Source organism: Vanellus vanellus (genome assembly GCF_965231255.1).
Source record: "Vanellus vanellus genome assembly, chromosome: 9".
NCBI classification, from domain to species: Eukaryota; Metazoa; Chordata; class Aves; order Charadriiformes; family Charadriidae; genus Vanellus; species Vanellus vanellus.
The window spans coordinates 14,184,489-14,472,846 of record NC_138914.1 but is presented as its reverse complement, the minus strand read 5'-3'; the positions used below and the strand labels follow the sequence as shown (position 1 = coordinate 14,472,846).

Here is a 288,358-nt window from a genome sequence, read left to right as displayed (position 1 = left end):
GGTGTCATGAGACCGAAGTTTTAATTACTACCTCTGCTACCGACTCCGTTACTCAGATAAACCGCTGGCTGTCTCTGCGTGCCAGTGTCCCACCCTGCCAAAGAAGGGCACGGGGAGAATTACCCACCTTTGTCGAGTACTTTGATATCCTTAGATAAACAGCTTTTTTCTGTGCGTAACTACTGAGTGTTACTGTCCATTTAATTGCATTTTTAAAGCTCTTTGGAAAGAAAGGACTGGAAAAAAAAATAGCCCCAAAACATTTGAGAGGCAGAACTTTGGTTGGCGGAGGCTGGCACGGAGCGCAGCAGAGCTGTGCTGATTTAAATCAAGGCAGACCTGGCCCTTTAAACACAGTTTGCCAAATGCAATGTGACCGGTATGAACAAGCTGTACCTGTGCTAGGTACAAACTACCCAACGCAGATTCGTACTTATTGCTGCAAAATCGTGACGCCTTACCACAAACCGGTACCAGCACTTGGTATTTGAGCAAGAGTAACACAGGTTGCACTAAAGCAAGAACCTGTTTACCCTCAGTATGCTCTGACCAAAGCCATTTTCTTTAGAGAGTCCCAAAACTTCCCGCATAGAAGCATCGGCATTAGCGTCCGTCCCCCTCTTGGGTGAAGCCAAGCGATGCACGGCACGCCGCGCGCCGTTACCGGGAAGGGCGCCAGCCTCAGAAAGCACATCTTAAAACGTGGTACCATTAATGCTTGCACCATGTAAAATGCACAAAGATAACAGAAAAATAAAGGTCTTCGAATAACAATAAGCCTCCTGATTGCAGGTGAGGGACTACACCAGCGCGCTGTACAAAGCCGTAATTGCGCGTACAATACACCCGCACACGGTGCAGACGTATTGGTAATCGCCATCCACCAAACTCCTCAAGAGCAGGCAGAACACGACCCTGCGAGGTAAGGAGACGGCACCTGCCGCTCCGCTATCTTTCTGCTTTGTCTTATAAGCATCTAAAATTCTGGTTTAGGGCTTTTCTTTTAAGGCTTTTCCGTGCGGCGATTTCTGTAAATCACCCTTCTCGGCTCGAGTGCTGAGGTGAGGGGGGAAAATCCCGCGCTCACTTAAAGCCTTTTATTTCTCTTGTAACGTGGACATCTTGGAGAGCAGATTAGCCAAAGGAGGAGAAAAAAAAAAAAAAAAAAAAAAAAAAAGCAAACGGCATTACTGGTGACCTAATCCTTCCTCTCAGAAAAAGAAAGGGGAAAGAAAGCCTCTTGTGATCTCCAAGGAGGAACTTGCCTTGTAAACTAGTCTCCTGTTTGAAACGGAAACAAGAATGTGAATCCTGATACAGAGAGGCTACCAAAGGCAGGGAACAGCTTAACAGACCAGAGATTTTCCCTTTCAGTGCAACGCAGGGTATTACACAGGTCCTGCCGACGTTAGAAAAACAGGCGGCGAAAACTTAACAGGTTATAAGATCCTTTGGCCACAACGGCACCCAAATATGGTTATTTTTATACACTAGGCAGGAGCGTAATCTGTGTCCAAGTTTATAAACTGTGGGCTTGTAGTTCATTAAAGGGATTTTGTTACTGGCTCCTCTCTGTTAGGTTATTGTATCCAACCCCCGCGACGTGCATTTACAGCCCTTTCAAACCTGCCCCTCTATAAAACCAGGAATGCTGCCCCTGCCCCCTCCTCCCCTTGGGGAATGGGGGCAATCAGTGTTAGATTAACTAAATATTTAAAGAAGGGACCCATTTTTACTGGCAAACGTTATTTGGAATAAAAGTTTGCACTTCCTCAAGTGCTTAGATAAGAGAGCCCTAAGGCAGGCGCGCTGGCTGCCACTGTCCTCTTTTCAGGTAAGAAAACTGAGGTCTGGGGTAAATCCATGGCAAAATTGAGAACAACCCCCCAGACCTCTTGATTTCAACCCCACCCAGCCCCCCCCCTATTGCTGCACCAGGGCATACAATTGGGCCATTGAGCCCGGTCTCCTCTCCAGCTTCAACCAGCTACATCATTCCTAACAGCCAATTTACCAGGCAAATTTAACTTCCCTTCTTGCATGCAAATATCCACGACCAGCCTGCTGCTCTCGCCGTTTTTCATTGTCCAGAAATACTCGGAGGGGTGAGGGGCTTTTTTTTTTTGTGTGTGCAGTGTCTTTGAACTTCTCGCTCCATTCTCGAGGGGCACTGCAGATGTGCTCAGAGCACCGTGGCGGCATCACTTCTGCACCCTCCGAGCAGAGGATCTGAGCACCGCTGGCCCCAACGCACGGGCACAACTGTCATGAAAAAGCTTCCAGGAATACTCACGCGTTTATGTGCTCCCCCCGCCCCCCACTCTCCAGGAGCACAAACACCAGTAAAAATTCATTTTTAAAATTCCAGGTAATATCTTCAGACTTCTTTTTTGGCATCATACCCCAGCTCCTATCCACGTATCCGATGTCCGTGGCTTCCTAAAACACGGTGGCAGATGCCATTCTGATAGGAAACTAGAAATTCCTTCCTGACCCAGCAGATTACGTCATGCCTCTGAAATGCAAGATCAAATCCAATCCAGCTACCTGTCCGTCTCCAGACTGCCTATCAATTAGCATTAGATACTAATTTGATTAAATCAGTATGTTGAAATTTTATTTGATTCCACCTAAGGAGTATAATTCCCCCTGCGTGTTCTCTGTAACCCACTAATTTTCCAATGGAATGGGAAACACAGGTTGGGATTTGGAGGCTATTCCTTCTACTTGTTAACATGTGAGCTTAAAACCGCAGTAAAAAATAAATCCGTGCAACTTGGTAGAATGAAGACTTGCCAGTTTAAGAGAAAACGGCTTTTTAGAGAATAACCCAGATGGGGGGGGGGGGGAGGGGAGGGGGGAAGTATACATTTAACTCTGAAACCTGAAGTGTTCTTTGAGGGAAAACGAATACATTTTAGCCTTAAAGGGATCACAGACTGCAATTATATAATTCTTGTCAACTGATGTTAAAGATAGGCTGGAAAGAATGTATGCTGAGGCCCTGCAATAAAACGAGCTCCTTTACTCCTTTCAAATGTTTGCAAGCCTTGGAGGTTATCCAAAGGTCGAATACAGGAAAAGTCTTGGTGAACAGAAAACATAATCATGAGCTTTTTTAATATGGGCTCTTTTTGTAATAAAATAAAATTATTGTAAGGGAAGGGAGGGCGGGCTCTGTCTCCTCAGATCTAGGGCCAGGGGGCTGAGTTTTAATCAGCCGCTGCTGTTCTCCCCTCCTCTCTCCTCCCCGGCCTGTCACTCCGCGGAGGGAGAAGCCAGCGGAGGTGCAGAGACCCAAGCCTGGCACTGACAGCCCCTGACTTCGCTGCGGTACAAGGACAATGTTTCCCGAGAGGGAGGTGGAGAGAGATCTCCATCGCCAGCCAGCTCGGCGCAGGGTAGCAGGGGATCCCCGACACCCTCCCCTGCCGTTATAGCGGGGGCCTGTCCCAACAGACCCCATTTCATGCAGAAGAGAGCTCCACACGATGCTGTAGCTGTTACCAATGCGCTGCCACTTCTGGGCTGCACCTGGACAAATGCTGTGTTTCCCCACAGAAAGACCGCTGGAAGGTGGAAGGAAAGTATACGGAGAACATCACATCCAGCTGCAACTACACAGGAGTTTAGAGATGGGTTGTCAATACTCATATGGATTTTGGGGCAGAATCCAAGGCTGCAATCTTTTTTCCAAAAGCGCTCCAGCTTCGCTCGTGACCACCTGTGGTCAGGGAGCTGTTTTCTGTTTCACTCGCCCTACTTGGTGGCACTGCCTAAGCACCCCCCTCGGGCCGCAGCAACAAATCACACACAGGCACTCGCACTACCACCTGCATCTGGTTCAGAACTTTTCTATCCTACTATGGATTTGACCTCATCTCCCCAGGCGGCTAAACACAAGCCCGGAGCAGCAAAGCATGAAGTATTTTGGCAGGAATTCATGAAGTAGACATTTGTTGAAGGCATCAGGTGCTTCCGAGTTGTGATCATCCTTCACAGGAAAACCTGGGAGACACACACCAAGGCTGGCTTTGTTCTACTCCCATACTCTCTGTAACACTTTATCACCATTTATCTCTTATGGTGACTGCCCCGTCACCCAACTCTTACCACAACACACTTACCTATACTTCAAAGGCTGAGAAAACAATCTTACAAACTTAATGCTTTTTCCTCTCAAAAATCAGAAGCCGGTTTTAATGATCAGTCTGCACTGCCTGGGGAACCTCCTTCATGCTGACAAGCCCACCACTGTTCTGAAGACATTGTTTCCCATTTCTTGAATTTCTTCTGGACTTCTGTCCCGCATTTCACCGTTATCAATCTGGATGGAGACACCTTTCCCGTTCCCTTCTCCAGATGAATAAGCAGAATTAGGAATGAAAAATAAACAAACAAACAAATAAAACCATACCTACCATTCCCATCTAGGTTAGAAACACACTTCAGAGCTGGAGCAAGCTTGGTAGGTGCTAAATGCACCTGCTCTGCTAGGATGTGAAACTCATTCACATTAGCTGTGCTCCCATGGACCATCTCTTGGCCTACAGGCATGAAAACTTGACCCCATATTTAGAGTATTTCTTTTTTTATATAATTTCATACCAGCAGCATGTTTTTCAACATGAACAGCGCACTTTGGTCTCCCTCATCTTTGAGGAAGAGGTGCAGAGCTGCCATTTCACAAAACCAGGAGACAAGGGCCTTCAAAAGACCATGAACACTACTGTGTGCGGAATATGGCATATCTTTATTTTTAAGAGTACGGGCAGTCACAAAGGAGATGTAATTGGCAGCCCTATTGTGTTCCAGGAGCGGTCACGGTGTCAGAGTACCAGCCCCCCATTAGGTGTGACCCAGAACGCTACCTCTCCTTCTTTTCATTTCATTTCATTTCATTTCATTTCATTTCATTTCATTTCATTTCACTTCACCTCTCCCTCTTTCACCCAATCTTCCTCCTGCTGAGTGGCGTCCCTCAGCTTTAGCCACGCGCTCCTCCTCTTCTCTTTGAGCTGAAAAGTCAAGAGAATAAGTACATGAGCACTGGAAAAGTCGCTAGAAAGTAAGCTGATGATATTTAAAAATAAAGGTCCCTATTCCCAGGCTGATTCAGAGAATTGTTTTGGCATGTGCCTAAATCCAGCTGATCTCCACAAGATGTAAAAACACACCGAAACCCAAACACACATCGAAGCGCCCTTCCTGAGTGAAGCTACTTGCCCAAACTGGGGGATAAGCTAAAAGAAGATATCCTACAGAAATGCCATGCACTCAGGACAGCTCTGGGACCCCGGCAACAGTGATAGCAGCAAGCTGACCCCGCAAACCAAAACGAAATCAGAGCCCGGGGAGATGAGATCCAGATTTTCCTGTGAGCAGAAGGTGGATGCTCGGTGGTGCTGCAGGCAGGCAGCTCTTCAAACGAGCTCCACACATGGGAACAAACATGTCCAAGGGCCTCACACCCAACGGGGAGCTGCTGGGTGCCGAACACATCTGAAAATCTGGTGCTCGGAGCGGGCACTGAGCCCTGGCAAATCCGATTCCCAGCCCTGCTGAAAATCTGTCACCACATCGTCAATGTTAAAAGACAGGTTTTTCAAATGGGAAAAGGGCGTTTATCACCCTCAGCAAACTCACGAACAACGCAAGGCATAATTGCTCAAACGTCAAATAAAAATTCTCGGCTGAGTAAACACCACGCATGGACCTTTTTTGATCCCCTAATATGAATGCTTTAGAACAGGATGAGCATGTGGCCAGCGGGGCTGTAATGGAGAGTGCTTTGTATCCTTAACTATACCAGGCGTGATAAAGTGCCCGCTATCATGAAAAAAAGCTCATCTGAAAGACAGAGGGAAACCAGATGGGAAAAGAGCACAAACTCTCAGCAGGAATTTCAGGGATTTTTTTTTTTTTTTTGATCGCTTTCAATTTTTCCAAAATAAAGAACTCTCCCATAGCTCGAGGCTAAGCAGAAATATGGTCCCATCCCCCTGAGGCACGCAGAGGGCAAGGCTGAAAGGCCAGGTTTAGCTTTGGTGCTGGAGCTGCAGCCTCCCACGCCGCCGGGTACCTGTAAGCCTGGCCAAGGGGAGCATGCACCCACAGCCCCTTCACCCCACCGCGAACCCAGGGTGCCTACCTCAGCTATTGCTGATTGGAACACCTTGGCTACTTCTGATTTTGCTATCTTTTCTGCTGCCCGGGCAAACGCATCAGCAACTCTTTCTGCCTCTGGGTTTTCCGATGCTGACACCACTGTCGCCGCTGCTCCTCCAGGGGTGACCACCTTTCCATCCAGACCTGCTCCCTCTGGGTTTTCCACCTCCCCTGCTGCCGCTGCTTTTTTTACTGCCTCCACCTCGGCTCGTGATGCTGTTGTATCTTTCTCTGCTCCCTCTGGTGCTGCGACAGCCAGTGGTTCCACGTCCCTTGCAAGGTCACCAGTGGCCAGTGCAGCAGGAAGACCCTTCCCAGAGGACAGCACAGGCCTGCAGAGCTGGAGAGCTGGTCTGGATCCTGTTGGTAGAAATAGAGAGCGTGAAGCAGCACACCTATGAACAAGTGCACTTCCTAGCATCACTACAAGTGGACCAGCGACAGGTTCTGGAGCCAGCAAGGGCTGCTTTTGAACAGCCTGTCTTTTCTGTAGAGACACGGAGCAAGAAGCTGGGACCCAGAGCATCCACATGGTAGCACAGCTTTGACTCTCGCATCCCAGTTCCATGTCCTCCCGTGGGTGGCAGTCACTTTCGCAGCCTGAACTGAGGCCAAGCACACAACTGTATACTAAAACATCTTCAGTGCCTCGTATCAGGTGGTTTGTGTAGTATTCAGAGACAAAGAGGAGAATAAAAGGAAGCTTGGCTCTCTCCCAAGATCTGTTTACTTAATATCCCAGGAAAAAAAATAATACAATGTTTTCTCTACAGAGAAAACAGCATGAATTCCAGGGAACATACAAGTCAAACGTGTTTTTTTCAAACTGTCATACCCTGATGAACCTCCTACAAAAAGAATCCAAGGGACATCCCCACAGGCAGGGAATAGCAGGCTCGAGGCAGACAGACATGGTGTGTCTTCTGCCAAAGTTTCTGCCAACGCACGTCACTTCTGACCTGCAACATCCTCCCTGCTGCAGTCTGTGCTCCCCATACACAACCAGGCTGTTACGCTTCAAAATCTCTGCTGTCGCACTAAGTTTTTAATTGGCATATTCCTCCCAATACCATGGGAGGACCATCAGCCTGGGTGAAATTTTGACAATCAAATTATCATTTCTGGTAAATGCACAAGGGACATTGTTAGAGTCTAATATATATATATATATAATTGTCTAATATATATATAAAAATCAACTTTTGTATTAAAAAGATCCCCTATCAAACGTAGCTCTCAGGTCAAAATATAGGTTGCAGTGAAGTAGATGAGTACTTCCCTCAACAGACTTGAGAGGAGTCATACCATAGATGCTACTCCTCCTTAGTAATACCTGCTCCAGTCTAGAAGTCAGGACAAGTCTGAGAGGTGATACTGGATGGAGTAAGTTGTACGAATTCAGAGTATGAGTTCAGGAGTCAGAAAGAGCCATTGGGTTTGCCCATACCCACTGCTTTGGGAAAAAAAAAATAATCACCATTTGATTAGCTTCCCTGTGCTTTGCCCCATCTCTCCCACAGAGACCAGCACAGGCACTGGATTAACACGCAACAAACTTTTGGGCATATGACTACGCAGCAATATAAAGGGATTCCTGTAGCATGGAGGCATCCTCCCGCTCGCTGTAACCCTGCCAGCACACCACCAGGGTTTGGCACAGCTCACCAACCCCCTGCACACCTCCACGGGCAGTCCCGAGAAAAGGACAAGTAACACTTGTCAGATGTGCTGAGCAACTGTGACCGGCGGGGGACCCTGATGCAAGCGCACGGAGGATACTGGCTGTTCCCGGCTCACACATGCTCCGCAAACCACTAGCAGGGAACCGGGGCAGGCCTGATGAAATAGTGATGACACCACTGCTCAATGCCATTTAGCATCAGTAATTGAAAAAGAGGAGGAGAAAAATAAGGTGGAAAGCTTTGAAAGGATGGGATGGAATACACAAGAGGTGCTGGGGTAGGAAAAAGGGGGAAATGGGAAAGAAAAAAGGGAAAAGGAGAGCTGAGAAAGTAGAGGGGGAAAACCAGAAGAGGAAAGCAGGCTGCAGACCACCGCTGCTAAGAGAAGGAGAGTTGTGCCCAACCACGCTTAAAGAGAGAAGACCAGGGGTGGAAAGCCACCTGAAGCACTCTGCCACCCACACCTACATCCTTGTGGACACAAGTCAGTCACTTGCTCGTGCCATTGAACAAGCTACCTGCATATCTGCTTCATTAAATAGTAACCCTGTAGGTCTGCTGACAAGAACATACTTCTCTCTCCTTTGGTAATTAGCCCTGAAGGCTGGTCACGCTCACTGGCCATGAAACGCTGTAACAAGCAGCCTTTTCATGCCACAAGCTTTACCTTTGTCCCTGTCTGTTCCCATCAGCCTGGCAAAGGCAGGCACCATGCCTGCCTGACACGGGCGCTCCTCGGCCGCATTCATGCTCTCCCCCTGCCCAGATGTCTCTCAACAGGGCAGATATGAGCTCGCGGGGACAGTCGGCCGGTGACCGCAGAAATCGGGAACTTTCAGCCTTTTCCTTCTGCTTGGGGAAAAACCAAGGGCAGACTCGGGAGTGGCAATTCGCTGCCGGTCAGCTTGAGAGCGCCGCAACTCGATATGCTGGGAAGAGGAAGGGTCTTAGGGGGCTCCAGAGACAGAGGAGAGGAAGCGCGGGGTTTTGCGCCAGGAGCCGGACAGGCACTGAAGGCTCAGCCCTTCTGCGGAAGGCTGGGCACGCCGTTCGCTCGGCAAACCTCGCCCCGGGGCTGAGCGGCTTTCTCTCACCGGTGCCACCGAGGGCAGGACTGCTCTACCCACCGCACGTGCCAGTCACCACAAGGCTCTGGCCCCACGTTCGCGATATAGTCATAAAAGCAATAAAAGACCCAAGTCTATTTCAACAAACATAAAACGCCTCCCCAAGTTCCTGCAATGTGGGCTGAGTTAAGCTAAAGCTGACATGAACTCAGCGTAAGGGATTTAATTTTTCTTTTTTTTTTTTTTTTTTTTAAATTGCTCTCCTTGTCAAAAAACAAAGGAGGCAGGTTAGTAACACTTACCCCTTTCAAAGATGTTAGGAGCCTGAAAAGAAGCATGCATAGCCCAAAGCTCTAGCTTTATGATTACATTTCCCCTCCAAAAATGTTTTGGAGATAAATTCCAGGCACCTCAGCAAGGAGAACAGCGCAAAGATTAAAAACAAACGTATTCCCAGTAATTCTGGGCAGCCTGTTCCAGCGGTGAGACCGTGGACCTGGGAATGAACCTTCAGCTGTGCTCCGACTTGAGATAAGACCTTGAGCAGGTCCCACCTGCCTTTCTGGCCTGCGGTCCCTCATCTGTAATACTCTGCAGTGGCGATGACTGAGGATTAGCAAAGGTTACTCCTTATTTTATGGTGTCTGAGGTCGGGTCACAGCAAATACAATTTTTCAAGAAGTTTGCCGCCTGCACAGTTTTTGCATGTGTACATATTAGCATTTTGAGCCACATTTGCACGGGGGTCAATTTAACCTCATAACCTCCAGTTTAACCTCGTAACTTGCCTCTAAACCACCGGAACGTTACCCCCGCTGTCCCCGGGACAGTAGGCCGGTGGACTTTTGGATGAAGCCACCACCCAGCTGCACCACCTTGTCAAAGTCCACCACCTCCCTGCCCGGATCACTCCGACGCCAGACCTGCACACTAAAGAGCATTCCCAACCTGACCTGCTTTTTCTGAGCCTTCGCGTACTTTGCCCGAGGGCTGTGCAATTTCCGTGCCTCCCATTTTCCGTCCAAGCCCCGCTTCCTTCCGTCAGAGCCCAGGCCGAGGTCTGTTTTCTGCTCGGCAGCAATTTCGTTCATTCAGGGAAGCGGTTTTGCAAAGCCCCTTGGTTAAAAATCTCTCCCACCGCTTGGCAGTCGTGTAGGTCGCCCCCAGCCCACTTGTTTATGTCTGACTAATGTTCATTGCTTCAAAATGAGTTTGAAGCTAATGCTGTGTCTCCCAATTAAATGTATGATGGAATGACATCAAAACCAAAACAGACAGAAAAAATGATTTCCCTTCGATAGGCTGACCACATTGTACAAAACTCACTAGTATAAGACTCCAGTTGCTTAGAATTTTGCCAGACTTTAATCTTTTGAATTAAAGCTTTCCATGCTGGTTGTCTGCTCCGGCTGGAATTGAGGGTGAAAATTTCAGCTAATGCAGTTCATCCACTACAGGAAAACATTTTACCCAAGTTAAAAAACAAAACAAAACAAAACCAGCAAACAACTGACATCTCTTGCAAGCGTTTGGTTGAACAGTCTCAGAGTTATAGTTTGGAGCACTGCTTTAAAATTTGACAGGAAGGTCACAACGGTGCCAGGGAATAGTTTATTACAGGGAGAGTAACACACCTTTGGCCAAGCTATGAGCCCCTGAAAAATCAGTTTGCACATACTGTGTCGCGATTTGCGATAGTTTGGCAGCGAAAATATTTTTCAAAGCCCCAACTTCACAATCTGAATATTCTTTTTGTGCAGTTTTGGTTTTCTTTAATGTAATCTATAAAAATAGCCAGTGACCTTTAGTGACATCTAAACAGGCTCCCGATTTCCTTCCATGGTTTGAAGACTTAAACAATAGCCCCAAAGAAATGACTCGATACTACACACACATGTACTCGGTGCCTGGGAAATCGCTGGTTGTTGGTCAGCAGGAACAAGAAGGAGATTTACACAGTCGCAACGTGTGGTGGGCTCGGGCAATTTGGGGGATTCAAGCATGAAGGCCTGAGATGCAACAAGCCAACCTCCCCCCAGCCACTGCTCCACATACCAATGGGAGCGAGGATGGATGCCCATGAGTTTTGTGTGAAAGACAACATGGGGAAAAAGCATTCTGTGTTGCCAGGGGACTCGGTGGCTTCCCTCACCGAGCCCCCCAACTTCTTAGCACAGGCTGCTAAAAATCTTTCGGCATGGCAGAGCGGATGATTTGTGCTCCCAAGCCAGACTATTCCTATAGGTAGGATGTGAGCATTAAATTACCTTTGGTCTTAAAGGAGGAGGAAAATTTCAGAATCCTATTAGGCAACATTCACCTGACACCAGCTTTTAACATGTGTCCTGTAACCCCAGCCAGAAAGAAACCCTCAACAGCTCAGCTGGTGGAACTGTTGCATTTCGACCACAAGCAAAATGTTTGAAACCTGAGAGAGGAAATATGCAGGTTTCTGAATAAACCGGGATTCTGGAAGTGGGGTCAACCTCCTGGCAGACAGTCACAATATGCCAACTGCCAGTGTCCAAGGAAAGCAGACAGTTTGCAACCGAGTTACGTTGTCGCTCCGAGATCCCTGTCTCCCAAGAACTTCTTTTCTATATACCTGCCAAAGCTGCTATTTACCCAGCATAGCCATAGCACTTGGGTCATTAAACAATACTGATGGCAATGCCCGGAGAACTCCAAGCACCTATTGTAGTATCACTGAATTCCTCCTTTGATCACCATGGTCAGAAATATCTGATTTTTATCACTCTTTAATAGCTCCCAATCAGCTTTAAGAAGTTACCACAATGCTCATGGTAGAACCTTTGTCAGGCCAGGGTAATCATTGACAAAACCAGAACAGCAGATCTCACTGGTTCAGCGTTGTCAGTCATATGTGACCTTCTCCATGGACTCGCTACCCCAGGGACAGGGTTTCAGCTTCCATGTTGAAGACCACGCTGCCTGTGTCAGAGAGCAGAAAAGGCTGTAAACGAAAAAGCTATTTTCCAAGCTTCCCGCATAAGCCTGCGGAGATTAAAAGGGAAGAAAATTTGAAGCACGTTTGAGTCATTTCTGGAGGACACACACTCCTAAGCATAAAATAGGAACTTTCACGTTTGTATGTTGCTACTAGATCATTCATGAGAAACATCTTTCCCACACCTAAGCTTTTCCTTATAAAATTCTGCCACTCTTCACCCATGTCCCAGGCAATGCTTACAAATAATCTAGCAATATCTTGCAGTTGCTGTTATGACCTAGAGATACCTGTACTCGCTACGATTGTCTAATTGACCCATATCTAACCAAACCCCAAGCAGCTGCTTATTCAGCACATGCTTAGCACTGAAAGCTTCTGTTTCAGACTTGAAGGGCTCATATGCCCCAAAGTTTGCCTAAGATCTCCCAGCTATACTAGTTTGTCTAACGAAAGACATTATCTCTACCTATAAGCTTTGTCCAGCAGTAATCGGAGGGATGTATCTTGTCTGACTCCAAAATTTGTCAGTCAAAAGGGAATGGAAACCCAGTGCTCTGATGAATGCTTCCGAAAACAAAATGCTCAAAAGAAAGTAATCTGAAATGAAGTTTATAAAACCCAAGCAATTATAGAAGTTAATATTTTATCACAAACTTCTGTTTTCTGTATGCTGATATGTTGCTCTCAAGAGGCTTTCTTATTCTTGAAAACTCCCAAACTCTCAAGAACCAAAACATTGGAAATCAGCTTTAGGACCAATACCCCGTGGACTTTACGAGGTGAGCCCAGGACGGCTTGTTTCAGTGAAAACAGAAAGGGTTATCCTTGGTTCTGGACGCATTCTGTAAAACTAGTGATGATTATAACTCAGTTGCAACACATTTAATGAATCACAATGAGCAGCTGACAGGTCACTTCAGCAGAGGAAAGATCAAATTTGCAACAGCAATTTGAAGAGGGAGTATTTTTAGGTAATCATAAGTTACATAATTACATGATTAATGCCCTAGTTTGTAGGTAGTCAAAACCTAGTAATAATACATATAATAGCCCGTCTAATCCAACTCTTTAATGTGTAGATATAATCCCATGTTCAGATAAGAATTTCTCTCTTTATTACCTAACTGGTGATGTACACTCCAGGAATTTTGGGATCAGCACTAAAGAACCAGGCATTATCTAGAGGCAACACAGTGGATTCGAGGGGCAGCTGTACGGTGAATCTGCCAACTTTGGTGACTTTTTAAAGGGTTAAACAGTAACTGGAACTTCCAAGACTTGCATGTTCCTGAGGAGTGAGAAAAAAAGGGAAAACAATCATATACTTCTAAACGAAGCGCTTCGAGTAGGCAGGCAGGTGTAAGCAACTTAGGGAAGACAAAGCAAAAACCAAAGAGTGTACTCACTTCGCCTAAGGTAGCAGCTGTGTGTTCTGGTGGAAGTATTGGATTCCTGCCCCTATCGTGTGCACACATTCACATCCCTCAGTTACAGATCACAAACCTATTTGTCCAGTTACTTCATCTTGTACAGTTTATGAAAGTAAGGACTTTCATTCTCTGGTGCATTTTGGGAATTTTGAAGACTTTCGGTGCTCCTACTCAAGTCAGCCATGAAACCAGATGATTAAGCTAAGTTTCCTTAAAAGAAAATCTTTATTTAATACTTAAACAAAAACATTGAGCTCTAAAGCATTAAAGTGTTATTTAACGACCATCACGGCAGTACGAGAGCCAGATGTAAGCTGCTCTGTGCTGTCCAAGCTCAGCTTCCCAGGAGTGATGCTCTGTATGACACAAACCCTCCCAGCAACACAGCCAACAGCACAGAGGAGCTCCACAACATTTGACTGTTCACTGGAGGTCAAGTCCTCGACCCAACCTATAGTCAGGCTGGGTCCTGGCTATCCATCTCCAGAACATCCATGTCCTCTTGCTCTGGGTGGGACAGAGAGACCAAAACTCCTTTTTGTCCATCTATAGTATGTACAAAAAAAGAGTAATTGAACTTTTTCCAGAAAGCAGGTATCTCAGGGTTAGAAAGCAATGCCTGTTTAGTGGGTAGCCAATGAAATAATTTAGGAGTAATAAATTCTGAACATCCATTCTTCTCAGGAAAACCTTTATGAATCAGTAATATATGGATGTACCAAGCTTTTTATTTGGTGAGTTCTAATTACCGAAAAACCCACAGAAGCAAGCAGACAGACTGCTCTCAGACCCTCAGAGCGACACCTAAAAAGCTCTCCTCTAACCAGCACACCGCATCAGAGAAGCAGAGTTGCAAACACTCAAGCAAATCCCTACTGGATTCTTAAAGGAAGCTCTAATACGATCCTACCGTCTACTGAGAAATTATGTTTTTGAAGGAAAAGGATCTGTCTCCCATCACTGAATTTTCCTCCAGCATCTGAGCTGAGCCAAGTGCAAATGAAAGCTTGAACCCATGCCCAGCATGATCATCAAGAATTGAAACTTTTGAATAAGGACAATATAAAAGATGCCAATAAAAAGCTCTTTACTGCAGGCCCCGTTCTGATGCATAAATCTCACCCCACTTCCCTTCCAGCCCAGCTAAAACCTGGGCTGTGCCAAATCCTCAGGGAGACCCCACTCACAGTATTTCTGACACAAGCCAGGGAGCAGTTGAAATTACAAAGACAGTTCTCATGAGAATCTCAGATCAAAGAAACCTACCTCCATTTCCATGAACTTTTAGATAAACATCCAAAAAAAAAAAAAAGATTAAAGTTCACTGAGGGACTGACCCTTTTCTGCAGTTACCCTCACACAAACCCTGCATTTGCCATTTCTCTTTATGGGTGGTAAGGTCTTTAGGGCAGGCACCGGGACTTCCTATGCATTAGTAAAATGCCAGCACCATCAGCCTCTGGTTTTAAATGGAGCCTGCGTGTCCTGCCACAGTGTAAATAATATTTGTAACACATCCAGCTCTAACACATGACTTCATGATGGCCCTCTCCTCATCTGTCCATGCTACTCTAGGTTATTGAGGTCAAATTTAGTGAGGTTTAACGTGTGAAAGTGAATCACACGTGGTATGTCCAAATGACCAGAGACTGGGAAACAAGACACGTGATCAGGTCATATCAGAATAAAACCGAAAACCTTATAACAAAACTCATCTATATCTCATTCCTCCTTTGCTTTAACCACCAGATGTTCTCCATTCAACCACCTGCTACCTTCTCCGAGATTTAAATTAGACCCAAAGTACTCCCAGAGACACAATCACAACACAGAAACATCGTAGGAGAAATATACTTTTGCCTTGGCATCCTGTGCCTGGGAAAAGGTATAAAAATAAGAAGAACTAGAAATCCTGTGATGACAAGCTAAGTTCGGGCACCCTAACTAAGAGCTCAAAATCTCACTCTTTCCCTTGTATTAAAGTGAGCAGCCTCACAAAGACGCAAACCATAGATTATCTTCAGGGTTATTGTGATGTGACTATGAAGCTTTCTTGTCAGGCTGCCAGTGGGGAAAAAAAAAAAAAAAAAAAGCTTTCTGAATCAGGCCCTTATCATTTATACCACATTACAATCCAAAATGAAAAATGACTTGCTCCAGATTTGATAGAATAAAGCATCTTGAGATGCCATAGAAGTACCCAATTTTCAATAAAGACATTAAACCTAAGCTTCAAAAAAAGGGAATAATTACATCGTTTTTTGCTTTGAGTTTTAATGTTAAAAGTGTCAATTTATAAAAACTAGGTGAACATCCACAATTCCTAAGCAGACTGCAGCTAATTAGACCCCTTTTGATCTTTTATTTTGCCTAGAAGCTTATTTAACAACTTTACACAAAACTCAAGGTTTTGACACACTAGTGGACTGGGGGAGGGGGGGGAAGACCGCAGAAAAGAAAAACGCTCTCTGCTGCTTGCTAAGGTAGGAGGCTCGTCACTTCCCCGAGCGCACATGCTGTCAGCAAACCTGGGAAACACTTTCTAGCGATGAGAAAGACTGCCTCTTATTCGAGCTCTCTGGGTGGAGACACGACAGAGAACAGAATATTAAGAACTAAATCAGAGTAGAGATAGAGTTGTTAATAATGCTCCAGATCTACATACACAATTTGTGTGTACGAATTACTTCTTTAGGTGAAGGATGACAACACGGAAGAATAAACATCACGTCTCCAGAGCAATGGGATGGGTTGCCTATAACTGGGCACTGGCTTTGCAGAATTCTTTGACGTGAAGGAGAATAGGGCACGGCAGCTTCCTACCTGAGCAGCATCCACGTGCATTGCAGAGGGTTGTCCAACAGGGTCTGGTGGGAGCGAGACAGGCAGAGCTGGTCAGAGCAGCAGAGAGCAGAGCCCATACTGTGCTACTGTGCATCAAAACAAATCTTTGAGTGAGTCAATTCCACCCTGGGGCAGTGGAAGGGAATAGACAATCTCTCCAGATCCCTTCCAGCCCTTCTTCCCATGAAGGACTGTCATTAAAATAACTATGAGACCCAAATGATACAGAAGCCACTAGGCCTTCAGCACTTGTCATTCCTGTGACCACATCACAGCATCCCTCTCCCTCCTGTAACAGGGTACTCTTGCCTCTCAGACCTCCATATCTCCCAGGAACTCGCCACAGCAGTGAAGTCAGGATTGTTAAGGGCAAAAAGCTCCTTGCCTTGCCCCGAAATGCAACAATATTATTAGACCTGAAGGACCCAGGCTGTTGGGCTCATGCACGCAGACCCTGAAGGACCAGGGAGCCAGACTGATCCCAGAATGACTAATCGCAGCCTGGGAAAGCAGTGATTTATTTCCGGACCTGGAAGATTATTTTTGTCCTGTATCGTTGCTTTATCCCTCGTAGGGCACTTTATCAACTGCTGTGCAGCAAAGGGGAGGGAGGTGTTGCAGACAATCAGAAAGGGAACGCCTTTAGCAGCCTTTGGACTTCCTGCAACTGTGGATGGGCAAGGTGGGCCAACAGCAGGGAGCTGGGTCGTGCCCCAACCAGTGAGAAACACCTAGAAACTTGAAATCCTGTGTAAATTGGCTTTTTGATGGTTTGGCAAAGGGGGCAGTAGTGTTGGATAGAGGCTTGTAGCCCATTACACTAAATAATATCTAGGGTCAAGCACAACTATGTGAAGGTCAGGTGTGCACTGCTAGATGTTTTTCTGGCACATGTGAAACCTCAGTTTGTCCATGAAGAAGGCCCACATCCTCCCACTTGGGAACAGCAAGAAGACGGGCACACGGGACTCTCTAAAGCCCTGCGAGCTCCTGGGACAAAGCTGTTTAGAGACAGCAGCGATGCTGCACGGGGGGTGAGAAACAACCAACAGCAAATAAAACAGTTAAGAGTTGAGCCAACCTCTCTCCCCTTCTCTCCTCCAGACCAAAAGAGATGGTACTAACATTCGCCCCGTGCAACACAGCTACGAGATGAGACTATTCCCACTGCGGATAATCCCCACAAGGATGCCCAGGCAGGGTGGGTCTCTGCACTCTTTGGCAGAGGATGAGCGTTTCACAGCATCCACCTACATTGCAGTATCCCTTCCACTCCCCTGGGGTGAGGGATAGCCCTGAAAGTGGGAAGCCAGGCTAGGAAGCAGGGCATGGAGAAGGAAGAGTGACAGAGGGAAGAGACAAGGGATGGAGGGAACGAGCTGCTTCAAACAGCATAGCCGCATCTGCAGTAACATGCTCCTGTCTGCAAGCAGTTCCCGTCAAACAGGGAGCCGGAGAGATTTGAAACAACCGTAAACACCTGGATTTACTGATTCAGCTGTGTTGGTCCCTCTGTCTAACAGGAACAAACCTGGGATCCGGTCTAAACGTCAGTCCAACGCTAGTAACAGCCCTCCAGTCCTGCCCTGTCACCACTTACTTTTAGCTGTCTTCAGTCTTGAGGTGCGAAAGTCCAAGTTTACCCGATAACTGAGTTTATCAAAGATTCCTTGTTCAAGATGGAATAACCAAGCTGATGACACCTCTCAGATCCCACTGAGCTGTTACAGCCTCCCCACATCCATTCTACGCAACCACATACTCACCCAGAGGACCCCAACCACAGCCTCAGGCAGTGCTCTGACTCCCCCACCCCACACTCACAACCACCAAAGAAAGCTTAAACCATTGCCTTCAATTTCTTGAAAAACTGGTCTTCCTCACCCAGATCAGAGGCCATCCCGGCTTGCAACTTTACTTCCTTTTCTCCTCGCTCTCCTCCAGGTGCATCAGCTGAATGGGGCTTCCACAGAGGGAGGGAAGAAGGAAGTGATCACAGACAGTACCTACACAACAGCAGCAGAGCTATTTCGCCCCTCATACTGCGCATCGCAGTATTAATGATTTTAAAGAAAACGATTTGCAAAGCTAAAAGCTTAATGTAGTAACAGAAATCAATACCATGCTCAAGAAAATCTCCTGATGCCGGAGACTCTAAAGCATCATTCGGGTAGTCAGCACTGGGGCATTCCCTCCGGTAACGGCAGCCCGGCAGACCATTAAAGGGGGGGAGGCTGCCTTAATTTATTCTCTTTGTCATTCTAATATAGATCTTCCCTTTTCAAATGGTGTTCATACCTTTATACTGCAGTCTGGGTTCATAAATAGAACAAGACCTAAAAGCTAGAATCAATATATCCCACATCGTCTTCAAGATGGGAGGAAGAGAGGACACAGCAAAAAGGAGAGGGTCAAATGCCCTGCTGGCATAAACAGCAAGTTCCTTGACACTGCAGTTTTACCATTTAAAACATGAGTCCAAGTATGGGCTCGAAGTCAGTTAACTAAAAAAAAAAAAAAAGAGAAGAAGAGACAGTCAACCTTGCATCCCCAGAGCAGCTCTCTAAAAATAAAGTCAAGCCTTTTCCAAATGTTAATAATTTATCATGTATCATTACTAATAATACTGATAACCAGTACTGTTCAGATGCAGAAACCTGAGCAGGGAGGCTGAGCTACCCAAGGTGAGAAGCGAGAGAGAAGAGCCAGCTCACCTGCCTGCTGCCCATGCTGCCTTTGGCACAGAAGCATCCCTCCTCCTTTCCCAACGCTCCCTGCCTTCTAGACACGTGAGAATTGCAAGTAATTTACCTGGAACTATCCACAGACAAAACAGTAATTATAAAGGCTCCTTTTGCCTGCAAAGGCAAGCGCTGTTTTTAGGTACAAAAGCAGTTCTGTGAATCCATGGAAATGCTGATCCCTGGTTTCTGAAGAAAACTTAAAATGTTGTGAGACTCTGGTCTGTCTCTCTTTAAGAAAGGATTCTTTCCAAAGTTTGCTTGTTTGTTTTTGTATACCAGACTTCTGCCCTCTGAGCAGAGGTGGAGTATAGGAAGGCATTCCCCTGCCTTGGCCACAGTGGGCTTGAAAATCTTCCTAAAGGAAGCAAGCTCAATAAACAACAGCAAACAGTCCAACAGGCCTCCTCCTTGGTTCCCAAGAAACGAGAAGCAGAAGGAAGCAGATGGAAAAAACACACCACCACTACCCCCAAAAAAAAATACCTGAGGGAAGATTTTGAAAAAGCAACTTGTCAGTGTTTCATTTTGCCCCTATACATCAATGAAATTTGAAGGAATTTGCATGTTGTGGGGAAATTCCAGAATGAAAACTGATCCATGCATGCAAGTCTTGGGCAACTTTAAGAGTCAAACAAGAACTAGCTATAGACAGTTTACAGGCACTGGAACGATGTCCAGGTACAGAAGATGATCTCCAAAAGTTGCAGGGACAAGTGACAGGTTAGCGCACGGGGTTATGAAGTCCCACAGGTCACCCCTGGGTGCTCCGAGCTGTCCCTGTACCCCAGGTTCCTTCATGTGTCCTTAGAGGAGAGTGGGCAGCAGGCACAGAAACTGGTCTATAATTTGTTTTTTTTATATTCTGTTATGGGTTTCTCAATTTGACATTTTCCTAAGGGACAGAGATACTCTCTGCTTCCATTACATACACGTGCCAGATCCATATAGCTCTATTCCACAAGAAAGAAATCCCCAAAGATTCCAACTATTTTTAATTTGCTTAGGCTTTTTATTTAAAACAAACCCTCTCCTGCCACCTACTCAACAAGCACGTGCAACCCTACCAAAACACACTGCTGCTAACGCTTTGCAGCAACACTTGCTCAACACCAAGCAAAGCACATACAAGTCACTAAGTCAGTTGGTAAAAATCAGATCTAACATGTCAAAATATTTCTGTTTCACCCAAACACTCTTAGTTAGTTAGTGCTAAATATTCGTGCCATCTCTTAATCCTTCTGCCAGGCAAGCCAGATTTCCTGCTAGAAAACAAAGCTAAGGAAAGTGTCTAAGATCACAAAGGAATGTTGCCTGAACTGAAATAATAACTAACATCCAATCCCTCAGTCTGTCCTCCTCCAAAAAACGAGGCCCCACTCCTTCCACTTCAGTACATTTCACCTTGGCTTTTATCCACTGCTTATTCCTCTTGTTTCCTCTCTCCTAGAATCCAAATAAATCCGCACAGCACTAACTGAGCTCCTACAAAGCAAACGGTGGAAGAAAGGCATCTCATCCCCTTATTCACCAAACAGCTCTGGCAGCCCGGGACAGCATCCTGCCACGTGTCCCCTGGGGCCACCACGCACGGCTCTGGAAGTGACTCCTTGGGGGAGCACCCACCATTTCCGCAGGGTAGCCCAGTTCTGCAGCTCACTCGCCCTCCCTGATGCTTTGGAGAGCAGCTGCTCTAGCACTGGGGCTGGAACCTGCGATTCAGGCTCGCTGCACGGCCTCCTGGGTTTGCTCCAGTCCCTCAACCCTTCCACCCCCCTTCTTTGGAGCTGAGACACAGCAGAGAGCATCAGGACACGTTTACAAAGCCATGGCTGAGAGTTTGTCCAGAAAGCTCTATGAGCACGAGTGCTTTTGTTTTTACAAGAGGAATGTCTACAGGGCTGCGTTTAGGAAAAGGGTGAAAAAACATCTGTGTGCACACACGGGCAGCGCAGGCACAAGCTGCAGCTGCGAAGCCCCTCGCACTCGGCTGATGCTGCCTGCTAACTGCTGGCATAAATATAGTAACGGCGTTGCACATATGGCAGGCTGTTTAATTTTAGAAATCAAAACTATCAAGTGATTAAGTTAGTCATCCTTCCTCAATTTGGGACCAATACAACAGTACCAGAGGCAGTGGTCATAACCACTGCGGTTTGCGAGAGAGAAAGAGAGCGCATGTGCACGCTCCCGCGGTGGCAGGGAGCACCAGAAACCCCATCCCTGCTCTGCCCAGCCTTGTTTTTCAAAGCAGGATCAGACAAAAGGAAAAAAAAAAACAAAAAAAACCCAACAAAACCCAAAACCACACAACCACAAAACACCTTAAAACAGCCTTCAAATGAAAACCGAGCGCCTGCAGATCTGCACGCGTGTACACGCACAGCCTGCCACACGCTCTGGATGCGGCATAGCAGAACCGCTGCCCTCAACGCGCACTTTCGAGAAGTGAGATGAAAATAACGTTGTGCCAATTGGCCTCCGGCCGCTGGAAGTGGGATACATTCAAATCGCAGCCAGGGATTTGAATTCCCTAAGGGAAACTATAGCGAAGAGGGAAATGGGAGCCCAGTTCAGCCAGCACAGCTGCCCCGGCACAACCGTGTCTGGGTCGGGAGTAAGAGCGAGCCCTGAGCTTGGGCATTGCACAAATCCTTATCACCGGTTGACCAGGTCCTGCTGCGCTCAGCAGCCCAGCCTGTGCCAACGCTTACACACCCTCCCCTGGACAGGAGAGGTCTTGATGCGTGGCAGGAACAGCGGCTTCCTTCGCAGAGCCCCACGGCTTATCCTCAGCTGCAGCACCAGTCGCATCAGGGGGATGCAACCCTGCAAAAACCCATCGGTATCTTTCCCTTCCAGTGAAAACCGGTGAAAGAAGAAAGCAAACAAGTCATGGAGGGATTTTTCTGTTTCTCTAGACAAACACACTAAGAGCAGTTCAAAAGAGGCTAATTAAATTCCAAAATCCCTGTGCAAATACATTAATAATGATTTTGAAATGAGCAGTTAACCAAGGAAGTTTTCAAGGTGGGAAGCGTTTGATACAGAAGAGCGCGCGAAGAAGAGCCGCTCAGCCTACGTTGGGGAGAATCTCTCTGCTTAGCGCACGTGTTCGGGGGAGTGGGCAAAAGCAAATGCTCCTGGGCCCAGGAACAGCAGTGTCCCCAGGCTGCCGGGGGACACAGAAGGCAATCCCCTTTCCTTCCCAGTCACCATGAAGCCAAACAAACACTACATGGCATAGTCATGAGCCTGAATGATCACTGCGTAGCCCCATCGAAGAGCTATTCTTACATATTTCCAGGATGGAGGAAGAGCAAATGGTACTTTTTCTCTCCTGCTGTCACTACAGGAAATTTCCAAACACCAGATAAATCTTTTTCCTCTTCCCACACAATCCTAGTCAAATTAAAGGGAAAAAAAAAATCAGTTGCGTGTAACGGATGTATAACAGTTACTTGTGGGGAAGGGGTTGTCCCATAGTCACAAAAACCTCTTGTCTTATTTTTCGTATTTCCGCAGCTTGCATCAATAACTTCACCGATGGAAAACGTGTATGAAATACTACTATTCTAATAGGAACCAGAGTCTGTCCTCCCTTGTACATGAAGCATGAAATGATGAGAAATGGATAATTTCTTATACTTGCTCTTATGGCAGAGGGGAAAAAATCTGACGTTGTGACATGGCCTCCACTCCCACAGTTCACGGAACCCCTCAATTTTAAATGCTATTGTTCTCACAAGCAAGAAGGGCAATAGTTCCATTCTTCATTTAATGATGGCAAATTGAGATCCACAGAAAAGAAATGATGTGTCCTTGTGAAGTCCTTGGTAGAGCAAGGAATTAAATCCACTGGCTGAGGCCCTAAAAACCAGGCCATCCCATCTTAGTCAAATCTCCAACCATGGTCACAAGATTACCCTTCCTATTCTCTTTCCCTTATTCTCTGCATGTACTGGGTCAAATATAATTACATTTTTTCAGGCAAAAATCTCATGAGATGTTGATTCATATGCTTGTTAAAATCCAGATCCATTATACCTCTCTTTTTGCTTTCATTCACTAATTTTATTGTCCCATAAAATAAAAGATTTTCTGATGAGATATATTCACCATGCCGCCACTACTGCTAAAGGCATACAGCTGCCATCATCTTCCGGAAACATGTTTGTTTAGTTCATAAATCCTTCTTTCAATATTTTGCTAAATACAAAAATTACGCACACGAGGTAATAAATTCCAGGGTCATTCTTCCTTTGGATTTAACAAACAGAACTGCAGTTATTTCCCCAGCCCTGAAGTACCTCTTTTAAAGAGCAGTCAGCAGTCTGATAACTTTAGATAAACCATTTAATTTCCAGAAGGAGCCTTGTCTGTATACACATACAAGTTATAGTCCGCTGGGTGTTCTCCCTGACTGCTCCCCGTTGGGAAGCAGAGGTTTTGGGTGAGCGTGTAACTGGCAGTCTCTGCTTTCTGCATCACAAAGTTGTCTCATTCAAAATTTAAGAATCACTTTTATGAGCCATAAGAAGCTGTATTTGTTACTTACCCCAGCGGATATCCGAGTGTGCTGTTCCGCAGTTTCAACAACTGGGAGAAGATGCCCAACAACTGTTTTGCCACTGCGTGATTTGTAGGAAACTAAGAGAGAAAGTAGGAAATAAAGATAGAATAAAAAATGACCAAGAACTGTGACAAAATAATTTAGGAGGGAAAACAGCGAAAGAGTGGAATAGCTATGCAGCTTTGACTCGTGTTTAAATGCTCCAAGAAAGGAAAATTACTTAGAGGTAAATCCAATTGGTAGAACCATAAGAGAAGGAAGGAAGTTGGCTGCAAAATCCCACTAGACCACCAGGAAAAGCCTCCGAGCAGTTCCATTTGTTATGCTGTGGTGAATCCCGCCTAAGAAAGGGATAGAACTCACATTTAAAAGCAGCTCAGATAAAACAGATTGGAGGTGTGCGCTTACCATATGTGAGTACACGTAAGTTGCCTTTAATGTAGCTAAAACTTGCACACTGATAGCAGCAAAGACATAGGCAGAATATGTCAGTGGAAGCCGCTCATCTACATCTCCATGACTTCAGACAGAAGCAGCCATGGCTGATACACAAGTTTCTGTGAGAGCTCTGTGTAACGAAATGCATGAAAGACCCGAGATGTCCAGAGATGGCAGAAGACCTCCAGGACGTCAAGATTTGTCTCCTTATAACCATCCAATTCACTCCCAAGCTTGCCCTAGGGCTGGGGCAGCAGAGCACACGAACGAGCGCTCCCCACAGCATGCAGGAGGACAACAATTCCCACCCAGACCGCTCGTCTTCCCTTGTGAAATTTCACACAGGTAGATCACAACCTTTTTGCGCAACTGCTGCAGCACACGTCTCCTGCTAATGTGGAGCTGCTGAGCATCCGACCAGGAAAGACGGCCCTAGTAAAGGGCTTGCACCATTTGGGTTTGCACTAGGGCCCTTTGCTGGGCATACAGGTGTCCCCTCACCCTGCCAGCACAGGGTTCAGAGATCCTCCACAGACAGCAGCCCTGGCTGATGAGCATAGCAGCTCACCGCCAGTGATGTGGGGCAGGCAGCAGAATTTCTGAGGGAGTGAATCTGCCATACTGGCAAAGGAATGTTTTGCCCACCTAATGCTTCCTTTTGCCCACCTAAAGCTCTCTAGAAACAGCCAGTATTAACAAGTGCAGAGTAAGACCCCACAAAACCTCCTGTCTGGAATCTAGGGACTGCTCATCAAGAACGTCAGTGCTCTTGGGCAAAAACATCGTTAGATTTTTTTTCGCCTGTACTTTTTTATGCATCCTGGGGTAAGGATTTCACCCCACTGTTCTCATTACAACAGTACTGAGCTCATGAGGGGGAACGGTCACAGACTGAAGACACTGACTGCAGAGATTTTACAGTCTTTTTCAAATCGATGACTATAGACATGCCAGGCTAATCCTGATTAGTAACAAACACCTCCGCTGTGATTATATTGATAACACTGTGCCACCACAGTGAGGTGGACCTCACTTAATTCCCACAGCTGTGTCTGGTATTTTAGCCACTACTTCATCCTTTTTCTCTCTTGTCTACTCCTCCACATATGGGTACAATTAAGAAAAAGGGAAAAAACCTAGGAGCTATTATCAGAATTGTAGACTCCAACCACCACTAGTTCTCCCTCCGAGGACTGCATTCCCGTTGGTTCTCCCTTTTCCTACCTGACCTCAGAAGTGCTGAGACACCTTGTTAGCGTGAGTCTCTCTTATTGTCTGGAATATGACAGGATAAAAAAAAAAATAATCCCAAGGCTAGGTTGCCTGGGGAAAGGTGCTACATCAGCATTTCAGGTCCCTGTGCTGCACAGGTATTTGAACACCTTATGGGCTGCTCTTAGAGACAACAAACCCTGGCTAAACGCCTCTAGGTGAGCAGTGAGATGACAGCCAGCCGGGATGACCTAGCAGTATGGCCAGTATGCAAGTACTCAGACAAACATTGTGGGACAACAATGGAAAGAGCTGGCACATGCAAAGCATCAGTTATTTGGGAACAGAGACACCTCCTTGACTGTGCTAAAGCACGCCATACCTTAATAAGCCCATTTCCAAGGTAGCTTTCATCATATGCAATACAGCAGTGTCAAACGCCAAGGAACGTTTCATACATCTGCAACATACTGTAATGTGAAAGAACACAGAGGTTGGTTACACCAGACATCAAGCATAAACAATTATCTGCTTTAACCAGCCGTCCTTTTTGTCAGAAGAGGTACAATGTCAGAGCTCAGACGCTCGAAGGTCAGCCAAGCTGGTCAGTGGGCCACAGCAAGGCACCCTGGTGTTGTCTGATCGTCAAAAGCAGGAGAACCCAGGGTCAAGATTTTGTTCCTCATTCAACATTGACTCACTACATAACCTTGAACAAGACGCTACACCACACCTTCTCCATGTGGAAATGGTAGAATTCACCCATTTCCTTGTGCTTTTTTGTGTGGTGCAATTGGTGCCCATGAGGTACTTTCAGGTCACTGGCTCAAGGGTACCAGGCAAGAGCAGAGCCTGACTGTTGTAATACATCCTGGGCTTATGCTACACGATGTTAAGAGCCTGGGTCAACGTACGTGAATTTTTTCCAGCGCTCCATGAGTTTTTCTGCATAGCAAAGTTAAAGCAAGCGAGAGAAAGAGAGACGTTCCCATTTGATTGGCTGTGACTAGCTGCAATTAAAAACTATAATTTATTACCCTGGATTACGAGTATAATTTCAATGCAGAGAATTAAGGTTTTCTTCTGAGATGGAAATAAAGATTAATTTTTAATTTCCTTTCTCACTGCACATTTAAGAGCAATGGACTCCATAGAAAACTACAGGTCAAAATAGTTTTATGGAGGAATGACAATGTTCCGTTGCCGAATAATTTAATGCTCTTGCTGCCTTTTTAATATTTGACTGCAGCTCCCTCATGCGAAACAACGGCAGCAGACGCTATACACGTTTGCTGCAGCACTCAGGTCAATGTGACTTTGAAACAACAAAGTTTCCCTGCTCAGGACTTGGGCAGCTCTTGGAGCTCCCTGACGCAGGGAGCTGCCTTCCACGAGAAGGACACAGGCAGCCCTTCCCTCGGGGCAGGCAGCTGGGCTGGGGATGGGAAGAGCAAAAATGAAATGAAATGAAAGCCCGGGGGAAGCAGAGAGCACCAGAATGGACCAGCACCTGGGGAGGGGATAGCTGCACAGGATGTGCACCTACCTCAGATGCGGACGGGTATGTTCAGATAGAGCAGGAGAAGCACTTCCATCCAGGAAACACTGCCGTAGGACAGCAGAACTCGGTGGTTTTGCCCACAGGCAGAACGTGCTATTCCAGTTCCCGCAGCACACCAGCAGAACACAGGGAGAAAGTGTGAAGCACGAGGTCCCGAGTTCTCTTGGTTTCTGGCACCACAAGCAGGTCACCGCCTGCCAAAATTGCTCCCAGCCCCTGGAGAAAACAGCCTGGGAAAAGCGGGAAAATCCACACCATTACACAGCGCTTCCGAGTGATCTGTCCAAGAAAATCCAACGCAGCACGAGAAAGGAGAGGACATCTGCGTGCATCCATTCTGCCCATAAAGAGCATCTCTCAGGACAGGCTCTTCTGTTGCTGTTCACAGCAGGAGGACACCATCACATGCCTTAGGCCCAATATTTGACCCTGGGCAACTGGCAGTGAACGGAAACATCACTGAAATTCAGAAACACTTTAAATCATTGCTCTAGTAGTAGCAATTAACAAAAAAACACCTGCCATACTAATGACTCGGATCCCAGTTAATTGAATAACCCTGTGCTGACAGAACTGCATCCTAGATGGCCTAATAATAGGCCTTTCCATTGCAGGGTTTTTAAAATTTATTGGCATCTTATAACTGGTATCTTGGGTTATAAATGGGATTAGATGCCTAAGTGATGCAACTGCTGTTCTCATGAGGGTTAAGCTGAGCGCTGTGCAGGGTCACGGGGAGGAACATCCCCTGGGGACAGTACTTTCAACGAGGACCAAACCCTTTGAGTGCTGAAGATCCCTAGCTCTCTTGATGGCTTTTAGTTGAAATCTGTTTGAGGAGGAGAAAGAAGATTTTTCTGTTAAATCCCTTCACATATGGATCTCAGAGGGGGTTCAGACAGAATAACAAAGCCAGTTCTCAATGTTTCAGCAGTCCCTCTCCCTCCAGGGCTCCTAGGAGGCATCTAAAGTACATCCATTTTCAGTGTAGAACATCAGCAAAATTAGGCAGCCAGTTTAGGACAAGCCAACACCAGCTTGCTACTGGAATCCTGGCACATAAACTGACCCTGTGTGAAATGGCAGTTTCATGAGGGATCTCCTCAGGCGCAGTGCACGGCTCTTTTTGCTCCTTAGACTGTATGCTCAGGTCTACCAAGCCCAGGCCTCAGGAGGCTGCGAGGGGCTAGTCCCGAGTCAGGAGCCAGGGATGCGCACCACTGTGTGACTAACTTTAACCCCATTATTTTAATTCTAAAAAACAAAACCACCAGAAAGTCCCTCCCACAAAAGTCAAACGATGCCACTTTCTTTCCGCGGTCCCTCCCTTCCGATATTGACATATTTTCTCATCCCCTCCAAGGCTGACTGGATCAGCTTCCCGCTAGGCTGAGCACTGAGCTGCAGGCTAATACCATGAGTTACAAAATGGAGCTTTTATGGCCATAAGGGACCTCAGATCACTCATGGTGGGTAGCACACAGCAAGGACGTGCTTCATCCCAGGATGGGAGAACAAGACAAGCATTTTTCAAGTTGCCACTGTACAACTTGAGGAATCATCCCCTTGCCAAGGAATCGAGTCTTTTCTGGGATGTGAGGGTTTATTAGATGTACTTACTTCCCTAGCTGGTTAGGAGAAGGCAAAAGCTTGATTGCTTCTTGCCAGACTGGGAGATGCCAAGAATCACACAAACAAAACGTATTCAGGCATATTACAATGCATCTGAAACCCACACGTCTCTACACAAACTGTATCTCAGCCTTTTCATGTTGAGACTCAAAACAGAAAATATAACACCCGCAAACACAGCTTCCCATAACCCTCGCTGCCCAGACAGCATGGCCGCTTTGAGTCTGCTTCTTCTGCTGAAGCAGGGACAGCTCTAGCCGTTTGATGTATATCTGCCCATACCAGCTCAGGCAAAGCCTTCTCAGAGCTCACAGGAAAAAGCAAGACAAGTAGTTGTTTGGGAGCCCTCTACAGAAAGCAGAGAAGCTGAAAAAATTAGGGCAACTGAACGGGGAGCGCTTCTTCCTTCTAGTCAGGACTGGTCCCCAAAGCAAATCTCTTTTTTTTTTTTTTTTTGCATGAGATTTTAGAAAGATACTCTAGCCAACTGCAGTTACAAGAGCTGCTCCAGCACTTCTTGCAGCAGGGGTGTTAAGTAACACCCAGACTGATTTCTACTTCGGGCATTTATCACGTCCTGACACCTTACAAAATTCTCTGCAGATTTCCAGTTGCCTACATTATTTTCCTGCGCTGTCTGTCCTAAACAATTGTGCCCAGACATTGTTCGCTTTCATCAATCACGTTTCTATTCCCTTGTGGCTGCCTTTCAGCAGTGACTGAAGCACTCGCTAACTACAACAAGTTTTCTTCTGATGGCTGAAGACTCACAAATCCTGTGAAGGGGATACACATCAGTCTGCATACAAGTGGACTTTGGGAGGACGCAGCGCTGTTCAGCCCAAATCACCCAGAATTTAGGTCAGTTTTTCAGAAGTACTTCCACCTCTCCTGCTGGCATGCTTGTGGCCACCTTTGCCAAATACCCCAGATCTTTGGACCACTTGGAAAGTCTGGACTCCAGCTTTGGAGCCCCAGGGAAGCAAAGGAGACACAGAACCACCACCTCCTATGGAGCGTCCTTTTCACAGGCATTAAACATCAGTCCTGTGTCTATGAGCCCACCTCTGGTATAGCCATTGCCTGAGTGCAAAGACTGGTATGTGTCTCCGGAAATGGAGTTTAGATGTTTGTCTTATCTGAACAAGTTCAGTGACTGAACACGCTGCACAAAAGAGCGTGAGCAACCCTGACAAAGCAACTGCCGCCTCCTTATCACGGCCTCCAAAAGGACTGAAAAGAATCAAGCGTCAGAGACTTATCTCTTGAGAGATGTTCAGCGCCCATGCCTGGCTTACCGATCAGCTCTAACTCCCTTTTTCACGAGAGTTTTTCTGCCTTGTTTTTGGCCACACAGTACAGCCTTGCCACTTCCTGAGGGTGGAGGAGTGGCGAGGGGAAGGGGGGTGTGGAGGATGGGCCCTCTTTGCCCATGCTATTGTCTTGTATTTCTGGACAATGGGATGTTTTTACCCCTGACAATTTTACCGTTGTGATAACCGTAACAAGCGGTCATCCCGGTATCACAGTAAGGTTCTGAAGTTTTGGGTGATGACAACGAAGCGGAGGCTGTGGACAGGTTTCCTTGAAGCCACGTAAACCTGGGCTCCCTGTGTATGGCCTCCCCACGCACTCAAAGCTCAATTTGGGGTCCTGCTGCCAGTGTGCCAGCTGCAGCAGTGAGAAGTGCTCACCCTGAGATGTGAGAGGGCTCTTGGTTGTGGCCTACTGCCGGTTCCAGAAAATACAGGTTTGGCACATGTCCCGTGCACTGCAACGATTGTTCCAGTCCCTGTTGGGCTGGTGCAGCTTTAAGACTTGTGGGAAGAGACTTGTATTCAAGAGAAGGGATGCTGCAACGTTAAGAGAAGAATCAGTATAGTCTGAAGGGTTAAAAAAAAAAAAAAGTCAGTCGGAGGAATATTATAGACCAGGCAGAAGGAAACACGTACGCTCCTTTCAGGAACAAATGCTCCCATATATATGCACTGGCTCCTCCACTTCTTCCAGTTGCACTGGGCTGTGTGTCCTACGCCTGCCACAACACTCCTAAGCAAGGTAACCTACCACATCACAGAAACATTGCCTTTCACGACAGTTTTCTCAATAACCCTCCAAAATACTGCTTCTGCCATGAAACATGCCAGATCCTTCGAGCCCCTTCGCCGCCTGCTCAGTCAGCTGGCATGGGATTTCCAACAGCACCAAGCCCCGCTCCAACAGCTCCCAGCAAAGTCAGTGGAAAAACACCTTTTGGTTTCAGTAGGAGCAGAGTTTGGCCAATCCTGAATGCTATTGGAAACCCTTCGCTAACGGATAGAAAGACCAAACACAGAGATACTTGATTCTGGGCCATAAGAGATCAGGCCAGAGGCACCAGTGAGCAGGAAGGATGACACCAACAGCTTAGACAGGACAAGGCATGCGAAGCAAATCACGCTTTACTCCAAGAATAGCCTCTGGAAACTAGTACGAGCCTTTTAGGTTATGGTGTTACTCAGCAAGAAGAGAGGCATCACAAGTGTCTCTCCTTGATAGTGAGACACACCTGCCAACTGGCATTTCTACATTTTTGGTGTCTGGAAATAATGACTTAACTCTGTCTGCCAGAAACAGGTTGGGGTGGGTCCCACAGCAGCCCCCTTTGGGATGCAGTTATAATGGCCATGATGTGGAGTCCCCTTCCCTGGAGATTTTCAAGACCCGCCTGGATGCAGTCCTGAGTAATGTGCTCTGGGCAATCCTGCTTTAGCAGGAGAGTTGGACTAGATGATCTCTAGAGGTCCCTTCCAACTCTGATAATTCTGTGATTCTGTGATCTTCAGCTGGTCTCCTGAGGTTCCCCATGTTCAAGATGGTAGAAATTCAAACACACATAACATCAGCTCCAGCAAAGGAAGATTCTGATTCTCACTCACACTCAAATCCTCAACCAAAATATCCTAAAACAGGTCATAACAGTTTCTGTCGCCACTTACAAGGGGTTTTGATCTTCTTTCATTGCCTCATCCAAAGTTCTCAAATCTAGACAAGCAAACTTACTGATTTATACAGACCTATAAACTAATATACATGCTTTTCAGACCACTTTTTGAATTTTGATATTACTTAAATAACTTTTTTTCTTATTGTCTCTGGCACTTCGAATGCCGAAAAAGTGTAAAATTAGCATCGTGCTTTATTCTCAAAAAAACCAGCACCTCTGCCCTCAAAAGCTCGGGGTCTAAGGCCAGATGTATCATGAGAAGGGTGTTAAAAACACCGTAGAGAGAGTTATAGCAATAGCACCTCTTGGTTACATGGCTATTCTTATTTGCCATTTGCTCACTTAAGCTTGGGGGGAAGACAGCAGCGTTTAAGGACTGTGCAGAGCCAGAAGACCTGCAGCCCAGCCCAGCCCTGCTCCTCCCTGCCTGCACGCAGCCCTGAGCAGGTCACCTTACCCCTTCTGCTTCCCTTCCCTCTGCCCAACTGTCCGCCCTGGCTACCAGCGTCCCAAGCTATTTGTAGCAAGGCGTATTTCCCCGAGGCATATTCTGTGCCTTGTTCAGTGAAGCCCTACTATAATCTAAGGCCTCTAGGCACTTCCGTAACACGTATTTTCAATAATAATATGAAATGGATACTAACTGGTTGTGCAAATATCTCCCCGTTCATTTCCATATTTAAAAATTTCTCCTCCAGAAAACAGAAATAATCAACACAAATGTCGGTTTGTAAGCAGGCAAGGCTGAATTAACAACAGATGATGTTTACAGAGAGGCCTTGCTGGTGGAGCTTTGCACAGTCAAAGTTCTTTTATCAGACGTTCTCCAAACAGCCCCGCTCTCATTCTGTGATCTGCTTAACAGATACCACAGGGGTTGGCGGGGAGGTTTCAGCTGGCAGATAACAACTAGTACTTGAACCCCTTTTTCTGTGCTGCAGAGTTTGCAGGTTTGGCACACTGGTCATCGCAAGCTCCACTTAGGTCATGGCTTCACCTCAATCCATGCAGGTCAGAACGGAGCTCCACAACAGCTGCTCAAACCCCTCCGGCAACAGTACCAGAACCTGAGCTACAATAAAAGCTTCTCGACTATTTTTCATTGGGCTTTTTCTGCGGGAGGATATAAACAAGGACCCACTAGGTAAGACAGTGCTCGTCTCCATCGTTGCCCATTAGGGCTGCTAGTTTAAATCACAGCCTGCCATTTCTCAAGCTTGCCTGAAACGGGGTCACTTGAGACAAGGCCCCAGACCCTCACCCACAGGATCTATGCCATAGGACATGCTTCAACAAAAAAATGTCTGTACAGCAGCCTTTGCTGCAGAGAAAAGTAAATACTTACACGTCCCTGAAGTACTGTTTTGAGACTGGGGGTAACTGAGAACTACCAAAAAAAGAGAAAAATTCAGCAGAGACTGTAGGTGGTCCTGGCTGGCTGCTGCCCATGGGGCACCCATGTTCCTTGGCAATCCACATGAGAAGAAACTTTATCACAGCTGAGGCCTACTGGACAGAACTCTGAGAAAAGGACATTTTGGTTTGAAATGTTTTCCTCTTACAGGCATTGAATGAAGAGAGGAAAAAAAGCCCAACAAAAACCCCAAGTTCTGATGAGAAAGATAAATTCTCAAAAACAGTGACAGACGCCCAGAGCAGATACCAGAGGAAAAATGCCACCAAGATCCGATTAGCCCAGTGAATCAGCGCTGCGGACAGTATCTCTAAACCAAACAACTCTTCCCTTTTACCCTCCCACACTCTTCTTCCCATCATCGCAAAGTTCTCCCAGCCCACAGCCCCTCTGCCCATTGCTCGCACACACGTACCCTGACCAGCGGGCTCGATGCTGTCAACGTTGGCTCACGCAATGTCCACCATTGATGCTGATGAAGTCAACACGGGCGGAGGCACGAGGCTGCCGGCTTAGTGAGCTCCATGCAGCCAGAAGCACACAGGCAGGTTAGCTCAGGAAAACTTATATGCGATTCGGTCACAGCTGGGCAGATGTACCTCAAGTGCCTTCCATCAGTCAAAGTAAGAGAGGAGAGCAGCGCGGGACAGACTGCCTCTGCTCTCAGCCAGCGTCCCTGGGAAAGGGAAAACTATAAATGCTGTGAAGGGCACTGAGGGGATCCTGCTCTTCTTCCACAGGACTGAGCTGCTCCTTTTCTTATAGGCAATGAATAACAGCCACAGTGAGGGTCATGGTAGTGACTGGAACAGCAGCCACGAGAGGAAAAATTATCTCCAGAATAACCTATTGTGGTCGAAGAGTGTAGAGGCAGGAAGAGGAGTGGCAGGAGGATCCTGTCCTGAGCTGACAGAGGAATTCAGTCAGGTTTTTGCTATTTACAATCCCCCTGCTAATTAACTAGCAGACCTTTCAGTGACGCTTCCCAGCAGCGAGACTATTACCATACAACTGACCGTAAGCAGCCTCGTACCCCTCCCGTGCCCACCAGATCGAGTCACAGTTCCCAGACCAAACGGGTACCGTTTTGGTCTCCCCAAACTCAAGAGGCAAACCCAGGAGACCAGTCCTGGAGCAGATGAATACCTCAGCCTTGCCAAACCACTGGCAGCAGGTTTCCCGTGTAAGCACAAAGCCAGGCTCTACTGGGCAAGCTGCGAGGGAGCCGTGCGAGCCCCCCGGCCCCAGAGCGAGCCGGTGCCACTACGCACAGCGGCTCTCGCAGGCCTCTCTTCTGCGGCCAGTATCACCAACATCTCCATGGAAATAAGCTTTAACAGTTGCTCTGGATCCAGCAGGAGGAGCTGGCTAAACACACGTTTTTGTCTTAATGTAGGGCCTAAATAAACAGTCAAATAAGAACTCGATTTAAAAAAAATCCTGTAGTTTAAAGGATTCCCTCAATTCTCTGTATTCCGTTTTATTCCCATGGCAACTGATGTAAGTCTGATCTGCAGCCCAAGTATTTTCTCCTGCCTACTTTTCCAGTATAACTGGAAACACATACACATAAATATACATACAAATTTGATGTTGGCTTGTATGGGTTTTTTTTGCCAACACTGCAACACCTTTATCCTAAGTAACTGGTGAAAAATGACTACATTCTGTAAATACACATGTCAACCCCACTGATATGCAGGCAGAACACCTACACAGCTGAGGGATCCAGAGCTACCCAAGGCTCCCTACGGTACAGCCGATGCCTGCAGTGCAGGGGCTTGGTTAACTCTCAGCTTCCAGCCATGGCAGAGCCCGTTCACGCAGACATCGGCGCACAGACTAGCCCGTTGGTTGCCCACACTGACTCAGCAGTAGCCCAGCTACTTTTACGCGCTGACTGCAAAGCCAGCAGAGTTCAGCCAAACGTCACACCAGCACCACCTTTCCTAATGTCCGTCCTCCTTTAAGGCCTTGCTGCTACCGCCATGCCCTTTGGCGGGAACATCAATTTTTACTCCACAAACTGGGTTCTGGTTCCGTGGCTAACAAAGGTCAGATTCAACCACAATTCACTTACCAGTTATGAGCTGGAAGCAAATGGAAAGACCCCCAGTTTAATTATTTGGTTTAAACAGGCATGTATAAAACCATCATTTCAGTTTTTGGGTCTTCACTTAAAATTTTGTCTTCTGCTGGCAAAACTGCCACGCTGAGCCCTCTCGAAATCCTACCTTATGGTAGCAAGAGGCTTGCAGGACCGGCTCTTTATTTGACACCCCTTCCAATGTATTTAGCAGGGTTTGGATAACTTTTCAGAGGGCCCATAGCCCTGTCGCTAAAACATACATTTCCTGAGACCCTTTAAAAACTTTGTAAAATATTTTGCACCTCAGCACCTCCAGCCCTTATGCGATTTCCACATCCGTTAAATAACAACAAAACAGCTTGCTCCTGAGTTGTGAGCATGCTCTTTCAGAGGCCAGGAGGCAAGCTGTAAGGACTCCGCAAAATTGTCAGATATGTGCACCTGCTTATGAGTGGATATTTTGTCCCATATTTTTGTAGTAGGAAAAGAAACCTGAGGTTTTACCTGACAGCTTCTTACAATCCAGCCAGTGTAAGGTATAATACAGTCTTTTTTTTCCCCTTGCTTCTCAGATCTCAGGAGCGTGTGCCAAAAGACTGTCAACTTGTTAAAAGTACATTAATGCAAATTCCAGAGCTTTCAGTTATGTTTATGCTAATAGAAAGCCTCCCGCTCTGTGACAGGCCCAAGTGAAGAGTCAGTAACAGGAAAATTAATTCCAGCTGTTGAAATTGATTTAAAACTAGCTTATTCATAATAATAATAATAATAAGAAAAAAAAAGAATTCCTGAAATAAAAATAAAAAAGGGAAATACAGAAAGCACAAAATCATGTTTACTGCATGAAAGCAGAAAGGGTTCTCCTGTTGGGAAGAAATCTTCCAAATTTAATCAAGCCTGGTTAGAAGAAAGCTCTAGCTTGTTATCGGGTTGTAAGTGTAGATTAACATGAAAAGAATTAGCTATGTGCACAGCCTGAATTTGCAAAGGAAACACAAGGGTTTTGTGCATGTATTTTGTTTTATATTCCTTGTGTCTAATCCACAAGCGAGGAGACCAAATCCAGGCTGCAATGGGACAGGTAGTATTTTAGATGATAATGGTTGCGTACTGAGCATACCAGAGCTCCTGGGTGGGAAGATTAGCTACCCATGACCGCTGCATTTATTCAGCGCCTTTACATACGTTTTTGCTGACTTGAGTTCTGAGCGATTTCCATGTTTAGACAACCCCAGTCTTGGGATCATATACCCCAACTTTGCTGGGGTTTCAGAGTTCAAATCAAGACCTAGTTGTGAAATTGCTGGCTGGTCTGCTGTTTCTAAAATGATCTCAAATGTTCATATCCTTGATCTAAATATCAATTTTTTTTTTTTTTTAATTTCCCAACGGTGATCCTCCTAAGGTCCTTGACTATGTAAATGTGCAGCCCCAAAAGTTGAAGGAACATAACACCTTTCAAAATTCAGTTTTGAAGTGGAAGGGGAGGCAGTCTTTAAAAATTTGTTCAGATACAGACATTCAAGAATTCAACACCTACAACTGGAATCAGATTTGAAAATACATGGTGTTCTCATTTAGCCAAAGGAGCTGAGTTTCCAAAGCACACAACATCCACTGGCCTCTGCTGTAACACCCCCCCCAAGTATAGGATCTGTCTCTTTCCTAATGAGCGCTTCTGAAATACCTGAAGTCTTATTTAGGGTCCTGCACAGATGCCAAGGCCTATTTTTTGCCACAACCGCATCACCTGATTAGGACCATATTCCTTTCCGCTTTTGAAGGGACTGATCCGGAGTGCACTGTAATTAATACAAATCTCTGCATCGACAGCAGCAGAGTTCACATCCCGCTTTAAGGGACAGTCTTGCATTTCGTTACTGAGAAGCCCTAATAGCCTTCCACAGACTGTGTTCACCGCCCTCATCTCTTAGTTCCATATCTCTGAGGCTTCTCACCTTGTATATATTTGCATTGCCTCCATTTACAACACCATACATTTTTCACAGGGGTGGACGAAGGGGCAAAGATGGAGCGATGCCATGACTTACGTGGATCTTACCCAACTTATGACACTGAGGAATTCATGTGCGTGGGTGGATGTGAGGATAAAGCGTTGGACCAATTTCAGCAAGAACCTTGAGAGAAGCCAAGTCAAACCCATGGTTACGCAGGAAGCTAATAAAGGACGCCGGCTCTAACCCTGTAAGAAAAGAAGTGGGCTGGTGAGTTTGCAGGAGGTTGCTTCCTTTCGAGGGGGAAAAGGGGGAAGGAAGTTTCTCTAGAACTCCCACTAGAATTTCAGAAATTTGCCCCTTTATTGTCAACTACCCAGAATCAAGATAAAACTTACAGCACGCCACAGCTCAGTCAAACAATGAAATGGGCAGACTAACTGCCGAAATGGAGACGCTGTCGGTTCAGAGACTGACAGTACCCCTGACTCACACCATCAGAGGAAGGAAAGAACAACAATAAAGCAAGCGGGGGCTATTTCTCAGAGTGCACCCCATGACTTCTGCTAGCACATGCCAGGAAAGAAGGACACTGCGCATTTTAAACCAAGGAATGTGCAGCTAGAATCATCATTTGAACTTAAAAGGGCCATTCACAGCTTTATCTACCAACTGTAGTCAATTCATGTGGGGAAACGAAGCATTGCAAATTAAATGAAAACCTGATTAGTAAAGGAGGCGGAGGGGATATCAGCCTTGGCAGGACTGATACTTCTCTCCTGAAAAATGAGGTTTTATGGGTGGAAGCAGGACGAATTTTCTCTGAGGGCTGGTATTTCCCTCTGTGGCACTCACTCTGTCCTTGCTCACCCCATTTTGGGCTTGTTCACCAGGCTCAGACCATTTTCAAGCAAACTGCCAGGCTCCTGCTTCTGCTCTAACGCGAGTCAGGCTTCTACCTGCCTTTAGCTCCCTTGGCCCAAAATCAGCAACGCAAACCCAGGAATTCAAATACTTCCAGTTTGGGGAGGGGGTTGGTGCTGTTTGTTTTTAATAACAATCAGCTTTGGGTTATTTTTCTCTGCTTTCTGGATCATGAGTCTTTCAGGCATCACCAAGTCACTCTTTCAAATTACATGGTGGGGGGTGGTGGTGTGGAGTTCACAGAAAACATAAGGACTAGAAACATGCCTTTGAAATGAAGCTAAAATTCTCAAGCAGTTATTTAATTCCCAACGACTGGGCACTAAACAACGAAAAAAATATCACTATCCTCTCTAGAAAATGCTGGTGCTGCAAATCCCCTCCTCCTACATATTTCTTATTCACATAAAGGAAGTTTGACTTGAGAGGCGAGTAAAGACAATCAGGATTTAGCCCTTTGACTTAAAGAAAAGAAACTGTTACTATCCCAAATCCATAATAAAGAACAAAATCATAAGTCTATTTTCCCCAAACAAATGGGGTTTGCTCGCAGCAGGCAGTAATCACATGCAGTAAAAAGTCAGGAAAAAGTCCGGACCAAAGCCCAGGAGGAACACGCACACAGGGCAAGGTTAGATGGACTCTTCTGCCTTGCTTTTGCAGGGGTTTTGAGCCCACTACTCTAGTCAGAATGGTGGCGAAACATAGGGATTTGGGGGGGGGGGGGGGGGCGGGGAGTAACCATCACCTCAGTAGCTTCATGGTCGGACTAGTCTGAAGTGATTCCTGCGCCTGCAGGGAAGACCAGAATATGCAAGATCCCACACGCACAGGGTCGAGGTCAAATTCTCCATGTGCTGCCCTGTTCCACATCCCTCTGCAGAAGGCTGGGCTGGCCAGAAAAGCCAGAACATTTCAAACAAACTTAACATTGTCCACAGCTAATCGGATGTTTCCTAAAACACTATTTTAGCTGTGCAGCACACATACACCTCCTGCTGGATCAGGCCTTTATTTCAAAAAGCTGTAGCTATGGAAGAAAGGAGCTGAACTCTTTTACAAGGCATTAAGTTTCATTTGCAATTACTTTAGATTTTATTGCACTACTGAATATAACAGGTTCATTAACTGGGCCAGCAACATTGTATCCATATGCCTTTTTAATAGAGCTTTTCTGTTATTGTTTCCTTATTGGTCTTTTCCCTTTGCAACATGCAACTGGATTTTACTGGCGTCCAGCTTTTGCAATAGGTCCCAGGTGGCTCCTCCAAGCACCTTATTTGTTAATTTGATGGCTGAACTGACGGTACGAGGAATGAAAAACGCTTTACGAAATGCCCAAGATGCTACTTCACAAGAGTGGCAACAACCCAGCAAACGTTCCCCAGCGTACGCCCGCCAGGCAAAGCAGTACCCTGTCCCGTTCGTCCCTGGAAGGAAGATACCCTTGGCTAACACACCTGCTTTTCTCTGCAGCTCACTGTGACTGCAGTTGGATGGACGGAGGAGAGCCATAACAAATCACCTCGTGAGTCACGGTGGAGATCCCTGTGCTGCGCAGGGATGGAGCCGCAGCAGACAGCTCCACGGGGACAGAAGACAGGACTCCTGCAAACGTAAGCTTCAGAGCACCTGCAAGATTTAAGTGTTCCTGAAAGACAGTCAATAAGTGAAAGAATTGGGCTGTAAATTTGACAAGCCATAGAGAGCTTCCATAGAGATAGAGAACATAATTTTTTCAAGGACAAAGCCTCAAAAAAATCTGGTTCAGTCCAACAGTTTCCATCAGGAATGTGATGACCACGTTTCAAAAGAACTGAGCACCCACCAGCATCCACTTTGCTAAGTGCTTTCAAGAGCTTGAGCTCCTTTGAAAACCTGGTTCCCCAAGCAAGATACCAGCAGCTGATGGTTAAACGTGAAGGGCATACACTGTTCTCTTGCTCTTGCCTTGTTAAATAATGCATTTCTTTCTACAGTGGATAAGCACTGAAAAGCCTCATGGAAGAAATACATCTAAAGGAGGGATTGGAATAGAGAGATAAGCCGATGGTGGAGAAGGGAGTTCCACTTGCAGAATTCTATGTCAAGAATTTTTTAAATGAAAAATATCCCCCACCCAAGATACCAAATTATCACACGCAAACCATTGCGCATAAGAAAGGGCTGATTCTGACAGAAATTTCTGACGTGGGGGACAATGGGGAAGAGATTTCAGGTTTTTGTTTGCCACGACTCTTCGTTTCTATGTTCTCTTTAACTTACACTTGGACAAGACTTAAAAATGAAAATAGTAAATATTGAAATGAGATGTTTCAATTCTTCAGATCATATGTCATCTGGGGCTTTAGGTGTTGAGGTGGGAAGGGCTATTTTGTTTTAACATTTTTAAGAAGAGATATTTCTATCCTGATTTAGAAGATTACTTGATTTTGGCTATTTTTCTTGTCCTAACAAATTCTCCTGAGATGGGAAATCATGGTGAGCTCTGTTCTAGACCCAAGTACAAGGCACACGATATCAAAAGGCATCACCACCTGAGAGTACTTCCTTTTGCTGAAATAGAATCCCAAAACATTTGCTTTGCCAAGAATAAGAGAAAGAATAGAAACAGGATGCTCTTGCTGGGGTTACAAGCCACCATTAACAAAAGCAACCTCTCCTCTTCTCCCAAAAGAGAGCATCTCAGGCAGGCTTATTGACTCAGGACTGCTCGAGTAGAGCAAGAGACACAATCTTGATAAACCACAGCACTGATGAGAAACCTTTACTTCTCCCTCAGCACTTTCTCCCCTCTTACCTCCTCAGATTTTCCCTTGCATTGCCACAGATAACAGCGAAACACAGAAGAGGTTTGATCCAAGGAAGCCCCACTCTTATATATCCATTTAACCCTCCCCCAAAAAACCCTTCATCTAACTTCTCACCTCTCCCCCTTCTCAAAGCCCAGTAAGCCCCGTCAGCGTCTTTGCCACTGGTGTTTACTCATGCACTGGACTCTGGAAGCAGTGCAGGTATCTCCACAAGCAATCCGGTACCAAATCTGAACCCTTCAGTGCTTTCTGGAACACCCAGAGCTATCTTCAGAATCCCAAACAAATACATTAATTGCTTTCAATTTATCAGCCTCAAATCATTCTGTCTAATTACCATTCATCTAGAGTTTGTGTTTTTAATGGTTTATGGGTATTGTTGGTAATCTTTTAATTTCTCATTAAAAACAATATCTTGTACGCACTATGTGTGAAAAGCCCTAATCCGATAAATCAAGCAAGAGTAACACAGTTAAAAGGAAATCAGTGGAACAATATTTGGGTTTATATATTTCTGCCAGTCAATTTGTAATTAAAAGTTGCTACTTTAAAAAACACAGTTGTTGCTGTGAAAGCCATTATCAGTCGGCATTTTCATATGAATACTGCTTTAATTAATTAGCAAAAGTAAATACATTATATATCAAAAACCGCTTTCCCACTGAACCCATGCGTTCCAGAACAAAAGGCTTAATAAACCACACAAAAGAGGGACAAATTAGCTGATCCCACCCTCCCTTTTCAGGTTTAGAGTCTTTTAAAGTTCTCCAAGGTTTTTTCCCCCACACTTGCTTTTTTTTTTTTTTTAATACATTGTTTGTTTTTCTTTAGAAGTGCTTATGGGGGAGAAGATGCTACACAAACACAAAACGTGCCATTCAAATTAAATGATTTGGAAATCAGTTTTGCTGGTTCTTAGAAAACAAGAGTGTTTATGATTATTAAAAACCAAATGTAATTACGATCACATACAACACAGTCCCTTTGGAACAAATTATTTGCTGAACATTAAGGGGTTAGAGTTTGATTCACAAAAGGAAATGATGTGTCTGAAAAATTCTTTTGTCTAAGGGCTTTCCAGAGACTGGAGACAGCAGGAGAAAATTCTCTGTTTTCATCAATAAGCTGGAGAGAAAGTGTGGATGAAGTGTCATTTCAGACCAAGGCCTATGATAAGAACACCTTAAAACATCAATAGCATCTCTTATCTCATGTGCCCTTAACAAGTAAGAAGGGTCTCACCATCTCGTTAGCAAACAAATCACTCACCTCATCTTCACCTTCTCATGCCGAGTTGCTGAAGGGCTGCAAGCAGGGCCCATCCACAGGTAAGGAGCAGAGAGAGGAGCAAGCGCCATAGCTGAGTGATGACTGTGGCCAGAGCTGGTCTCCCTCCCACAAGGCAGCGTGCTGGTGAAAGGCAACCTGATGGTGGGACCACACACAGAGATGTAGAACCTGACCTAAACAAAGAAAACCAACTGAATAAGGCTCTGTCTGTTGGATGAGGCATAGTAATTCCCCCAATTTCATTCTACTTACCCAGACAGCTGGAATTCACTGCACAGCAGTGAACGGCAACTTCAGTAGGCTGAGCCTCACCACCTTTTCAACAGCACAAACACATAACAGTCAACAGATGAGGCCAAGAATACCAGAGTGTGAATACCAGACTGAAAGTAGAAGAGGAGGAGAGTAGAAAAATGTGATTGCCAAAGGGAGAACTTAGAGCTTGCATATCCATTCCATGACAGTACTGAAAGTTTTCCAGCAAAGGATACCTCCAAAAATAAAGATCAACACTAGGAAGACGATGATATTGGGCTGGCTAATTATATGTCTCTCAACAACCCATGCAGGCATCCAAAACTTCACTAACGTAGGAAACCCAAGGATGCACTCTGACAAAGAGAGTTTGCAGTCACCAACTCCATCCAACCTTCTCCCAGCAAATTTCCTTTCTCACCAGATACTTCATCTCTCTCACTCAGTCCTGACTCCTAGCCTTCTTCCCACTTACACCAGATACTCAGCACGCTTCCTCCCAGAATAGATGGCAAGCAAGCTTCCCTCTTGAAGGAATTACTGAATCCTCCTCCTCTATTCTTGGATGCATACAAAGATCTAACCATCATTCCCAGTCCCATATGTTTTGCTTTTTCTTATGCTTTTTCTTCCCTTGTGCTCCTTGACTGCAATGTCTTTGGAGAAGGGACAGAGGTTTTTTTTGCTCTGACTCATAACTCTGCAGTGCCACGCACACCAACAGGGCTCTAATTAATCACAATTCAAGATGACTTAAGAACCCAGATGATTTTGAGGGTTGTCCCCTGGCTTGCTCAGTTCCTTCACACCATCACATTGCAACAGCAAATTTCTTCAGACTTTTCAGAGAGGAAATGTTCATCTCTCACCTTGTCTTTCATCCAAGTGCTTCCATGAAACCCATTTGATACCCTGTGTCCCAGCCTTGATCCCTCACACACCAATTCTGTCTAAGCCATAATCTGAGGGGAGACACATCTGCTTCTTTGGAGTCCCAGCACAACCTGGACATCAGAACACTGCAACCTTTCTGGGGAGACAAAAGTCATGCTGCTAATCAGTTCTTGGCTTCTCGCATGGGCTGAGACCAGCCTGCTATAATCTCACTGGGGTGGGGCGATTGCATCATGTTTTCGGTAGGATAAGGTATTTACTTCTCAACCAGTGCATAGTCTTGTTAGGTAGGTACCATTAAATCCAGCCAGGATCCCCCAAGCAAAGGGCACATTTCAGCAGACACAGAGGAGGTGTCCGCGCAATACACAGGGATGAAAGAGTGCAGGGTGGGATGCCACAAGCAGCGCCGTGCTGAGGGATGTTTCAGCACAGAGAAGCGTGTGCCTCGTGCAGCCCTTCAGCACAGGCATTCTTTTCCCTTCACATAACTGCATTGATTTTTATCATTGTTATATTTGGTTCAGCCGCCCATCTGGAAAGTTCTTGCCTCCCCCGGCCCCCATAAATAACCAAACCCAGCTCTAACCAAAGGCAGTTGACAGAATCAGCCCCATTGCCCTTTGGCAGTTCTTCCAGGAATTTTTAGGGTTTTTACCAGTCAGGAAAAGGCTTTGATGCTTTGGAGTCAGGATTTTATGAAGATCATTTTGTAGGGTTCAGCCAACTCATGAAGTGTCAAATGGGGGGCACTCTTTCATCTCATTGCTGGATGGGGAAAAGATCCTCCCCTCTTACCGGAATGAGGACTGGAGAGGGGGGAAACAGAGAGATGAAGGTTCATCCATAGAGGGGAGGGTTTCTTTTTCTCTTGGTAGAGTCCACCCACCGCATTCCCATCATTCTGATTGCTGCAGTCCTATCTGTCTGCTCTCCAGGCTACATCAGATAAGAGGAGAGCTGCCTCTTCCCTCCGGTTCTGATCCTGTGCTACAGGGGCCTCCCAGCCGCAGAGCCGGGCTCTTCTTCATCCTCCTTTTCCAGTTACCTTTTTTTAATGACCGCTGCGTTGGTAGGGATGGTGTCAGGAAACCTGCCACTTGTAAAGAATGAGAGAGTAACCAAGACCAGCCCAAGGAAATGTCACCTTCCACTTTGCACGTAAACACCCGCTACAAAAGAGAGCAAGGAAATCCCTGGGCTTTTTCAAAATTTACGTGCAAATTCCTATCCAACCATGCCAGGGCTCCTGAGGGCTTTGTTGCCGTTTCACTCTGAGCTAGCCCCATTGCAGATGGCATTCACTCACACTGATGGACTCTTTCTGAAATTTGCACCTCCGTTGCCTCAATAACTGCAGGTATCACCTGTTCAGAAGCTGCAGGCACCAACTAACGTCTATTTGGCAGAACTTAGAAGGGCTTCTGCAGGACTATGGGCTACATAGCCCATCTTCACCTACTAGCTGGTATTATTCCACCTGGTTCAGAGCAGTTGAGTTGCACAATTGGTTTTGTGTCCTCTCTCATAGGTGAGCACAGCTGCATTGTCCCAGTTCACCCCAGTGCAAATACCAACTTCTTTGTCTGGGTAGTTTGCTCAGGTCAGGCTACTCACAAACTATTCCTTTGCTGACTGTCCTGTTTGCTATGAGCTGTCACTCATGGCCTTTGTGCAGATCAGGCCCACAGTCACACACGTGAGATTTGCAAATGCCAATCTCGCTACCACCAAACCCACTGAAGACCATTCGAGACCAGGGAAAACACCGAGACGCTCCATCATTACACCCAGACTCAGTTTATACGACTGTTGCTCCAGCTGAGTGGCCCCAGGGGTCTCTCACAATCCCAGCAGCTGAGAAAGGTGTTTGTGGGAGAAAGTCTGAGCAAGAGAAAAATCCAAGTTATTTTATGGGCATACCCACTGGTTTAGGCCACCCCCCAATTTAGCACGTTGGTACACACAGACACCCCCCCTTCCTGCACCCACGGAGACTATGATGATATGTTAGACAAAATGTTTAAGTTGTTCTTGATTTCTTGCAGGAGGAGGAGAGCAAGTGGTAATGTCACAGTGCTCCGGCAGACACCAGACACACATCTTACAAGAGGAGTGGAAGTAGCAAGCAGGACACATCCAGAAGCTTCCGCTCCTCCTCTTCTTGCAAAGCAGAAGCCGAAGGCAATGTCAGCAACAGTCTGAAGGGAGATTACAGCAAGAAGGCTGCCCCTGACAATATCCTTCGATCTGTTTCGTTCATGACCTTGCCACAACCAAACACAGGGGCCACAGGGTTTGTCAAAATCACGGCCCAACATGAGGCACGCAGACAGCACGAACGCACACACTGCTGGCACCGGGGTTTCTGCTACATCTGCTCAGTGTTGCTGAGGCTTAAGTGGGGAGACATGGCAGAAAGTGTTTTAAGATGGTCACGTGCCTCTAACAGATTACTTTCCAGTGGGACAGCCTCTACCGCACCCGAGAACTACTGAAAGAAGCCAAGCAGTCTCACAGCCACTTCCCAGCCAACTTCCCACCAGTCTCACAGCCACTTCCCACCAGTGAGCTTCACTGGGAAATTGCCCGTTGGTGCTGTCGCATCAAGTAAGTGTCTACATATTACATCTTTTGGGTCTGCTGCTAGAGGTGGAAGGCTCAGGTATACTTGCAGGACCGGAGCAGGTCTGCCTCCGATTTCCAGCTCTGTACGTATGACCTTGAAAGAGTCATTCAACTCTTCAATGGCTGAGCTGTTTAACTGCAAAACAAGGCTCACTCAGCTTTTGGCTGGCGTGGCTGTTTAGACTGTAAGCTCTTCAGGGCAGGGACTGCCTCCTATTAAATGATCATAACTCTCTCTTAATTAGGGTCTTCTACGCATCTAGGACCCTCACAAAAAAATGTCATAAAACAAAGGCTTTCTAATAAATTCTGGGGAATTCCAGATTCTGATCCAAAACCGCTCAGTGGTTTTCCCTGCTGAATACGGTGCCGAATCCCTTGTTAGAGTGTGTGTGCGAGAGGGGAGGAGGGAGACTCCTTATAATTTAAAGAGATTGCATAAAAGACAGTTTAAGTCCTTGTGGCTGTATATTTCTTTTAATTAGTTTATGCACAGTGCATTTGCATGGGAAGATGCACAGCGTGTGGACGGACTTAATTAGGAGAACAATACGTTCCCTCTTAAGATAATGACTTGAGGATTATGAAAATTATTATTCCAGATCCATCCATGGGTCATTCGAGGTTCAGTATCCAGCGAACTTTTAAAATGCATTGAGGTCAGCAGTTTGGATACTGTCAGTAAAGTCACTTGATTTTACTGTTGCTTAAATGATTAATTATGAACAGTGGCTGCAGGCATCCCCCAAGTTACACAATAGCCTGAGGACTTGCTGCTTTTCATATATGCTATCAGCTGCTCTGGAGAGACTGATGCACTAAATGGGGCTATAAGTTTCACCGTAGTCATCTGCCAGCAAAGTCTCCTCTTCAGCTCTCCCCCCTCCCTTTCACAAGTCCTTTTGCCTTTTTCATCCTGGCTGGGGAAGCGAGAAATTTCTGTCTCTGTTAATGAATCTTTGTAGCTGGAGAACCAAGACAATTAGGTGAGTGTTTTCGGCCACAGCTCAGTAGCCCGCACGGAACCAGATGCAACACGTGCCATTTTAGAGCAAAGCGCCTATGGGCAACTGAGCTAGAGACATCACCTAAGTGTACCTCAGCTTTAACTCTAGTTTGATGGGTCTCAAAGAAAGGCACCTTTTCTGCCTCTCTGAAGCACAATCTACCCTTAGGAAAGCATGACCATTTAAAAAAGCGCTCCTGCATCTTATCACGGCAGATGGAAAAACGGTCCTCTTTTGAAAGAGTTTCCACAAAGACTATGTTTCCCAGTCAGCTCAGTTCAAATAATCTGAGAGCTCATCCCACTCCCCCTCTTCTGAAAATGGTTGCCGTTAAGGTAAACGGCTTCCCCACTGCAACAGGGCATCCCGGAGTCGGGTAGCCCACTATCCCAAAGCTGGACAACTCCAACTGCCAAGACCATGGAAGCTACTGTCCTCAAGTCTGAACTACCAGGTGCAGAACAGACAGAAATCCCATCTTTCACCTTAAAAAGCAGAGCCACGTACACAGTTTAGGAGGACACGGACACCTCTTTCAACACCAAAACCCTTGAACCATTTAGGAATCACAGCAATTGCACCTTGAGTATCCTTTCCTTCCTCTTGCCCTACAATGAATAAGGCAAGTTTTCTACTCGAGTACAACGATTGTGAATTAAACCAGTTTTTTTTTAGTAGCAGTGACAGCAAAAACCCGGGCGAAACCATTATGCACAATGTTGCTTTTGGAGCTGAGGAAAGAGCAGTTCCGGAGGGATGCAGACAGGACATCTTCAGCTGTACCTCCCCCACTGGAAGGGCTGGCAATTAACAACCAAAAAAAAAAAAAAAAAATCCACATTTCACATCAGGGCAGGGGGGAGGTGGAATTTGAAGGAAAAAGGTGACAGAGAAGGAAAGGAAATTTCAGAGAATCATTTTGTGGGCTCAGCACAACTCAGCCCATTACTAAACACCCCAGTCTTTGTACACTTTCACCAAAATTTAAAACCAAGAGAAAGAAAAGTTTCTCAGCCTCAGATGAACGGCACATCTGCGCTCACATTGGCAAGGGCAAAATCCGTGACTGGTCCCAGCAGCTCCCTGCGTGTGGCTATCCCACTGCAGAGCTCTCCTTGCGGTTCTCATCAGGGCCTGCTTTCCAGAATGGAAGATGGACACCTCCACCCTAGCTCAGGTATTTGTCAAGCAAAGCCACAGATCCCATTTAAGAACTAAGGATTTGTTACAATCAGCAACGACGGCCTCTCAGGAGCTTGCGAGAATTTCTTTTTTATAAGAACACACCTAAACCAGCAGATGCTCAGGTCCCTTTCTGCACCAGTGTTCCCTCACGGCAAACCTGAAGCAGCAGCATGCCTGGGAATGGAGCTCTCGGTGAGGACAGCCTGGGAGCAATAGAAAGTCTGGGCCAACGTTCTGCTGGCCTCCTCTCAGATACAAACATACCCTCTACTTCTCCTTGCTGTCTTTGATGTTTTAAGGTTTCCCGAGGCCACAGAGTGTGCGCCCAAGGCCAACCATGGCGGGTGTGTGCCACAGACCAGCCACAGCAGGTGACATTGCTCATGGAGCAGGACAGGAGGCTCTGCAGAGCTGCGGGCAGGCTTGGCCGGCTCTCCACAGCACAGAGAGCCCAGCAAAGTCCAGTACCTGCGGAGATGAGGAGCAGAGGAAAGAAATTGAAACGTACTATTAATTACAGAATGAGGAGAGAACAGCCCCTCAACTCTGCAGGGTCAATAGACAAACAGTTTGCGAGCATCGCTCATTACTCAACCTCTGTTGTTGATAACACGGCACCCAAAGCACGCTAGGCACTGCACAGGGCAAGCAAAGATGTCCCTGCCCCAAAGAGATTACAATCTAATTCTGATTTTACAGTCATATTTCAAAAGCACAGTGAGATCAAAGCCCTGCTCTCCTCCCCCAGGCACTCATTCTCTCTGGTGGAATATATCTCGATCCATAAATCAGAGAAGCAGCACGTCTTAGTGAATAGTGCCATTCAGGACACAAAAGAGAATACAGAGAAGCCAAAGGTAATCCTAACATCATGTTGGGGCTCAGGAGAGTAATCCCGGGGTGCAAGAGAAGGGGAAACATACAGTAATTATTATTTTTCCGTTGCCAAAGCAGAGTTTTGTCCGGCCACAGTGCAAGCAGCAGTAACAGCGTGTGACAATAATCCACGACGCTCTAGAACAAGAAATTTTTTAAAAGAGCTCATTCTAGAAACTAAATGAAACTTCAGGAAACACTAGGTGAGATGGTCTGAAAATACCTTAAAAATCGAGACAAACATCAAAACAGAGAAACACTCATTTGGGAACGGACACCCCGAGTTAGATCAGCAATCCCAAAGGCAAATCCCAACATCCACTGTTTCCCGATTCACTCACAGGTAGTACCGGCAGCATCAGGGCACACTTAAGCACACAGGAGTGAAAACAGCTGTCTCCCAAGCACTATCCCCGCTACAGCATCTAAGGGTTTCCCCCCCAAATAAAATCTGCAATTCAAACACTAAATTTGCCCCTGAACTGCTTAGTCTGCAAGCTCCAGTGATCTCCCTGCAACGGGACGCACAGGCAACAGATGTTCAGAAACCGAGCTGGCAGTTTGCACCACCTGAACGTGTGGCGGGGAGCAAGGCAGAAAGGATGCACGTTGCCTGGGAGCATCTGATAACGCCGTGCCCTTCGGAGCCTGCACGTCGGCGAAGGGGCAGGAGCGAGGCTTAGAAATAACCAGAAGCTTTCTTCTTCTTCCATGAGTCACTCCTGCTTTGAGGAGCTGCAGCTTTGATTATTAACTGGGCTAGTCAGCTAGATATTTAAATGATTCCCAAAAGTCATTAAGAGCCCAATCAGATATGCAGTGCTTGACTCCAGCACAGGAATGCAGAGAGGGAATTATTTGCATAAACTATGCTTTAGAGAAAACCTCCATGTATTTTATATTTCAGGGTATGGGGGAATCTGATTTAACCGAGTTAAAGAGAAGAAAAAGAAGCTTAAGCAATTTAAGGGACCACATTAAACATGGAAGAGTGAAAAAAAAAATAAAAACCACCCAACATTGGCTATTCACAGGGATTAGGAATAACAAAATATAGTGTCAAAGCACTCTTCCTCTCTATTCTCTAAGCAACAGGCAGCTCCTTTAGATTTCCCCTGACTTTTCAGAGAGAAAATACAGCCTTAAAGTCAAAGCACTGCCTGAAGATTTATGCCTGATCAGAAGATCTCGTAACCCTTCTGTCCTCTGTCCCAGCTTGAGATGACAGAGGTGAGCTAATGCAAGAAGTGAAGGGGTGCGTAGGCACAGAAAGCCTTACCTTTACACCTAAAAGCAGCTTTACCTTCACCCAGCCTCCACTCCGGAACCATGACAATGACTACCTTCATCAAAAACTCAAAGCAAATCTTCTGTGGAATTGTTTTTATGGGAAATATGGGGTGGCAACCCCTACAGGGTTTGGCATGTCTGAAGGCAACACCAGAACAGAAAGTCATAGAATCATAGAACGGTTTAGGTTGGAAGGGACCTCGAAGATCATCCAGTTACAGCCCACCTACCATGGGCAGGGACACCTCCCACCAGACCAGGTTGCTCAAAGCCCCGTCCAGCCTGGCCTTGAACGCCTCTGGGGACAGGGCATCCACAGCTTCTCCAGGCATACCATGAGGCCATCTTCAGGGACAGGCAGAGGGCTGACCTATCTTGCCTGCAGCTTTTTTGGTGGTTTGTAACCCACCTTGCATCAACGTTACATCCATCCTAGTGGGGAGTTGTCCTGCCCTGGAATCCAGCCCTGAGGGGTTATCTCCCGCAGGACACGGGGGCTCATTCAGAGGGATCATACGCAGTACGTTGCATCCTTCCCGCTCTAGGTTACAACTGGAGCAATGGCAAGCAAATCTCTTCCATGTCTGCAAAACCCAGAGATTCCAGGGGGCTGGAAAGCTGGACTACGCCTGGAATTTGTAACAAAACAAGGAGGGAGGTGAAAGTGGCTCTTAGGAGGCTCTGTGGGGGACTGTCTCTTTAGAAGCAAAGAGCAATCAGCCACTCACGCCAACTTCTGAGCCCGGCAATTTCAGGCAGAAAACTACGCGTCCTCATGAGGAGCCGGTAACCAGAGCAACCCGGGGCTGGTCACTGAAAGTCTTTACCCATCGATCCCCCCTGTCCGTACAACGGGGGTTAAAATATTTTACTTCCTTCTTCCCATCAAGGGATGGGAGCTGACAGATTAAACGCGCTCGTGCCTACAAAGCCTTCCTCAGAAAGAAACTGCCATAAGGAGGGCAAAACCGTTATTGTTATTGTGATTAGAAACCAACGTCCTCCTGTGCGGTTATTTAATTAAACCATAAATACAAACGGATAAGTGTCTAATGAGCCAGCTCTACGCCGTATATTTATATTCCTCCGAAAAAGAACAATGCTTAAACTAGTTGCAAATAATAGTCCTCTCTCCCAGCCTGGTTTTCTCTGCAATCAGGAATCAGGCCGCACAGTAGTTTGCTGACAAATTGGTTCGTGTTATGAAGATAATGAAGGCATCAAATTACTTCGCAGTCCTTCCCCCTGGAAGCAGCGAGGCTCTTGCAGGGAGAGATTGCCAGGGTTTTATTTGTGCCTGCATGTGTGTGTCATTTGCGAAAAGACGAGCCCCAGAGGCCCGTCAGCCGCGGCAGGATGGCTCCAACCGCTGCTGCCTGGCAAACCCCCGCCGCTGCACTGACCTCCTGGCTATGCACCCGTCAGCGCTGCGAGGGAGGTGAATGTGGCAAAGGTCCACAGCCCCGAAAGGCGTCGCTTCCTCCAGTCCCCACGGAGATGCCCCGGGATGCTCTAGGAGAGCTTGTGTGGGTACCGGAAACCGTTCAGTCGTGCGAGGGCAGCTTTTCTCTAGGTCTAATAGGCTTTGCTTTCCAGGGACGAGGCCTAAAGCAGCAGATCCAGCACAGCGTTTAACCAAGGAGTTGAGTAAGGTCATTTTCAGAAGAATTTAAGCACTTGGCTAGATCACAGCCTTTCCAGACGGTGGCTCTGGAAGTTTTTCTGCCTGCCTTTCCCTTTCTGCCTGGTAAAAGGATGTTGATCTCCTTCTTTGGAGGTGGTTCCTGAAACTCAGGGGTAGAAGGACAGCAGGGAGAAAAATATTCCCTCCCTGAGCTGTTATTAATAAATAATGTATTCCGAACAGGTAAGATTTCAGTAAACTGGATCCGAACAGCTTTTTTAAAGCCCCTCCAGCCACTATGAGCATCAACAAGCCCAGCAAAGCTCTTTAGTGATCATAACAAACGTGTCAGGCTTTACCCTGCGATTGATTCGCTTTTGGGAACATAAGTTAAGCTTTAAATCTATATTTCATATATAATCAAGCAGCCAAATCAGCCTTTTGATATAGAACCCAGACCAGCCGCTGTGTCTTTATCTCAGAAAGCAGGAGGGCCAACAAAGCTACAGCCAGGGAAGTGACAGTTCTTCTTTATTATCCTCCCTGGTCGTGCCCATCTTCTCATCTCCCCTATCAAATTTCTGGGCCTTTTTGATAAAAAAAATAATTTAAGAGCGCGCTCCGCAGGAAGCGCACGAAGGTTACAGATTGAGCAACGCCTGGGAACCCCTCTTTAGAAGGTGCAGCCATAAAAAGGGCCTGCGAACGGGAGCAGCACGCCAGTCCTGCGCGCAGCCCCCTCCAGCCGCACGGGAGAGGATGCCGGGGTCAGACACTACGGCAAAGTTCTCCTCCCTTCATGGTCGCTAACATCTCCTGCTGCTGTTACAACCCAGATGAGGGAGGATTTTTAAAACCTCACTGACTGTGCGCTTGTTGATGATGTTTGTTCTCTTTCCTCTCTCCCCCTCCTGCACTGCAAGCTTCCCAAAACTGCCCCCTTCTCCACTGTGGGGTCAGGCAGAACACTGCTCCTGAGCTGTTCCTTAGGAAAAAGGACTTAGTTTGGGGATTTGTTTTTTTTTTTTGTTTTGTTTGTTTTTTAAAGTACTCTCTCAACCAAAGCAGCTTTCCCTATTTTTGGTGGAGTTTTTTTCTCCCTTTTTTTTCTTTAAACGGTTCACACACTTGTTCTCTCCTCCTTTGCTGGAGTTACAGTTTCACGCTACAAATTCGACAGCAATACCAGCTTCGGGGCTTCCCTTCCGACTGCCCCTGCCCTGCAGTGTGCCACCCCCTCCGCGCGCTGCTGCGTGGCATCAGCCTGACAGGGGAACTGATCCGCTATAGCAAGAAACACGCGGGACACTAAAGCAGGATTTTTTCCTTTATCTTCTGCAGTCGGATCAGTTCCCTGAGATGTTTCACTGACAAAACTGCACACTCAGCACCACGGGGATGGCTGCTGCCAGGCGGGAATGCCTCCAGACGGCGATGCCAATGAGCAGTTTTGCAGATGAACCCCCCAGCTTGCCTCGGCTGGCTCACGCCTCGCTTCATTCTTCAGCAAGTGAACTGGAGCGTAGTGTCTTTGGGTCAATTATGTCTAATTGTAAAGAGCTTGTAAAACATAGCCATTTTGACAAACCTAGCTTTTTACTTCCCCGCCCCTTGTGGGACATCTCAGATTTAAGCTTCCCACAGGGAATCTGAGGATTTGGTTTAGGTGCGTTTCATAGCCAACTACAGAAGTGACTGAAAGTATTCCACCAGCCTATGAAAGGTAAAATGGATTTACGTTCAAATTCACTGTTTAGCCCTCTGTGAATGCTCCACAAATCAATGTGTTTTTCGCTTGCATGAATATCCCACAAATCAACACGCAACAGGAAATTCGAAGTTGAGGCTGGCACCTCCGTCCGTAATTCTTGCTGTCAAGGGGGAAGAATAGGAGGAAAAGACCTAAAGGGCATATTTCGAGTATCTGGAAAAAATTGGTCAGAAGTTTCTGCCAGTCATCCGCAACCTTATCCCACATGGACCACGTCTCTGTTACAGACCAACATGCTACAGCATTCACTTTCAATGGGCTGCATTCAGAAATGCCAGCCCCTGAAAGCTAGATCAGCAGAAAGACAAGGATTTCGGAGCTTATCTATCACTTCTTGTGCCAGTTTCCCACCACTGTCATTTGCTTCCGTGCCAGCACTTAAAATTTTCTTACTTTACAAAACTTTTAACCTTAGAATAGATGCAGCCCTGGAGTTGACACCTTGCCTTGAGATACCAGGTGCCCTTTCCCTTCCCTGTGTTGCAGCGTCCCACCACAAAGGTATAAGAAAAAAGTAATTTTTTCCTCTATGGGAGAAAGTAATTTAATTCCAGATGATTATGTTGCAGGAACTACGTTACAGTTTTTGTAACTATACTGCAGAGCTTTGCCAAATTCAGCTTGCATTCTTTAGTTAAATTATTTCACAAGATGTGACAATTTCAGCACTTCCTACGCCCCGAGCAAAAGTTCCTAAGCTGATATTCACAAAAGAGTGGAGTTTGCTTGGTTGTTGGAGGGTTTAGTAGGGTTCTAGTTTTGGGTTTTTTTTTTTAAGCATATTTTTGAATTTTGGCTGGAAGTATATTGGAAATGGGTTATGTGGCTGATATGGCTGATAGCACACACCTGCAAGTTGGGGTTGTTCTTGTGAGATTTTTCCAGTTCAATCTGAATCAGTTCCTAAAAGATATAAGCCACAGCCATCAGAAATGTATGGAGCCAATTAGCAATGCAGAGTTTTCAGAAGTGAGCTGGGATTCGTGAAACCTCCATTTTTAGGTTACTAATTTCAAACATCTTAACCTAGTTGCTTAGAAAGGGCTATTTTATACCACCCTCTGAAAGGCACCCCATGCCGAGGACCCAAAGACTGAGTACCCGAAATCCCCAGGCATTGCTTAGAACCCCAGAACGATTACAGGGGAGATTTTGTTTTCCTTTTTACGTAGCAGCACTTATGGCCCGTATTTGTATTTCCTACAATTCCACACATTCAATGCACCTCCATCCTGTCCCTGTAGGATATTTCACTTTCCCAGCCCCGGCAGCCTCCCCTCACTGTGCCACCACTGTTTCAGGTCGGGTATATTCATGCAAAAGTCTGCCAAGTTCTTAGGAGCAACACACTAAGGTTGTTTTGTTTTGGGTATTTTTTTTTTCCAATGTGCCCAATAGGGTCTATTAGCATACAAGACTATGAAATTCACTTCAGCTGAAGTAAAACAAGAGAAGTTTAACCCTGAGGCTTCAGACAGCAAAACAGGCAGGGGAAAGAGAACAAAAAGAAAGAAAGAAACTAAAAGCAAGACAGACTTGCTTGGCCTTGCTGTTTACACATAACTAAGCGCAGGACTGCTCCATCCATGCTTTATCCAAGACTTTCTGAAAGAGCTGAGCACTCAGAATCATTATCCGTTGCGTTTGGTCCAGCATTAATTCCTCTCCTATGCAACCGATTAAAAGGTACAAAGGCTGTCTAATTAGCCCCTCATGTCACGCCTTATAACTTGTAGCCATCATCTGGTAGCGACCAGAGAAAGACACAACTGCGCCTACACATATACCCACAGAGGCACACCATCGCCCCCCGCAATAACAGAAGTTCCTCCTATGCAATTATAGCCGGGTGCCCCCTAATTCTCATCTCTTGAGCATTTAATGCGTTTGCTCTGGGGTCTACACAATCCTGCTCTAATTTTGCCAGGGGCCTTTGTATCAAAGGCCTGAGCTGTGTGAAAGGTGATTTAGCAGAGATGGTGTCGGTGATTATTTTCAAAGGAACTGCTGCAGCCCCACCACGAGGGACACTGCAGCCTCCAGATAGGGGGCCCTTATCATATTTTCTATTCTCAGATAAGATTATGTTTCCTTTTTTCATCCTCCTTCCTGAATCTTCTTGATAACAATTGGGGGCCAGTTTAATCACGGAGGTTGAAATAACCAAAAGGGTTCCTAGGGTAGTGGTGGGGAGGGCAGGGAACAGGGCCAGGTGGGTGGGGAGGAGGGAGAAGCCTTACTGGTCGGAAAAGTTGGGTAAGAGCAGCTAAAGAAATAAAGCCAGCAGAAACGGGGTTATTTCAAAGGGAACAGCTGTTAAACTGCAACCAAACGAAAAGCACATGCAGCCAATGTTCTTGTGGTCGCCCGTCAAAAACAAAAACAAAACGAGTTGTTCACGCGCCCATTCTGCGGTCTAAACAAATTAGAGTGAAAACGGGACCAGGACAGGGAGATGGATGACCTCAAAACAATAGGGACAGGCCCTTTGTGAAACAGCCCTTTCTGCTGCTGGTGGGGGGTTTCTAAACACTAATAATATCTTTGCGATAAGACGAATCACTTAGGCATGATGTGAATTGGTTCCAGGGAGCCGACCCCAACCCCTGGGGTTTGAATCTACTTGGACTGAGCATCAGAGGCAGAAGGGAGCAGCGAGTGCCCTGTGTTACTGCCCCCCCAAAAAAAAAGGATTCAGAGCTGGAGTTGGAGGGGTGCAGGGGACTCTCTAGCTCCGGCCAAGACTGCCCATTCCAGGACAACACGGTAACAATACAGCATGGTGAATTCCCTGGCATACGTTCAGGCTGAGGGTAAAAGCTCAGTTAGTACTTGAATAAAGATTTTCCAGGAGACATCAGTCTGAGCTAGTCTGCAGTGACACCATGTCCTCCAAGTCCATTCTGAATCAGCACCCTAAATATTGCATCAGAAGGTGCCAGGCTTTGAGAGTGGCAGTTGAGGGGCAGGAGGTGGGGTGGGGAGATAACGCATTTCAGATGGGTTATAAATTAGAACTGTTGTTGTTAAGCACCCCCCTCCCATCTTTCTCCGTTGCAAAAAAAACTGAAAAAATCCCATTCTGCTTTGGCAGCATTACCTCCAAACAACCCCTCAATCACCAGCGTGTCGGTTGTGTCAGTGCTGATGTTCCCACATGCCAAACCACAGGGGCCTGTTGATCCATCTTTGGGTAAAAGGAAACCGTTCTGTCTTTAAGGACTCTTTGCAGCGAGAGGCAAAGTGTATCCAAGACACCAAAGCAACTCTAGGGGAACGTCCTGATTTTCTGAGCTTGAAAACTTTCCCTAGCGGCAGCCTGGAGAAGAAACCTTCGAGACATTGCCACCCCGATATGACACTGGCAGGGACTGGGCCAGTAAGAGGCATCCTGGCCACGGACTGCACTCAGACCTAACAAAAAAAGGTCTGTTTCCAACAGCATTTGGAGGCACCTAGACCTGCCTAGGGATCGGGTCACACATGAGGCTCCCAAACACCAGTGTCGGTTCATGACATCCCTTCCAGAGTCGTGCATGGCTGGGCTGCAGGTGCCCATCAGCCAGCTTTTGGCCACTCGCGGTCAAAGCTATGTTTTCTGCTCAGCCTGGCCTTTGAGGCTGGAACCAAACCAAGGACCCACCCTCCTTCCAGTGACGGCCAGTCCCAACCGAGCCGCTGGAGCAGAGCGCTTGTCCTCGAAGATACTCGCATGCGGAGTTCAAAGCCAGGCCCGTCTGACTGTAAGGCAGCGGATGGCAGCTCACCACAGAGTTCTTGGTAATAAAGTCTATTTGAAGACTCTCAGTGAAAAGTGTGTTCCTAATAAAGGATAACATTTCATGGTCATTATGCGATACACTTAACTTTAAAAGGAACAAAAATGCTGAGAAAGTCATTTTCTGAAAAGGGCTCTCGGATTTCATTACTATGGGTCAAGTGCCTGGGGAGAAGAATTAAAGAAAAACACGAACTTGTGCACAAATTAATTAAAGATATTTCCACTAATAAATTGTCCCCGTATCCCAAGGCAGAGCCTTCAGTTTGCAAAATGTGGTAATATTCAAGTTGTGGTTTTCTCCACCAGGCAAGCGGTTCAGCAACATTTAAAATCAAATGGACAGAGTTGGAGATGTGGAGTTTGGGAATGGGAGGGGGTCGCTGCTTTCTTCAGCCCATAGAAAATTTCCGGTATTTTAGCATATTTCTAAGAAAAAAGAAAAAATACCTCATTACCCCCTGAGAGACGAAAGCCATGATGACCTTTTAACTTCTTATTTTTCCTTGATGCAGCCAGTTTCTCCAAACAAGATCCCCTCCTCCACATTCTTCCACCAAAATTGTGAAGGACTCTTCCTTTTGATGCAAAGACAGTGCCAGTTGCTGTAATACGAGGAAATTGCACCACAAGGGGAAAGAAAACAAAACAAAAATCCCAGAAGGAAAGACAGAATTCACTGTCAGCAGCTTTCTGAGCAGTGGGCCTGACCCAGCCCAACGTTAACCATCCCCATCCAACCACGGGAACAGCTACCACAAGAGGGGCTATATTTAAGCGGCGAAGAGCAACTCTGGGACGGCAGCTGAGTGCCCTGGGTCTACACTGTTTCCAACCCATGGCCAAAGCTTTTTGGTCTTCTTGAGCGGCTTCACAGTCTATAGGGCCACTGTCGGGGCAAGGCAGCTTCAAGCCCTTAGGCCCTGGGCTGTGTTGCAGCCGGCACGCATCGCTGCGTGAAAATTGTTGCCTTTTAAGGTGGTTTGCACAAGGGCTAACGGCCTCGTGCTCCTCAGGCCTGTCTTCTCGTTGTTCCCAGCTACCACCAAAGAAAACTGAAGCTGAACTTAAGTTTCTTTTACAACTTTCATACTCTCCTGTTTTATTGTCTGCCTGCTTGCAGGCACTGGGAAGCACTTGCGGTGTTTCTCATTTGGAGGAAAAGGAGGTGGGAAGATTTGCAATCCTTTTGCAGCCCATCTTCTGCAAAGACCACCACTGTCTTACAGATCGCTATTGGTCTACTCACAGATGGGAAGAATTCACTCTCCAAAGACAGTAACAGAACAAATCAAAAGAATGAATCTTCTGGATACCCAAATACAGTGAATTATCCCAGCTTAGGAGCTGGGATAGTTTGTTTGGTCTGTATTGACCTGATCCCATTTGAACATCCCCTGTTCTCACACTGATCAGGGGCTGAAACGGAAGGAAACTGCTTCAAGCTTCTCTTTTCCTTTATTTTTTTTTTCCCCCCTCTCCCTCCCTACCACTTAAATTTCACAGGCACCTGAATCTGATCACAACTTCCTCTGTCCAGTGTAAAGTTTAGTCTGAGAGAGCGCACATACCACATTGCGTTGGGATAATATTAATGTATAGTATTCGAAGCCCCAGGGCCTGTATGTTTCATTAATTTCCTCCCCATTAAAGTAAAATGAGGATATCCTGTAGAGAATTGCAGTGAACCATTCGGACTGTGAAACTCGTCCTGACCCTGCTAAGAAAAACAGACAGAAGAGGAAAGAGCAGCTGATCACAATATACAGCCACCCAAACGAAACACAGGGGTTCCTTGCCCAGCCCTCCTTGCACTACTACCGTGCAAATATTTAGCTTAGCAGGATGTGAAGAGCTGGTCAGCAAGCGTTAAAAAAATACGCACTGATTTTTATTTGTTTAAAATGCGAAACATTTCCCGTACATTCTTTGCAGTGCATTAACCTCAGGCGCAATTTCCACTGTGGGATTGAGCAAGCCAGGGACCTGGGTTGCACACGAATAATTCGGATTACTGCATCTGTCCGCGTGCGGTTGGGGCACGCACGCCGATCCCTGCTGGTTAACCCAGCGCATCCAAGCTCTGCCGGACCCTTGAAGGCTGGCATCCAAAAGAAACCACCTCTTCCAACACAAGCGGCCATTGTGGTTGTCGATGCCAGCTGGTGAATGGCTCCGTCAGGTTTAGGACGGATCCAGCAGAGCCCAAGGCCTCCTCCCTGTCCTAGCATCTTGTCTTTGGTTTTGTTCCCCACCTGGACTCTTCTGACCTCCTCTACCCAGTAACGTTGCTACTCACACCCCACCACAGCTCAACTTTCCACCTGACTCAACTCAGGAATGACTCCAGGAAGAAATTTTCCACTTTCGACTTAAAAGCACAGGTGCACATACATAGATTTTTATAAGCAGGAATGGTTTCTTTGTAGAGGAAAAAAGCAGCCATTCAGCCAAGGTTCAAGATCTACTAGTTGCCTTGTTTCGGCTGTTTCAACCAGCTCTGCCCAAATGCTCGAGCTCTGCTGCTCCGTGGCAGCTGGCACGACAGGCAAGGTGGGAGGCGGAGGTGCAACCCCTCCGAACATCGCTGAACAAGAAAAAGAGACTCAAACAGAGCTTCCTTCATTTTTTTTTTCTTTTTTTTGGGCAGGCACCTACCTTGCTCTGCAGGTTTTCCTATTTGCCCAGCGATCTTCAAGTCACACCTGAAGCGATCCCCGGGGAAGGCAGGGTGAAGCGCAGGGAGCCTGGGGACCTGTCCTGCTCAGGAAACCTGCCGCAGACTTCACAGCTAAGGTACTTGCACCTAAACTTGCAGTTGTTCTGGGAAATCAAGCACCCAGAGTGGTCTAAATTACCTTCCACTGACACAAGACACGCTTCAGAAATGCAGCTGGGAAATGAATTTCCTCTTCTGTGGCCCCTTCAACACCCATCCTTTGAAGACCTTACTTCAGTCCCAAGTAATGGCTCTGCCCGGGTCCCAAGACAGCAGGTTAAAAAGCATATTTTGGAAGCAGTGCGTGTCCTGCCCTGGGGGCAAGAGGCAGTTTAAATTACCCTGCACCAGCCTCTCTGGATTGTTAACAGGTCTTCATGGCCAGGCTGCAGAGGATGCCCTGGGAGCACAGGGGTTTTGTGGTGCAAGGTATGGGATGAAAGCAGATCTAGGCAAATCTCAGCAGGAATGGGAAGATGTCCGCTGCCCTCCCCTAAAGAATAAAGAAAAACTCCTCTCCGTGCTCCTTCCCCTAGGTGCTGCCTTTGCTTTGTGGTACTCCCAAGGGACTCGACCTCTGTATTGCTGTTGCAAATGGTGGTGGGATTCAGGAGCAGAGAGATGACAGAACTGCAGGGTAACACGCCCCTCTCCAAGACAACAGGCCAGTTAAAATAATCCCTGGCATGCAACACCCCGAGATAAAAATCAAGAGACTCACCTGGACTGGATGACTAAAGAATTTGGTTAACCACCCCCCAAAATCTTTAGCTCAGGACCTCATACTCTCCCCATGAAGCCCGAACTCTAATTCACGGTCTTTACTTTCAAGGCACTTCCCACACCAAAAATTCATAAGAAATATCTGTTTGTATCTGCCTGAACCTTAAAAGTAAAGCTCATTCCAGACAAAGCCTCATTCCCTTATTTTCCAAGCTCCATGACATCAGCTGCCATTTACTCCTCCTCAGCTTCCTACCAGCTCCTTCCGACAAACCCCTGCATATTCTTCATCCATTTGACTTCATGTTTCCCCTTTGACAGCAACTTTCTTCCTCTTCCTACTTCAGGAGCACCTTCTCTTACCCATTTCCTAGTACACAATTCAAACGCTTCCTTAGACCAGAGGTGGGCTTGAGGAAGAAAGGTTAAATCCATATTTTGCAATGTTTCTGTGGTGTTTGGCTCCTAAGCGAAGGTTTGGACCGGTCTCTGCTTCCAATGCCCTAAATTGCATGAAGAATTTGGCCTCTGGGCATTACAGGAATGCATATAATAATTAATCGCAAGAGCCTCCAAGCACCATACGCGCCAGCGATCGTATTTGCACCATTTAGATTTGAAACAAGGACTTTTATGCTCGTATGCGCTTGCAAACTGCCAAGCCCCCATTTGAGACCACATACATATCATTCTCCCATTCTGCAGAGACCCGCGACTCCAGCCAGCTCTCAGCAGGGTGGGAGCAGGGGGGAGGACACACTCATGATATAATATGCAACAGCCTGATGATTACTAATATTTCTTAATAAAAAAGCATATATTAAAAAAAAAAAAACCCACAGCCCCCAGCTCATGATTTGAATAAGGGGGAGGGAAGAAGGTGTGGGGGGGAAATTGTCTTAATTAAAATTCTCCCTTTCATCCTGGTAATTACATTCAAACAGGCAACAGCAGCAGCATCGCTGCTTGTCACCGTGCCAAAAAAAGAAATTGATTTGATCACCGGGACATCGTGTTGCATTAAATAAAATTCTTAAAAATCTGCCAGCATTTTTTTTTTTTTTTTTTTTAAACTGTAATTACTTCTAGAACACTGCAAAGAAGGGTGAAAACAGAGGGAAAAGAGAGGAGGAGGAAGGGGACCCAGTGGCAGATAATACGCCAGTAATGATGGAAACACCTGTAAGCCAGCAGAGATCTAGCAGCTATCAGCTCTGGCTGCATTCCATATCCATTAGCTACAAGAGGCTGCTCGGGCTCCAGGAAAGGAGGGTGTTAGCTCTGACAACTGGTGAAAAGCTGATGAAAACGTACCAAAGGGGCAGTCACGGCGCTGCCATTTGATAAAGAGGAAAAAAAAAAAAAAAAAAAGAGGAAAGGGAGAAGGAAAAAAAAAAGCCAGGAGTAAATCAGTCTAATTAATGGCTTTGCTCATTTATCGGGGGCAAATGCTAATTATTCTTTTTAATCACTTTTCTGCTGCAGTTGCTCACTTTTTTTTTTTCCTGCCAGCTCTGCTTAGTGAGAGAGGCTGGTAAAAAAGCAATCCAAACCTCAGGCTTATAAATAAGGAAAGCACAAGAGAAAATGAAAGAATGGATGAAATCGTTCCATGAAATCCTACCAGGCTTCTCTCCATGTAGAAACTCCCAGCACCCTTGCTGGTATCCTACCTCCCTTCATGACCTACAGGCTAAAAACCAAAAATGAAGAGCAGCCCTTGACAGAGAGGCTGAAAGATCCTGAAAGGCAGCTTTTAACACCATCCCTTCAAACTCTGAACCGCTGCTCTCATAAACCGGGTTTCTGTCCCTTGATTATTCACCAACGCGTGCATGAACAGCTTTTGTTCGTGGCAGTCTGTAGGAAACAACTCTCCACTGGGAAACCCAAGAGCTTCTGCGGGTGAGTATCAGCATTTAACTTTCCTGTCTGTTGTTTCACCCGCAATGCGCGGGGCAGGGCTGTCAAAAGCAGCGAGCAATGGTGGTTGCACGTCTCCAGACACCTCAAGGGCTTGGCTTTGAGAAGACAGCTAACGTACCCCTTTTCTCAAGCCTCTATCAAGCTGGTTACCCAAAAAAGCCACTAATTACCACCGTAAATCTTGTTTTCATTCATCAAGTGGTAAGCAGAAACTTGGGTTTTGGTGACCAAAGAGACCATAAACACAGGGACTAAATCTGCAAACAAATCCGGACTTAAAACAATTCAACAAAACCACGCAGCAAATTGTCAAAAAGCAAACCCAAAAACCTACATGCAAAAGCAAAAAAAAAAAAAAAACCAAAATGTCTGCAAACAAATCTCACTAGAAAAAGACTCCATTCATGGCAGTCTATTTGGAGTAAGACACGTGGTGAGCATCAGTGAAGAGACAAAGACGAAACACGACTGTCAGACCAGACAGACAGTCTTTGGGAGTGTATGGGAGCAAAGCTGCTCTACCAAAACACAGCCATGACCTGAGGATCCTGTTTTCCCTTACCTTGAATTTGCAGAGGGAAACAAGTTATTTGCCCCAGTGAGCCAGGAGGATCCACGTAATCTCCCCCCTTAGGAGCAACACTACCCACAGCAGCAGATCCAGGAGGACATGGACGACCTGTTAGAGGAAACTCCGGCTGCAGAGCAGCTTTCTTCGGTCACAGTTTAAAGGTCTCCAATAAGAATTTGATTCAACAATCCAGTTACCGCATAGTAAATCCCCTGAGTACTAGATGTGTGTCTTGATAGCTGCTAAACCTCAGTAAACAAGTCTTTAATCATTCATTGGTAATTAATTAGCAAACAAGAACTAATTGCAACTAGATAGCTTCTTAGATTCAAGACCATTGTTTTATGTTAATTAAATAGAGGTCTATGAGTTACACAAATACATTCTAACTAATGTACACGTGGGTTTCTAAAACATGTTTGGTTCTTAATAGCTTTACCATTGAAAATTGTTCAAAAGAAGCTAATTTCGAGGTGGTGCAAATATTAGCACCTGTGACTGGTCCTCACAAGCACCGATACACTCGCCCAGCTATGAGCAGAAACACCACCAGCGTGACCACAACCAGGGATAAGAAAGCTCAGGAAGTCACAGCCGAGAGCCTAACGCTCAGTGAAAGGCCGAAATAAACATAAATGATAAATACCTGAGGAATTTGTATTCTACTGCATTTGTAGTCTGTTCCATAAAAATTACTCCTTGAAAAATTAATTGTCTGGTTTTCATGCCGGTCCTAGTGGCATTAAGTCAGATTTCTGCCGCCAATTTTGAAAAGAACCAAAGCTTTTGCCCCACGAGTCTCATTTTCAGAGCTGACTTTATAACCTCCTAAAAAAAAAAAAAAAAAAAAAAAAGGAGCAAAACCTCAAACCAAGCCGAAGAGATCTTATTACAGTAAGAGAAATCAAAGCCCTAATTTGGCATAGCCACACTAAAGATTTGGTGAAATCAAATGAAAGTTTGTGTCTCTTGCTCTCCCAGTTTGATCTGAATAACAGGTTTTTTTAGGCCCACTGAACCTTTTGTCTGCCTTCAAACGCCCTGGAACCTTCCCCTGCCAGCGGCGCCGCTCACTTGCCAGGCAACACTTACCAGCAGTTAAACGTGATATTCCAGCAGCAATTTACAGTAATGTTTTGTAAGATCTGGTAAGATGCTGAGGGAACGCCAGCGCGTGGAGAGAGGGAGGGATGGCTGAGCCCAGAACAAACGGCCTGGACACTTGCAAAGAGGTTGCGTTTCTCTAAGCGCAGGACCAGATCCCATCCATCTTCCAGACTACGTGGATTCGGGCCTGATCAACACTCAGCTTTCCATTTGCTTCTCTTCTTTCTCTGTGGTGGAAATTACTGATCATAGTGTCTTGGATTGTTGTCTGGGAGATGGGAACAGCAGCTATTCCCTCTGCCACTGCGGCCCAGCCCTTCCTACCATTCCCTGTACCGTGTTCACCAGGATGGACACACATCCATGCACATCCATCCACAGCTCAATTCTCTTCACCTTTCTAGCGCCTTACCTCCTCTCCCTCACCTCTACACAACACCACTAAATCCACCTGGCTTTCTCTTACACCTTCCCCCAAAGCTACAACGGCAAACTTGCCTCCCTACCCAGAGGCTAAAGTGACCTTTTCACATCCCCCCCCCCCAAGCTGTACGGCATTATTAGAGGAGGTTTCCCCTCTGCTTTCTTCCCTAGATTAACACGGCAGCATGACAAGGCTTCGTCTTCCTTCCTCCTCCTCCTCCTCCCTGTCGTATCTACCCACACAGCTCAGAGGGCCGGGGCTCCAGCACGGGAGTTCACGGGCAGGGAGATAAAAGAAAGGAAAGAGGTATAAAAGAGAGGGAGGAGGCAGGGCAGATTGAATTCAACAACCGCGATTTACATACACAACTGGAAAACCAGCAACCAAGCAGCCTGTGACCCGAGTCACAGATGCTGCAGCTCTTCGCCGCAAGGAGACTGCATCCCTTTGGCGTGGCGTTCCCAGACACTGTACTACGCACGGTTGCGAGGTAATATCATCCAAATGTGCAAATATGCAAAACAGATCACACGATGGGCTTGAGCTGAAATGCATTAATGACTGTGACATCCTAAACTCCCCCTGTGCAGCTCAACCACCAGAACTTTGCTGCCCAAACTCCTCCAAGGGGCCGGCACGCAACTCCTTTTCCATGACAGAGGAAGGGGAAGCAAAATCTATGCTATATATTGCAACCTCGTATCTGCTCACATTCACCCACCTGACAATAGCTGGACTTGAACGGAAGCGGAGGGAGAGAGAGTGAGATTTTTCATCTCGGCTGCCTCTTACAGAAGCGACACCCCTTTTAGGCCCCTGCGTCCCCCCCAAAACACGCGCACTGAGTGTGTGTTTACAAACACATCATTTATATATGCATGTCAAACACTTGCACACGGCCAGCATGCGAGAAGAGAGATTGAAAAGAAAAATGCGTCTTTCTCCATATACTGTATGTTCTCCTGGTCTTTCCATTTCATTCTGCTTTATCTATCAAAAATATATTAACCCAAAAGCCTGTTTCCATCAAAGTTTCGATTCCATGAACATTTAAAGATAAGCCTTATCTTATTACTGGTGCATTAACAACAGAAATCTAAAGGGCTACTGTCAATCATCTCCTTTTCTCTGTTTCTTTTTCCCCTCCTCTCAAAGCAGCTTTGCAGAGAGCACGACTGGGACCTCACAGGGGTTCCGGTGGGCACAAACACCAACAAGCACAAAAATGCCACTGCTGTCCCAGTGAAAAGTACCATGGAAAGACCCGAGGGTTTGGCCAGGGCTAAGCCTGCACCCACAGAAAAGGAAAGAGAGCAGCATCAAGCAGCACCCGCTCAAACCGGGAAGAAGCACATAGCGAATTTCTACAAATACGTACCTCCTTCCCCTACAGCACTGAGCCTGCCGGCAGGTGATCTCAAAGCAATTTTCAAGAAGTTTGCACAGGGGCAACGAACCACTTGAAAAATCCACAGTCACAGAGGTCATCTACATTTCTACTTCCATTGCATCTATTTTTTAATACGACTTTTCCCCTTGTCGTCCTTAACGACTACTTTCTCCTGGTATCTAGTCCTCTCTCCATGTCGTGTACATAAGTTTATAAATGGTTCTTATTAGGACGCTGCATCAACTGAGGCAGCATCCAAGTGTCTTGGCAGAGATGCTTGTTTGAGGTTTTAAAATTAAAAGGTTCTAGATTAATTACGGAAAGCAGGGATCATTTTCTACAGTGATCTTCTGGGGCAGAGCAAACTCCACAATGGGCCTGAACTCCATACCTCTGGGGCAATTAAAATAGCCGCCTTCGTTTTGCAGCAATGTGTTTTCCTTCTCTTGCTTTTTTTGGGGGGGCTTCTAATTAGAAGTTTTAATTCTGCAACGAGTGTCACTAAGAGCCCCAGCCAAAAATAACACAGCCTGTTCCAAAGGCCCTTTGAAAAGCTTTTATTTTTAAAAGCCAGAACAAGGCAGACAATCCAAGAATGATAAATCTAAGGTTTCTAAAAGAGCTGAGAATAGCGGGAGGGCAAAGAGACAGCTAGGGATGAACAGCACGCACAACGCGGCTCCTAGTAAAAACAAACTTCTTCTCATGGAGAAAGCTGTCAACTGCACATGTAAATCTCTACACCAGAGATCTTACCGAGCCTTTCTATATGCTAAGATGGTGGTCACTGAGGACCTGCAGGCTCAAAGCCTGATCCTCTCTAACATCAGCACCTCCTGAACTGGGTCTGTCATCTGCAGTTCCAGATGTAGGAAGAAAGCATAAAGTTTGAAGGTCTTTGCCACAGGGTCTGTTCCTTAAGTAATATGAGCAAGTGCATATCCCCTTGTCATGAAATGGAGTTCTCCTTTTTGGAAACACGGTTCTGGGACGTCCCACCACTAAGATATGATGAGCACAGTGAAACCACCACATATGGTCAGTGACTTCCCAGCCACACACGTTGGATCAGTTTTATCCTCATGGGCCCAGCACAGAGAAACCACTGGTCACCACAGCCGGAGATGTTCAAGACGGTCCAGCACTGAGCACGGGTGGAACCTGGAACCAAACAACATTTACTCCGAACGATGACTCTAAAGGAGTGTCACTGCTGAAAAAGATGTATCCAGAAGGTGCAACTTATCTGTTAGTCTTCCCTCAGGTTCCTGAAAACATCTGTGAAATGTTTCAGGTGAAACATTTCAGGTGAAAAAAAGTAAAAAAATATCTTACTGCAGGAGCATACCACAGAGAAGCTGGCAATGAAAAGGATACCCAAGGACGATGCTGGATCACGCTTTTGGCCTTTGACATCAGTGGCCAATGCATCGTTCCTATGCACACACCCCTATTATTTAGGCCCATCTCATCTTTTCCCAAGGAATTCCAATTTTCTTTTCCAGAGCCCAGAAGTTTCACTGTGATGGAAATCCAACTATGCCTCAAGCTTCCAAACACCCCTAAAAAGAAATGCAATGTGCTGTAAAGGTCCTTACGCTTCAGCTGTTCTCTGGCAGAGTAAGAGAGCAACTCCAGAGTGGAAGAGCTCCCAGGGGACAAACAGACAGGCTGCTGCTTTTCTATTAAGCTACAAAAATTTCAGCATAAAATCACCTGATCTCATCTATAGCTGCACACAACCTAACACAGGTTCACAGAATCACTTAGACTGGGAAAGACACTGGGAGACCACCTAGCATCAACCTCCACTGAAAGCAAAGTCAGTTCAGACCAGGTTGTTCAGGGCTTTGTGCAGTTGAGTCCTGAAAAATTTGCAAGAATAGAGATTCCAGAATTTGAAATGATAGCCCGGTCCTACCTACACAGCTCTCTGAAGCACTGAAGCACTGTCCTTTCCCTCAAACGTATTGAGCAGGAGAGACAGCATTAAATTAAAACGTGTAAAACGGTTTAATGGGTTGCTGCTAGAAAGAGAAAAGCATCTAAGTATTTCCCCAAAGTACTGTTCGGTGTATCACAAACTTGCATTCAGGTAAACCTGTCTACAGCAGGAATCAAGTCGCAGCCGGCAGCTCAAAGGAGAGTTAGAACCAGGTTACATCTTATGGATGGTGGGAAAACAGAGGAACAAGCTGTAGGTCCTAAAAAAAAAAAAAAACACCAGCATGGGGACACAAAATTTTAGCCAGGAAAACACATCACATGTTTATGCATGTTAGGTGTTTATTTTTCAATCAAGTACATGTGCCCAGATCATGACAGGATGTTTGAACTGTGCACATCAGGTCTTTTACCCACTGTTTATACGAATGTCATTCACTATCAGGCCTCTGCGGAAGATAAACAGATTGAAGAGAGATGGGGGCATATCTGAGTTTTGCATAGCTTCCGCCTCTAACTCTGCTCTTGGTGCTGTAAGGAACAAAACCTATTGACCAGAAGAACGTCAGAAAAAACAGGGAAGGGAGAAAAAGAATTGCTCACAAACACGGAGGCAGAGATAACTGCAAACCAAAGGCATCTCCCAAAAAGCTTAGGAGATGGGCACTCCTGAGACCATGAGACACCCAGGGCAATGCTTCTGGAGCCTGAAAATGACAGACACAAAGTAGCTGAAACCAAGACCAAAGAGACACGTGATCCACTTACCTGGCAGACAATATTCAACACGTGAGGGACTTGCTAAGGCGTCTGCAGGACTGGCAAATCCTTGCTGATGTTCAGACCATTGGGCTTCTTCCCCACTCTTAACACCTCTGAAGCCTCAGAAGCCACAAAGCCAAGCAGTACGCTTGGACCTTCGCGTGGTGCGGGGAGAAGGGCTTAAAAGCTAATCACAAATCAACCAAAAATGCCTGTATAGTTTTGCTGCCCCCCATTCCTACCACCCTCTTCACCACAAACCTTTGCTTCATTTCTTCACACAGATTTGAGAAACAGCTATAAAAAAAAGCAAGACTTTAAGCATGCACTGCTATTTCAGACTGGCCAGAGAGCCCAGGGAGGACTCCGAAATCTTCAAGACTTCTGCATTAAGTGGTACATACCAGTAAAACACATCCACAAATCCCTTCTAGCAAGATCTTGTACTGCTTCATTTCCCAGACATCTTCCCTTCCTTTTTCCTCCTGTGCAGGGATGCCAGAGTTCACCGGGGATGCGAGGAGAGACTATTGTACAAGCATCAAAGTATATCCTACAAACGAGAGGTTTGGGGGGAAAACACCCTCATTCTGGGAACATTCACATGGTGCAATGGGAGAACTGTGCTGGACACCACGAAGGTCGCTCATGCAGCCGTATGATAGTGACTTGGCTTGCGCCTTTGGGAGAGTAGGTTTAGGGCTGCCGCTTCTGAAAATCTCATTCACAGGACACCACCTTTACCATCACAAAAAGTAATTAGACTAATGGTTCAATCTATGTACCCAACACAGGGTGGAAAGCTAAGAGTGAAAGCATATTTGCAGCGTTCATTTCTATGTTCAAGCTTTTAGAGCACAAACTATCTTGATTGTTATCATAAGGTCACTCACACTGACTAGAGATTAAGATGAACAGAAGGCAGCTGGTCAGGGGAACTCTCCCTTTACACACGTTCTTTCAGACAGCGTTACAAAAGGTAAAAGGCTAGCAGGATTATGCACAAACCCCCAACAACCCCAAAACTCCAGTGTTATACTGTTGAATAGCTCACATACCCAGTCTCTAAAAGAAAACAGCAAGTAACAAAACAACAGCGTTTAGTAAGAAAACATAGCCTTCAAGCCTGTGAGAAACAGCAACGCTGGCCGTACCAGAGAGCTCTATTGATGGAAAACAGTAGGTGGAACAGGGGACAGAGGAGCAGCCAGGATGGGGTAAAGGTACATTCTTTTGCACAGGAGAACTGATGAATCTACCAGTCAAGTATCTGCAAACTCAGAGTGGAAAGACCACTTCCCTCCCATTCGGAGTAGCGTTGTGCATTTCCCTTCAGGTTCTGATACCATCAAAGCCCAGTGTCCTTCCTGTGTGGCACACTGTCCCCTGGCTGAAGCGTTGTCTTTTAAAAAGCCAAAACCATCTAATTCTATGTATTTTCACGTGAATCATCCCTATCCCCACAGGTCTGAGGAGCAACGTAATCCAGTTGTGCCATGGGGACAAGGACATACCCCTACTTTCTGCTTTGCGAGCAGCCAGAGCATCACAGCATCATTTTAGCAGTCACATTTACTGCAAGATGATCTACAGGACGGCACAGGTTTGAGCCTCCTTGGGGTGGGTGAGAGGGCAGTAACCTGTTGTTTAAGGCATTAATCCACAGGCACAGTTGAAAGGGTGGACACTATAATAGGTTATTGTCCCCATTGTCTTTGAGAATGGTAAGCTACCCGTGCAGTCCCCGAGGTTTTGGAACGAAGATTTTCAGATGCGCGCACCCCTGGTCGCTATGTGGAGCCCACACCAGCGCCACGTGTCATTCCCCGTTCCCACCAGCACCCCCAGATGAGCCCCAATCCTCACTTCATGTGTTGCACACACTCAGTCTTATTTCCCACGTGGCCCCTGAAAGGCAACCTTGTGTCGCGACTCCTCCTTGGCACCGCCGCTGCAGGGTAGAAGGACCGAGCCCTGGTTTCAAGCTTTTTGTTTCGGAGTCTCATCATTTCCCACCATGAGCTGGGGGGGGGGGGGGGGGGGCGGGGGGAGATAAAGGCTGTCAGTCTGTCTGCAGAACAGGCTGGCTCTGTTTGCCCCGTGCCCCAGCGAACAGAGGTTGTCGACTTTTAATGGAGCACTCAGGTTTCCGCCGATGCCAGCTGCAGATAGAACGGCCCAGCGGCAAACAAATTCAGGTCCCTGGGGGCCGCTCAGATTCTCCTCTTATTTGTTAGTTTACCTGTAAAATACAGTTGGGCTAATTCCTGCTTGCGTGGTTGCAAAGATATGCTTCCCTCCTCTTTTGAGTTAGTGGGGGGGGGGGAATGAGCAAGTACAGCAAGGCTAAGGGAGTAAGAGAGCATTTCCCATGGCTTAGGCAATAGCAAACGTTTTCTGCTGGGGATTGTTCGCCTGACACCCTGCACAGAGGTGAGGTTGTGCAGCACTTCATAATAACTAAGACCTATTTGTTATACACAAAGGTGCAGAAGGCGTCCTAATATCTACATGTTCAGATGGGCTTAAATCCAACAGCTCTCCTCACAGCATCAGCTGTTGAATTTATTATATGCTTATTACAAGGCCAAGAAAGAGAAGGAATTATCGGCAAATGTCTTAGATTTTTAAATATTAACAAAAACATTTTAATCACAGCTGAAAGCATTGTATTACTGAAATGGACGAGAATACTCACCTGCAATTCAAATACCCACTTATTTCATACATGAAAGTGAGTCTGAATGCCTCCTCAGACTCTTTTTAGGATTTGTCCTTGTCAACAAGCTGTTGTCCAACTCAGCTGCAGAATTTGCTGCTTTTTAGACCCAAAAGGCATACATGCTGTGATTTAGACACAAGCCATGAGAGAGAAAGGCTGCAGCGCTGAAACTGGATCCAGTCTGGGTTCGTATGCTTGGTACTGGAGTGTTTGATGGCAGCTTTGATTTAGGGCTGTGACTACAGAATACTTTAATGAAAAAGTCCAGGTTGCGAAGATTGAGTTTTGCAGGTCAAGATTAAAATGCACCTACAGAACCAGGAAAACTCGCACGTCGCCTGCTTACAGCATATTTTGCACCAAAGTAGTCCACGTTCCTGAGCGTCTTTCTCACGCAGTAAAAAAATTTGACTTTTCTCTGAGAAATGGATTCTAGTACAAACCAAAAATAAACACATGCCTTGTGGCCAGCAGGCTCCACACAGGTCCAGTTTTGCAGCTGAAGCCAAATGAAAACGGAGTGAAACAACTCCGAAAATGTCTTCAAGAACGTAGCTGTAGATAGCTCGATTTAGAAAAAACTTGTGATGGTTTTCCACAAGACATTCGCATAAGCAAGCTAGGGAAAAATCACCTAGAGAAACTCATTATAGGCTGAGCATGGCACCGTTTGGAGAACATTAAGAGAATAGTTATCAATGGTACACCGCTTGGGAGAATATATTAAGTATGGCTCACACAGGTCTATCCTTGAGCATATTCTTTTCAATATTTTCATTAATGATCTTCACGACTGGATAGAACAGGTGGGAATGAGTATGCTGGAGGAAAGGAGTGGAATTTAAGTAATCCCAGCAAATTGGGGAAGTAGTCTGAAAAGACAGGAAGCTATTTAAGAGGGGATGTAGAGATGTGCAAGTACAGAATGGAAAATGCAAGCCCACACAAACAGACCTATAGAGAGGCACCCTCGATACCGAGCTCACACATTGAGCGTGAAGCAATAAACTCCTGATCCTGCAAAACCCACAGATGGGGAGGCACGAATAGGAAGATGGCCCAAGACAAACCCAAAGTTAAAATCCTACTTTATTCGGTCAGTACTTGTGAGGCCTTAGCTAGAGAACTGCTGAGTTCAGAGAAACGCACTTAAGGAAAGACATTGACCGTTTGGAGAAACTCAGGAAGATAGAAACTACTCCAGATGTAGGAAACACAGCCCCCCAAGGGGAGAGACTGTACAAACTAAGAACATTTAGTCCAGAGGAAAGAAGATTGAGCATGGATGTGATCAGTTTTCAAGTACATAAGACAGCTTTGCAAAGAGAAAAGGAATAAATAGTCTGTTCTCTGTACCACAGTGGATGGGAATTAAAAAAAAAAAAAAAAAAAAAAATAGGCTTACGCTGCAACGCGGACGATTCAAGTAAGATACCGGGGAAAAAAGAACCTGTTCCCTCTCCCTCCCAAACAACCCTAATGACAGTAAAGTCCTGTGACAGCTAGTGACAAAATCTCTAAAAACAAGTTAACCGAACACCTGAAAAGCACAACATACATAGAGCTGATCCTTCTTTTGGGTAGGGAGAAGGAGAAGATCACCTTAGGATTCCCCCTTCAAGAAGGGATAATCCCTGTAATTCTACATACATCTAACAGACGACAACTTACTGAAAAGGAACAGAGATGCTTATCAATGACAAATTCAGAAGATATCTTACTAATGGATAAGACAAAAGAGGGTTTGCTTTCTTAATATCTTCATATTGATCCTAAATTGGACACAGTGGCTCCAAGACTCGTTAAGAAGTTTTAAAACAGTTGCTTCTCTTTTGAACATTGCTGCTAAGCTCACATGACAAAGCATGCCACAGGATTCCAAGGAAAAAATGGAGACGTCAGAAACAGACTGGAAGCTCAATAGATGCCAGTTTCCATCTAACCTGGTGCAATCTTAGAACCATAGAATCACCTATGTTGGAAGGGACCTTTAATATTGAGTCCAACCATTAACTTAACACTGCCAAAACCACCACTAAACCATGTCTCTAAGCACCACACCTACCCGTTTTTTTAACGCCTCCAGTGATGGTGACTCAACCACTTCCATGGGCAGTCTGTTCCAATGCTTGACAACCCTTTCGGTGAAGAAGTTTTTACTAATATCCATCCTAAACCTCCCCTGGCAAAACTCGAGCTCATTTCCTCTTGTCCTATCACCTGTTACTTGGGAGAAGAGATCAACTCCCACCTCGCTACGACCTCCTTTCAGGTAGCTGTAGAGAGCGATAAAGTCTCCCCTCAGCCTCCTTTTCTCAAGACTAAACAACCCCAGTTCCCTCAGCTGCTCCTCACAAAACTCGTGCTCTAGACACTCTTCACCAGCTTTACTGCCCTTCTTTGAACTCGCTCCAGCACCTCAATGTCTGTCTTGTAGTGAGGGGCCCAAAACTGAACACAGTATTTGAGGTGGGGCCTCACCAGTGCCGCGTAGAGCAGGACAATCGCTTCCCTAGTCCTGCTTAGAATGAGACATTACCATACTGTCCTCCAAATCACGCATGTAACAGCTCCTCCTCTTAACGCACAAATGCCACAAGCTGGGACGGATGTGGCACTGCTGCACTGTAACTTGTGCTGTTTCTGGCCATCCCTCCAAGAAGGGCTGCACACCTGAGGCTTAAGTGAAGAGATTCTCCTGCCTCATTTAGTGCACAGTCACTTACCTGGGTTCAATATTTTGAGCTCAGAGTGACAGAAACTCCGGTACCGCAAGCACAAATAGCCTAGATTAGCCACAAAGAGAAAGACACCCAAATTTGCAAGCCAGGAGCCACAGGCTGTTTAACACCACAGCATCCCCAGCCATAAACGTTTAATTAAATCAGCCTTTCTTCAATCATGGTCTATTTTCTACATCACTGCTCATTTTTGACTTGTTGCAAAGCCTCTCCTGATGTTCCTTTTTTAAGGCACTGAAATGCTGCCCTGGGATGTTACTGCAGCGGGCAGAAGCCAGGAGTAGCCCAGCGCAGGACGGCAACGCTGGGTTTGCTCAGCCACTCCTCGAGGGTTGCCTGGCTCAGGATGTACGACACCAGCAAAAGTCCTTCCAGCAGAAACTCATTCCACAGTGCTTTCTGACAGCGCTAGCCTAAAGTTCAGATGAAAAACAAGAATTTCAGTTTTACCAATTTAAAACAGCAGCTGCTTTCATGGTCAGGTGAAGAACGCCAAACTTGTGTTGATGCCCAAGCTGATTTTGCGACCAACTTTGGACTAAAACTGCTCTACAAAAAGGGGAGAAGCTCGATAACATTCAGTAATTGTCAACTGTTGGTTCAGGTTATTCTACTACTGTATGGCATTAAAAAAAACCCACCATGACAGGAATTTGCTTCTGAACTACATTAAGACTCTTTCTCTTCTTTAGCTTTACCTTTTTTTTTATTTTTTTTTAAAGTAGCCAGGTTACCCTTACTCATTTCTACAGACTGGCATAAAAACAGCCAAGTCCACTAAGCAGACAATCAGCAGAAAGACTGTTAAAATGCTTTGCTGCATTATTGACATCGTTATTAAATGATTTGCACGCTAACAGAAATACATGTCTTAACTGCAGTCAATTACCAATGTTATCACTTTCTTTAAAACAGCAGTTAAAATTCTCCTGGGATTTACAGACCAGTGTGCACTTACTTCAATACCAGGTAAAACCATGAGGCAACGACCACAACCAGGCTGGCTAATCATCCAGATAAACGTGATTCACTAAGCACCAAAAAACCAAAGGAAAATTGGGCATCTCCACTATACTGGAATTACCCACACAAATAAATCAACTTGGCTTACCAAAGACCTGCGGGGGAAAAAAAAAAAAAAAAAAAAAAAAAAGGAAAGAAAGAAAGAAAGAAAAGGACAGAAATAAGAGTCTGGCTTTAACCAAACGAAAGATTAAAAGAGTGCTAAAAAGTTCCCTACTAACCTCAGCGTTGCTTAACTTTAATGACCTTCCAGAAAGGGAAGAACTGTAACCGGGTGAGATTTGCAAACAGCCCAAAGTTAATTTAGCTGACAGGAAGAGGAAGAACTTGAGTATCACCAAAACTGGGCTGAAATTGAGTACTGACAAGTGAAAGGTAACCCACAAAGAGCGTATAAACTGAACTACGCAGATACATTGCCAGAAGCATCCAAGAGAAAAGATGTGGGTGTCACCGTGCACAGCTCAACAGAACACGGACCAGGCACAGCAGGGCTCTGGGGGATAGGTGCTTAAGAAAAGGGACAGATATTTCCAAAAATTATTAAAATCTTCGTTTTGAAGAGCATATTGATTTAATAAAACCATTAGAAGCATGGATAGTTTCCTATACCAGAGATTGCAAAGATTTGCACTTCCAAAGACAGATGACATCTGACAAAGGTAAACAGACTAACAGCAAAAAGGAAGGGAAATCATGATCTGTTCCAGCAGAACATGAAATCAACTGAAAACAGCAAATTAAAATTGCGGTTTCATAATTAGCTTGTGGGTTAGAGTGCCACAAGATATCTTGGAAAATGCATTTCAGCAACTTTTTAAATGATTGGGTATTTGTCTGGAAAACCCACACTCACACTAGACAGAACAAAAATACGCATCTTCAGGCTCAAAGGACACAAGATATCCAACAAGTGTGAGGAGTCCGGGGAAACAGTTCCCTTACAAATAGGTTATTCCATAATTATCCATGGCAGAAGGTTTTTGCACTTTCCAAGAGCGTGATGCTGGAAACATTAAATGCTAATGTTTCAGAATCTCTCCCTATCTTCCCACGAATCTGCTTTAAAGCAGGAGAGAAGCAAAATGAGGTAAGGGAGCTCGAGCAACAACACACATCAGCCTTCAAGGCTCCCTCACGCCCAGCAGCACGCTACGCGCGGCATGTTATAGACAGCCGACATCAGCAGATCAAAGATGGTGAAAACTCTTCGGAGGCAGTTCTCTTCTATATTACTACGCAGGACTGAACACAGGAGCTGCAGGAAGCGCCAGGGTAGTAACTGGCCTCCAAAGACAGGGAATCCTCCCTGCGCTGGCAGCACTGCAACCAGAGTGAGCAAAGGGGCAAGGCTCATCCAATGCCATGGTGAAATATTCCAACAATTCACCTATTTGTCATCCGTTTTTGAGACTTTGTCTTTTCACCCTATGTACGATCAGTGAATCCATAGATCTCCTCTAAACTCGGGTCCCTTGGAACCGACATGGTCTGATCAGGAAGACGAATGCTACCTTGAACGTTTTCTGATGATCCGACTCAAGCAGCAAAATTTACCTGCAGGCAGAAGGGTGCGAGCTAATCCCTGTTGTGCTACAGCCCCACAGAGACAGCTGATCCTTCTGCAATTCCAAACTGCCAGTCAAAGCTTTAACATCTTAATACACAGCATGCTTTAATTAAAATTTCTAATTAAGGAGGGAAAAAAAACAACCACTAACCAGCAAAACTAATGTTGCAAATTAGCCAGCCTTACGTACAAATTGAAGGTGGTCTTTGTTGCTTTTTCATAGATCATATTAACGTTAGTACTTTAAGCAAATAATTCTGGACAAAGTTACCATGAGTTCACTTGTGCACATTTTAGTAGTGGGAGACAAGTCACATTTCCTAGACAAGCCTCCTTTTGTTAGGGTGAGAAGGCACACAACAGACAATCCATCTAATCATCTGCCTTTGGAAGACAGACCGAATCAAAAAGGTCCGAGGAACAAATAGACACATTCTGTCTGCACGGCCTCAGTGAAAGATGAAGTTGTGTCAGCCTTGCTCTTACTTTCGTCCCAGAAAAGAAAGGAAATGACCTGAGGAATCTGGACCGGCTACCTTTAAGGCTAGTAACTGCAGACTCAGGAGTGGCCTTCACACGGTAGGCAAGTGAGATGGGGTAGACAAGCAGCAGGAGTCTGAAGATTCGGCTCCACCCCTGCAACGTCCCGCACGTGAGAGTGGACCACCCACTGAACTCATTCTTCCAATTCTGTACCCATCAACTGGGCATGGATTTACTGCAACAAACATACAGTGAGAGTGAATTGTACATAACGTTTTTGAAATACATCATATACCAAGGGCAAAAACTGCTTGGCATTAATAAATCAAAAGGATTTGCAAAGAGCTTTTCTCAATACTGATATTGCAGCAACTTCAAAAGAAATGATGTAAAAAACCTGTGATGCTAAAATATGTATATATCTGTTATAACAACAGAATTAAAATACTAAATAAATGTGCGCTCAGATACAGTTATTACAGCAGTTCCTGGCCTCTGCAAATACATTTCAGCCTAAACCCGTGCCTCTTGTCCAGTCGGGTGTTCCTGACAGCTCTGTTTTCATTCCAAACTGGCAAACCTCTTTGCTTTTCCATTGTTCTAAACCTGGATGTCTCCCTGAAACTGCCCAGTCATGCCATGCTTTGCCAGACTGCAAATGAGATTTACAACTCGGCTTAGAACCGAATGGAGACCAAATTGTCCACTTGGTCAGGGGGTCTGTAAGCACAGATCAATCCTCAGAGTCAAAACCAAAACCAAACCCCCCCACTCAGGTATAAAGTGATTTGCATTTCTCTCCAAAGAAAACACTTCTCGTGCCAGAGCTCCCCAACTACATTTTTAACAAGGCAAGATGACGTAACATCGTCCCTTCCTTTTCCCTTCTGCGTTCATTAACAATTGAAACCTACCTTAGTTCACGTAAAAGAGAAACAAGACAGACATACATGAGAGAACACATCTCATGCTCTATCACACTCAACCTATGTAACTTTCTGTCCTCATGCCAAAACGCTCTGTTTATGCCATCCCACCTTTTCCTTCGGCTGCAATAGGGTACATTTGCCAAGGAAATCCGCTGACAGTATGACACTTTCACCCTTCTTGTATCTTAAGATGCAAAGCGAAGGGAAAAAAGCTTCCCAGTGAGACTTCCTGATTAGTCCAACATTTCAAATCTCCTCCATAGGTATAATACTCTACAATAATCTTTGTCAGGAAGCACCTGCAGACGGGACTTAAGAAACACAGGTTTTGATGCACTGAGCAACACTCGATGGAACGCAATTATTGTCTCACTCAAATTAAAACTACATCATGCAAAGAACATCAACTCTATGTCTAAATCTCAAAGTATGAAAAAAAAAATCAATTAAGGAAAATAGAAGCATGGTTTTGCTTACCCTCCTGCATGAGCTGCATTCTGCTTTTGGTGCAGGTGCACTGCCCATGCCAAAATCAGTTTTGACAGTAAGTGTCCTTCTGAGCCACACATACATTACAGGTCACTCAAGCACCCTCTCCCTCCTTTCCCAGTACCTCAGCCCAATGCTTTAAAATGCACAGACAGGACCAACTCTCAAATTCTTTCAACACAAAGAACGTGTAAAGTCACTCTACATGGTAAGGAATTCCAGAAGACTCAGACAAAACCGAGTGGGTAACAGAGGCAAAACCAACTTCAAAATAGATAAATACAAATTAATGCACGTAGGCAAAAAAATACGTGATGCTGAGCTTAGAATTAGCAGTTACAACTCAGGAAAGAAATTTTGGAGTATTCACTCGATTCTCTACAGCTCAACATGCGGTGACAACCCAGAAGTCAATCACCAGAAACTATATTGTTGGCAAAACAGAAATCATTCCTATGCTACAGTATACAACTGGGCACTTCTTGTGTTCTGCAGTAGTAAGAAAGAATGGGAAGTTCCAGAATACGCACAGGCAATGAAACCATCTCGGATGCCCAGATTTTTTGAGGGAGTCATTTTGGTTATTGATGATTCCTGCTCACTAACTAATTTTTTCTTGCTTCAAACAATTATCTCTAGATACTTTGTTTCCATTTCTAATGTTTTCATAGAAAGTATGATTCACATTCTGTAATAAGGAAAATCACATTCATATGAATGCAGGTGGGCACTAATATAGATGATCTTTCAGTAACTTGACATTGTCCAGAAGAGCTTCTGAAAGGCGTTGATCTTCCCAGGTAATAAAACAGTATTCTCATAGAGGGTGCAGAAATCAATCTAGCTTTGATTAAAGCAAAGCTTAAGAAAGAAAATTAGACAACGAATTGCTTGCTTTAGCTAAAAGGAAGAAATATAGGCAAAACCACTGTGTGGGGTCCAAGTTTCAGCTTGTCCTTACGGAACGCTGTTTTGGGAATGAATTCACCATGAGGGCACAGATTACTCCTAATTGTCAGGCTGAAGTTATAGGCACTAAAATATCAGTTTTCAGAGACAAGTAGTATAAAAGAACTGGTTCCTACACGTCTGAATGGGGGCCACATACAGCCTAATAAAAGCAATTTTGCGGTCCAAGGAGGATGGAGTCTCTCTGATTGACATGAATGAGGCCCTTGAGAAATCTAAGAATGAGCAACCAAAACACAAAGGCTGCCTCCTGACTTCCAATCAAAGAGAAGGAGAGGAAACTGATCTAAACAGAACCTTCTAGAGCTAATGAACAATCTAGATTTCTTAAAGGCTCATAAGTAATCTGATCAGCTTAGCCAAAATGCCAACGTAACAGTGCTAGCAGGCAACTCAGTCACCACCAGGGTTGTTTAGTTCAGCAGCTCTTGATCCAGACCTCAAATTACCTTTTGGTTAAGAAACACAAACTAGAACAGGCAGGACTGGCAAGGACTCAACGGTCAAAAAGACGATCGCGTTTTTAAGAATGAGCCTTGGAGTGCAGGGTAGGGCTCAGATTTACCAAAGATCTTGCAGGGTTTTTCTGATTCTGTTTGATTAGTTCCTTTCACAGCTGATCCCAATTCTCCAAAAAGAAAAGAATGAGATGGGCTTCCCTCTCCTGTCATTTATTAGGAAAGGAAAAACCAAAGACACATCAGAAACCCGTGGCTCTCTGAGAAAAAGAGGTCCCTTCGAGCATTCATCTTTGACAAGCAACAGTCACCTTGAGGGGGAGGAAAAAGAAGATTTCAGCCTTGCAGACTGATTATACCATCACGGAGAAGCACTCACACTAGATGCACAAATAAGAATAAATAACTTCAATAATTACTGAGAAACAGAAAACCCATTCTTATCCTAAACTCTAAAGTCCAGTAACAACAGGAACTAAAGCCGGTGGTGCGTGGACAGCAGCAGATATGGGAAGGACTCCCTATTTTGGCGGTGGCAACAGGAAATAAGCAGGCCCATCGCACTCTTTCTCCTCTTAGATAGTGTATATGGTGGAGCTACCTATTTTTGTACAGAACAGGAGAATTTGTGGGGAATCCCAGAAGACTACTGCCCTTTCTCCAGTATCTTGATAAACACAACCTCCCCCAACCCTCGAATTCCTTCTGGATGCCCATCACCCAGCAAGATTGGCCTCGCTGCAAACTGTCCTTATACAGTCCTCCTCCCTCTCCCAGGCTCAGCAGGTTGGGTTCCCCGTGCTAGGCTTTATCTTAAAATTATTCAATTTATATATTCAGTAAGTCCATTTAAAACTCATGCGTTTGTAAATAAAGAGTTTTTCAGCTCACTGAGAATATTAAAATAAAAGGAAAACACAAAGAGTTTTTAAAACTGCTCATAACTAGCACTCCTCTGCTGCCTTTCATCCTTCGTTTCACAAGACCCCAGAGCACTTCACAGATGTAAATACAGAGCTGCTCTCCCAGCAGTGGGACGCCGACAGTCCTGGGGTGGAACATGGGTGCTCAAGCACACGACTGCATCATTGCAACTCCTCCTGGTGCTGGGCTCTCACTTTTGCTCTGCCACCCTGTGGCTGTTCAACTGCACAGCTCCAACAAGCAAAGTGCCTACTGCCCAGAAAGAGATGTCTCCTACACGCCAAGAACTCCGCCAGTGGGGATGGCTCGTTTTTCCACGGTCAGGTACTTCCAACCAGTTAACACAATTGGTAGGAAGCGAAGAAAAGAGCTATTTTCAACTGAGACTCCCCGGGAAAAAAAAACAAAACCAAACAAACAAAAAACAAACACAAAAAAACACAAACACCAAAACAGAGAGGACACTGGGTTCTCTGGACACTGGACTTCTAGGTTTGGTCAACAGACTAGAGTTAGTGGCTCTGTCCCAGACATTAAATGCACCTTAGTTTTAAAGAGAAACTGTTCTCTAAGAGATGGGTTGCAAGCTTGATTGAAAACCTTCATTATAACCGCCAGCACATACCCCATTTTTAGGTGGGGAGATTCAGATTTGATTCCAAGTAAAGGATGCCACCTACTGAATCCTCGCTACCACGATTGCATGCTTTGACCCTCACGGCTGAAGACCTCTGGCAAGATCACAAGCCAGACTGCGGTCCCAAAATAAATTCCGAGGAAAAGCAGAAAACAGGCTTGGAAAAACAAAGCTTTCCTCACTGCTCCTCTCCCCACAACCCCAAGATGTATTACTCACTGAACATCTGCAGAGCCATAATAATTTCTAGTTTTGCAACACTGACAACCTTAGCAGTATTAAAAAAAACCCCTCCTTACATCTTTATTCCATTTTGGATTCATTATAACACAGTCTGACAGTATATGCCAGTACAGTACATTCTGCAACATTTAACCCCTGTTCCCAGTTGCCGTTCTTAACTTCACGGCTTAATGACACAGAGTCAGTAGATCACAATATGACCCTGTTAATATTTTTTTAATGCCATTTTTACAAATTACAGCATAATGCACTGATTACGAGGATGAAAGGAAAGTCTCTACGTCTGTCTGGAAACCAAATAAAAGAATGTTTGAACATCTGTTCATCCTACAAATGTCTTTAAAAGCTTTGATTTTCCCATAATCATTTTGTTCCACCATTTCACCCTTTTTCGAATGTGTATCCAACAGCCTCAGGACAGCAGCCAGAGATCTGCAGTAATAGCACGTTATAATCAAAGTTCTTGGGTACGCTTAAGTTCTCCTTTTGGAATTAAAAAAAAAAAAAGGGGGGGGGGGGGAACACAAAACCAAACCCCAGCCTTCAACAGATACCTCTCCAGCTGTCTGTCCTACACACACCTCTGCTAGGGGAGCGAAGTGAAAGGAGGGGGCTTTGCGACAGGGGTCTTAACGTAGGGGATTACAAAGCGCAAGGACAGGACACGGCGGTGGCTGAAGGGACTCGCGCGAGGCACGGCACACGTGCCGCCGCACAGCCTGCTCCTACTGGGTCCGCAGCGGCTGTCTGCGAGACCTCTGCCCAAGTCACAGCCTAAGAGCCTGAACACACCAGTTACTCACCGCGCACTGGAGCTGGCGTAAGCTGCAGGGCAAGAGCCTGCCCCACCATCTGCCGCGGGAGCCCTGCCAGCACCCGGATTTACATCCCCTTCTCCAGAGGCGGGAGCAGAGCCAGAACAAGGAGAAGCAACGAGCAAAGATGGGAAACAGGAGCACTGAGGAGGAGGTTAGGGCTTGGACTGAGAGGACGGAAGAAAGATCCTGAGTTAGTATGCTAGTCTGGAAATGAGATGGAAGATAGGGGGAAAGATTTTTAAAAGTATATTACAGGAGGCTGGACGAGAGAGGGATAGAGGTCCAACTTTGGAAGCTGTTGCTGCTCCCTCCCTTGGAGTAACCCAACCAAATAAACCATGGGACCCTCAGCACTGGAAGACCTTTCAGCCAACCAGAGGGCTGCAAAACTAAGTATTCCGGACTAATGAGTTTTCAAATGGATCAAGTTCCATAACAACTGACTCGCTGGATCCTGCTATGGGCAAATCCACAGTGTAGAGGAGAAAACATTAATCAGACAGTGCTTCGTAAAAATACACCCCCCCCCATTTATGCTGGCAGCCTCCTCTCCAGAACTATTCAAAAAGGCCTCAGAAATGAGAAAGACAAGAAACTAAGTTGAAGGCTAACAATTCTGGAGCAGCCAACAATATCCTACAGCAGGACACATCTCCTGATGACTGCCCTTTTCTTTCCAAAACGCCAAGCAGAGTTGGCAGAATTTAATGACCCATTTAAAATTTGGCAAGGCAGATAAAAATAAATGCAAGTTCCTTAATAATTCACTTTTGATTTTTTTTTTAAATGAGAAGGGTTTTTTTTTATACCAATAATTCTTGGACTAACCTGGGATGGTAATAACGGCATTCCTTCCATGTCATCTGTTTCTCTAGCTTCCATCACTGCAGTATCTTAAGCGGAGGTAACAGTTCAGGGTACAAAACAGGATTTGATAAAGGCTTAAAAGAAAGATAACATAAACATTCTTTCCAAAGACTGCCTTTGGGGGTGTCTGGGAAGAGGAGAGAAATGGGGAAGGAGAGGTGACATGGGTGTGAAATGCGTTTTTTTCATTATAGAAGGATACATTTTCCAGCAAGGCTGGCAGCACAAGTCACATTAAGCCATAGCTGAAGTTGCCTGCCTAATTCCTCTGGGATCACACTGAAAGCATACCCCGTAATCTTAAGGGATGTGCTAAAGCTTTGCTGGGACTCACTCAGCAGAAACCGTTTGGGATTATTCCACAAAGCACTAATTCTGTTCTGATTTAAAGGGGCACCATCAACCTAGTTAGACACCACAACCGCCCCGTCTCATGACTGCCCAGCTGTAAATACGCCCTCAAGAGCTGATATTTTTGCCATTTGTATCCACTTTGGTTACCTGGAAATTAAAAGGAAAAGAAAAAGACTGAAAAAAACAGGATCACATTAGCATGATGGAACTCACGCCCATCAATGGCTATTTGATTAATAATTATAAAATATGATGAATGAGTGTAGCAATCTATTACGGTCCTTTACTTCCATGTGCAACTAATGCACTTACATGATACATGTAGTCATCTTCTCTGGCTTCAGCGAACGGGTCATAGGCTGATATTTAACATCAACAAGCAGAAGTACTCTTTTTTGTTCAAAAGGCAGGAACTAACATTTTCCATGCTGCCAAGCCCGAGTCCAATCTCTGTTCCAGACTGCTGCTTTCGTACCTGTGGAATTATTGTTAGTTTTTACATTAAGGTGTCCTATGCTTTGTAAATAACAAAGAAGGAACATTAGCAGTGCTCTCCTTTTTATGTGCCTAGGACATGAAATTGAGAGGAAGAACTAAAGCAGCCATGAAATCCCTATTAAACAACTAATGGTTTCTAAAGCATCTTGGAGATATTCATTTTACAAGGCTTATACTGCAATCTTCTATCATTATTTTAATGGAATAAAGCCCTTGACTATTTCCAGAGGCAACAACTTCTTTCACACACAAAAGACATTTCGGTTACAACAAAAGAAAATAATTCTGGAGTCGGATTCACTGCAGAACAGGCAGGAAATTCAGAAAAGCTATACAAAACGTCACCGAAGATAGGTTCTGAACCTTTGGAACAGCCAACAGAACAATTAAGACTCTCAGTTACACGCATCATTATGTTTAATATGAAAAACATTTCTAGATATCAATCTTATTTATAAAAAAGATCCATACCATCTCCCAGATAGCATCTTACATAGTTGCAGCTGAAGGAATGTGAAACATCCATTTTAGGTTTCACCTACTATACCATGTGCTTTCTGTCCCCCACTTTGCTCGGGGAAGTAAACCCAATCAGCTTCGCTTTGCGGGTTGCACGAAATTCACATCTTGACTAGATTTAGATTAATATTGGTGGCAAACTTTTAAATCAGGAGAAACTTCAAAACAATTATCCAGAAAGACACCGCTATTAGAATACACCCCCAAATGTGCTCATCTGGCAGGTGACATTCCCTGAGAGACCATAAAGATTCACATTGCAAAGATGACAAAATAAGAAGATTCTAACAGAACAAAACCAGATCGTGGAGATTTTGGAGGGGGCACACAGTCAGCAGGAGCTTCCAGGCTCTGTTTGTGAGGAAGGAACAGGTCTAACACGTTCAGACAAGAAACGGAGTCCACCTGAATTCATTTCAGAGTCCGGTCTTTCAGGTGCAATCAGAGGCCTCTCGCTTTCTCAGGATTGGATCATTTTCTTCTGCGTGTCAAAGACATATCTTTTAAAGAGAAGAGAGATGGTAACAGGTTGGGCTGAATCATTCTTGCCGCTTTCATCCTCTTTGGTTGTATCCCCCTTCCCTGACTTAGACTTCTTCTTGGCGGCAACGGTAAGAAGCATCTTGGTATCTGGCTTCAGCCCACCTGTAAAGAACAAGACCACACATGACAAACGCGCCCAACGTCACATTTCAGTATAACCGGAAACAAATGAACAGGCAAGTTTACTTCTGAAACCAACCAAGGAAAATAAAGTAAATCAGGTGCATTAGGAAAGTCACATTTTCGCATCGGGCTTCTGGAATACAGTAACCCACATGAAAAATAAGCCTTCAAATATAGTTCACAAAAGTGATAACCCCATATCCAGTGCCGTATCCTTCTACAGCTTTAAAAAAAATTAAATTAGGCAAAAATTGAAACAAGCCAGACCAACTTGCCTGCTCTAAGGCCTTTACTCAGCAGACCTTTCCTATTATTTACACACATCTCCTGAAGCTTCTTCTCATCACTAAGAATATAAAAACGCGAGTCATGAATGAAAAGCAGCAACTGGTAAAATACTATAGTGTCTTAAGAAGCAGAAGGTTCTTCAATGTTTTTAGTCTATTTCACAGACCTCCCAGAAGCACACTATTTAGTTTTTAACAAATTATACAGTTTTGGGGTTTTTTTGTTTGGGGGTTGTTTTTTGTTTGTTTGTTTGTTTGTTTTTTGGCTAAAACGCAGTATTTGTTAAGGATTTCAACTGTCACTTTTTAGGGGAACTCGAATTAACCTGTGTAGGATTCTGGGGATCTAATTTAAGCCTTTCTCCAGACATTTGTGCCAAACAAAAATATTTGTCCTTTTCTTCCTAAATGGCTAGGCTTTATTACACTTTTATATTTTCTTTTAACTCGACATATCGGTGACATTTTAGATAAGAAATGCAAGATACCAAAGTCCAAAGAGACACTGTAAAACAAGAGAGATGCAAGCTCCTAACAGACCACTCCTGAAGAAAAGCTTTCTTAAAGCAGAAGACGGCGAACTCCTTGGAAGGTTATTCAGCGCCACCCAAACACGCTGCAATGTGGTTCTCGGGCATTTGGCCAAATTCAGCTCAGGTATTTTTAACCTGTGGTGTCACGTAACCTTATCTCAAACACTTAATCAGCTTCTTCCCCCCTCATATTGAAATTCAGATGCGGATACTCATATCGCAGCCTGACAAAAAGATTGAGATGCTTATGATTTACTGGAGACAGGAGGTCTACCAGCACAGGTGATTTGCTCCGGCACAGACACGTCTAGAGGCACCGACAGCTGACTGGGGGGGACGGGGGACACGGCACCAGAGCCCACCTTCCCCTCCCGCTGCGTCAGCCAGCGAGTCGTCGCGGGCGGCATCCCCACCGCACGGCGCAGGGATGGGAGGACGCGTTGAAGCAAAACCAGGAAACTGCCCATTTGCCATTTCATAACCAGCCCGAACGCCCCGGGGCACAGCCTCGGAGAGGCTCTTGGAGATAGAGGTGTCTCGCTTTTTTTTGAAATAAATAAATACATAAATAAATGCAAGAGCATGAAAGAGGAGAAAAGCAACACATTTGGTACATAACTAAATTACAGTCCACGCTACGGCTGCAGAAGTCCAGCACCAAGCAGAATCAACTTTGGTATAGTTCTGCAAGATCTTGTATTTCACAGTCACGGCAGCCGCCGTTTTCTCTTTTCAGATGGCAGAATACGAAAAAAGCAATGATTATTTCATTGTGGAAATAATTGAGACTGTGACTGTTTTTCCTTGATGGTCGAGAAGTTTGATAATGACTATCTCTGCATGTGTAAGGTTCAATTAATCAAACTAGATAATATGGTGTGGCCAGACCACATATTTATTATATGGTTTTATTACATTGTAGAGTCATGTTTGATGCAGCCGTTTCGATTTTTTAATTGGATGCTTTCACATAAATCCCATTAATATCATTAGCCTTACAATCACTCCATCTTCATCACAAAAAAAAATAATTTATCATTACATGAAAAGCAACTTCTTTCCTATTTGGAAAGCACTGAGAACATCTTGGGTGCTGCTAGGAAAAAAAAAAAAAAAAGCAACAGTCAAAGAGGAAAATAAAATAAAAACAGCAAAAAGAGTGACCTCATGCAGTCCCGCTCTCTACCTTTGCAGGGTTTATTTCATATTATATCTTTTCTTCTGTTTTGACCAAACTAATCGCAAGTGTCCCTGAACAGGGCTTCCTCCACTTTCCTGGGAAGACCATTTATTTTTTGGACAAAGAAACATTTCATTTTGCTTTCTAGTTGGTTTCCCTTTCTGCGTCTTATCACTATTACTAATGTTGCTGTTACTGGCACATTACTGTTTAAGAAAGATGTTTAACTAAATCCTCTCAGAAAGACACACTTTAAATTAATTAAAGCAAACAAATCCTAAAACACGCTTCTATTTATGTTAGTAGGCTTCGCCAGACTAATTTCCAAAAAATGCTAATTGGCAGAAAGGAGAACGGAAAGGAGGAGGTGTGGCATTAAAATAGCAGCCAAAATTTTCCCCTGCGGGTACATCTGAAGTGAGGTACCCCGGCTGCTCCCACACGCCCTCGCCCGCGGGACGGTGATGCCCCTGGGCAGGGGACAGCCGCTCGCCCCGGAGCCACGGGAAGCTCCCAGCCACCGGGCTGGAAGAGCCAACTTGGGATAAACCGAGCTTCAAAAGCCGGCAGCGGTACCAGCGAGCGCTCAGACCGCCCGACACATCTGAAACCTGGTACAGCATCTTAGGTGTTTAAACAAAAAAAATAATAGAACAATCTCATGTTTGCAAAGTTTCATTTTCCAGAAAAATGGATACGTTGCACGCGGAACCGTGCTCAGTTTTAAATACATTTTTCCCCGGTAATCTCACCTCCTCTACCCTATCGCTAACTTCCACATACGAAGAAGTAAAGATATACCTCACCTGCAGCCCTTAACACCTATTTGGGATTCAAATACAGTTATTACGGGCAAGAAGTTTACAGAAGAAATGGAAGAACGTGGTGGTTCCTACCAGCGAAAGGACGGGCTGACAGCCAAAGGCAGCTCAGGTATTGGTAAATTCAGGAGGTATCCAAATTACCTAATCAGATCCCACGGCCCTCATTCTGCAAACAGATTCGGTGGCCGGCATCGTACCCTGAGCAAATGGCATTTTCTGGTTTTCTGCTCTGGTGCCAGGAGGTCTAAGGGCCGCCGAGGCTCTGTGTCGGGGAGCAGCACAAAGGAGCGGGCGGGGAGAGACGGACAGACGGACGGACGGGGTGGGGGGGGGTGGGGGGGGCACAATCGGGGTTTCATCTCCCTCCGTGGATTTCTCGCGTTACACACAATGCATGCTTTACATTTTACAAAACCAAGGAAATGAAGGGAAATATATCTGTCACCGAAGAAGACATCAGACCTTTAATAGCTGAAATGACGGATATTTTTAGATGGAGGTCTAGTTTAACTTGCTTACATTAAGGGTCTAATCTCTCCTGAACAATAGCTGTGTTAGCTTGAATACATAGTGAGAAATCTGTTCCATTAATTAAGTGCTGCCTGTACTACTCGGATTCGTAGCAAATGTTAATAGATTTTTTTTTTCTTCCTCTGTTGGACAATTACTTTATTTTGCCAGGTTGCTAATGGATTAAATTGAAAAGGTCCATGTGTTAAAAAAAAGATTTTAGCTTCAAAGTTCTAAGAAATGCCTTGCATACAACAGTGGGAATACCTATATATTATTATTATTAACGGGCAGTCCTCAGAGGCACATAAGAGATCTGAAAGCTTAGCAAATTCATTCCCACTCATCATAACCATGTCTGTAACAAGAAGTGCCCAGACAGGTCTTATGTGAAATGTACTTCTAGCAGCAACTAACCCAGGTTAGACACGAAAATCCAGCTGTAAAAGAGTTTAATCTGCTTCATTCTTTTAGTTTCAACTATGGGTAACTATTAACAAAGAAGAACACAGACTATTAACATGCTGTCTTTTGTCTCAGTATGGTCTTGGATTTAATGCAAACTGAGCCACTTATAAATGCAAAAAAAAAAAGTGAATTTTCAAATTCAAACGAGAAGCAATACTTCATCAGGAAAAATATTTTCCAAGTCTAAGAATAGTTTTGCATACACAAAATAAAGGCTAAATGCAATATTTTATAGAGTTTTCGCAAATTACCAAGCAGCTAGCTTTTATTTGTAGTACCTTATGTAGTAAAATGCATTGCAGCCCGGAGTTTTAAAATTACTCACGCAACAAATTTGCACAGAAACATGCAGATTTCAACAACTTCCTATGGAAATTTCACATTGTAGAAATTCCGAACCCCTTCTTGTGTATAAATACAGGAAATAAATTTTGCTCCCCACCTCCTGCAATGAAGACACTCATATCTACACAAGTTTTAAGGTTTCCCTAACACTTCATTTTCTCCTTACATTAAGTTAACCGGGCCTCCCCGCAGCAGGGACCCGGCAAAGCCCCCTGATAACACCCCCGGCTGACCCCGGCACGGGGACAGCCTCCACAGCATCCCACTGGGGAGCACCGCCCGGCAGACAAATCACAGCAAACACGTAAAGCATATAAGTGTCCATAACTTGTGCTTTGTTTTTACTACGACTACTACTTCGGTTGTAAGGAGGACGAAAGCTGATACAATATCTGCCCCACTAATTCCTTTTGCTTACCCAACGGCAGGATGAAGGAACACCGCTGTGCTTTTTCCCCCCACATACGTTTTTATTTCAACTGTTACCCGTAAGCTTGCATCCTACTTTACCTTTTACATAACTTCCCTACTTCACATCCTCCTTCACTTAATATTGTCATTCCTTATCAACATCCTCTGTTATCTTATTTTTTTTTTTTTCTTATTAGTCTTCTGCTCCTTGAAAAGGTCTCCACGGGTGGTCTCTGCTCTTTCTCCTAAAGTCCAACTCCTTCTTCCTTGACTCCCAAGTCCACTTGCTATTCTGCTTCTTCAGGAGTTTTACACCTCTCTTTCTTTTTCCAACTTTATTTTTCAGATTTCCCATCTCCCCATTTCTATTTCCACAGATCTCTTCACTATTTAGGAATAGTCCTGTCTCCTTCAAAGCTAATGAAACATTGTGTTTGAATGGAAGATTTTAAAGACCGAATGCCAGACGCATAGTAGATGAGAAGCAAGATACTGCAGTATCTCCTTGTAGCCCAGCCAGAGACGGGAGTAATTTTTAAGCAACTGATAAACACATCATTGAAAACAGGTGTAATAATACAGGTGCGGGACATACTCCCCAGCACAGCCAAGGAGAATAATTTATTTTGCTGAAGTTCAACAACTCCCTTCTCGTACGCACGCTTGCAAAAAAAGCCTACTGCTAACTACCCTAGCTAGCACTGACGAACATGAAGGTATTTGCGCGTATGATTACACAGTTTTCTTACAGCACTAAAAATTGCAATGGGAAAAAAAAAAAATCATGTTAAAAGATTGCAAGTCTGATTCATGAGGACTTGGCTTTCAGGTCAAAATTAAACGTTCATCCTACTGACAGAAATATCAGCAAACAGATTGCACCCGCTACCCTCAACGGTTCGTGCCATGGTTTGCTGGGGAAACACTGGCTCAGAATTCTTACCGCTGCGTAAGGAAAAGAACACATTGAAGCTATACCAGTAGCTCATGCTAGAATAGAAAATATACCTTTTTGCACTCAATATTTAGAAATTCCTAGACTATTCTTGACCTGATGATATTATCTTCAAACCTCCCATTCTATTCAGGACTTCGTGGGCAGAGATTCAGTGGGAAACTGAACTTTGTTTTTCCTTTCCGTAAACAAAATACCCTATTTGCTTTCTTTCAACACTGCAGGTAAACTCAACTACCTGCAACTTATTGCTTCCTGTCAACATTCAAATGTTGAAAATTGACCGAACATCAGAAAACAAGTTACCATAGCGTATTTGACGTTGCAAATAATTTTTATCCGAAGCAAACGTAACCTTTTAATATGACAGGCGGACATTTTTCTTTCTTCCTGAATGAAGGGGAAAAAAAAAAAAAGAGCAAAACTTGAAAGAGGCAAAGGGTTGGGGATAATCCTCACTCACAATGGATTATTCGTAACAGCTGTTTTTCACAATTTCAGGATTTCCTTAAATTGAACCCTCAAAGCCTGAACGCTCATTACACAGTTAAGGAGTGTGTGCCTGCACCAACTCTCCTGCTAACAGAGAGTACAAAAGCCAGCTGACCTGAACATCAGAAATAACCGCAGCCCTGGATGGAGACATCCATGCCACAGCCTGACGCAGAGGGGCTGCGCTTGAGAGTGGACAGAGAGCAGTCTCTCCCCCTGCTTACTGCAGCAACGGGCCGTTGAAAGGAAATAGAAACTTTTTACTGGTACTGCAGGACTTCACAATCCGGTACTTCAGCCCAACAAAACTGCAAACTAATTTGATTTATTTTTTTTTACCTTGCAACAGCTATGTATATTCATCCAAAACTTAAAAATAAATTGATATATTTACCTATATTCAAAGAGGGGTACAAAGTTCAAATACAGCACTCCTACTGTTTCAGATTCTGATGAATTTTAAAATCAAGAAGGATTAATCTATCACTGGTTTCCAGCAAAATTAAGAGAACTGTCAGTGGTACAAGCGCTGGCTCTCAGACTCCCAACAATGCAAGTGCACGCTTGCTCTCCGTCTTGTCCCAAAACTCGTCAGCAGTTCTACAAAAAAAGTTATCATTAATCCATGCCCTAAAAACATGAAAAGCTGATGCAATTATGCCTAAAGTAGCATTCCGGAGTTTTGATTCAAACAAAAAGCAGAAGCATCCCAAAAATCAGAGGATCGTTTGGCCAGCACCACCTGCTACAGTCATTTCTACAAAGAACAAGAAAAACAGAAAACGTAACATCCTGTTGCCTGAACTCTACATTCAGCCGCTAGTAGCAACTCCGCTTCTCTCCTCCTCTGCTAAAGATATCCCAAATCCTGCCTTTTGATTTTATTCAAGCTAAGGCGGGCATTTTTCTCCTTCAATATCCCAGCAAAAAAATCCTGAGCTGATCGGGGAAAAAGAACATTGTAAGCCTTCCAAGAACAAAAGCACTAAGTTACTCTGCCCATAAACACTGTAATAGGAACATCAGATCTGCCACCCCACATCTAGCCCACTGGATGACCGGTCATCGAGAGACTGCCGGTCCTGTCTAACTTGGCATCCCTTCATCTCCCTGTCATTAACATATGGGGCTTCAGACAGAGCAGGGACAAAAACTGTGTCCTGAGCTAATTAGAGCCTGGGATCAGGTCGGAGTTCTCTACCTGACATCAGGGTCAACGTGTCAACACCTAGCAACCTTCCTAGCGAAAAGGTTTAAGCACAGTGCTCCTAACAGGAGCCGATCTACTCTGCTCCTAGGTGTTCATCACCATGATAACGAGAATAATGTGATTACCCAGACAATTCCAATGTAATAGTTGACCAGAGATTCACTCAAGAAACAAGAGATACTCCTTTCCTTGCTACCCTCAGGAGCTCAGGATTTGAGCTTCAATTACTTCCACAGATCAGGCAATGAATTTTACTTATGTAAATCCTTTCACAGTTCTCCAGTAATTCCATTTTGCATTCACACCACCTTTTCTCACATCTCTTGTCAGTCCTCTCAAATATTCTGCTACAGTTTCAAACTCCAGAGTAGATTCATTTTTCTCTTCTGGCTGGTACAAGATCTGCTATTATCACCTTGCCTGGCTCGTGCATATTCATAGGACTACAGCACGAAGTTGGCCAGGGAGAGCAATCAAGCTCCAAGGAGACCGGAAAGTAGACTCCTTCCTTCCAAGTGAGAATTACATTAATGCCTCAGTGTGGTACTTGTGATCTACACAAAATATCCGTAACTCACTGTTTGATGACAGAGACCAGAAAAAAAGGTCTTACAGCCACTTTGAGCACAAGTAGACTGCCCCACGCCCCGACCAAACGCTGCTGTGACAGCCAGCCTGCATCAGCAGAGGAATTCCCACTGTCTCAGCTGGGTAGACTCTGTTTAGAAATCCTTAACCACTACAACATTTCCCCATAAACTGGGGAACAGCTGCCCCGTACCACATCAGAGAAGGCCGCAGTTCGGTGACTTGAGTCTTGCGTATCAACTTGTTAAGTTTACACAGGCTTTGGGACTGAAAGACGTTATGATAGGAGGTGGTACTACTGGAAATAACATGGATTTCATTACGGGCTCCTGCTTAGCAGGGAAAGAGCTAATCTTCCTTGATGAGGAAGACAGAAGCCGTTTCAATTCAAGAGGCTGACCTAGGTGAAGTTCAGGCCAAAGCTGTATTTGGAAAACTCTCCCATCAAGCCGGACACAACCCTTTCAAGCTCAGTGCCAATTCTACACAATGGCTTGAACTGCGCTCTCCGGCAGTCCTTAAAGGCACACTTTGTATCTTGGCTTTTGCTGCAAGCAATCAAGAAAGAATGCAAGAAAACAAAACTGTTTCCCAAGCACTGTTTGCCGGTGCCATAATTAATATAATCAAACAATTCCACAAATTGCTTCCAATTGCTGGCGTCACTTTCATGTGCAGAGCCAGACTTTCAAAGAAGGGCCCTTCTTGTCCTACATCCTTACGCTGGTAACCCTCGCTTCACACAATAGTAAACAAGACCTCGCTAAATAGTATAGGGTAATTTGTACTGTAATAGGTCCCCAAGGCACCATGGACACAATTTGAAATGCCATCTAATTTTTCTTTTTAATTAAAAAAGCAGTTACTATATTTAAACAACAACACAAAAAAGTTCAGAGGGGACAGACTGGAGTTTCCCACAGCTCTCCGGGAGTTTTCTCAAGGTCAGGAAGAGTTTTATAGGCTCGATTGGTACACTTTTTTTTTTTTTTTAATTAGTCTGCCATACCCTGCGCATGAAGTCAGCGTCTTGATTTTTCAGCCTGATATTTTTCATATTGCTAAATAGAGCACAGACTCCAGGACCACACCACATCTATCGGCTGCTGATCAGGTATGGATGCCATACTTCCCTGGATGTGCCTTGCCCGCCCCTTCCTCTCCCCTCTTAGTCCGGAACTCGGCACCTACACCGAGGACACCCGGCATGCCACACTGCATTGAGTGCGCGCCATCCGTGCAGTTTTATACTCCTCAATTTCCAGCATGATACGTTATCCATTTTCCCAAATTTACATAACACAACCACATTTTAACCTTTTCATGGCAAAAGGAAAATGTAATAATTGAACACCAGATACGAATGGACCGCTGCCCTCCGAAGCCACCTAGCAGGACAGCCTTCCGCACAGGAGAAATCCCTGCTGCATATCATACCACTGCTCTGCAAGCACCTCATTAAGTAGTCTACACAAACCCGCACACAATTTAGGAGGATATTTGCAGTTCCCACAATGGGTTTTCCAAAACTCGCACTAACCCAACATACCCTTCAGCCCCTAATAACAGCCCTGAAATGAAGTGATACACTTGAGGTCTTCATTTCTAGGCCAGCTGCCCATACCGCGGTACGAATAGGTTGAGAGTAACAAACCCGACCTTGTTTTATAGGCCAACACGTATTTCAGCTGCTGTTACGTTTGCGCCACAACCTTTTGTGGGCTAAGCCCTCTTAGGGCACCTCTACTAAAGAGGGCATCTTTATACTTTACACTCCTGGAACAGATCTGTGGTTTGTATGCTCTATGCAATTTTTTGTTTCTGTGTGCCAGAGACTAGCTTTAATACACGCTACAGGTGGAACTCCAGTGCACCACGATTACCACGCCTAGGCTACACAGATTAAGCGTACGCACAATACAACGGATCAACTTGCTGAGCTACAAGACAACCACCAAGGTGATCTTTTTGTCCTCGAACCCGCCACTGTCTCATCAGCCTAAAGGAAAGGATTTTCAAATTTATTTCTGCATGAGCTATATATGTGCTTTCAGTACATTAGCAAGGCTGCAATTACGCCAGCTGGTGTGTCATACCAGCAATTATTCACAAGCTCTCTTTTCACCTGATGGCCACTCAAGGTCCACGCAGTCACTGAGTCGGTGCCTAAGCGCTATACTCATCCTCCCAGCGCACCGGCAAGGAGAAGCAACTCTCCTGGGAAGAGGGAATGCAAAGATAGAGCTGGTTGTGCTTAACCTACTGATGCTGTGCATTTAATCTGCGTGTTCTTCGAGCTCCCTGAAGCAAAAACTGAGTGCATGGAAAATGCCCAGCACACCGCAGGAGCAACTGTGACAAAACAATGGAACTAAGAAGGACATCAAATTATTAATACCAATATATGCAACCCACTTGGAAGCCTGGGAATGTAGACAGGCTCTTGTTACAATTCAACAATAGAAAGAGCTATAGGCAGGTCAGTGTGAAATATCTAAGACCATTCAAAAGAGTCAAAGACAGAACAGGGTCTTAAAATTGCATGTCTTGTCACTGGACCTCTAAGAAGACCTCTCCCAGGAAGGGAGAGAAGGAAAGAAACACGAAGACATCGACATGATGAATAAAATTTGGGAGAGACTATGACGGCTGTTGTACAGCTCAGACTTTCACACGTTTTACTGCGGTGGCGGGTCCTTGCTGATTAAAATCCTCAAATCATGAGGGACAAAAATTCAGAAGAGCGCCCCAAAGAGTATAGCTAGATGTGAAGAAATAGATCAAGGAACCACTAAGAATAAGAGCTTTCATGATTTTAAAACCTGTAGAACATCACATTGGGACTAAGTTTATACCCAGCAAGGGAGTTGTCAGGCCACCGCCACTCAGCAATGGGCCAGAAGACACTTTTGATCGAGTTTTTGTCAGTATCCCAGTACCTGTAAAATAGTAAACAAAACGTTCATGCTCTGGTGCTCTAAGGTGAGCAGAAACAACTGAAAACGTGTTCTGAATTCAACACAAGGGGCTAAAGTTCCATCAGCCCAGCGAAAAGACCCCACCACACACTGCACCGCTGCACAGCCTCTCCTAGGGCAGCCTTTCAGAAAAGCAGACGATGCAGGCAAGCTCAGGTTAGCAGATCTGATGCCGAATCAAAGGCAATTCATTACAAAGCGGCTTCAAATCAAAGTGCGAGATCCGCAGGCCTGGCTGTAATCCTCCCGTCTTGCCTGCAACTCTTGATGTGGAGTAGGCACCACAGAAGCCAGTTAAGCTGGACCAACTCCGCTGACGGATCCCAGGCATCTGCTGCTCAGCGCTGGTCCGGAGTTTAAGTTCGGCGATATTCATCTTCCCCCGGGCTGCCTTTATAAAGCAATCCTGAACAATGGGACTTCAGAATAAAGAATAAAACATCTAATTTTTTTAAAAACTTCTCGGCAAGGGCCTTTAATGCGATTAGAAGGGGGAGGGGGATTGGATAGCAGCTTTTTCTTTTTTATGTTATGTATATTGTGTGTAAACAAATATGCAATTTGCTTTAAAAAGATAAGGTGATTAAATTTTTATCGGGCTTGTACTCTGTTGTCACCACAACAAAGAGAATTAGGAGGAGGAAAGAAAGGCCTTTTTATTTGAATTATGCTCTTACCAGAGGTTCTCTACAGCACAGCTGTAAAGCCACTCAATGTTCTCCAAACAGGCCCTTTGATTGCATTTTATTCAACTTGTTTGCATTTGGAGCAATCGAAAGGAAAAGAACGCTCCACATTTTGATGTCTTAATGTTCCTTAATACCTTCTTTAATTTATATTAAGCTTCTTAACTAGGGTGATGAATTCTTCAAAAACAATAAAGACCTAGTGCAGAAATCTTTCACACACCATGAAAATTGAAATTATAATGTATTCATGGCTTTTTTTGTTATGAAAAAAACATTATTTAGAAGAAAGATTTAAAGCATATAGAAAAATCCTGAAGTTGTATGAAAATTACTTGATCCACAGAAATAGACGAAAGTTCAAACTAATTATTACAAGGAAAATAAAATGTTGTGGGAGGTGGAGGAGAAGAGACAGTGCGAGAACGGTGGGCTGCTATGAAGTTTTTAGTCTTTTAATAACCTTATGAATTCCTTCTCTATGGCTTTCTACAAAAAAGATGCTGGAAACTTGTATAATTTTGTTTTACCAAGACAAATTCAAATGCCTGCCAGTTCTTCCTCCTTTATTATTCATATACTTCTTCCCTAAAATGGCTCTCCAGGTTCACGGTTCCACAGTGCATTTCCCTCCCAATGTCTTTCACACTCTGCCAAGACCAACAGTACACACCGAAATCGGTGAAGATTGCAACGGAGCACGCAAACGCCCACGGACGCAGCAGCTTCACGGGGTATGTGTTCCCGGGTGAGGCTCCCAGATTGAAACACCATTCGCAGGTGGATCTCGGTCTCAGGGAGGCAGGCTGCACGAGAAAAGCAAGGGTCGTGCAATACAAAGCACAGAAGAGGCCACCCGAGGGACAGGACTGGATGGGTTTGGATTTTGCAGGCACCGCGTGTTTTCCAGTTACAGTTACAGGATGCTCAGCCTGGTAAAGCTTCAAACACTAACTGTCTGGCCCACGGTACAAAACTCGCTCTCAACAATTCCAGTGTTCTTAAAAATCCCTTCTGCAAAAAAAAAAAAAAAAAAAAAAAATAATGAACACAGCTTTCAGAGAAAGTCCATTACGGTACAAATCAGCCTTAGCGAGGAACGTCCAAAAGAACATATCCTTGCTTTGCTTCCCAACTTGTCTACTACTTTACTTTTTTTTTTTTTTTTTAAACTTAACAACTTTACGTTCCAATGCAACTTCTTTATTTCTCAGCAATACACGTGTACAGCTACAGACGCCTCACCTCGCTCCCCCTTTGCCTCCGGGAGGAAAGGCCGAAAAGAAACCAGCGAGCCCTGGCTGGCGCTTCCGTGAACACCAACTCGGCGCCTTAGGGCTGTGCTGCAGCCGCCGGGCGCGTGGGTAGTACAGCAGCAGAGAAACGACCTTCCTGAACCGCATCAAGTGATTTGAAACAGCCTTGAATTAACGTATTTGAAAAAGAATATACATTTTCACCCGGAACGATTGTTATTTTTCGTCGACATCCTCCGACTGCTCACCTACCTTTCCCCAAGTCACCTTTTTAAGCAAATTCCAGGAAAGCTCAAATTAAAGCCCCAGGGATAAAGCCTGCCACGTTTACAAAATACTCGTGAAAAATCTCACTGAGCTGTACCGGCAATCAGCTGGCCACAATAATTAAAACAGTTAAAAAAAAAAAAATAAAAAACAATCACGTGCTGCATTTACCATGGAGCAAAACACTGCTGATCCTAATCCGAGACGCACGCACCCTGGGTGAGATGACACCCCCCTCCCCAGCAGGGTCACACCGTACAAGCGCAGAAGCATCAAAACCGAAGAGCTTAAGAGCGTGTACAGATCACCACAGCGAAACTGAAAAAACCACCCTCAACAAGTCCCAAGAAACTGCAGACTGTGTCAAAGGCGGCACAAAACAGCTTCACCAACCATGTCGTCGCCCTCTGCCATGGTATCGTGTTTTTCTCGTATTTGTCCTATAAACTAATCGCTGCTTTTGCGGGAAATGGTACGGAGAGACAAAGCAACGCTAAAACACACACTTATTTAAACACAATAAATTATAACAGGTAACACCTATTGTATCCCACCTATTAAAACTTTCATCTTTTTTTTTTTTTTTTTTTTTAAGGGAGCAAGTACAAAATTTACATATCCAAAACAGCGCTTATGTATGTAACCAGTTAGAAGTCTTAACTGCTCTATCTATGAAAGCTTGTGCCTTTAAGCAGAAATGATTCATGAATTTTAATTTGTTTTAAATGTTGAAAAATTCCAAGTAAATTGAGTCAACAAGCCAGCAAAGAATGAAGACGCATATCTGTTTTTTATTTTAAAAAATAAAAAAAAAAGTCAAGTCTATACATTTCTTAGTCACCAACAAATCCTCTAGCAGTGAAAAAATACTTTGCAGTAACTAAGTTTCCTGCATTTCTTTTAATTAAGACACTCTGCTTTTCCCCCCTTCGGCAGGTGCTGGTTAAGCATCATTGAGCCTTAACTGATTATTTAACTACTACTACTAACTAACTATTATTTAACTGCTACTATTTTGAATTGTTCTTATAGAAATGAATAAAGCCAGTGATTTTGGAAACCGGGAAAGGGAGGAAAGATCTGCAGAATGGAAACTCTTCCTGTAAGCTGCTTCATTAACCATTAATCTCAAAAAAAGCAAAAAGTTATCAGCCCACCCTCCAAATAAAGACATTTCAAACGAATATCAGCATTATTTTTAAAGGCATAAATTAATTATGTTCCCCCTCTCAATACCAAGGGCTTTCAGTTCCACTTTTTCATGCTTTTTCTCAGTAACCATAAAGATCAGAAATAAACCTTTGCATCCGAGGTTAATATTTTCTAATAATTATTTTACAGTACTTGGGCTCCAAATAAACAGCAACGCGGCCGAAGTCAAACGCAAACTGTCGTAGGCTTATGCAAAGGGGCAGGCACGCCAAGTCAGACTCTAATCGAGACAGCACAAGTCGCAGCGATACAGTGACACAGACCTCGCACGGATTAAGAACTTAATACCTCTATCCATGCCCCAGCGATACTTCCATTTTTCTAGGCAAGCACCCAAGGGCTGGGTTTCCTTCCTCATTTACACTCTTCCTGGGGCACAGACTGTTCTAAAACCTACTGAAGTGAAGTATCGGAAAATGCAGGTACAGCCTCTCTCCGAGTCCGCAGGAAGCAGATCGTATATTTAAGGCTGAAGGAGATTAGCTTTCCTGAGCCGTCCCCCCAAAAAGACTCTCTTCATCTTTCTGAAATTTCCAGGTGCTGATATTGTTTCGAAATAAGACATAGGCAATTCACAAGGCTCAGAGGCAGGAATTAATAACAGGCGTCCTGATGCCAGGTCGCTGCCTGGAAGAGAACAAATCACAGCAACCTAACTTACAAGATACCCGCTGTTTCAGTGTCTGGGTCCAAATTTCGGCAGCGAGAGGGAAAAAGCTGGCAACTAGTATTTCAGGGTGTTAAGAGAGCCAACCCAGCTCCGTGGACTGATAACCTGGACTGAAGAGTTACTCCGCATTTCCAACCCACCAACTCACTTTGACTTGCATTGCAAAAAATCCAACCCCACAAATACATTTGGCATTTCTTGGGAGTGAGCAAAAGGCAGCATTGAAAGAGAGGAAAATTAGATTACAGGAGACGTAACATGACCAGCCAAAACACACAAACAAATTAAAAATAAATTAGCCCCGTTACCAAAACCACAGCGGCAGCATCTTGTGTGATGACTGTTCATTTCATTGTGCTTGGGTTCTAGTACAGTCCATTTCAGAAGGAGTTCTCGTGTCTCAAGATTTATTTTTCTTGACAAATAATTGTTAAACATTTGCCTTGTACCAACATATCCATGTTTATGATATCCTGACTTACTCAAAGACAACACAGGAACATAGCTTAGCCTATCAACCCAAAGGACATGTGCATGACCCTACCAAAGCATGGAATAAATTTTGCCCACCGAATTTTGCTAGAATACTGGATTATTTTTTTGTTGTTGTTGTGGGGAGGTTAAAGATAAAACAAATTCACACTCAAACTACATTTTCTCTGAAACCTCTTCTATGTCTTCTTCCTAGCTCCCATTATGATACTGCACCAGTCAACTTTGCGCTTCACAGCATCTAAAAAGACAACCAATAAAAGGAAGCAGTGTCCCTTCCAATACCCATCTGTGCCTGTGTTCCCTATTTAGACCCCTGCCTCAGGGTTTTAATTCCCCCTCCACCCTTACACTCTAGTTGGTCTCAGTGGTCCTGATGTCTCCGCTTATTGCTCAGGGCAGAGCTGATCAACTGCAGGTTCTGTGACTGCAACCAAGGAGCCCTTTACAATTCCAACAGCTGTTACTGATTTTGCAGTAGAATCATGGCAAGTCTCTGGTTCAAACCCTCCCTCCTTGCACAGAGGGAGAAAACAACAAGAACAATCAAAAAATCCCAAGAAAAGGGAAGGACTGGGGAGGCATCCTGGATAAAGGCACAACCCTAGCCGGTAACCATTTTGCCTACGCAAAGAAAGCAACATGCAGACTATTACACCACACGAGGTCCAGCCTGAGGTCCTATCTCATCCAGGTTCCTTCCTTACCAGCAGACACCAGAGGAGGAGGAGGTCTGCAGCGCACTGTGACGTTAGGTCACATTCTCCTTTTAAAGGCCGCGGTAGGTGCCCTGCAGTCAGCAGCGCAGAGCTCTCGGGTACCGCACGAGGAAGCGCATCTCGGCGCAGGTGGATACGCCAACCCCGTCTCCCCGCTTCGTTAAGCCATTTCAGCCTTCACAGATCACAAGGGAAGCAGCAGCAGTGTTCCCTCATCCTGCGTATTGATGATGATGGAATTCACGTAAAAGGGTGCATTTTACAGGCAGCTCATCGAGGCTACGGATCTACAGTAAGTTTACATTAATACTTATGCTGCTAAAATTCAAACTCCAGCAAAAACTCTGAGGAGAAAGAAAAATCAGAGTCTTTACAAAATCCAGCGGATGCACTCCCTTCAAAATAAGTTTGTACAATAAGTCTTAAGATTTTCCTTAGGAGTGCTACTTGTTTATTCTTTGGAAGAAATATGGAATACTACGGGGAAGATAAGAGTCTGACTCTTTGGAAGGAAACCAGGTAGTTCGCCCAAGAGACACGCGGGTGGTTCGAATGAAGCAGCATCTGCGACTCCCTCCCAAACAAACACGTCGGCCTCCATGGCTTAAACGCACATACTTAAGACAACCCGTGTGGTGCCCGAGTTCTACTCTAGGTGCAGGAAAAACTATCAGTTTGCGGAGAGGAAGGCACCAGCCCTATCTCCTCTGTTGGGCAAAAAGATGCTGAGCGAGGACCACACCGAGATCATTTCCGCAGTAAGACAGAAGTGGGAAATATATGGCAATTACTTTTAGGATTTTGTTTCGTATTTACATGCGTTGTCTTTCACCTAACAATGTTTTATTAATAAAAGGCAGCAAAAATAAAAACAAACACACAGCTGAGACCGGCTCAACTTGCAACTCCAAAGTATACTTTTAGTGAATTTCATTGGAACAAAAGAAAAAAAAAAAATAAAAAAAAGAGCCTTAGCATTAGAAGAACCTGTGGGTTGACTGTGCTGACTTCTAACGAAGGTTAGTTTGTGCTCTGCAATCTAAAATTATAATGGACAGGCCACTCTATTCCCACCTTTTATTCAGTCCTATTTTACTACTCCAAATATACACTACCTAAATTTGTATACTCTTTAACAGTAGTTAATCTTCAATTAAAATACCTAGAGCAGAAACCAAGATAACTGGTTTAAAAGGTAAAAGCTTATTGACAAAAACGTATTCTTCATATTGCCTTTTTTTAATTCTGCATATTAAAAATGTCATTTTTATGACTTGAAAAAAATCTTCAGGAATAATGAAGGCTAACAAAAGACTGAAGAGCAGTAATTTAAAAAGCTCCATATGTAGCATCCTGATTACTGTATCAGTCCCATTTCCATAACGAAGGGAGAAGTCACCAAACTGCTGCCTGTCCTTTCTGGTGACAAAGAAAGGGCAAAGAGGACCGCATGTTTTCAAGGCATCATCCTTCAGGCTCTAAGGGAAGAACAAGAAGTCTCCTGCAGTGCAGTATGTGGGTGTCAGTGTCCGGCACTTTTCTGGAATACGGTAACCCCGGCTCTGGTGGTCCCTGCACATGTACTTAATTTGGAAGCAGCTGGGTTCAAAAGTTTATCCTCACTTTTTGACCTGCAAAGGTTTAGTGTGTGGGCGTGCACGTGAGTGTGTACATCATACCACACAAGCTGAAGATGTGCAGCCACAATACACACAGCGCGCGAGTGTTTACGTGGATGGTTTTGCACGCAGAACATCTTGCATATTTTTAAATACCAAAACATTATCCAGTATACATCAGTGATGTGCACTGCGTGAGCGTTCAGCCTTCCCAAGCCAAACGTGGCCAGTCTGCGTTTCAAAATTCAGTAAGCTTCTGGACCTTTCTGGCATAATTTCAAAGGACACATTAATGAAATAATTCATTAATTGCGATACTATCTATTTAGATAGGATAGGTTCAAGATGCTTCATAGGAAGTGCAACAAGCAAACCTGCAAGTTTGACCAGATTCATGTCACTAACGCGCCCATCACAGGTAACACCCAAGTAACAGACACAACGGCCAGAGAATTATTTTCACGTTTACAGTGTTTCTCATCACAGAGGCAGCGAGCTAAAAACGTAAGCGAAGCAGGGGCGAAGGGAGAGAGGCAGGAAGACCAGAAAGCACAAGGAGCCTGGGAACCTCTGAGCACAGTAAGTTTATGAAAGTACCAGTGACAAAAGTATAGTCAGACTGGGGGAAGTCAGAGCTCAGAAGAATTAATATATTCTCCAGCTGAGATCTGAATATTTTCCTTGAATTGCTCTAAAGCCCTCTACAATTGCAGGCAGAAATCCCCGATCTTGGCACAAAGGATATATTTTTCAACCATTTGTCACTTTACAGCTCAGACACAGAAGCAAGTTAGTGCCTATCAGCTGAGCTTCGGTAACTGCGAATATATACTCCTCAGCACATCACATGCACGACAGAACATCTTCGCTGGGATTTGAAAAGAGATCCGAGGCTACGAATTTATAGCACGTTTGTGATGGGGTTTGAGCATTCAGACAGTCACTATCACCGAGATAACAAACAGCAACTCATTAATCCACAGTAACATGACAGTTTAGTTGAGTGCAATAGTTTTCTCAGCACTTGTATTATTTTGAAATCTTGATTCAATTGTTTACAGAAGCTCTTCACTTGTGTTCACAGCAGTAAGTGCTCCACATACCAGTGAATCTTTAATAATTCCTAATGTGCAGCATGTACGAAAAAGTGGTTGGTTTTATTTCGACGATAAAACCCAGCGCGCATAATGGATAAATAGTTCGTGATGAGTAGAAAGCACAAGTTTTCAAACAGAACAAGCACTTTGTGTTTGTTGATAAAGTTGGAACTTTCAGTCAGAATTACACAACGGCAACTCTATTACAAACCAGTTCCAAACACAACAGGGGGAAAACACTTTGTATGCAATACAAATCAAGTGAAGTATGCAGGCATAATGGTATAGAAAATAAAAATTATTTAACAGAAAAGCCCATACATCAGCAGTTGAAACTGCAAATTAAAACATAAGATGGTGCCCCAGGGGGAGCACTGAGCACAAAGACACTACAGACGGCGAGTCTATGAAGACCAGACTACTTGACCAGTGCCAAAAAATGCAAGTCTCTCTTCAAAAGTTCCAGGGACACAAAGTGAAAAGTTAATGTTCAGAGCCATTGTGCGTTTCAAACTTTCTTGTGACCTAAAAACCTATCCAGCTTTCCCGGGAAATTTCCAGTTTTCAACGGAAATGTTTTATACATTCCATTAGCGTCAGATCTCATTCGCTAAAAGGTGAACAATAAGGGTAAAAAGCCCTCCAAGAAAACAAAAAATGGTATTTTCATTGTTATACAGCAATCATAACATCCAGTGCAACAAAGGAAATGCCTCCTATTTTCGTTTCAGCACAGCAGTGCCCAACTACTTTAAAAAAAAAAAAAAACACAACCCCAAACCAAAATATTAAATAATAATTCCAACGTATGACTAAAGCAGGCAAACCGAACTCACAGAGCAGCGAGAGAGAGAAGAGCAGGCTCTCGGATGCCACGCAAGCCCGAGGCCGACAGCTCTGTGCAAGGGATGCCAGCGCCTGCTGCCGCGTGTAGCGGGGACAGCACGTTCATTCTCTCATAAGTAAACTGGATTCTACCTGTTTTATCAGTATAAATTGGGAGTAACTCGAGACAATTCAATGGTTGAAATGAGAATACAATCGAACCGGTAACTGTTGCTCATGCCAAGGCAAACAGAGGAACAAGTACTGCCCCAAAACTGTAATACAACTTGCTCTCAAGTTATTATAGCTCTAATGGACGGATATTTGCATTGGAAATTAAGAAACTCGGACCCAGGGAGTTTTGCTTCTTTGCTTCACCTTATTATTTCATCTCTGTCTTAGCTTCCCCGCTTAAAAACGGGGTTAATAATGCTACAGTTCTTTATACAACACCTTGAAATACATAGCCCCTTTTTAATCTGAAAACAAAATATGAAGCTTTTCTTCAGTTTACAAAGCGTCATTGTTGACGAAACAGTCTGTTCCTTTTAATTTCATCTTTAAACAACTCCACTGAGGTCTGAAGATCTTGATTTATTTCCGATTTTACAAATTTTTAAAAAGGGCTTTTCGTGGAGATGCAATTCTTGAGTTGAACATTTCATCAAATATGCTTTTGTTAAGTGCTGTTGAGCAGGCACATTACTCAAGGTCATAAACTTTAAGTCAAATCACAGGCGACTGAGCAGCTCCTGCCCTTTTTCTATGGTCTCCATGCCTACCACAGAAGGCTAATTATTTTACAACAAAACTTGAGAAGTGTATTTTTTCCCCCTAAAGCTGTATTTGTTCATTGTTTCACTATTTCTGCTTCCAGAGCATGAATTCATGTCCGCGGTTCATATTTTCCCATCAGAACCACAGTGCTTGATCCATTCGTACACCGTTGAGAAGAATCACGGTGAAAGGTAAATTATGTCTATAAGAAGCATTAACTTTTGATTGATGCAAAATTTAAACCACAACAAAAGAAAAATGTCGATATAGAGTTCAAAAGTCAAAGAAGAATCAGAAGTGTTCCTCAACTTGCCTAGACTGTGGGTCTTCCAAGGTTGCTGGGTAAAAAAAAAAAAAAAAAAAAAAAAAATAATATACCAACACAAACAACTCTCCAAGTTCTTTATATTATTTTTTTTAGAAAATTAAGACTGATGTCTACTACCAATTTCTGTACCTGCACCCTCATTATGGCTATTTTTTGGCCCACAGTATATTGAGAAAGTAATTATTAGCTATCTGTATCCATTTCTTTGATAATGTAGATTGACAGAGAAATTTTCCACCTTCTGTCTTATTTTGGGAAAAAGTCTGTAAGAATCCCTGGTATACGTACATTCACTATTTCAGTATTTTTCTCCAAAACCGTTCACAAGAAGGATAAAATCCTGCCGCTAGCTTTTCCTTTCTTTAAAACTGAACTGAACAAAGGTTTAATATAAAACGGCACATGACAAGCCAACACTGCATTAAAAGTCAGAAAGAAAGGACATCGCCAACAGAACATCTTCCTTAACGCAGTTCTATAAGGTACCGTCACTTTATACAGCCAAAGATCCACTGTCACTAAGGGCAATGGAGACCGGCTTGGGGAACTTTGCCAGTTACATTATCTTGCTGTGGCAGGAACACTGATGTGTATCGGGTGCTTTGAAATGGGAAGAGTCCTGTCACAACATGAGCAGAAGGTACCAGAAAGAGAGTGAAAAAAACTTAAGATGTATTTGCTAAAAACTTGATCTTGTTGTGTCCTATACTATAGGACACAACTGTAGGATGCTAGAAACCAAGGACATCTCAATCTAGTACGGGCTGTTTCCTGAAAGTACATTTTTAGACTCTCTTACAAATCTTATGAATTAAGGTAACCACCAGTTTTCTTCTGAAGATTAATCCCCAACAGAGAATGGATCAAAACACGCCAGTATGACAAGCAATTTAAAAAAAAAAAAAAAAAAAAAAAAAAAATCAACAGCCAATGACAACAGGCTGCTGGCTGACTGACCACTAACCTAAAATCAAATGCACTGCAAAAGCTCCAGGAGATGGCCTTATAGCGGCAATAAACAAAACCTCCAGAGTCTTCTTCACTGCACTGCCATAAACCTGCTGCCAACTTATTTAATCTCTCCAGATGTCTGCTCCACATCTTTGGAACACAGGCAATACCTTCCTTCATTGGGGTAAAAGAGAATAAACCCCATCTGCTTTCAGGCACCAGCAGGAGGACTACCGCTGCACAACACCAGAGAAAAGGACCTGAAACAGTTACTATCCATTATACTTACATAATGAATATAGCAATAAAATTCACATACGAATGTACAAAAATTCACACTGTCCAGCTTTGCCCAGAATTATGCCAGGCAAGAACCCTGCGTATAATGTGTACACTGCCAGAGCTCAGCAGCCTCCTGCAAAAAGCTGTGCCTTAACCTCTTCACCCTGTACACGGAGATAGGCACAGGTTGCGGCGAGTTATTTAAGCATCTAAGCTGTTTGAATTCGTTCTTACATCAAATATATTACGCTTCTGTCACTCCTATGTTTTTGTCTTATTATCAGTGTAACATTTGCAGAAAAGCAGTCCTGCAAAAGTAAATAGATTCTTTGTATAAGCAACAAATTAGATAGTTGTAAGGAGTGAGGATCTAGACGTCCAGAAAGCCGTGATTATTACATCAGCTCTATTTTTAGGACAAGTCCCAAGATGTGCTGACATAAAAAACAGAAGTCATGGAAATATAGAAACAAAAGTCTCAGGGTATTGTTTTGTACCACAACAGATATTTCTATTTTTAAGAAAAAAAAAAAACAACAAACCAGCAAATGTATTGCTGAACTGTGACTGATGTGGAAAAGGGAGTTCCCCGACTATATAAGATTTGTCAACCTCACCCAAAATAAAGCCAAGTGGGGTTGGTTGTTTTTAAAACCTGTTACGACCAAGTGACCCTGTTAAGGGAGTTAAGGTTTATTCTCGTCCCTTTGGTTGGCCTGAAGCTCCTATTTTATCTTAGTCACTTCTCCAGTCTAGTCTTTCACCAGAATCTCTGAACCCGACCTTAAGTCGTTTCCCACTGTGCCCTTTCCCGAGTACGTCTACGGGACCAGCGCTCGCACATACTGGAAAAAAGGCTCCTGCGCTTTGTGCGCTGCACAGAAAGCCTCAGCCCCCCCAGGAGACCTGGGATGAGACAAAGGATGCCATATGAGAGAAGTTCGCTGTTCAGGAAACGGGTGATCAAAGGTAGCATCATCATAATATATAACTGAGCAAATCAAAAAAAGAAACAGTACACTTTCATTCTAGATATTACAACTGCGTCTGGTGAGAAAAGAGGGAGATCAACAACTGCAGTGGGATACAAAGAGCCAGTAACGTGAAGCAGCGTTCCAGGTGCTAAAAACGTTCCCTTTTCAGGACCTGGAACGCACAGGGATCATACACAGCTCTCCCAAGAGCGGCCAAAACGCATCCATTGTCTTGGGTCGGCGTCGAGCAAAAGCCCGCACCGAAATTCATTAAACCTCTTTGGGCACACCACAGTGAAACCGAAAGGCATGGATGTTCAAAACCGCAGCTCCATCTTCCTCCGAACACTCCATACAGCATTCCTTTGTATAGCCTTGGCTGCGAGCCCACTGGTTTCACCGCTGAACGCTGAGACGCGCTGTAAAGCTTTTATATTTGTGGAAGCACATTGAGAAAGCGCCAGTACATGTCTGAAATGCCACCAGCCTCTATCATCTTAAAAATCACGTGCAACATTAAGAACAGACTGATAACGAACATACGGATAAACCAGGTCTAACAAACCCAATTTAATAAAGGAAATAAATCTATAACTACTGCAATCTTTCTCCTTTCATGATGACCAAATACGGTACACTGGATCAGCTTTCAGCTCTCGGCGAGGCTGGGGGAAGGGGAAAGGCTCGTCTAACAGTTGGTCCCATTTAGTCATACAAAGCTGGAAGGAGGCAAAAGGGTAATAATTTAGCGACGAAGAAACTCCGAAGACCTAGAAAAGCATGGCAGCCTCCAGAGATGTGGTTTGCCAAGAGGCTATTTTGGGGACGGATAGGGCTACAAAGCTGCTATTAAGCTTCGATCCTTAAAATAAGCCCATAAACTCAGAAAATATTTATCTGGAAGGGTGGCAGCCCAATAAAAGTTTTATGAATGTTTTAAAACTGCCCTGTCAAGGGGCTAGCCGCTCAGTCACCTCCCTCCCTCCCTCCCTCCCTCCCAAAAAAACAACACATGCGAGAAAGCGGGCCCACGCGTCGGGTTGCCAAGCAGGAATGACAGGGCAGCCTGAAAAATGCCTCCGCGCCTCCTGCACCCCCTTCACCAAGCCAGCGGAGCACGCACGGCTCCCCGGCTCTCCCACCGCCTTCCCTCGGCCACCACGGGAGACGAGCACCTCTGTAAGCCATCGTTCGCCTCCCCCCGTTCTCCCCGAGATCTTTTTCTCCTCCCTATTATGGTCATCACCTGTTGGGGAAGGGAAAAAAATAAATCCGTATATACAAATAAGGGACACCATGGGGAAAGACAAAACCAATCCGTTTTTAAAGTCCGCATTTCTAAAAGCATCTTGGATCCAGAAGGCATAAGAACACGCAGTTTGTGCTCCTCAAATGAGCTGGTCACTGTTAATTTGGCACCGGCTTGCAGAGATGGCCAGTGGGCCAAGTGTAAAGGGACAAAAAAGTGGTTTGGACTTCCACACGTCCCATTTTTGTTAACGCTCAAGAGAAAAATCAAGCTGAAGTAATGCAGACAAAGACAGTGAACTTAACGAAAAGAACATAAAATTAATTTATGAAACTCTGTGTGAAGCCTGGAAATGTCAGACAGAAGAGGGACGCTGCTTCCCCCTCCTGCCATACATTTTCTCCTTTCCTATCTCCCCACCATCACCAAATCTAAAACTCCACACAAACCTCGTCCAAAGGAAGCTTGGCACCTTCCTCAAAATCCCGGGGAGGAATAATCACAGGCAGCAAAATCATAGTGGGATGGAAGATAAGAGCCAGCGACCAACGAAAAAACTCTTTGCAGCCAACCAGACTCTCACCGCTCACACGCAGAATTGTTTCCACAATAATCAGGTCCAATTAGGAACAACTTTTCAGAAAAATGAACTTCAACTTGTTCACAGCCATTCCGCTCTTCCCAGGCGGCGCCATCCCACGTGGCTCCTTTATCTTCTTTTTCAAGTATACAGACTTAAAGCCAACACAAAACCCCCAAACAAGAATACCCCAACCTGGGGGCAGAACAGAGCCACCCACCCTTAAGGAGAAGGCTCCGACACCCCCTTGGTGCAATGGAGCACACGGGACACCCCGGGCTGGTGGTGGAGACGCGAGGCTGTGGCCAGCCCAGGGATGGTTGGCAAGGCAGATGTTTCCTGTCACCAGCGTCATGTTTGCGGTGTTACAGATGACTTTTTTTTTTTAAACGCATTGTGTTACTCCATCTGTCTTAGTGACTTGTCCATCTTGTAAAATTCTTTTAATTACATTATTTTCTTATCTGCATTATCTAAAATCATTTATACTATTATAATCTTGGTTTCAAACACCGGTTATAAACATTGTTGCAACAGTTATTAGACAGGGACTCACATACATGCCTACAGACACAAGATGAGTAATTGACTTTATGACTGCTCTGAAATGCTGTAACATGATTTTCTTTCCACAACACACTTTACCAAAAAGGAGGAAAAAAAAAAAAAAAAAAAAAAGACTAGAGGGACAAGATCCAATCTGCCTTCCCCCAGGCTCTCCGAGCAGCAGTTCTCCTGGAGATGGCACAACACTGCCCCGCATCTGAAGCCTCGATGGCCACTTCTTCCCGGGGGAGCAAGGGCAGTCGCTGAGCCAGAGTTTGGCAGGAGTAAAGCGCTCTGTTAGATTAAGTTTCAGCATAATGTTCTCGATAGGAATCGGAGCACCATCCCTAAAGTGCAACGGGAGGGTAAAACGCCAACCATCAAGACGGATGGTTTGTTTTTATTTTTATAGAGATTTTCTAAACCTCAACTTTCACCTCTTAGCCCCCTCCCCCTCCTGTTCTCGGTCACCTCCAATAGCCCATCTGTCTGCTTCGTTTAATAGAAACCTGTATTTCCTGGCTAATGGATGCATTTGGCTAAGAAGATAATCTCTTTGTGTTCGCTTCAGTTGTCACATTCCTGTTATCATATTAATACTGATTAAATACAAAACCCAACATTTAAGTCAGACCCCACACATTATTTAAAAGCGACAAGATGTTCATATTTTGTCTCGGCCAGCATGGAAGCGTCCTCCCCCCCTCCTCCGAACACCTCACCTTCCAGCTGGCACGCCACCCATACGGATTTGTACAGGACAGGACACTTCAATAGCGCTGTCCTATTTGAGACCACCGGTCAAAGTTCAGGTTTCCTGAAAAGCCCTAGGACTGGTAAAAACTTATCCCAAGAAAACTATGGCATTGCAGGTCAAGCAGCCTGACGCTGGGGGTTACATGACAGGAAGGATCAGTTAGAGATCTTCGTGCTCTCAGAAACGTCCGGTGGCAATTCACAGCCCAGATTTGTGCCTCGGTTTCCCCCATCTGTACGCAAAGATATTTCACAAGCTGTGATGTAGGTGTGCGGCTACTTCGTTAATGTCTGTTTGGGTCCGCATGGGTACACACTGGAGGGGCTACAGAAAAATGAATCGCCAGGCATCAAATCAGCAAAAACTAATTCAACAAATTCTGGGATTTATGCCAACTTCATAACATGTCACATTTTAAAAGCAGCCAATCACATGCATGATAAAGCACACTTCTAACCCTGAGCAAAGTCATCCTCAAATTCCAGAGCAACTCCACTCATCAAAACTACATTACAGCAGACCCAGATGAATTTGCGCTGTTCCTTTCTTGCTTCTCATGCCACCGTCGTGAGCCTCCGGTGGAGGAGGAAGGCTGGGATATGACAGCCAGAGAAACGAACCTCACCAGACACATTCTAACTCACAGTACTGTTCAACATGTAGCCATCACTAATTTTTTAAATAAAAATTATTAACGTCGTTACTTATTTATTCAAGGTTTGTCCTCTTCAGTTTAATGGACTACCACCGCCATTCAACAGAAACACAAATTAGTGAGACTTAACCCCCAGAGTTCCGGTGAAATCAGTCATTATGTCAGTGATTTTTCAAAACTGCAATTCAGCAAGAGCCTAAGTTACACGTACTGGTCACCTTTGCGTGCAAATACCAAGTCTGAGAATGGAAGCGCAGTAATTGTTAACATATACTACCGGTACAAATTATTTATTAGTTACTGAAGACAGACGCAATGTTCCAGCCGCGATGACCCTCCTCCCCCCCCTTTCCTAGAGACGAGGTACGAGCTGCAGACACTCCGCTCAGCCGGTACCTTTCCTAAAAAAGGGATGCGACACCCTCCTGAGCAACTTTGGAGCAAATGAGGTTATACCATGGTCAGGAAAGCTCCCCGGGGAGGTCCAGAAGGCTAACCTAACCTTCTGAGATCCGTATAAACAAACAACCGAACATGGAGAGCCTTGAACCCAGGGACTGCTGTTTACCTAACCCCTGAACTGCACAAGACATCAATCCCTGCCTTATTAAAGAAATGCATACGCTGGCCAGGCATGCCTGCTTCATCAGCTCTCTCCCGTTCACAGCTTCTCCGGGGTCGGAGGAAGTTCCACCAGGCCCCGTTCCATAAATAAAATCCTTCTGGCTGGCGAAAACTAAATTGTATTAAGACTGGCTCAGACAGCTTCAATTAGAAAAAAAAAAATTGGGAGGGATGGAACTGAAATACCCTCCATCGATTTGCTTACAGCTGGTCTTTTCCTCCTTTTCCATCCCAAACCCATGCTAACTACCTGGTTCAATGCAAGTAGCCGGGAATCCATAACATGCTTCCACTTATTATACGCGCAATCCGTATGTACACGTCCCAAAATCAAAACCCCATCTAATAGAAGAGTAAGAGCTTTAAGTACAGAGAGAATCAACAGGTCTTTAACAGGAGATTCCTGACCATCGGCAAGGAAAACCAGGAAACTTCAGACTCTGAATAACACAGACCCTTCCCCCACGTTTACAGGCTCTCTCTCCTTAACCGTCCTAAAAGCAACAATTTGTGTATATTAGAAATCCATCCTTTATGAAAATTAGAGAGAGTAAGGTTATTCAACCAAACTCATCTGCAAAATTCTACAGCACAGTCTCCTTACAAATATCAATATTTTTTCTGTAAGATTTTGCACTATAATAAAGACGTTTAAAATCTGTTGTTAATCTACCTATAATTTTTTCCAAATGCCAAATAAAACTGATTTTTTTCCTGTACTTATAAGAAACAAGTTCTAAATGAGAATCACTCCCATTTTCTCTCCAGCATATGTTTACTGTGAAACCTAATCATATATTTAAGAGTAAACACTAGTGAAGTGCAGGACAATCAACTGGACAGAAATAGTAAAGTTATTCTATTTTCAGAGGTGTGAGAAATTAATTTGATTTTTCATAGGAATATATTGGTAAATGTTAAGAGAGAGACATATTTTAGAATTTTCTCCAAAAACTTTCATTTCTATTTGGCCTTCATATGGCTTAGCCAATGGAACAGAGTTCTTAAAATACTAAACTTCTTTTCAAAGGAAGAACTATTCAAGACAGAGCCCGGGTTATTAAACCCAAGCTTAAGTTTCACTTAAAGTAAAAAATAAAAATGCTGACAATTTACTGAATAAGTCAATCTTGTTCTGATTGTGCACAATTTCAAGACAAAAAAAATAAACACCACAGACAAACCCAATTACACTATGTCCTCAAACTACTTAAGAGCATTAACAAGGCAAATATGAGGAAAAACTAGGGGGGAGGGGGGAAAAGTCAGGGATTGGGGAGCCAGGCATCAATTTCCACATGAACTCCAGAGGGACTATAATCTTCGTACATCTTCTGAGGAGGTACTTGTGAGAACAGTCGATTGTAATGAGCCATGAAAAGCAAATCCTCAGTTGGTGATGAACAGCCTGCTCCTGTCAGCAGGAACTTGCGTTCTTTAGCACATTTTCAGTCCTTGAAAACGCCGTCTTTCTCTGGTGCCTGTAGGGACACCCGGCACAGCCCACGTTACCGTTGTGCCAGCTTGAAAAGATAATTCATCGCAATCATAAGGAAAACAAATGCATATTCTTCGTGTTGTATTCATATGATAATACCGATCCCGATGAGCTGATGCTTTAGGATAAAGTGGGAAACAGTCCCTTGCCTAACGCATCCATACATTAACTGGTCAAATTAGAAAAAGGGAATGTTATTCTTCTCTCACAGACAGAAAACTGAGAAGATAAACGAATGCATTCAGAAGTAAATACGTACCTGGCAGCAAAACCAGGTACTGAATTGAAAATTCTCAGGTGCACAGCAAAAGACTGTACCATACAAACAATGTTCTTCATTTATATACAAAGAGACAGTTTAGGATGAAACAACAGAGCAACCGAAGGGATGGCACAGGTCCGTTTCCTTAGTTCAGGGTTCTGTACTTGTTTATTTACCTTATTTAAAAAAAAAAAAAAAAGCAGCTGAGGCTGCTCAGGGTTGCACGGGCAAGGATGGCTGGCAGAGGAAGGGGCTGTAGGAGCGAGAACAGGCAAATGGCCAAATACAGAGGGAATTGAGTGGGGAGGGGAGAGTAGAGAGAGATTAGGGTAAGACATCAGCAAAATGAAACTGGGTAGCTCATCAGTTGTAAGAGGGAAGAACAGGTTCTCCAAATTACAAAATTGTCTTTATTTCCTAATGGGGAATAGTTGGGGGGGGGGGGGGGGGGGGGGGGGTAAAAGGGTGGGGAGAACTGAGGGCTCAGAGGTTTAAAAAAACCTATTACAATAAAACCCCCAGCACAAAAGTACACAATACGGGATTCTTGTGATTGATGTTACAACCTTGGATATTAGACGAAAGACACTTCTAAACAAGATGATGGTTTTCTCTATTTTACCCATAACTTTTATTCCAGGTATTAAGTACTTTTAAAGTATTTTCTGCAGCTTTTTAAAATGCAGTAATACCATAGTTATGGGCAGGAAATGCTTTTGTTGCTTATGTATAATATTATACAAAAATCACGTTACAGCAGACCCCCCCTATCAAAACACGTCTATTGAAGCTCCAGTTATTTCCTATTCTTTATTAAACACCGAAATCCCTTTGTGAAAACACAAACCAAAGACTGCTTTACACAGACTTCCTTGAAATCAATGCATGCTATTAAGAACAACTATTTTTTTTGTCCCCGAACTCAAAACACGGATCAGCCTCTCAAGGTTAATGTCCTTGTCACACAACAGCTCTCATATCCACTAAGCACCGGCCGCTGTTGAGAGTCAATACTTCAAATAGCCTTCACTTTGCAAACCGCAAAGCTCTACGCCTCCAGGAAGCCCCCATGGTGTATGTTTTTACTCAGACTTCAAAAAGATATCAGAACAAACACGGGTGGAAAGGGAAGGTGAAAGGCCCAAGGGATGAACGATCAAAATCGAGTAAATAAGCACAAACAGTTTACAGAAAGGGAGAGAAATTTCATTCCAAGAGGGCAACCTGAATGCATGAGCTACCCTCGTAGAGACACTTAATAAGATCAAAGTTAAATTACATAAAGGCTTGGAACATAAGTATTTTCCACCCAAATACTGCAAAGCCATAAGACGAGTGAGGACTGCAACACCCAAAGACAGCAGCATGCCATTTAGCACAAAAGAAAGCAGAAATAATTCCTTCTTTGCTATTGTATAAATAAACGATGGACCAGGGAACACAACCTAGATCTCATGGCTTCCACTTCCTTGCTCTACATAAACAACAGGGCTTTTGGAGAAGGCTGCCCGCTAGAAGGGCTGAGCGAATTCCTCACGAACAGCTCGCCCTGAATTCCCACGCTCCGCCTGCGCCCGGGATACTTCACCATCGTCTCTCACCAAAACAAGCAGCCCTTCAAAATACAACTCCCCCTTAAACACCTAAAGCAGAGGCAACACCTAGAAAACGTGCGAGTCACCAGCACGTTTTTTGGAGCACTTCGCAATCAATTTAAAAGTACCGTGTTTTGGCAGTTCAGTCCCGTAACCGAACCCACGGGGATCCTCTGAATCCCTCACATTTAGCTGTACTGACATCAACTAAGTCCTTCGCAAGAAAAAGGGCTTTTCTTTTCCAGGAGGAGGACAACACTTAAGTGAGCAACAGTGAAATTCACCAAAACTGGTAGAAATTCTAATTTTACATTTATCAGACATATAAGTTTTGTTACTCTTCGGAAGCAACTGTACTTGGTCCCTTCAGTTTTGGTTTGGGTTTTTGTTTGTTTGTTTGTTTTTGTTTGTTTGTGGTTTTTTTGTTGTTGTTGTTTTTGGTTTGTTTTTTTTTTTTTTTTTTCCTCCCCAAGGGACACACTGGAGCATCCCAAACTCATACTGGAAAGTATAAGGGTTCTTATGTTGAGCTAGGTGAAAATTAAACCAAAAATGTATATTCCCATTTGCTCTAGGAGAATTAAGCTATTACAGGATTATTTTTTTTTCTTTTGTTCTCTAAGGTTGCTCAGTCAAACTGTATAGACACATAATAAAAACAACTGCTCACTATATTCTTTCTCAAGAAAAGAAAGAAATGTTTTCACACTTGGGATTACAGCAAGAGTGTATTGAATTTGCAAAATGAAACACCTAAAAAGGACAACAAAAAAACCCAAACAGAAGGTAGCACACGCATCCTGCTCTTGTGTGCAGGATGTGTAGTACACTAAACTTCTGTAGTATTTCATGAAAGTAAGAGTGATTGTGTTGTTCCATGCCATGTTCTAATCCAAACTGTTCGCAATTTCAGCAGCATAAATCCAGTGAAGTCAAAATTAAACACAGAATTTGGTCAGTAAGGAACAGGATATTTGGTCTGTAGTGAGTGTAGCAAGACACCTCCACTTAAAGTAAAAAAAAATCCTAAGCGACAATGCAGCAAAAATGTTAAGGCTTGAGCACAGTTCTACTCTGCAGTTGTACATTTACACAACTTTGCAACTATGACATATGCAAAATAGGGCAGGATCACTTTTATAGGGGAAATAAGCTTGTTCATTCATCATTTTGAATATTTCATTTTGCCACCCAACATGTTCTCTCCCCCCCCCTTTCCTTCAAAAAGCTAATCAGTAAGAGAACTCATTCAAAGGATATTGTACGCACATGAGGCAAGGCTCGTGACAGCCTGATGGGGGCAGTTTACAGAACAGCGGTATGAAGCTGAAAGATATTAGATAATTTGGAAAAGGTCACTGGATAAGTTAGTGGTGATGCGATGGCAAATAAAAGCTCAGCACAGGGCAGCCTGCTCAGCTGCATCAATTACAGACACGTCCTGCCAGTGATCCGGACCGTGCGATGGGGTCCAAGTAGCTTACAGTTGCTGTTGTAATTATTCAAAATTCAGCAAGGCAGCAGCTCTAAATACGTAGGATGCTTCTTTTCTCCCAGGGAATGCAACTTTCCACAATAACTACATTCCCCCAAAATAACAAAGCCTGGATTAACTGGAAAGACTTATGACCACAAGAGACCCTACACAGAAGTAAGGTTATAATACGCAGCGGCACTACCAGCTCCCAGTTTTACCACAATCTCAAGATAAACGCACTTCTTTTGAAATCCCGGATCTTAAAAACATGCAACTGAGTGCAAATCTCAGTTTGCTTAATTTATGTATCTAGCTCTTGTGGCTTAGGAGAATCTTATATATATATGACCTGAGTTTATCTAAGAAAAGAAACAATCTTTACACAATGTCTTTTTTTTTTTTTAATAAAAGAAAATTCATTCTTTGGAGGCTTACTGTTGTGAGTACTTTGGACAGCTGACTACCAATGTCACTGCCAACTGAAATAACAACTGTTCAGTTTCAAAATACTTGTAAAAAGCCACAATCGTCTCTCAGACTCTCCCCACACTATCAGATCCACATTTTATCCTCAAATTAAGATAAACAAATTCTAACTATAGCATCTTTCTATTTTGCAACAGGGATCCGAAACTGAACTTTAGGATACCGGTAGAGCAATCGCTGGTTCTTGGAGGCAAAAAAGGAAGCCGTTAATTAGCACGAGCTTGGAAAAGACTATTTTGGCAGCTAAATTCTCTACAGCCTCTATCTGCAGAGGGCAATCTCGAGCACAGAGATAGACTGGATGTTCCCTGCAGCCCTTCCTTTCAAAAACTCACAGTATAACACCACCAGAGGATCCACAGGTCAGAAACAAATCGCCTCTACCCCTGTACAGCCCTACAGCTGCCTGAAAACACTGGCAGAAATATCAGAGGACAAAATAAGACGTTATGGATGTAAGACTTCAGAGACCAAGAAGGACAGAGGTGGGGGGACACCAGCAGAGGCAGCAGAAGCAGATGGGAGAGAGGGAAGAGCATTGGCAGAAACTCAGTCAAAGTGAAAGGGGGGCTCAAGGGAGGTCAGAGACTAATATTAAAAGAAGAAAACGTAAGTGATGTCAAGATAGGGGTTTGGGGGATACTCCCCCCCTAAGCAGCAGAAGTTCTGCAGAAGTAAAGATACCCATGCTGCAGTCAAACAGATCCCATCTGCTGGAATTATTTTTCTTTCCTTAATAGGATTTTTTTCCTCCTTAAATCACACAATGTCACATTCACACCAGGACTCCAATGAAGTGCAAAAAAATAAAAGTTGATTACTCACCAAGGGAAACAAAATAGTATGGGACAACAGGTCAATTATGAAGCATCACCCAAACCCAGCAATGTATTCCTCGTGTGTGTCAGTGTGGGGAATGCAATCACATAATTGGACCTGGTATCGGAATGCATCTGCACAATGGAGACCTAATTAAGATACTCTTTTTTTAAATTCCAAAATTTTAAATGCTTAACCTTGTCATCTTAATATTCTTGTCTTTTCAAAGTAATTTTCTTTAGATTGAAGCAGCGTCTACATCCTTACTGCTTTCAAAATACAAAAAAGAAAAAAGCTCACAAAAACATGCTTTACAGAATACAAGTGATAGAAATAATCACCTAAGCACAAACACAAAAGCCAGCAAAGCCCAGAGTTAAAAGCTGGGTTTGCTTTAAGGCTAAGCTCACGCTATTGCCAGTATAAGGTGCTTTGCTATTCAGGGTAGGAAGAAGGGTTCAGTCCACATTGCTCTTTACCACCATCTAACAACTGGTCAGAGCCCAGTATGACCTAATCCTGAAGACCACCCAAAGCCCTAGCTTCAAGGGCAGCGCAATGGTCATTGGTGCATGTGGCGAGTTGGGAAGAAATGCAGATTACGTTATATGGATTTAGGACCAGTAATGGTCCTTCCATTGTATTAATGACACTTTCCTACAGCTCCTCTTGCACAGACACAAAAAGGGTGGGTGGGGACAGCTCCACCTCATTCTTTTCAATTACCCAGAATACTGCTGTGTAGCCTATACTGTACCCAAAACAAGCGCCTGCACAGGAGCTGGACCTTTTTCTTCCCCTGCAGCACTCAAACGCTACGTCACCTGGTGTCTGTTAATTTATCATCCATGTCTGCCTGATCCCAGGAGAGCAATCTGCTGAACAGACACTCCAACGGCAACTTGAAATCCAAAGAAATCTGAAGAACTTTAACCTCCCCCATAGGCACGCCATCTACTCTGGCATGCAGTGACCGGCTGCCTCTAAATCCAGTCTTACAATAAACACATCACGCTTCAAAGCTCTAAGTTTAGAGACTCAGTCCTGCAATTCAGATCCAGTCAAGACCAGGATCTACTGATCCTAACGTGAATGAGGCAGCCAACCAGTTAACAAGTTAACGCTTCCTTGACTTCTGTTTTCATTCAGAAGGAACGTGCACAAATCTTGACTTTGATTCCACAAAAAGAACACTCCGAGGTCAATAAATCTGGATATTCGGCTCCAAAGGTCAATATGGGCTTACAGGATGTCATCGCTTAAAAGGTAGGCTTGATTCCTTCAGGCCAACCTTTTTGTATAGCTGCAGTACAAACTCCCAGTTCTTATGTGGTCACCGGGACTTTCACATCGCTACGGTTTAATCCGCTCAAGAGGGGATCATAGAGGGAAGTGATGCTTCCCTGGCAACAATCCTCTCCCAGCCCCTGTCCATACTGCACTAGCCAACTTTCACAAAAAGGAGAGAAGGAGATTTATGCTTGAAGTACCCCTTAAGGATTTTAGGTTTTGTTTGTTTTAGAGGGTAGGGGAAGAGAGACTGTGAAAGAACAAGCAGAGCTAATCTCCAGCTTTTAAATAAAACACAGCTACACAGATTTCTTTGCCCTTGGGCTTTTGTTTTTCCTCTTGACTGAAATCCTGCTCAGCCTCACCTGATACTGACAGGGGATGGCAACCCACCAGACCCTCACAGCCAACAATTTTTTATTTTCTTTTATTAAAAGAGGAGCCAGGCTGGGCAAACACGGACATTAAACGTGCCTAAATTTCATTTGGCCTAAAAGAAGAAGATTATCCTATTTTAATGCAACACAAGCAAAGAATTTCAAATGTTGAGATCTCCCACAAAAAAGTACGCTAGTCAGTGACAAGATGTTTCCTTATTCTCAGGGCAATGAAAAGGCTTAGACTGCCCCATTCCTGCTGATGTCAGTAAGGACTGCCCTCCAAATTACAAAATTGGGAATATGACATTTATCTCCAGTCAACTATTTAAAGCTTGTCTCCTACAGTTGTCAAAAAAACCCAACCCTGTAACTACTATTCCACAAACGCCAGCTACGTTGGTGTGTTGAGCGCTACATGAAGAAAACGAAACACCCCTTGAATAATAATAATAAAAAGATATCAAAAAAAGCACAAGATATTTCTGAAGGGGGAAGGTATTGAAAACAATGTGATTCACAAATTATTTTACTGTTGCATTTTTCCATCTTTGTATCACTCTAATTTCCCTCACACTATTCAACCTCTATTAAACAACTTCCCTGCTTAAGTGGAGTGCTCAAAAATAACTGGTTTGAGTCTCACTTTTAAACCCACAATTTTTAACTGGAATTGAAATTACGTAGAGTAGCACTGTCCACCCACAGCTCTTACATCACAGCTTTCCCACTATGCCATTAACCACTTTGCAAGCCACTGTGGGATCCCATCCAACGGAACAAGTATGTGACAAAACATAAAAACACCAAACCACAAAGATACACCATCTCCACAGTACACTAAGGGAGAAACATATTCATCATTTCTAGCCTTAATTTCACACATAAGAATATGAGAAACTCTGAAGAATAAGACACATTGTTTAATTCTTAACACTTGAGACACCTGCAGTACTGCATCCAGCTCTGGAGTCCCCAACATAAGAAGGACATGGACCTGCTGGAGCGTGTCCAGGAGAGCCACGAGGATGATCCAAGGGCTGGAGCACCTCTCCTATGAGGAGAGGCTGAAAGAGTTGGGGCTGTTTAGCCTGGAGAAGAGAAGGCTCCAGGGAGAGCTTATTGCGGCCTTCCAGTACCTAAAGGGGGCCTACAGGAGAGCTGGGGAAGGACTTTTTACCAGGGCATGTAGCGATAGGACGAGGGGGAATGGCTTTAAACTAGAAGGGGGCAGGTTCAGATTGAACATTAGGAAGAAGTTTTTCCCTTTGAGGGTGGTGAGGCACTGGAACAGGTTGCCCAGAGAGGTTGTTGAGGCCCCATCCCTGGAAGTGTTCAAGGCCAGGCTGGACGTGGCCTTGGGCAACCTGGTCTGGTGGGAGGTGTCCCTGCCTATGGCGGGGGGGTGGAACCTGATGTTCTTCAAGGTCCTTTCCAACCTAAACCATTCCGTGATTCTATGATCTTATACCAACACTGCAGGATCCCAGAGGCATTGTGTCCCCTGAACTAGGGAGGACACCTGTGCTATTACTTCAGAACAGACTTTTATGGCATATTCAACCCCTCTACCACGACAAGCAGTGAAAAGAATGAAGAGAGACTTCCTTTCTCATATGCAACAACACTAATAAAAGCAAGGCAAAAAGTTACTGGCAACAAAAGACAAGGTCAAAACTAAGTTTGTCTTCACCTGTTGTAAGAAACTTAAAACTACCATTATCCTGTACAGGTAAAAAGAAAAGCAAAGTATAAAGCTCGTATTTTAATACTCTCATCTGTATATCTTCTTATGAAAAGAGTACCTTTTATTACATTTAAATTTGCTCAATTCAGAAGTGTGCTCAGTTGTTATGACTGTTAGATATGCACTGCTTCTTTCGCATTAGGAAATAAGGCAGCTTTTAACTCATTTCACATATAGCAATTTTTACTGTATCCAGTCAAAAAGTGAAGAAAAGAATTGCAGTCCAACACACCGCAGTGCCTCAGAAAGGATTAACACTCTACCAGCAACTAGATGCTAAGACAGAAAGGAAAGTGAACTATGCCTGAGTTATCACATATGCTCCAATTAGATTTTAAAAGTCACTACATTTTAAAATAATTAAGCAGAAGACAAATGTAACGTGCCAAAACCAATGAAACGGGCATATCTAGAGCCAATCTTTTAAAAGATGTCATGAGACACATCAACAGATCATGATTTTGCAAACCAAGCAGAATTTTACGGGGTCAATTCTTGGGTGAGAGACAGTTAAACAAAATCCACAATTAGTACTAAAGTTATTCAAACGATTCACTGAACTTTCCTCTGAATTTCTTATCATCTGGCATGACATTCCTAGGTGCAACGTATGTTGAAATAAGCATTTTCTAAAGACTATGATTGTTAGCTTTTGTCTTCTTTAGAATAAGACACTTAAACACACAGTTCCTGCCTCCCCAAACTTGTTCTTGATTTCAAAGGTGAACAGTGCATTTCACTCATTTACCTTGACTACATAATGCAGTTCCCATTTACAACTAAAACAGCCGCCACATATCACCCACCTCAGCAAGAAGCACTTCATCAATAGCTCGCTCCCTCACATACGCATAACTTACAAAGCACTGTAGCTTAAATTGCCTCTCAAATCCTGTTTGTTTTTTTAAGCATCTTGTTACACTAAGCAAAAGTCTCTTATGACTTTAGAGATTATGTCCTCCTTTTTATGTATTTGATCATACAACCAGTCTGGAAAGTAAGCGTCATCCTGTCGATTAACACACCTTGAAACTTTTTCCTCAGTTAAAACACAAACAGCTCCACAGTCTAACCCTATATAGATCTGCCAGATTTTGGTTGTTTTTTTTTTTTAAACTAGATGCTGCTGCAAACAGTCTAGAAAGTGGGTTATACCTTGTCATTCAAGCAACAAAAGCGTGCCTGAACACAGAAATAAGATGAAAAATACATTGTCCTTCTACTTTCCACCACCCTGCTGCCTTGCCTGCCTGTTCTACTCCGGCAGAGGCACTAGCAAACATCCAGGCAAACTACACAAGTATTCTCAAAATGGAACTACAACTTCTTCCTCCACATAGATGATTTGGCAGCGCAAGAAGTCTCTGCTAAATAACATCTCTCAATAGTCAAGTTACACTTTGCTTTATTTCATGTTATTAGCTTTACTTCTACCTCCTTGGACCACCCTAAGGGATTCTTCTCCATTATTCTCTTCAAATACTTGCAGATAATCATATCTCCCACTTAGACATCATTTAGCCAAGTTTCATGCATTTCTTTTCATCTTCTTTCCCTCATAAATCAATCCCTTCAGCCTCTCCAGCATTCTTACTGCTCTTCCCTGAATTTCTTCCAAATTGCTGACATCTTTCAGCGACGAAGGAACTTCCAATTGCATGCTGTACTCTCGATGTGTGTTTTGTACTCTAAAGAAAGATAATTAAGCCTTTTCAAGAAATATTAATGCTCCAAGTCTGGAATAAATATAAATCAGAGATTGCATTATTTTTTTTTTTCAGAATGGATAGTAATTATCCCCGTTTCACAGAGCAGAGAGAAGCATCTGACTTATTGCTGCACACAACCGTTGCCAGAATAAGAAACAGATCTGTGTTCTGCCATTCCCAGTCGTGAGGTCTGCCAAGTTTCAGCCCACAGACGACGTAAGACAACGTTCCCAGGCTGTGATCTATAGGCAAACACAAGCCATTTCCAAGTGGCTACGGAACACCACCTGGGGAGCCCAAGGCTTGCTGATGTGAGCAGCCGCGGTGCTGGAGGCTGTTGGCACCAGCGGGACCGCGTAACACCCTCCAACGTGCCCTGGTCTGCTATCACCTTAAGCAGTCAGGCCACAAGTCTCTGATACATCTACCTGATTTTTATCACTAGGTAGAGGTTTGTTTCTAAAACCAGCCCTCAGCTATCGTCGGGTTTACCACCCGAACAAGCTCTTCAATTCCAGAGGTTAAGACTGATTCTAAATACAAGAGGACTGACTGACTGCCAGGCTGAGGCGGGTCCAAGGCAGTTTTCAACTTGCACGTTTCCTGCCCTTCCCTCCCACTCCCCAACACATTTGTGAAGGAATCGCAGGGAAATAACTTCTGAAAAATTAAGAGGAGCTCTTCACAAAAGAAATCTGTAAGAGAGACTGTATGAGGAGAGGCAAGGCTGACGAATGGGGAGGGAAGGAAGAGAAGAGTCTGATCAGTTAAATTTAATAAAAAAAAAAACCAACCACAAACAGGATGCAGACACATTAAAAAAGCAACACTGACCTAACAAAGGAATGTGAACTGCAGTTGACTTAAACAGCATCACAGCAATAGCCCTCCCCCTACACACAAATCTCTGCAACTCTTAAAGACACAGGTTTTTGGGCCCTTCCAAATTCTGCAGTTCTTTCCCCTGCTAGCCACGCGTTGTTTGATACTCTTAACTTGAGCTAGTTTAGCTTATTGCCTCTTCTTTCCAGACGTCAAGAGTACCCAAGTTTGACCCAGACTAAAGCAAAGCAAACTAAGTCGTATTATTCCGCCTACCTTAGAGAGGTATTGAATTATAGTACTCTGCTACATATTCTTCTCATTGAAAGAACTAACTATAAAGGGTCCTCTGTTTCATGGTCTGCTGTTAAACATCAGAAGAGTATAACCAAGATTAGATAACAAACACCTTGGTGAAAGGTATCATTTCTTCCCACTAACTCAATATACAGAGCAAAAAGCAATTTTCTAAATCTGTGTATGATTTTCTTAATATGACTGCTGGTTCGCAATTATAGTTCCTGCTTACATCCACAACAGTGATAAAGACTCCTTATTAGGCTTCTCCCCGTCCCATGAAGAACCATTTCCTCCCTCCAAAAAATGTGGCAACAGCAACATAAATGCTATCCTCCTGTTGTTCTTCTCTTTCACCCTATTTTTGCCTCCAGGAAAGAAAAGCTACTAAGAACGCTACATTTTTAAGCAAGATATCATCTTGATTTTCAGCTTGAACCCTTTTCAGCGTTAAGGTCATTTACACATCATTTCACCACCTACCTAAAGGTACCTATATCTCAGTGAACGCTTAAAAGCTTTTCTATACTCAAAAATGCAAAACATACATTTATCTGGTGCAACTTTTCTTTAAATATGCACTGTGCTTGCCTATTAGGCTCTCAGACTCATTTGCAAAGTCCAGCATTCGATGACAAAACTGGAATTACAGCTTGGATAGAACACAGGAGGGTTTTTGTCTAGTCAGAAATTCTTATCTTGCGATAGGAAGAAGACGAAAGGAAATTTTCTGAGGGTCAAAATTAGTGCAGTTGCATCAAGTCTTAAGTTAAAGGGAAAATAGTCCATTTTCAGCAAGAAATCAGGGAACTTCAGTTTTCTCTGTAGCTCAATCGCTATGTGTGATTGTTTGCTGTCATAGAACATCCTGATTTCTTTTCTCCCCTTGTACAACAGAAATAATCTCGCTCATCTCCTTAAAAGAGGGCAGAGGATTAACTAGTGACAAATGGACTGAAGACACTACAGAAATACAAAGTAGTTCTAGTATCGTGTAAATCTTATCCCGCAATCTGAGTTAAATGCAGCACCTATTACTGCCTTTTGAAAAGGCTCAGAACAACTTTGCTACCTTAAAAACAGGGGCAAAAAAACTCTGTAATGACACTTATAAACTCTAGCACCCATCATTCCCCATGCCCTAACCTAAGGAGGCATAAATCCTTGCTGTAGTTCACCAAGGATGAAATATACAGTAATATATATTATCATAAAACCAGGAGACACAAGCAATAAAAAAAACCCAACCCTCTCAAGATCTCTAAAAACTCATTTATCAAGCAGTTTTTGCTTGAAGGCAAGTTAGGTAATAACATGCAGAACAGAGCCAATTTAAGGAACTTGCATCCACTATACTATATTTAATAAGTAGCTACAGGTAAAAATGATTGCGGGTTTGCTTTCCTTTATTAGTTCAGAAGGACTCTGGTGCAAATCATACCTACGCGGAGAGGAGAGATTTCCACAAACCTTTCTGGACAGAGCATGATTTCTATGTTACTGACACTTAACAAGAAGGCATTTTGAGACCCGAATTTGTTGACACAGGAGATGTGGCTTCAGGCCATTCAGTCTCACGATACAAGCCACGGCCACCATCATTTCATTAGAAGAGGTATAATCCACCAAATCATCGGTGGTCCAACTGGGTATGAGCTCATTTCAAAGCTTCAGCAAACTACTGGTAACAGACTTGCAATACGGAAGGATGCTCTACACTTGACATAGATTAGTATTTGTTAGCTGATAAGCACCCACCTGGAATTCGGATTTTAAATTTGCCACTTTGTCCAAAACCACCATCTATTATTCCATCTTCTCCTGTAGACAGTTTGACTTTTAGACCCACGAAAATCTGGATGTTTGTTTCCTTTTTAAACAACGAACGACCAATCACGCTGTAATCATCCATCACCTGCAAAAGAAACGGGGCTTCATAAGTCTACGGTGACAAGAAAAGTTCTACCTATGAGTACACTAAGTTTGGTGACTTCTACCACCCCGCCCTTAGAAAACCATTTACCCCAAATGAACAAAACTCTAGATGAGTCATCAAAACTGCCGAGTTTCAGGCTATTTGTGTCTAAACCCATAGAAGACTGAATTAATGTATTTCTGCTTTCACTTCCTTTCTTCTAATACAGGAGAAGAAAACCTGCATCAGAACATGCTGTAAAGATCAGTTAATTAAAATCTCTTTTCTACTTTGAAACGTTTCCATGAAAGTCACTTAAGTACCTCCGCTCACAAAAAGTTTATTCCACTACTTATCCTACAGCTAAGTACATTATCACCTACATAAACATTCTGTCTCTCAGCTCCAGACCTGCACTCCAACAGCCGCGCTTCCAAAGAAATGACAGAATTACTCCGAGTTTCTAAATAGAGCCTTTAAATATTCACCTTTACGTACACACTGATTTGTTAAACTAAAAGCCTTATGACCATTGTATCCAATTTTAATTTCAAGGTTTGTAACCCAGTGGGAAGAACCATTCCAAGTTGAATTCTTAATTAAGCTATCAGGAACAAGAGGCAGCAAGGTTGGTGGGTAAGGCAAGATAAACAACCCTCCCTTAGGCATTACAAAGTATAAGGTGCAGTCAAGTGAGCCTAATCCTGTAGGTGTGAATATCCTTGTATACCCAACGCCTGGAGTTAGTCTACCTCGTAGCCGCGGCAAGAACATTTATTTACTTATCTGAAGAAATAAGGGGATATTACTTAAATCTTTTCAAGTTGGGTTGGTTTTTTTTCCTTTTAGTGGCAAAAGTTGCAGCTCTTCTTCATATCTTAGGAGCAATTTTTATATAAACCTAAGCGCTTCAAAGACCAAGCTGACTTAGAACAGTAAAGAATTATAACCAATTTTGAAAACTCCCCTTTATTCAGTTTGAACGATGGCTCAAAGTATTGCTGGTTTATTAAAGCTACTCTCCTTCCCTGAAGCCTCCTCCGTAAACAGTAGTGCATGTACAGACTCCAATGCCCAGTTTCATTACATACGTATGCCTCTATTTTAATGCCAATCTCAGTACGGCAGTAAACCTAGCATCAGAAATTCATTTTTTGTTTTATTTAATAGGGTTTACTTGCTTAGCTACAAACAGCCTTGGAAATGGCTGTGCAATATTAAAGAGCACTGGCAGGACCTCAGCCTGTCCCAGACCACATGCAGGAGGAGAAATGTCTACTGCCCTTCTTCCTTCTCTCACATGAAAGTTGTGGCTGCCCCATCCCTGGAGGTGTCAGAGCCCAGGTTGGACGGGGCTTTGAGCAACCTGGTCTAGTGGAAGGTGACCCTGCCCATGGCAGGGGGCTTGGAACTAGATGATCTTCAAGGTCCCTTCCAACCCAAACCATTCTAGGATTCTACGAGATGACAAGAGTACAGGCAGCTGTGCTGCCGGCTGGGTACAGAGTCGAGGCTGTAGGCAGAAGCATTTAGATGCCTCAACAACATTTGCTTCCTGAACATCCACTCCTCATCTTTTCCCAAAAGGTCATGTTTCTGGTTTGGTTTTTTTTTGGTGCGCCTCTCCTCTCCCACCCCTTCAACAAGCACTGCTTCAAAACAGCTTGTGAGCCGCTGAAGGCAGCATCACTGCTTGGCAACCTCTGGCTTAAATTTAGAACTGAATAACGTCTTTTACTAGAGCCACTGATAATAGGTGGTGGTAGAGGGGGGGAAGATAAGCTTTCAGGCACACACTTGCCTTTCTTCGGGTCTGAAATAGAAGACTAGCAGAAAAAGCAGCTGTTAATTCCAACCTGAAGCAGCACTTACATTTTCAAAACCTTCTTCATTTTTTCAGTTGCAATAGCTGGTGAAATAAAAATATTACCTCTTCCTATACATCTTTTATTCCTAAGATGAGAATTTCAAAACTGAACATTTCTCTCCTCCACCACCGGCTATGCGCTTCTCACCCCTGTGTTTGAAATACAGACCGCCTCTTCCACTCCAGCGAGGATCCTCCACCTATCTATTATTTTTGTAGTTATGCCCCCGAAATGGCACGGGAAGCCAACTTTAAAGACAATATAAACATCTTTTATTTTTCCAAGAGCACTTCAAAGGTATCTTTAACTTAATTAAAAATGGAATTACAGGGTGAGCGATCATCCCAGGCTGGCATTGTGCTGTTTAGAGCCTCCCCAGCAAGGCTGTCGGAAAAACCTCAATGATTTCTGGGAACAAGTGTTACAGGCGTCAGATACCTTTGAGTAAACTGCTAGTGATAACCTACAATTGATGACTATAACAGCAACAAAATCTATCACCATTTAGGTATGCCATAGTCGTTTAACACCTTTTGATTTTAAAACCTCTCGTCTTTTCTAAGTAAATGTGCTTTTTAGGGCCTTGCTCTTGTATACACAGTTTAGGAAAGTAACCGAGGGCTCCAGCTGCACCGTTCCTTTCACTCCAATGGTCAACTTGTTAAAAAAATCCCTCCTTGACCCGATTGATATGTTTCGCCCATATCACCATTGTTACTGGGGCATCTCTATATACCATTAGAAAAACAACTGCTTTAGGTGTGCTGAGATAATAAGTGATTAGCGAGCTGCCCGAGTGGCTGTTTGGAAGGAAACCTTTACAGCCCAAAGTCTCAGTCTCATACACTGAATACTATACATCCCATCCCATGTCGTCCATCCCCCCCGTTAGCCTATCACCAATTTATCCCTGAAGACGACTAAATAATAAGAGAACACCCGATGTAACAAGAACCAAGATAACCGATCAGCCTTTGCAATAAAATAAATGGGTGAAGGAGAGATAAGTGCTACGAAGGAAACCTCATTTTCTCACCTTTAAGACCACGTTAGAAAAATAAAAGAAAAATTTCTGGTTTCGTCTTGCTTTGTAAAAAAGGCACAGAAATGCATGTTGTTCTCTCCAACTGAAACTCAACACTTCCAATTACTTTACCAGCAATTTACCTCGAATCGCTGGATTTTAGGTTAATCCCCTTTGAGTTCTCAGAACATCTACAATGGCAATCACTTTGCCTATTAGCTGAACAGCCTTTTGGGAGATCTTTCTGCTTTTCTCTCAAACGTCCTTTTTTTTTTTTTTTTTTTTTTTATAAAATATTATTAACTTAAAAAGCCGAATGCCGCAAAGACAGTAAGGGATACGCAGTCTGCTCTGAAGCAGCAGCAAGGGGCCTAGCAATGAGGGCAGACTAATTTTATTAACTTCAGGGAAACTTCAAAAAGCTTTAGGGCTTTAATGCCAGACAGAGACGACCCCAAAAGTCAGTTTAAGTGCTGCATAAACAAAGGATTAGGGCAAGAAAAAGCTGAAGGCTCCTTGCGTTTCTTGTTTATATTGTCATATGACCTAGTAGGAGTGGGAGAGGGCTGCCTCTCTGACTTTAATCCCCCATGGTGTACAGTGGCGTTTCAGTTCACTGACCTACATTACGATAATATTTTTTTAAATTTATGGGCAGAGGTGCAGCATCAAACTCACTTAAGGACTTTAAAAAAAAAAAAAAAAAAAAGAAAAGAAAAGAGGCGGGGGAGGGGGGGAGAAATACCCAGAAGAGAAAAATTTTCTGGCTGGTAGAGTCTCCCCCTCTCACTTAGGTTAGATCAGCAGCTTAGAAAGGGATTTCAAGTTCAAAGGGAACGTCTCTGTTACTCTTGTTTTATGGCTTAGACCAGAGGACACAATAGCAGCGAGTTTATGAAATATCCCTTCCCACTTGGCTTTTGTGCTCGCAGGGAAAAAGTAAACAGCGCTCTATAACCATAGGGGAAGTACGTGCATCTCCGGCACATAACGCTTTTGCTAATACCGAGCAGTTCACAGAAAAAGTTAACCACCTCACACTCCATCTAAGCAGTACTTACGCTACCGTATATTGTTTGCAAAAGCGCAGTTAACGTTACACGTGTTGGCATCCAGTGCCAACCAGAGTAAAATTCTAAGGAAAAATAACTCTGCGATTTCCCTTTGAGCAGGGATAGCTACACTGTCCAGCCTGTTAAAGCACCCTCAGGATAACTTGGAAATTACTGTCATCTGAACACCCTCTCAAACAATCCATCACACACATATTGAGGGCAAATAACTCCGTGCCTTCACGTATCTGTGGAAAAAAAGAAAAGGGGATCAGAACAGAAACACAAAGGAGGAAACAAAACAGTGCCAGAATGAGATGGGAAATAAGAAAAGGTTTGAGACGGAGAAAGTGAAAGAACAGTGTTAAATACTGGAAAGAGACACGGAGAGAGAAAAAAAATAACCTTTTCTGATTTAATCTCAAATTATATGCTTTTAAATAGAAATAAAACAATTTTTTTTAAAAAAGGATAAAAACAGGTCTGAGGATTATTCTCAGCAAACTGATAAATGGCCCATTGAAACCAAAGCAGAAAACAACAGGAGAGGAAACAAAAAGAACCTATGACTAATACTGAAAATGCAAAATATTTTTATAACTTTTTTGTACTTCAGAAAAAGTACACTTGAGACATCTTCATCATGACCAATGACAGCGCATTTATTTCTAGAAAACAGTTTCAAGCACTTTCCATTTCCGTGTCAGAAATGGGAATATTTTGGAAGCTGCAAATTCCCGTTTCTCCTTTTTTATAACGTGGCTTCACGCGTCAAGAAAATGGTGGTACATGAGGCCGCAAAAAGGATGAAGGAGAAAGGATTTCACTGACAATTGTGTTTGCAGCCTTTTTCATTCTCCAAAGACTGTTCTAGCTCATAGTTTGTTACTGAGAACCAGGTGAACAACTTGGTACAAAGAAAAAATGATTCGGTCCAGCCACACCGTTTCCTTACATCAGCATAAAAGTATTAAAGTCTTTTCTTTCTGCAATTCCCTCCAGCACTAGAAGCTTTTGGTTGCGTGCTGGGCTCCAACGACCCTTTTTCTCACCGTCCTTTAAGCGAACAAACTGAACTTCTGCCTTTGAACGTACATCCAGGAGGAAAGAACAGAGATGAAAAGTTCATCTCCTTCAGTACTTCGTGTCTCATTACAGCTGTTTTAATAGAGCAAGAAGCCATCACGCAGATGTCTCTGCATATCCACAAGCTTTGGTTTTCAGATGTTCATCCCATCTCTCCCCAGCCTATGTTTCTCGTATCCAAGAAACATTTTCCTTTCTCTGCCCTTCTCTTCCTTTCTCAGTAAAGGCACAGTTGCATTTGAGAATTTCTAACAAGCAGCCATAAACGCCCTTCCTTTTGCTGAGCATTTTGCCATCGCTATAACCTCGTTAAAACCAGTACAGGAATGGAAAAGGAACTTTGAGAATTGACTCAGGACAATGAGAAAGAACAGCATAACCAGACCGGTTTAGATTTTAAAAGCTCTACGCATACCAGTCAGTGTCCTCCAGGCACGCACAGGGTACAAACTGGGCACTAACTTCATTATGCACCTCTATAGTGGGAGTTTCCTTCTCCCCTATTTGAAGTTTAGAAGGGCTAAATCCCCCCAAACCACAGGCACTGTATTCCTGATACAGCCTAGTTCAGGACACGTTCATTTTACCAAGTCAGAAACCAGCTGATGTCAGGATTTTATTAATCTTTACACCAATCTAGTCTGTGTTCCCTTTATGTAAGAAAAGCAACATCAACAGAGACGGAAAAAAGGAGGCTACAAACTGTTACTACATACTACACTGCTCAGGACCTCCATCTCCAGCCAGCCCTGGCTTGAAATGCTGGAAAGATTAAAACCCCTGTAATCCTTACTATCCAAGCACAAACCAAGAAAAGAGGCCGTCCTGTAGATGCAGAAGTCTTGACCTGGCCTCGTCAGAAGGATGCAGAGAAGATGGCTGGAGAGAAGCAGCTGAGAGGGTTCCTCCCAGGCTGCAGTTCTGAGCAGCCAAAAGGGCTCTGGTGGCACCTCCATGACTTAAGAAGACTCAGGCACTTTCTTCAACTATATGAAAAGTATTTTAACTGTGGTGATCTCGGGTTCCGAGATCTTAAGCATCCAAAAGGAAGCATCAGTGAGACCCAGCAAGTGTCATTTGGAACCGTGCACAGTCCTGGCACATAGCAGTAGGTCGAGGATAGTGACAGTAAGTTCATTTGTTTCCAAAGGAAACTGCCCACAAATAGCTCGGGGAGGGCAGAGAGGCACAAAGAACAGAGGCTTACAAAATCCTCACTGGAAAGTAGGCAGGCAACGAGGAACAGGTCTGGAAAAAGTTGCCTGAAGCAACTGAAGCCATAAGAGAGGCGAGAGCTGACCTGACGCAGCCTTGCGCCCCCTTCCGAAGGCACCACACAGACATACAAACATCCCGAGTCCGTCCCCTCCCCTCACGATCTCCAACTCCAATGCGTGTATCCTCTGCCCAAAGCCCAACAGTCAATCGTCTCTCTTGGATAAAAGTTTCCTTCTGCCATTTGGATAACGAGGTTTGTGGTATCGAGCGGCAACACGAGCCCGTGCCACGCTGCTGGGTGTTTGTAACTCGAATCCCAGTGAAGGTGTACAGCAGAGGGATGGTTACAGTTCCATCATATATAGGTTTAGTTCTACTTTACCTTTTCACTTTAAAAATGCCTAGGAAATTACATTTATATAAAACCTAAGTTATTTAAGTTGCAGAATTGGGCACTTAAGAAGTTAAGAAATGCCAGATGTCCATACAACCTTATTCCCTGTCCCTCTTTGATATGCCCCGTGATATATTCTTTACATGACCACATCCAAAAAAATTTCACAGGAACCCTGCCTTATTAAGTGCACAGGGGAACAGAATTAATGTTGCATAGGCAACTGTAAATCTGGTATTTCCTAACTTTCAAGTGCTTGATTTTGCAACCTAAGTAACATTCTTAATTTATTTTTGTATCCAATAAATAAAATGGTGTACTGGTTGCCTTGCTGACAAACCGATTCCCCCACAGGTGACTCTTACACAACCTCAGAAAAATCAAGACCAGCTGTCCATACACTTGTAAGACCCAAAAGCATGTCTGTATTTTAAATTTAATAATATAAATAATAACCGTAGGTGTTACTCAAACCTTGCAAAATTCTACTACCCAGTCATGTGGAGCAAGCCATTCTTTTCTTGGTGAGTGAACAAAATACCAGTCTTATCATACGAGTAAGCAAGCAGATTCTGTGGCTTTGCTGGTACACTTCTATGACAAATTTATTCCAATGCGTTAATCCATACGTTGTGTCAGTCAATAAACATTGCTACTCTTTTCACAGTACTGTTTAACAGAAACGGTATTTCTGCGTAATGAGCATACAGCTCTCCCTTCCCCTTTCCCCACTAAGCTTCTCAAACCCTAAACAAAAGCCAATAAATAAATGCATCTTTTATATTCCTATTTTACAGTGCATTTTAACTAGCGAGTGTGCCGTGCACTTTTATTCACCTGATTGCCTTCATCTCTGTATTATTACTGTATTTAGCATACCATCAGCAGCCAGGCAGAACCAAACAAACTCATGTTCAGACTTCAAAGCAGGAAAAATATTAATTGTGGCGTCTGCATGTTTACAGTAGATGGAGTGACATCCACCCACTTCTCCCAGCTGGAGTCACAGAAGGTTCTGCAGACAGCCCAGGTCACTGCCTGGGCCGGCAGGCAGCACTCCATCCGTTTTCGCTGTACAGTTTGGTCTTTTTTACTCACTTTGCGCCCATATTAGGCTGAACACCGTATCAGTCACCCAGAAAGCGTCGCTGCCTGGCTGATGCAGCGTTTTACTTGCTATCCCGCTGGAACTACAGTGCCACTGTAAGAAAATAGCAGATGAAGCATTAGCCCTAGTAAGCCACTGCAACGTGCTTTAGCTAGCAGTAAGTTAGACGATAGTTAATCGAACTATCTGAGCAGGTAAAATTTATTTCTCTTCTTTCCTAGCAGCACCGCAACCACACAACAGAAAATTCAAGGAACAGTACTTCTGTGGCAAATACTTTAAATACAGGGCACGGGCGCAACTCTGCAAAACAAATACCGGCGTTACTGGTAAGATATCTGGAAAGGATTCAGTGAAAAAAGTACCACTGTTGCTCACACACGATCCACTAACACAGGAATCTTTCCAGACGGGAATACCCTGGTGCTCCCATATTACCTCACTGTTCCCCAAGCAAAGACAACCTCCCCAGAAGTCTGGTCTCATCCCCCAGGCGAACCACAGCGGACGTTCCTACACACTGATGGGCGAGTTCATTGTTCCTCCTTCATACCCTCCTTCGGCAGTTTGGTTAAGCGTGTGGCTGAGCTACTGTAAACTTGACACATACTCTGGAAACTAAACGTCAGTGTTTCCGCTTATAAAAAGCCATAAGGAATTAAAAGATAAAACATGGCTGATAATTATTAAAAAAAAAAAATGCCATTTTCACAACCACTGCTTTTCAAAATGTCTAGCCCCCTAAAGGATAGTATTTAAATTTGTCAATGACCCAGATTATTTACTCAAACTTCCTGCAGTTGTTTAGTAGTACTCATTTCCACAGTATCTCACCCTTCTTCTGAAAGGCCAGAAAGATCTGTTAAGCAACGGTGACCTTCCATTTGGCCACTCACATAATGCACTTGCTCTGATACAGCTCTTGTTATCCTGCTGTAAGAAGAGGAAAAAATCCAACGCTTTCTTTTAAAAGATGCTGAAAGATAAGCTTTTTCTCTTCCACTCAAGCTTCAGAAGAGATGCTCTGATAAAAACCTTGATAAGTTACCCTGGCTTTCACATCTTGTTCCTGCAACAATACTTTTCTCCTTAGGGACACTTAGATCACGCCAATATTCAGACAATTAGTAACATGGCGTTATTAAGCAATAAGTGATTCTTCCATCCTCCAGAAACCAAGCATGCTAGCTACATGATGGCCTCAGTCCCCACAAGAACAAGTTCGATAAGAAAACTCACAACCCAGCAACCTACAAAACTTGGGAACAGAGTAGCTATGAATACATCTACAACATCCCGCGGCTGTGACACACGAAACTGCTGGAGAAACAAATGCAACATGATTACCATCCAGTAAGTAAAGCCTAAGAGCAAGGCAAATAACGAGAAAAATACATGAAGAACTTTGAAATACACAAAGAGAATTAATTCTTCATGTCAGAGTAACACAGAGACACAGCATCTTTAGGAAGGACAAGACTGTTCTCACAGGAAAACATTCTGCTGTGCTTAAAGTGGGAAACGATCCCAATATAGACACATCTATATTTTCCACTATACAAGCTTGGAAGTGCAGAAGGTGCAGCTTGCACTATGCCAGCAAGGCAGAGTTTTCCTTCTCCTTTTGTTTCTGCCACAGAGCTACTGATTTACGAGCATCCCTGACAATAGGACCCTGTAGCAACCATCCCAAGATAAATCCTGCTTGTGCAAACGCTTTCAAAACAGGCAGAATCTCTGAGTCACGCAGGAAAGCGTGATGCACTTCTACGCTTCACCTTTCGCAGTTGAAGCTCACTGCACTCAACCTGTATGTCCACGGAAGCCAAAGAGCAAATAACGTGACAAATATAAAGGATTTATCCCAGGAACTGAGTAACTGCTTCGTGAGTGAGACTGGAATGAATCCATGCAATGCTGCATGGAGGGAAAATTCAGAGAGGGGTGTTTCAGAGATGGTGTAAGAGTCTCTCCGCCCACAGAACTGCGAAGAGCTGACTGGTGAGCAGCCTGTCTCCAGAAGCAAAAGACCCAGGCCAACTCAATTGCTGTTTGTCTTCGTAATTTGCTTGTCTCCAACTCCAGAGGCTATTGACCTGCTACAGTTGAGCAAGCCCACGCTCGCAGCCACCACCGCCCTGTGCCGATTCAGAGGGATAAACTTTCTTCACAGCATCTCCTTTCCCCTTTTTTTCCACCAAGATTCCCACATCACGCTCCTTAACGTGACACTGGTGTTCACAATAGCCCTCCTCGGCCCTGCTTTTACCTTTTTATCAGTACAAGCCACTTGTTGCCAGCTTAGCTCTTTTTCCTATCAAAAGTACATTTGTCAGGCAGCCAAGGTTTTGCAAAAATAAAGTGTTCAGAGGGCAACGGTGTCTGCCACCACATAACCACGCCAGAAAGATGTTCGACAGATCCTTCCGCTGAACTTCTCCCCTGTCTCGAGTCCTCTTTGCAAGACAAAACTGGACTAGTATTTCACATAATTTCTAAATTATCAAGTTAAGCAAATATAAACCTTTGCCAGTGCCCTCATAGTTCTGAGGGAATGGCAGATTTTTATTTTCCTTAAAACTTACCCTTTAAGACTTACTCTAAGCCCAAAACAAATCTAGTCTAAAGCAAAACAGGAGCATGCACACACTTCAATTCAAAAACATCATATAAAAACCTAACTCCAATTTGAATCATGCAACTTCTTTGCAACCAAGATGCAATCCCAGCATAGGTGCAGACCCCAAAATGCCCCATCCTGGTTAGAAGCAAGTTTCCTGCATCATGCAGCACCTCAGACAACACTAACTTAACCAAAAAGGCAGAAGATAAATGTTTTAAAGCCAAATTTCTCTGACACTATAGTAATACATACCTAAAAAAAAAATATAATAAATCAGCAGATAAATAAGCCAGGATGTGAAGAGAGAGGCTCAAGGACAGGCTGCAGACAGGTAAATTCAAAGATCCTGGTGAGTAAGAGTAGTACGGCTTTCATTCTTTCCCTCCCAGTGCTCAGCTCACATCTTCGCATTAAAAGAGGCAAGATAGCAAAAGGGAACAGTGAGCAGTACAAAAAAGAAGTGCAAAGGTACCTGAATTTTTGTAGAATGTTTACCATCACTTGAGCAGATGAGAAAACTCAAGGAAGCTTAGGCATGACTTTTCACTAAAATTTACTGTCAAGGTCATTTGCTAGCTTAAGTATGATTTTTTTACCTTTTTAAAAGATGGTGTTTAGCCAGTTCGTAGATTTGATTTCTATGTGAAACAGCAAAAGTGTCACGCTTGCTCTTAGAGAACCAAAAAAGTCTTTGAGAATAAACCTTCTTCTTTTATTAAAAAAAAATAAACCTTAAAATACAGGGGGTGTCATGCACAAGGGGTACAAAAGAGAAGTACTGACACGCTGAAACTCAACGAATTTACAGTTCTTACTATTCCATCAGTGCTCTGAAATTAATCAGAATAGGAACAAAAAGCCAAACTACAAATGCCTGATTTCTCCTGGGTAAACTGGTAGTTAAACTGCCGGGAATTTATTTTAATTCTAGCAGCAAGCAGGGGGGCTTGGGAGAGCCCACATCAGATTAGCTGCAGCATTTTACAGATGGGTACTACTGAATTCCACTACGGTCCGGTTCCGAGAGCGAGTTTCCACCCCACGCTGAAGCCGGGAAGGCAGACGTTACGTGCCCCTGCCTCCCTCTCTCCCAGCCCTTCAGGAAACTATGAAGCTAATTTTCCCCAGCACGATTCTCTGGAGGAAAAGTTCGCTTCTCGTGAAGGTAACATGTATTTTTTAATTATTATTATTTTTTATGCCTCCCCAGGGAAGGTGAGGAGGGGGGAGCTTCCTCGCCCAACAGAGAAAGAAATTTTCCTGTGTCAGTGCCAAGAATAGACACCCTAAATTCAGCGATCCTAATCTCCAGCCATCCATCAGCAGCAGGGTGGGACCAGCTGATTCAGATTTTCTATTAGCTGGCGACTTTGTGTACTAAAATAAGTCACTGTACCACCCAATTGTTCCTGCTGCTCTGCTCCGCACAAGCACAGGCGTGACAGCAGCTACCTCAACTAACGCTGGAAGTACTTCCCCAGCAGGTCCTTTGTAACTGCCACAACCCTCTTCCCACCGACTCTCCCCCAAGTCCCTGTGTGCCCCCGCGACTTTACGACATGAGCTTTTCTTACAACATTTGTTCCGCTATCCTTTTGGCCCACATCAGGGAAAATAACCAACTCTGAGTACGTACTGTACCACAGAAGGCAGAATCCAACAAAAAAACCTGGAGACGACAGCAACTGTTCATTTACACGGCCAATTAGTATTCCTATAGACAGTGATCAAGGCCCATATACAGGGCACGCTGTGAGATAGATATAGACAGGATAAAATAATAAGAAACCCCAGCTATATATTTTAAAAAGCATGGGAAAGTATCAAAACAGTTCGCTGATATATCAGCCTAATATATTATTCTTAGTCAAATATTAAATAGCCCACATTTATTAGTTCTCTTCTAGACTAGGAAATTTGTAATTTGATTAACATTGTTGCATTGTTTACGCAGTAAAATCAATAGCAGAATACGTAAACTGGCAAAGGATTTGAAAATAACACTAAACAAAAACAATTAAAAATGCACGAGCGAGGCTAACAGCGAACTCTTAACCCAGTCAGGCAACTCACGCTCACACAGTTGGTAGTCTGCGGGTTTTCAGCTCCCATAGACTAGTGCCGCGCATTGAGAGCAAAAATAAAGAGTCTGAGACCAGTTCATTTCAATTAGACAAAACGCCAGCAGTGTGTGTCTCCACGGGTCGGGCAGTCTTCTGTTCTCATCCATATTCCTACAGCCACAGAAATCAAAAGGAGTCGGTAAGTCAGGTCTTGCTGGATATTACCGGCATAGGACACGCACCAGGGACTAAATTTTTAGCAAAGATAAAGGCAAACGTTTCATGAGTTCAGATAACTCTAGAGCATCCCAAGAACTGGTATCCAGACACACACGTTTGGTCTAGAGCTTCTCTGCAGCTTCGAGGACAGAATACTTTGGACCTGTTGTTCTGGTTCAACATCACCGTGAGCCGAAGAGAAAGGCAGCCGATCATTTCAAACAAAGGAAACAATACACCTGGGTAGCAAAATTTTGAAGAGCGACTGCTGATTTTGGGTGTCCCACATAACCCATTTTAATAGAGAAAAAATTTGCAGAAAGCTACAGATGTTCTCCTCCTACTTACCTTCCTAGAGACGGAATCGGCACCCAAAAAACCCAATACAATAGCACTGGTCTGTAGTTCCTTTGAAAAAGAACCTCCAGTAGTGGAAATTCAAAGGACAAACTTTTTTTTTTTATTAAAAAAACCCAGCAACATAGAAATCTCAGAGAAAAGGGGGAAATACGAATTGCCCGTTTAATCAGTTAATGTAGTAAGGCGTTTAGAAGAGAACCTCACTAATTCAAAATCATGCCCTAACAAGGATCTTGGGTTTTTTACTATTAAATTAGTAAAGCAAACAAAAAAGTATTCAAGAAGTCTGCATTATAAATTACAAGCATAGTAAGCTATACTAAGCGTTCAATCTCCTATAGTAAAGAGAGATATTATGCAGTATTAAACACAGCTTTATGGAATTTTGAAAAGAAGAATGTTAGATGTTTTGTTCAAAGAATCAGGTTTTGGATTAGGAAAATAAAAATTAATAGTTCTTTATCCAAAAGTTAATAAAATACCTACTGTACTAATACATCAGGTAAACATTTGCTAAAGTTTACATCAACTCCGCTCATTTAGGGGCAATTAAGCAATTACATTATTTATATATTGCACATCTCCACCTAAATTATTCCTCATGAAAAATTTCACTATGGGATGTATAAACAAATGGTTCTCCTCTGATTACTGACGGGTAACTGCCACCAAGATCGAACTTACAACAGCAGCATAACAATACCAGGCTACTATAGAAAGTTTATCTATCTGTATTGAAGGGACAGTAAAGATTCCCAGTTAAGTTTTACTCTAGATGCTAACTCCTCCAGAAAGCACCTCTATCTTCTGCCTCAATGAGGTGGGTCAAGTACATACACTGGAGTAGATTAACACCTGTTCAACACAAACAACATGCACTAAACAAGGCTCCAACTTCTCCACGTCATGAGTGTGATCCCAACTTCTGCATGCTATAGCTCTGTAAGGCATCTTGTAGAAGAGTCTTTTTGCCTACTAAAATAAGTGCTAATAGTCGAGGTTCTTATTTAATAAAATATGAACATGCATAAAATAATTAAGCGTTGTGTTATTTAACCTAATGCTAATTTTTATTTAACACTGCCTTTACGTTTTCAATGTACTGCAGAATAACTGTGTACAATATGTCAATGGAAAGCCAGAAGTTTTGTCAACAGGGAAGAGAACAGATGTGCCACTTAGGAAGGTAAACAAACAAAGCAAGTTTGCAGGAAGAACGGAGTGGCTAAACGTCAAAAGGATCGATCACTTTTAAGCAGTGATTTCTGACTGTTTGCAAACAGACAAGCTGTAATACACGGGTATACAAACATAAGAGAAGTGTGTATCAAGACTATGGAACATAACAGTGAAAATTCTGTAGCCCACCCATATACGTGGTTACACAGAACAAGTATTTCCCCTTCCCACGTAGGGCATTAAAAAGACAGCTCACCCTTTCCACTTGTCCTTCTTTATGCTTCAGTTTGTACACTTTCAGCTTTGGAAGGAAACTCTCCACGTAGTTCTTGTCTTCCATGCCTTGGAGCAGTACCCCATGGAACGCCAGCCTGCAGGTATTTGCGTGAATATCTGTATCCAGCTTGGAGCCGATCACAAGGCACAGTTTAGGACAAGTGACCGGTTTTTCAAACTCTAGCAAAGCCCACTGTTGTCTTGGGAGCTGGACTTCTCCTGCCTGGTCATTTTCTTTGTTCTCCTCCGAAGAATTTGAGTCCTTGGACAAATATTCCTCTTGATAAAGATAATCTTTTTCAAAATCAAAAACATTTTCTTGAATTTCTTCATTGAAGTCAGCAGGGGCTGGACTGAAAAACATCACTCTTCCCATAACTGTTTCGTGACCAACTGTGATGTGGAACTTGGCCTTGGTCTGAAGAGCTCCTCGAAAATACTGGATTTTCTTCAGGGAAATTATTGCAGCATGGATGGTGTGAAGGGATTCTGGGGTGCAAATCAGGCCTCGTTCTAGCAGTTTGGGATCAAACTGGGTTACACAGATGCCTACTCTGTCACCCTGCATAGCGTAAGTCACAGGAGTATGGAACATCTGCATGGACTTGACTTTCTTTGTCACCTATTGATAAAAAAAAAAAAAGCAGCAATTAAACACACACGAGTGCATCACAAGCACAAAGCCACATATCACACCCTGCTCTCTTGTAAGATGATTGACCTTCCAGAAGAGTCCACAGTTCAAACAGCAGAAAGTGAACAGACTGATAACGTACCCCATCACTCAGAACTACTGCAGGTTTGAACCCCTTCACTTAGCCTCTCTCTGTTCATAAGACTATCACAGCCACAATCATGCTGATATTTGCATCATCTGTGCTGCAATACATACTATCTGCAAATCAACAGCTATACCCACCCCGTGGAATAGCTTACTTCACGTACGCCCAAACACCTGTACCACTCAAAAGTGTAGCCCTACCCATACGCACCCACGTGACTGTGAAAGTTTTTTCATACGCTTTGACTTAGTTGAATTCAAGTGTACAATAGTCAGAACAAAAAAATCGTTTCCTAACAACGTATTCATACAACGAGTACAAAGTAATCTTGTAAACGATCACTGCAAAATAATTAGTAAAACAAAAATCTACCCTCTCCTAGTCTGTGACATTCCATATATTAAAAAAAAAAAACAAACGTCCTTAAAGCTTTTTTTGCAAAGATTTGAATGTTCATAAATATATGGCTAGCATCACTCTCACTAAACATGGGGTTCCACCTGTTAGGATTATCATAGGAAAAGTGCAGCACCGACTGCCACTTAAAATGTATTTAGCTCTTCCCAGACGATATAAAAGTTTGACCTTAATGAGCTTACTATTGTATTAGTTCTCTCAAAGAAGAGAGAAGAATGAAATAAGCTTTTAAAGAGCAGCCTAGGCTCAGCTTGATCAGACCGAACCAGTTTAGTTTAGCAAGGGTTCATTCCGGCTTCTCTTTCAGTTCTGGCAAGCATCCTATAATAAAATATCCCCCACCCCACCCCAGTTTGTGGGTAATCAAATGTTTTTTCTGACAATGTGTTTATGTTGCCACCCTGGTGCTGGATAGGTAACTACTCCGCTTGAAGTCCCTATAGTAGATACCAAGCTTTTCATACTGAAATGATATTTTTGGCAATAAAACCAATTCTCCCATAAATAAATACTAAGTACTTGGGCAAGAGTCCTTAGTACAGAACAGTTATACACAATGTATTTTTGAAGGGCTGAAACTTCGAAATTCAGATCCAAGAACTGAACTCTTCATGGGAATACTCTATTCCAGAGATTTCTTTAGTGTGTCTTTATCAATATACAATAGGTTATACTGTAAACGCATACAGAACACTTAAGACTATATCTCAACTCTCAGTATAATTTCTTCTTCTCTTTCCCTCTTCTTCATGCAAATTCCACAGCTATCACAAAGGTTCACGTCAAATGCTACTGTGCAATTCCCGGCAGTCAAGCCATTGGTATTTGTCTTACTCAGCCAGAACTGTTCTCAAATCGATCTCCAACCACCGCATGCCCCTTCGCAGCCCATCCTCTAATTCTGGCCCACCCTATTTATCTCCTAACTCCTGCGAATAAGAAACCAAAATACACAAGTACTGATGGAAGAGAATCCCAAACCAAGGGATAGGACTCAGCAGATCTGGTCTTTATTCTTGGTACGTCACACAGCTTAGAGCACATCATTTAGGTTAGACAACTTGGAACAGTCTAGAGAAGTTAACTATATTAATTTAAATCACAGAATCATTTACTCACAAGATAATATTGAAAAATCAGCTTTTTTTCCCTGCATCTTGGATGCAATACACAAATGGAAACAAAACTGTTTTTCACCTTTTTCACAAAGCCTGCTGCCCTATATGAAGGGCAGAGTACCTGGCTTCAGACAAATCTTTGTATGCCTATTCCCAACATCACCAAACTAAGCAATACTAAAAGACGACCGTAGCTAAAAAAAGGAAGAAAGACTCAGAGGGGAACAAATTGCAGAAACTTAGATCAAAATAGAGGAGTGGATGAAAAGTCTATTGGCTGAACTAAAACCTTCAGTAACTGGAATATAAAAAGCTCTCCAAATAAGTCAGCAAAAAATGGTCACAGGTATATACAGAAAGCTGATTTTTAAAAAGAGGGAAAAATCTAGCAGCTGTACAGCTTCTGGAAAACAACAAAAATCCCGTTTTCCTTCTTGAAATCATAATTATGCATATAACAATGGCCACGAGGTTCGCCACTACAAACATTGTTTGGGTTCCCTGGATCTCTGGCCGCTAACCAAAACCAAAAGAAATGCCCTTTTTCAGATTAAGTTATTATTGCAGCATTTTTCAAATCAAATGCCACATCAATGCCTGTGGATTCTTGGAGAATCCACAGAATATTATGCAGAAGGAGATCAAGAGATGTGTTCAACCTAAGAGAAAAAAAAACCCTCACTAAAAAGCCCAGACCAAAGTAGTTTGGCATAATCTTAACTGATGTCATAACAGACTTAAAAGGCTATTCTAAATACTCACTAGTATTTCAGTTTCAAGCATTTTTGTACTCAAGTATATACTCATTAGCCCTTTAGCCAAACCTCCCAGACAGTACAACCTATCAGATTGGAGAGAAACAATTTGGCATTTAGCTCCACCTCTCTATTCACTTCCAAGGCTGTATTCCCAAAGGCTGGAAGTACCATGGCTTGAATCAAACCCTTCATTTCTTTCATTCGCTATAACCTACCCCTCCCCTCTCCAGTTTCAATCATTGTGATAGTTGCAACACAAGTAACATTTAAAGACTTTATGGTTTTTCTTTTTTTTTTTTTTTTGAAGGTTTTCTAAACACATGTTTCAAAGAAATAAACAAGCACTACAAGATTGAAATCACCATGTGAAAAGTACCAGCCCAAACCATGGGGGTTTGAAAGATTCCGTCATTTCAGAAGTAATAATACTGGCAGTAAGTCTTCCACCTTCTACAACCATGGACAGGGTGAATAAACTGAGGAGAACTAAAGAATCTTCCATCCCTGACACTCCCTAATACAAAACTGGAACTAGAAGATGCACAAAAGATCTATGCAGTTTTCTACCTTAAATAGAGCCACAAGGATTTTTCTTTATTTTATTATTAATGTACCAGTTGATAAATATTACTTTTCCGAAACTACCCACCTAAACAGTCAAGTGAAGTTATTACAGAAAATATTTGCCAGTCTCTAACACAGTCTACATATATTCATCTGATACATTTTTCACAAAACTCTGATAACATTAAAGAATAAAGATTATGTTTAAAACTACCTATTCTTGTGCGCATATACTCAGAATACACCTTAGCTTTTAATTAGGGATCTATGAAACATTCCTCAAAAGTGTTGTGCCTACTCTCTCACCTTAAATTAACTCAAATGATTAGGCTGGATGCATCTGACATGCAGCCCATAAATAACCACCAGAAGAAGAATTAGCTAGCGCTTTTAAAACATTCACTTCGCACGATTAAATTTTTTCAATAAGATTTGCAGTTCTCAACCACGGCATACAAATCTGACTCGTATCAGAATACTAGCTGTGTTCTTCCACATTTCTCAGTGTTAAACTACATTTTAAAAGACTATACAGTTGTAAACCACCACTTTAAACGACAAAAGCTTGCTTTAATTCCCACATGCAGGAGAAACATTGCAGTGGAGTATCGATACAGGAGTATTTTCCAGTGCTGCGTGAGGCTGTAACAGGATGGCTCCTGTTCATACCTTTGCTGATGGTCCTCACAAGTCCTCAGTGCAAGTTTCAAGAAAAGCCTCAGATCCTGACTAACTCTCTTCCAGGCTGCTCTTTCAGAAAAGAGTACCCTAATCAAAAAACACACTGAAAATTTGCAGAATCACGTAAAGCTTTTTTCCCCCCCAACCAAAGCAGATTATCTGTGCTGCCCCCAACACTCTCACGGGAGGCAAGCTCCCCCCACCCCAGCTGCGCTCACCCACCGCTTTAAGAATCACCCGATTTCTTTGTAGCTGGGTCCGGCTCTCAGACAGGATTGCTTGTCCTCGTCATGTGAAGGGAAAGATACGGCATGACACAACCTATTGAAAATCAGCACTTCATGCCGACCTATCCAGTACCTTGCAGATGATTTAATCAGCCCATCTATTTTTGTTTTAAATATAAACCGTTTCTCCCCTTATAGTCACGGCATCTATTCTTGCATCTGAAGTTCCCACACACATATCAGACAACAGAAGAAAAGTAAACGAGAAGAACGCATTCAAGCCCATTCCTCTTTTTCCTACGTGTTCTCAGTACCAGAATCAACTGCAAAAGGAGTTTACAGCACAGTGCCTTAACGGACCATAAACCCTGTGCCAAGAGCATAATGTATGTAGGAATCAGAATCTGACCAGAAGGATGCTACAGTGAGCTTAGGTGATGGGGAAAGTGGATTAGATCACACGAGAAGCAAGTTGGAATTGCATCTCCTTCAAAAGGTCAGCTGTGGAAGCAGCAGAGAAGTGAATCGGTGAGTGGATCTGCACCCACTGGATTAAATAACAAGAGCCAGAGCAGCTTTAAATCACTCGCTGCCTGTTTTCTGAGCAGACCACGAACACCAGTACAGTATTTCATTCCATTTCACCCTGAGTGACAGACTCATCCATGGTTTAAAAATACTCCAAATGTAGGTGTTTTCTTTAACAGACTGAAGCACATAATTAAAATTCATCTTTGTTTTGTCTGGCCTTTAAAATACAAACCTGGAAGCACCAAAAAGGATGCAACTGGCCCTCGGTATTAGATTTCTTTTATGCATATCTAGTTTCCTTATGTAAGGGATCCCCACAAGTTATAGCGCAATTCTAAAATTTTATTTAGCTCTACAGCAACAGAAATTTCAAGTAGGCAGTTGGGGCTGGATCGCTCAAGTCCAACCCATTTACCAGTAGAATGTTGTTAAATACTCCAGAGCACTCTGTCCTGAGCGACAAGAATTCATAACTGAGACCACCTATAACCAACACCTTTGGCTTTTCTTTACATTCTTTATTTTTTGTCCTCAAAATGCTGTCTGTAAAACAGCTTCTATCTCATTCTTGTCCATGAAAACAATGCGAGGCCCTTTTTAGCAATCCACTAAAGAGAGACATTTTACGCGTCTTTTGGGGAACTGGGCATTCAGACACAAAAAGTGCACAATATTGAGCACAATTTTAAAGAGACAGACTTTACTGCATGCAATGTAGGTAAACATGGAAAACTTGGATACCATTAAAAAACTTGCTATAAACTTTACTAATAAATTCACTCGTGTTTTGTAATAATGGCACAAGGGAATTGATCGTATCTCATCATATAAATCAAGAGCCATGTGTCAAAATCTTACATCATTTGCAATGGGATTTGCTTCACTTTTTAAATTTTATTTGTATAATCACATTAATGTTCCTAAGGCATTATGTAAAGGTCTACAAAAAGAGTGAGAAAGAAGTTTACGCGTTCAAAATGCAGATTAAAAAATGCAAAACAGAAATCAAAAGCACCCAAACAGTTCAGCCCTTGAGATAAACAAATGTATTCAATATAAGAAGAGAACCCGTTATTTGAAGACCAAAGGAAAAGCCCACTAAGATTTTCAAAGCAGTTTAGTACAGACTAATAGAAAACAGGATACAGAAAAAGTCCACTAATGACTTTTTCCCCTGATATGTCAGAGCTTCTTTTCCTTTACTTATCCAACTTCCATTAAGTTATCAACCATATGCCATTGCTCCTAGCTTCTTTAGATAAGAACCTAGCCATCCTGCTGCCTCCCAACGCTGAGTGCATCTTTCCGATATCAAAGATACAGCAGCCATACTTCCCTGTAATACTGATGGGAAACGGCAAAGTTAAAATAATTAGTCTTAATAATCTATTAGAGAAAATACTGATTATGAATGCAGTACCTATAAAAGGAGTATTACAAAGAAAGACCCCGCTCCGACCAGTTTACAATAAAGATCACATCTCAGAGCCCAGCTGCTAAGAGCTGCATCTTTAAGCTTACCCCCAGGAAGGGAGAGGAACGGATAAATGAAGAACGCACCATTTCAGCCCTAAGGTTTAGGAATACATCAAGAGCCAGCCTGCCTGAATCGGCACCCAAACAAGAAAAAAAAAAAAAAACACCACCACCCTTGAGAGGCATAAACTGACCACGTATTTGGCACTCTGCTGCAATGTAAGAGCCACCACCTTCACATCACCCAGTAGAAGCGCCTGCTTATGGCTGAAGAGGAGCAGCAAACTAAAGCCCAACTGCATGACCAAAACACGTCCCGTATCTACTGCTTGTGAAAGCAAGGACTGCCTTCCTCCCTACTGCTCTCTACTTCAAATCCAAATAAAGAATAAGGCGTCTCATCTTCCTGCTTCTCCAGTACCATTCTCTCAGTGTCCGGGTATCAAGCTAAGCCGTCAAAAAAATGCAGCCCCCACATCCGAAAGGCTATCACAATTTTTCAGGTTCAGCCAACCCTCGTCTAAGCACATACACTGAAACTAAGCAAAGCTCTAATGCAACGTAAGACTACTCTTACATGTAAGCACATCTTTTCATGAGGAATTCTTTGTTTTATGAGGGATGACCATTCCCAAGCACAGCTGAGTCAGCAGCGATGTGTCTGGCGAAGGCGGCAAACCACTCCCGTTTTAAAGTGTCAAAAGGACACCTGGGCTGCGAAGGGACAAGACAGCAACAACGAGCATTCAAAAATCACGAGTCAAGTCCCCTGCCCTACTCTATCCAATTAAATAAAAACATCTTTTATTTTAAAAGTTAAGATATGGAATACTTTCTTAATTCTGAGAGGCCTTTGGGGTTCATGTCATAGGCCCAGTGAACATGGAGAAACATTAGTTCCAAATTTTCAACCAGGATTTCAGAACATTTCATAAAAGGGAGCTAAAACAGGAGCTGTCAGTAGTACATTGTTGAACAGCAATCACACGATGCAAACTTTGCCCACTGCTCAGGTTGTGGAAAACCATCTCTTCTGAGTCAACATCACAACAGCAATTAGAAACAACTACAAAAAGGAGAAAGCACAAAGAATCAGAAATAATTTCAAGTTCATGGGTACTTCCAAGATCATGTGGCTCATTAACAATTTTCTGAAAGATCTTGATTATTTCTAGAATCTATTATTTGTACATGGCCTCACTTTACCTCCAGGTGGTAAAAAAATGCAGAATCTGGAAGAAAAACTATTTCACACAGAATGATTCTTTTAACTTAATTTTTTTAAGTGAAGTTTATAAGGGCATCACCATATAAGCATTCTGGTGCTTTATGTAATGCCACACAAATGATACCAGATTTTATTCAATATATTCCTCCTCCTGATAAAATACCATAGCCTGAAGAGCCTTCACTACAACACTGGAATAAAGCAATAAAAAGGGATACTAAAATCACTTCAGCTTAATTCCTTTCACATCATCTAAAATATGGCTATGCACCCAGTAAATAAAGAAGCAGGTCAATGATCTTACTTTCATGCTGCTCTGCTTTAACACAATAATTGTAATTTAAATTACATGTATGCTACATTCATGCACACAATCACAAATCAAAAATTAGCAAGCATTAAGATGAAGGTTTTGCACAAAAAGCTGAGTGACCTTCTATGCCTATGCATTCTACTGTAGCCTTTAAGTACGTAATTCCAATTTTTTTCCATCAGAACCGAATCCATTCCAAGCACAGGCTGGACGATGCTCACTGAATAAGAAAACCATCCTCTAGTTCTTTTCTTCTCCTGACTGAATTGCCCTGAATCCGGTACTTACTGCACACCATCAAATTCACACTGTATTGCATGTATACTATTTTCCTGGAGCATTTGTTTGGTAAAATTCCACAATCTTGTCACCCTCGTGATATAACATGGCATTATGCCTCACTGCAGATAGGAAACTCAACTGCATAATCCATCACAGTCCAAATTCTCAAGAAATACTCAATGTCCACTCTTTGAAAGCAAAAGGCTGGTTTTTCAGAATATTTACCATTTCATAGCAATTTTCCTCCTTCACAGCAAAGCTTCCAACAGCCTCAACCACTTCAGCCAATTTTCAACTCGCACCAAAACCCCCAAATCCAACCCATACCTCCCCAGCTTCCACAGGAGAATGCCGAGAGAGATGCTTCCCAAGCCTTATTAAAGTCATGATTCTTCTGTCTCTACATTTTGCCGCTGAAGGCAGTCATGCTGGTCAAGCACAATTTCCTTATAGTATTTCCCACATAATACTATAGTTACGTGTAATTACACGTTCTTAATATGCTCTTCAGCTTCTACCCCTGACATCTCCTCTGCTCCCTGGGATTCACAAGGGGAACACCAAGAGCACTGACCCCCGCTGCACCTTTACTTTCTCTCTGCATTGTCTCTTCTAGATTTGGGTGAATCTATTCACAATACGGGAGGACCACGTTCCCCTTTTATTCCTCTGGCCCAAAAAGCATAACAGCCATACACACTGAACACTTGGAGCTGTAGGTAGGGAAGAGAGCCCCATGCTCCAAGGATACATGGAAGAAAGCAGAAGCCACATACCTACTCCATATTCCTTCATCTCCAAATGACTATCGTATCTCCCATTCTTTTTGTAACTGAAAAAGGAATTTTAAGATGTCAAGTATCTTTAAATTAAGCGTTACGGCTTGTGCCTTCCATCAACACAGATGGCAAAGTACACATTTTAAAAAGCATAATATAATACCAAAGAGTTTAGCCAGCAAGTATCTAGGCAGAGAAGGTCAGACCCATAGTAAAACTATGACAAAGAATAAGCTTAACATTTATAAACCAATTAAAATTTCTGCAAGTTATCAAAAGATATTTCAGTAAAACATATTTCAAAGAAAAAAATCCAAACCGAAGTCAAAACCAGCACAAACTAATAGGTTCAAGAAAGGCCGTCTGAAATTTTCTTCTTCCAACAGAACAAACTCAATTCTTCTTTCCAAATAGATTTAGGTTTAGAACAATAATACTACTTTAATCTGAAGACTTCAAAGTCACATGCAAAAGAACATATCACAGTAAACACAGGGTTGAAGGTTTTATAGAAGAACTTCTACTGGGATTTTTTTCTTCTTCTTGAAAAGAAATTTGTTTACTACCAGTCTTTGAAAAGCATAAAAGGGAGGAAACTATATGGTAAAGAAGTAAAACTTTTACGTGTAAGGAACATTTGGAGCTTTGTGAGAAGGCTGGTTTTGGCAGAATGTGCTACATGTAGCCCAATGCGAGTAATATTATATCTCAAATAAAATCAGCCCATGAATATACATAATCCAAAAGGTAATTCTCCCAATCTCTGAAATGTAATGGAGCCACTCTAGATCACTGAGGCATGAATATTTACCGTATTCAGGCTTTACTGCTCTCGATCTGGGTTCAATTTTGCAAATTAAAATGAAGGCTCTGTGGATAGAGAGATTAAAGAAGAGCATCCCAAAGCCTGCCTGTTTCCTTGGTGTGGTAGCAGTGATCTGGTTACCCTTCTGTTAGGTTATTTCTTTTTACTTAATGGAGTAGGTCAAAAGCAATTGAGAGTGGAAAGAGGAGGTCATTATTGGGTCACAACCTTGGAGTTAAAGGCTCACTAAGGAAAACAAACACAGAGTGAACATAAAGCTGCATTTAAAAATAAAACCTGTAATGAAAAATAATATTTTCACCTCTTTTTCACTTCTATTTTGACAGGTCGAGGGGAAAAATAAGAACAAAAGTTCTTTTGCTCATTTCTTTCTCGTGAACAAAATTCTCCTGTCCCTTCTCTAAAACAAGCTCATTAATAGAAGCCATGATTTATACAAAATGAAACAAAGGTAATGAATAATGACTGAGAGATCTGGTAGGCTTCATTAGCTGTGGCAAACGTTAACATTAATCGTGACGATTTGTACATTTTCTAGGAAATACCTGGAATACAAACACAACAGCACTTTAGTGCCATGCAGCAAACAAGCAAACACAAGTACGCACATCAGTACAAATCAAATGATATGGTACTATTCCTAGTAAATTCCTTGTACTAATTACAATCAAAACAAAGGCTACCTTAGCTATGAGAAGAGAAGAAATTCATTACTATCAGACAAGTATTTTTCATAGTAATCCTTTTTATGAAGTAGAAACAAATCGGTATGCAAAATTTTTATAGATTTTTTTTCCTTGAGGTAGGATTTTTCTGGTGGCAAATTTTAATATAAGTCAGTAACAGTAATTAAGATTACAGAAGTAAGTTTAATATCCTCTGCAACGTATATTTTCCAAATCTCAGCCATTGAGTCTACAGTAAAGAACAAATGGATTTATCCCTACCCACCTTGGCAAATACTACTAAACTATAAAAGGAACAAAGCAACACGGTACAAAGTCTGATAGAGCAAAACCAAATTCTAATGCACAGATACATGGTAAAAAAAAAAAAAAAGTCATGTTTACAGTAATGATTCCAATTAATCCATTCACATGCAGCTGGGGGAAGAAAGGGGGCAGAAGGGAAGAAAAACAGAGGAAAGAATGAAGAGACTGCATCTTTTGAAATTGGAAATAAAGCCAAAAAGGAGTGGTCATCAGCTAGCAAACCCAGCATTTAGCATATAGAGGTGCCATATCTTATGAAATAAGAAATTCACACTTTTTTTGCCTCTGAGCTACGTCCTGGTACCAAAGGGTTACTGTGCTTTGAAACCTTCACCAACGGCCTTACTAAACATTTAATATTTTTCTTTCTGCTTTCTTAAAGGCCCCAGATGTGTTCTTGCAGATCAAAAGAGACCAACTTATAAAGCTAAACGAAATCAAGGGCTTTTGTTCCGAGGCATCGTTGCTGAACTAATTATTCCTGGATGTTGTTTAATGAAATAGCGGTGCCATATATTAAAACAGTTAACAGGATGAGTTGTGTGAGTTATAGGAAAGGTCTGATCTAGGCTTATAAATTTAAGGTTTTCTTCAAAGGAGATGAAACAAACTACTCACAACTCCCCAGTCCATTCTGTCACTGGAAGACTGAAATAAAGGAACCCAAAAAATGTATGAAAGCTGAAATATCATTCTACATATTTACCCTTCCCTGAATGATAGAGAACTAAAGATGGGGGAGTTAAAAAAAATACGCTAAGATTCTTTGAGATGGGGAAATGAAGATCTACGTTACCCTGCCTATTCCCTGAATGCTACAAAGCACAAGTTAAAATAAATATTGGTAAAGTCTTAAGAGAAGCTTCCTTTTAGCTGTACGCACACAAAACAAGAAAGGACTCCCATCTTAAACAACCCAATGCAAGCTGTTACCAAAGCAATTATTAAACATTTTTATTAACAGGGGAAAAAAAGATGGGGGGGGAGGGGGGAGTGGGCAAAGAGCTACTCCAACATCAAAATCTTGATAGAATTGGATCTTTTACATTATTTTGCAGCCCCCAACCACACCACTATTTTTGGCAAAATGGTTATTTAACTGTACGTTTACCTTACTGAGAGAAAGGAAGGACTCAAGATCCCTAAGGACATCTCAGATTAGGAAGGCAACTTTTCAGAACCGATGGCTCATATCCATTCAGACAATAAACACTTCACTTCCCTACTGATAGTCTCTTCTGTGTTTGTATTTTACAGCCTGACACCGGCCAACCCAACACTTGACACCTAATTAACAGACCTAAGAGCTGGAGGTCCATATATTGATCATACTAAATGGGATTAGTGTGAAATAAAAAGTTCAAAGGGTCTTGACCAAACTTTACCACAGCCCAGCTGTGACAGCTGCTATGAATTTGTGTATCCAGTGCCCCACTTTTTTATTAAGAGGGTTGCGGCGCACAAGAGTATGCAGTAGCCTATGAGATCACGAAGGTTCACCTAACAATGTCAGGCTCTGTAACTGTAGTGACTGACTGCGGAAAAAAATCCTCTTGCTTGTTTGCATAGGTCTTTTTGATTAACTCATGAAAAGGGTCCCTCACCTCTGATACAACAAGCACTTACAATAGACATAGAGTTGTGACTTCTTTGCCTCTCAAGGATTTGTTAGCTTGCTACGGAAGAGCTGTCCGGTTTGAAAAAAAAAAAAAAAAAACAACCCTAGGCCTGACTAGAAAATAAATAATTCCCAAAACGTGCTGCAAGCATACCTAGTATGCTCTGACAATGACAACCAGGAGCTGTATTTAAACGACAGAACTCCAAACTATTATCTTCTAAGCGCACTTTCTATTTGCCTAAAACCCTCAGCTGTCATCAGGTGAATAGATGTTTCTACATTTTACACTCACCCCCCCCCCTTTTTAATAGCAGTCCTACTGACGTGATTTTTTTTTTTTTAAAGCTTCATCAAGATCCAAAGAAATTACAACTATCACCAGCATATTTCAATATTTCCGCGTATCCTTGCAAATTCATTTCTTATTTAAAACAAGCTGCTTCATTTTCCAGTATCAAGTACCAGACACCCGTAATAGAAACACGGGAAACCTACTGCAACTTGGGGAAGAGACCAAGTCCACGGTGCAGAGGTGTGCAAGGACCACTGAGGCACAGTAAGTGCTCCACAGGATTCTCTTGGCTAATGTGATGTTTACCAAAATATTCAGGATAAACTATGAACAAAAGGCAATTTTGCCTTTGTTGGTGCTTTTATTTGTTGCTTTGTTTTAGCATTCACCCTGTCAGAACATTTTCCAGAAAATTTGAGGAATATCTGCACATATCAACGATAAGGAAATGGTCATCAGTCAGGAGGAAGAGATGGAAAACAGCTGTCAATTTATAAATCATTTTAATCCATTATGGGTCTTTTAAAAGGAAGCTAAATGTGGTCCATAAAGGGACTTTAAAAATAGGCTCACTGAGGTTGCAACACGCACGGGTAACAGACAAGACGGCGCTAGAGCCATCACGCAAAAATACCCGACAGCAGATCACCAACGATAGAAGCTTGGTAGAAGTAAGGAGGGCAACCTGAAGCCCACGAAGAGTGGATGGTTAATGCTGGCACGTAAAGGTATTTCACACAGCAAAGAACAATCTTTGACTACTTCATGCAGCATTGCGGCACACCAAAACCAGCTTTTTTTACCTTTTGTTCCTATCTACGTATATATCTCTTCTACTGCTAGATTTCTTTCCTTGCAGAATCTTCCACTTCTATCCTTCAGGTCTCACGGCCGCTGCGTGCCCACTCACACCTGCTCAGATGACCTTCACCAAAACGGCCAACAACATTTCAAAGTACCGCAATTAGGCTTCAAAACTTAACATTCCAGGACTGGAAGGAGATTTCACCTGTCTCCGCTCTGCCCACCTGCAGTCAGGACTAGAAAACTGCAACTGTCACTCCCTCACAGTCTCGAAAGCTACAACCTTTTCTTTTTAAAGTGGAAGTTACGTGTAAGCCAAAGCGTGCAGGCCACAGGCAATTCTTCGAGATGACCGGATCCAGCCCAGAGGAAGCTTATCTAGCCTATCCACCAATGTAAAATTTTTCCCCTTATTCAGTATACTATTTAGGATTTTTTTTTTTTCTTTGCCAGCATATTTTTAAAAGTTTCATCAGATTTCTTAGCCTTAATGACCAGGCTTCCTCATTCATAGATTTTTCACTGTAGTCACTAGCTCTTGCAGCTCCCATTCCCCCAAAATATTAGGGGATTATGTACTTCCTCTATAGTGCAAATTGCATCATGACTTTCTTTCTTGATATGTTATATATATTGCAATTTTACGCACCTTCTCAATTTAAAATCATTAAGAAAAGCCCAGGGAGAACCCCCCCACACTAGGGAGATAGAAATCTCAAAAAACGTACAAAATTAAACCACACCTAGTTAGGTTTGCTCATTACTAAAATCTGGGAGAGATTTCTAGTATCCGAAGAGCATTTTGAAGAGAGACCAAGGCAACAACTTGCAATTGAAAAGGCACCACTGTAACCCCAGGACGTTCCTGCTGCTCTTTGTACAGTCTCTCTGCTACGGAGACCCCACTGCACCGGCCACCACATCTACCGACTGTTCTTCATTAGCCAAAACATTCTTCTCAAAAACCAAAACAGCATTTGCTCTCATCTTTAAGGGCAATGTTACGCAGATGATATCAGCATTTATCTCGGTGCAAATCAATGCTGAACTCGGACCGTCTATCCAGGAGTCTCTTAAATACAGCAAAAAGCACTGTCTTCCTATGTTACAAGTTTATATGCTCTTTATTCTAAAAGATGCATTCATATTCTTCTACAGTAAGTATAAATATGGAAGATGCTTATCACAGTGAGACTGCAAGATTTGGTTATCTGCAATTTTAGGAGACTGGACTAAGATACAATTCAGGATGCACCCTACAGTCCTGTATACGACGAGTTTCTTGGCGCAAGTCAAATAGCTTGAAAATAAAATGTATTTTCAGTACAAGCGCCTTGGTACCTTTATTTAGGAAGAAAAGCATCTAACCAGAAAAGACTACAGTAAGTCTGAAGAATCTGAAACTAAGAGCTGATCATATCATTCAAAAGAAAAATGTCCGCGTTAGAAACTCTTGCTACTACAGCCAATGTCAATTAGAGAAAATTAAGTCAGCAAGCTGGTACAACTGGTTGAAGTTTTATCATTGTCTTTCAACAGGAGGAGCGAGGGAAAGATAAACACAGATGAGACCAAAGATAAACAGAAAAATAAGAAAAGCTTTTAACCCGGCCAATAAGCTGAGTTCCCAAAGTCACTCTAAGTAGATGCTTGCTCCAAACTAAAGAGACCTAAGCTTCAAGATTCAGGAAAGCAAAAATGAAGAAAAATATACATGCGATACTTAAGCATACATTTATATACCACTTAGTCTATATTCTATGTGAAACATACATACATTTCATAATCCTTCAGAAGCCTAGATTTAGAGGAGAAAGAATTTTTTAAATGAAGTTTAGTAGTTAGACAAAACAGCTGCTCTCAGTCACTTAACATTTTCATTTTTCTGTCTTTACTAAAAGGCAAAACAATACTGTACCACTGGAACGTTTCCTGTTCAGTCAGTATCATCATCTCTTGCATCCTCTTTGGATATTCTATTTTATAACTATGACAGTGTTTTCTCCCTTTTCCTGCAAAAGGCAGGTGCCACTTATTACCTTTGTTTTTTTTGTTTTTATTAATGTGGGATTAATTTTTGGAAGTGTTTGGAAAACATTCCACTCCCTTATTTTCCCAAAGGTATTATTTAAAATCCCCAAAGGATGTTAATATTTAACAAAAGCATAGGGTTAGCCCATTAGAATATCAAGTCTGACACGTTAGCTAAGGCAAAGACTTATTTCAGTTGCTTCAGAAGAAAAACGTGAAACCCCAGTACCTTACCAACTGTGCAATAATGGAAATGAGGTTGTAATGAATTCCAATCTAACCCTCAATAGTGGATTCCAATTACTGTGCTCATAGGAGAAGTAAAAATATTGACAATATATAACACCGCTTTTTTTTTTTTTCTGATAAAGCGGTGAACAATGCTGCAAAAAACCTTCTGCAGATATAAATCTACATAGAAAATCAGGTTCCCACTCAACCTTCACTTTTTTGGTCTTTTTAGACTCCCCGGTATATGAAGGGGCGAGCTCTCGCTCTGCACGGAGAGATGGGAATGAAAAAGGGATGCTAGTATGAGGTTTAGGAGCAAATAAATAGCTTTGCTGTTATAAATTTCAGTAGAAACATTATTAGTTAAACTTAGTGGGCTTTGAGGTTTAATATACATTCAGCACGAGTAATTTTTCTACAAGCCTTTGGCTCCATCTGCTGACTTTTAATATTAAAAATAATTGATGAGGCTGAAAGCGTTCATGCTTTTGGAACACTTAAGTCCTCTACATTTTTGTAAGTGTCATTCAAAAGGTATAACTAAATACCCCAAGCGTGTGGTCTTGTAATTTTGTCAGTTAAAATGATCTTGAAGCAACAATACACCAGCTCTGAGAAGGTACCCGAGTGAGCCTGGGATGCACAAGGGGTAGACAAGTGTTAGTTGGAAGACTGGCTAGAATCAGATTTAAGCAACAGGTATGCACCTGGATGTTTATGTCACAGAATCACGCAGCAATTAAGTCCAAATCCAAGAAGGGAGATTCCGAGCAGACTAATAAAGAGAATTGAAGATCTATAACACAGCCCTTGTGAGAGCTCATCGGAGACATTTGCTCAACACCTGCCTGTGCTGGTTTCAGCTTCTCCCGTTTTCACCGAGATGTCTGCTTCACAGAAACTAACGCTTGTTGCATTGATGAGCAAAAACACGATAAAAAATTACTCTGAAGGTTCAAAAGCCCCCAATATTTTGCCTGTTCCAGCTCCGATTTATTTTTCATTATTGCAGAATTCCGATCACTATCAGAGCACTACGAACTCAAACTAGATAGAATTTCCACACAAAAAATTGCATGAGAAATGCATCTAATAGCAGGGGAAAATGCCTTAGACTCCCCCCCCCCCCCAAAAAAAAAAAGTTATAGTACTTCATTGACTTTTTTTTTTTTCCCTTTTACAGTTAAAGAGCTAAATCCATCATTAAATAAAAGCAGCCTGATTTACACAAACACTGAACTCTCGTGGCTGCAAATTGTGTGTGTGGTTACTGGGATAACCAGCATCTCTGACAATCCATTTCCCTTTATAACTCTAACTTTCAGGACCTGTATTAGAAAAATCTAACAAACCCCTCCAGGCGCACAAAAACTCCACCACGCTCAACTTTCAAGGCTTCCTGGGCCACCTCTGTGCACTCTGAAAACTACTTTCCTCTTATTATCAGCGTAGGAGACGTGGTCAGCCTCTCAAACCAAATCCTACTTGTTACAATTCTTATGCATAGGGAAGATTTATTTTTTTTAACATACCATTCATACCTGCTGTATCAACCCACCGAAGTCTTAATATTTGACTTACAAACACAGGTAAAAAAAACAATAGATGAATGAATTCTTTTTCTGAGGTGATTTAAAGACAGAAGTCTTAACTGCGTTAAAGCTAAGTTTAAAGTGAATATGAACCAGACCCTAAAGCTCACTCTTTATCACAAAGGTGTGAAAAAATTTCATCTTCATAACTTTATAGAAAAAACCCCAAACTTTCTGAAATTAAAATATAAACCACCTTTTTACATACAGCACGTACCACAGATAGTACAGGTTCCAAAAAACTTTTTAAAGCTATTAAATGTTTATAACATTTCCTTCAGAGCGGAGACTGAAGCGAAGGAATCCATTACAAAAGCCATTCCTTTTAAAAACTGAAAATAAAGCACATGAATTCAAATTTTGAACAAAGATTCCCAAGAAGTTTTAACAGTATATGAAACCCGAGGAAGAAACAAGACTTGTTTCTACACGGTCATGCTCAGGTACAGGTCCAATGGGTTCAAAACTGTACTTATACAAAGGTTCACATTGGGGAAAATTATCACCATGCAATTGAAGATTTGGATATATATTAACACTACTTAAAAAAAAATATAATCACATTTAAACGTAAACCTTCCGCAATTTGTTTTTCCATATACAGAAAACCAGCAAGCACGCGTGTTGTAAACCACAGTGCGTATTTGCAAGACTTTCAATCAGCGTAGCCCGATGGCACTGAACAAACGAAAGGCAGGAGTAAAACTTCACTGCTGAGCTGATCACAAAGAACCTTGTCCATCCGGGACAACAGCGTAATGTAAAACAAAAAAACAATCGCACAGTGTTTGATTTGGGGAGTTACGCTCCCTGTGCCAGATAACTTTAACATTATGGATTCAAAGTAACATTAACTCAGCCCACTACACATTGTGGATATCTACTGGTATGTTTTTACAACTGTTTGTAATGTACATGTCAGATGGCCGAAGTCTTTCTTGTGCGTCACACCATAACCACAAAACTATGCCTTAATGTTAAACGGGGAGGCAGAAAGGAAAGTTAAGTCTGATGCAAAAATTGCTTTGCCCATCTTTCTTTTCTATGAATCTTTAAAACACGTTGCTAATATTAATTAGCTACATACAATCATCATAGACAGGAATTAGAATCACCCTTATTTAAAAAAAAAAAAACAAAACCAAACCAAAACCAAAAACACAACAGAAAACAAACACACCAAACCAGAATTTATCATGCTTTTGCTTTTTCCAATAAAAATTAAAAAAAGGAAGTTTGGGAAAAAAAAAAAAAAAACCACAACAAAACAAAAACACCAAGAAAAACACCAAACCAAAACCACTCTCAAACCGCTGAAAATAAGAAAAAACTGAATAGAAACCTTACCTTCACATTTGTGTATTTTACTAAAAAATTAGTGTCATTTTTTAAAAAATACTGCTTCGCATCCTGCCAAAACCAACCCTTTATAAAAAAATAATCCTCACTTTCTGGTAATCCAGTAAATCAGTTCAGCATATACATGTTTTAAAAAGGCAGAGGCTACTGAAGCCACAATTGTCTTCCTTAAACATATTCTTGTTACTCTTATTACGTCTATTCCCAACAGTAAACCTGAAGTTTGCAAAGACTTCCCTGCCCCCTCCCCCCACCCCAGATCTTAAAGTCTTTAAGAGCCTCTCCAAAAGCAAGGATAGAGCCTGGGATCTCAGAGAAGACACCCACTTATGTGTTGTCTGCAAATATCGTACATCTAGAAAGCAAATTTTAAAAATAGATGTTCAACAACCTGAACCGATAGGAGGAGTGGGCAGTAAAAGTGAAGGGGGGGGGGGGAAGAAAGGACACAATAAAAGGAAAGACTTGAAAATATTTTGAACTTTTTGTACTACAAAAAAAAAAAAATTTGAATACAAATGTAACTTGGAACTTCTGACTAATCTGTTAACACTTGCTGCAAGAAGGAAAAGCAGACACGTCATGATTTCTACCGACTTGGCGATTTCCACCATTTTTCCCCACTATTTTGGGAACTACACACCTGACAGCTATGAACACATCAGAATAAATCAGGTTGAATTTCAATCTTATGCAGTGTCTCAGGCTCACACTAAGCCTCACAGGAGGGCTCCGGGCAAGTTCGGACCCCACTCTGCATCGCCACATTGGAGAACGTCCTCTGCCTCCACCCACCAGAGATTAAAGACCTACCTTTGGGTGAAGACACTTAATAACCTCCTCTAAAGCCCAAACAATCAAGTAGCCCTAGACAAGACCAGAATGAAGCATTAATTTGAGGGTCCTTGCCACCTGACTACATTTTGTACAAAAAAACTGTTTCTTCCCCAAACAATAACTTCACATCAACAACAGAAAAGTAACATTTGAAACAGAATCACGTTGTACAAAATATTATTCTTATCCAATCACCAGCCGACTCCAATTCTCTCTTAAAACTCAATGCAAAATAATCCAGGGCAGGATTTTGTGTTTTATTTTATTTTTACAAAGATTTGTATGCTGCTTTACATTTAGTCTAACTGGTGTTGCTTTGTGTTGACTCAAGGCCAAACTCGGCATTTATTTTAGCATTATTGGCATTTATTTCAGTCCTTTACTAAAAATATATATTTTCAAGTTTCCCCTTACAATCTTCTTTTCTGTGGTTTTGTTTTGAGTGTTTGCATTATACCTGCATATCCCTCACTCCCTGAAGACTTCAAATTATTGTCAACTAATCTCCACGAGCAGCACCAAAGTCTTCAAGTAGGCAAAGAAAATGCCACATAAATAACACCTGTATTTCAAATCTGAACTGATTTATAATAGCACATTTTTTTTTTCATAAACCACCATTTAACTTATTGCAGTCCTACGTATTAGGTGTTGCACATCGGACAACAACCTCTTCTAGAGAAAGTTAGCCTAAAAGTCTATTGAAATTCATTATACAGTGAATATAACATTAAGAAAAAGCAACTACAACCTAGTAACTGAAATGAGGGGGAAAAAAAAAAGGGCAAATTGTTAGCTGAATATTGAGAAAAAACAGGAAAAACTTCTAAAAAGTTCTGAAGCCTCACACAACTTAAGTGACAAACTTTTTTCTGTTGAAGAAAAAGAACTGATGTCTGCATATAGAGTCATTGCTTCCAATGAGTTCATCCGTTCTTATGGCTGATTTCTTCCACCTCAATGGAACGTGGAGTAAGGTCATCTCTGCCATTCTTCTGCAGAATCTACTACACACCCTATATATAGAATATATCTGAAAAAACAGGCTGCCTAGACAGAAACCAGGTCAACTACTAAATCTCACTTTCAAAAAAGCTTGATAGCTTTTAAGTCTACAATTTAAGCATTTAAAGGTGTATTAGCTACACTGACTCTTTAAAAAGGCTTTTTGACCTCTTCATTGCGATTTCTAAAGTGTGAAACATTTATTCTTGATTATTTATTCATTAGAGGAGGAAAAGAGAAGCCAGCTGCAGTTTATGGCATATGCTTTCAAGCTAATCTTTACAACCATGAAGAGCCTGGGAGTTTGTAGGTTTCATTTCAGACAGTTGCAAATGAAAATCTGTATCTAGGCATTCGTATCATGTTCATCAGAGTGCTATCTGGGCAGCTTACATAATTATATTATTCCAGCTGATACTATAAATATTGGCTCTCTCTAGTATTGCTTTTTCTTTCATTTCAAACTGCATCAGCTATTAAAATATAAAGTTATGGGAATACTCAAGTGGAGAGATCTATCTTACATTTAGTTTCAAGAACGTGTGTTGTCGTCATCACAGGCACATGACAGATTCGGGTCATGAGCTGAACAAACGCGTAAAGAGCAAACTCAATTCTCACGTTATTTTCATTGTAGTAACAAAGACTAAAATTAAGTTTTATAAATGGGGTCATCTCAGGAACACACAGTGCAAGGCATGAAATCCAGAGGACTTGCTATGGCATTATTTGCAGAGGGATCTGGACAGGCTGGACAGATGGGCTGAGGCCAATGGTATGAGGTTCAACAAGGCCAAGTGTCGGGTCCTGCACTTGGGTCACAACAACCCCATGCAGCGCTACAGACTGGGGGCGGAGTGGCTCGAAAGCTGCCTGGCAGAAAAGGACCTGGGGGTGTTGGTGGACAGCCAGCTGAGTTTGAGCCAGCAGTGTGCCCAGGCAGCCAAGAAGGCCAACACCATCCTGGCCTGCATCAGGAATAGTGTGGTGAGCCGGACTAGGGAAGTAATCATCCCCCTGTACTCAGCACTGGTGAGGCCTCACCTCGAGTACTGTGTTCAGTTTTGGGCCCCTCACTACAAGAAGGACATTGAGGTGTTGGAGAAGGGCTACAAAGCTGGTGAAGGGTCTGGAGGACAAACCTTATGAGGAACGACTGAGGGATCTGGGGTTGTTTAGCCTGGAGAAGAGGAGGCTGAGGGGAGACCTTATCACCCTCTACAACTACCTGAAAGGAGGTTTTAGAGAGATGGGAGCTGACCTCTTCTCCCTGGTGACAAGTGATAGGACAAGAGGAAACGGGTTCAAGTTATGTCAGGGCAGGTTTAGATTGGATATTAGGAAGCATTTTTTCACTGAAAGGGTTATTAAACATTGGAATAGGCTGCCCAGAGAGGTGGTGGATTCACCATCCCTGGAGGTGTTCAAGAAAAGGGTAGATGAGGTGCTTAGGGACATGGTTTACAAGTGGTGGTGTTTTTATCAGGGTAGGTTAACGGCTGGACTTGATGATCTCGAAGTAGAATCATAGAATTAGTGAGGTTGGAAGGGACCTTTGAGAAACTACTCTGCTAATAGACTAATTATAGATTCCTGGGCACTTACACACTAGTCCATTTTCTTCGGTCTTTTGGTCAAATTTAGAAGTTTATCTTCAGCCTTGGTTAAATAACACTTTCAATATTCAGATCCTTTACTTGCCAGTGCCCAGATCTGAGCAGAACTTTGTAGTATCCAGACCACGGCTTAGTTAACGCAGCGCTTGCTGAATTGTTCTGCTTCTTAAAAGCCTGATCAAATGAGGAATTGTACCGTATATGGATGACCAAGGAAGAACAAAAAGCAACATTCCCTTCCTTCATTCCGGTTACTGAAATTTTGCCAAAGCCTCCAGCACTTGAACTTAAATATTTAAAACATGATAGTTGCTCACTGCCCTAACTAAGCCTACTCATGCTAATGTTACATTCACAGCAGGAATGCAATGGGAAAGCGACGTTTACCGTATGGGAGGCTACCTTTCCAATTACTATTCAAGCGTTCCACTAAGATTCTTGCTCAAACGGTATGCATACGTGCATGTGGGTCTGTTTTCAATTGAATTTGATTGAGAATATTTCTTTTAATTTATCAGGTAGAATTGAAGTTAATGACCTGGCAGCAGCAACGCTTAAGCAAACAAGTTATGCAAACACAAACCAGCCATCCTCTGCTTTAAAAAGTTACCATAAAGTTTCAACAAAAAGGCATTTGGATGAAAGTTTGCGATTTCTATAGCAATGTCCATTAACTTAGTTCCAAACTAATCTTGAACCCCAGAGTACACAAACCCAAGAACGCAACACGATCACTGGAGCAGCAACTGTTCCACAGGAAAAATGTTACCTACCAAGTCCCAGGAAAACATGCCTGTTCTTGTTCAGTTGCATCCCAGTCACAGCTCAAGTCATCTTAAAACCTTCCTCCTCCCGTATGCAGCTAACGGAACCGTTGCTTAGAGAACCCACTTTAGCTGGCTCCAGCACTCCTTTTCAAATTACAAACGCAAGACATTTAGCCCTAGGAAAACAATAGCTGGCAGATCTGTAGAGGAGGTATCGGAACCTGATTAATCATCTTCAGAAACTGCCCTTGAGAGGATAACGCCACTCAATGTCTATCACATCTTGTCCTTTCTCTCATCAGACCCGCTATAGCTTCAGCCTATGGAAAAAAGTTCAAAAATACCATCCAAGGTTTCTCACCTGACCCTGACCAATGCTGGTTTCAAGCACCAGAGGTTTCAAGCCAAGATGTACTCCAGGGGAAGGAAGCATACACAACTGCATTGTTATTCAAGATTGCAACAGCAGCTGAGAAACAGGCAGAAGAAAAACATTTCTTCAATCTATGGTGTAAGTGGAGAAGATCAGTCGCTTTGAAGAGCAAACTTTGACACTGGAAAAGCAGCTAGAGATGGAGAAAGGTGGAAATAGGTAGAATAAGCAGATGAGGGAAATTAAAGCAATAAACGTAAGCATCAGCTGTCACGTTAACAGCTTACTAGATGTTTGGTTTTCTTTTCAACTTTGTTTTGCAGTCACAAACCTACATATTTGATTATCCTTAAATACGTTGCCATACTGAAGCCAAATCACTCACTAATATGACACACAAGAACGTACTCCATTTCTCCCATTGTGGCATTCTTTTGTACTGGGATACTAAGCTTTTTCCATCAGATCCAGCAACCCAGTACATTAGTTATCCCCAAAGAGCTACAGCACACTGAGGCATCGCAGACTAATGCATGGAAGCCACATCTGCCAACAGTCTGCACTAGTCAGGAGAGCGCACTAATGTGGCGCACTAGTGGGGAGACTGCCTACATACATGGGAGAGCGCATGCAGTCATTAGCAAAAAAAAAAAAAAAAAAAAAAAATATTACACTGCAGTGCCAAGACCATCCTCAGAACAACTCTACCTGAATAATTTTCCTGTTAGCCCACTGGTTCCCTCTTCTTCAGCTCAGTTTCTTTCCCACCTTGTATTTCTGGAAGCACTTTATTCAGCTTTTCTAACAGCTCTCATGAGACAAATGATTTACTGAAATTTGGACAGAAAAAGTGTAATTTGATTTACCTAAGATGATCGGTCATTGCATCAAATAAAAATAAAACATTCATCTCATTATTTTCATCTACTCAGAGTTGAGATGATCCTGTGTTTCTTTTTCATTTTGAACGCCATTGAACAGCGTACTGGTTCTTAGGCAGTAACAACTCTGCACTTTCTGACTATTAATGCAAAGTTATCTGCATGGCAATAGCACAAGATACGCAATTCAAATTATCTCATGCATTAACCACAACCAGTTAGCATTGCAGATAACCCAGAACAAGCAGTCAGTATCATAGAAATACTGCAGAAGTTAGAAGTCTACCTTGGAAAACAGTGCTGTTTCCAGCAATGCTGCACTTCCACGTGGAGCCTGGACCCCAAACAGTCATTTAAAGATGGTTTGAGTGGACAGAAGCAATACAGAAGTCACAAACAAATATCTCCCTTTTCAGATCCACCGTAGGAAGAACCTTGTACGCTTTGGGTAATTTTTCTAATCCATTAGAAGGCCATCTGTATCCCAACTCACTCTAGCTGGCAGGGAGCACAGGGTACATCTAGACCTCAAAGGAAAGCTGGGGAGGAATTTTAGTATTTGAAGAGTTAATTGGCCAGCACTGACTAGGCCACTTCTCTGCCTACAGAGATCACATTAGAAACACAAGCTCCAAAAATACAGTGTATGGTTTGGATTAGCACTGCTCAGGTTGGCTGCTCTCCCCTGGCTTCCTTCCCTTCTGCTCTGACCAAGTAGAAAAAAAAATAAAAAAATTAAAACCCCATGATATATATCCAGCTCCCTTTCTATTATGTCTTATCCCTGGTCCTGAATAAAACAATCCTTAACACAAAGTCCTTTATCTTGCTCCCTCTTTTTATTAAGTATCATGTAGGTACAGTAAAAAATTGCAAGTGATATGAAATAAACCACTGTATTTCAGTAACAGGTAGCGAAAGAACAGCAACACACAAATCTCTTCCGGAGCGTTTCTATTCCTAAGACTTTTTAAAGTCTGAAGTTAACTAGATTTTTTTTTTTTTAATACAAAATTAAAATGGAGTCTGTTCTTTGGGGTCTTGTGGGTTTGGTGGGGTTTTTTTGTTTGTTTGTTTTGTTGTTTTTGTTTTTTTTTTTTTGAGGGCATGGCGTTGGTTGTTGTTTTTTGGGTTTTTTTTTTTGTTTGTTTTGTTTTTTTTTTAAAGTGTGAACTAAAACAGAAATAAAAAACAAAACCCAAAAAACCCCACACAGTAAAAACTTACAAAACCACACATTGACAACGAGGGAACCCATCTTTAGAAAGAGCTCAGCATCTGCTACTCTCTCTCAAGAGATTGAGCCAAAAAGATTTGAGAAGTTTTTATTGCCAGATCTAAATTTCATTCCACAGGCACTGGATCAGGTCTTTAATCCTTTACTTAACCACAAAGAACTGTGCTGAGGAGTTTAATTCTTCCAAAACAACTGATAATATCCTAAATGTTGAAAGCGGAGTACTTGCCAGTGTAAGCCAAATCCTGTATGTTTTGCTTTTAAGTAAATGCCACAGCAGATGCAAAACCAGTAGGATTCACACTGATGTTTTCTAGGAAAGGAGAAAATCTCCAAAAAACACAACCCATGCTTTAGAAGTGGCAGACAATTAAAGAAACAGTTTAATACTTGTGCCGAATTAAACTACACGTATAACATTATGCGTATATGTTTAACTTATTGATTTAGGATTTAAGATTCTTGTATTTTATCACCTGTATATTTTAATGTATTATGAACTGCCTTTTCATGATTTTATCAGTTACATTTAATTGATTGTCCTCCCCAAGCCAATTTTCTGAACTGTCCTCCTTCACAGCATTTCAACAAAAAGAAAGTGTTCAAGGCAAGCTAGACTTCTTCCACAGCAGATGAACCACAGCATTTTAAAGGCCGTTTCTCTCACTATTGGTTAAGAATAAGCCAAGAAGCATTGGGAAAAAAAAAAAAAGATGTAGAAACAGCATTCAGACATACTCTCAGAAAGTTTAGCAAGGGTTCTATCTATTTGCAGTGCAAAAACCAGTCAAGATATCCTGAAATTTGGAAAGGGTGTATTTATGAAGACCAAAGAATGCAAACTGGAAGTGGTAAAAACATATTTAAGATTTCACCATGAAAGCTCAAATACAAGTGTCTTCATGATCCACTTCAGCAGGGTTTGATCCAACTTTGTTTTCCGCTATTTAAATGTTCTCCAACAAGACATAACTGTGCAACTCTGTGTAAAAAGTCCTTAAATACACCAAAATTAGTTCTTACTACATTTATGTACTAAAGCTCACTAGAGTCAGAGAGATCTTGGGACATGAGGTCAGCCGAAGTACTCATATGGGTAAAAGCAGATATCTGTTACGATTTGGATAGCTACAGTGGTTTGAAGGAAATAGTCTTGCAAATACTATTTGGGTTATTCTATCAGACACTGATAGAATTTTTTTGTTGGATGAGCCATAGAAACTAAAGAATGTTTGCCAAAAAAAAAAAAAAACCAAACAAAACCAAAACAGGCCAAGGTTATCTAGCCAAGAAAGAAGCTTAAATAAAATATCTCTTTTCATATGGTGAAAGTATACGAAGCCATGAAGCTCCTCAGTATCACACTTAGAAAATTATGCTTCTTAAAAGTTCATGAAGTCAATATAATTTAACAGCAAATAGTCCCTTGCCAACACAGTATCCACTACTGGTTTAAACTGACACTCTCCATTTACTCAGAGACCTGAGTAGATAAACAGAAGCAAGTTTCTCACGATTTTCATATTTGAGTTCTCAGGTGACCTCTCGAAAGTACAGCATTTCATAAACACACCTACAACTTTTGAGATTGAAATGCTCAACGTTAATAACAGCAATTGTCTACTGCAAAACTCGAGGATGGTGAAGGTTGGACCTGATATGAACATTCCTCTTCCCCTTTAATGATAACAGCTCAACCACACCTAACAGATGGAAAATCTGACAACGTCTAAAGAGGCACCTCCCAAGGTCAGTCCAACGATTGGGTGTCCTCATGATTTATTACATAAGAAATAACGTTGTGCTCTATTACATCAGATACATTCTTCAGCTCCAGCGCAAAGCAAAAATCCCCACGTGATCCGCCTACAGATAAACATCAACATAACCGTTTACCAATAACACAGCTACTCAGCCTTCAAGGCACTCGCAAACTTCTAACAAAACGCAGTACAAAATGGCAGCATACTGTACTTTTATACACGCACCAATGAAGCTATTAACATCCACCAGCTTGCTCTAACATCTGCCAGTAATTATATTAAAACCAAACGGATAGGAACCTGAACATAAAGCAAAAAGAAAAGTTTCTGCTTCTGACAAGTCCCGAAAAAACCCCAACAGTGGTCTTCGTACTTGGCTGCCATGTACATGCTTTGTGGCTGCTTTATACCTGCAGCACTTGATCACAGGTAAGGCAACACTGAGTCAACACTTACAGTTAATGGATATAAATCTGGTCATCCTGAATACATCTGTCTCTGCCTCCTCACTCAGTTCAGACTTGACCCCTCCTACGATCTTTCACAACTCTCAAGACAGAGAGAGTGATTCTAATTAACCAACCTGGAACATCTCCTGCGCTGCAAAACATCTTTAAAGGAATCTTAACATATTATCATCTGTTTTACTCCATCTTCCAGTATTTCTAACGTGCTCGCAATTGTGCAATCCAAAGCTAGAATCCCTAACACTAGGCAGAAGGATGAACACACACCATACAACATTTTGCATTACTTTTCATAGAAGGATTTTTTTTGTTTGTTTGTTTTGAGACAACAATGATAAGAACAAAAGTTGCAGTTCTCGCCTGTTTTGCATCGGCCTTTTAAGTTGCTGCTGTTCTTAAGCTACTATGATCTTTTGCACCTGGATAAGGAAGGCAAAGAGAATTCTACCCCACTGAAAAAAAACCCACCACTTTTCTTTTTCAATTAAAGCAAGCTACATTAAGACACAGCAGCACTAGAATTTGACAGTCATGCTCACCTTCAACTAAATTCACTAAACAAAATATACTTAGATCAATATTGTGGAGCGATTATCACCAAACCTATCAGTAAAATAAGATTAATCTATATCAAAAGCGCCTTACTATGCCTTCCTATAGGAACTTTTATAAAACAGAAATAAAAACGTCACGAGTTGTTACAGTTTATAAACTGAAAGACTGGAGAGATTGAAAGGCCATTGAAATAATCTTCAAGGACATTCAGAATTCTGCCAACACTACATTTTTGCTGCAGAAATCCTAGGCTCATGCTCTTCAAGGTAGATTTCAAGTGCTCGTGAGCAAATAGCACTAACTCAATCGGATAGTGAACTGTTTGCTGTGTCAAAGCTTTTTCCCAAACACATATATATAATTTTTCTTTTTGCTATATGGATAATGAACCCCAGATGGCAATTTACATAGGCAACAGCATAAAGGAATCCATGCACTGCTGGTGCTCTCAGCCTCAATCAGAGCAAGCATGGGCGTTCGAGAATGTTACTGTTTATTTTTAATTGCTGTGTCCCTCCTTCGTGCAGGTTCAAGCGGTCAAAGATGTCGAAGTCCATTAGCAGAACTGGAAGGTGATGCCACTTCACTTGGGGAGAGGGTTCCTCAAATTTAAAAAGCAGCTGGTCTGTAATGTCCCTAAATGCCCAGTGGGCACCAGCTGTCAATCTCAGTTACCACAGGGTCAGGGCAAAAAAAGGTCACAGAGAGTCATAAACCACAATGTGTTGTGAAATGTGCTTCCTCCGTTACCTTGTAGGCCTGAGAAAGGTTTGACCTTTTATAGGTATCCTAACCCAACTCTGCATGATGCTAGCAGGGGTAAGTACAACACACAACTCAAACTTACAAAAGTTGCTTCCTTTCACTGCGCCCCGGTTTCCATACGTGTACAATGGGAACACAAATAGTCACAAGCTGCTAGTGGCAAAAAGCACAGCGCAAAACTCTGCCCACCGCTACCACCACTCAGAGGTTTGATCGCATCTTCTGTTTCACACAGGGCAGGGGAAGGATCAATTCGTTAACAGCAATCAAAAATAACTAAAGCTCTGAAGGAATTTGTTAATGCCATAAAAGCCAAGCGATCCGGCTCCGTTTGGTCAATGACCTGTTTCCCTGCTAACTTGCCTTTCACTTCACTGCTCCCCCAATCACTTGGGAAGAAAGCACCTTTTAAAGTTCCCCACTTAAAGCCTTCCCTACCATCCTTTTAAATACCTATTTGCAATATGCAAGTTCTTCGCTATATTTTTGTTATTTTCCCCTTCATACAGATTCTCAAAAAACAGACTGATTCCTAAAGATATTTCTCCAAAACATTCCTGGACTATACACGAAGAGCTGAACAGTCATTTCCAGATACAATCTAGTTACGCATTCTTTCTTTGCAAGAAGCAATTACGCTGCTCTGTCTCGCCCCCACCTCCCAGGGCGCAAAGTGACAGGAGGTTTGGCCAGGGCTACGCAGAAGGCAAGCGGCGAGGCAGCCACGCGAGCGCCCTGCGGGGCAGGGGACATCGCCCACCACCCATCACCTGCCTTGCCCTCCAAACTGCTTGTCCCTCCGTGTACCCCTTGGTGCAGGAAGGCCCAGAACAGCAAGCAGGACACAAGAGAAAAGGGAAGGAACCCTGGAAAAGGGGAAAGCAGGAGAGGTTGAAACCAGAGCAAAGCATATTTTCCCTGCAGGAATTACAAGCATGGTTTCCCACAACGGGCTGCATGCTGCAAGCGAGAACATGGGCAGTGAGCAGACACCATGGGGTACACACCATGCTAATCACTTTTATGAAAAGGACAACATGATATATACTAGATAGCCACAGGTATGACAGAAGAGGCTGAGCAAAAATTACTTCTCAGTTATCAGCAAAACATTTCAGGTGAAACCTGAATGCCTCGCTTAGTCCTTCACTTGCCCACAAAGTACAGGCAAAAATGAAGAAGCATCATGTTTGTTCACCCAAAGAATAAGGTCCTTATAGTAACATGACTTGAGGACAATAATGACACCACCGGAAGGGTCCCATCCAGGCTGGTTCAGCCAAAAGCCGCCTACTCTCAGAACGTAACTAGCTGGGTCCACTTCAAGTGGTAGCTACAAAACAGTCCTCAAGTCTTGACTCATTTTGGGCAATTAATAAAAAGGGAAAAAACGGCATCTGTGAAACAGGCTTCAGCTGTTCCAAGCATAAAGTCACCTTGCTTTCTTTTAAAAGATGAAGCTATTTTAAGAAAAATAGGAACAACAGTTAAGCAGTTCAAAGACCACTGAAAGGCCTCTTGACTTTCTACAGCCTCTCTAAAACACCCAACTGCAGCAAGCCACCTAACTGCATCCCAGCAGTTCTCCCAGGACATGCTGACATCAATTAAAGCCCCAGCAAACAGAGAGAATGCGCATAAAGCACTTCAACGTCCTCTTCTTGTCATTTCCTTCGTTTCCAGACATCTCGGGAAGCCCACCCACCCAGGATCTTTTGCAAGCCTTCTCACTGCAGCACATCTCAGAAGAAAGTAACCTCACTCAAACCTTGTTCAGTCCTTGGCCATATCCCATCTTGGGAACATGCCCACCTTTGCTTTTCTGAATTTGAAAGTCTAATGTGCTAAGCCAGGTCAGTCTTCCCTCTTCATTCAACTAAAATTGAGCAAGTAGCTTTACTGTCTGCCTTATGTAAAAACCTTGAACTCTCTTCCTATTGTAATCCGGCTTATAGTAAAGTACAAAAACAAAAAAAAAAACGACAGACATTGGAAATAATTGAATAATTTCAGATTGGAAGAGAACACTCTCTTCTTTGTTGAGTGTGTCTTTCTACCAGGAAAACTGCGGGGGGGAGTGAAAATGAGAGACTCACCTTCAGGGCAGGAATCTCCACATTGTCACCAAGGCTAACAGAGCCAGAAAGAATAGTCCCTGTCATCACCGTGCCTTGACCCTTGATAGAGAAACAGTGGTCGACTGCCATAAGGAAGTGTCCTGAGGGGTCTCTTGATGGCAGGTAAGCCTGAGACTTCAGGACCTGAAAAAAAAAAAAAAAAAAAAAAAAAAAAAAAAAGATAAAAGCAGCACCATGCCTGGGTGAAAAGTCATGACAGTCATCCAGCAAAAGGAAGGCAAGTGGATGATTGATTGAACAAGCTTGCAGTTTTACTGATTTCAGGCATCTCCCAATGAGCTTAGAACGCACCAATGTCAAATTAACTGCGCATTCCATAGAGGAGACGCACACTTAGCAGCAGGAACAGTTCGATTTTCTGCCTTAGAAAGATTTGGTGCAGCACATTTAGCTTGGTTAGCAAAATTGCACTGGCAATAAAGTTGCTGCCAAACCCAATATAAACACCGCAGCAAAGAAAAAAAAAAAAACAGCTTTATGTCCCCACTGCCCCTTCCCCCCCACAAAAAGTACAATTTTACAGTGCGTTTTGCTACTTCAGCTTTTTTGGATTTTGTGAAAATGAACTTATATACAGATATTAGTGTCCCATAAAGTCCATCCTTGCCTCCCTCCCAGAAAAACTATTATATTGGGTTAAGTTTTCAAAGTCAACTTCCCCTTCATATTTCTGTTAACGCTTTTTGGAGGAATAAACCACTAAAAAATAGCTGTGAAAGTACCATTTTCTGGAGAAATTCTCCAAGTTTAGGATTTTTGTTTTGCTTATAAATACTATGTTTCTTAAGATATATCATCGTAGACAGAAGACCTTAATTATAGAAATGCAGTCATGTACCCAACAGTGCTTCAGAGGAACTGGTTCACCCCATCTCAAATCACTTTTGATCTCTGCCTGTTGTAACATCAGCATATCAACTTGGCACTGACTTTACCATCTACTTTTAAGGTCAGAAACTGCAGGTTAAGCCCAAGTTGTAATGGTAGAACAACGGAGAGAGCCTCTTACCAAGGACAGAAAGGACAATACCTTGAAGCTCAACGGCAGGGCTCACGCAGCATTTGCCAGCTCGGCTGATATTAAGTCTCAGAGTTGACAGAAACAGCTGCAACATGGGTATTTCCTTCAAAGGTTTTAAGCCTTGGGAAGACCTCGGGTAAATCTACCTGGAACCAGATGAAGGCAGAACTATGGACTTGCCTATCTCCACCTCTCTAGGCATTGCTGTGGGCAATAGTCTTGCTAAGTCTATTCTAAGGCCATACACCACATCACACCCCGGTGCCCACGGCAGACCACACGTGCCTGGGAGGAGGTACGACAAGCCAGGCTGCCCTGGGCCAGTCATCCCTAGGCTTTTGATGACTGGTGCCGCACCCTAACTTCAACAATTTGCAAGTATTTTAAACCTGGCAGGGTCCAAATCAGACCTTGTCAAGTCTGCAAAGACCGATACCTTTGTTTTAGGACTACTTTCTGCTGTCTGCAAATAACAGTGGCGCGCCTCCGGGGCAAAGATGCTACTTCTCCCTAAAGCTTATTCACAGAAAGGGTGACAAGTCTACGACAAGCTAAAATAGTTGTTTGAGAGCAGTTAGTAAGTGTCCTGCCCGTCACAGTATAAGCTTCATGCCATATGACTCAGTTTTTCGAAAACCTGAGAATTTCTTCTCTCCCACCAGCCACCCCACATTGCTGGAACTAAGTATACCTGTACAGCATCAGTTTGCTTAAAGTCTTCTCTTGTTCATATGGGTCTGATATAATGTTAGTTATACAATCATATATTTTTTTTTCCAGGCCCTGGCTCATTCAGGGCACAGGGTAAATCCAGGCCATGCTTTTTATCTTTTGCAGATGTGCAAGGCAGGCAGTGAGTAAGGCAGCCTATCACAGAGAAAAATGGTCTTATCGGGAAGGCAGGTGGTGCTCCTCTAGAGAATGGATTCTATACTTGCTTATACCAGAACTCCCCTGTATTGTCATTCTCTTAAAAATGAAACTTTCCACGGGTAATCACTGACTGTACACCACAAACTGTCAAAATAGAAACCTCAAAGCTTAACAGAAGTGCTAAGCACTCACAATTGCAATCAGAATTGGCAGGTGCTATGATCTGAACACGAGCACATCCCGAAAGAGTTCCTAGTTTCCTCAAATTTGGCAACTAAAATTAGTAAACTCGGTGGACTTAACTCCTTTATGCCTCAGCTTCTCAATCTAAATATGGATTAAAGTCACCTCTACACTTCCTATAAGTCTTTTGGAAGTAAATTAACTGTTTGCCAAGTGCTCATGACCACAGCAGTGTGTGCCAAAGAAAAGTCCAGGAGGAAATTAATCATTCTGAATGCAGAGCAGTATATGAATGGAGTCATGAGGCCACACAGAGAATAATGACAATTAAAATAAAATACGGACTACCTGCTCACTAGTTGAGCCCTGTCCATCCTGCGCAAGGAAGAGGGTAGGGGTTGTTCAGAATGAAGAGTCATGCACTTAAACACTGGATCATAATACATACATGAAGGAAGGAGACAATTTCCAAAGCACAACTTACGAGTGCCTGACCACAACTTTACTGTTTTCTTAACTGTGGTACAATCATAACACAGCACCTACCGAGGATATGGTAGAATTTTAAAGCTGTTTTTATTCATTATGTTTTGTAATTCTTTACAACTTTAAAACCAATTTCACCACACGTGTGATAGCTGTTTAAGACACAGCTATTCAAAGGTATTGAAACCTAGTAGTTGAAAAAGAAGATCCACTCTGGGGGCATGCAACCTCAGCTTCTCCATTCACTGGAAGGAATGCCTAGAGAATCATATTTCTTAAAGCTGACATTAATGAAGGAGTTCCTCAGCTCTAGATACCAATACAATATACTCCAAAAGACTTAAAGAAAAGTTCAAGCGTGTTTTATGTTGTTATTATGTTCTTCAGCAGGTACCTCAATTAATTCAGAAACACCTAGCGGATTCTCAGACTCTGGGGCTTCTGGTCCACCGGGCTTTGCTGCAACAGCAACAATAGGACACCCACAGAACCTGAAAGAGAGAAAGACTCCCACCATTAGACCACAGATCTCCTACATGTGTCAATGTAAAGTAGTTCCAGACTCATCTGACAATGAAGGCAAGGAAACTCCTTCAAATTCTGATTTATAGCTCTTTCCACACAGCGAAGAACTGACAATTTTTTCTTTAATTACTAGCATCTGCGCTACTGGACTTCACTATGAAATCTTCAATCCTGTTTAATATTAGCTACCGATTCGGCTCTGTGGCAGTTAAAAGCAAGACCTCAAATTTATTTCAGAAGCAAGGTTCTGTTACCCAACCTTACTGCAGTGGCTTTCCATTCAAGCCATTTTCCCTGGAGACTAGCACTGTTTTCAGCTTTCATTAAAGCAATTATAAAGGTGGCTGTAGAGCCATAACCTTCAAAAGAGGAGCCAAATGCAAGATGGCAACACAACATCTACCTGAGTCCGCAAGCAAACCACAAGACTTGAAGACAACAGAAAGATCTAGATCTACTGAAACCAAAGTTCATGAAACCCACAATCTCAAACATGCAAAGGTTCAGAGAAGAGCAGTACCTCCACCATTGGCCTCAGTTTAGCTTTTCTCTTGCTAATTTTGAATTTTACTGTTCAAGTCCTTAGTATTCCACAGCTTTTTTAAAAGTCTGCTGACTGAACTCATAAATTTTGCTCTCTAAAACCTAGTGTTTGAATAGTCAGATAGCCTGTTTTGCCTACATTTTGGAAAGTTAGACTACAAGTCAAATTGCTATTGCATTTTTGCAGAAATTCGGGATCAACCGTGTAAGATATACATATTAAAGCAATGGAATAATAATCAGCAATAAAACAAAAAAGATGATTCTTATAGATACTTGATTCTTATGCAACACGTTCAGACCAAACATAATTATCGTTGTCATCCTTTTGACACCCTCCTCCTACAAATTTTATCAAAAAGGAAGTGAGCTGGGAGGAAAAAGACAGTACCTTGATAAAGAAACGTAACATTCTACAGAGGGAGCTCATTTACTGACCAAACAGTAATCGAGCATATAAGGAATTTTCTTTGTTTATATGCCATAAGTCTGAGGCATCTAGGGATAAAGGGTAATAAAAATGTGCACTGAATATTTCTGTGATTAACCATAAAACTTTTGGAAGTTTATTTTCATACAAATACTGTAGGGTATTATATATCAATAAGTAGAAGTTTATGCTAAACCAGGTGCTTTACTCCTTTTTCCATATACCAGAACAAACTGGAGTAATCATATACTGCTTTTGGAGGCACTTCCAAACATGATTCAGCCCTACTAAAACTCTTAGTCCATCACACCGATTTATTGTCAGAGTTTAGATCCTGCTGGACAAAGATAAAAGCTGGCATGTGCAAAAACCTATGAAAAAATAGCAATTTCATTCATAGGGACAGCTTGCTTTTACTTTTGGCACCAATGCATGGAACAAGCAAGTTTTGATTAGGTTAAATTTACAAGTGTCAAACTATGCAAATATACGACTATTGCTTTCCTCTGTCTATTTTTTCCACCTTCCATGGAATGTCCTGACTACAATAACTTCCCCAGCATCAAGGGCAACACCTACTCTATAGCTGCAAGAGACTTCAGATTTCCTTACTGCTATGGAATTATGCACGCGTGCCGGTGTGTGTAGAGAAATAATCGTCAAAAAGTAAACTATTCCTGGAAAAAAACCCTCATTGTCAAGCGTTTAAGGTTAGAGGCAGCTGTCACCCAGTCTCAGGGTACGCTTTGCTAATAAGAGTAGTTTAGAAATACAAAAACAGTTAGAGAACATGCATTTGGAAATTCAAAGTAAAGTGGGAAAAGCGGCTGTTGAGAAACAACTCAAGCCCGAGATACAACAGGACAAGCACTTCACAGTCAGGCCCAGGTCAGCAGTGCTTTCAGAGCACCATAAAGCAGAGTGCACATGCAAAAACTGAATTTTTGTTATGAGAACAATACACAGACATCCAATAAAAGAGCATTTCTAGGATCCAGAGTTCAAATGAGTAAATTAAAACATTGCGATACAACCGTTTCTCTCCAGTTGGAAACACGGCTGTTGTGATCAGCTGATGCACATCCTTGTTTTAAAAGGTGGTTAGAGGTAAGGACCTCCCAGTTAGCATGTCACCCGTTTCAAAAACTCACTTCCCCCTTCAGTTTTGACAAAGGCTGCTAATTTTCAGGACATGCTGTAAAGACCCACCTGTACTGCAGGATATAAAGAGAAGATTTAATTCAAGCAGTGTACATAAAGTATTTCTGAACACCAGTTTCCTTAGAAAAAATTGTCTTCCTTTTATGAACATGCAACTAGTGAGGTCTTTTTTCCCAATCATTCACAATACCATCTCGGACAAAATCAAGAATGAACTAACACCTGCAGCAGCAATTACTACCCTTCAAGAAGAATAAACAAACTTTAGAAGAAGGACGAAATAAAAGTAAGCAGTATACCAAGATAAACTTTCTCAAACATCATTAACTTCTTGGCATAGATGAGAAACAGATAGAAAATAACTATTAATTGTAATGCTGCTTAATTCACATTCTATACATCTACCTTTCAAAATAATCAAATAAAACCACAAAAAAGCCATTAGATAATTATCTCTAAATTTTTATTAACTTTATTACCCTCAATGCTATCCCCATTGGGATTATCTGAGAATTTGATCAGACTCACAGCTATAAAAAAAATTGTTGATCCAAAATGCTTTGAGATATTGCAGGTGTCTCCTTTCTCTAGCTCCCGTAAAACAAGGGGCAGCACCCTACAGAGAAAACCAAGCAACCTTGTATTTATTTGCCCTTAAAATAAAAAGCAGCCGGAGAGAACTGAAATTTGTAGGATTCTGTCTAAGTTGACAAGAGAGAGTTTCACTTTCTTGGTGACTTCTGTAATGTTCTCAGCAAAATGAACAGACCCAACACAGGAACTGGAAAGACACCGAGATCTTCGTAGTCACTATTTTGGCTGTTGCACAATTGAAAGGGAAGCTGTGCTTCAATTTGTGCAGCCACCAAATGAGTACTGTGTCTGTACTGTATCTTCCCACTTCATAACAGCCATATTTCCACTCATGAATCTCACTGCACTCCACTTGTTACGTACACCTCAATTTACCTAAACAGGACTGACAAACATCATTCGAGCCAGAGGCACATTACATTATATGAACTTCCATCATTCTGCTCTCCCTAGTTAGGGCAATCACATTTTTCGCCCTCAGTTAAGGGGAAGCCCTAACATTTTCTTTTCAACAGTGAAAAGAAAACCCAGTTCTTCACATGGGTATTCTGGCTTTGTTTTATCCAATCTGAACTCCCAGCAGCCTTTTAAACTGAAAAGTGTCGTTATAGGAAAATATTTCTCTACACATGACACCAGCAGATACAAATTCAGGACTGCATTTGAATTTCTGGTAATCTTCCACTCTCTTCTCACCATCTTTGCTAGATGTCTCTATGTATTTCACCTAGCAGGGGCCAGACTTGGTGCGTTTAGAAGCGTGTCGGCAGGGAAATGTGGGTGAAGTTATTTTCGTTAAACATTTGGTTACAAGTTAGCTGTTAATATTACTGTTAACTTACTTTGTGTTTTCCAAGGTCTTCTGCATTTTCTTAGTCATCTTCTCAATGGCACTTTGTCTCTTCTCCTCTGGAAGGAGATCTATTTTGTTCAGAACTACCACCATCTTCTGGCAGGCAATTTGCCCAATTACCAAGCACTCTGCTGACTGCGTCTGCATCCCTTTTGTCACGTCTATTACAAGCATCATCAAATCAATAATCTGGGCACCTGGAGGAGAATTCATAGTCAGTATTGCAGCAGCATAAAAAGATTAAGGATCATTTTCTCAAGTAGTTTCCATTAAAACTGTCAGGATACGTACAAATGACCAAAAAGATGAACAAAACACAAGTCAAAGTAAGCACTGAATGCATGACTGCGTTTGAAAATAAGACCTCAGGAATTTAAGTTATTATATATGCTACCACCAGATTATACAAAATATGGAAGCGTGTGATAGTTTATATATTCTTCCACGTTAATGGCTCAAGTTCAAGGATGTTATCACTGCATTCAAAATTAAAAAAAAAAAGTAAGAAGACTACCCTTGCAACAACACAAGCATGACACTTGCCTCAATTAAACAAGATAACATAAGAAGCTAATGAAGAATATAGTACAGCCAAAGAAACATGCAACATTGCAGACAATTGCACACTCTGAACAACCCCAATACGAGCCACCTACGTGCCACGCTACGTACACAAAACTACGTCTGCAATCCCCAGTGCCCACCTGCTTCCCACAATTTCTTCTTTCACAGCCCAAAATTTGATAAAAGAAAAAACAAGATGACTGCCACCAGAAGCAGGTTTACCCAAGTCTAAATAAATTCCTACAGTCTCTCAGTATGAGGAAAAGTTGATCTAAACCCTGCAATATAGTGTCATTAACTACCAATTCAGATCTACATACATACCTACCTTCACACACAGCCACAAACAGATCCCATTCTTAGATCTCTTCAAGAAAAATTTCCTAAATTTTAGGCTGAAGTTACCTATCATGCTTATCAATTATTTTTATTTTATTTTTTTCAAAGTTCTGTTCCCATGAACCTTTAATCCTTTGATTGAAGCAACCTGAATTTCATGGATTTAAGTAAGTTTTCAAGGAAGCTTTTGATGAATGTTGGGCCTTCCACTAACTACATTCAGAACTCTGTCTCCAAGTAGCTGAAATACTTTGAATACCAATGAAGTAAGGTGCAAGAGATTTAGTGTTCAGAAGTTTAAACATAAAAAACTTAAAATCTAAAGCTGAACTACCAGAAAGTCACATAAAAAACCCCACATTTTGAAAGATGATAGAAGTTAGAAATTATGCAAAATTGCAGCATTGTGAAATTAAGTACTTTAAGTATTTGCCTTAAGCTTTTGATCAGAACAAACAAAAAAAAATAATCAATACAACTGTTCCTTGTTCCTTCGCCCTTTCCAACCTTCCTCCCCCTCCTCTTTTTTTTAAAGCTTTTACAGTGGCTATGACAACAGCTACCCTTGTTCATAATTCCCATGAACTCAGGATAGGAAATCATTCTGAGGTTGAAGTGCATGGGTGGGAGCTACAACAAGAAAAAAGAAGTTATGGTTACAACAAATGACTATTTTCAACCTACCAAAGCTTTCATCTTGTAATAATGAATGCTAAACCCTTCAGAGCGCTAGCTGGATAATTATGACATTTCCAAAGCTCCTGCAGAACCTTCACCGATCATTTCAAATATATCTCCATAACAAATTTAAGATAGAGTTTAATATCTTCAAAAGCATTTTTCATTTTTATTGTTTCAAGAATTGTACTAACCTAGAACTTACTTAAAATTATAACACAAGCATCATCAAGGCTGTACAAAAGGCTCAGACTTTATACACCATAGTGAAGTGCAGACCTAAGGGACAGGAAGCAGGGGGAACGAACCATTAAAATATTTCAAATGGGACAAAACACCGAAGAACCAGAATGCATGCACTTTTGTGAGCACGTAGAGCAGGGTGGGGTTTTTTAAACTTAATACAACGTGTGTATTTAACTAAACTGCACAGCAATTCTTACTACACCAATGAGATCCTTAAAATGAATGGGAATTAATAAGCCACTGAGTCAAACTGATTATTAATACTATAAACAGTGCATCTAGTAAAAATAACAAAAGCTGCAGCTTAAGTTATATATATGTATAACTACTACAGCACAGCAATCCTTATGCTCCAGAATTAAGCCAAAGGAACCAGATCCAAACCTGGCGTTGAAAAGGGTGGCTGATAAGATGCATTGTATGTGGCACATGGTATCTCTTCCCTCCAACAGGAGACAAAATCTGCACTAAAACTGTTACATGCAGTTTCAGTACAAGGGCCACTTTCTCTTGAAACACTAAATCAACTGCTTTGAATACATTTGTTATAAAGCAAATACTTGTAATTGGTGTATTTATTAATCTATTAGCAGCACTTTAAAAGAGCCATAAAAATCATCAGCCCAGTTGCTAGAAGGTCAGGAATGTCTACCTCGGGGCATTTCAGAGCAAAGAGAATATGAACAAAGGCAAAATAACTGTACAGTCCATAGAAAAACTCTAGAAACACCAGAAAATACATCACGACACTCCAGACAAAAACACCATTACAAGTCAAGGAAACAGCAGCATACCCAAGCTCACAAACATGTGCCTCAGTACCACTATTGTGCTTCCCCTCCAAAGCCTTAACGTGCTAACTGGCCACAGTTCATAAGAGATCATAGAATGGGTTTAGGTTGGAAAGGACCTTGAAGATCATCAAGTTCCAACCCCCCTGCCATAGGCAGGGACACCTCCCACCAGACCAGGTTGCCCAAGGCCACGTCCAGCCTGGCCTTGAACACCTCCAGGGATGGGGCATCCACAGCCTCTCTGGGCAACCTGTTCCAGTGCTCTGCCACCCTCAACGGGAAAAACTTCTTCCTAATGTTTAATCTGAACCTGCCCTCTTCCAGTTTAAAGCCATTCCCATTTATCCTATCACTACACGCCCTAGTAAAAAGTCCTTCCCCAGCTCTCCTGTAGGTCCCCTTTAGGTACTGGAAGGCCACAATAAGATCTCTCAGGAGCCTTCTCTTCTCCAGGCTGAACAGCCCCAACTCCTTCAGCCTCTCCTCACAGGAGAGGTGTTCCAGCCCTCGGACCATCCTCGTGGCTCTCCTCTGGACACGCTCCAGCAGGTCCATGTCCTTCTTATGTTGGGGACTCCAGAGCTGGATGCAGTACTCCAGGTGGGGTCTCACCAGAGTGGAGTAGAGGGGCAGAATCACCTCCTTTGACCTGCTGGCCACACTTCTTTTGATGCAGCCCAGGATACGGTTGGCCTTCTGGGCTGCGATCGCACACTGCTGGCTCATGTTGAGCTTCTTGTCAATCTGCACACCCAGGTCCTTCTTCTCAGGGCTGCTCTCCAGCCATTCCCTGCCGAGCCTGTATTTGTGCTTGGGATTGCCCCGACCCAGATGTAAGACCTTGCACTTGGCCTTGTTGAACTGCATGAGGTTGGCTTGGGCCCACCTCTCCAGCCTGCCCAGGTCCCTCTGGATGGCATCCATCCCCTCCAGCATGCCTACCTCACCACACAGCTTGGTATCATCGACAAACTTGCTGAGGGTGCACTCAATCCCACTGTCCATGTTGCCGACAAAGATGTTGAACAGTACAGGTCCCAGTACCGACCTCTGAGGAACGCCACTCGTCACTGCTCTCCACTTGGACATCGAGCCATTGACCACAACTCTCTGAGTGCGACCGTCCAGCCAGTTCTTTACCCACCAAGTGGTCCATTTGTTGAATCCATGTCTCTTCAATTTAGAGACCAGGATATCATGTGGGACAGTGTCAAACGCTTTGCAGAAGTCCAGGTAGATGACATCAGTTGCTCTTCCCTTGTGCACTGCAACTGTAACCCCGTCGTAGAAGGCCACCAAACTTTTCAGGCATGACTTGCCCTTGGTGAAACCATGCTGGCTGTCACCAATCATCTCCTTGTTTTCTATGTGCCTCAGCAGAATTTCCAGGAGGATCTGCTCCATGATCTTGCCAGGCACAGAGGTGAGACTGACTGGCCTGTAGTTTCCTGGGTCTTCCTTGTTTCCCTTTTGAAAATAGGGGTTATGTTTCCCCTTTTCCAGTCAGCAGGAACCTCGCCAGACCGCCATGACTTCTCAAATATGATGGCTAGTGGCTTAGTGACTTCATCTGCCAGTTCCCTCAGGACCCACAGATGTATCCCATCACGTCCCATGGACTTGTGCACCTTCAGGTTCCTCAGGTGGTCTCATACTTGATCTTCTCCTACAGTAGGCGGTTCTTCATTTTCCCAATCCTCGTCTTTGCATTCTGTGTCATGGGCAGTGTGGCTGCAGTCCTTGCCAGTGAAGACTGAGGCAAAAAAGTCATTGAGTACCTCAGCTCTGTCCCAGGTAACCAGCTCTTAGGTTTCCTTCCAGAGAGGGCCCTCGTCTTCCCTAGTCTTTTTTTTTTTTTCCCTCACCTCGCTGACATACTTAAAGAAAGATTTTTTGTTTGTCTTGATGTCCCTGGCCAGATTTAGTTCTATCTGGGCTTTAGCTTGTCTAACCCGATCCCTGGCTGCTCAAACGATTCCTCTGTACTTCTCCCAGGCTACCTGCCCCTGTTTCCACTCCCTATAGGCCTCTTTTTTCATTTTGGTCATGCCCAGGAGCTCCTTGTTCATCCACGCAGGCCTCCTGGCTTTTCTGCCTGCCTTCCTCTTTGTAGGGATGCATTGCTCCTGAGCTTGGAGGAGGCAATCCTTGAATATTAACCAACTTTCTTGGGCCCTTCTTCCCTCCAGCGCTTCATCCCATGGCACCACACCAAGCAGATTCTTCAAGAGGCCAAAGTCAGCTCTCCCAAAGTCAAGGGTGGTCAGCCTGCTGCGCACCTTCCTTGCTGCCTTGAGGATCTCAAACTCGATTGTTTCATGGTCACTACAGCCCAGGCTACCCTTTGTTGAGAGTTTGACACTGTCTACCAGCCCCTCCTTGTTGGTAAGAACAAGATCCAGCATAGCTTCTCTCCTCGTTGGCTCCTCAACCACTCAGAGAAGGAAGTTGTCCTCAATGCAATCCAAGAAACTCCTGGATTGCCTATGCCTGGCTGTGTTACCCTTCCAACAGATGATGGGGTGGTTGAAGTCACCCATGAGAACCAGGGTCTGTGAACGTGATGCTGTCCCTATCTGTCTATAGAGGGCTTCATCCACTCGGTCTTCTTGGTCAGGTGACCTGTAGCAGACCCCCACTGTAATGTCTTCTGCTCCCGATTTCCCTTTAATCCTGACCCATAGGCTCTCAGTTGGCTCTTTATCCATCCCTACGCTGAGCTCCATGTATTCTAGCTGCTCCCTGACATATCAGGCAACACTGCCTCCTCGTTTCCCTTGCCTGTCTCTCCTGAAGAGCCTGTAGCCTTCCATGCCAACACCCCAGTCATAGGAGTCATCCCACCGGGTTTCTACAATGCCAATGAGATTACAGCCTTGGAGGTGTGCACACATCTCTAGCTCCTCCTGTTTGTTCCCCATGCTACATGCATTTGCATAGAGGCACCTCAGCCCTGTCTTCGTTGAGGCTGACTGTTGCAAGATGGAACAGAAAGCATTGCACAGGGAGAGCTGGCACCCAGGCGAGGTGGGAAGCTGCTGCCCTTCAATGCAGTCATGGAACCAAGAGAAAGATCAGGACAGCATTGCCAAAAATACTTTGACTGCATTCTCCCCAAGGCACGAAGGTGTTTTGTACACGTCTACTCATGCACATCAAGAGATGAATGCTCAAGTTTACAGGACCCTTAGGTAACATGGGAAAAAAAAAAAAAAAAAGATAATGCTGAGATTTAGTTCCACAACTTTCCTCTGAGCTGTTTAATAAGCCATCTTATGACAATTCACCTTCTTCCTATTCCCTCATTCTTCTCATAGATGGTTTTACATTTTGTTTTATTCTATAACCCATTTCCTTAGTTGCCCTTCACCCATGCATAATAGTTCATTAAATACTCTAGGAAAGTCAAAACAAAGTGCACAGGGATTCACAAATGCAACATTTCTAATCAGGGAGGTTGGCAGGTCACTTGCACCAAGAGGACAAAACTGTAACACCCCCCCCACTGAACGTGGAATGTCTCATTCAGTATACTTTTTCCTCAGAGCATGTAAATAGTAATAGCAGACTTACAATACATTTAGCTTCGTATTCACTATCCACATAATCTGTATCACACTAGTAATTGATCAACTCACTACCGTGTTGGATTTCAGTCAACAAAAGGAACAACATTCCTGAAGAATTTTCTACAGCAGAGCAAGATTTAACTAGGAAAAGTGAAGTGAGGATGGATTATCCAAGAACAGTCTCATGTATGTAATCTCACTTGGAAAGACCTTTTAATTGCGACATAAAAATATTACAGCCATACCAAGCAACTCCAAAAACCAGTAACAAAAGAAGATGCAGTATCACTCAAACCTGCACTATGACCACAGAACACCTCCCTTGGGCTCTTGGGCGAAATGGAACAAAAAAAGAACCGACACACTTTGCTTTTGCTCAAAACCAGAGACAAGATATAGTCCTACGTGGTCAAGAAGAGTGATATGGGAGAGATGAGAGTTCCTCAAGCCCTCAAAGCAGGCAAACGGCTTGAAATTACTCTAAATGAAGCAGCAATACATGCAAAGGACAGGGCGCATATAAGGAAGCACAGCAATTAAGAAAAACATTTTATCTGCATTGAAGCAGGTCATATAGACTCAATGGATAAAGTTAAACTAAGGTATTCAAACAATTCCCTCTACAGAAAAGACAGATAAAATAAAAAAAGTCTTCCTGACGTGTGATTTCTCACTTTGCTTGAAAAGGAAAGATCAACTATTGGAGTATCCTTCGTGTGATGACATACAGCTTGGATGTAGCCCTGTAAATTGAAACAAAATAGTTGTCATCAGAAAACACAACAGGGTGGGGAAAGATGGGAATTATATTGCAAGATAAGGAGCTAAACCGCAGCGAAAACACAAAGTAAAGCAGATAGTCCGAGTGAAGAAAAACAAACAAGAAAGATAACACGTGAACAGAGAGGATCTGGATGACAGCCAGAGATGGGAAAAATGCAACAAGAGCGGCAGCACAGCATCACAGGGAAAAGGCTGCAAGAAGTGCCGGCTCAACCTGGGGGCAGTGGCGCTCGTTTGTACTACAGAAGTGACAGGGAACACAGAACTCCCAGGTATTAAGAAAAATACCTTCCCAGAGAAGGGAAGGAAACAGCCTAGCCCCTGCTTTGAACAATCACATCCAACCCCCTCTTGGTTTCTGAATTTTAGGCAGTATCTGATTATAAACAGTCAGAGAAGTAATTTATTACTCTTCGCTCATTGGACCAGTTGAATCAGAGATATCATAGATTACAGCAAGTTTCAAAAGCACAGAAGGCAGCAGCCACCAGCAACTCGGTTTCCCTAAACTGGCCATCGGCTCCATTTCTCCAAGGGAAGAGCAAAATTACACCACTTGCATCACATCATTCACAGCCAGCTCTCACCCTTGATCCTGAAAGAACTCATCAGCTGCTGTCCACGTTCACCAAAAAAGACAGATAACCCTGAGAGATAGATAGATCTGAAGAATAGTATGCATTGAAAAATAAAAAAAGTATGCATTGACGAACTTTTAATCTTTAGGAGAAAATTCACTGCATTTTCTGCATTTGTGTTATTTACTACATTATAATCTTCAAACCTTTACCGAAAGAGGAAGAAAGGGCTGCCCGGAGTTCGAGGCAACCAGGCTGCAGCCCTTCAGCCCCTGCATTAGATTCACTCCTTGTGAATGTGTTGTGTCACACCCGCCTTTGATTTCCACACAGTTTATATAAATGAAGCACACTTGATTTTGCTTACTGAAGCTAAAGTAGACAAACTTCACAATGTTTACATGCTACTGCCTCACATCCTTAGGCAAAAGCATACAGTTAGTAAACCCAGATTTGTTGTGCCAGGATTTGCAGGAAAACGCCATGCGAGTAACCCAACCTACACACTGCATCTTTTAAAACTGTAAAGTGCTGCAATTGCCATGTTTATTTTGGAACAGAACATTACGTCTCAAATAACAAATCTCCTTCAACCTTGATCACGGAGGTTGTTGCAGTTCTGCATATACACGAACTCAAAACACCTTCCGTTTGTGCAACCTGTTGCACAATTGTAAATTATGTACCCAAACTCCCGGACTGAGCTGTGTGTAGATGGAGCCATACAGTAAAATGCAACATTTACAGTATGTTCAAGAGGGCATTATTAGGTCTAGGGAAAAAAAAAAAAAACAACAAAGCATTTCAGCTTCTCATATTACTTTATTAGTTCCAAAGCTTATTACTATTTTATTATACGTGCACTGTCCCCACTTTCAGAACCATTCTGTTATAAACTCTTAAGCACTAAACTAACTAGCAATTTCATCCTCACCGAAAAAGAGAGCCAAAAGGCATTTTCAATAAATAGGCAGAATCTCAATTATCTTATCTTCAAGAAACATAGCTCAAGAATATTACAGCATCTACAAGTACTATTATTTTGGCCAGTGTAAGTTTAGTATTTTAGATTCCCAATAATCCATCAGTATAAAGCCGACTTGGCTCCAAGCGGTAAAACCTGGGCTAGTGGAGGGAAGAGGAGGGGGGCCGAGTCCCTGCGTGTATGCGGGGGAGGTTTTGCATACCACACCAGCACAGAATCTAAGTACATATTCTGACTTGTGGCTTCTTTAAGCTACTGTGTCCTGTTCTGTTTGTGGTAATCTTTTTAGCTGACTTTGCACAAACAGTACAACTCCTGTTCACAGGCACCGAAAGGAAGCAGAAAATGGAATTTGAAATGTAAAAATAAAATAATTGTGGGCCATGGGCTATAATTTGATTTCATGCTTTACAAGGAAATGAAAGAGGACTTCCTTAAACATACTTTTTTTTTTTTTAAATATGCTTTTTACCATGTTAGGATTTCCTCTAGCGCAGAAGAGAAAATAGGATTGTAGAAAATGTACTGTTCTCAAGTATCATTGCTACTCAGGGGCAAAGCTCTGTTTTAATGTGCACTTCCCATTCTGGGGAAGAGGAAATTCTTCAATTAATAAACCGGGTGGACTGAGGCGAGTTTTTAAGGTTTAATCAATTTCATCTGCACATAGGATAAAAAGACCAACTATTCTACCATTTCTGCCTCCCCTATTCCCCTTTCAAAAAAATAAAATCAATGTTTTATTTTAAGTTCTTTGAGGTCAGTATCTCCTGTCTCAGGAAATATTGTCTATATCATGCAGTGAGTATGACACTTCCCCCTTCCCAGCCCCCCCGCCTTTTTTTTTTTTTTGTTAAGAATCTTTATTCAGATACAACTAAATTATCCTCTGCTTTCGTATACAGTAACACCCTGGGAGATGCTACAAGTGGCACAGGATCTTGCTAGGTACCTTAGGGGAGGCATTGCGATGAATAAGGAAGACGTTTTACAGGATAGGAAATCTCCCCAAATTTAAACAGAAATAGGAGGTGTCCGGGGGCAGAGACACACGCACAACTGGAGCACATGAATTACTCATGAAGAAACCCTCTGTAAAGCAATGCAAATCATGGATCAAAACCAATACCACAACTTTCGTTAGGAAACGCTTTGAAAACAGGAACTTGTGGAGTTCAAGCGTCCCGGCACTGTTTCCCAAGCATGCCATTCCTAAAGATTTCAGCAGCTGTAAGCAAAAACAGGGAGCCGTGAAGCTTCAAACTCTGCATAGCTCGGGATACCCAGCATGGGATAGCAAGGGTCAGATTAGCAACCAACAAGACTTCTTCCCGAATGCACAGTAAAGCTTAGAATTATATGCATTTTATTTGGTTTTTGAACAATAAAGAAACCACTGGTTGCACAGATTCCCTTCAAATGAAGCCCAGCCACTAAGGCTTTTCCTAAACTGAGAGCTACAAAGAGAAAGCGGGATGGCCGCAAGGGCAGAACTCTAAGAAGTCCATTTCTTATATGTCAAATAACCTGTCTTTTACAGTTTTTTATTTGTAATCCTGAGTTCAACTCAGCTACAAATAGTAAGTGATGGAAAGAGATAATTGCTAATAAGGAATAAAAGGGTTCTTTTGCACAAGACCTCACACAAGAATCCACCTGGAATACACTTTATACTTCATCTCCCAGATGAACCAGTGTGCTATACTGTCCTGAAGAGGATTAAAGGCAATGAAGGCCTCTACCCTCTCCTTTGTCAAGTCATCCAAGGATCTTGCTTATTTGATTATGTTCTAACTACATGTCAGAAACAAGTCTGTATTCTTCAAAGGGAGGAAATGCCTATAATGATTAGAGTATGTCAATAAGCTTGACTGGCCATGCTGAAGGAGCATGAACAAAGCTGATAAGGTCTCTACGAAGGTCACGCTAAGAAAGACTGAGGCACATCTTCCAATAAGTTGTTATTATATGCTGATCTAGCTATGGCAATGTTACACATGGGAATACGGTTATATTAAACAGACAACTTATTGAGGGGAAAAAAAAACAACCTACAAACCTTAAAGTGAAAACTCTCTCAAAAAAAGCATTGCAACATAGGAAGAAGGTGACCAAGAGATCCTTTGCAAGACTTTCCAGAATGTAAGGAGTCCTGCGCTGCCTTTAGCCCCTTCAGAGAAGTGCTGTACACTAGGTCATCCATGAAGCCCTAAATGATTTTGGGACACCTGATCTAGCTTAAAGGTGGCCCACTTAGAGATGGCTGGCTCACCTTTAAGGGGTAAAACCAGATGACCTCTAGAGGTTACTCCAACCTGAACAACACTATAAGAGGGGCACTTTAAAAAAAATCCACAAGAGCATAGAATAAGACTTTCCCATATGCCTTTTCTAGGGACACCTGGAGATCTTAGGCTTAAGTAATTAATTATTATGGGAAGGTAAGTTTCAGGGAGAGCAACTATGCATGCAGACCAATTATTTTAAAGTCCATTTTTCCCTGCAACATTCAAGTGTTTTATTCTAACTACAAAGTAAGTAATACTTTGAATAAGTTTTCTCACTGCGTGCTTCTGAAACACGTGTGAAGTCTGTCAGCTGCAGCGCGAGGGGAACAGCGGGGAATTCCAGCGTGCAACGGGCCTGGGAGTTGAGGTGGGCAACTCTGAAAACGGGGGGGGGGGGGGGGGGGGGGGGGGCGGGAAGGATACACTCGATCCTGTGACACAGACAAAAATTTAGCATTGAGCTGTTGACTTGATATCTCTCAATGTATTACTTTCCAACGACTCCTTGATTTACTTATTCAGAGAACGGTACGGGCTTGCACTGCTCAGTCAGCAGCAATGGTTACAGAGAAGATGTATTCTGAAGTCTTTACTCTTCTTTGGCCAAGGGAGGTCAAATGCACCAGCCTGAGAAATGGCCAAACACTTCTGCAGTTTCCACCCATATAGGAGAGAGACCATTCCAAAACCAGGCGAGTACAGCGAGCCCTCGTTATGATGAGACTAAATTCACTGTTAAAAAAACACACATTAGAGTTACACGTAGTTTTGTAGAAAAATACACAGTAAAACAGAATCCACCCTCCCAAATACAAATCACTACCAAAAAGGGACTGCCATGAATCTTCTTGATTTAGGTTACAGAATAATTTCGTACACTTTTCCCCCCAACCCAAACAGAAGGTAAGTACACCTAACCTTCCCTCAGCCTCCGCATAAGAGCAGCACAAGCCAACAGCCACCGCTAAGGATACACGCTTCTACAGACAGGGAAAGGCTCTATTTCACTTTAAACATACTTTTAGAAGTGTGAGAGTAGATTTTTTTCCTTCACTTCCATAGTAAAGATAAAATATGCAAGTCAAAAAGCCATTTCTACCCATGTAGTTTCAAACCAGGGCAATCACATGCTTTCCTTTGTTATTACATTAACGTACATAGCTATTTGTATACAGTCAGCTACTCGGGAGTAGCCCCCAGTGAAGCGGAGCCCACTGAAGAGGCGCTTGCTCTGGCACACCCTGGCGATGGAGGCTGCAGTCCTGCAAAATGGGAAGTTCCCGCTCCCACCTCCGCGCTTATTCAGGTCTCCTACGGCTCACGGAGGGTCCAACGAAAGGCAAAAGCTGAAGCTCAGACCAGTCGGTTCCACTCGGCCACAGCAGAGAGCTCTCCTCTGGATCAGCGAGGTGACCCGGCTGACGCAGGGCTCCAGGGAGAGCCAGAGTCGGCACAAGGGAGGCGGCAGGACCAAACAGCCAGGAGCCACGAAGGGAAAAAAGAGGAAAGAGCAAAGCAAGCCTAACGCTTCCAGGGACAGGACACGGCTGCAGGCTGAGTTGTTCATGAAAGAGCAGCCTGAGCAATCTCAGGGAAACCGAAAGCTGAAAAAATGGTCAATGTATTGTTACGAAGTGTTGGAAGACACTTAAGTACACAAGTATTTCCACAAACTAGTGCTACTGCTTTAGAAAATTGCAGAGACAGTCATTATGTGCTGTTCAATACAAAATTGTTTTTATGTTTAGAAGCAGTCAAAAAAGTATTAAACCATATATGCGATGGAAATTGAAATAAAATACCGCCTTTGGATCCAGTCACTTTCTGTAAAAGGAATCTGAAAGATAAAGTGGCTTTAAATAAAGGAAACGAGAAATGCAGTTGAGTTCTTCACATACGACTTCATTTACAAAGAAAAATCCATGTTAACGGCATGCAGTGATAAATCCACATGAAACTGAGCAAGAGAAGGGAAATAAAACACCTCTATTGAAAAAGTACAATCAATTATACAATGGTAAATCACACGACAATCCCAAACTCACTGCTGCTAGATACCATTTGGCTTCAGACAGATTTGATATTTACACAATTCAGGTTTTTTAAGCTACATCCAGCTGGATAAGTGTTTTATAAACAATGAAACTTCACATTTTCACCCGGTGTAAGAAGCATTAGGATGAAATTTAAAGCAAGGGATGCTTCATTCCATCATTGACTTTCTTGCTTTGACCCTCTGAAACATTCACTTTGACTGTTTCCAAAGAAAATATAGCAAACTAGACAAGTAACTATTAGGGTCTGGCATTTCAATTCCTGTTCTTCAAGTATTTCTGAAGAAAACCAGAATATCCTATAGGAAAGTAAATAATTTTTGCCTTGGAACAAGAAATGCCATGTAATATGCAGCATGTGTAAAAAAAAAAAAAAAAAACCAACGAGGTAAAGCACCACATGAGAGAAGACATCATCCTTCTTCCGTATGTAGCAAAGTCCTTTTCTGTAATACTACCTATTACTAGATCTGAATTTCTATATTGACAAGGCACAAACTGGACAGCATCCAGAAGAGACCTCTACTTATTTTAAGGCTGAAAACATTAACTGTGGTAGGGTTTAAAAAGCCTACATATCTTGAAAAGGCAACAATCATTCTGAGTAGACACAAATGACCGATACAAAAAAAAAAAAAAAAGTTAGCATTTGCTGAATTACACAACACCATGGTATTTCAGCTGCATTTATTTCTTTCTTGGCTTGAAGTTGAAAGCGCATAAATTATGAATTAGTTTGCAAACATTAACTTTTTAAAGTGTCATTCATATATATGTATATGCAAATACAGACACCAGTAAAGCTGGAAAGTTAAATATTTAGGATAATGCACAAAACCGAAGTAAAAGTTACCTAACATTTTAGACAATGTCATTATACTGCTCATCATCCTTGGAATACAATCCATGGCACACAGTAGGAAAAACTGCTATTTCATACACTTGAAAACAAAACACAGAAGAAAACTGGGTTGTTACCATTTGGGTTGCAACTTTTTTTTTTTTTTTTTTGCACTATGTGCCTGTTTTACATCTAGCACATAAAGGTTCAGTTCCATAATTTGGCATCCAGACTACAAAACATCTCAACAAGAAAAGTCATGTCAAATTTTTGGGTTCCCAAATGACATACGAAAATAGCACCTATAATTCCACTGATTTGTATCAGACTCAAACTTAGAGGTTCGCAACGAAGTGCCCCGTTCCTTCTGTCTAGAGTTGAGTTTATAAAACAAGGTTTCTGAAACAACGTGGCAATAAGTTGTACAGTAAATCAACACTATATGCTCAATGCTTCAGGAAAAAGAAAGGTGCAAAGTGAAAAAAATGGATACTGCAAAACCCCACTTTGACCTCCTCAGCTGATACTGTGCGCTCAAGGCCTGATGAGTGATTAGTTCAAGTTTCAGACTTCTTACTCAGAGGTATTTTGCTTTAGTATCAAGGCCGAATGTGGTTTTGCACTGCTCGCATCACATTACACTTAGGCCTTACATAGTGACCATAAATGGCCCCTGAAGGTCCATAAAAGTCTTTACAGTAAACACTGAAAAGCAAACAGGTCAGAAGAAACAAGATAAATACACCCTTTTTATAGTCTTGACTCATACCAGCTTTACATTTGCTCTCTACAAAATTTCCCACCAAGTTACAAAAAGAATTTGCATAAAATAATGCTAAATGTATTGGATAAAATATGACTACAAAGTACAACCATTCTGCCCACTCCACCTCTCCAAGAGTACAGACAGGCACTGTCTTTGGAGCGGTTTCCAACACCAGAAGGAGAACAGCGGCTACACAGTATCCATGGAATCAAAGCATCCCGAAGAATTATGAAGGCGCTGAACCTGCATGAACGAGGACGCGTGCCCATCCCCAGTTCTGCCAGACTTCCCCCCATCCGGAGTCTTCTGCTCCATCTTCTAAAGACTCAGTTCACACCAGACAGAAACAGACTGACCATTTTTCCAGCTTCCAGAATGTCGCACCCGAGGTTTCTCTGCGAATGATAAACACTGGAGCGTGGAGACAAATATCGAGTGAAAATCCTGCGACCCCCCTGATACTACAGAATCCTAAGGCTTCAGCCTACGGAAGGATGTACTTATATGTATATTATAAATTATAAAAGTGTCACACAAAACCAGGTTTGTACTACAGAGAAAAAATAGTACATTAAAGACAACTGGAATAACTGGATATAGATTCCGAGGCTGTTTCATAAACCGGCAAACAGGACCTACACGCACCCATTTTCCTTCAAACCAGTCGGCTGGCAGTGAACTTCCATGTTAGCTTTTTATAAAGTTTAACATTGTTTGCCAAGAACAGCACAACTAACTGAAGTGTTTCTTAACCGATGCACTTGTATTTTATATGTATTTGAATGTAATATTAAATATAGGCCCAGTACTGGACTTGGGGCGGGGGGGGGGGGGGGGCAGAGGGAACCAGACACCTGAATAGCAAGTTTCTATAAATTCTATTCTATATCAGTAATATTTCATACTCAGCTTTTCATCTTTTCAAGTTCCTTTAAAATTCTTACAAGATTATATCGTCACGTTAGCATATCCAGGATTCAGTCACATCTACGCCCATGTTGTAATATAAAAAGAAATGGCACATTTCAGAAATCCTTACACAAGCAATACACAACTTGAGTACTGATTATGTCAGGATAAAAAGAATGTGCTATGCTTAATGACCAACTAAGTTGGTTTTTTCCTCCCAAAGGACTGGAAGAACTGTTACTACAGAGCATCTATTGCCTCCCTCTGGGTGCTTAGGAGAATTACTGAACTATGAACATCTTGGAACATGTTAGAAGATTTTTTAAGTATATTTTAGTCAGTTTAACGTTAGATGACAGTACAATTTTTTTAATCTTTGCGTTAACTTCTTAAAGTCCTGCCTAGCCAAAGGATAGCTCACTGTGAATTCTTACTCGTTCTTCTGTCATAGCTTTGAAAGATCAATCTAACAAAGTTTCGTGCAGCAGCCATAAGAAATAAGGACCACTATCACACCAGGTGTAGCTAAACAGACCCAAATATACATTTAGACATACAACTCTGAATTTGCACAACCTATAAACAGCAGCTTGCATACAGTCAGAAAACAGGTAAGAAACTTGTACCTTAGAGATCCAGCCAAACCACCTTGAAATTCACAAGTTTGTTAAACTTTCCTCTGCTTAAATTCAGTATTTAGGCCAGCTACTCGGAAGATCATTAAATGCTCGGGGATCCACAAGAAACACACAAATTAACACTTTGATCACAGAAATTTGTGAATAGATTCTCTTCTCTCCACCTCTCCGCCAATTCAAGGACATTAATTTTATAGTGCACCTGCAGCTTCAGATAGCTCAAGAAACACCAATAAGAAATTGATTTTAAACCTTGTACAGATCAAAAGCATATTTCTATGAGACTAACAAAAATAATTTTTCTTGAACAATTCTGCAAGTCACCAATCCAAAAGTAAATCTCCAATTCATCAGATTCAAAATCGCTCTTCTACAAAAGGGAAAACCCAGGTTCTGTGTAAAGCTGGAAATAAATGAATGTGATTCCACTCCCAAAGCATTTTAAGCCCTAAGCTACCTTGTCTCCGTCTTTGAAATAAAGTATCCAAAGGTCACGGGCTCCACACCAAGGAGCTTGTTTTGAACTAAAATCCAGAACTATTATGCTTTTTACAACACTGAACGAAACTCACTGTCCTAAGAGTTATGGTAGGCTATAGGGAGATTCATGCACAGCACTTAAATATTTTTTTGTCTGAGGATGCTGAACAAGATTTTTTTTTTTTTTTTTTTTCCCAAGAGAAGGAATTAAGAGTTTACAATTTCTTCTCCCGCCCCCAAAAAATAAAGACTGCTAGGGGCAAACTAAAAAAGGGTTCTTTAATTTTCTCTTCACCCTCCACAATACTGAAATAACATCAGTCAGGGTTATAAACATCTGTAATTGCCAGGGGAATGTACAATACATTCAGAAACTCCAGGCCCACATATCCTGTAGCTCTCCACTCCACAAACAAAAGGTTGGAGAAAGAAAGAGGGGGTGGGGTACTGGGAATAAAGGCTTAAAGATTAAAGTCACAGGCAGAGACAGACGGCTCCGCTTTTTAATAACTGAAAACACGAGTTGTGCCTGAATGTGCTCATTGTTTTATGGTGGGGGGGACAGTCTACGCATGCTGGACTGGCTGGCGACAGAACTGCCTTTGCATCAAAAACAAGATTTACAAAAAAGAAGAGAAAAAAAAAAAAAAGACGGCAAACCCATGCCCTAATTTCCCCTCTTGTAATAGTTAATGATGCATTCAGGTAGAAATCAACAAATTATCCCACCTTGCCTTATTAAATTGGGGAAAACTTCATGACTAGAAGAAGTACCTGATTGTAACAGCCTAACAGACACAACCGAAGAGATGTCCAAAGGCTTTGTGCTGTGGAGGAACACAGACTACGACAGTAACGGTGGCAGAAAACAAGCAGGCACATCTACAAAACAACTAGCTTATAAATCAATTTCCGATAGTTTATTTGCACAATAAAACCAGCACTGCAAGGCTAAATTATGTGGGCTAAGCAGATTTTTACATGGATTCAAGAAGTTCAGCTGTCATGAGGAAGTTCTTAAATCCAAATAAGAAATATAACCTATACTTTTAGTGAACTAAATGGTTCACAAGTTGCCTTCACTTCAGTCATTAAAAAAAAGTCGTTAGCTTAAAATGTTGCACTAGAGCCTTAAATAAAAAAGAGAAAATGTTTGGTTTCAGTTTTAAAAAGAATTCTTCCCTCAATAATCTAAAGCATACAAGATGCTTATGGCTACTCCATATCCATGATTACACATGTATATTATTTTAAAATTCCATAAGAGACAATTTGTATAAGGACGATTTTTAATCTAAAAGGAGAAATACTTATAATTTACTTCAGCGAATAGATTTTTGTGAGTTAGTCCCACCAGTGCCCAGGCATCCATGTGAAGTTGAACGCAACAAGTCCAGTTCCACCACCAGGTGCCAACAAACTACAGGTAAACAAGCAGCCTAAATAAACACGTAAAAATAAAAAACATTAGGCAATTTTTTCAGCTTTATTCTAATCTATCTTAAGATGTTACTATAACAGAGCTTTTGTTTTACTGTATTTTTTTTTTTCCACCTGCCAGCTTTGCTTTAAATATAGACAGAAAGGAGATAATTCAACAAGACAACAGGCTCTTTCATCTAAAACCATGAGATTCCCAGTCATAACTTCTTGGGGAAGCCTAAAATAAGGAGCGAGGAGGCACACAACAGGAGTCAATGAAACGTAGTCTCCTGCCCGAAGCCAGCATGCTGTGCAGGGAGGAACCAGTGCCCACAACACACAGCTCCTTGGCCAAAAATGTCAGACCTGGAATGCTCCAACTATCATCCCCTTTTTGTTGATGCAACACTTTTGCATCATCAGCCACTGGACATCTTGTTGAGATTAAAAAATATTGTGGAGAGTTACTGTCTGTTTAGCAAAGGAAAAAAAAGGGAGCCTATGTCAGAAAGGGAGGGGAAAGGAAAAGCCGAAACATGAGCTCATGAGCCTGTTATGGAGGATAAAGACAGGCTTTGTTTTACTTTATTCATACCAAGTACGAACAAGAGACTCATCACTGTTTTGAGCTTGAACTGCAAGATTTGTTTTGTATGTGGTACTGCCAACTTCCCCCCCACCCCCCATAACTAAACTACCCCTTTCTGAAAAAGCTTCTGCTGATGCTCCAATCCAGTATTCAAACCTAGATAAACTCCCTATAATAGCAGAGGCTATCATTCCGCCCATGCTATAAATTGACACTTCTCAAGCACATACAACGGCATTCTTTTATAGTAAAGACAAACCTTGGTTATATGATGCATTCTGTCATGAAGTTCTCGTATGCACAAACAAGTAAATTAAAATATATTAATATAAAAAAATCACTTGGAGGACACGCTGGATACCCAGCCACGCTAAGAGTTAAGCAACAGTTATTGAATTGGACAAATTGAATTGGACTTCTTTGGACAAAAATATTAATTCTTTTTAGAAACTTTCAAATGCAGAAGTCAGTCCAAAAATACAATACGAAGTTTAAAAAGGAGTCTTCGGGAAATCAGAGGAAAAAAAAACACTAGTAAAAGAAGGTCTGTCCTCTGACAGAAACACTACCCACCAGTGCTGTCTCTAAAAGAGCTCAAGGGCAATAGTAAAAGGCAGCAAGAGAAAGCACAGTCTCTGGGTTCTAGTTTCTTGCTCTTAGGAAAAGGCGAAGAGGGTGGTAATTTACCGTGTACAACCAAATTGTACATGAAAGTTTAAAAGCAGCCAATTAAAGCTAACATTATGGAATGGAACTGAGGGTCCGAGTGGAAAGCATTAGACACGCATTCCAGACAATGGCTCCGGAGTCCGCCTGCGAGGCGGATACTGTACAAAGTACAAAGGGTCAAGAAGTTCTGCTCAAAGGGAACTCCAGCTCTGACCAGAAGCCATGACAGCTTGCCCAAAGAGATGAACATGGCGCCCTGCCACGGAATGACACCAAGGCCGTGGAGCTAAGCAACGCTTGGTCATCACCTGCGTTGAGAGAATGCTACGGATAGAGTTTGAAAGTTACGTCAGTCAAGGAATCAAATGGAGGGGGAAAACAAGGAACAAACAGGAGACCCACTACAACTAACAGTAATAAACACGCCTATTTCAGTTTAAATCTCCTACACGAATCTCTCTCATACATTCAACCAGAGCTTTGCTTCTCTGTCAAGCGGTTCAATCTAGAATGACTAAAAACTACTAATATCTAGTGGGAAGTTAGAAAAGAAGGAATACCACCTCAAGTTAGGAGGACTGTATTACATTTAGCCTTCAGCCTTCTGTACTTTGAAGCATGGTGAACCCCAATTTTGATGCAAGTTCCTTGATTTCTGTGACAGTAATGCAGAACACTGTTACACTGGTATTCCCGCTGCAGCATGTAACCAAATGGAAAAATAAAAGATAGAAGAACAATTGCGTTACTCCTTGTCGTGTACTCCATCCATACGCAAACTGGGAAATTCATTCAACTTCACAATACACATTTCTACAAGGCTTCTAACACTAACGCTCTCACTTCCAAACCTTCACCCTCTCTAAAAGCTAACAAGAATTATAACCCTTACAGGAACAGCACTGTTGGATCAAGGCTGAAAAATATATCCATATAAAAAAAAAAAAAAGGAAGGTCATCCTCAAGAAAGACACCCTGCGAACCACCCCAGTTTTTATGCCAAGTTTTATTTCAAGCACCTGCATTACTACACAGCTATAGCAGTACAGCACATGGGAAAAAAAAGAAATCTTGAAAACAAATCAGTCCCAAACAATTAAATTAAGGATGCCAGCCCTGGGAAATAGGATACTTTCATTCTCTGCACAGATAATGACAGCCAAAGTAAACAGCGATATTTTGGAAGACAAATTTTTCTGGACACAGCCTAGCCAGCATTCTCAGGTTCACTTTAACGGACTTTTCAACTTTCACAAAGGCTGTAACTAGTGTTTGTTTTAAAAGATAAATTTGACTCGCCACTCAAATTCTAAAAGAGAGATTTATTTTGTCCTCAGTTCTCTGGCCTGCAGTCCATGGCAGACACCAGGCCCTGCCTAACAATTCAGTGTCAAATCATGACAATAACAAGCATTCTGCATAGCTTGCCGTTCTGCTAAGTCGCATCACATTGTGCCAGAGCATCTTCTCCGAGGAAGCCGTTAATCGAGCATACGGTATAATTTCACACTTCCTGCCAGGCCAATAGAAGGGCTTTTGACAGTGTATTTATTTTTATTTAAATTTTTGCTGACTTGGACTGTGCAAGATACACACCTCATTTCAGAGCAGTCCCAAGGGGTCAACAGTCATGTAAATCTCACATCCCGGTACTTCAGGACAAAACAAACCATATCACGCTGGGTAGGCTATCTAAATTGCCAACACTACAAAGCGCTCCAGATATCGCAGATTGTACAGTACTTGTGTTTTATTAATTATAAGAAGAACATATTAATGTGAAAGTCCACTGTAATATAAAAGGTGATGCTCACTGTAAAGGAGGAAAGCAGTGCAGAGTTTAATTACTAAATAAAACTAGACACAATACTTGCCAAGATTAGAATTTATACGGTATTAAGAGAAGCTGGAATTTAATGATCTATAATCACACAGAGATAAGAGACAGTAGCAATGCTTGAGGTAAGTGTTTTCAACAGTACTAATAGGAGGGAAGGTGAAAAAGCTAAGGCAGCACGATTTATAAACAGATGACTTAAAATTTGACAGCAGAATAAGCGCCTTAAAAAAAAGATATTCCAAATTTTACCGGTAGAATATTAGTTTAACCAAAAAAAGCTTTGAATGTTTTACTTTATTATTTAAAAGGAGATAGTCATGTGAATGAAACTTTGCAGCCAGCTAAGGAGCAAAATACAGACCAGGTCTGAGCGCGTACTAGTTGGGACCTTAATCCTGCAGGCTCCTTTACAGGGTTCATTCCTATAACACCGCGTGGATGAAGATCACCCAACCGGGCTCTGAACTGCTACTTCTACAGAGCCACGAGCGTGCAGGGCACCTCACGGACAAGCACAAAACAAGGCCCCAGCTTTAGAAAGCTCACAGGCTAAGTTTAGACCAGTCGCTCCCCAGAATAACAAAAACATTTAATCTTGGACACAGCCAGGTTATTTTATTGCTTCAAGTTTTATACTTGAAGAGCAGATCTTCTGTATGTTCACCTCACAAAACATCAACATACAAAAACAGTCCTTTTGTCTTGAGAAACCCTCATAATTAAAACTTTCTGTTAGGTATTTTGAAGAATCTCAAAAGGTAAAGTTGTTCAACACAACCCTGCACGATAATTTAATAGTACAGCTCAAACACTATATAAACCAGAACATGTTTAGACTATCATAGATATTTCGGAACAATTCAGAGCAAGTCCTCCAGCATTTTCCCTAGGATGAATGAACAACTGAATCAAATACAAGCATTGACTCAAAGGTACAGGCATCTACAAGTAGCGGCAGCAGCTTGTGAGCAGTAACACCTATCGGTTAAGTAGAATGTCACTCAAGATCAAAACCTTCATCAAAACCAGAGCTGTGCTTCTGTGATCAAGAAGGGTCATCAGAAGAAAAAGTACAACAGGTCTCCCAGCTCTGCATCCCACACTCGCCCTCCTAGGTTTCATTCAATGATTAAGAACCAATTCTTCTCTCTCAAATCTAAATTTTCAAGCTAAAACATGGGCTGACAACATCCCCGGGGGAGTGGGAAGAAAGCCTACAGAAAACAAAGCCTGCTCAGAACACGCATTGCTCTGCCAAGCTCATGTGATGCGCTCTCAGGAATGCTGCCACCACTCAAGTTATTCAATGGAAATACGCAACAAAGACTAAGAATCATAGATAAACACGAAAATAATATGGAGTGCAAAGTAGTAATGCTTCTGCTCCGTAGTATGCCGTACCAGTAAATTTGCACGGTCGCTCTTTAAAGACGGCACAATGTAACCAGCACGTTTCAAGAGACCACTAATCACAGCAAAACCTCAAAGAGCAACAACCACAGGCAGAGAGCCATCGCTATCCAGCTTGGAGGGGGTTCTAGAAGTGAAGTGCCCAGAAGCCCAGGAAAATCATCCGCACTCACTAATCTAGGCTCCGTGATACAGTTTTGCAGGTGACTAATAGAAGAAATTCCTAAGCAAGAATACAAAATAGGACCAAAAGCGTATCAAGACTATCTGAACATTACACACATCCCTCTACACAGAAACTCATTCCTTCGAGGCTTTTGATTTCTATGAGGGTTTGGTTTTGTTTTTGTTTTTTTTTTTTTTTTATTTTTATACACTTAACTATTACTTTTCACATTTTGTTACATCTTGTTTCCCATTCACATCTTCTAGACTCTGAGAGAACAAGAGATTCTAAATTAAGCTTTCTGACAGCAAGAACTAGAATCACCGAACGAGGGATGGAAAACTCAGTATGAGATTTTCATTTCAAATGAACTTAAGTAAATAGGCTTCATTTGTTATCTAGCCACTTCAGTCTCCACATCAAACAATAGAGACAACTGCTGTTGAAGAACCATATAATAATAAAGGAAGAGAAATACAAAGGAACTTTATTAAGTATATTCTAATTGATAATTTACTATAGACTTAAATTGTTAGAATAGTTCCTTAAAGTACCTCCAATATTTTTTTATTAATTATGTTTAAAGCGTCACAGTTAATCTGCTTTTGAGGAAAAAGTTATTTCTATATTATATTTTCACAAAACGGCAAGATAAATTGTATGAAGAGGAAAAATGGTATGTAATGTAGGTACAAAAAATGAAAGTCTTTAATGACTTGTCTACATAGAAGTAAAAATAATTATTAAAAAAAATTCACATAAATGGGGTATTTAATTTTTTTTCCATCCTTAATAAAGGAACACTATCATCTATTTATATGATCTTTACCCCTACAGTGTCCTGTTAAGCAAGGTACACATTGGGGGTGGGAAGAAGACAGAGGAGGCCAAAAGGGGAAACAAAAAAAAAATTTAAAAAATTTGCTCATTTGTAGTCACCATGTTTTAAATATACATAATGTTCTGTTACTCAGAAAGAGTTAAGCGTACAATGGGAACATTTGCATCTTTCAAAGAGCTAGATTCTGTTGGTCGACAGAAAATTAAATCACAACATCTCAGAGAATACAAGTTTTAGGAAGGACTTTAGCAGCAAAATGAAAGCTTTGAAGTTTTCAGTACCAAGAAACAGCAACACCAATCTATTCCCTCTGCAGCAGCCCTGGGCAGGCAAAGAAGCCTATTTCTGTTCTGTTAATAAACTAGAACTCGGGCTTGTATTCTGTGAGATCCGGAAGCAAACTGAATACACTTTTAAAACACACAAACAAAAAAAAACACGAAACAAACAGAAGTGAAGCAAAGGTGGGTTATCAGCAACCCCACTCCCTCTGCCACAAACCATTCTACCTCACAGTCCACTAGCGCCCACCTAAATTTAATCCTTATCCAGTTATGACAGAAAACAAACAAGAACAGCTTTTAACAATATTGAGATCCTTTTCTCCTCCCTCTTACTTGTACAGGGAAGGAAAACACACGAGTATCAAGAAAGAGCTCTTCAACATCATTTCCCACTGCACTATCCCTCCTCTTTTCCTTCTCCCTCCACCCCTCCTTAAGAAAGGGAAAAAAAATTATCTTTTAATTCATTTGTGGAACTGCCAGATTATGAACACAGAGAAAAATCCATTCCAACTCCAAGCTTCAAGACGAGCCTGCTACGCTGCTTATCTCCCTGCACCTGGAAGAGGCGCACCGTGAACCACTGCTGTCCAGCCAAAGACAGAGCCTGGAGAGGGACTTCAGCACAGAACTTCTAAAAGTTCTAACTGGGGGGAAAACAAACTTGTCTTTTCCACTTTTCTTCAAAAAACTCAGGTAAGATTATCACTCAGAACAATGCCAAGGCTATAAACCCTTCTCTACTCCTTTCTTGCATGTTCTTACGTGGCAAGAAAAAAAAAAAAGTCTGCCAAAATTGCTAGGCATCAGCCAAATTCAATAAACCAACCTATCTCTAACTGTAAATGCATCATTAAGATAAACGGATGCATAACTGAAGAGTACTAATCACTGCTTAATGAAATGCTGAAATAGCCAAGAAAGAGTACAGCCTTAGTGACTAAAGCTCAATTTTTTTGGTTGCTCAGAGCTAACAGAAGTAGAAAGAAAGATTACAACTGGGGCATTTAAAATACTTTGCTATGATCATTACCACTTTGCAGCAAACCATATTTTCCAGAATATACGTAATCTTGGAAAACCAGCTTGATGGGCTACTTTGCTGACCTACTACAAGGTTGCGTTTGCCACCTATAAGGTCACGCGTGAGCATCCTGTATTGCAATCACAGCTTAACTGCACGACTCTGCTTCTTATGAGACGTTCTCATAAGGTACTGTTTCAGCTGCGCTGATCTTGGCTGCTTTTACTGCAGCTATACTGTATGATGCTTCTGACATCTAAATGAACTTTTTTTTTTTAGGGAACATCAGACCCCACTTTAGCATCGTCTTAGCAGAGACATTTCTCATTCACAGAATTTATTTATTCCACTTCTGAATAAACAGTGCGTAAAGGGGAACTTACACAGAGTGGGACAAAAGCACAAATCTTTCACAGAAAGCGTAACAGCTTCCAAATAGAATAACAACATCCCCAAAATGCGTGCATTCTGATGATTTCATCCTGGTGTCCTGAAAAGTTTCAGCATCCAACAAAACCAGTAAATACAGTTGCATTTGAGATGCTATGAAGTTGTTAGCTCCCCAACACAAAGTGAAAATGCTGCAGAGATATCCTACGCTGCTAAAATAGATAATAGAAAACTTAAACATTCTTGTAATTATTGTTCCAACTGTTCTTATATGAGCCCATAAGTTACTGCAAAAAGGTTTAAAACAGGATGCATAAGCTTTGACAGGATACTATCAACTAATTTCACATTAGTCAATTCTGGTTTTACCTAGGATTGACTCAATTATACACAAAAATACACAAAAAAAAGTTCCATAAACCTGACATCACTTTATACGTGGTCTACAGTTTTCCCAGACACTGTCTAATATTTTCTTAATGGAATAAAGATCTTTAAAATTCAAAGGGAAAGGAAACAAGTACAGTAACCAAAATAACTTTCAACCATTGCATCAATTTCACTACATTTCTAACAAAAACAGCGTTCTTTTCAAATAAGCTAAGGACTCACTGGTTTCTTGCTGCAGGGTGGATAGCAGAGCTTGTGTTTAAAAAATAGCACAAGTTAAATTTAACTTCACATTTGATTTGTTTGGCTTTAAATTACAACAACAAAAAAACATTAAACCCCACAAAAGCAGTGCTGGCTATTACTAGAATTATCAAGTATTCCATACAGTAAATAAAGCTTCAAAACAAAAAAGCCCCCCACACATTTAGAGACACAATGAAAAAACACCCAAACACACACAATTCGTTAGTGAATACAGTTCAGTAATGAAAACATCTAGAGATGAACTTTCTGTAAAGACTAGATTATCAGCCACTTTTTGGGGGTGGGTTTGTTTTTTTTTCTTTCTTATTAAAGAATTTAGCTTCAGTTCAGAACTCTTTCCTTCCCTGAAGCGAGAGTATTTTCTCCAGGCAAAGTTTGGTACAGTTCGATTTAACCAAATAAACTTTTTTTTTTTTACATTGCCCCTAGATACACTATACAGCACCACAGACAAGTGAAGCTCTTCCCACAAGAGATTCCAGTTAAATAGCAATTTTGGATAGAAAAAGCTAGCACTACTGGTATCGTAATACACACCAGAGAGAGTAAAGGGAGAGCTCAATTACAAACACGTGGGTAAACATCACCAGGCACCACAAACTTTATCGCAGCGCTTGAAATAAAGGGAGGAGCTCGGCGGTCAGTCAGGTGAAGTGTCCGCTCAGGGAAAGAAATACATGTCAGTCCCTACCACCGGGTGAACGCCTATCACACAGCGAGAACACCGAAAGAACAAAGCTATTTCCTAAGCAACTTCCTTCGGCATGCCCGACTCCTGGCTCTTCAATGTTTAGCAATACCGTTGGTATGCCAGACACAAGGAGAAATATTATCAGCGATTCTTTCAATCGGGTTTTTTATTATGGATTTTATTTATACACATATAAAGACACGCATATAATTTTGGTGTAAAAACTTGCATTTCAGGCTTTAAGGAATTTTTAAGATGAGGCATATTATCAAGTTCCAGTATCACCAGAAAGTGGTGAAAGCTTCAGTGTTATCTGCCCAAAGCCGGTCCCTTCGGTGACTAGCACTGTTGACACTTGGGATTTTGTTGTTGTTGTACTTTTCAATAGTCTAAACTGAATACTCATTGTCTCGCTGAGATCAGGGAAAGATTCCGATTCTGAGTGCTTTTAAGAATTACAACATTTGGGGATTTCTTTAATCTCTAAATGCAGCCTAGACACTTAAAATTAAGAACCGTTTGAACCATTTTCCTTATTCTCTGATGAAATGCCTCTTGGTTAGTTCTTCCGACATCTTTAAAGACTACTTCATAAATTGAAATACAAACTCCAAAAACTTTGTACTTAATGCACAGTACGTTATTTTTTCATAAATCTTCAGAGAAGTTAGGGGAAAGTATAGTTCCAAAGTCGCACGCATACAGAACTGCTCAATAAAGTCAAATAACACAAAATACTTATCTGAATTTTTCCATCACACAGCAACACTGATGCACACAAATATTCCAATTTTGCAGGCTCAGGCAAGCTACCTCTATAAAATTGTGCACAATTTTTTTTTTTCATATGCACACTCAAAGCCACGCTCCTGTTCAGTTCCTCCGCACCAGCACTACCACTCTGGCACAAATCCTTCAAGACGCTGAACACCTTCAGCATACGCTGACGCCTGAGGGTTAACAGTAACACTTGCTGATAGGTCCTAAGCCCTCTGTAATTTGGGGGAGACACAAGTCCAGCACTATTTCACGGCTGCACTAGGTTAGGAGCTTACTCTTACAACAGGTCATCCACAGAAACCTACCTCGACTCACATCAACTACTTCTCCTTCCCCCCATGCCAGCGGATCAGAACAGGAGAGCTGCTACCGCTGCCCTGACCGCGTGGTGCAATCACCCGACAGCGGACGACAGCCGAACAAGAGCAGCACAAACCCGAGAGGGCTGAGGCACGCCACTATTCCTTTACATATATATTCTAAGCCACGCTTTAAATCATTTCACGTCCTAGAATGTCAGCGTGGATAACCACTGCCAGAACACGACGCGGAATCCCCCGAAGTCAACCACAGGTTCAGGTAATCATGACCTCCCTTTTTACAACATAAATGCATAATTTCCGCACCACTCTTTGATGAAGGGACCACAGACTTAAAAAGAGGAAACAATTACAGTCATTAGAATTTCACCCAAGCATGAGATTTAATCTCAGGCCATGGTCCTGCCAATGGCTGTGGGGGTCTCAATGGAGACAAAATTGCTCTGTGGGAGAAAAAAATGCCTCGATGATGACATTAGTCAGCAAGAGAGACTGAGCTTTGTCTTCCATCCAACAGCACAGTCAAATACAAGGAAACCATTTTCCCTCCCCCTCTTCTTGATCCTAAAAAAGAAAACTACAATAATTTTGTTTCTTTCTCTGAAATGCAGTTTTCGCATGCTTCGGAAATTTCTTCTCCAAAGCAATATTGCTGGAAGGGAAGCCTTTAATGTAAGAAAAGTAGGTTTAAGCATGAATAAACATCTATGACAAAAGACATTTCCCCTTGCCTAGCCTCGTTAATATAATTGGACAGTTCTATCAACAATTCTCAAACACTTCTATAGACTTTCTTTACCCAACAGGTTCTCAAAGACCATTTCAAATTTTACATATGCATATTCATCTCTGAAGTATGCTCACCTGCTCTACGATACATTTAAAGGAAATAAAGGTCAGGTGAAACTTTGCCAAACAAATCGAGTCACAGTTCCACAATTAAAAAGAGCACCCAAGAGCTGAGAGTACCAGCTATTCTTATATGCCAACCACATGTTGCATCCCAAATAAGACAGAAGACAAAGGAAAACTTTGGCACAGAAGACAAGAAAATACTTCAGGGGACTGGATTAAATTCACTTTTCTGGCACTGCAGAAGAAGCAGATCTGCAGTGGACAGAACAACCTTCATGATCCTTCTACAGCATGAAGTAAAAGAAAACAAGAAGTTTTCAAAACAAAAACAAACAAAAAAAACACACAACTTGTAAGCCCAAATGAATCATCTCTTCTCTGGAACCTGGGATGAGGGGCCTGGATTCTTACTCAGGTCAACTTCTCCTATAGATCTGAAAATCAAACTTTGATTTTTGCTCCCCCTTATCATCCTTTACCCCCATGATGCTCCTGAATACAATTTATTTTTGTTTAAGCGATCCTCTCTATTCCGTTTCCTTTTCTTCCACTATTCACCAACCAACTTATTCTGCTCTTACGTTCAACATATATATACACATGTGTACTTTTGTCTGGTCGCAACCACCCCTAGTTCTGGTAATGATGATAATTACAATCTAATGTAGAATTAATCAGCTGAAGTTTGAAACAGAGATCATAATTGAAATTTTAAGCCAACACTAACTATTTCATGTTCACATGAAGAGATTAGATAGGCTGCGCAAGAACATTTTGGTAGAATAACTGATAAGGAGATGGGAAATAAGAATTATTGGTATTTACTTAGCTGCAACACTTTTTGGAAGCAAACAGTTTAAAGGAAGCACTTCAGAATAGCTATTTAATCTGAATTTTACAGATAGCAGAGAATATTTTCTCACAGAATGCACAGTATCTTTGCAATCATAGCTATTGTACGAGCTGTTCAAGTCTTTCTTCGCTGGAGCTCTCACTCAATTTTGCTCCGTTATGAGCTGTGACCCGCAGAACACAATGCATTCAAGAACCCAGCTGGAAATTACCACCGCAGAACATCTGTCCTTGCTCTTCAGCTTGCCAGGCCAACCTTAGGGTTCCTAGACAGAAAGCAACTGGCTGCCACACAGAGAAACAACTTTTTATTCCACTTAATGGACCTTAACGATGACAACATGGGGGTTTGGTTTGCTCTCTTAGCTAGATGATCTGTCGTGTGTCTGCTTTACAATTATAACCTAGATTTTGCCAGCTGCATTTTGTTTTTCTAGAGGTTTTGAAAAACAGTACTTTACAACAGTCATCCGAGAACATACATTATTACTTCTAGTACAAACTAAAATATATTTCTCTGATGTGTTTTTAAGGAAGCTAAGTTCATGGCTCCATCAAGCTAAACTAGCTATTAAAAGCGGGTTCTATACACAAGCAATGTATCATTCAACTTATATCTAGCATCTACTAATTGAAGCCCACTTCTAAATCAAGCTGTAGAACAAATACAGTAGAACCTTATTAAGCCAGTTTGTTGATTAGTAGGCCACTGAATTACTAAATTGGACTATTTAGCAAGCAAACACATCCATCACCAGTAAAAATACTACTTTGCAAAGCGTGCTTTAAATTCAGTTTGACAAGGGTAATTTTAACTATAAACATGCTTCATATTTTACAGTAAATTCTAGATTTTATGCAGGTATTTATAAGACTTCACTACATTACTGATATTTAAAAACACCTAAAAATGGATTAATAAAACTTGACCACTCTCCCAAGCAGCTTACAAAATAATTTCAAGCAACAGAAACACAAAGCAAAAGTGAAATGAAGGGGCACGCGGTTGGTTGATGAATGCTCACACAGAGTATGATGGAACAAAGAAATGCTGTTTTTAAATCAATAGGAAGAGTGATCAAACAGACTTAGTCAGCACCATTACAGTGATCGGTTATTACATTTTCCTGAGAAGCTGTCAAGTTTTTGTGTCAAATAATGAAGTGTGAATTAGCACAATTCCATTGTATACAAGCAAGTATGCACACAACCACTCAAAAGCTTTGTGGAAGAATTGTCCTATAGCAGCAAGAGACAATTTAACATTCAAATAAGGTTCAATAAATCTACTCATGTTTACAATCTACATTTAAGATTGAGAATTCAATTATAAATCACATCATCAGAACAAGATATGCACAGTTAATTTTTTTTTAAACTGAACACAGGAAACAATACATTTCTGACAGGATTCTTGCAAGAAGTAGAAGAGAACATAGAAGAGAATTCACTATAACTTTTGAGATCAGACAACAATGGCTCTCTTGCTCCTTTTAAACTTTTCAACCCATAAAAGGAAAGGCAGACTCTTCTTGTTTTGCTCTCTAATATTACTTAAGAGTTGATATATAGCCTAAGAGCTTGTTGAACCTGTGTAACTTTAATAGAGAAACCAGTTTCAAGTCAAAAAAGCAGAAACGGGCATAGAACAGAAACTGCAGCAGCCAAGTAGACCAGCCTCACTGTCACATAACTAAAAAAGCATTAATACACACAGAAATTAGAAGCTATGCATAATAAATGGAAAGTTAAAACCATTAAAGTTATGACGCAGATAGATAAAAATTCTACACGAAGACTACTATTTTAGAGTGCCCTGGTACACAGACAAAATTCCACGCTTCCCACATCACCAATTGCTTTACAGGTTAAACTAGACAAACTTTCCATAAATGCAAAATAAAAAAAAAAAAATAGCCCTTTCTCCGTGGATGAAGTCATAGCACTCACATGCTACTGCAGTGCAAACCAGCTGTTTTGTCTCTCCTGTGTTCCTTCCATCTCATGTAATGTGTAAGACAACACCCAATACGTTTTTATCACTTAAGGTATAAAAAGCACTATCCAAACTGTAGATGAAATAAGACTAACCTTTCTTAAAACACAGAGGATATTTTCTTTAGGAATGGGAAAACTAAGCCAGTTATGTTCCAAATCTTCTACTTAATTCTGTTTCAATTCAAAGCAAGGTCACTCCATCCACGCTGACCCGGTACTCTCTGTACTTATCAATAAGATCCTACATTGTAAGCAAACACTGCCCTCTTGTGCACTGTAATATCCAGTAGACGAAGTTGCGCTTTGCTGCTCTAAAAACCCCCCTTCTCCCCAAGCCCCAATTATTTATTTCTTTTTTTATAACAGCTGCCTTTTCTTTATGCATAGCTCCTTAATTTAAAAAAGTGGCTTTCATTTTAAAGTGTCAATAAAAATACCCCTTTTAATTTGTCAGACAAGTATCAGGCACCAGCCAGATTAGGTAACATGAATTCAAAAACACAGTTTCAATTTCAAGAGAAAAGTGTTTTCATTTACAGAAATAAACTTTTTTTATTTGCATTTTTAATACAAAGCAATGTCAGCAAATTACAAGCACCGTGAACCCAACAAGTTTAATAGGGTTTAGAAAACATTCACATTCGTGCTAGTTGAAGTCTCCTGGCCCACAAGTACTTCCATAACAACCACTACATAAAGGCTCATGAATATTAATTACATTACATGGGAGTTGTATTTTAATATTTTTTTCCACCAGAAGAAGGTTCATTATTATGTTATTCTCACTTCAAGCTGGCAGCCAAGTTCTTCAAGACTCTCCAGTGACTCCTCTCGGTCCGGAATGGTACCCACTGAACAACACAAGACACTCTTGCCTCCAGAGAACAGGTTTCCCTTCAACATGTGCATTCAACAGCAAGAGGCCCCCACATAAATTTACATCATTCATGTTTACACTCTACAACTATAAATCTCTACCTGTTCGCTCACATAGAATGGAAAAAAAAACTGGAACTGTCACATCCTCACAAAGGTGTCAACAAGCAAAAGTTGACACTGACAGAAGTGTTATTTTCACAACAGTAATGCAAAGGTAACCCCGAGTTTACCAATCCTCTTAAAACTCAGCAAAACGGTGATAAAAATACTTCTTTGTGGGCACTATGTTAATCTTACAAATAATCTGCATCTGACTGAATTTGAATGGTGGTAGCAAGACCACATTTCCCTTGATCTCCCAAGACTGTTTTCATTGTACTCATTTGCATCAGCAAGACATGCTTTTGCTACGCTCATTTCCCCCTCCCCAAGCTCTTGCACAAGTTCAAAAGTCTCAGCCCCTCCAATGTATCAGGTATGAATTAATACCCTTCCTTAACAGAACACAGCAGCAAAGTGGAAACAGACACTTGCAAGGCAGTTTTCTTTGAAAGGAACTGCAGGGACAAACGGTGACAATGAAGCTCTAGTTATAAAGTAAAAAGGTCAAAGGTTCAGACAGGCATAAGGACTACAAAACTACAAGTTTGTCAGAACTTCCCCCCTCTCCCCCCGCCCCAGGTTTAGACAACCAGGGTCAAGCAGTAGCTTTCCAATTAAAACCCTATAAGGCTACTCTGTCCTTTGAACTTCATAGGGGGGGGAAAAAAAGACAACTTTCTTTTTCAGAAGTTCTTCTGAGGACCCATCTCAAAATCAAACAGATAAAGGGCATCTGACAACAGCTCACCTAAAACAAACACACCATGTCCCTCCACTGCCGGGGCCAGGGGGTGGGGAGGGGGGGACTTTAGGGTGAGGTAATCATGTTCTTCTCTATTAGTGTGCTGACCCTTTGGAGGGCATGAAATTAACCATCAGCAAATAAAAAAATCTGCTACTGGTTAAACTACTTTGCTACGCAAAGTGGTCTTAAAATGAAATACGGGGATTGAATTTCTTCTGGCAGATTAACTCATATAACCTCTCCGCAGGCACCCCTTACTGCTGAACCCATTGAGAAACCATTCCAGACCCTACTGGATGCACAGGTCTGCAACAAACAAATGTAAAAGCAACTCTTATTTTACTTTGGTGATGTTAACATCAGCTCTGTGAAAGATCAGAGAGCCAAAATTTAACAAAAGAACAGAAGCTTAAAAAAAAAAAAAAAAAACAAACAACCCATAGGGCTGTGACAGAAACTACCCCATGGCAGTGTGAAATTTTAACAAAATACCACTCTCTATCCCCATAGCAATAGGGGAACACAGTAATGATAAAACCAGCAGTATTGCATTTTGCAGTCATTCCTTTAGTGCAGAAAGCAAGCGTAAGGCTGATGTGGGTGCTTCCTACTGTTTGTAAGAAGCTAAAGAACTGACCCTTAAAATTCAGTTATTCAGGGTTGTTTTGTCTGTTTAGCAAGTCAAGTATGAATGGCTATAAATACAGTATTTGTTGTGTTGCTTGATACATGACAGATAGACAAGATCCTGCTACAGCACAGGAAGTCTTGAAATTATTGTAAAATAAAGAATTCTCTTCTTGCTGTTCAAAAGAACAAGAAAAAAAAAAATGTGGCACAGTCCAAGCCATACAGCTATCCACAATAACTTAATACCTTCTTTCCACATCAGACACACAGGAGTCTGCTGTTGAAGAATAAACCAGAATGGTTTAAGCACAAGTGAAAGCTGTGATGTAGTAAGTCAAGAGCCTATCATTTATTCCATTCCAACCTTGACTATCACCTTCCAGCTAAAACTTTAAGAAAGCGTCTTGGGTGGAACTGCATGCAACATTTCCAATTCCCAGCTTGCAGGTAAAAAAAAATATTTTGATTTAACATTTGATATGTTTTGTTTTCAAGGACAAGCTTTGCAAGAAAAATGTAACCACACAGAATGAAATATGACTTCTATTTTCCATTCCATTTGGTTACTGCTCAACTATTCTGCATTCATTTAATCCATGTCTCCAAACAAGCATCTTGTGAGTGACTGCGAGAAGTACGTGCAAGGTCAAGCACTACCTGGCATAGCATGACAAAAATGCAATACTAGATTCAGCCATGAAAAAACCCACCTCAAGAATTACCTAGATACAGAAATATGTTAAAGAATGGTAAATAGTATCATTTAACCTGTAAGCAGACTATCAGCTTTGTAAAGCAAAGGAATTAACCCTTAGAGCACTCAGGGAACACAGAAAATACTACAGTTAGAGAAGATGGAATTGGACTAGAAGATAGCCTGGGACACCACTGATGAAAATGACACCCTAGAAGAGAAGAGCTAAGAAAGAAAAACAACCAAACAACCCACAACAAAAAAAACCCACACCCACCACTGGCTTCCCTTGTAAAGCCAGTGAGGAGCTCCTCTGAAGGAACCCCTTGAGGTAGTTGCCTCAAGGGAGTCCTGACTGAATAATGCTGGTGCTACGCAGCCACAGCCGACAGTGCTTCCATAAGATGGGGTCACTCAAGGGGGAACCAACTAATTTACACCACCTTCAATGAAAAAAATAAAAGCTTCAAATAAGAGCATGCAATAACATATTTTTACATCTGTAGTTTCCACTGCAAGAGCCACGTGAACATAACACAGATGGGAAAGGTGCTTCAGAGCCCTCTGTTGTCACTCCACCCTCCAATTTCTCACATCCAGCTCCCCTTCCCACAGCCCTCCCACCTCTAGCATTTCTGTAGGTTAACTCACATCTATCTACAGCTACTGCAGGACTTCATTTCAGAAGAGCAGTATTTTAAAGAGGTGTGAGAAAACTGAGGTGCAGAATAAACACAGGAAGATGAAGTACTTTGCACTTACGTTTTATTTAAAAATCTTATATACAGAAAATCCATAGTAACAGGGAAATCACAGATTCTACCAAAAAGGAAAACGTAGTAGCATTACTAGTTGCAAAGAAAATGCTTGGAATGGTGAACCCTGAACACTCATGATTAGGAAGCAGATGAAAACAATCCAAATATTTAAAATATCATTACTTGGGAGGCCTGGTTTTCAATTTCTGAAGAGCTGGAAAAGTTGGTAATATTTAAATTTGGACACCTAAACACTGAAGGATGTATCCTGTTACATAAGATATGCTATACTTCAGTTCAAGTTTCACCAAACCACACTAAAACTGTAAGCATCTAAGTAGTCCCACAGGCACAGATCAGGTTTTATCACCAAGGTTTTGCCTTTTAGACCTGGTAGGAAAAAAAAAAAAAGCATCCACTATCAAGATACATGTATGCTATAAAGCAGAAAACTGAAATTTCCAACTCTACATATTAACACAACACTGAATTTTCTCCACAACTCTTTCTTAATACACTGAGTTCAGCAAGCCACACTAATCAAATGTTTTCACTAAGATATATAACCTGCTATAACTGGAACTAAGTGAGTCTGATGTGCTTGTGTGTCTGAATTGCTACCTGTAAAGAATCATTTTCACTGGGAAGAAAATTCTATCATGCCGTCTAGTGCACTGTCCACATCTTTTCTTCTCCCAGCATGGCCTATCAATATAGAAATCCAAATAACTTATGAAACCAATACAGACAGCTGTGACTAAATGCTTTGAAGTTCTTCATAAAAACGATAAGCAAGAAGTCTATGTATTAAATAATCACCGCAGGTAAGTGTTAAAGATACGGGGGGAAAAAAAAACACCACTGTTTTCACTGTTTTTTCCAAGTTTTCCCATGTCCTCTTCATGAGGAAGTTTACCCAACTCAGATTAGTTGCTTCTGGCAGAAAGGAATGTCTAACTACAAGTCACTCTTCAGTACATCCAAGAAAAGTTACCATTTGCCAAAGTAAACTTCGTTAGAAGATAACCAGGTGCTTACGATTACTTAAGAGTAACAGCTGATTGTAGAGTACAAAAGAAGACTAAGAGAGCACAGGTTTCTGGAATTCAGCACTCAGCCACTCCTCCCTTGCAGCTGCAGAGCATACATTAACAGCACAGGACACTTTACTGCTGGTGAAATCGAAAACTAAGTAAATGTTTATTAACCTATCCAAAAGAAATACAAACAATACAATGCAGTTACTCCTAACACCACTTACAAATAATAACATCTCTTCCAAAGGAGGTTAACTCGTACATCATGAAAACTGACTTGGTCTGAACCTTGGCCTAGCCGAGAGGAAACATACGCTGCGTTACAAAACCACCACCTAGGTGACACTGCCGAGACACTAGCAGAGGAACCGAACTTCCAGAGGTCCCTGTAGCTGCAGATAATCAGCCTGTGACTCCTTTGTAACAGCCTGCAGCTGCAGCTCCGGTCCAACCCCAGCCAAGCACCAGCCACCTCTCAATTCGTTTTACGAGAGATGGAAGGGGGAGGTGTTATTTTTCATAGAAAAAGGTGAACTAATTTGAAATAAGCTCCAATACAAACCAGACTAACCTCCCGATATCACGTACAAAGGCTAGAACGAAAAGTTACCAAAATCCACAAGATTATTCCTACACATAAGATTATCAGGTTAGAACGCCCCAGTCTGTCCAAGACAAGAGTTGGGCAACAGCACGTCCAGCGAGCGCGCTGCAGCTCTCAGCCGGGGAATATCAGACTCTGACAGCTTTAACGAGTGAAGAAACAGAAATCAATATTGCTTTTAAATACCACAAACAAGGTCTCCGTAAACAAGAAAGAGTTTTGGGTTTTTTTTTTTTGAGTAAGTGCAAGGAAACCGAACGGCTCTGACTGCTTAAAGTGCGCCCAAAGGCTTCAGGTTTACCATTAGCTTTTCTATGAGTACCGGTATTTCATTTAAGGGGCAATTCCCAAGAAGCGTAACGAAGTCCGGGGGCCCGTCACCGGCCCGACACCCCACCCACAGCCGCCGCCCGCCGGGCAGTGCCGGAGCCCCCGGGCCCCCGACGGAGCTCCCAGCGCAGACGGGCTCGGGCGGGCAGGAGCGGCCCCACCGGCCGCCCCGCGGGAAGCCGCCACCCCGCCGCGGGCTGGGGCGCCCCGAGGCAGCGGGCCGGCCCCGAGAGGCGCGGCGGCACCCCGGCAAGGGCCCTCTCCGCCGGGGCCCCGGGGCGGGCAGGCAAGGCCGCCCCCGCTCCCCCCCTTACCGCCGATGATGGTGCGGATGAGGGAGGCGTGCCCCGGGCAGTCGACCAGCGTAAACTGGAGCTCGCCGGGCCCCGGGCCCAGCTGCGGCGGCAGAGCGGTGCGCAGGCAGGAGAAGCCCAGGTCCAGCGTGATACCCCGCGCCCGGCTCTGCGGCGCCCGGTCGAAGGCGGCGGTGGAGCCGGTGGTGCTCAGCGCCCGGGCCAGCGCCGTTTTCCCGCTGTCGATGTGGCCCAGGACGCCCACGTTCACGTTGAGGACGCGGGGCGCCGCGGACCCGGCGGCCATGACGGCGCTGCACCCGGGCCGGTCCGTCCCAACAGCGCCCCTGCGGCAACGCGGGCCCCGCCGCCGCCGTTCCGCCGCCGCCTCAGCCCCGGGCGGCGGGAAGAGCCCTCCCTGCCCCGCCGAGGTACGGTTCGGGGGAACAGCGAAAGCTGAGGGGAAACGCGGCCACTCCGCCCCGCGCGGAGCGGCTCCACCACACGGAGCGGGCAGCGGCACGGCGAGGAAGGGCGCTAAAAGCGACCCAAAAGGGCAAAAGATCGGTCAAGTTCATCGCTATTCGAGCGTTCGGCAGCCGCGCCCGCGGGGACGACAACCACGCAACCCCCGGCTCACCTCGGCAGCCGCTCGCAGGGCTCCTCCAGCGCCTCGGCCAGGCCTCCTCACCGCCGAGAGGCCATTAAAGCGGTTTACCCTCATGGCCACACACCTAAAAGCAGTTTACTTTGATGGCCACACACCTAACAGCTGGTGCCCCCTCCCCAGGTGTGCACCTGGGGCTCGTCAGGGCCAGGACTAATCGCAGCGGGGGACAGCACACCTTCATCCCGCCGGCGAGGATACCCCCGCCCTGCCGCCGCTGGAAGGACGGGGCTGCGGTTTGATTTCAAAGTCGCACGGACATAGCAAATTCACGTGAAAAAGCGGGTCAGGATCTGGATCGTTTGCTCTCCTCACGCTTAATCACCACTTTTTGGGGCTGCATAATTCACTTTCCTGTGAAAGTATATTTATGTTGTGTAGGATGCTTCCTAAAAATCATACCTTTGAGGGATTAAGAGCAACAGAGATTATTAACAGTGGTGAACTGCTCTCCTGCAAACCAACAAAAAACAAACAAACAAAACAAAACAAAAAACCGGGAGGTGAGCATTGGCGAGGCCTGAGAGAGCATTTGAGATGCTAAGGGCAGGAGCACGTTTCACTGGTTTAAGTCACTTGGCTTTTCTGATAACCCAGGAGGCACACAGGGCCAAATGCCTTACACCATAAAGCTTAACACATGTGCTCTGCATTTTCAGTTGTGAGTACTAAGCAGTCCTAAGTACCACTGCAAATGATAACAGCTGCTTGCAAGCCAAGAAAGCAATAGTGTTATGGACCTCCCATAGGTGTCCAAGCAGACCAGACTTGCACGACATTCTACAGATTTTTTCCTTTGAGAGTAGTGCTTTTTTGCTCTCTTCCTATGCAGTAATATATATTGCTAATAGTATTTAGCATTCACATCTGGATACCTAATGAATGAGCCAGAAGTGTAAGATGACTTGCCTACAGTTATTGTCAGCATCATGGATTTAGTTTTTAGGCTTCGACTCCAAACTCCATTTTTTTTCTTACAAAGAAAGTTGCTTCATATAACAACACTTTAAAGTTGGGTACAAATTTCTCCTCCTTCCCAAAGACACAGAAGTCAAGATGACAGAATCAATGACTCAGTGACAGGGGGAAAAAAAAAAAAAAAAAAAAAAAAAACAGCAGTCCTCCCTAGCACTCGGTGCTATTTGAGAGACAAGTATCTCCCTTAAGGAAAGAAATGAACTCGCAAAGAGTAGAGCCAGCGCATTGAGCCAGCCTGGTTAATCTGCTTCTTGAGCAGAATAGTTCAGCTTGACGGGAGCTCTGTCATGGGAGCCAAATTAAGCATAATGTCACTTTTCAGACCAAGTTCCCAGGCTTTGAATAGTTTCCTATTAAATCATAAGGCTCACGTACACTTCATTGCCCTGAACGTCTCAATCTGTTATATCAATACATACTTGCAAAGTGAAAGTTCTATTCCCACAAGAAAAGGCCCTACACAGTTATAAACCACACAGATATCCCTGTATCATATTACCTATCATTTAATTATTTTTTTTTTTTAGCAATAATTATTAGATGAGTTCAGAAGAAAGAGGTGGACAAAGGTCTGATTCCTAACCAGGAGAGGCATTATCCAGAAGTCCTCTCAAAACATCTAAAATAACTGCCATTTTCAACAAGGTTTGACAAAGTATAGAGGTCTAAGTTTCTACAACTCTCGTGAAAACTGGCAATGAGGTGAAGGAAGTGCCCGTTTCAATGGCTCACAGTATCAGGGGCTACAGCAATAGCTCAGGCGTCACCCATTTTGCATGGACTGCCAACTTACCAATGGAAGAAGAGCTGCATTTTGCTCAGACAATAATTAGAGGGATACTGGATAGAACTCATGGAGCCAAAAAAAGGAATTCCTTCTGCTAAGAAGAGGTAAGGAAAGAAAATAAAAATCCATGGGAAAATGGATTTAATTCCACTGCTGACGTAAAAGTGGTGGCATTTCTTTTATAATCTTATATTTGTGAGTGACCTGCAAGAAGGAGAGGTGTCAGGTAGAAGTGTAGCTTTGTTCTTAGTTTTTTTCCTTTAGACACAGAAAAGACTGTCTAGGTAGGGCAGTTGTCCTTATGTAGTGGGAAGGGGAAAGAAAAGAAAAAAAAACAAAAAACAAAAAAACAAACAACACCCCAGCAGGTAAACTTGCTGCAATTTCTACAGTGTTGTTGTTACTGCTCAGAACATACCTCTCTCTGCAGGATTTTAGAGTCTGTGGTTCTGATTTCCCAACATATCACTTGAAGGCACAGCTCTTTGCAACATCAGGGTATGCATGGTACCTCTGAAATTAATACACTAAGACCACCAATAGCAAGGAGGAGAAATTTGACAAATAGAGACATAAGCACTTTTGTTCAGTGTTTAGAGATGTCCATGCTGTTAGCTTACAAAGTTTTAGAACTAATACAGATTTTGAAATTAAGAGATGGCATTCGTTAAGATTCATCACTCCTATTGCTCTGCTGAAGAATAGGAAAAATCTTTCATCTTCTTTTGCAGGAAACAAAACAGAACACAGACACACACACAAAGGTCTTGATATTACTAAAATGGAGGGGGAAACATGGCAAAAAGAAAGAATCCCAGCTTCTCCAGATTTTTCTATATCCCTCGTGAAGCAAGAAGTTTATAGCATTTAGCTGTTTTCTCTTTGTTTTCTCTTTAATACACCATTCCTCTTCCCAGTTGTTCTCCCCTATACTGAATTTCTTCCTTAAGAAGTGTTCACTTTAATTGCTAAAGTTTATGGACTCATGGGAGAAAGGGCAGGAAGTCAGACTTTGGGGATAGGGTAAAAATGTAAAGGTCATTCACACACTCACACACACATACTCTCTCTCACTCCAAAAATAATACACTATTTGACAGTTTCAGGATTCAGCATGTCCCATTGAAATTTGAAAGCTTATGTGAAACTGGGCCACGTCCTGTAACCTCAAACATTTAGTCTAGGAAAACAGCTCTCAAGTCTCCAGCTCCCACATCGGGTATCGCATGACGTCTGTGCCAAAGAAGGAGACCTCAAAGAGGGGGGCAAAAGAAACGTTGGTAAAATGAGTTGATTAAACCCAGGGAATAACAGTTCAGACTGTTAGTGACAGGTATTATTTTTTCTGGTTAACTGGCTAGTGAAATATTAAATTAGACTCAAAGCATCTATAATATGAGATGGGCAGAATGGTCAAACAACCTACTTATGTTCCATGTGGTGGCATGGACAAAGGAGAAAGACAACTCATGCTTTCCCACAAAACTATTTTACCCTCCCCCTCTAATGTGTTAGCTATTCAAAAATCATGTTAAGGTTGAGGTTCAATATTTCCTCATACTGATGCATCATAACACATCAGACATCAATCAGAAAAGATCATTGAAGCTATTTAAGTTCAATTCTAAAGTTTCCAGTAGTCCCACATGTACTCTGCTCTTTCTGGGGAATAAACAATTAATCCTGTGTGGTCTAAGGATTATTGTTTATTTTCCCTCACCCAAACATACTCTTCTCCCCCTCTTTAACTGCAATTTCAGTACGATGCCCAAAGAACACATGGAATGAGTAAAATAATCAATACAAGGAGATGTGCCAAACGACTCATAGCTTATGGATAATTGTAAACCCTGTTAAGTGATACTAACTTGAGCAAGCAAGAGAGAGAGAAGCCAGCTTCACATCTATCAAGCAAACAATTGTTTACTGTTTCTTTTTCATGTTGAAATATCCTCTTTATTACAAATACAAACCCAAACCATTTTCATAACAATTTCTGCAGGTCAGTACTAAAATTGTACCTTCATCACGGCAGTAGATTTTGTTTACTGAACAGCAGTGGTCACTAGCAGACTGAAGTTTTGGGCTCTACTCCAATTCTATTTTTGAGACATCGTATTGCTGTAGACAAACAATTAACACTTCTCTTTTTTACCCACTTTTATCAGGAGAAATCTCTAATTGAATTAGTATTTCTAAAGTTAAAGAACCTTGTGTAGCACATCTGATTTCTACATAAATCCAATATTTCTATCCCCCTTCTAAGCTATAATGAAAATTAACAGCAATTCTCTATTCCTGCCATCTACATGCCTATATATTGAATTTCACCCAAAAGAAATAAGCAAATATTATGAAATAGTCTTTGAAATGCCGTAATGTCAAAAATAGGCCTAGCTGCAACATCAAACAAGATAACATGAAGCATATGGACAGATTTCAGTCTCAGTTACTGGAAGAATATGTATTTCACACATTGTTAGTCCTTCTTAAGAGGAGGGCCGTACCTAGCCTGGACCTCTTGTTAACAGTATCACCGCCTTCAGACTTCTTAGAAGACTTGCTAATTATTCTTCCAGAACTGGCAGAAACTTGAGCTCTGACCAGACTTACCCACAACACTTGCGGCAGTTTAATGCACTAGAGAAATCAAAGTTGTATATTTGCTTTTTTACAAAGAAGTTCAGTACTTATTAGGCATTTATATTCTGTGACTAATATGACCCCGAGAGGATGTATAGACTCCAATAGCATACACACTTTTTTAATTATTTAAAGGATAGCTTGTATTTGTTAGATTCAAAAATTCTTAGCTAAACAGTTGTATAATAGGATACTCTTACAAAGGTGTTGAACTACACATGTGTGCAATTATATTGTAATTACAATTTTAAGCTAGATTACGTAAATATAAACTGACAGAACAATTAACAGAAAAAGAGAGCAACAAATAGCGAAGTCTTTTCTTTGCTGAATGACATTTCTAACAAAACTAATGCAAGCTTTTACACAAAAAGAGAATTAATAGCATATATATTGTTCATGGGCTTCTGCAAATTGAGCCATAACTCCCATCCTTCCTAAAAGCCACTCTCCTGGCTTGTACCATCACAGGACTGCTTTTGCAATTCTCCCTGGCAGCGCATGGGAGAGCTGAGATGGCACCATCCCTTTGCACAGACAGCAGTCCTGCATTACACCTTGTTGATCCATTGGCCTTGAACATCGCAGGCAGCCATAGTTTTATAATCAAACTCAGAAAACATTATATATTCACAGGAAGAGGGTCCCCTCTTTTCTTGGGAGGGAGATCTCAATACCTACACACAAGAAGTCACTGGAACTGCAGGTTCCCAGATCCCATCTAAAATTTCACTGTGCGTCATGTCCATCTCAACCTTTTACATCTACATACCAGGTGGAGCAGAATTACAGCTGGACCACAGTTAGCAGCTATAGCAGCCCAAAAGCTGCAGCCTCACAGAGCTGAGGAAATAAGGGTAAGGCCTACAAGGCTGTGAAGCCCTGCTGAGAAGAGGGGAGTATTTTTCCTCATTTCAGTTGGCCAAAGCTCAAGAACTTAAGTTTTGTTGTATGTACAGCATCCGTTAAAGCTTCTGATACTTACATAAAGGCTTTGGACACACGGAATAGAATTATTTTGCTGTTACACAGAAAGCTAGAAGTTACTGAGCAACACTGAGCAGGTAAGAGATTGCCCTTACTCTTTCTTTGACAAAGATCTAGAAAACACCCTGTGAAAGCTTCAACTTACTTTTGTAAGTTAAAGCCAGCAGAGATTTTCAGAAGGCATTGCTGATGGCTCCTGGCCTGCCGTCAGCCAGCCACGGGCAGCCAGAGCGCCTGGGAGAGGGACACTCAGCCCCACTGCCCCGGGGGAGGGACACCCGGGGCTCCCTCTGCCCCGGCAGCGGGGATAAGCACTAGCTCCAGCCCCGCATCGGATTCAGTGAAGGGACCAAGAAACCTACCGAGCAAGGACAAGCTTCACAGGAGGGCCTGTGCTGGCCTCTCCCCTCAGCCCCTGCCCATTCCTTCCCCCCAGCCCGAACCCGCCGCAGCGCCGGCGCCCGGCCGGGCCCTCTGGAGGCGTCGCACACGGAAACGGGTAGACGGACCCTAAAAAAGTGTGCCCCCCTGTCCGTGACAGGCGTGCACCACGTCCAATAAGTATCGAGAGCGTCGCGTCGGGAGCCAATGGCGCGGCGGGGCGGGCGGAGGCGGCCGCGCGCCGGGAGCCTTGGTAACGCGCGGGCCGCGTGTGACGAGTGCGGGTGGTTGGGGTCGGTTTTGCCCCGCGATGAAGATCGAGGAGGTGAAGAGCACCTCGAAAACGCAGCGCATCGCCGCCCACAGCCATGTCAAGGGGCTGGGGCTGGACGAGAGCGGCACCGCCAAGCCGGCGGGGGCCGGGCTCGTGGGGCAGGAGAACGCGCGGGAGGTGAGCGGGCCGGGGGGCGGGGTGCGCGGCGAGGCCCGGCCGAGGCTCCCCGGGGGCTCTGCAGCCTCCGCCCCAGCTGAGGTGGAGGCCTCAGGGGCCGCGGGGGCCAGGACTGGACTGTGCTGCGTGTTTGTAAGTCCCGTTAGCGAGTGAAAGGCTTTGCTTGGGCTCCTCCGTGTGTTCCGCTGCTGTGCGGGGAGCGATGGGGGTAATCAAGGCTATTCCCTAACGCCGCTACCTGTTTGCAGTAGCTGGCGGCAAGGGCAGGTGCCGTAGAAGTTTTGGCGTACAAGTTGGGGTATCGAAGGCAATGAAACCTACCAAAAGTCAAGAGATTTGGTGCGAGTGGGGATTGGAGCTTCCATTTCAGTCCAGTGTCTGGCCCTGGCTTTAGCTGATTTGTCGTTCTGAAGCTCAAAGATGCATTTTGTGCTTTATTTTTAAACGTATATATATGCACACAACTCCGGAAGGGGGAAAGGATCATGTGCTCTTAGGTTGACTTTTGTTGTCTGTGATTTTTTTATTTTTTTTTTATACTGTCTGTCAGATAAAATGATTGTAGGAAATAGGTTTTTCTGATCTTGCTTCCCTTTCGTGTGCATGAAACTGAAATCCTCTTTATTCTTAGTGGGGTCACAAAGCCTAATATTTCTAAACACTTTTAGTAATATTGGAAAAAAAGATATTATAGCAATACTTGTGTTAACAGTGTAAATACTTATTTAACTTATAGGCTTGTGGGGTTATAGTGGAACTAATCAAAAGCAAGAAAATGGCTGGCAGAGCTGTGCTGTTGGCAGGACCTCCTGGAACTGGCAAGGTATTCTTTTTCTTTTTTGAGATGAAAGAAAGTATTCCCAAATCTATTTTACTTTAATTTGCTGTCAAAACCATTTTAGGGTAGTGGTCACCTAAGGTTTTCTTCTACTAGATTTTTTTTTTAATAACGTATTGACATGATTTTGTGCTTTTATTTTGATTTTTGCCGTGTCATCAAGGTTGGCAGTATCCAGTGGTGCGTTCAGGCATCATTAGTGTGACAGCACCTCTTATAGGTTACCAAACACATAATATGGGCTCTGAAGAAGAGTTTTAGAAGTTAATTTTATGTCAAAAGCCTAAGTTTTTGCTTTATTTTTTTTTCCCATGCTATTTAAGGCTTTATGCATTTGTATCAGATGTCAAATTCCTATTATTGTTTCTTTAAGGTATTTGTAAGTCTGATAGTCACTTTATATGTCTCGCTTGCTTTGCAGGGAGGAGGGTTGTTATATGTGAGAAATATGTGTCAGAGTAGTCTGAATATTAAATTGATAGTTGATATATGGAAGGTGATATGATGAGGAAAGTTAACTTCGTGCAGAAAGAATCCTTTGTTAATTCTCATAAAAATTAATGTGTGGTTCTTTTTTTTTGTTCTTTTAAGACTGCTTTGGCACTAGCTATTGCTCAGGAACTGGGAAGTAAAGTTCCCTTTTGTCCTATGGTTGGAAGTGAGGTCTATTCCACTGAGATCAAGAAAACAGAAGTTCTAATGGAAAACTTCCGGCGTGCAATTGGTAGGTTTCAGAAAAAAAAAAAAAGAAGAATGAAGTATTTGCATGATACTTGTTTTGCTTTTTCCCAGTCATCTAAAAGGAAAAACTTTTCAGTGGTCATGGCGATCTTCAGATCATGGCATGTTCTTTTTTTTTCAGTGCTGATCATAATATAGTGAATCTCTTCCACATTTACTGGAACAGTAAGGTTTTCTGTTTATAAACCATAATTTAATTGTTGTATTATGGTTTATTCTACTTCCCCAGAGTCTCCTGTCATCCTCTAGGTTCATCTCCTGGTTTTGTGTGTGACTCTGAATAAAACTGAAAAGAAAATTATTTTATGTTTCTTACAGTAGCAGAAATACTTGTAGACAGAAAAATGCTCCCTCCTATTTTTATTTTAGTGATTTTGCCCTACTAAGCAAACAGTCTTAATCAAGGATGCCCAAAGGCAGTGTTAGCCTGACTTAGTAGTGTTTCAGCAAGCACAAAGAAAGTTCCGTGCCAACAAAATAAATACTTTAACTTAATATCTTCCTCAATTCTAGACTGCTTTTACAAGCTTGATGTAAATTGGTTAAATTTGCAACACAACCTCAGTGAGTATCTAAAATCTCTTATATGATAGGCGCTGACAGCTGATAAATGCAGTTAGAAGCGGCCGTTGTTTGTATGAGGATTGGCTAAAGATAGCCTAACTGATTTTAGTACTGAATGTATTAACAGTTAATTTTCCTGGTTTCTGTACCGTGTTTCCCTTTGGACTTCATCTAAGTATTCAATGGCAGTAAGGTGAAGAAGTCTCTCAGTTCTGCAATGAAACAAAAGTATTCCATTGACTTTTATAAGAAAGCAACTCTCAGTAGTCTCTGGTCTTCTGGTTACCATGAATCTGGCAGGACCTGGGGGAGGGAAGCCAGAGACTGAGTAGTCTGCAATATTTCCTTGATGTGATGAAGTTCCCTGTCAGAGATTTGGAAACCCGAACCAACAGGTGAAACTTACGCCATCCATGTTGTCATTCCTAGAGATAGCAGTATTTTAACTCTCTAAGGTTTAACAGCCAGCTACATTGTTAGTTCCCTGCATTCTCTGAATGTCAATAGCGAGACACTTCTAAACAAATATTGGTGTTAATGAAAGATGGAGCTTCTTTTATTCCTTTCTGTTGAATTCCGTGTCACATTTTCATAACACAACCTTTATTGAATATCTTTAGCAGTGTAAAAAAACCAACTCTGAAATATTTTAAAGGACTAGTAACTGCCGTGTTTCATAATGGAACATTTTCCCGTCATGTTTAAATCTCAGTTATGTTTTAGCTTCCCTGCCTGGTAAGTAATTTACAAGGGTGCATTAAAAAAAAAAAATAATTGCATGCTCAATTTGAGCATACACTCAGCTGTGACTGAGTGCAAGAGAAGCTTCAGCTTGCATGTCAACCAGTACCTAAAGTATTCAGAAATGTTTTTTTGGGGGAGAGGGGAGTCTTGTATGATTCCTTATTAGCAGGTTCTGTACGCATCATCTGGTTGCTCCTGTTGTGCATTTTACTTTCAGAGGGTTGAGCCACATCAATTTATAAAAATGATCAAGCATGTTAACATCAATTTTTTACCTTTTTTTTTTCCTTGGACACAACAGTCTGACTGGTTTGGACTGTATAAGGAAACTGGGATGACTCTGAGTTTACAGAATTTTTATTTTGGGGAGTCTTTTAATAACAGACTCAACGTAGTCTCATGGCCAAGTACTGCTTGGGGTGTAGTAGAGTTTGTAATACCTAAGAAACATAAAAGGACAGATTGGGAAATAAGAAGATGGAATTGTTGTATGGATTAAAAAAGCTGACAGGGATTAATCCTGTATAGAGCTTATTAGCAGCTGGCAAGGATGATGACAGTAGCTAATGTTAGAGCTCAGTTGCAGTAAAAAATAACTACTGGAATAGCCACTTAAATAGCATATCTGTTCTCTCTGTCTCCAAATTGTAACTGCTAGTAAATCAAACGAGCACTATTTGACTTCATATTGTGCCATCGAACCAAAACATGAAATAGTCTGCCACTGCCTTCTTAGACTTGTAAGTAGGAAATATCTCTGTTTAAGTTAAAGAGCTCTTTTGAGAATGAAGTTCTTAGTTGATACATGCAGATTCATATGAAAACAAAGGATAATCAGGAGCAAGTTCAAAGCATTGATTACCTTTGTTCAGATCATGTTTATCTATAAATATTTTTTATAGACGCGTATATATGAGCACATCGGTTCAGATTAGAGGCATGCTTTTGAAGTAAATCTCTACGTTGTTCTCATGGGCTTGGCTTTAGTTTGCATACTGGAGCAGACTGAGCATGTGAATTGGATTCTTTTCAGATGAAATGAAACTGGAAAATGTGCTTTAGCAGCATACAAAATATGCCCCAAACACAAAAGGGCTTCCAGAGCAGAATAGAACTTGTGCTGAAATTTTAAAACCAAAACAAAAAGAAAAAACAAACCTGTGAATGTCCACTTCTCGGCACCAGCAGTTCCCATATTGCTTCACATTCCTTGCATGTGTAGCCTATGTGATGCAGCCTTGTCTAAGTCAGTTTTATAACTCAAACATTCATTAATTTTTTTTGTTTGATGTTTTGGCGTACCTGAAAAACATTTTTAAAAATTACTGAAATTAACTTTCTATAGAACTTTGTATGTAGTGCTAAATAAGAGAAGGCAAACACTTCTTACCAAGAAATCATAGTTAGCCACAATTAACCTATTTCTTACATTTCAAATCCTAGTCTTAAATTGGGTCCAGTAGAGGGAGACAGACTCATATTTGTCAGTTCTTTATATTTCCCTATCAGCAACTCAAGATTACTGGTGAAGTGTCTGATCTATTTCAAAGCAAAATGAAAAGTTATGGAACAAGGAAAGTTTTATGAAGTCCTAATAGCCTCAGACTGGGCAGGATGACTTCCTTGTATCTTGTTACAGCCCATTCATTATTTTTGGTATGGCATGTGTGTCTCATAAAATACTTTATAGAGTCTCTTCAGATGTGGGTTCTTTGAACTTTTGTGTAGTTAGAACGTCTGCGTAATTGTAGTGGTGGTGGTGATGATAGTGGTTTTTCTTTGGAACAGTATAACCGTAAAACTCTTCAGCTCTATATTATTCATCAATTTAAAATAACTTAGTTAATTACAATAGTTCTGACTAGAATAGAAGATACCCAGATACTATGATGATTGCTCAACTGTCTGAAAACTAACAAAGTAAGGATGTCATATACAACTATTTTGAAATACTTTTAAATTTGCATTTTAGCAGATTCTGCTAAATTTTATCTACCTCCCCTTTTGATATTAACTTTAAAAATATTTAAAATTATACATTAACCTTTTCTTAATTTTATGAGGTTCTAACACAACACCTGTTAATCAATTTATGTTATTTTTAACTCAGTTGCTAAAATTTAAAGATTTTTATGAATTTACTTTTTTCTCGTGTCTTTTTCCTTTGCAGGGCTTTTCTGATCATACAAAAATTGTGTAAAACTTGCAGTTATATTAGTGTCACAGACCTTTAGTTTTAGAAGATGAACTGTTTCTCCGACTTAAGCATAGGGGAACAAATCAAGCAAATACCCTCTTTTGGTGAGGGAAAAGAGAGAGGATACTGACATTTGCTTCAAGAACTAATAATAACAGACAGAAAGAAGATAGTTTCTCAGAGTTTAATAAACTGCTTTGCAGGTCAGAACTTGGGCTGAAATTTTGCTATGATGACACAGGGTGAATATTCTCATTTAATATTGAAGAAGAGAACAATAATTGATGTTTCTACTTTTGAAAGTAAAAAATTACCATTATGTTACATTCTGTTGGCAGTAGTGCAGCAGAATATATCTGGCCATTGATTTGTGTACTGAAACTATTCTAAACAATTGCTTGCAGGGTTGAGGATTAAAGAGACCAAAGAGGTTTATGAAGGAGAAGTCACAGAATTAACTCCATGTGAGACTGAAAATCCTATGGGCGGGTATGGCAAAACTATCAGCCATGTAATTATAGGACTCAAAACTGCAAAGGGAACCAAACAGTTGAAGGTATGTATGGCAGAGTCTCAGAAATTTCCTTAAGTATTTCTGGTCTGCATTTTCTATTTTTAGCACTTCTTATTTCCATTGCAAGCCCTTGATCCCCATCTCTGTAGAGTGGGGATGCCAGGAGGCTGTTTTCTTATGCTTGACAACTTTGTCCTACTCCTGAGTGTTTATGTTTATCTGTTTTGTGTAGAATATTTAAATGTTAGTCTTGTCTCCCACTAATTGAAATTGGGGATAAACCCGTCAATCAATTAACAGCCCCTGTAATTTTTGTTTGGCAGCACACACTTGTATGTCTTCAGTGAGTTAAAGGAGAGTGTAAGCAGGAAGAGATCCTGATGCAGTTCTACAGCATTATTAGTACCACAGAAAAATGGGCTGAGTTGGGAATCTGAACTATGATCTGTCTCAGTCCGTGATACACTTAACACTGACCCTGGCTATAAATTCATGTTTGTGATAACAAACATAGAAGAAAGGTCTTGTTTGTTTTTGTTTTCCTGGTTCTCAACTGAATTTTTGAGGACGGTTTTGGGAAATCTTGCCTACTTCAGTACAAATTGTTCTTTCTGTCACATCCCTTCTTTCTACATGGGGAAGCATGCTCTAGTGAATGTTTGATTTGAACTGGAAATTGAGCTGGTATTTTGCCAGCTCAGACCCACTTTCCCTTTGTTTTCTCGTACAAGTGTCTGTCCATGTTGTTCAATTTCCCTGTCAGTTAGAGCATGAGAGAATTGAAAGCTGTCTCTGTTGCTATGTATCATCTTGCATTTGTTCACTTTGAAAACGAGAAAATGCAGAGCAAAAGTGAATAAACATGTACTGAGAGAAACAAAAGCATCTAACATATTCCACATTCACTCTCCCTTACACAGCTCCACAGAGGATACAGATTCAAGAGATCAAGTAGCATAATCCAGTACTATAGCCAGATATTTTATAAAAGTTTTGTTAGAAAGCAAGAGAAGTGCTGCATCCTAGGTATAAATATATTGTCACATTACACAAAGGCATACTTTGTGATAATAACTGGTATCATTATGTTTCTGGCACTTACTGTCACTTCCTTCAGATAGATTTTTTTGGTAAGAAACTAAATTCTGTGCGTCTTCTTCCGGTTTTATTTTCTATCACTATTCCACGTGTTACAGCTTTATAAAATCCTAGAAGTATTGTTGGGGGGAGTTCCAGTTTAATTTTGTCTGGTGGGAGTGAGCTTTAGACTAAATCTCTCTTTCTTGATTACCATAACAATATGGAACTGTTTTGACCAAGTGTGATGTTCATTTGTCTCCAGCTGGACCCAAGCATATTTGAAAGTTTGCAGAAGGAACGAGTGGAAACTGGTGATGTTATTTATATTGAAGCAAACAGTGGAGCCGTCAAGGTAAAAGAAAAGTTATGCACTTGTATGCAGGTATATGTATTCTTGCAGACCTTTCTCTGCCTTTGTCAGAAGGCTCTCCAATTTGTTAACCTTAACTGACATGAAATGGTTACATGGAAGTTTTAAAAAGAGCCCAGTGTTTTCCTTATCTGGAGAGAAAATTCTCTCTTGCACTGAAAGAACATGGTCATCTGGTTCACAATTAAGGTCATCTGGCAAGGAAGCTATCACTGATGCTGTCTGGATGAGTTTTCTTTTCTGTAAGATCAAGACATCTTTAAAGGAAGGGGGGAAGAACCAAGCAACTTTAGTCATTTTCAGGCTGACATGTGCAGTGTATTTAATCTTTCTTTTATCGCTCTGGTATTTTCTCCACAAGATATATACATGTAGAAGGGAATGCTGCATTAGTTAGCATTCTTTTCGTATCTGATTTAGAAAGTAGTGTACAGCAATACTTGCTGTTTAATGGATGAGCATAATATTTTGTGTCATATAATAAATCACCCACCTACAAAGGAGTCTTGAACAGTTCTCCCAATCTCTAGTTAATCTGCTGGATTTGTCCTTTAGCAAGAATTGCATACGGTTAAAAGAACGGGAGAGGGGAGAGGAATATTCTTACTGCTGAAAATATCAGGTGTTTTTCAACAGAGTTTTTGAGCTTTGATCAGTAGATAGGGTATGCCTGTTGCTAAGCAGGGAGTGGGATGTCTGAATTGTCAGCTGAAGCTTGTCAGGACTGGAATTGTGAACCAAGCCCTTTATCTTTATCAAGTTCATGTCACTCAAGGTTTTGGCACTGAAACTAATTCTATACCTGCGTTTCTCTTCTTTTCTTTTTCTCAGAGGCAAGGCAGGTGTGATATCTATGCTACGGAATTTGACCTTGAAGCTGAAGAGTATGTTCCCTTGCCAAAGGGAGATGTGCACAAGAAAAAGGAAATTATTCAGGATGTCACCCTGCATGACTTGGATGTGGCCAATGCTCGACCTCAGGTATCTGACTCCACAGATGAAGTCCTTACAGAAAAATTATTTGACATAAATGCGGTGGTTACTAGAATAATCAAGGAGATGTAGAAAGTTGAGCTGTCCTAAATCATCCTCAAAGATTCCACTACAGGAAAAGCAGTAGGTGTTACGCTGTGAAGGCCAGTCTACCTCTCCTCTCTGGAGGGAGGTCATGCTGCAGTTGGCTACCTCAGCGGCCCTGCCATACAGGTTAAAGAGGCAGTTGCTGAGTTAGGATTCATGCATCTGGTTGTGGAGCATTTATCAGAGTACACTTCCTAACACTACAGGGAACAGCCTTATAGCCATAGCAGAGCTCCCATGTGAATATTTGGGATCTGCTACCTTCACAGTTAATGCATAACCTAGACCTAGCTCTCCCCTTCCCTCTGTCACTGTGCCCCATCCCCTGCAAAAAAAGGGCAGTGTGGGCTGCTCCTCTTGACCAAGGAAAGAGATTGTTTTCTCTCCAGAAGGAAACTTGCCTAGAGATGTGAGGTAGCAGCAGCATCATTTTATTTATCGAAGTTCTGAATACAGTTTAATTTATTCTGCTCTGTGTTTATGGTATTGTGGCCACCAAATGGAAACTGCAAGCACTATGATAAAAGGTCACTAAGTATTTTTGACTGCTGCAGATTCTATTGATGTCCCTGCTACCTTCAGAAGGGTTTCTCTTATTAAATTTCCTTGTGACTTTCAGTAAAGCTCGGAACATACTGCAGCAAAAAAAAAACGAAAATAGGAGAATTACTCCTTGCTGTATCTTAACAAACTCAGTCTGAGGGAATTCCATCTATGTCATAAACATAAGCCATTAACAATACAGTATCTCTGTTTAAAGGCTGGCATTGCGACAGTATGATACTGCAAGCCCTTAATCTATTCCATTTCAAAATAAACATCCTTTTTCCAACAAAATCGTTTACATAATAAAAATCAAGGTGTTACAGACTCTTAAAACTAAGCATAATTGTATCGGTGTTTACAGGTTGAACACCTAGCATGCACGCAGGCAATCAATGTCTGTGCTCCATGACAATTTTAGTCCTTATGAGCTTCTCTGTGACAATTTTTTTAAAAGACGATATCTCATTTTGTTTTTCTATGTTCTCCAAATGAACAGTGCTAAAGAAAGGGTGAGGAGGTAGCTAAATGATTGTTTAGAATACTGCCGCAGTGAAGTGACCTAACCTTTGACAGATTATCAGCCCTGATGATATAACGTATCAAGTTACCTGCAAGAAACAACTTCTTTAACCAATTCCTGATTTATAAAATTCTTAAGGTACTACAAGACCTCATAGCTGATCTGTAACTTTCTTCTCCTAGGGTGGGCAAGACATCCTTTCTATGATGGGGCAATTGATGAAGCCTAAGAAAACTGAAATTACTGGTACGAATCCTGCATGGTATTTTTAGACCAATATAACCTATATGTTTGCCAGTTAGAAGAGGATTAAAAATAGGATTATTCGTGCACCACTTCTAAATTAGTGTCTACATAACGTTGATTCATAAATATTCAGATTTCAAAAAGCAGTAATACAGCTGCTAGATTTGCAATGGCTAGAAACAGTACAACATGTTAGTGGTTCACACACAGAGTGATAAAAACCACTGTGCTCTGCACCTGCTTTCCTGGGGAGAAAGAGGTTAGAACACTAGTACCATCCCCCTTTCTGAGAACACTCCTGCTGGAGTGTGTGAGATTCACACTTTGACAAACAGCCAAACTGAACAACAACCAAAAAAAAAAAATATCTAAAAGATGCTGTTAGGATGTATGCTTATGTGAAGCAACCATACTGAATTTCTGTGGAGTAGAAAAACAGCTTCTAAAGACTCTAACCTTAGTTTGGTTTAGCCACCTCTATAGCAGCTGTCTGTTGACTTGATGTTCTAAGTGTACTGCTGCTCTTCCTACCTACAGATAGTTGGAGGAAAAAAAAATAAATCTACAGACACATCTATTCTCCCTTTTGCTTTGAAAGAAATGATGTTTCAGTAAGTGACTATCTAAATTTAGATCAAAGTCTGTTCCAATATCTAACTTGAATGGCAGTCTTTTGAAGTATTTCATCTGTTCCAGAGGTCACTTTGCTTATTTTAATGTCAGATTTATCGATGTAACATCTTGCATAGCTTTGAGATCCATATGTTCACAGAAATTTATATAGCCCTATTTTTTTTGTTGTTGTTCTTCCAGTGGTGTTCTTTTCAGCCATGCTTGGAAACTGTTAAGTTTCATGTTTTAAACTGAGGTTTGACTGAATTCCCCCCCTGCCAAACTCCTCAGACCCACAAAAATCAGTTTTTCACAAGTCATGTGAGAGGACAGACCACCCGAGTTAAGTGCTACAAGTTCAGTTTAGAAATATTTTGTTGCACAGGTGTCTCCCCAGTACAGGAATGAATGCCACAGAATTGTAGCGTTTAGAGATTTTTCCCTGTGGCAGAAGATACCAAACCATGAAAAAATTCAAGGAGATTTTTACTTGCTTTAAGTCTTTCATACAGACCTATAGTTCACTCACAGAACAACTAACAGTTTCTTTTTGTTCTCAGACAAACTGCGAGGAGAGATAAATAAAGTAGTAAATAAATACATCGATCAAGGCATCGCAGAGCTAGTCCCTGGTGTACTCTTTGTAGATGAAGTTCACATGCTGGATATTGAATGTTTCACATACCTGCACCGAGCACTGGAGTCTTCTATTTCCCCCATTGTCATCTTTGCTTCCAATCGAGGAAACTGTGTTATCAGGTATGATGTCTAAAGTTGAATTTTCCAGTTTGCATTGGTCCGTAAACCTTGGAATTAGCTGTATCAGCAGAGTTATAATCTTTGAAGGCTTGTGCCTCTGATACTGACATCTGTGATAATCCCTGGCTTACAAGCTGCATCAGTGCTCAAGAACTGCTTGTGAGCTTCACGATGGGACAGGCATTTAATACCAGGCTGACTGAGTTAAAGCAGAATGGAATTCCTCCTTTTATTTTCACTGACACATCCCTCTTTCTCTAACAACTTCTGAATTGTCTTATTTCCTGGGTGATTTGTAACAATTACCTTTCTCATTGGATACCTCAATGCATCTGTTGCTTGCACATTAGGGACATCAAAAGCACCAGGGCTACACGTCTCTAATATCACAGTTTCTTGCTTCTTCTGGATCATTTTGCTGTCTGCTATCCTCATTTCATCAGACTTAAGCTTCCTGTTCAAGCATGTCACTGTTCAGCCTCTCCCTACCCTTTGTTATTTCCTATGTTGGTCTGGCTTTTTGTGATTCTTTGGTCTTGCCAACATTGTTTTTCATCTCCACTCCAGTTCGTGCCTTTGCTTCAATATTTTGCACCCACACAATGCATTCTTTGCATGTTCAGTAAAAGTGCTCTCCTCTTTCAGATTCTTCCTTAAGCTCTACTGCTAATTTGTGGTCTAGGTCTAATTATGTCTAAACAAGCTGTCATTAGCAATGATTGCTACTCTTTAAATTGATTTAATTCAGCTGTGTAACCAGCTATTCTTTTCCCTTTTAGTGGCTCATCTGGTATTAATCTTTCTCTGCTTGGATTGCTTAGAAGTTAAGGTGATAAGCCCTTCAGAAATGTGTAAGGTGGACATTGCAGCGCTCTCTTTGCAAAGGCATAAAAAGGCTGTCCTGTAAAAGTAGAGCAAATAGAGATCTGTCGGTGTGGATTTGCTGCAGATCTTGTTACGAAAAAATTGTGATTTAAGAAAGGAAGATTTCTGTAGAATAGTTTTATCTTATTTTGCTAAATTAAGTCCTTAAAAGCAAGTTTTTAACTATACTACTATCTCAGGTAGCTAGCAATGCTCTGATTTGTCTGCTGATCGCTCTTAAAAGGGTCGGGGGAAAATTCATTGTATAGTACAGTTGATTCTGTAACCTCATAGAGAAGGAATCACTTCAGAGGAGAGAACACCATTTACTCAAGAGTACAGCAGATGATTGCAGGGTGTTTGGATTCCTTTCCCAGGGAGGACCATGGCCAAAACTGCAGTGCCTGAATACTAGCACTGAACTTAGAAACGTAGTTCTCTACCAGCATTTTACTGTTTTTACTTGCAGTCTCTGTAGATCTCGTGAAATCTGGATATCTTTCACTCTTGATTTCACAGCAAATTGTGCTGGTCTTAGAAAACCATGAGTAGATGTGTCTGCAGCTTTTGCTGCTGAGTGTTGTACATCAAACAAATAAAATGGATGGGGCCCTAGATCCTGCTCTGTCCTTGATGCACAGACCTCCACTTCTCAGTTTGCCGCATTGCAAGCGTGGAACATAAACCACTGGGGTATTCACTGGAAGGACTGGGAGAAGGATTGGACAGAGTAATGGCTTATTCGTCAAGAGGGGATGTTATCCAAATGGATAATAGTGTGTATAATTTCTACTGATACTGCTAAACAACTTAGAATTACTTTTTTTTTTCCTTGCTGGGAGATACTTTAGAACGTTAGGTAAGACTGTATTTTAAGATACAATGCAGGTAAATGTTAAGGAAAGCACTACCTCTAAGTATTTTTGAGTGGCATGTTTAAAAGCTCCAGAAATAGTATTTATTTCCCTTGGGCTGTCCAGCATGAACTTCAGACTAGAATGTTTCCTGTCTCTATCTGGGGAGTGTCTGTCTGTGGGAATACACAAGAATTGTAAACTAGATGTGTAGTCAATTACAACTGATTTTAGTCAAATCGATGTACTGCACTCAGTACGGTATCTGATCTCTTTCTGTTTGGTTTCTCCTGTAGAGGCACGGAGGATGTAGTGTCTCCTCATGGAATACCACTGGACCTGCTGGATAGAGTGATGATTATCCGAACCATGCTGTATACACCCCAAGAAATGAAGCAGGTATGCACAGCATTTTAAGACAAATTCTAAAAAGTCCCTGGAGTTCTAGTCTGTTGGGATGACTGCTATGTCTCTGTATATTCTATATTATTGTAGAGCTGTTTGACACTTTGTGGGTTTGTGCCAGAAAGCTTACCACTTCCTAAATGCATGCTGCTTTAGTAACCATTCACAACAAGTAAGCTGGTTAAAATCATGCATGCAATTTCTCTGTCTAATTTCCACCCTCTGATGAGAAATATTGGTAGTAGATCTAGGGCTGAAAATGACATCTTCCTTGCATGAAATAGTGTGAATTGCTAGATGACCTTATGTCTTGCACCAGTGTACTATCCAGAGAGTTTGCAGGTTCCAGCAGGTAGTGCTTTTTCAGTTGGTATGAGGTGAAGTGTGTCCCATATTGGAGCCTTTGGTCCCAGACCTCATGCTGTTCCTCCACATAAGAGATGAGAGAGATTGAGGAATGCAACTTCACGTGCTACATTTTTGCCTCTGTGCCCTGTGCTATAGCTTTAACCTACTAGGACTGTCTCTGGAAACTGGGAGGGTTTTCATGCTTCTAGTCAAGTTTGGAAATGTAAGCGCAGTAAGTGTTGCAGAGATATGCTTCTGACTGCCTCAAACTTTTCCTGTGGGGCCATCACAATGTATTGTGTATCGATTATAATGCTTGGGTGCCATTATGATGCATCGTGTCAAAGATCCCCCTCATTAGCGTCTCAATGCTGCGAAGTGACACAACGCAGAAGACATTACGGTTTATCATGTCAATTCTTTGTATTATTTAAGAGATAGTGTCAATGGAGGAGAGCGTTGTCACGAGATAATAGTCTCCTGCTGCTGGATAAGTGCCAAGGTGAAGCCGAGGCATTTATCGAATATAAACGTAGAGGCAAAGCTTCATTTCACTTGGTTTGAGGAGCTTTTCACATACAGCTGTTGTGAGCCGTTCTCAGGCTGATTTTTTTTCATGCCTAAAAGGACACTTTAAAGCTTTATGGCATAGATTACAGTAGAAGCAACCCAGTGATTTGATAATACGCTTATGTTTTGTCTGCGCACAAAACAAATTTTAAGCATGACTTTTACTCAGTTTGGAGATGTTAAAGACTGTTGTCTGGACTTGTGTAGTTAGGGTAGTAGGAGTATGTACTCTGTTACTTTTTGTTAAGGTTGCTATATATAATACCTGCCTAGTGTGCTGTATTATCATGCAGATATACACTGTTAAAGAGCTCATATCTGAACTGTTGATTTTCAGAAGAGCTGGATAAGTGCTGTGATTTCCACTCTCCCCGGGGGTGAGGGAAAGGAATTGTTTACAGTAGCATTTCTTAAAGCTAAAAATAGAGTCCAGACAGTATGTCCCATAAATCATGTTCCCACAGTCAGATAATCTCATCTTCCCTTAAATTAAGGCTTTTGAATGATGACTTCTTTTGGGAGAAGAGGAGGAGCTATTACACTTAACTGTGGTTTCTAACTAAATACAATTGAGGAAGTTTAAAAATAAGACATCCATAAATTTATTTCACTATCTTTGCTCCCATTTTTCTTTCATGCTGGGAAGAAGGTTTCACTGCTGATGCTTCTGTGTGAGACTCTTTGCCTTGGCCTTTCACAATTGATTTGTTTATCAGTACAAGAATTGTCCATTTATCTACTAAAAGTTTGTTCATAACCAGTTCAAAATATTTCTCTTTGTGTTGATAAAGTAGAAATCCCATTGTGTAGCTCTGCTCTGAGAGCAAGACCCAGAGTTACCTTAGTGCAGCCAGAATAGGGAGAAAATTCACTCTTACACATGTTCTAATCAGTTATTGTTGTAATCAAACTTTTTTGCGTGTGTGCCATAGAGGTTATAACTAGGACTTCTTGTCCCTAGTCTATTTTACCTGAAAAACACTTCTTTTCCTATTTCATAGCGACTTATATATAAATGTATTTGCTGGCTTTGGCCCCGATTCTTCAGTAAGGTTCTACCAAGTTGCTGGATAAATAGTTATTTAAAAAAAAAAAATGTTAAAGATTCAAGATACATTGTTTCTGGAAGGGGAGGAGTAAAGTAGCAGTATTTGAGTGAATGGAAAGTGATGTTTGAGTGATCTAAAAAGACAGGAAAAAAATCTTCAATTGGCAATGCTGCTGCAAATGCAATTTCAGATATTCAGTATTAATATCTTAGCAGAACTTACTGCCATTTCAGGTCCCTCTCTTTTACTCTGTTCCCTACTCTGAGTTCCCTAGCGCATTTTTATGGCTTTAATTTAAACGAGTGCTTCTTGATATCTTGTTTACAAAGCTGCCAAAGTGAAAAATACCTGTATTATATGAGGCTTGCAGTTCCAGAGTTATCTCAGCACTACAACACAACATCATTATCCAGTCTGCCCCTTATCACTCAGCTGGTAATACGGACTACCGAGAGACTTGTGCCACTTTTGTTACAGCTTTATATGCTCAGGCTTATTGGTGATATCTTGCTCTCCAACTTTGTAAAGATCTTCAAACTGGTACAAGCCTGAGACTGTTCTCAAAAGATTAGATTCTTCCTTGTGATTTTTTTCTTCTTGCAGGAATAGGTGAATCATAGAAAGTAACTTTTTGATTTATTTTACTATCTTCTTGTCAATTGAATAAAAAGTGTGTTGTGAGCTGCTAAGGAAAGGGCGTAGCTTTCTGTAGGGCTTTTTGGAGGACTCACTGTATAGCAGCAATGATACACTGCAAGATTTAGTAACTAATTGGTGTAGGTGTCCACAAGACTCCAGCTGTCACATACTTCCTGCATACCTGTCCTGGTTTGAACTACACGGGACTAATTTCTCTTCTGATGCTTCAGAAAACTGCACTTTTAGAAGACTCTAGTGTCTGAATTTGTAAAAATAATTACTTTATAGCAAGTTACGGTGTGTGGGTCTCAGGGTCTCAGTGTTGTTCAAGCTTGTCAGGTGCAGGGATGAGGAGGAGCGAGACCCCGAGCACTTAACCCAAGCTGGCCAACAGGATTATTTCATACCATGAACATCACTTTCAATATAAATTAGAAAGTTTGCTGTGAAGTTCTTAATGGCTGCGATCCTGAGAACTTGCCCTGGTGCTGGACCTCTGAGCCCTTCTCTTCCTCCTGAATCACAGAAATATAGAATGGTTTAGGTTGGAAAGGACCTTGAAGATCATCGAGTTCCAACCCCCCGCCATAGGCAGGGACACCTCCCACTAGACCAGGTTGCCCAAGGCCACGTCCAGTCTGGCCTTGAACACCTCCAGGGATGGGGCCTCAACAACTTCTCTGGGCAACCTGTTCCAGTGCCTTACCACCCTTAAAGTGAAAAACTTCTTCCTAATGTTCAATCTGAACCTGCCCTCTTCTAGTTTAAAGCCATTCTCCCTTGTCCTATCACTACATGCCCTAGTAAAAAGTCCTTCCCCAGCTCTCCTGTAGGTCCCCTTTAGGTACTGGAAGGCCGCAATAAGATCTCCCCGGAGCCTTCTCTTCTCCAGGCTGAACAGCCCCAACTCTTTCAGCCTCTCCTCATAGGAGAGGTGCTCCAGTCCTCAGATCATCCTCGTGGCTCTCCTCTGGACACGCTCCAGCAGGTCCATGTCCTTCTTATGTTTTCTGGTATAAGTTCTCATATTCTGCTCCTATTAGTAGATATACTTTGCTAACCAAGCAGAATTATCATGAAGTGTTACTTTACCTGCCTTTTGTGATAATCGTTTTTTTAACATCATAGTTGCCTATTCAAAGACTTGGAATTCCGCAAATTTTAGTTTAGTGCTAATTTACACCAGGATAACCCTCTACACCATCTCGTTTTATAGCATGTCTCGTCTCTGACAGAATTTCCAGATACTAAGCTAAGTAGTATCGCACGGTAATTGTTTAGGCTGGTACCTTACCTTACTCATTCATCCCAACAGATCATAAAACTTCGTGCTCAGACAGAAGGAATTAACATTAGTGAAGAAGCTCTAAACCACCTAGGAGAAATTGGTACCAAGACAACCTTAAGGTAAGTTGAGCGCAGTTGGCTTTTCTCTTAACTATGACTAGGTCTAAAAACACTGTAGGATAACTCTCGCTTGGAAGCGATTCAATCCTCCCCCACACAATAATGTGATCTATTAAGAACAGTGCTAACTTTAAAAAAGCATGGTAGTCCTTCTCTTTCCTCCTTTAAGGAGCATGCGTGCTGGAGTGTCTTGCAGGCTTTTTATACTGCGGATAAGGCTGTGTGTTTCTTAACAAATCTCCCACCCCTACATATTTTCAGTTCACTGAGATGCACTGAATTGTAATTATTCATCCATCTCTGTTTGATCACAGGTATGCTGTGCAGTTACTGACCCCAGCTAACCTGCTTGCCAAGATTAATGGGAAAGACAGCATCGAGAAAGAGCATATTGAAGAAATAAATGAACTTTTCTATGATGCCAAATCCTCAGCAAAAATCTTGGCTGATCAACAGGAGAAGTACATGAAATGAAGAGCTTATCGTGTTAGATGCTTTGAAGTGGCTTTAACCCTTACCCAGGGCTGGCTTAATTATTGAATGAGAAATGTTAATGGTTTGTCTCTTTTGGGACTGAAACATATTTAAATGTTGGACTGCTTTGTCAGGCCAGAATTAACTACCAAGCGTTCCTATTTCATTATCAACAATAAGATGCTCCGTGATGTCTGTGTAACATCTTAGTCTCCCTTTTATGAGTATATACAAAACGAATAGCTCTTGACCCATCAGTTTTGTCTTTAGATTTCATTACAGAAGAGCTCTAACTGAAGTTGATGCTTAAGAACAGTCTATTTTCTTTATGAATGTTGTTTTAAAATAGTTTCCTTTTACAGATAAGAACTTTTTTTTTTTGGAATCAAAGTTTGTCTGAAGTGCTTTATAATAAAAAATTTCAAGAGTATTGGAAGTTTGCATGTGTTTGCTCTGACTGTTGATCTGCTAAAGAAGCAGTCAAAATAAGTTGGAATTAACAAAGCCAAATATCAGTAAAATGGCTCTGCAACACAAAAACAGATGTACAGCAAAGGGAGGTAGTAGTAATGGGACCTTTTTAAAGTGCTTGGGTTTTTTTGTAGGTCTTGCTTTTTACTTTCTGAAGACTTCTGTGTAGAACACAGAAAGACGTAATAGTAGTTATGTATTTAACGCCTGTCTTCCAGAGTAACTTATCCTTTCTTTGTGTTTTCTTAAAGCAGATTAAATAAAAATTGCTTTCCGTTATGGTTAGCTATTTTTTCACTATGTTCTGTCCCCACTTTCTCGATCACCTAGGATCAGAAAAAATTTGCAAACCGAAAATGAAATCCTGCTCTGCACTGACTTTGTATAAACTTAACCTTAGTCTCTTGTTCACAAAGTATGCTTCCTTGCTTTGTGAAGTACGGATGCTTGATTGCTTCACAACACTCTGAGACTAAATAATTTAAAGATTAAGATTCTTGTAACACTGAAATACAAATCTATATAACCATATAAATCGATGAACTGGGAAAAAATGCAGAAGACTTATAAAGTGACTAACCTCGTATTCTGTATTAGAACCTTTGTTAGAACCACTTTATGTACGCTTAAATAAGCATAGTTCTTAGGGTAGAGGGAGAAGGGAAGAAATGATAACTTGTCACAGGAGCCCAGTTTTAAATACCCTTTTTGTTTTTAGCAGCTGCAAAGTGGAGAAGGTAAGTTTTCAATTAGTACTATTAGTCATCAAAAATTTTAATCCACATTCCTAACGAGAAACTTTGTGAGAAGTACCAAGCATACAGCTACTAAGCCATCCATGAATCCTTCACAAAGTTCCTCACACTGGGAGAATCTCAGTAGTATTACATTAGGCATACACTGGCAATTGCTTTTTTTCTTTTTAAAAAAAAGGAAAAGGTAAAAAGCACCTCTGCTATTAATTTTGCTTTCCTAAGAGGATTTTCTTTTAAGAATTCCTGGTAGTTAAGAGAAGCTAAAATGATCCCACAACCATAGCGTGCAGGTTTATATAAAACCCATTTACATGGCTTAATTGCTATGTATCAAATGTAACAAAGCTTCCTTGTTAAATCATAGAATTCTGACTTCTACAACTAATGTGTAAGCTCAGTCACCATCTTTTTGGGGAAGGAACCCAGCTGCTAAAAACCTCCGTCCTCACCCCTGTATACTCTAGAGGCTTGTCTCTTCCTTGTGATGAAATGCTGTTAGTGGAAATAGCTAATGATTTTTCAGCTCCAAAACACAGACTGGACAGCAGAGACTGGGGGGAAAAAAAAAAGCAGAGCTGGAAGGAGGCTGGATGGTTTGGATTTAATAATGTTTTGATCGCATTCTACCATCTCAGTCATGTAAAAACCTGTCCCATTCTTCAAAGTAAAATTCAGTACTCTGTCAGCCAACCCTAATTAGCTTTCGTACTTTAAATAATCTATCTCCTCCTTTCTCTACATCTGCAACTAAACAGTAGTGACAGAGATATTTAATGAATGATTTTTGGTTTATCTGTGTATATTTTTGGCCAAGGACCAATCTTGCTTTCAGACCTAAAAACTCTCTCTCTTACTGACTCCAAATGAATAAAGATCACAACTACACCATCAGACTCATTTCCACAGTGCTTCTAACATCTCTTTACTGCAGCAGATCTGCGTTAGCGCTATGGCACCATGGAAAGAGACCCAGTGAATTAAGCTGCTGCATGGTCAAAATTGAACTTTTTTTTTTTTTCTTCAGTTTGAACGTCCTTCTTGGCAATGATGAATGTCGTTATTTAAGAACATAAATACCATTTTTCTTTGAGGTTTTCCGAAATATTAAACTGATCAATTTAGAATGGTGTTTGAATAAGCCCTGAATGCCAGAGCTGTTCAAAGTCCCAATCAACGTTTGATGGCATTGGCTTTTTACTGATAAATTCGGCTCTATTCACACAGCAGCACAAGACCTGCCGGGGCAGTGAAGGCTGGTGCCTCCTGAGTACTGAAATCTTAACACCGCTGTTCCCACTGCCTACCATCGGCAGGAGAGGGCAGAAACTCTTTGTTTCTCCTTTGGCAAACCAATTATTTCTTTGCTTACAAAATGTTCTTTATTAAAATTCAGGCTCTGTAAAACGGGGAAGAAATATCTGTTCTCACAAGCAGTAAAACAAGTGATGCTCTGTAAAACTCGAGCTGGATGGCCTACCAGACCTCAGATAGCAAGCAGAGACCTAGGAAGAAGTGAACTGTGCACCACACGCTGAAAATTAGCAGTTCCATGCAACCCCAGTTTCATAGCTGACTTCATGACTGATGGTACCTGTCACTTGAGACTGACTGCAAGTACAGAAGTGTACTTTAGGAAGAAAACGAGATCTCAAAATACACATGGGGGGAAAGCAGCAGCAATCAATCTAAATTGGCATTTTTCCCAAACCTTGAACAGTTTAAAAAAAAAATAAAAATCATTATTTCATCCTGTAAGACCATCCTAACATCTGCCAAACTAGCCGCGGCCGCCGCTCGGTGGCAGAGTGGTGGCTGGTACCAAACAGTCCCCCAAAAGGAGGAAGAACCCTTCTGATGGGCAACGGCAGAATTCGGTGCAGGCTGTGCTCAGGAGCGGTCGTTGTTACCTACTGATGTGCTCCTCCTAAACGCTCAGCTCTGCTGCCGGGGGGCTCGACTGGGTGCAGATCAGCTCGGGACAAGAAGGGCCTCGCTTTTCTGTTCCGCGCGTTAACGTTCGTACAGCGGCGAACAAACCCCTGCCTCGTCTCTGACTGTGCACCGGGTCTGGAGAGCTCTCTCCCGAGGATGCCATCTCTAACGGCCATTAAGTGTCCGTGAAAGACGTAAAGCTGTGATATAAAGGGAAAATCCTTCTACGCTAAATGGCGAGCGAATGTTTATCTAGCCTATTAAGTGACGTCCAGCAGACTTACTGGTGTCAAAGCTTTGCCCATGAAAATAGTCTTTCATATTACCGATAAAAATAGTTCTGTTGAAAGAATCACTGCACCATATACAACAGCTGCTGCTGAAGGATCTTAAAAAGCAAAACCAACCCAGAAATGCTTATTTGACACAAAGCTGCCCCTTAAAGTGGGAAGGCACACACAGCAAAGAACATTCCCACCAAGTAAGTTCGGTTATTAATATTAAATGTGAAAGAACAAACTATTATTTTAATTCTTTTCTTCCTGTATTCCACAAAGGTTGCACTTCATGCATTAATCTTCTAAGCGAAGTTTTTACGACCGATTGCCTGCACACTATGAGAAGTTTCTCCATCCATTACTCGCGGGGAAACGGGCCCTGCTGTGTAGGAAAATATTTGTTACATCTTATCAGGGTGACACATAATCTAACAACAATTACAGCAAGCCCATATTTTGTACTATTTCAGTTTCAACGTGAAAAATAGTTCTAATATTAAACCTGGGGTGGGTGGGGGTTATAGTAACCAGTTGAATATTGTAAGCTGTGATTTCCTTTCGACGTGGAGCGGTGCCGCACTGGGATCCTGCTCTGAGACAGTGGGTACACATAAATCCAGTGTACGTGCCTCCTATGCAGATGCCACGGTGTGGCGGCGACTGAAAGTTGATTCTCTCTCTTTATACATACTGAGGTCAGAAATCGCCGCGCCTTTCATTTTCACGTGGCCAAAAGCATCTAAAATGCAATCAACCTTTATGAGAAAAACGGGAGATGCTCTGAAAACTGACCCAGCGAAGAGACCCCTGATGTCAACAAAACACAAGAACACCCACATCCTAAAAACTTTCCATCTCAAAAACTGGTCCAAATGCCCTCAATGGAAAAATGCCCTGATTCCCATCTTGCGTTGGCTTTTGCTGTTTAAAACTGGGGTACCAACAAAGAACAGCACCGGGGTGTGCGCAGCAGCTCACGGGGGAGTGGGGGCTATACTGAAGGACAGCAGGCATGAGACAAGCGCGTAACCTTGCTTTCGGGATGCAGGACGGCTGGAGGACGTGCTGGTGTTACGCCAGCGACCTGTTTTAGACCCTGCGTCCTCAGCACCACGGCAGGGCCTGCAAAACACGTGTTTGGGAAACCCTTCCTCTGTGCTGATGCCCAACGCACGCACTTGGAGCGTGACATACATGAGTGCTCGTCAGGGTGGGAAGCACTCCAGAGAGGTGAAGATGATGATGTTTTTCTCTTGTTTTGGCAGAGGATACCTTGGTAATCGAGTCATTACCAGCGGGAGTTTATTTTAAACTCCACTGCACTTGTCCAACCTCAGAGTGCCCAGAAGCAAACATGAGCTATTCCTGCCTAATGTTTCGATACCTTTAGAAGGAACAAATGCAAGTGCCCAACTCCGTGTCAGTTCTGGCAGCGGAGTATAAATACACTTTGGGCTCTTCGTTCGTCACCTGTATCTCCTCTGCTGATGAATAGCTTTGGAGCCTGTGCATCATTGTACATATTTTAATTGTGCACATCCAAGCACGTCATTAACAGCAGGCAAAGAGACAGCACCGATATCCTAGGAGGGGGCAAGGTTACAACTGTAGAATTTATTTAGTGGGAAGATTCTGATCAAGTGAGTAGACCAGGGAAAGAACAGATTTTTTTCCCTCTAAACATTAAAAATTAAGAACCAGTTTGTTTTTATTACAAACAATATTTTCAACAACCTTCACTTGGGGTTTTTTTGGGGTGCCGATTAAACAGTTCCAAAGAGGAGAGGATCTAATGCTGCTCACTTGACCTTGTAACTGTGCAGCCCGCGTGGCCCTGCTGGGGTGCCAGCCCCGATTTCCAAACCAGGCGCAGCCCCCCGGCTCTGCCGCTGCCCCGCGACCCTGCCGGCAGCCAGCAGAGCTCGTGACGGTTTCCTGGTGTAAAACCAGGCAAGCGAGGAAAAATAAGAGACACTTGAGCACGTTTCAGACGGGAAAGCAGGCAAAGGAAGGGGCGCGGGGACGGCAAGGAAGCAAAGAGCACGCTCACATCTGCCTCTCAACATCTGCAACTGACACTTTATTTCTCTTCTCCAAAGAAAGAAAACTCACATCCCCGAGTCTGCAATGAGAAGTGGGAAACGGCACAACCTGGGATTTTACTGCCCACTTGCCGCGTCCCCTGATGTTGCCCCGTGTGGATCCTGTCTCCTGTGGGAAGGTGGAAGCCCCAGGGGCTGTCAAAGGCAGCTGCGGTAAAAACACGTTAGCGCCCCAGCTTCCAGACCAGGCCCGTGCAGGAGGGAGGCAGCCAGCGGGGCCGGCGGTGGGCTCCTACGCGGTGGGCTGAGGGGGGCGGGAGGCCTGTGCGCCCCGGTCCAGCCCCGGGCTGAGGTGGTCCGGGCAGGGGCTGCTGCAGGGAGAGGGGGTGGCTCTGCCCCCTCCGGACCAAAGGCCATTTGCCTGTTATGGACTTTTGTCAAGCAAGTGTCAGCAAGAACAACAGCGGCATTCCCAGCACGTGCCTGATCCCCTAGACCTGGGGCACCGTCCCTGCAATTGCCGATTCCCCGCGCGCTGAACAGCCCCGGCCACCACAAGCTCTGCCTGATGTGGTGCTCAACACGCTTGTGACTGTAATAGTTGTGTTTGGGGTCAGTAATTCATCCCCTTGATGCCTGACTTGCCATTTTCTGTCCTGGGCTATTATTGCCCCTCAAAAACATTGGTGGTAACTGGCAGTGCCTCATCATCTCAGGTGACAAAATGGATTTTACTTCCAGGCAAGCCCGCGACTTCCCAGGGACCCCAACTGAGTCCACCACCCTGGTCAAGAACGGCGAGACCAGCATCACCAGATCACAAAGCGCTCCAGGCTCACTTGCAAAAGCGAAGGCATTGCCCAAGGACAGCAGCAGCCACATATGAAACCGCAACACGTAATTATGGGGCTCACACGCAAGCACACAGTGCCGCCACAGACGCTGCTCCACGTGTCGCAGCTGCCAACCCCTGCAGATGGCGTGGAGACCCAGCGGCACATCCCTCACCCCAAAGCCTATGAATTGAGTCCCAGAACATTGCAACAAAGATGACGCATATGAGAAAGGATTTTTAAGGCTGACTAGTAACCTTACGTCTGGCCCGAATCGGACATCTGCCAAGCACATGCTATTTCCTTGATTTGTTTCCTGGTTATGGCTGGAGGTCCCAGCTGGGGCCATGGCTCCATTGCCCAGGATGCTGCGTGCCCACACAGCAAGGGATGATTTCTGTCCTGGAAAGCTTCCAATCTTTCCAGTGAAGATGGGCATTATATTGGTGTCAAATGCAGCTCTTAGCAGGGGACATTCCCGGGGACTGGCTATCCCAGCTCCTGAAATGGACCTTCTGAGACTAGAAAATACATTGCACTCTTTGGGGGAAGGAAAACAAAACAAAACAAAACAAAACAAAACTGCCACAAAATGTTGTAGGCTAAAGTATTTTGTTAAAAAAAAAAAAACACCTGTGGTTTCCACAACCTGGTGTCATGCTGACTTTTGCAATAGGATCCTAGTTCTGACCTCCACCAACCATCCCATGCAGCCTGCAAGGAGGTGTGGGAGGTGCTGCTGAGACACGTCCAGCGACAGCTTGAACGGATCAGCAGCGGGGGGAAACGGGGAAGGGTCTCTGCTGGGGAAGGAAAGTAGGCGAGAGCTCTGGCCAGCTGAAGTGTTTCAGGTTAGGCCAGGAAAAATTCAACCACAGTGAAATTATTTCCTATTGTCTCACAGGGAATCACTTCCCCTCTCCAGCCGGGAAGGAGCGAGAGCGGGACCAAGAACACCCCATGGAGCAACTGTGAACGCAGCACTCATAGTAACACCCTGTGCACAGTTCAGCTCCTGCTACATCAAGAGCCCGAGAGGAGCAGAGACACCACTTTGGGGTCTCTCAGCCCTACGAACGTCCAGGACGTGTGGCAGGGTTCAAGGGCTCTGCTTGCTGCTGAGGAGCAGGGGAAGAACACCAGCCAGTGCATGGGGAGGGTGGAGGTCGGTGTGCCAACCTGTGACCTTCAGTGCTTTAAGAAGTTGTAAGAGCCAGAAGATTAGTATTGTCTAGTGGTGAGAGCAGGAGACCAAAGGCTGAGTCATTTCTACACTGCAAATTCAACTACATTGAGTACTTCCCCCATTTCATTAAGATGTTTGCAGACAGGACCAAATTGTTCATAATCATCTTAGTGGAATGGCGCTACAGCAGCCAGCTTGTAACCTGATTTCTTTAACTTGATTAAAGGACAATTTGATCCCATCTGCAAAAGCAATCAGAATACTGCAGCGTGTCTGTGCTCTGCCATAACCATAAATATGATGCAAACATGACCTCATCTCATGTTTAAACGCATCTTGCCCAAGGTGACAACCTCTCTGGTTAGACTTCATGCAGTGTCTAATTCTTTGGTGTTCACTTCAGAGTTAGAGTTAGCAAGAGATTAACCACATCCCAAGAAAGCACTTTGAAACCTGTTTTTTTTTTAAATAATTCACCATATTTACATTACGAATGGAGCCCTGGCTTCACTTACATCATTACAAAACTGTACTGGTGGCAACGAGGCTACTGGGAATCTAGACAGAGGTGAGGACAGGCTTTATGTAGAGCCATTTTGGCCATTTCTGACTCAGGACAGCCACACACACTGTGCACCTGCCCAAGCAGCACGGTACAATTTTAAACAACAGCTTCTCAGCATGCAAATTGCACTGCATGTGTTGCATGTCAGCATCATCATATGTTCTAGGACTTTAGTCTCGAGGCTCATTCATAAAGGGGATGGGGCACTGTTCCCCCAGCGGCGTGTAGGAATTTTGTGCAGGGTTCCCTGATACACCTGGGGTTTTTAGCCCCAAAAAGTTGGTATTCGGGCCAAGTCTAGAGGGTAACGCCAGCACAATAACTCTTTGCGCTGGAAAAGGACTTACTTCCCAGGTTCCCATTGATTTGGATGCAGTCACCTGGCAGAAGTTTGTTACCAGGTTGCAAGCCCTTGTAGATGCAGCAACGAGAGATGCAGCAACGAGAGATGCAGCAACGAGAGATGCAGCAACGAGAGATGCAGCAACGAGAGATGCAGCAACGAGAGATGCAGCAACGAGAGATGCAGCAACGAGAGATGCAGCAACGAGAGATGCAGCAACGAGAGATGCAGCAACGAGAGATGCAGCAACGAGAGATGCAGCAACGAGAGATGCAGCTGACCCCTCATGATGAGCTCTGAAAGCACAAAGCCAAGCCTGAGTCACACACACACAGCGCGTCCTTCCACTGGAGAAGTAACAGCTGAAATGAACTTAGGAGTCGGGTTCTGACACCTCAAGACCCAACTCTTTTCCTGATTTACACTGTACCCTTCAATGAGTCTTTCTCTCAGGTAACAGTTTCCCAGTGTCCATTACTTTGGGCACTTATGGTTTAGAGACCATAGGCACGTGAGAGTTAAAAATGTACAGTACCTCTGCAAAACTCAAGGTTCAGATGTACAGATGCTCTCACGCTAAGGCTGGTAGCATCAGCGGAAATTCAGGAATGTAGATGTTGGGTTGATGTTCTCCCAAAGAACCTCAGTGTCTAGAAGGAGCCCAAGTCTCAGTGAAGCTCAGGCTTTGGTTGTTTAGTTTTCAAAAATCATCTCAGGGATTTAAGTCAGAGATCCCTGTTCTTACATCTCCAGGCCACGGAGGCACCAGCCTAGAGATTGCAGAAAACGTTACCAGGCAAAAGCATTGTTTCATCATTTTAGCACCAGCAAACCACGTCTGCATCGTCGTTGCAGAGGATACGCGAAGGGTTCATCCTTTAAGCACGTGGCTGGGTGGACAGGCCAAGGCAGCTCTCCACGACCCATTTCCTTTGCATTGTGTTCTTGCTAAGGAGGTCCACAGGGATACCAGAGCTCTGCTTCCCTGCCTGAGCTGTGCTATCCATTCTGGGTTCAACGTTTCAGTATGGATCAGGGAAACGTCCCTCAAGGATTGTTTTCACCACCGCTTATTACCAACATTTATCCCAGCCATACGGGTTCACGCACCCGCCAACTACTGTCTGCAGAAGTTTTCTGCTTTCGTGGAGAAGGCAGAAAGTAATCACTGTTCAGTTTTTGGAAACCATATAGAACAAACTACTTCTTTTGGAGATGCTGCCTAACTCTCCCCGCATTCTTTCTGATCCTCTGAGATTTGAGAGGGTGGACCGCAGAGACCGGCACCCCCAGCTTTTACAGACAAACCTGTTTGATCCAGATCTGCACATAATCCCCACTTTTATTAGGATAAAAACAAAAACAGATGCAGATTAGCAAATCGGTTGTAGGTACAAGAGAGCAAATATACAGCATGAGAGAAGCGACTGCCAAACGCTAATGCGAAAGAATTCAAGCCCAAGGGCTTCGTCCCAGGGAGGGACTGACAACCGCAGAGTGGAGCCGGGGAGCTTGGAAAGCTGCTAAAAACCACAGGAGATAACCGCATTCGAGGACGTCACTGCTTATCCCTTAAATTAAAATAGACGTGTTCCTTAAGCAGAATAAACAGGAGCCCCCTCCGTGCCTCCCGCAGATGTACATGCCTGCTGCTCTCCCCATCCCGCCGGCACGGGGCTGCCAGCGTCTCTCTTACACCAGGGGTGGAACATACCCCCCCCCAAAATTTCCCTAGCTGACCCCCCACAGGCACGATTGCTCGGAAGGGCTGACGACGGGGTGATTTCATGGGTGTGTGTGGCACTGGGCGGGTGCAACAGGAGCCCTCGGCATCTCCTGCGATGGCCCCGGGCGCGGTGACGCACGTGAGCAGTGGCTTTTAGCAACGCAATGCTGTGACTCGGTCCATAACTCAGGGCTCTGGGGAGGCTTTGGGCTAATAGACAGCATCTTCCACCCAGAGGGAGCCGTAAGGGCCTGATGGGCCAGGGGCCAGCCACATGGCAGCCTGGAGAGGAGGGCACCATGCCCTGGAAAGGAAAACTCCTCCTTTGGGGAAATAGGGTGGTTTCTGCACCTCGCTGCCAAGGATGGGGTGGGGGATGGAGTCTGGCCGGCTCTCAGGGATGGAGTCCCAATTACCCAGAGCAGGACACGAGTAGGTCCCCACTGCAGGGAAACTCAGAGGACTCGAAACCACATTTTTCTTTCTCCAGGCTGAGGAAGCAAAAAGAAACCTTTGTCCCTCTGCGCTTACTCTGATGTAAACCCATCGCACACAACAGCATTGTGCTGGTTTACACCACTAACTCCCCGTGCAAAGTGGGTACCCACTGGTCCCTCCCGGCAGGACCAGCTCTGCTGTGCAGCAGGATGGTGGCTTTCAAAGTTGCTCCTCTCCAAGGGTGGGCAAAGGATCCCTCTACCCCCGTGGAGGGTGCCCTGAAGTGCTGCGGGCTGGGGAACGCGGCAGGAGCTTCAAACCTGACGCTCGGCTCCCCGCTGGAGACGCGGGCGCGTTGAGCAGCCGGCATCACCTCCAGCTTCACTTTTTGATTAATGTTCTTCCAAACTTTCCTTGGCTCCCCGCGCTCCCACTTTCTGTCACCCTTCTCATTACGGATGTATCTTTGCATCGAGGAAAGCGGGAGGAAAAATTGTTCTTTCAGGGTGACAGCTGAGCGAGGGCTATATTATTAAAGGTACCAATCATAGGTGCCGAGCTATCATCGCACGATGAATGCACTTGTCAGGAGCCCGCGGCGGCCGGGGGAGAGAGGGAGGGAGAGAGGTGGCGGGACGGCGGCACTCGCTTCCTCGCTCCTCTCCTCCCGCCCCCCGCTCTCCCTCTCCTTTAATGTTGGCCACCTCCGCTCGCCTGAACTTGGACCTTCAGCGGCGACAATTTCTCTGGCCTCGACAGCACGATTAATTTCTCCTGCCCTCAGCGGGGCCTCCGAGTGCGGTGGAAGTCCAGCTGGCCTGCTGCTGATAAGATGTACCTTTTGATTTGTTTTGTCTTTGATTGCCTTTTCTGTCACCTACAATGGCTGGCCGCCTGGAGACCTCCACATCGCCTGACTGACGGATCTATTTATCTATAGGCTGCTCCCCGGCTCCTCCTCCCCCTCGCTCCCCTCCTCCCCCAAACCACCACCTTGTACCACTGAAGTCCCAGTCTAATAGAAGCCGTGAAGGCTCATCCACCATAAAATACATCTGCCATCCTCCTTCTCTCCAAGATAAAAGCCTGTCAGTGTTACTTTCCAATTCCAGGCAGCTTGATTAATGGTGAAAAGCCACTGCGAGATCGACTCCTGGTTTTTACAAGCGCTGTCAGCCGGCCCAGGGTTATGCGAAACACACACTCATAGAAAACAAAACAAAATGAGAAAAGGTTGGGTGGGGAGGGAGGAGAGGGACGGGAAGGAGGGGGCGAGGGTAACCAAATCATATTAGGCTCAAGACTAAATAAAATAGGAACCTGGAGCCATCAAATCTCTGTCAGCCGGGTGCAGAAACACGCTCCGCAGCTCATTGTACCAAGGCAAATTATGGCAATAATAAATCATTGTTGAAGGAAGATTGTTGATAATTTTTTTTTTTTTTTTTGGATGGTGGCATTCAATAGGGGCGCTGGGACACCTGCCACTGGGCTTGGAGCGAGAGCCGGAGCAGGTTATTAGCCTGTCACTCAGCCCTCCTCCCCTCACCCCGCGGGGATCGCAGGCAGCGGGGCTGGAATAAAAAGTCTGGAAAGAGAGATATTAAAAAAAAAAAAAATTAATTAAATACTGGAAATACTCCTACAGGAAAAATAAAAGGGGGGGGAAGGGAGAGAGGGGTTCAAAAGAATTACAGCACTCTTTGCAACGCTCATTTTTGATAAAGAATATTTTGTGATGGCCCAGCCTTGTAGTGCTTCAACTGCTACACTCCATCTGTCACCGAGAGGCAGCCATCTCGGGGCGAGATGGGACTGTCCGAGGGAGCAGAGTAACGCTGAGCACTCCGCAAAAGTCTGGAAAAACATACAGCCCAGAAAAGAAAGCAGGGAATATTCCTGAACCGCCGAGGCTGGGCTTGAAAGGTCAAGAACGGGGTTTCATCAGGCTCAATCCCACAACAAGCGACACCAGGATGCGTGGGGCTGCGAGCGCCGCGACGTTGGATCGCAGCTGACCCAAGGCACCTCTCGTGGCGCAGAACCCTTACTGGTGTATGGGAGCATTGTCCACTTCCGAACACAAGGAAGATTGCCCTCAGCTAAACCACTTACTGCAGTGTCTCTGCATCTGCCACAAGTTTCCCATCCAAGTTGATTAATTTCAACATTTCTTGGGTGACGGGGTCTGACTGGATCATGGGAGGAGGTGCAGACTACCTAACAAAATAAAAGCACGTCCCCGCTTTCACCACACCAGCACAGACAGGGCTCAACATCACTTGTTCTAAACTGGAAGGTCAGGATGATCGGCAGATACCATCTTACCTCTGCCAGTGTGAGGAAAAAGCTGGCAACGTAGACATGATTTCCAGCAACCTCACACAGATAACTCTTCTGTTCAGTCATAGGGGTGGTGTGAAAACCAACACATCCTATTTGACCATTTAGAGCATATGAAGTTGCCAACCCAGTTCTCAGAGCCCATGACGCTGGGCAGCACCTCTGGCCTGGCCACGGTACTTCAGTTTACCTCTGTTGCCCCTTGAGAGGCCACCTACATTGTTTGAGTACCATCCGAATCCTTCGATTCATACCTGCAATCCACCACCCAGCACGTCACAGGATAACCGCAGCCAAACCCTTATCTTACACCTCAGCTGGACGAGCTCATCAGGATGCCGCAATTTAAATGAATAGAGGAGGGAAGTCTGATGTGCCCCAACTCCATTCTCCACTATTGCACCGGCTGCCGGGGGTGCGCAAGCGGTGATTTGCCCCACAGAGAAATCAACACCCAACTCCTCCTGCCTCTGGTAAGGACTCCACAAGGGACCACCGCGCTCCCGTGGTGGGGGTGGATCGCTGAGCCATCGAGCGGAGCGCCTGCTGCTGAGGAGGAGCCCAAGCAGAGGAGGTCTACAGTGGAGCAGCACAGCAGATCTGTTTGCAGCTTGCCGTGCCCCGAGCTGGACCATCTCACTTCAGAGATACAGCACTGGGGGGGGATGAGGAGATGGCAGAAGGGACTGAAGGAAAGGGGCTGATAAGCAAGGAGCAGACGTCGCAAGGGATGAGGGCAAGCCAGCCAGGCAGGAGGAAGAAGAGAAGGGAAAATTCCCCAAACCAGGAGAAGAAAGTGAGAGGAAGAAGAAAGAAAATCTAGAGAACGGGGAAGAAAAAGGGAAAGGCGGAAATATGCCAACAAAAGGCAAGAGAAAGTACAACCAGAGAGGAGAAATAAACCCTCTGTAGAGTGGCTGCAATCCCGGAGAAGGCAAGAGGAGAAGCAGAGGAGAGACGGGGTGTTTGGAAGCAGGCTGTGTGTCACAGGAGAAGAGAGAAGGGAAAGAGACAGAGGAAGAGCAGAAAGGCGAAATGGAGAAGGGAAAAGAAAGAAAAGGACCCCTGGAGGACGCAGCAGGCTCCCTGGCAACGCTCTTCCAAGGAAGCTGATGCCAGTAGAAGAAACGAAAGAATTAAAAAAAAAAAAGAGAGAGACTGTTGAACTGTTGAGTATAGAAGCAAATCCACCAAAACCCCAGGCAGACGTTTCACTTCAAGTTAGGAATTAAACCATGTATTCAATTTGTATTAGAGAGACCTCCACGGCCACATGCTTTCCAAATCAGTGTGCACAGGGGACCTCAAATCCTGCACCCCCTTTTATCACGTTCTTTGCTCAAACAGCTTTGTCCCCCTCAATTACCTTACGAGGCAAAAGCCGTCACAATCCACTCCCACCAAAGCCTCTCTCCGACACCTCATCCGCGCGTTTGCGGCATCAGACCCGCGTCACCCGGCTGACGGATGGCCAGGTAGCGGGGACACAGGGCTCTCGCTCGCTTCCCCAGCCAGGCTGCAGAAACCCGGGTACAATGTCCCCATTGTCAGAGTGCTCCTTCATCTTTCCGATGCGCATATCAACGATGAGAGAACCTCGGGGAGAGCCGTCAGCGGGGCCCGCGCCCGACCCCGCGCTGCGCAGATGTGAGGCATCGCAAATGAGAGATGACAGAAGAGACCGGCGGAGTAGGGCAGAGCGGAGACGGGAGGAAGGAGCCGGCAGGTTGGCGAGCGGCAGCAGATAGGGCCACCACCGCATGTGTTCCTCACGCGCAGGAAACCATCGCAGACTCCCTTTGGAGTGGGAGCATGTGGCAATTTTTCCATCTGGGTGAAATTAACGACTTCCACACTTAACGGACTACCTGACAAGACTAGCTTAAGCGGCCACATCCAAAGCCTACAGAGATCACAGTGAGGCACAGACTCCTGTGCCCGCTCCGGTCCTCCCTGTAGTCGGACACGGGGGCTTCACCCTGGCGGCACCTCAGCCTTGGCATCGCCCACAGCCCAGGTGACTCCTGCCGGCCCGTGCCCAGTGGGCACCACTCGCAGCCCGGGTTCCAAAGCTGCCTGGACCCAGCACAGCTGGAGCTTCTGCACCACCAAGCGTGGGGCCGAGTCCCTGGATCCGGCTGGATCCTTATCCCACCCCATGCCCATCTTCCCCATTAGCAGGATTGGGAGCGGGAGGTGTCAGGAACAGGGAAGGCCCAACTTAAAAAAAGAAATAACTAGGAAAACACGAAAACATAAAAACATCCTTTTATACGTGTTAAATTTTAAAGTGATAAAGTTAATTCTGTATTCCATTACTTGAAAAAAAAAAGAAAAAAGCTTTATGTAGAATAAGTATTTCAATTTGAGATATTTTAAGTTAAAACAGTAGGTAACTGTAATTCCCATTTATTGCTGGCCAATTTTACTGTCAGTCCTTAATATTGCACTCTGTTAACTACATTATAATGAATCTATATTGAAATCTCACATCCGTTTTCCCCCAACAAGTTCTCTAAAACAGAAGTTTCTCAGGTGTCTGCATTATTACATCTGGATTTAAGTTCTAGTTCAGAGCCACAAGATATAACCTTCTTTACTCTATGCACGTGAGCAATATTGATGCTTTTCATTTTCAATATCTTATTCCCTCCTATTTTAAGGATAAAAGTATTTCATTTCTCTGTCAGTGCAAGAATCTTTGCATGCAATGCAATTTTATTTCTAACATGGGCTGTATTTTGAATATGACACGGTAAAAGAAATAACAAGCATCTCATAAACGTGACTATTTTCCACATGCTATCTAATTGTACCAAACACCATTTTCCATCGTTAGAAAGCAGACAAAGTTTAGCTCAAACAACTACTACAAGAGATGTTTCACTTTTCCTAAGAAACTCTGGGGATTTCTTCCAGAAACAAGATTCTCTCCACTCTTTAGTTGCCCACAAGTTTTTTTATTTTAATTTTTATGAAAATTCAGCATCTTTGATAGCCTCCCACGCAGCCAAGCCACATGCACTGAAGCTTGGCAAGCCGATCCCTGCTAGACTAAAACAGGGGAGGAAGTTCACCGTCGGCTTTGAATTTGGCGTCGAGTCTGTCACACGTCGCACCGTACTCACACGGCGACTCGCATATTCACGCGGTAGGAAAGCGAAAAGGACCTGCAAGGCTGTACTCGCTGCTATCGCACCTTTTTTTCTTCCCCGCGAGCGCAGCGCGTTGTGCCAGCCTGATGTAGCACAGCGGCTTTGCGGTGTCACTGCAACCACAAACTCGCTGTCTTGAGAGGCAGACAGAGATGGATAGCAAGAACCGCCTGATCAATGGACCTTTTGTCCAACCCTTTATCGCAAACAATAGGAGCCGCAACAATCCAAAATATATTTAGGTAACTCCTGGGAACTAGCAAGCCAACTGCTGCCACAGAGGCCAAAGACAACCCCCCAGCACCAGAGAAACATCTTTTCTGGATCCCAAGTGGTGACAGTCAGGGCCTCCGGCCCTGCTTCAGCCTCTGCTTTCTTTTATTATGCCGAATGCTCTCCAAGTCTGAGTGCTGCATGTAGTTTTCCAGACCACTGACCGCAGGAGTGATGCGCTCAAGCTCAGTATTAATGTAAAGAACTATAGCAGCAGCTTTATTGAATGGTTCCAGCCCCTCTGGACATCTATATTGCACAACTTGGACACAGGTGATAGACACCTAAGATTGGAGAGACTGATAGCTATATATTCCTAAAGGGTCCTGTCCTCCTGGATAGATTTTTTCAGAGGATGAATTTGCTTTGTCCAATCCAGAAGGCAGGATCTTGCCAGGAGTACCCACACATATCATCACTTGTCTTCAGAAACGGCAGCCACCCTCCCTCACCCAGAATCAGAGCAGGGTAACTCCATCCCGCCCAGGCTGAGACAGGAGGCAAGCAGTCATCAAACGGCAATTAAAGACCCATGGAACACATACGTAGGAGAAAGTGAGAAGAATCAAAAACATACATCCAGGAATTGCTAAGCCTTTTAGACAGAAATAAAGCAAAACAAGTGCTTTGGCTGTTGTTGTGAGATGAAAACAGGTTGTGTGAAGCTCATCTCACACCCTTTAAAAGGTCACGTTGGACAAGCTTGCAAAGCCCCCGCGCCCCATCTGACTTTGGGGCCAAGAGGATCAGGCTGTGGTGCCTCCCAGCAGACATCCGTGCGACACAAAGCTCTGAGACACAGCGAAGAAAGGCCATCTCTGACCTCCGCTGCCCACCTCTCTGGGCATTCATCCTGCTCCTGAAACCCCTTGGGTCTTTCTACCGCTTACAGAAGCATTTGGCAAGAATCACACCAGGCTCCTGCCGGAGGATTTACAAGAGAAAGGCAAAGCCGCCCCGTTAGATCTGCACTTTATAGCTGCAGCGACAGCTCTGCTGGGTAACGGAACGACGCAGCGTCTTTCCAGATGACAGAGATACCCACTGGGAGGGCTCTGGGCTGGGGGACGGCGACTTGGAGCACCTGCCTGTACAGGAAAGCACCATCCTCGTGGGTGAAGGCTAGCGTGCAGGGAGAAGAGGTGGCTTTTTGAGGTCTTTGACCTTTAACATGCTGGCGCTCAGCTCTTACAGACTTACAGGCTGCACAATACCCACACGCTGTCCGAACACAGGGTGGAGGGCTGCAGGCTCTCCCTGAGCCCCCCCTACGCGCTTCAGGGCTGTGCCAACACAGGCGGTTTTGATCTGGTCGGGTCTTCTCAATGCATTTGTGAGACAGATTACATAGGAAACCCACGGGCCAGCAGGATGCTATCCACCCTTCAAGGTAGCAGCTGAGTTCAGGAGTGTTATTAGTGACAGAAACACTCAATGGAAGGAGACACAAAATACATAGAAGCGATTCATTATAGACCACACCACTCTTCTGTGAAGGACTTTCTCCATACCAACACTCCAGAGCATTTAACAAATCCTGATATGAGAAAGATGAAACCTAACAGGTAGCCAAATGAAGATTAACCAATACCCCGACCATAAGGTAACACAGCATCTCTGCGGCAGGGACAGAACGTGTCCTTGCTCACACTTTTCCCATGCCAATCCCCTCATAACAGCACCTTCCTGTTACTGTGGAAACACCAAAGAAGTTCTTTTTCCAGCTGTCAGGGAACATCAGACGCAGATGGAAACTCCCCAGGCACAGACAGATACTCAGCCGGGTACCCCAAAGCCCATCAGTACCCGTCACCCAGAGCCTCCCCGCTCCCCCCACCCAAGCGGGAACCGGAGCACAGCTGAGCTCCTCCAGAGCGGAGATACCGCCAGCCCCGGGCTGCATGCAGATGAGAGGGTTTCCTTTCTTACCTCCCCTCTACCTCAGTCTCCCGTTTAAATGCTGGAGGACACTAGCTATCCCTCAGCTCAAATCAGGTGTGTCCTGGTAAACTGCAACCAGAGGAACAGGTTCAGTTATCTCCTATTGAATCCCTCCTTCCTGCCCTACTGCCCCATCCCCACGGACACGGAGTGCTCTTCGATGTGTTTACTTTTGCTGCGGCACATTATCAGGGGGAAACGTGGGGTGTGGATAGTCTAAGGGTCACTTCCACAAAGGGACTGAAGCTCTGACATGAGCAACGCCTGTTTCATGCAGGAACCTCCCACCACAGACCCACCCGTGGAGCACAAGAAAGTAGGATGACGGATTTCACTTAGGTCTTTCAAGTTGTGGGCTGCAGCCTGGGCTAAATAACGTTTCTTTCTCCTGATTTCTAGAGGGCGCTTCTACATCATTATACTCTCACAAAGCTCCCTGGGCTATAGCAATGTAACAGCCTTCAGGCAATTTCATTAGTTCTCCAATATCTTGAACCCCGATAGCATCTATCTGTCACCTCTGCTTAGGGAGATGATCCAGATTTGAGCTGATTTTATAGTAATTATTTTTAACAACCAAACCCATAGAGAAATGGTTTTGTCTTCTCTTCTAGTAAACATATAGCGTTGAACTTGATGAATTGCAGGCAGTCAAAGCTCTGACCATCACTTAATGGTACTATGAATACAGAAAACACTCTCTGGAGAAGTGGAGATACTCTACAAGGATGAAATAACATCAAGGCTGTGATCTCTCAGCAATTCTGGAAGAACGAAGAAAAACATGACCATGGGCCTGGCACATGGGCCACTCGATTCTCTGACCCTCCATTTCCTACAGACAGGAGCTCACTGCTGACACGCCGATATGGGGATGAAGGACAGAATGAAGCATACTACTTCATTAATTAGCTACTCATAGTTATGTTTTAAAGACACCTACTGTATATACATACACACGTGCAATTTGGATCTGTGTTTCAACTTCTACAGAGTTAAGATTTCTTTCTAGGGCTTCAAGAAGAGGCAGTGTGAACGGAAGAGGCACGTACAGACTCTGCACACGAGTCAGGACTCTTGCAGTGACCAGCTGTGTGACCGGGGACAAGTCCTGTCCTGCTCTACAGCATTTCCTTTGTTTGTTTGTTTTTTAAAAAGGTGGTGGTTTTAGTTTGGATTTGGTTTGTTTGCTTGTTTTCAAACCGTACAATCTTTGGAGCCCAAAATCTCTCTTATGTTGTGATTATGGCCAGTACCCACCAAAACAGGCGCTCTCATGCAAAACTCCCACAACACAACTAACAGCTGAGAATCCACTTCATAAAAATGGAAACCCTTCTAGTTCCTTTGCTCTACAACTAGGGCTCTTCTCTTTTCACACATGAGATAGCCCTGTCACCATTCCAGTTTAAAGGATCCTGAGAGCTTCCAGGTATCCGCTACAAAGAGGTAGATACAAGTGTTTAAATAAGAGTCACAACAATGCACCTCAACTGCAGAAAGTTGTGTTAGACCCCCCGGCTTGTGTTACTGTGTCCCATCATTAAATTAGATAAGCCTTACCCTAAACGTTGGCTCGCTTCCACTAGCCCGTAATGCTTAAGGAACGGAGGGCACTGAGATAAGAGGCAGCTTTTTTCTACCTACCTAAAGAAGTTAACACCCCACCCTGTAAATCTCTCCTCCTTTCAAGTGTTACTCCAAGCAAGAGGGGCCAGGTTAAAGAAAATGCTTTTCCCATAACTTAAAGATCACCAGTTCAAGCTCCATCCTCAAACGCCTGAAGTAAGTAAATTAATTCTTTCACACACTTCCCTATCTTACAAATTTCTACACGCGCAGAATACGAAGAAAAGTTTGTGTAGTGGGAAGGGAGCAGCAGGTCAGACTGGGGCACCACAGTTAAACAAACCATCAGTTTCTATAGCACACAGATATTCCAGGCTTTCTCTTTCTGGGAGGACCTAGTAGGCAGCTACCCCTTTGCCATTTTAATCACCATCCCCATCCCCATCAGCACAACACACTCACCATTTGTTGTCAGCAGTCATCAAAATCCTGGCGCACAAGAACACTCTTAGATGCACCTTCACACCACCACATCCCGGCTTCACGAGGACACATCTCCCCGCTGCCTTGGCTCCTGCATTACCCCTTCCCACAATTCCTTCACGGAGCCGTGGCTTCTCACCAGTAACTCTCTGCAGCTGAGCTCTGCAAGCCCAAATCATTGTGTAAATGACCACACTTGTGGTCACAGCGAGCTCTCGCTCTAGGCGCATGAGGCCCAGTTCTGCAGCCCTTGGGGACCCAGCAGCAGCAACAATTCCTTGCTCTTGCCTTGCCAAAAGATAATGCTATTTAAACAAAAATAAAATTCACACTTACATAGTGAAGTTAATCATGCAAAATGTTCTGCTCGCTGCTTCCTGCTCCTGAATGTCTGGGGCTGCCTTTTTCTTTTATAAAGCTTCACACCACAGATATATGAAAAGACACATCAGAGCTGTCAGAACATCAAACAGCTGAAGATACGCTGAAGATTAAAGCGGATAATACTCATCTCAGATTTCAGATAGCGAGTATTCCCCCAACAGCACTCACACCGTTTTTGGAACCATCCAAATATCCAATAGCCTTAACATGTAAGAAGGGGAATCTGGGATTATGCGTGTGCCATGTATCCTGATTTTCTCCAAAGCAATACAAAAATGTCTGAAACAGCTTCTAAAAAATTTATATGCTAACTGCTCTTCTGTTTTATTGGTTCAGTCTATTTTAAGCTCTCAGGTATTCATATTGCTGGAAAATTGACTGGCCCCGGTCCTCCTGTTCTCCAGCAAGAAATATCGCAGAGCAGGCCTCCCACCTCTGACCTTGACAGCCCACTCTGCCATGACAAAGGATGTCATGTCTGTGCTCATTCAGTCTCCGGCCCCTCCGACACAACTGCCAAAGGAGGTGCCAATTGTCGGGGTATTTCCTTTCTGCCAAGTGCTGCCAGCTTGGCGAGCATCGCATCAGCCATAGCCAAAGGATTGCTAGAACCTGGCCCACGGAAGAGTTTCGGTTTTAGCAGATCCATCCAGTAGCATATTATAAAACAGCAGCTCAAAGTCTAGCTGACTAATTAGGTCCCCAGCTTAGAATATTGATTTTGGTTTTAAATGCTTCTTTTTTCATCTTCTTTCCAATCCTGTCTCAGTCTAGGCTTAACTTGTGTAGCAATAGTCAGCAGACCAAGCGGCTGTAACAGCAACTGCCCCTTCACACCTACCGGGCTTGAAAAATATCAGACAATATTATATTCTCTCTAAAAGGAGATGATGATCATTTTCAGCATTTCGGCTTAAAACCACCTCAAGCCCAATTCTAGGAAATACAAATAAATATCAGCAAACGCTGTTCCCAACTTTTTACATGGTACGACACGTGCCAGCATCGCAGCAACGGAAAAGAAAGAACACACATTTGGAACAGATTTAATATGCATTTCACTGCTGCCTTCCAACTTGCAGAACCTGGTGCCTTGAATCGCAGTGTAACATTGCCACCAGGTGGGCAAACGCTCGCCTCCGGCGTGCCAGCCTCCCTCCTTCGGGAGGGTTTGGCAAAGCTGGAGGGGCCCGTGTTTCACGGCCCCCAAACACCCCTGAACAAGCAGGCATTGTTTGAACACCTGCACATCTCCCCGTACAGCTGGGAGGGGGCCAGCAGTGCCGCTGGCCGCAGTTCAAACAGTGACCTTCTTCAGCAGGAAGCCGGCAAAGGCTGGGGTTTCGTGTCCCAAAAGCTGGCAGAGGGAGCAGCGAGAGGAAGGGAGACGGCAGGCCGGGAGCAAGTGAAATAGGGTTTCAGAAATGTCATCGGTCTCCCTCCCCTGCACACTTGTTCCAAAAGCGCTCTTCTTCACCGGCGAGAACACTCTGCAGCCATCACGGATTCGGGAAGATGTGCACCGGCTGCGGGAAAGACTGGGACGCTCATTCAGCAGACAGCGGTACATCAGGAAACAGTTTTAGTATTCCGGGCAGCGAGGGCTGACCGAGGACCTGTCAGCTGTGTCACACCACACAGGCGAGCAAACAACAGCTTACAAAAACCTGTGCGAAGCTCCCCAAAGCTGTGATAAAACTGAAGGCCATCTAAAGCTTATTATTCCTTGCTGCAAGAAAGAACAATTAGGAAAAGCAGTTACCAGGTGCCTCGGCTTCCTCCTTTACTGAAAGCTGGTGGAGAAATCTATTTCAGAAATCACAATCTGTTTACAGTACAGGGACAGGGTTATCCCCAGAAGTAATCAAGGGAGCACGGCCATTGAACGTTTCACAGAGTAAAGCAACAACCTTTATAGTTGCAGCCAAAAGGATATTTTTTTAAACAAAAAAACCCCCAACAACAAACCAAAATGTTCAACAAATTAGGAAAAAAAAGTCCCTATGTTTGCCCTCTCAAAATTACGTGAAGATACACTCTGGGAATAAGTGAACTAGAATAAATGAGATGACTTTTAAGGCTTCCTGAATAATGGTGACAGAGACAAAAATCAAACATCCCACACTTAAGTGCTACGGCACAATCTTTCACATGAAATCTACAGTGCAGAAGAAAAGGCTACACAAACAATTTTGCACTCAAAATACTACCAGCAGAAAGAGGATGTCAAACTTTGCCTCAGTGTTGGTGTTTCACCTCGCTGTCTTGCGGGTAACTCATCACATCTACAGTGACTCCAGTTACTTCTGTGATCGTATGTGTGATGACATACTATTCCTACAACAACCACAGTTACTATTAATGTAAGTTTCCCAGGGAGAAATAAAACAGCAAGGGAGAAATCAAGCTGTTTAAAATGACTTCATACACGACCAAAATCTTGGCCAAACTTGTTGCAGCCAGTACCAGTATTTTAAATAAATTTGCTTTTAAGTATATTTCTGTTCAGAAGGAAGATAAAATTTTTCCTTATTCCAAGTGAAGTTTAAAAACCTCAGAGGGCAAAACAACATTGGGAATATCATCAGCTTTGAGTTTAGTTGTTTCAATTAATACCGTTACTGCTATCATGCTACAAAAAGATTGGCACTGTATTCCATACGGAAACAGTTTTTGTTAAACTGATGCATCTTTTCCTCACTCTCCCACTATTTACTTGTACAGAGCCTCTTGAATTGCAACACTTCTGGAACAGGAAAGCCCAGAGGAATGGTTAAGATTCTGTTATTTTGGCAACCTATTGTTGAGAGAACCTTGGAGCAAATAATTTGTCTCTATTTTACACTGACACTCTAAACAGCTGTTTCGAGAGGGATCACTCTCACAGTCTCTTAGGCAGGTAACGTTATTCTACAAGTGGTAGAATTTTAACAGTATTCAAAGCACAGAACGCCAAGCATTAGCTCCAAAGATGTACTTTATTTCATTATAAAGCAGATTGTTTAGGCATTATTTCTTTTTGTGAACATCCACTGTATGATCAGCAGGTCCTGCTTTGAGGACATAGCTGCTTGATAATAGACAAAGATTCCAGCACTAGACAACAAAAATACAGATGCATAGAACGAGTGCTGCTTAGATGCTGAATGGTCTAAACTGCAACCAGTTCCAACAGATGATATGACCAAAAATACAAGTACAGCTCCAGCCCAGCCAGAACTGCGTGCCCAAAAGTGGAGTCCTTTTTATTTCAAAACAAAATTTGTGTTGGGCTTCCTGGAAAACCAACAACAACAAGAAAATCCCCAAAGCAGAACCACCACACCACGCTCCCTCCCTCTCCTTTTAAAGTCGCTTTTTAACCTTCCCTTATTTCACATCAAAATTGTGCTGTAGCATATTAGTACTTTATGAAAGACAGAAAAGTTGTTGAACGTAGTGTGAAATAATAGTGAGTGGTTGGTAATGAGCATTTCACTTTATCCCAATACTTTTATTCCTTTCCCAATTGTGATCCTCACCCCAGGAGTTTCACTTTTATCGATAGATGTATCTCATTCCAAATTTGCAGATTTCTCACACATTTGGTATTTGAGCTCAGTGCATTAACAAGGGCTTCTGGGTGTCATCTGTGCTCCTTGGGTATGTAACAGAGTCCCGTCACTCCAAGCAGAAACAGCAATTCGTATACAGTCAGCCCAACGTGCAAAAATGCACAGAATGCACATTGATGCAGTGGAGAGAAACGTTCCAACATTGTAAGTCCTCACTCTGATTTCCACGTTGTCCAATACTGATTGAGGAAAAGTGTATTTACAAGACTCGTACACAAATATTTGCATTTGGTCCTAGGCACCTGATTAGTACTGACAATCTAAATTAAAATGGAAAATTAAGTATTATTCTGGTCCAATAAAGCCTTTTACTGTAACTTCTCCAATTTGAAGGCGTGATCCTCAAAAAAGGAGGAGTCCCACCACCTTCTGAAAAAGTACTTTTTATGCACCAGTCAAGTCAATGACATTATTGGATGGAAAAACCTTCTACATAAGCAACTATGAGAGTTATCTGACAAGGGTCTCATATCTAGATCTACAGAAACTGACAAGTAACATTCTTTTCACACTCCCTTGTGGTAACGAGACTCAAAATTCACTAGATATGATTAGTCAGATAGCATCCTGATTGCTACAAGACCAGAATTTACTACCAATGACAGAAACTTAGCTTTAGCAAAGAGCACAAGCAGATTTGCATCTAAGCAGCCATAGCATCCATTTCTTTCCACTAGCATCAGAACTAGAAGTACTACCCACTAATGGCCATGAAAATTAGAAGGTTTTACAAAGCTGCCAGTATGACCAAGTTCCACAGTCGCAACTCCTAGGCACAGACTCTGGCAGAATCTAGATTGACCTGAGTTTTCTGCTTATGGAGGAGGGGTGGTGCGAAAGAACACATTCTTATCTTAAACAGAAACTCGACAACAGTCTCAAGCCAATATTCAACACCTGACAAGGTCTAGTGTAATAATTACAAGACAAAACATTTGGAATTAGAGATATTATTTAGTAAAAAGAAACATCTGCCTTCCAAATCTGCCATACTGAAAAAAAAACCCAAACACAAAACTGAACATATTAAACACTGTTTGTGCTTACAACCATAATTATGGAACTTGAGCATTAGAGGGAGAGATTTTTCTCACCACTACTGCCAAGGAGCTGCAAAAACAAGTTAACTGGAAAAAAAATCCCTTCCAAACATTCAACCCTCCCCACAATTATTTACTAAAACCTGTAAAGGGTTCAGGTATGCTAAATTTGAAAAGGGCTCAAAAAAATTTTGAGATTCATTGAACTAAATCCAATTCAGAAAACTGATTATCCTAACACATAATTAAAAAACAATTTTCTTAAAAAAATTTTTTTTGCACCTTTTTCCTCATCGATTTATAAAATGCAAACAGTATGCTAGAAAAGTTTGAACATAAGGGAATGCGCTTTGGAAACATTAAAATATGTGTTCCTATAGAATGACATTATCAAGTTTATGTTACTTCTTTTCACCTGACTGGCTATATTTTGAGAATGTTCTTCCCCTCTTTCCTGGGTCCATGAGAAGCTAGGTTTAGAAAAGAAGAGCTCCCATACTGCCAACTTCACTCTGTTCCTTTACAAAAATTTCAAAGTACTGATAAATGATAGTGACAGCGAGCAAAATTCCAGTTCCAGACCCTATGGCCCCAAGGAAATCTGCCAAGACAGAGAGGGCGCCAATACAGAGACCACCAAATGCGGCAGCTGTAGGGATGTACCTGTAAAACACAAAGTGAGAATAGAAAAGGTACCATTAGAGTTTGCTCAGGATATTACAAATATACTGGGGCTAGTGGTATATGGGATTTATGGGAAATATCTACATCAGAGGCAGGTTGTTTTCCAGGAAACCAATCCCACTGAGAACCTAAAGAAGACTAGAGAGATAATCTAACCAGGTGGTTAGAAAAAAAAAACACCACAAGAATGAAACTAGATGAACTGAAAAAAGTCAGTGGCAGAATACTCTCTTCTCTCATGTGTCCACCAATCCCAGACAAGGAACATGCAATAGTGCCAGTGTACTATGTAAAAAAAAAAAAAAAGCACAACCGGACAGGAGGGGAAAAAAATGTGAAGCTAAGAAGAGGAAGTATTACAGTCTACAATGCAATTAAGCACAAAGATTAAGTTTATGGCTACTAGAGCAAGTCATTTGCAGATGATTGAAATCAAAAGTTACAATAAAATTTCTGTAACACAAAGGCTGCATAGGCCCTATGCTGCAATTAGAAAGCCTAGAGAGACTGACCCCTGCCCACCTCTGCATCTAGTGGATTTATGTAACTACTGGTCTTAAAAGCAAAGTCTGCGTAAAAACAGTACACAAGACATAACACATTAAAAGTTACAGTAAAAAAAAAAATACTTGTGCATCAATTTCAAGTAGTAAATACACTCAAATGCTCATTATTAACTACCCTATAAAAAGTATAAAAGTGGAAAAACGTAACAAAAGGAAAATACAAGCTCCAGAATTTTAAACACATTCTCTAATTACAAGGCAAGAATATGCTGTACTGTGCAAGTCCAGTCATTAATGAGAGACAATATTCTACGTCTCGTGCATGTAAGCTGAAAGAGTATCTGTGTTCTAGGGTCTAGAAAAAGGAAGTCAAAGAAAAATTTGCAATGTGTTTCCCCATAACACTTTGCATAAATAGCCTATGAAATGTGTAGCTCACCTGTTTAGTTCATGTACCATTGAAGTTTCTCTGTGGCCTCGCATTACCATTTGCTGTTCTTTCAATTGTTTGGCAACCTGTATTGAATCAAGGAATGGAGCAAGTAAGTTTAGTGTCATTTGCCAAGGCCATGGAACTTAGTACTACAGAAAAACAGAAGCAAGACATTTCAGTAAATGGTGGTGGTTTGGGTTTGGATGGGGTTGGGTTTTTTTTTTTTTGTTTGTTTTTTTTTTTTTTTGGGGGGGGGGGGGGTGTTGGTTGGTTGTTTTTTGGTTGTGTTTTTTTTTTTATTATTATTATTTATCTGAGTGTACAATATCCAGTATTTTAACTTCAGATAGATTGTAGTCACAGGCACTTTTCCACGCTGTCAATTACACAAAGCTTTTTGGATAATTCCAAGTCCTCTTGGAAAAAAAAGAAAACTTGGAAACTGGTAAGCTCTCATACACATAATTCAACTCCTGTTTTGCCACCTACCCTTCTCCTGGTTAAGGTTTAATAGATGTTAGCACAACCATCCTATGAAGTGTCCACTCCTACATTTCAGTATCCCACACCCAGTTGAGCTAGCTATTTATTTGTGGGGCCATATTAGAAACAGTATGACTTAGAAAGAATCCCTTCTTGGAACATTATTCTTAAACTGGATTTCTGCAATTGTACAGGGTTACAACAGAGCCCTGCAAACATTTTACTAACAACCAAGGGGAACTGAAAGTCTAGCAGGGGACTTTCTAAAGCTGCCTGTCACTGAATCTAACGTACTGAGAAAACACACTTTCAGATGATTAAGTTACCAGTTTTCCACCATACTGTGAACATTTAAGTAATGATTTAGCAATTTTTATTTTCGACCTTGTTTACATGAACCTAAAATAATTTTCTTCAGTATCAGGAAAGTATATTAAAGTGTTAAAAGCTGTATGTTGGTTTATACTGAAACAAAAGTCTGGCTATAAGTGGCTGCGAGTGCCTCCCTGCATGCCTAACAACAAGCAGCTAGATGCAAGTCCAAAACGAGAGCACTCACAATGTTAACAGTAACTGTGCAACTATTACATATTTGTTAAAGAATGGATTAAACCATTCTATATGGCTGCCAGACTCTATTTCCTACGCAAAAACCACACAATACGAACATACCACACTGACAACTATTTTCCATCTTGTTTTCTAATTCCAATTTCAGAATGATATAACTGCTGAATATCAAATATCCTGTAGCAAACGGAAATTTTGAGAAGCTAGGCTCAGGTACATTAATGCACTGCACTATATTCTGTTATCAGCGCTCTCAAGTTAAAATTAACAACATGTAGTTAATCTTCCCCAAAGAGAAATGAAGAACGCTCAATGCCAGACATGGGTATTCAGGTCTTACCTGCAAGTTTTTAAGTGGCAACTGCCTTGCACACAGTGCATCTGTCATTTGGCACTGCAAGTTTCTACCTTTCATGTTACCTTGCCTCCCCTCACACTGATCAGATGTTACATAGCATGTTCCAAGTGTCCTAATGTCAATGAAAGCAATTATTCGGGTCTTGTTGTTTTTGGAAAAGCAATAAACAGTGCAAAAACTACCCTCATTCTGCCTGTATCCTCCCTTCTTACAAAAAAAGACAAAAATTCTTAAAGCTCTTTCTGATCCACAACCGAAGTCACTGTTTATACAAATGATAAATGTTACCAACAAATTAGCAGCATAATAGCTATTTCAGAAGAAAGTCAGCCTTATTCTTACAACATCCCATACATTTTCATCATGTAAGCTTACATAATTTATCATTTTAGACTTACATCTTTGGCAGAGGAGCCAGAGACTTCAATCCATGTCTTGGAGAAGAAAGCACAGGAGCCCAACATAAATACAATATAAACAACTGCATGGACAGGGTCTTCTAACACTGAAGAAAAGGACTCTGGAGGTGACAGATAATAACAAAGTCCACCAACTGGATAAGCACGAGCAGGGCCTCCAGATGACGTGTCCTAGAAGAAGGAAACAAGCAGTCACCAACTTTCTCACGGTTTCTTTGCCATTAAGTTAAGCCTGGGTTATATCACCTTCATGTCACTGTGTATCATTACTGCTACAGCATCACATGAAGATTCAACTTTACTATCACACGCAGTTTCTAAAGTGAAAATGGAATACAATAAGGAAGAGCAAAAATACTTAGAACAGCAAAGAGCAGCCCCAGTTAAAAGGTAAACGGAGACCTAACATTTACACTCATCACAACAGGTCTCATACCCTACCATTAATTTAAACAAATTACTAGTTTAGGAGTTTCGGTGTATATGACCACATGTAGAAGTCGGCCTCAATAGAGGCCATCTCTTAAAAAATGCATTTTAATGGTGCTCTTATAAAGCTGTAAGATTAGAAGGAATACTCACAGACCAAGTGCCCAGCAGGCTAACCAGTAAGTTGCCACTGAAGCGAGCAGAAAGCATCTGGGAGATAACATACAAGTTTGACACCAGGGCAGACTGAAGAATAATGGGAATGTTGGAAGTATAGAACAGCTTGATAGGGTAGGTGTTGTACTGGCCACGGTAGCGAGCAGATTTGATAGGAAGATCCACTCTGAAGCCCTGAAAAATTTTCAAAAGAAAGTCCCCCATTATATCTTGACACAAACACATACCATAGGTCACAAATTCCAAGTGCAAGGCCTTGACAGCAACAGAAAAAACGTGCAATCATTCTGTGCAAGTACACATACTCTACCCAGAGGGCTATCCATGCAAACACTTCTGCAAGGGGCCTGGAAGGCTGTAGGGCTGCCTAACAGACACATACAAGAAGGTATGAAAGACAGACATGAGAAGAAATCTGAAGTTTCAAGAAGACTGAACATAGTGTCCAGGAAAAGAAACATTAAAACTTTCTATATTCTTCAGCAGCTTGCTGCAACAAACAGTTAAGAGACTTACAGGCTTAAAGACTTCAAAGCATTTTCCGGCAAAAAGCAATTAGCATTTGGGTTAGGAGGTATTACACATACACATTCATCTGTTGGGGTTTTTTTCAGAGACCAAAGTTGGTCAAGTCCTTCGTGTGGCTACAGTAAGCACGGAAACTGATTAAGAGACACTAGCGTCAAATGAACACACAGATGTTGCAGGTACAAACATGAGTCTTCTGAAGGCACTCGAAGGTGAAAATATAATTTCCTGTAGAAGGAAGCAGATTACAGATCTACTTCTGTACAAATAGTTTTAAAGTCCTCTTTAATCCAACTGACCTGGAAATAAATTACAATCGCAAAGACAAAGATGGTGGCAATCAGATTCATAAGGTTGGGGAGATTCTGACGGTAAAAGGCCTCACGAAGAGCTCTGACTTTGTCTGTACGAGTAGCCAGAAGATGGAACAGAGCAATGATAGCTCCCTCAAATTCCATGCCTTGGAAAGGAAAGGAAAAGAAAAAACAAATTAGGTGTCCTGTGATTATTTCCAAACTTCAGTGCTTTGTCTCATTAGGCATACTTCGGAACTACAGGACTCAGAGTGGCATTTCTCCAAGTCTTTTTCACCTTGAGCACACTCTCAGAATTTTACTACTGTCATCCTTCGTATCAGCTACGTTATTTCCAACTTTTTTTTTTTTCCAAATCCCCCTGTAGTGGCCTAGAAACTAAATCACAACTCAACAAACAAACGGGGTATCTTTATTGTTCTCTAGAAACATTAACATTCACCAAGTTCTGTCCCTCTCTCCTCCTCCTCCCACAGATGAAAGAAAAAAAAAAAAAATGAAATGAGGGAGGCAGCATTCTTTCTAATAACATTCATGGTGAGATACTACTTATCGTTTGTATTACAGCAAATGTGCTAATCTCACTTATGTTTTTTACTATACAGCACCAGACAAGATCACTTCCTCTCAGGTTTGGAGATTAAGGTCTTTGGGGCAAAGACTAAGACATGCAAGGAGCAGAAAGAAACAGACAATATTTGTCAGTAAGTTGGGCAGTAACCATAATACAATGGCAGTCAACCATTATCAAGTTTTAATGAAGGCACTGTAAGAAATTCAAGTTGAGGAAATATCTTGCAAGACACAAAATTAAGAAGAAATGTCTTTGTGCCTGCACCTTGCATAGGAGCACTTTCTATACTAACAAGACTTACTACCTAGCTAAGATGCTAGCAACAGCATTTGCCGTTTAAGTTAACATATTGACATACTGCAAAAAAAAGGTTTTGCCTTTTTGTACAAAGTTAAGGCTTTCCTACAAGACTTTTCTGACATTTTTATATTTTAAATTATCACTGTACTGTTCTATATAAAAATGTAAAGAGTTGGAATTTTAAAAGAATATGGGTGGGAAGCTGCTTGGTTTCTTAAGTTTAATTTGATAAAATAATTCAATCCTAATGCAAGTGAAGAAAATGGACTATGCCATATTACCTCGCCCTGTGTTCACTGTGGTGGGACTGAATGCCTTCCACACAATAGTCTCACAGATATTGGTAGCAATGAAGAGAGAGATGCCAGAACCAAGACCGTATCCTTTCTGTAGGAGTTCATCCAACAGCAGAACTATCAATCCAGCAACAAAAAGCTGCAGTAAAAAAAAGAAATAAAGTATTAGTCCCATGCCTTGTTATTTTTTGCTAAAAAATTAACTTTTATTAAAAGATAAAGAGAGACTATATATATGAGGAGGCAGGAACACTTTGACTTTTCTTCTCTGCATGTGGGGCAGGCAGTCCATATGGTTGATTTTTTTGATTATTTCATAGGGAGAATAAGTAGAAAGGACTAAAAATTACCTGAATTGTGATAAGCAAGCAGATACCAGCACCCATCTCAGATGGATCTCCATACATTCCAGTCATTACATAGACAATAGACTGTCCAATGGTAATGATCATTCCAAACACTGCAGAATACAAAAAAAAAAGTATTTATTTGTTCAGGAGATTTATGTCAGTGGGCAATTAAGAGAAATAGAAATCACTTGTTTGTAGAGAAAGTTAGGAAAGAATACATAAGTCACAGGATGTTTAAATTCAAGGGCAAGTTAAGCTTGTTGTCTGAAATCTGGCACTGAAAATACAAATACTCACAGACACTTCAGAAACAAATACACTTAGAAGCCAGTGGGTTTGGTTACTGAAGACTGATTTACGGATTGAAAACTATGAGGTGTGAAGATATTACCTTAGTAATTTATGATTTTTTTTTTTGGTAAAGAGATCAGTAAACAGTGTGGTACAGCACAAAATAGCTAAAGAATACTCAAATTTTTCTAGAAGCCATTTATCAAGTGAGCACAGAGATCTCTTATTACTGAGAAAGAACCAGGCTTGAAACTGCAAGGTAAAAACTAAAACAGCTTAATCAATATTACCTTTTTTAGGTTAACACTGACAACAGTTAAAGGCTGGGTCCTCACAGACTATATATTGCTTAGTTTATCCAATGAGATTACAGCAACATTGCCAATTGCTGATACTTTTCCTTTACAAATCTATCTCACATTTAACAGCTAACAAGCCAGAGAGCAGTCAGTAAAAGACTGATGAAATACAGAAAACTGCAGCACAACATGAACACGCAGCATGACAGAAACCCATAGATCTGACTCCAAGATTCATCACGTGGTCAGGTTATACTTTCTACTGTTAGGGTTAGATACTATAAAACATCGGCCTTTAATATCAGCTGTTACTTACATTTCTGCGCTCCGTTGAAGAGAGCTCTGTCCTTTGGGGTGTCACCAACTTCAATTATTTTGGCACCTGCCAAGAGCTGCATGATGAGCCCAGAAGTGACAATAGGTGAAATGCCTAGTTCCATCAACGTACCTGTCAGACACAGAAAGCACAATGAAAGAAAATAACGGGGTGTACCATACTCAGGCACCTTGGAAGTTCAAAGTTAGGTTTTTCCACCCTTTGCATCATGGAGAAGATAAAAACCTCCAAATCTCCATAAATGTAAATTGTTTCAATGGTAACAGAAGCTTGTTAAAAGTCAGTCTGATAAGCTACTGAGAAGTACTGCATTACTTAAGAGATATGTTCGCAGAAAAAAGACTTTTGCTGTCAGGAACAGCTTTAGCTTTACTTTATATAAAACATTAACATAGAGTACAAAATAAGAACAAGTCCAAAAACGTTTTGGTCCAAGTTCCCTTGGACCAAAAATTCCCTCCTGAAAGACTGACCATACCTCTATTTGATGCCAAAATCACTCTCATCCAGTAGAAAGGATCTGCTGAGTCTGATGACATGATACCAAACAAGGGAATCTGAATTTCCAACCAACAGAGGAAAACAGGATTAAATTAGAGACTTCATAACATCCTTTAACCATTTCAGCTCTTCCTCAAAAACAAGGGAAAGAAACATACCTGGCAGCATACTAAGAAGATGAAGAGTGTGATAGCTGTCCATAGTACCTTTTCCTTAAACTGAATCTAAAGGGGAAAAAAAACAACAAACCAAACAAAAAAAAACCATGATAAAGCTGTCAAGATAACAAGATCTAGTCAATTAGCCAAACTTTCACAGTAGCTAGAGTGCACTTGATTTTCTCGTGAAAGGACAAAGTACAGGACATCCTAAAGAAAATATACCTTTTAGATGATATAACACCAAGGAAAATGAGAAAGCTTTACTGAAACTTTGATCCAAATAAACAAGCCTACACCACTGGAAGGTAATTCTAGTACTTTCACAGAAATAAATCTTACACTTTCACAAGAAAGAGCTTCTGCTGAGAAAAAAAAAAAATACAGAGAAGCTTATCTTAGTAAATAATCTTAGATTAGAACATAAGAAGCAAAGACGTTCAAGTTGCTATTGTAAACTACTCTAGTTTACGCTCCAATACGTACTGCTTTCAAGATCTCATTGCTCACTGCTATGGCATAACCATATCTGCACAACTGCATTTACCAGCAAATATATTCTTTTACAACCATATCCCCAGCACAGAACATACCAGACAAGCACTTCACTAAAAACAATTGTGCCTAGAACTGCCATTCTGCCAACAGGAAAAAAAACCCAAACAAATCCCATAAAGGCAAACTAAGCTGTAAACATTTCATATTACACTAATACAGACATATGAAAAAAACGTTATTAACTTACTTTCCGTTCTGGCTTTTGGATTTCAGGCAAGATAACACAGAAGGGCTTGATTACTTCAAGGAATTTTACTGTAAGGAAATTAATTAAAGGACGAAGTGAACACACAGATACAGAGAACACTGGGAAAAGCTCAAGTAAAATTGAATTTGGACACATACTTTATATATTATATGTACCAGTTAACAACAAAGGTTTGTTGGGGTTTTTTAAAAATTAAATTATCTCTTCTAAATACACCTTACTAGCTGAACCTCTGTATAAGTACAATACGAACTGGAAACAGAAAAAAACACACTTCAAGAGTTTTCTCATTTTACTGAGTAGGTTGACAACACAAAAAAAAATTGCTATTGTTTTGCACGAGTTTATCAATTGCCTTGAACTTTTATTTCATAATAGCTTCTTCTCTAGCCTGATATTTGAGAAATACAATACCCAAGATAGTTTGAAGTCATACAGCTTAAGAATTCCTACATACTATTCATAAGCAACAATTCAAGTTACTTTACAGAATGTCTTGTGCAACGATCTCTTTCTAGTCAAAAGGACATATCCTTAAATCAGAAAAGTTATCTCAGTCTTAGAAAAAAGTACAAAAGAAAAGAGCATCTGCAAAGTCACAAGTTCTCCTATGAGCAGTGAGATCTGATTTTAACAGTTAATGCTAAACTTTTTAAGACAAATCTAAGACTGCACACATATTTTGGACTGATTTGAATTAAGAAGAGAACTGAAACTACTGGTGGCTTTCCAATTCTTTGTCGAAGGCAGCCACTTCAGTGTCAATTTTGTAACTAAAACTAGGCATAAAAATTATTTATTTAACTTCAAACAATTAATTGCTTGAAAATTTACACTGGATTGTGATTTTAAACTTAAACCAAATCGTGATTCTCTCCACCTACAATAATATACAGACTGACTAAGCTGCTTTTCAAGCAGTTCTTCCTCGAGGCTTCCATTCACTCGGATTAACTCCGGACTGCAGATCGCTGTTTATAGTTTACTCTGACAATGTCACTGATTTTTTGGCATTAAGCGTTATGACCAATGTGACAGCCCGTCTCTCCCTGCCGCTCCGGCCTGGGATGGCCGGGACCGAGAGTGCCCGCCCGGCGGAGCGGCGCGGACACCAGGCACCACAGAGCAAGCTCCCTTCCCTAGGAAGATCCCTTCCCTAGGAAATGGGTCTTTCACCGGGGAGGGGGGGAGATAACCCAGAGAGAGCCTCCAAACCAGAGGAAGGGAAACCGGCGGAGGGCCGGCCACGGAGGGAGTGCCGCCGGCGACGGCGGGCAGCCCCGAGGGCCGCGGGCCCAGGCTGGGGGCCGGGAGGCGAGGGCCGGGCGGCCCCTCAGAGGGGTCCCGTGGGAAGGCCCCGTCCCAGGCTGCCTGAGAAAGGAGAGCCGGCGGCTGAGACTCACCCCGCGGAAATCCCGCTCCCTTCCCTTCCCGCCCCCGCCGCCTGCCGCTCCCGCCCGACCGAGGCGCCCCAGTACTCACTGCCCATGGCGGCCGCCGGACGGGAGCAAAGAGCGAGCGGCGGCGGCGGCGGCCTCGGAGAGACACGTCAGGGGTTGGTCCCCACCGCCCACTTCCGCTTCCTGCCACGCGCCGGGTTCGCCGGGCGCCGCCGCCGCCGCCGCCGCCACCGCGCAGGCGCCCTCGCCCGCACCGCCTCCTCAGCACCCACGGCCGCCCCGGGAAAGCGCCTACAACTCCCATCAAGCACTGCTGCCAGAGTAACCACACCCTCCTCGGAGGGCGGAGGGCTCCTGGTGCTTATTGGCTCCCCGGGGGCTATGCAACCAATCAGATGACGAGGTGGCGCGCAGCTTGCTGGGAGTTGTAGTCTTGGTGTCTCTGGCCGCCATCTTAATGAGGTGTCGGAGCGGCACCTGGGCAGGGCCGTGGCGAGGTGCTGAGATCGTAGGTTGTCTTGAGGAACGTATGTTATAGCTACCAGAAAGCGTAACGTTGGTTTAAGAGATCTTGACAGATAAATACATAAGTAAACACTTAACATTTATTTTCTGCTTTTGTGTTTTTATAGTGGAATGAAGAAATTTTTCACTGTCAGGGTGGTGAGGCACTGGAACAGGCTTCCCAGAGAAACTGCAGGTGCCCCATCTCCGGAGGTGTTCAAGGCCAGGGCGGGCGGGCCTTTGAGCAGCCTGGTCTAGTGGAAGGTGTCCCTGCCTATGGCAGGGGGGTGGAACTGGATAATCTTGTAAGGTCTATGATTCTATGTTTTACACCTTTTTAATGCAGTAAGAAACTCCCTGTGGCTCTTATACAAAGTGGCAGCCAGTGCTGTCACGCTGTCACTGGGCACCTGAGGCTGGGTATAACACACCCAGATCGAGCTGGACTTCTAATAAAATACGAAACATTGGTAAAAATGTGAAACATGGTGCCATGTGTTAAGTCATAGTACATCATTGTGTCACTGTATCACCCAGGAGCACCAACAAGGGGAAAAGGTTGACCTTTGAAAGATTGGACCTGATGATCCTTGAGGTCCTCTCCAACCTGAGGTTCTATGACTTTATGCTGCTGTGATTTAACAAGTAGTGAAACGTGCTCACAGTGACTACTGCTGAAGGTGTTTCGTTCTGAGAGTCACATAATGTCCTGTGTGCTTTCCAGGTGTTTGTAGAGGGACTTATCACCAGTCTGAAAATGAAAGGTAAACAAAAGTTAGAAGAAAAAGAAAAGGAAATAGAGGTGTTACTACAAAGCAATTAGAGTCAGCATGTAGGCTCTATGAAACCCGTAATGGCTTCCACAAATATCCCTGTTATTTTCCAGGTACTTAGGTGTGCTTTCTTTTACTATTCGATCCCTACTTTCTGAGATTAACTTTAAAAGACTAGCCCTAATTCCCATTATTCCCATTTCCTGTTTTTGTTTTGTTTTATTTTGTTTGTGGTTTTGGGGGTTTGCTTTTTTTTTTTTCAATTGTTGGACAGTATATTTGCCCTTCTCCAGGCTTCTGAAACCATGCGTCTCCTCTAGTAGTTATTGAAGACATCTACCAATGGGTCTGAGAATGTTTTAGTCAGTTCTTGCCCAGAGCAGCTTATTTCAAAACATCTGGTTTATCAAAACTGGTTTTATCCCACCCATTTCTAATTAGAGATAAAGCAACTGGCTTTCCAACTGACATGCTGTGTTGCAGAGTTGATTTGATAAGATCATTTTGACTTACTAACGTGGGCACTGTGCCTGTTTTACCAGAGCCGACAGGTGGAAAAAAAGGAAGAACTACCAGTGGTTTTGTGGAAGTCTGGGCAAGGAAGCAACAGCAGTGATCCTGGCGATTGATGGTGGAAGCATGCGATGAAATGCCAGAATTTGCTGAATTCATTAAAATAAGGCAAACTATTAATAGTGAGAGGTGCTGATAACATCACTGTGCCAGACCACTGCTATGTTAGAAAGGATAACGTGGCTTTATCCTTATCTAAATGGCTTATCTGCTTTTAGCCCTTTAGAAGTCAGGTGTTTAGGTAGTTGTCTTGACTCTCAGTGGTCAATGGAGATACAAGTGGACACCTCTGAAGAAATACTCACTCTACCTTACACATCTGTTTTCAGATTAGGTGAATCATCCTCCAGAGGTATCTATCTCTATTGATTATAGAGGCAACTAAGGTGACCACTTCAGACTGATACCTGTATTTTAGACATCTGATGTTAGAAGAGATGAATTCCCCCCACAAAGACTAAAGATGTCTTCTTAAAGGTGTTATCTCTTTTCACGTTTTGCTATTCTTCTTTGAACCAAATCAGTCCCTCTTATATAACCAAGTTAATCCTGCTTTGGAAATTGTGTAATTTAGGACCATTAAAAACATTAATATTCACTTCCTGGCTCTGAAGTTTGTTAGCCAATGTGTTCCACTGTTTCACACGGTGCAGATCTTCAGCATTTACTGCAAATTATGTATCTCAATATACGTCTATTGCAAAGTTGACATTTAATACTGCTTTTGAAATTGGGCTTCACTCAGTGGTAACTGACTACAGACGCTGGACCCAATCGTGCTGAATTGTACCCTGATGCAAACTACAAAGCCTATATGATTGCCTCAATAGCCAGAGGTAAAAAGCAGAAAATAGGGGCGGAGAGAAGAAATGGGGAGAGAAGCATAGATGAATTTTTCACTGCTTCCAAATGGTTCCTTTTATTTCTAGTGGCATTGCTCGCAGAAAATGGCTACAATCTCTATTTGAAGAGATCACATTTTCCATGTCTGTGGCACGCTCACACTCTGTTCCCACAACAGTGCATTTTATCAGTCTGTCAAAGCTTGCATGTTGCATTGAATAAAGGCTTTTTTTTTACCAAGGAGGGTAAAGGAGACACTCTTGCCGTTGTTAGACCAGGTCTCACACATCTGTGGGCTGGGATCGCTAGAGGGCATTACAAATCTATTCGTTCGTACACACACGTGTAAGAATACACACGCACAGGAGTGTTCCCCTTACAGAATAGGCCCAGTTAATATCTGCAGCATTGGTCTGCAAGAGGGGTCCTGTGATGGCAATCGCCCTGTGTGCGCTGGGTCTGTTCAATCGTAGTATTCGTATGCAGTCGGTGATTTCTGATGTACAAACTCTGCCAGTAGTAGTCTGTCTAACCACAAGGTGGAAGAACTGTTTTACTTATGATGCCGTCTCAGCTTGCATGAAAGGTACACAACTGTGCTGGCAAGTTTTATTACTATCATTATTTAATTGTTATAGTGCATCGATGCCCCAGGGGTCTCATTCAGGACCAGAAGTCCTTGTGCTAAGCGTATTATAGATAAAGTCTGCAGTCCGGCAAGGAGCTTCCTGCAGATAGATCCCAGTGCCCCACGCAGTGCTCAGGTCTGCAATACTTCAGGAGATCGCTATGATCTCTTTCTCTGCACAGTATAGCAGTGTTGGAGATCCCTTCAGTGAAGCTCCCCGAAGAGATCAGCGCTTGGGGAGCTCCATGCAATCGTGCTCAGATGTAGCAGCTGGATCTCCAGTGCTCTGACAGAGCGTTCCAGGGAGCAACCACAACCGTGACATGCTTTACCTCCCCTTTGCCTGCCACCCCCATGCCGTGTCTCAGGCTGTTTGACAGTTGCTTGTCAGATGTCCTTACCGATTTATCTACCCAGGTGGATAAAGGTAGCAAAAGAGGCGGTAGCACGTGTGAAGCAATTCAGGTCACAAGTGGAAGCTCATGGTCTGAACGGCAGGTGAGCATGGATGTAAAGATGACCTTCAGGGAACCCTGAGTAGGCAACATTTCTAAAACAAATTGTTTACTATGCTGCTAACCTAAGAGAGACTTAACTGCTCACTCCTTTAAGGCCAACAGCCAAACCCCATTGATTTCAACAGAGCTAGAGTTTCCCTTGTAGTCTGCACCCAGGAGATAATCTCCTAGCTTGCCTGAGAAACCTGAAGCAGCGTGCCAAAAAGCAGGCAGGAATCTTCTGTAGTGGGGAGAAGCTGAGAGACACATTTCTAGTCAAAGGATCATGGAATAACGTTTTCTTACATAGATTTGAACTTTACTTTATTACAAGGCAATAAGAGGTACAGGGCAATGGGAGATGCTGCTTAAAAATGTCTTTCTGTCTAACTGAAACAAAGAAATGAGTGGATTATTTTTTCTAGCCAATCAGACCCTCTGATTCATTAATAGAAGGGGCTTTAAAAAGTGTAAATTCCTTCTAGCCTAGCCTGTTTCCAGTTAAAGAAAGGCATTCTAAAAGATGAGACCTACAATTTCTAAAAGGCATGAAATTCATCTCTCCTAAGTCCAGATGGGTAAGAAATGCAAAATTTTATCCTATCCTGAAGATCATAGGGTGTTTCATAACTGTGAGTATTTGCAAAAAATTTCCAATTTAGATATCTAAAATGAGATACCCAAACCACCGATTAAATAGAATCGCCCTAGATACATCAAAAGAAGTAAGCTTAGCTTCCCCACCAGGCATAAGTCCAATATTGCAATGCATAAAAGAATTTCCAACATCATTATCAGGACATGAGAGGTTAACTGAATGTCTCTGTACTGCTTTGCATGAAATGTTTTGAATCCTGAACTCCTGTTATGACTCACACCCCTATTTCTCCAATTTGTTCACCCAGGCGCTCCTAGAACATCACTTAATTCTGTGCATTTATGGCAATACTTAATAAGGTATCTAAAATACTTTATAATACTGCAACTTTAATCAGCCACACTCTTCGCTGGCAGTATGACAGCAGTGCTTTCTCAATAACTAGGATCCTGATTTCTGGCTCTGATAAGACAGAGCTTCTATACACAAGTGTGTGTTGTAACACAAAGAGCCGGTGGCTAAACCCTGATCTTGTCAAAGAACAACAACAAAACTTCAATAGCACCAGCATTTCATCCCGAATCTTCAAGGGAAGCCTCAATATTTCAAGTAGAAACAGAATGTAACATCTAGTTTTGCAACAATAACAGTGCTGTTGATTCAGAAAAAGCTCTGTAGAAGCCACCTTCTGTTTGCTAAGGTGTGCCACGAGGGGGACAAATTATGACAAATTATCATAAAATTATGCAGATCAGCAAACAAGGTCAGGCAGATACTTGCCACTGTCAGTACACGCAATGTGGGCAGCTGAAACATATGCAAGAAGAATGAAGAGGTTTTACATCCTTCCCCGAGGGATGCTGTGTTGGCTACTGCTGGCCACAGAACGCCAGACGAGATTGATAATGGCTGGTTCTCAACTGACAGCCTACAAATTATAGCAGTCCATGGTGAACCAACAGGTGAATGTTTCAGCAAGACCGAAAGGCCCACAGCTAATACAAGGTTAAAGTCTCTTTTTAACATCTAAATGCTTCCCATGTGTTCTCTTCCTGCCTTTTTTAAGGTTTCTGAAGTCTCCAACATATGTGTTTTTATGTAAAAAGCCCCCCAGAATGGTTATTTTTCATGCCCTACTTGTTTTACTGTAGCTTATCCAACTGGTCTCTGTAAGAAATTATAATAGATCTAACTAACCCAAACATTTTCATATTTCTAGAGATTAAGAACTAGCTTTTGCTTATATGATCTGCTTTTTAATCAAACTATTGACCCGGAACCATTGTTTAGAGAAAAACAACCAACTAACCAACAGCCTTTGGAACGTTAAGGAAAAAAAAAATGCTTGTCTTGGAAATATTGATGCCAATTTCCCCTATGTGTCTATAGTCTAGTAACCAGATACATCTAGTTCTGATAATGGATTCATTTACATAAAAATCACTGCCAGCTTGATTGTAACAGTCACCATGTGGAAGTTGGCCAGGACTAGAAATCATCACTATTAACCTTCTGAGAGAGCCTTTACACCTTTGCGGAGACAGCTTTTGGCACAGAGCATTAATTTCATCTAGAATTTTATGAGGCATTAGCAAAAATACCTTTTTCGCTAAAAACACATTGGACCTATATTTGGGAATGGAAAAAGTACCAATAAGAGGAAGCTGTCTGGTTTTTCAAGTCATCAAATCTTAAATGAAGCTGCATCCCTTTAGTCCAGCTGGAATGTTCTGACAGTAGTCAAAAAAATGACAACGTGGACGTTGGACTTCTGCATCTGCATGGGCTGTTGTTTTTCACATCAGCGTTTGGATATTGAATTTGAATAACCTCGTGCACAGGATGACGTACAGTTACACTCTTCGTTTGTGCCTGAATGTGTACTGTTGGGGTGCACGCGAAGCGGGGGCTGAGCTTTGCTTGTAATTGTGTAACTTTTTCATGCAAATGAAACAGGTACTACATTAATATTTTTGCATGCAGTAATTAGCAGAGGCATCCTTGAAAAGAAAATGCTGTACATGTAAAATTATGCTTTTGATCCTGGAATAGAACCGAATTCTGTTTATTTTATGGATATTTGCAGCTTGCTGAACAATTCTTCGAGTCTTTTGCTTTTGATCTCTTGACAACATCGGCTTTCAAATCCAAACTGTTTGTAAATTACCTTTTGAGCTATTGTCTTTTTCTTTTTGGCATTCTGAGCAGCAGCAGAAATTAATCAAGTAAATTCTCTTCCTGGCTTTAAAACCAAAGCTGAAACCTGAGCTGTTCTGTTTGGTATACAGTGAATGAGCCTTGATTTGATTTTTATTGTATTTCATTCAAACTTTATTATAAAACATCTCCCAGGGACACTTGCACGAGAAACACTTTGCAAGTAAAAACAGCATTCTATTTCCAGTCTCCCATTTTTTAAAGGTGGTTATAACATTTTTATCATGCTTGCTTATCTCCGTAATATACCACTGCATGGCAGACAACTGCAGATGTTAGGTAATAGAGCTAGATGTCTCTGTAGGTTTTTCTAATGGATTTTCTTTTCTCGTACTACAAGGGGGTTTCACTGTGTCATTAACCCAGTGACCAGCACTTCTGCAGGCTGACTGCGGGCACTCCCCAGGCAGCTATATTTCCACTGTTCTTTGACTCCAGTTTTGTCTCAACCATTTTATTGACATGCAATTTGGTGTAGACTTTTTAACAAACGCCCCTCAAAAACCTACTCTAATTTAAATAGAGCGGATGGTCTTTGCCGATGGTTCAACAGTGGGGTTTATGTTACGATTTCTATATTGTTATTCCCAGTAGTCGGTCCCTTCTCTAGAATTGATCCACCCATGTTCTCCAGTGGAACAGGTTTGTATTCCAGTGGAACAACAGTGACTTTCAGTAGCTGGATTATTTCAGGTTTGTATTCCAGTTGGGCATACAAGGTGTTTTCTTGATAAATTTCTTTCCTTCTAAAAATTGCAATTTAAATCCAAGCTAGATATAAATTGCTTACCACATATCACTTCTTTTTAATCGACTTTTGATTACTATTTATCTCTTGATCTCAGGGAAGGCTTTTGTAAATGCTAACAGGATGACGGGCTTGGTTTGATCCTGCTCCTATTATACTCATTGGCCAAAAATCCTGCTGGGTCACGTCCTCTAAGTGGATCACATCCCTGTGGATCTCCTAATGCACTTTATAAAATGTATCCAGTAAATCCAATAACAACAGAAATACGATTATTAAATACACAGTGCACAGATGGTTCCAAAAAAAAACCGAGCCAAAGCTTCGCTCTGAATTTGTGCTTATAAAGATTTACTTACCTCATAAAAGCAACCCATATAAGTGTTTATCAAGGTTTACCTAGCTCAGCTAGGAAAATCAAACAGTAACTACAAGCTGATCTGTGCAATATCAGAGCACATTAAAGTCCGCCTTAAATGCAAGTGAGCAGGACTCCGGCCAACTGGAAAAAGCGAGAGAATAGTTAACACGCCTGAGTTTTATAGACATGCCGAGCGGCTTAGCAGTCTTTACTGAACATTTCTGTTACAGTGGCTCGCCTGAAATAAGAAACAAAGAAATCAGATTAAAGACTGAGCAGCTTAGGACAGCAGCATTAGGACAGCAAATTTCCTGGCAAAGTAACTGTTATTTTGTGCATCAGATGACTGCTCCGTGCTGCAAGGCTGAGCAGGGGTGGATTCCTCCTAATCCATTTTGAAAAGTGCTTCACGAAAACCTTTAGGAAGGTTTTATCAGCTGTGAATACTGGAAAGAGGGTGAACTTCCTAGCCCGTGGTTTTGTTCCTGTGCTATTTGGCATCTTTGCATAAGAGCATGAGAAGCCATCAAGCAGTAAGCCATTAACGCATGAGTCATGACCAGGCTTTGCCGCAATTATCAATCTTTGTATAGTCTTTGACTGTTTGGCCCCTCAGAGCATTCCACGGAGCAGGCTTCACAGTGGGCTACCTTCAGAGCCGAGGGGACTGCTGCTGCATTAAGGCACAGTTTGATGAGTGAATTTGCAAGTGGCAGCGCTGGCACCAGCAGCTGCCGTACCGCACACCCGTCAGCGGGCACTGGCTCTGCCTCTGTGCCTCGCTTTGTGCTGTGCCAGTACGGGCAATTTTGTAGCTTCACGGCAACACGGGCTACGAAATGATCTGGCTGCAAAAGACTTTTTCCAGTTCTGCAGCTGAACTACAGATTTAGTCTTTTTCATATTCATTCAGGAGTTCCGACTGCAACATGCGTGAATACCTTAGTTAGCTTTAGTCGAGGCTCTTAATTAACGAGAGCAGCGTGCACGTAACAGCTTGGGCTTCAGCATGGGCTGTCCGGGCCAGCTAGAGATCACGCTGAGCTGCTAGGGCAGCTGACACCTGGACTATTGAATCTTCATCGCTAATCATTAGATCTGGCTTGGGTTCAGCTATTCGGCTTAAATTCCCAACTGCAATATGGCTATAGCTTTGCTATCAGCGTACACCTAACTGCAGGTGTGTCCCAGCTGACAGAAGAGAGGAGCTAGAATCTGTCAGACACCTTTAAAGGCCACTTTTCTTCTTACTTTTTTATCTTCTTACCTTTCCCTGTGCACTTTGGGTTGTTGTAAACTGTTTAAGTAGTTAAGTGGGCAACACAACCTTAAAAGGCATCATTACTGAAGGTCGCTGCAGTAAGCGTATTAAGAATGCTTTAACCTTTGTCTCTCTATGAATATAAGCTGGAATTTAAGACTTCACTGCAATCTGGAAAGACCCATCCTATGAATAGCATGTGGCGTAGTACAGTTCTGTGGGACATGATCCACGTAGAGTCTTTTGCTCTGATCCTTCTTAAAGGCAAAAAGGAAGACAGAGCCCATGCCCCCAACTGTCACGGAGTACAATATTCGTCATGGCAATTTTCAGCTTGGCTTTTTAAGAGGACGATGGATTTAGGCATGTCGTTATTTTTGTATCCGTTAGAGTAGCCATAGCCATCTCTGCATATAACACTTAGCAAGATCAGTCCTTCCATTGGTTTGCCTTCTAGGAAATGCAAAGGGTATCTGGGTTTCTGGGAAACATGGGTAGGTAGATGCTGTCCTATTCTGGGTGACTGTCATTGTAATCAAGAATAGAATTCAAACACTTATCTCAGAGAGAGATAGCAGTGTGAGCATCTAGCCTATCATTCTGTGGGCATGTAGAAAAATATACACAAATGATAGACACTGAAATGTCTGATATGATACTTGGTTCCTAGATTAAATGTGGGCTTTCTTCCTGTAGGATTTGAACTGACCTTAAATAAAGAACTGCTCCCTTTGTTTTTAATGAGATATTGCTGCAGTGAATTAACCGAGAGTAGGGGCAGAATGAAGAACAAATGGAACAGACACATCTGAAATGATTTTAAAGACAAGGCTGGTTTGGGGGTTCTTCCCCTTCTCTTCACCCCTGCCTCAGTTTGACTTCCCTTGAATCTTTGTGCTATCTGTCCCTCTTATGGGTGTAGACAAAACTAGAGCAAAATTCCTTTGCCTGGTGTCTTAGACTGCCTAGCAGTCTAACACTGCTAACAGGAATCATCTGGAGACTGGAACATGAATATTACAGGATATTTAGCTCTTGACCTTGCTATTCAGGGTCCCTGCAGGGAGCCCGGCCACGATAATACCTTTTTGTTTGCGTGTTTGGTGGTTTTTTTTAGCAGTTTGATTGTCTGTCCACTAAATAGGCGATTGCCATATAGTAACATGTTTAGCAGTGGTCAGTAGACGGCCATCTACAGGCAGTAACTTTCAGCAGCTCTTGACCTGCACTATATCTGACCTGATGGCTAGAAAGAAAGGTCTGGGTCTCCATTACCAGTCTCTCACACCTCATCTTTCACTTCGTCGCTTTTTCATCCTCACCAGAAGGGTGAGATCCTGACACTGTGAGCCTCCCCCTGCGTGGAGAGAGGTTTTTAGATAGGTCTTGGGTCTGAGCATCTTCTCACACCTTTGTTTCATCGCTGACTTAAAAAATAGTTACACTTGACTTACACTTGTGTGTGTGAGAGACAAATCTGTCCTATTTTTTTTATTAACTCTCTCTGAACTGATTTTTTTAAAGTTTGCCAACTAGCCGTTGCACACAGGCTTCCAGTCTAACATATTAAAAGGAAACAAAGCAATTAGGCAGCGTTCTGATCAGTGCTGTCCTGCAAAATAACTGCATTTATTTATTCTGTTGTTTTGTTGGGGGTTTTTATCTACAGGGAAATGCCAGTATGTCTCACTGTCTGCTTAGTAACAAACATTCTCTACTCTGCAAAACTTGTCTTAACTGAAAAGATTTTTGGAATCTTATGTATTATCAATTACCTGTCAGCAAGTACTATAAATGACTTGTCAGTTCAACTAAGATTATTTACCCATGCACGCTGGTGGGGAAGGCAATACAATCCCGAGTATCAAGTCAGTAACTCGGCAAGTAGATGCCACATTGTTTACACTTTGGCAATATCCTAAAACACTCCTACACATATTCTGTAGGTGATTCCTCGGATGCAACAGTGCCTTTTAGTGGTCAGTTAAATGCATCAGAGGTCCAATATGGGAATCCCCAGAGAGTTGAAGCTTTCCTATCACAGCTGCGGTAGATCATTTAAAGTCAGGTCTCAGTTACCCAGGAAATCTATGGCACTTCTGCAAAGCACCTTCTCTTTTTTTGCTTCTTAGCAAATGTGGCTATCTAAGCAGCATAATTTATTAAATCAAATCTGCTTTGAGAAAAATACAGCTCGCTCATTCTTCTAATTACTACTGTTCAAATTTAGCCTCAATTAGTGACCTCTCAATTTGCTGAGATTGGTTCTGCCTGTGTAGAAGTGTGACTAGCTATGAAGGCACATGCAATAAGCCTTACATTTCTTCTTCTACTTAATGTATTACACAATTGGATATCTCTTGTTGCTTTTCTATGAAGGAGTAAACAAAATACCCTTGTTAGCTGCAAACATCCAGTCTCTCCTTTCCCAGGAAGGCCCAGTTTCTGAATGCTATGGACAA

General features: G+C 42.7%; 3 protein-coding genes and 1 long non-coding RNA gene across 4 annotated transcripts; 1 reads left to right on the top strand and 3 right to left on the bottom strand.

The window, feature by feature from the left end:
• Window positions 1-4,790: 4,790 nt before the first annotated feature.
• On the bottom strand, window positions 4,791-39,185 carry LOC309675495. Its single transcript, XR_014269503.1, has 7 exons — window positions 39,148-39,185; window positions 36,860-37,011; window positions 26,673-26,917; window positions 25,509-25,596; window positions 23,462-23,553; window positions 6,152-6,528; window positions 4,791-5,018 (listed from the first exon to the last, which is right to left on the bottom strand). It is a non-coding gene; the product is annotated as an uncharacterized lncRNA (long non-coding RNA).
• Window positions 39,186-84,462: 45,277 nt separating this feature from the next.
• On the bottom strand, window positions 84,463-217,341 carry EEFSEC (eukaryotic elongation factor, selenocysteine-tRNA specific; the record flags this gene model as incomplete). Its single annotated transcript, XM_082487799.1, has 7 exons — window positions 84,463-85,553; window positions 127,059-127,215; window positions 141,666-142,307; window positions 172,952-173,116; window positions 175,951-176,047; window positions 179,652-179,859; window positions 217,056-217,341. The coding sequence occupies 7 exons, from the start codon at window positions 217,339-217,341 to the stop codon at window positions 85,369-85,371; spliced, it is 1,740 nt and encodes a 579-aa protein (XP_082343925.1). The 3' UTR covers window positions 84,463-85,368.
• A 6,388-nt stretch (window positions 217,342-223,729) lies between these two features.
• RUVBL1 (RuvB like AAA ATPase 1) lies at window positions 223,730-241,785 on the top strand. The gene is made up of 11 exons (XM_082487945.1): window positions 223,730-223,928; window positions 224,665-224,751; window positions 225,358-225,490; window positions 229,417-229,568; window positions 230,869-230,958; window positions 231,808-231,957; window positions 233,305-233,368; window positions 234,541-234,739; window positions 236,754-236,856; window positions 240,784-240,875; window positions 241,190-241,785. The coding sequence occupies exons 1-11, from the start codon at window positions 223,788-223,790 to the stop codon at window positions 241,347-241,349; spliced, it is 1,371 nt and encodes a 456-aa protein (XP_082344071.1). The 5' UTR covers window positions 223,730-223,787; the 3' UTR covers window positions 241,350-241,785.
• A 23,249-nt stretch (window positions 241,786-265,034) lies between these two features.
• SEC61A1 (SEC61 translocon subunit alpha 1) lies at window positions 265,035-275,535 on the bottom strand. Its single transcript, XM_082487707.1, has 11 exons — window positions 275,473-275,535; window positions 274,728-274,793; window positions 274,547-274,625; window positions 274,048-274,179; window positions 273,142-273,251; window positions 272,777-272,930; window positions 271,607-271,767; window positions 270,756-270,953; window positions 270,153-270,344; window positions 268,350-268,426; window positions 265,035-267,383 (listed from the first exon to the last, which is right to left on the bottom strand). Exons 3-11 carry the CDS (start codon window positions 274,605-274,607, stop codon window positions 267,197-267,199), a joined length of 1,272 nt encoding a protein of 423 aa, XP_082343833.1. The 5' UTR covers window positions 274,608-274,625; window positions 274,728-274,793; window positions 275,473-275,535; the 3' UTR covers window positions 265,035-267,196.
• Between the last annotated feature and the right edge of the window lie 12,823 nt (window positions 275,536-288,358).

Bases quoted from the DNA above. Each gene is read 5' to 3' on its own strand.
- SEC61A1 (XM_082487707.1), bottom strand. From the start codon at position 274,607: ATGTCATCAGACTCAGCAGATCCTTTCTACTGGATGAGAGTGATTTTG. The intron at 270,954-271,606 runs GTCAGTTGGATT...AAAATTTTTCAG, and splicing joins CGATTGTAATTTATTTCCAG to GGCTTCAGAGTGGATCTTCC. The intron at 267,384-268,349 runs GTGAGCTACACA...TGTGTTTTACAG, and splicing joins ATGGTACATGAACTAAACAG to GTACATCCCTACAGCTGCCG.
- RUVBL1 (XM_082487945.1), top strand. From the start codon at position 223,788: ATGAAGATCGAGGAGGTGAAGAGCACCTCGAAAACGCAGCGCATCGCC. The intron at 223,929-224,664 runs GTGAGCGGGCCG...TTTAACTTATAG, and splicing joins GGCAGGAGAACGCGCGGGAG to GCTTGTGGGGTTATAGTGGA. The intron at 236,857-240,783 runs GTATGCACAGCA...TCATCCCAACAG, and splicing joins CACCCCAAGAAATGAAGCAG to ATCATAAAACTTCGTGCTCA.